The sequence below is a fragment of the Schistocerca gregaria genome, chromosome 1 (assembly GCF_023897955.1).
Source record: "Schistocerca gregaria isolate iqSchGreg1 chromosome 1, iqSchGreg1.2, whole genome shotgun sequence".
Classification (NCBI taxonomy): Eukaryota; Metazoa; Arthropoda; class Insecta; order Orthoptera; family Acrididae; genus Schistocerca; species Schistocerca gregaria.
In genome coordinates, this window is record NC_064920.1 from 339,034,535 (window position 1) to 339,322,892 (window position 288,358).

A 288,358-nucleotide genomic window follows, 5' to 3' on the forward strand; every position below is an offset into this window, starting at 1 on the left:
AGCAGGTAACCGCCACCTTCACTACACTCACTGGATGGTATGTCTAAGGTGTTCAGCCTGACCAGATTGCCTCCAAACACGTTTCCGATAACTGTCTGGTTGAAGGCAAATGTGACACTCATTGGTGAAGAGAACATGACGCCAATCCTGAGCATTATTCCACATGGTGGCGTTGCTGTTAGGGCTCCTCAAAGCCATAATCCATAGGTAGCGGTCATCTACTGCAGTAGTAGCCCTTGGGCTACCTGAGCAAGGCATGTCATTGACAGTTCCTGTCTCTCTGTGTCTTCTCCATGTCCGAACTACATCACTTTAGTTCACTCCGAGACACCGGTACACTTCCCTTGTTAAGAGCCATTCCTGGCACAAAGAAACAAAGCAGTCATGATTGTACCGTGGTATTGACTGTCTAGGCATGGTTGAACTACAAGACAATATGAGCCGTGTACCTCATTCCTGGTGGAATGACTGGAACTGATCGGCTGTGGGACCCCATCTGTGTAATAGGCACTGCTCATGCATGGTTGTTTACATCTTTGGTTGGGTTTAATGATATCTCTGAACAGTCAAAGGGACTGTGTCTGTGATACAATATCGACAGTCAATGTCTATCTTTAGGAGTTCTGGAAACTGGGGTAATTCAAAACTTTTTTTGATATGTGTACTATTACAGTATTAACTAATAAAAAGATCAATTAATAACAACAGTTTGCTGTTTTCCTGTCATCTTCTGTCAACTCTCTCTATCAGGGCACACTCCTTGCATGCTTTTGTAAAGGGACACCCTTCTCTAGCATTTCTTTTCCTCAACCGAAGTAGTTGATACCAAAAATATTTTTTTTTAGTTTTGCAAAGGTTAATAAAAGAATTTCATATAATTTTGCCATTTCAGGCTAAATACCATAAAAAGAAATTACTTTATTTTCATTTTTACAACTGATATGAACTATCTCTGAATGTACATTTTTTTTTTAGAAATATTTGAAATTAAGAAATATTTGGCACACTTAAAATTTCTGTTACTAACTACACAATTTGATGCTATTTATTAAGTTTATTTCTGGATTCATTTGTAAATTAATAGAAATTCATTTGTCAAGAGAATTTGCAACCTCTTTGGAATGTTGTTACAGCAGAGCGAAATTGTAGTGGGAATGCCTCTGATGTGATCAGATGTGTTTTTGTTTTTGGGAAGAACAATGTCATTTTTGGCATTGTTGACATGGAAGTTGTAAAGACAGAGTGATGTAGAAAAATTTGAGAGAGTAAAATTTTGAGTAAAACTAAAAATGCAGCACAGGCTCACTTTAAATTTATTACATCAATTGGAACCATGAGAACCTAAGATGTCAAAAATTTCAGCTTCAATCATCAGCCATAGACGTGAAGAACTGGAGAGGAAAGAAGATAAGTAAAAAGTGTCTTGTAAATCTTACTCCTCTCAAAGCTTATTAAAAGAGTTAGCCATAAAGACAGTGACATTCAACAAATAATGTGAGGGAGGGGTAGATTACAAGTGGTGGTGTCATCCAGAATGAAGTTTTGTCTGTTGCAGAAGAAGGGAGAGAGATTTGTGTCACTTGCAGTTTGTGTATGAATGGATATCCGATCACTTGAGTGAAGAAGACCAAGAGCTGCCCAACAAAGTTGTATCAACACTGACAATGTGCTACCAACTATGACAAACCAGATCAAATGAAAGAGGACTTTACAACTACAATCAGGACCATTGAAAAGGAAAGATAAGTACAAACTATTTGTGAAATTAATTTGTTTGTTTGCTTGTTAACAAAATGTATAGAGATGAGGGTAGGAGCAAGGTAGAAGTGAAAGCTGTAGGATCCATCCAGCACATGTCTGTACTGAGGGAAAATCGTAATCAGCAAAGAAACAGTAAAATCTGATATTTTGCAGTTAATTTTGGCGAGGAAATGAACACAGGGAACAAAAGAATATTTAGTGCCATTATTGACCAATTATCTGAAATAAGAAATGAAAACAATAGTAAAATGGACAGGATCAAAGAGCAAATGGACCAACTTAGTAATCATGTTTCATAGCTAAAAAATGGGTTGTCAGAGTGTTTAAAAAGTGCAAATGAAAAAGTTGATGTTTAAAAAAAATAAAGTTATTGTTTTGGAAAATTAGATAGTAAGTGAATCGGCAAGACAATAGAAGAGCATTAATGACATCAGAGTTGAACAGAAGGCAGTAGCAGAAAAAAATGGAACAAAACACTGCCAATTTAGATCAAAAAATTTTAAATGTTGAAAACAATACATAAACTAATATAATTGCTTTAGATCAAAACATTTCAGCAGTTCAGGAAAATTATATTCACAAAAATGTATATTCAAACAATGGTATTGTGTGGTCCAATACTCCTATCAAAGGTTTTTCATCAGACAATTTACATCCAGTGGATTTTCTGCGTCATTGTAGAGAGAGTTTTGTCTCAGGCATGAATGACAGTCAAAAAATTAAATCTGTTGAAATATGTCTTGCAGGAAAAGCTGTATCATGGGTAAATTTAAATTTAAATCAGTGAGAAACATATCAAAGTTTCGATAAAAGTTTTTTAAACAAATTTTGGTCAGAAGCTGAACAGTGGAGAATTAAAGGTGAATTTTTGAATGACCCTAATTATAAGAATAGGGATGGTACTTTGAAAGAGTTTTGTAAGAATCAACTTAAAAAATTAACACACCCTGACAAAACATTTGACGAAATGACATTAACTAACACACTTAAAAGGAGATTACAAGAAAGGTTACGGTGGGATTTAGTACATGGATCTAACAATTTTCTTGAAGAATTTTTACAATATGTTGACAGACTGGATAGAGGAGTAGAAAAAAGTATGTACCATAATAATCGGGGTGACATATATCACAACAGGAATGACTACAGAAACAGAGATAATCAAAATATTAATAGAAGAAACAATCATTGAAGTAACTACTTGGGAAACAGCTGTTTGCCTCAATGAAGGTCCACAGTGTTGGGGTGAGGAGACACAACAAGCACATGACCCACAAGTTACACTTGCAGTTAGACAATAATAACAGTGTTAATGTATTTGGCATTGAACAGAAGGAATATCAGATTTCTCATTTATGTTTTTATCAAAAGTTTTGGGATACTATGCTTCATTATAGTGCTGTACGTGCTAATCATAAACCAGAATGTGAGAGTGGCAGGAACTTTGATGTAGTGTGCGAACTAATGATTTCTTCTCTTGGTTGGAAAACAGTGTTATTGATGTATGTAAATCAGGTGATGACTGTATTGGATCTGAAGTAGGTGATATTTTTGATGTAGATGTGAATGAGAGCTGCGAAATAACTGAGGTTGGTAAGTCAGACTGGTGGATTATTGAAAACTGATGTAGGTGAGATAAGTGACTTTGATGGAGACGAGACTTGTGTTGTTAATGATGTTGTTGATGAATTTATTTTGGAAGAATATGATGGTGATAATGAGTATCAGGTATTTGTGAAGTTTAAGAATAATCAAGTTTCAAAGTTATTTGTGAATGATGTTGATACTACAGGTAAGGTAAGTAATGCATGTGATGATGTAAGTGAGAGTCATGGAATACCAGTCCAGTCAAAACAGTTTTTCATTAATGTCATGCAGAGTAATGATCCAAATAGTAAAGGTGAGTTATCTGTGAGCTTGGAGAATAAAGGTGAAAACTTTTTGAAGTTTTTTTTGGGACCAGATTGATGATAACATAGATAAATGGGCATTTTGGAATAAGTTAGCTGTGGTTAGTCAGAATTTGTATCCAAATTGGTGGACTGAAGTGAAAGAAGATCGAAGTAGCAAGTATAATTTTGTCAGTAATATATTTTGTATTCCATCTGTAGTTAGTGATGTTAGTTGTGCCATGGAATCCATTCATTGTGTTCAATCTTTATGTGACAACATGAGTAAACAAAGTATTGCTATGATACCAGTATAACTGATCAAACCCTGTAAAGAAAGTGTGGACATTTGATGAAATTGAAAGTCATCTTTTGCATGAAGTGTCTAATAACAGAGAAGATGATTCAGATTTTGGGTTTCCATACATTAAAATGAAGATCAATCAGTGGGAAGGTAGCTGTATGATTGATGCAGGTGGCCAAATTTGTGGTATATCTGAACAATTTAGAGACAAGATTCAGTATAGTCTGAATTTTTTGGAAATTTCCATCATATGTGTAAAGATAAGAGGAGCTACTGGTAAGAAAAGTAAGTATGTAAAATGTCAAGTACTGTTAATGTTTAATATAGAAGATATGACCTTTGAACATGGGTGCATAATGATCCTTACTCTAGAAGAAAATATGCACTATGTTTGCAGATACATGTGACTGTGTTATGCTTATTAGGAAAGTAGTATGCAAGATAATGTGATTTCTAACGTTCTGTTTTATCTATTGACTGAGTTCAAAACTATGATACACTATATTTATAGGTTCATACAACAGTATACTTATGTTTTGTAATAGATTTGTGCTTTAGAATTTGATATGTATATGCCCTGAGACTAAATGATTAGATCCTATTACAGTTTTGAAATTGAGACTGAGTCCTCATATTCTGTACTAAAAAAATTAGGAATAGTACCTTAATATATCCGTGTGTGTCACCTTATTAGTTCATTTTATCATTGCATTTAACTCTGTTTATGAAAGTTTCATACATGAACACTTTTTAATCCTATCTAACGTAAGTCATATGTACTTGCTTTTGCAATATAAATAGGGAGAGCATATGCCATGTCATGTGAGGAAGGTATTAAACAGCATATTTAATATACAGGGCAATGTTTCAGGATTTGATGTGCATGCTAGACAGGAAGTACCTATCAGTTGCACTGTGTGACAACGAATCTAGGGAAGAAACTGAAAGATGTGGGAGGATCCACTCCGACACTGCTGTTTGGGTGTATCCTTCTGGACCAGATGACTTACAAGAGATTGCAGGGGCTGGGTAATATACTGAAGCATCTGTCAACTACATCAGTGTTGTGACTGATATTTGTAAATTTTTAGCCAAGAATGCCAAAGACAGTGTTATTCCACATAAATGCATGTTTTTTCAACTTGGGGGATTGACTTCCCAATACACTATGTAACATTAAATCAGTATGTATTTTTTGTGAATTGTAAATGAAACTTACAGGCCCCTACATATGTAGGTTAGTTAGTTGGTGAGAACAATTAGCAAATAGTGTGGGAGACATTTACTGGTATACACAGTGTAACAAAATTTATACAAGTCTGATTTCATACGCTGATTTCGGTCCACAAGTTACTCAATTATAACATTATTCAAAACTAATTATGACTGTTTAGCTGTATTTATCCTGAGTACTGTAATATTGTATCTTATAGGAACTTGAGTTGTGGGCAAACCCATGCTTCACTCTGTTTTGGGTACTCCTGGTTATCACAACTGTGTGTGTGTCCACAAAGAGAGTGTGCAACTATTGATTGAGGCCAGACGCTTCTTATAATTATTCTTTACATATGACTGACTTATTGAAGTGATTATGAACTTTTTTCATTTTGTTGTGTCTAAACATTTTTTGCTGGTTTATAACTGGTGAGGTTTGGATTCAGGGGTCGGTCCCCACATTGTAAGCTTAGACCCTAATATTTTTTCATTATTTTGTCCTCCCATGAGTCAACATATCCTTAAATACTTTGTTTTATGTAGCTGACTAATTTTGTGCTATATTTCTCCTCATGATTGAGTATATTCTTCTGGTCTGTACGTGTCGTTGTGAGTTTTTTGAGTCGACTCACTCATCGTACACTTAGGGTCTGAATATTTTCTCTCTTCTCTTTGAAGATTTTGAAGATGTGACTTTATGGATGTAAACTTGCAATTTGTAATTCTAGTAAGTTACCTTGTCTCTGCATTTATTTCTATAGTTTAGTGCTCTAATGTAGTAGTTTTAACTTTGTATCAATTGTCTTGTGTCAGAATGTTCCAGTTCTAAAAATCTGAATGTGTATAAATTATGACTTGTATCATAGATATTTTTCTTAAGTTTTCTGTAATATATTATGTGTCAGATACTTCTATACATCTGTATTCCATCTTTTGGCATCATTTTGTACACTGTTTGGCAAACCTGATAGTAAGTCACAAAATATTGTAAACTCATTGTTTCCATATTTTGTGTGGGAGATATTGTAAAGGGACACCCTCCTCTAGCATTACTTTTCCTGAAGAGAAGTAGTCAATACCAAAAATATTTTTTTGAATTTTTAAACGGTTAACAATATCTCATCTGTTTTTATAAAAGAATTTCATATGATTTTGTACATGATGTAGTATATTTCAGGCTAAAACCCATAAAAAGAAATTACTTTATTTTCGTTTTACAATCAATGTGTACAAACTCTGTACAGTATTTTTTTTTCAGAAACATTTGAAATACAAAATATTTGGCACACTTAAAATTTCTATTATTAATTATGCAATTTGACACTGTTTATTAAATTTATTTCTGGATTCGTTTGTAAATTAATAGAATTGCATTCGTCAAGAGAATTTGTAAGCTCTTTGGAATGTTGTTGTTACTGGAGAGTGACGTGGTAGTGGGCATGCCTCTGATGTAATCACATGTGTTCTTATTTTTGGGAAGAACAGTGTAATTTTCAGCTTTGTTGAAGTGGAAATTGTAAAGACAGTGTGATATAGAAAAATGTGAGAGAATAAAATTTTGAGTAGATTACAGCACAGGCTCACTTCACATTTATTACATCTATTGGAACCATGAGAACCTCTAATTTCAAGAATTTCAGCTTCAAGAATCAGCCCCTAGACTTGAAGAAATGGAACCAAATATGAGAAAAGAAGATAACTGAAAAGTTGATTGTAAATCTTACTCCTCTCAAACTTATTAAAATTAACCATAAAGACAATGGCATTCAACAAATGATGTGAAGGAGGGGTAGATTATAATCTGCAATACTCTATAGTAAAAGAGCGTCAAAAATTATCGGAACCTATTTATATCACAAAAGGGCTGAGGCAAGGTTGCAGTAAATCATCCACCTTGTTCAATTTATACATACAAGTGGCTCTCCCAAAAATGGAGAAAATGCTGTAGAGGAATCAAAACTATTTTTAATGAAGTACAGGTATTTTCGTTAAGTTTTGCTGGTGGTCAAGTCATTCTAGCACAAGATGGAATACAATCTTGATCTCATGGATGTTACATTTCTATCAGAAACATGACAAATGGAACTACAGATGGGTCTAACAAAAACCAAGTACTACACATGCAAACAAAGTTGACTACTCTTGGACCAACCATAAAGGCATTTCCCATTTACAGTCATTCCCATCAGCCACTGTTCCAAGTGTGGACTTTGATTGCACAGTCAAAAAATATGGCAGTGAATAGTTACACTAGATTTGAAGTGCACATCAGTGATTCAGAAGGTATCAAACAGGTAGAAAAATCTACATGTCTAGGGGCATATATTGACAAAAGTGGATACAGTATACTGAAGTAAACACAGAATACAGCAAAGCAGGAAAGTAATAGGCTGCATGTATTCTGTTTGATGGGTCAAGAACATTTGTAACAACTGTAAGAAAAGAGTCTGTAGACAACGGTTGAATCTGTCCAACACTATGGACCAGAATCATGGATTTTAAATGCTTGCTCAAAAGACAACTAATAGTTGGGGAAATTGATTAATTACAAAGGAGTGCCAGAATATCAAGAATCAAGAAAATAATTAATGCTAGAGTAGGAGCTAGAATGAAGGCTAATGAAACACTGGCAGATAGAATTGGTATAAAATCTTTAAAGTATTATGGGTATTTGCTGAAAATGCCTCACAGAGATCTGAATGGGGGAGTAGTATGTAACCTATTACCTGTGATCATTTTTTATTCAAAATCTGATCTGTGGCAGGGGTTGAACACAGGACATTTCTGTAATTGCCAGTCAAAGACACTAATCCCAGATGACAATACTGGTGTATGAATAAAAATTTACATTGTAAATATTTTCTAACTTTATTTCCCAACTTTTGGAACATTTTGTGGATTATTGTAGGTTTTACTTATAATAGGACGTAACTTCAAACTACTAGAATAAACCTTTATGTTAATAATGTGTATCTTTTGTGTATCAAAGTAATCAACACACAAAAAAATACTGGCTTGATATTTCTTAGTTCTTTGGGGTATGTGTTGATGCATCTTGGGTAAAATTGAGATATTCTGGTATATAAATAACATACTCAAGTGTTAATGTCACAATTAGCTTCTTACACTCTCGTGCAGGTGTGCTGTTGCCTTATTTGTAAAGCGTATGTCATTTCATATGTTGTAGTAGTATCATCCACTGGAAAAACTCACTCACATAAAAGCACAATGACTAGAACATGGAATTAACCATAACATGTGACACTTGTGTTGCACACATGATGGGATACTTCTTACTTGTAATAAACCAAATTGGTATGCCATCTTTTTATTCACGATATGTATTTTGTCTGTAGATACCCCTATAACTCCAGAATGAGATTTTCACTCTGCAGCGGAATGTGCGCTGATATGAAACTTCCTGGAAAATTAAAACTGTGTGCCCGACCGAGACTTGAACTCGGGACCTTTGCCTTACACTGGCAAGTGCTCTACCAACTGAGCTATCGAAGCACGACTCACGCCCGGTACTGCAAGGTTCGCAGAAGAGCTTCTGTAAAGTTTGGAAGGTAGGAGACGAGATACTGGCAGAAGTAAAGCTGTGAGTACCAGGCGTGAGTCATGCTTCGGTAGCTCAGTTGGTAGAGCACTTGCCCGCGAAAGGCAAAGGTCCCGAGTTCGAGTCTCGGTCGGGCACACAGTTTTAATCTGCCAGGAAGTTTCATATCAGCGCACACTCCGCTGCAGAGTGAAAATCTCATTCTGGAAACATCCCCAGGGCTGTAGCTAAGCCATGTCTCCGCTATATCCTTTCTTTCAGGAGTGCTAGTTCTGCAAGGTTTGCAGGAGAGCTTCTTTAAAGTTTGGAAGGTAGGAGACGAGATACTGGCAGAAGTAAAGCTGTAAGTACTGGGCGTGAGTCATGCTTCGGTAGCTCAGTTGGTATAGCACTTGCCTGCGAAAGGCAAAGGTCCCGAGTTCAAGTCTCGGTCGGGCACACAGTTTTAATCTGCCAGGAAGTTTCATATCAGCGCACACTCCGCTGCAGAGTGAAAATCTCATTCTGGAAACATCCCCCAGGCTGTAGCTAAGCCATGTCTCCGCTATATCCTTTCTTTCAGGAGTGCTAGTTCTGCAAGGTTTGCAGGAGAGCTTCTGTAAAGTTTGGAAGGTAGGAGACGAGATACTGGCAGAAGTAAAGCTGTGAGTACCGGGCGTGAGTCGTGCTCGGTAGCTCAGTTGGTATAGCACTTGCCTGCGAAAGGCAAAGGTCCCGAGTTCGAGTCTCGGTCGGGCACACAGTTTTAATCTGCCAGGAAGTTTCACCCCTATAGCTGTTCTTTCATTTTACAGGTCAAGTTTGGCAAGGCACTTGCAATAGGCACATTACCAGTAAAGCACCTTGGGGTGAAATCTGCTTACTAGGAAAACCAGAGTCTCGTGTTCAAACTAATCTCTGCCTTGTGACAGCTTATTTTGTTTTAGCCTCAGTGCCCAGCATTGCCTGAGGTGTTTAATATCTGCCCTGTATGTCACTGTGGATTTTAGTAATAAAAGTAACTGTGAAACATGGACTAATGTCTTTTAGGGTATATGTCATATGTAACAATTTTAACTAATGAACAAATAAGAGTTCGCATTTTTCTGACAAATTCTTGATGTTTTGCTCATCCCACACTCTAGTGATGTCTGATGGTACTATCTCTAAGAAAGAAATTGCCACTGTATTTTATTCTCACAGTAGGAAGCACAGTCACTTTACCAAGATATATTTTCTTTGTTAGGCATTTAATTTTTCATCAGTTTTCTTTGTAGTTTATCTGAATGTAGAAATTTGAAATAAATTGGTCAACAACTTTGAAGTAAGTCAGTGAAGTACTTCTTGAAAGTTATTATAGTTCTCATTCATTGCAGGCATCAAAAGTTAAAAAACTCAGACCTTTATAATGTATATTTGAAACAAATTCAGTAATAAGTTGTCATTCCATTTACTTAATATCAATCATATTTCCAACCAGTGGCTGAATTTTGGTGTCTGTAGTTGGTTTGAAGAAAAAACTTGGCTTCATTTTACATGCAGTTGTAGGTATACTCCTTCATTACTTCTTTCCATTTTTTACTGACACAAGGTATTTATTTTGATTTCTCATGTGTCCTGTTCTGCATTCTGCTTCACATATATAAACATTTTTATATAAATTTGTCATTTATTACCTCTTTTAACTGCTTCATAACATAGATTAATTCTCTGTACACAAACATCTATGTTAAATATTGCCTTTGGGGTGAGTCATTTTGATTTCCTTCCAGATGTGAGCATTACTTCCAGATATATGAAAGAACTAAGTGGTTGCAGTGAAGCTACAAAAAGGATGCACCAAACTGATGTATGAAACCTTGTACAGGCTTCTCTTTGTATGTTGCTTCTATTATCAAACATTGTTCGAAAAGTCCTGGCCAGATACACCAAATATGGGATGTCAAACTAAATAACGATCATATCACTCAACATGTGTAACCTTCCTTCAATGGCAAGCAAAATGTTTAGAGTAGATTGTGGTCAGTTTTCATCTCACAAATGGGCTGATAGACCCATCAGCAGTGTTGGTATACACTGATTGCAGTATTGGGCAGCCTCATATTTGATACTATGATGCCTATAATGACATTGAGAACAAATCACTTAGCTAGAAATCAATGGTTTAGGGTCCAAGGTGTATGACAGTAAATCAAAATGTAACTGTGGTTTGATAAAAGTGATGATATCTTCCGTTACAGACCACAGAGGAGAGAATAAAGAGAGTAGCATTTAAATGTAGTAAAATAATGTTTTAAATGTGTTGGATCGATCATGGACTAAGATAGCAACTGTAGGCAATAAAAATTTCACTGGAGCCGTAAGGAGCTATTTAATAACTTGAACAATGATAATTAGATGCCATGAGGTCTCACAAAGGAAACAAAAGTTACTGTAATTAAAAGCAGCTCAAAGTGCAACAGCTTCTGTTTTATTTTACATTCATCATCCTGTACATACAATATTTACAAAGAGAACATGTTCATGGAATTTATTTACAACCAAAAGTATAACACTAAGCATTAGATATACATTAAATAAATATTAATCACTGATTTAAGTTGTACTGTGAAACACAAAAATCTTTACTGCTTAAGTTGTCTTATTCAGAATAAAGTTCAAATTTTACTGTTTTTTTTATACTTACAAAAAATAGATCCATTTAATTTTTTATCTCAGTCATGAAACTGATTGCTGATATGGAACATTTCTCATTTGTAACATATTATAAAAATGTCTTATAAAAGACTGCTTTAATTGTTGTAATAAAAATAAATTTTGCCTTCTTTGTTTCTGTCATTATTTCAGGATGATGGAAACTTCATTAAAAGATAATTTCTGACATTACAACTATCATTTCAAATATGTATACAGTACTAATGCAATCAGATCATCATCACTAGCTTATTTCATGAACATTCAGAAGCGTATTTAAGTGCCAGCTCACCTCACAACACTTAACCCCTGATGGTGTTATATATAAAGTAAGCCAATGACAAAGCGAAATATCAAACAACAAAATTTTCATTGCATTCATTCTTTTAGTTCCAAGCAGGCCTACTCATTGTTTCCCTTAAAGCAGAAAAATGCATCCTCCTTGGTGACTGAATTATTTTTTCCAAGTTTATTAATTTCCAGAGGTTCACTGGATGTTCTGCATAATGCTAAGTGGTCAAGAATGAGAAAATTCTAAAAAATTCCACCACTATATTATGAAGGCAGGTGGGTACAAGAATAAAGAAAAAAATAGAGTGAACAGTGTGCAACAAGAAATATATCCACTTTCTCCATTTATTTAAACTTCCGTACACTTTGAAGCAAACAGTAAACACCAATTTGAAATACCTGCATCTTTTTCATTGTGATAACTATTGACCATATCTTCCATACATGATTCATGACAGATAGTATGGTAAGCTGTAATGTTTCAAAATAAAAGGTTGCTGAATGATGGAAAATTTGGTTTTGTTTATTAGGCACATGGGCAACTGCACTAATAAAGCAACATATGCTCACAAATAGAGTGGGACATGAAGAGACCAGCTAATACCACAGAAGTAGTAATGAAAAAATTATATAATTATTTGGAATTGTTTCATAATGAGTCCCCAATATTTTCTCAAACTACCACTGAGATCATGTAAGACTCCAAAAATTTCACAAAGAAAAAAAAAATTAGCATTGAAATTTGTATTAATGATAAGATCTCTCTCTCTCTCTCTCTCTCTCTCTCTCTCTCTGTCAGGGTCACAAATTCACACTTATGCTACCTACAGAACTAGCATTCTGTGATTCTGTGGTTGCTTCTGCTTATTAATGTAAGATTTCACTCACTCTATAGCCCTGAAGGCTTTCCTTCAAGATGGGATTTGCAGAACAAGGCATATGAATGAATCACTGAACAAATGAACAGAGACAATATTATTTTCCATCTTCATCAACCAATAATTGGCACCATTAATACAGCCCTTCCATATTTCAGAATATTTCTGCTTCCTGTTCTGTGACTTACTTGGGTAATAAAGGCAACCAGCAACAGCTTTCATTGCATTTGTACGCCCGTAGGAGAAACCACATAAAAGACCCGGACTTGCATTCTGCTTAAAATACTTCCTCTTAATGTCACAAGTTCAAGAATTCTTCATAACATTCATTATGGAGTCATCAAAGTACAGCATAATGAAACCACTGAAAGTAGTTCTTACATTACCTCTGCAGGTACAAAAACTGCGGCTCCTTGACTTTCAAAACATGTTGCATACTACTCATCACCTAATATAAGTTACAGGAAAGAATGTCAAAGAAAAGAAAAGACCATCAATTCTCAGTTTGTAAGATGAGTTGATCCTTAAAGATTTTGCAATTCACACTGTTGAAAAAGTGAGCAATAAAGGAAAAAAGAGATTGTTTATTTCTTCTGAGAGAGGAAGTGTATCCTGTGAATTACTGTAAGCATCTGGTTGTTTCAGTATTAGAGAATCTGTCAATGTACCAGCTAAAAATTTTCAGGGTATCTGTTCTAATTCACTGCTGCATAAGAAACAGCTTCAGTAAAATGTCACCTTATTCTCTGCATTAAGTTCAGAATGTTACATTATTAATAGCAATTTGTGCAGATAGTCCACTGTAAAAATATGTACATTTTACAATAATTTTATTAAAACTAAAATCTTTGGTGCAAATGAAATATACATTTGTAACATGATATGTTTTGCACCAGCCACATGATCAGGGTTGGTCCAAACATGTTTGTCAATATTGATGTCAACAGGTAAAAATGTTGTTGAATCAACTTAAATCTTTAATTATGAGAGAGCCTGAGACCCTACAGGTATCCAGATTTAAATAATAACAGTAATAATAATTTTGGAACATTGCCAATTCATTATTTCCTCATTAGATCAACTGCAAATAACAGAAGAGATCAGATTAGCCTTGCTGCACTGTGATGCATATGCAGTAGTAATGGAATCCAATCGGTGGGAGTTTTCTGTTCATTGATTCCACACTACCTAAAATAAGAACAAAGTGAAAGGAAAATCAACAAGTTCTCAATTATGAAAACTATTTCTCTAGAAACTGATCTCACTTTAAGTAAAACAGAATGTTTCCTCAGTTTTCAGACTCAAAGAAGGAAATTAATTTCTTTGAAAAGCAAAACAGCTTTCATTGCAAGGCTGAAATGAAGTTGCAAACTACCTGTTGACAATGACTCGCTACTACATTACTCCTAAGTGACATCATGTAAGTTTTATTTACAGCATTAACATTCAGGAAAAACTAAAAAAACAGAGATAGAAACAGAATGCTGCCACAAAAACACCAAGAAGCAGAAAGCTTGTAATATAATTATTGATGCTGAACCAAAAGAATACCTATGCATAAAAAGTCAGGTGTTTTGAAAAATTTATATTGCAGGGAGGCTGTGGGTGAACTTGAAACTGAAGCCAGTTTGACATTACATTAAGCTGCCTTCCATGTAATGTGATGGTGAATTATCACTTAACAGTAGCAAATAAAAATAGAGAGATGACATTGAATTTTTTGATTCACTAAAAATAAAAATTTGAATTTAAAAACCTGATTTTTTAAAGTTTGTTGCTTTATGGCAGCATTTATTTCTTTGTTTTGTATCAGAAGAAAAATTCACTTGCTTTTTTTTTTAAAAAAAAGAATACTTTGTCAATCAATAACACTCATTCACATTATCAGCATCTTTCAACAAACATTTTTCAATCATAAATTTCATCAGTAATAATTTATGACAGTTTTTGTTTCATTGACTACTTGAAGGCACTTTACCATTTCTGATTTAGGTAATTATTTTAACAGCGAGTCTAAAAATGTTCTTCTTAAAAATATTTTTTTATGGTAAAGGCCACTTATTTTGCACTCATTATTTCAAGAATACATTATAAATAGTTCATCACTTGTACCTTATTCACTAACCTTCACCAAGAAAAATTAGAACAATAAGAGAAACAGTACACTATTCTGAAGTATGAAATAATTTTTTTCATTTACAATTTCATAAATTAATGTTTGCTAAGACTATTTAAGAGTGAGAAAACCTGTCAAGTTTATCTTCTGGTAGAAATGGCAGTGATAGTTTAAGTGCAGATTCAGCTGAACACAATAGGTTGTCAAGAGAAAATGATGTACACAAGAGTGCTCTCATGTTACTATTACGTACACAGCTAAAAAGTATATGCTATTATTCACAGTACTGGCAAAAGGACAAAACTAAAGAAAGAAAAGAAATGAAAACTCAGTTTAAAACTAATTTTATAGATGAAACTTTAAAATCTGGCCATGTAAAAGTGTGGTAGCCATCATTTGCGATGTATCCTTGATCAGAACACTTTAAGTGTTATTAGTCCATTGGTGCTACAAAGCTAAATGAGTTACCTTTAGAGGCTAAGCTGCATGCAGTCTTTACCTTTATGTCACTATTCTCCTAAGAAAGCAAGTTTTCTAAAATAATCCCACAAGAAAAACATTAGAACATCTAACATAACAACATTTTCTTAACAATTTAACAAGATAATTCACTCTTTCGCTGAGTTCAAATCATGTTGTACTGTCTATTCACATGATATAAATTATTCATTGGGTGAAATATAAGTTCTTGTAGACTGAAAATGAGGTATAAATTATCAGTACGGGGTACTGAACACTATAAAATATTTTCTTTGAGTGTGACACTATGCACAATTCAAACAACATCTTCAATTGTTCTTTAGGGGCACTAGGGCACCAATTTATATTAATAATCGCATCCTGTGCTTTCTGAATTCAGTCCTATATGATACAGAATAAAATATTGGTTTCGGAAACTACTGAGGTAATCAACACAGCCATCATAGTAATACACTGCACTTATACATACATCTAATAGTATGGAACATTACATTTAGAATTAAGGCACTTCTCGATGAAAGAGTTCAGGGGTGAACTCTTTCATCATGAAGTATGCTGGGAGAAACTGAAGAATCACAAGGCACTTTTCATTTACTAAACAGGTACAAAACCATAAAGAATAAGTTATCATTTCAAGCAGTAGCTGCTGATCAGATTTTGAGTGTCATGTAACATGCATCACATTGTAAGATCTGAGGACCCAATCACGTGAGAAACAGCTGTTATTCAAATCCTTGAATTTCATATGCTATGCAACATTTGCTTATAGCCTATGTGTTATTGTAGTCCATAGTGACAAACAGAGAGGCAAAATGTTATTTTATTGTTGATTCTTCATGCATTATAAAGTTGACTATACAATATAAGGAACTACCTTGTTTTATATGTAGTTGTGTAGTTTCTCAACAACTTACAGTTTTCTGGCTTTAGCTATTGGCAACATGAACAAATAACACAAAGATTGTTGCTTTACTTTTCCAACCAATACTTTTCATGTGAGCCAAGTAATTTATGATGCACAATCAGTGCAAAAGCTAGGCTAATTTATCAAATGCATTTGTTTGGAGTCCTGCCATCTTTGGCATATCACTAATAGAACACTGAGAAAATCATACGGTTCTATGAATACAGTCCCGCTATCTCATGTGAATGTGTGCCTGAAAAGACTGCATTGGGATCCTGTATCCTAATGCTTTATTTTGTTCAGCCCAAAGCTAAAATGTTTTTGGTCCCATAGAAGAAAAATGCAAATAAATACTACAAATCAATATTTGTAAATCTGATAGAGTGAGTATTTCAAGAGACAAGCAGTTTTAGAAATTAAGGGGCTCCAAAGTCCTCCTGCCACTCTCCTACATGAATTTGATTTTAGGAAACTGGAGGCTCATACTCTTACTCCTTAATCTGTTCCTTAAATTTCTAATGCAGAATTTTGGTTAGCAAGTTGGTGCTAATTTATCATTTTTAAGAAAAAAAATAAATCACACACAATTAGCAGTTGTCTTGAAGACAGGCATCAATATTTTTAAATAAATGATTATAAGAACCATTGTCCATGTTTACTAATGTTTTTCTGTTTGTTTTCCCTTAATTCTCATGTTCCCTCTCATAAACTCACCAGAAAGTAATCTAAGTGACAAAAACATTTTTACAAAACTGCAGCTTCAACTGTGAAAGCAGTAATCTTCAGCGCAATGTGGTACATTCACAGGTAAGTATGAAAACAGTTGTAATTTGCTCCGCACTGCTTATTAATTTACCCTGTATCATATCACTCTGAACATAAGAAGCAGTAGCCCACCACAAATGGTGACTAGTGGAGCACAGGATGCGACACATCCTATCCGTGGAGGTTTTTGCTCAACAGCAAGTTATTGTGTGGTCCTGACAAGTGTCGTATGAGCTCTTGTAGTGTTTCAAATGACATCTGGCAGAAACAGCAACTGAAACGGCCTTCACCACCTTCGTTGATGACATTCCTATGCACAGAACACAAATGCTTGAGGAGGTGAGCCTTCTGCTTGAACATAGCAACACACAGACGACAAGCAAACGGCTTCTCTCCAGTGTGCACTCGCAAATGTGTCTTTAGGTTCCAGCTCATACCAAACTGCTTGCCACAGTACTGGCAGCGATACTCACGCACAGCGACCACTTTGTTGTTCGATGCAACCACAGGCTTGACATCGGCTGCTGCGGCAGATGCCGTGGTGCCTGACTCACTGTCTGCTGTAGCCCCAGTGCCAGCACCAGTACCACAGCCACCCCCAGCAGAGCGAGCTGCTGCTGCTGCCAGTGCAGACACAAAACCTGCGGTGCCACCTCCAGGTGTGCCACTCCCATCGTCTACTGCTGCTGTTGCCGCGGCGCCCGCACCTGCGGCTACCAGAGACCACGAGCTCCAGTGCGGGACCTCCCCACGTGGCACCAGATCCAGTGGCTGCTGCCCTCCACCAGGGGGTGGCGGCGGCTGTGGTGGTGGTGCTGCCTGCTGGTGGGTGTGGTGATGGTGGTGATGGTGCCGCTGCTGGTGGTGGTGGTGGTGATGTTGTTGCTGGTGGTGGTGATACTTGTCATCAGGCCCCGGAGATGAGCGATCGGGAGCAGCGACAGCTGTCGGGGGTGGAGCAGGTAGATAGGGTGGCGGTGGGGGTGGGTGTGCGGGCAGCAGGCGTGGGCTGGGGCTGCTGTGCAGGTGCCTGTGGTGCGGCACGTCATCCAGGTAGGATGGGCACAGTGGCACGAAGGGTGGGTTCTGCGCTGGCGAGTTGTGAAAACCTGGCCGGCGCTTGCGGTGAGGGGTCACCACATAGTTCTCAGGCGACGTGCGGATGAGTGGCGCATCATCGTCGGCTGCCACCCTGACATCTACATCCGGGTCACTATAGACGTCCCCAAACATCTGCTTCCGTTTGACACGCTGTGCCGCCACCAGCAGCTGCCTCTTGTAGTCCTGATGGTGCTGCGGCTGTTGGTGGTGGTGATGTTGGTGGTGGTGGTGCAGGATCGTGTGCTGGACTGTCTGCTGACGTATCTCACTTTCATTTAATCTGTCTCTGGAGTTCTCCTGTGGCTGGGCTGGGGCACTGCTCGGGCGTCTCTTGCACGGCATCTGCACAGGAAAGGAACTCCTTTATTTAGCTGTTAAGGTAATTTCTGGTAGAACTTGGGAGAAAAAGATAAGCTGTGCATAATATAATTATAATAAGAATAATAGTAGTAGTAACAACCTATTAGCCTACAAGATACTAGTATGACTAATCTAAAAACAAGTATAACAACAAGTCAAGTGTAAACTGGGAAGATATCAAATAGGATTCCAAAAAGGTTTGTCACCAATAGAACAGATGTGACAGTTATGTTTGTTACAAAAAACTCTGCTATCAATAACAATTTTCCTTTTTTTATTTACTGCATGACGTATTTCTGGAAATAATTTCCATTATCAAGTTTGGTTTTCATGTAGCCCAACAGTTTTAGAATGATGTTGGACTGTTCTGGTGCCTTTACTGTATTATAAATGTGTGCAGTTTTGGAGTTCTTATTGTAAATATTGACTTATATGGAAAAGAAAAATCCCCATCAGTACTTGGAAGGGCCATTGTTGTTTACTGCATAATGTCTGATGGCACATTGTAACACAATGTGTTACCAAACTGGTATGTCCAAAAACTATTCATCCCAAATGAGAGTCACATCACGAGAGACAATCGACTGTATGGAAATTTTCAGCAAAGTGGAGCAACAGCGTTCATTGCCTTGATAACCTTGTCATGAGTGCATGTGATGTTGAGTAAGGAGAAAACAATCAGCAGAGGCAGTGCAATCTCCTGACCACCTTGATCATCTGAACTTTTTCCCTGTGTAATTTACAAATGAAGGGTCATGTGTGCTCAAATAACCCTCACAGACTGCAAGAGCTACATCAGAACACTGAAAATGTTGTTGCTGCTACTCCTCAGGCAGAGCTGTTATGTGTGTGTCTCAGTCTGAAAATTGAGTGCAGCACTGAACCAATGTCAATGGTCATCATTTCCAACATTTTTTATGATGTTTATTAACAATGTTCAATCCATGTCAATTTTACTGTAGATAATTTCTTGGCCAGTTTTGTTTTGCCCAGAGGAGGACAATACATATCAATGTACATAGCTTTTAACAAGGCATAAAACATCATTGACCCTATTACATTACTTAACATACTGGCAGAAATAGAAGTTGATGTAAAACTAATAAGGGTTATTGAATAGCTGTGACACACGCAATCCTCCAAATGATATGTATTGGGGCAAAGGATACAAAATTTACATGGAATCAAAATCTTGGACTTTTTTGAACCTTTAGAGGATAAGACCAAAAAGAGTGGGGTGAAAATAAACAATCTAGTTTTTGTAGATAACATAGTCATAATGAAAGAATATTTTGAAACAGTAACAGAAGAAATTAATACGCTGAAAGAAGTAGCAGAGCCAACTGGCTTGAAAATATTTTCAAAAAAAACATAGATATACGGTAGTCAAATATCTAGGACCCTACAACCACGTTAAACACCAGACTTGTGACATTTAAGTGTTGGATAGCTTTAAATATTTGAATGAACAGATTACAGACCATTGGCCAGATAAAGAAACCTTGAAAATAAGTGCCAGACAAATGGAAATAGTTCTACAAGACACACAAAACAGTTTACAAAAGGTATTTTCCATAAATACTTGAATTAATCATTACAATTCTGTAATAAAAGCATTGTGTCTATACGCATTTGAGTGTTTTAACATATCTGACAGCTGTTTCAGGAAAATAAGGAAGAAAAGATGGAAAGATCTTTTGCAATGTAATCGGTTCAAATAGTTAAAAATAGGACTGACACAAAAAGTTAAAACAACAAAAGTATTCTTAAATAGAAAAATGCACAGACATGATGCACAAACAGTGACTTCAATTTTGTGAGCACATAAGCAGAATGAATGGTTGCAAATCGGCGAAATGTATTGTCAACATATTTTACTCAAAATCAAAAACAACTGCCAAAAACTACTTCTGACAGCTTTGTCCAAAATTCTTAAAAAAGGAATGTATTCAAGAGTAGCATCACATATTTATAAAAACCAAGTTACTAACAAAATATCAGTTCGGTTTTCAGAAAGACTTTTTAAGAGAAAATGCTATATATGCTTTCACTGGTCAAATACAAGGTGTGTTTTTTAGTAAGGTCCATTTGAACATAAGTACACAACAAAAGGTTATTTCAAAAAAGTAACTTCATTTTCAGAAAGTACATACTTCACTCTATTTTCTGACATAGTTGCCAAGTTTGTTCAAACATGTATCATACCTCTCAACCAATTTTAAAATACCCTCGTCATAAAAACTTGTCACTTGCTCCAATAACCAAGAGTTCACTGTCGTTTCCACGTCGTCATCATCATTGTAACAGCTGCCACTGAGTTGGAGGAACAGATCGCTCAGTGCAAGATCAGAACTGTAGCATGGGTGGTCTGAAACTTCCCAGCCAAAACTTTCCAATAAATCATGGGCCTGAACTGCAGGTGATGTCTTGCATTGTCATGGGGAATGACAATTCCCTTTGTCAGCATGCTGCGTATTTTGTTTTGAATCGCTCTGTGTAGCTTTCTTAGGGTTTGACAGTATGCTTCTGCATTGATAGTGGTTCCTTGTTGCATGAAGTCGACCAACAAAAAACCATGCCTATCCCTAAACACTGATGCCATGATTTTGTGCTGGGACAGAGTCTGTTTGGCCTTCACCTTTACAGGCAAGTGTGTGTCTCCATTCCATGCTCTGTTGCTTCGATTCAGGTGTGATATGAAAAACCCATGTTTTGTCTCCAGTTACGATCTGCCTCAAGAAGCTGTCACCTTCTATAGTGATAACGAGTCAAGAACTTCATCGCACACTCAAATCTTTGGTTTTTGTGGTCCTCTGTTAGGAGTTTCGAGACCCAACGGGAGCACAGAATCCTAAACTTTAGTTGTCCAGAAACAATATTGTAAAGCACTGATCTCAATATGTCAGGAAATTTGTTTGAAAGACCTGTCATTGTAAAGTGCCTGTTTTCATGAATCCTAGCTTCAACTGAAGCCACCAAATTGTCTTTAATCAAAGAACAGCCCGTCTCCTCACTTTTGGTCCGCGGAATTGGTTATTCCATGTTTGTTGTGGTTTGGGAGGTGTTTCCAGCTGTAATGTTAGGTGACTCACTCTGTATATGAGTGGCTTCACACTATTCAATAAAAGAATCATTCAAATGATCTATGTGACATGCAGCTAGCTAACTCTTGCCTTATCTCTGTATTGATTGGGATATTCCCTTTGGTGTTGTTATTGTGCAGAGAGGCCTGCACCAACTTACTGTTTTTCTGTTTCTTTCTTTCTTTCTTTTATTTCTCAGTATTCGAAAGAGAACGGTTCTTTTCACAAATCTGCATGGCTTTTTTGGAAGTCTATGAAATTACCTACATACTGTCTGCCTTATTTCCTACTTAATGGAGGATGGTCTTGAGGTTTTGTATTTGTTCAATATTGAATCTTGGTGTTGTGAAACCTCCTTGACATTACCCCAACTGATTGTCCAGCTGTCTCATAACGTATCATCCAAGGACCATGGTAAAGATTTTGTATGTGACTGCAAGGAGAGAAATATTGCAGTGTGACAATATTCTACCACACTTCGTGCAAGACTAAACCTAAGTGACCATTCATTTTATTATTAGCACAGGGTATTTGAGAAGTTAACAACAAAATGATACATGTGGTCTTTTTATTTTTGAGAGTTCCCTTCTTAGTCAGAGTTTTACAGGTAGTATGAGAGTTATGCCATCTTTTGGGATTACATTATTGTCTTATTTGGACCAAACACATTTTGCTTTGTTTAAATCATCTTCAGTGGTCAGTTTTATGACTTCTACATTGTTTCCATGTGTTCTCCTATACAAAGGCATCAGATTGTTATAAATTACACTCAGTTGCACTAGCCGCAATGTTTCCTCATTTGCCTGTTTTCATATATTCACATTCACCGCACGATTATGCTTAATTTACATGATCCAGTCACATTCAGGTGACCACACCCTATGTTTGACATCAATATGCAATAATCACTCACAGTTGACAGTAGGTGGCACCACCAGCAGTGAAAACTATGGAGGGAAAACAATGCAATCATTAAAGTAATGTGGAAACAGAATGATTTATCTGATGTTCAAAAGCACATATAATTGGCTTTTGGACCAAGGTTGGAAGCACTTCCAAAATGGCTAAGTTTTTAAACTATTCACCTATGGTTACAGTATACTATGCATGGCAAAATGGCAGTATCCAAAACCAGTGTTTAGGCAACTGCAGTGTATCATGGGACCATTAAGGTGAACACCGCTGCATACAGGCCTCTGCAGTAGCTGCCCAGTTCACGGATCTGTGCTGACCACTGTTCATCAGAGACAAAGCTGGAATTTGCATGTCAGTACACCAACTGGACATCCACTGAGTGGTGACAGCTGGCCTTTTCGGATGAATCATGTTTTATGCTCCACCAGGCAGATGGTCGATGGCAAGTGTGTTTGCTTTCAAATGTTTCATACATTGGAAAGCAAACACCCTACTTGTGTTACAGTCTGGGGAATGTTTTCAAGGCATTCTCTGAGTGATTTCACCATTGTGGAAGGCATTGTGGATCAACACAAGTAAGCACCTATACTTGGGGAAAATATCACCCACACATGTTTTTTATTTTTTCCTTGGCACAATGGTATCTACTAGTAGGGCATCGCTATCATGTCACGCAGCTCACAGTGTACGTGCATGTTTCAAAGAGCACCAGCATGAGTTTACCGCCCTCCAATGGCCACCAAACTCTCTGGGTTTAAATGCAATTGAGAATTTGTGGGACAGCTGGCCACAGCACTGATATCCCAGTCAGTGCTTTCCAGAACTCATTGACTCTCTCCCTGCATGTCTCACAGTGGTCCTTGCCTAAAATGGCAGTTACTCGGGCTTTTGACAGATAGTCACATTAATGTGACTGGACAGCATATTTTGAACGTGTGGAAAACAAGTACGAAGAAATTAATAGATATCAATGTCATCATTATAAATATTTCAAAATGACTCAGTATCCACATTTCGAGCAGTGTTTTTGGGAGAGTTCCCTTGATTTGGAAACTAATGCAGCATTTAGAAACTACGTCTCTGCAGTACTAGTTCATTACATTTAACAGCAGACAGACAGACGCTACTGGCACAACTGTTGTTGGTTAACATTATTTGTATGGTACTTCTTTACATATATCTGTGTGCGTGTGCGTTTGTGTGTGTGTGTGTGTGTGTGTGTGTGTGTGTGTGTGTGTGTGTGTGTGTGTTTTTCTGTATATCCTCACTTTTTGTTTCCTGGTTTCTGTAGCTCATCTCACTGAGATCTTCAGTTGCCATGCGAAGTAATCCTGGAAAATGATGAGCTTTTTATTTGTGGAAATACTGGAGACTGTCGATGGTGTAATTTGGTTGCGTTCCCCTAAGTTGTTTGAACATTCAGTAACGCTGGAAAAATTCAGGTAACACAGAGCAGGGACTTATACAAAGACACGTTGTACCAACTGTGGCAGTAGATGAAATGTGGAAAGAGATGGGAATAAAAGAAACTAGCGAAATAATGCAATATTACGGTCGGCGCCGCAGCTAACCTCTGGCACGCCGTCCCTGCTGTCCGTTTCGTCAGCCCCACGGCTGTCGCCCTCGCCTTCGCCCTCGCCGGGCTCTCTGTCCGCGTCTGGAGCCGATTCGGAGGACCTGGAGTTGCGCAGTGGGCTGCGCGAATGTGCGCGCTCAGCGTCGGCCAGAGACAGGTTGACGGGGTTGAGCGAGCTGCGGCGCCGCTGCGGGATGCCGCCCGCCGGTGGTGTCGGCGCCGCGCCGCCCCCGGCTACGCCGTACCCCTCGCGACTCTCGTCCTCGCTGTCGGTGCGCCCGCCGCTGCCCGCCTGCGCCGCCGAGTCCTCGCCCTCTCCCTCGGCATCGGCGTCTTCGGCGTTGGCATCCTCCTCCGCGTCCGTGTCCGAGTGCAGCTCCTGCTTTATGGCTACCTGCGCAGCGCCGGGGAGCTGCGGCCCGCTCTCGGTAGCAGGGAGGAGTGGAGGCGGCGGCGGCGCCGCTGCCGCCTCCGCCGCGACGGCCGCCGTCGCCACCCCCGCGTCGCTGTCGGGACTTCCCTGGGGGGAGTCAGCGACCGCAGGTGCGGCCGCAGGGGCAGGACTCGAGCCCGACGTCCGCCTCCGAGTAGCGGAGGAGCAGCCGGCTTCCTCAATTCTGGCGCCATCTTCTTCCGCCTTTTTCTCTTCGTGGACGAAGTCCGATTTTATTTCGAGTAAAGTAATTAGTTCCTGAAGGCTGGCAATGTCACCCGCCTGAAACAGAGACAATATCGAGGTATAGAATGAGTCGGGTCTGGGCGTAAACACACTTCATTAAAAAAAAAAAATAATAAGGTCGACGAACTATGAAGGAATTATCTAGATGGGACGGAAGCAGATAGGTGTCAGGTACATGTACAGGCAAACAAATGTTTATAATTTCAGAAAACAGGAATTATTTATTCAGGGGGAAGAGCTACGCAAATTGAGAAAGTCAGTAAGCGTAGGTCCACTCCTGGCCCTTACACAAGCAGATACTCGTCCTGGCATCAGTGATAGAGTTGCTGTATGTCCTTCTGTGGAAGATCGTGCCAAATTCTGTCCAACTGGCGCGTTACATCGTCAAAATCCCGAGCTAATTGAAACGCCCTACCCATAATGCTCCAAACGTTCTCAATTGGGGGGGGGGGGGGGGGGGGGAGAGAGATTCGGCGACCTTGCTGGTCTAGCTAGGACTCGGCAAGCTTGAAGACAAGCAGTAGAAACTCTGGCCGTGTGCAGTCTAGAATTATCTTACTGAAATGTAAGCCCAGGATGGCTTGTCTTCAAGGGCAACAAAACGGGACGTAGAATATAGTCTGTGTTGTAAAGGTGCTGCAGATGAGAACCAAAGGGGTCCTGCGATAAAAAAGAAAATGGCACTCCAGATCATCAATCCTGGTTGGCGGGCAGTACGGCGGTCGAGAGTCAGGTAGGCTTCCCACAGCTGTCAGTGGCGGTCTCCAGAAACGACTTCTCTTGCCGTCGGGCCCCAGTTCCTAGCGCGACTCATCACTCAAATCAATATGATTACAGGCTGCAGACGTGTCCAGAGACGCTCCCGACTGTTGTGGGGTACCAGCTTGACTGTAGTTCGCCATACGGCTCGGAAACCAGGAATGGTGGTCTGGGGTGCCATTTCATTTCATAGCAGAACGTATTTGATTGTCATCCGCGGAACCCTTACAGCACAACGGTACGTCGAGATATTCTACGGCCCGTTTTGCTGGCCTTCATGACAAGCCTTCCCGGGCACACCTTTCAGAAAGGTAATACCCGCCCGCACATGGCGAGAGTTCCTACTTTTTATTACTTGTCTTCGTGTTTGCCAAATCCTACCTTTGCCAGCATGGTAGTCGGATCTCTCCCCAATTGACAACGATTGTAGCGTTATGGACGGAGCCCTCCAATCAGCTCGGGATTTTGACGAACTAAGGCGCCAATTGGACGGAATTTGGCACAATATCACTCAGCAGGATATCCAATACTGCATCAATCAATACTACGCCGAATAATTGCTTGTATAAGTCGAAACAAGGCCCCGGGAGTAGACAACATTCCATTATAACTACTGACAGCCTTGGGACAGCCAGGCCTAACAAAACTCTACTATCTAGTGAGCAAGGCGAAATACAGGGTGGTCCACTGATAGCAACCGGGCCAAATATCTCACGAAATAAGTGTCAAAACAGAAAACTATAAAGAACGAAACTCGTCTAGATTGAAGGGAGAAACCAGATGGCGCTATGATTGGCCCGCTAGATGGCGCTGCGTTTCTTTAAATAGGAACCCCCATTTTTATAACATATTCGTGCAGTACGTAAAGAAATATGAATGTTTTAGTTGGACCACTTTTTCGCTTTGTGATAGATGGCGCTGTAATAGTCACAAACGTATAAGTACGTGGTATCACGTAACATACCGCCAGTACGCACGGTATTTGCTTCGTGATACATTACCAGTGTTAAAATGATCCGTTTACCAATTGCGGAAAAGGTCGTTATCGTGTTGATGTATGGCTATTGTGATCAAAATGCCCTACGGGCGTGTGCTATGTATACTGCTCGGTATCCTGGTCGACATCATCCAAGTGTCCGGACCGTTCGCCGGATAGTTAAGTTATTTAAGGAAACAGGAAGTGTTCAGCCACATGTGGAACGTCAACCACGACCTGCAACAAATGATGATGCCCAAGTAGGTGTTTTAGGTGCTGTCGCGGCTAATCCGCACACCATTAGCAGACAAACGGCGCGTGAATCGGAAATCTCAAAAACGTCGGTGTTGAGAATGGTACATCAACATCGGTTGCACCCGTACCATATTTCTACGCACCACGAATTGCATGGCGACGACTTTGAACGTCACGTACAGTTCTGCTACTGGGCACAAGAGAAATTACGGGACAATGACAGAGCTTTTTCATTCGTTCTATTTAGCGACGAAGCGTCATTCACCAACAGGGGTAACATAAACCGGCATAATATGCACTATTGAGCAACGGAAAATCCACGATGACTGCGACAAGTGGAACATCAGCGACCTTGGCGGGTTAATGTATGGTGCGGCATTATGGGAGGAAGAATAATTGGCCCCCATTTTATCGATGGCAATCTAAATGGTGCAATGTATGCAGATTTCCTACGTAATGTTCTACCGATGTTACTACAAGATGTTTCACTGCATGACAGAGTGGCAATGTACTTCCAACATGATGGATGTCCGGCACATAGCTCGCGTGCGATTGAAGTGTTATTGAATTGCATATTTCGTGAAAGGTGGATTGGTCGTCGAAGCACCATACCATGGCTCGCACGTTCACCGGAACTGTCGTCCCCGGATTTCTTTCTGTCGGGAAAGTTGAAGGACATTTGCTACCATGATCCACCGACAACGCCTGACAACATGCGTCAGCGCATTGTTAATGCATGTGCGAACATTACGGAAGGCGAACAACTCGTTATTCAAAGGAATGTCGTTACACGTATTGCCAAATGCATTGAGGTTGACGGACATAATTTTGAGCATTTATTGCATTATTGTGATATTTACAGGTAATCACGCTGTAACAGCATTCTCTCTCAGAAATGATAAGTTCACAAAGGTACATGTATCACATTGGAACAACCGAAATAAAATGTTAAAACGTACCTATGTTCTGTATTTTAATTTTAAAAAACTACCTGTTACCAATTGTTCGTCTAAAATTACGAGCCATGTGTTTGTGAGTATTACAGTGCCATCTATCATAAAGCGAAAAAAGTGGTCCAACTAAAACATTCATATTTCTTTACGTACTACACCAGTATGTAATTGTTGTGTACATAGTTCCGCGTAGTCAGCGCGTACACAACTTTCCCAATAGAGCGCGCCCCGCTAAGCACAACAGCGTAGGCGCAGCGCTCGTCCGTCTCCACACTATGAGATGGCGCTGCCATAGAGACGGACCAAATTTTGCTTCCGCCGATCCGCGTATTAATATATAACGCAGCCAATGAGATTGCTGCTAACGTAGAACCTTTTCGCCTCGCAGAACACACTCGCGCAGTGATACATGAATGCGCAAGGTATTATAACGAGTGTACAGCCTCCGATTAGTCAGTCTGCATTTGTCTACTTTAGCCTGTATCAAGTTTCAGTCTGCGCCTAATAAGATTACCGTATTCCTGTACATAGCCATGAGGAGAAATGTATAGACACTTTTGTCAAGTATCAGAGATATATGTGAGAATAAGATTAACAAACGTACCAATACCAAAGGAACTTCAGATTGTCAATTGTAAATAGCATCCAGAACAAAGTTAAGTAATGTTTATGCTTGTTATTATTTTAATAAATGTGTGTGAAAATTAATCAAGTTCTGTTTAAAGTTGGTCACCGTCAATCTGCTACTCTAAGCGTGCAAGTGGTATTTCTATCGTCTGACCTAACGGCAGAAGATAAACACGCCACGATAAGACCACGAGACATTTTGCTGACACTTGCCTACTTCGTTAGAACTACAAGTCAAATAATCTGATGGTGCGTGTACTGAAGGTCTTACAGTAAGCACACCACAGTAATAAAAAATGGGGTTTCCTATTTTTTTAAAAGTAGTTGATATCCGTTTGACCTATGGCAGCGTCATCTAGCGGGCCAACCATAGCGCCATCTGGTTTCCCCCTTCAAGCTAGACACGTTTCGTTCTCTGTAGTTTTTTTCGTTTGACGCTTATTTCGTGAGATATTTGGCCCGGTCACGATCAGTGGACCACCCTGTATAGTGTGTTCTCATATTTTCACTGAGAAAATGTATTAGAATTGTGAACCGAGTAGTTCTGCATCATTACGAAAGAAAGCTACTATGAGTCACGGGATATGCTAACAAGTAACTAATTAACGGCTATGTCACTGATATCTCGAGGAAAGTGTTGGGCCTAGGACGGAAGCGTATGGAACTCCCTTAACTGTGCCTTGTTCTCGCACAGGCTAGACAGCAAGTGGTAAGGTGGCATCGGCGAGGTCGGTACGGACCTGCACGCAGGCCTCGCCGGTGTAGAGGAAGGTGAGCAGGTGGGCGGCGGTGCGCGCGTGCACGCCAGGCAGCGAGACGGCGGCCGGGCAGTGCGGCGGCGCGTCTCGCAGCGCGCGGCGCAGCAGCGGCGAGGCGGCGGCCAGCACGAGGCGGTGCGCGGGCAGCGCGTGCCCGCCGTCGCACACCAGCGACAGGTCGGCGCCGTGGCCCGCGTCCCACCACGAGCGCACCTCGTCCAGCACGCCCGCGCCGTGCCGCCCGTAGTGCAGCGTCAGCAGCCCGCTGCTGTCCAGCATCGCCGCCGGCGCGCGACTCCTCCTCTCGCCTGCAACACCACACGCCACGTCACGTCAACCGAAGCCAAAACCTAATATACAGGGGCTACATTGTTCCAACCGCCAATCGGTCGCGAAATTAAAACTACAGTTAAAATCCGAAGAAACTTTACGCAGATATGCGAGAGTCACTCCAAAAGAAATTGTACACTATTTTTGTAAAAATACAGTTTTCATTCTGCATGTGCGAAAGTTTTACAGTGAGTAGATGCATCCTTTCCGCTTTTTTTCAAACTTAGTTCAACCTGTTCCTGTGAGTGGCGTCGTCACAGCATGTCTTCAAGATAGCTGCTACACTTGACGTTCGTCAGAAGCAACGTGCTGTCGAAGAATTCCTGTGCTGTGAAAACCAGACAGTGGGAAACATCCACAAGTGGTTGAAAAAGGTGTATGGAGATTGCGATCTCAGTACAGTTACTCGATGGCCAAGCAGGTTACGTGATGAAAGCGGGCACGGCAGTATTGAGGATTGTCCTCGCACCGGCAGGCTTCGTACTGCACACACTCCAGACAATGTGCAGAGAGTTAACGAACCGGTGACTACTGGCAGTCGCATCACAGTGAACGAATTGTCACGCTACGTTGGGATAGGGGACGGAAGTGTTTGCAGAATACCGAAAGTGTTGGCGTTAAAAAAGGTTTGTGCCAGATGGGTTCCCAGGATATTGACAGTTGCTCACAAAGAAACAAGAAAAACGGTATGCAGCGAGCTTTTGGAACAGTGCGAGAATGATGGAGATTAATTTCTTGGAAGAATTGTAACAGGTGATGAAACATGGCTCCGTCATTTTTCACCAGAGACGAAGAGGCAATCAATGGAAAGGCACCATGCAATTTCACCCGAGCAAAAAAAAAAATCAAAACCACAACTTCTGCTGGAAAAGTTATGGCTCCGGTATTTTTCGATTCCGAAGGACTCTTGCTAGTAGACATCATGCCAAGTGGAACTACCATAAATTCTGATGCATATGTGACGACACTGAAGAAACGTCAAGCTCGACTGAGTCGTGTTCGACCACATCGGCAAAAGCACGATGTTTCGCTGTTGCACGACAATGCACGGTCACATTTCAGCCAAAAAACCTTGGAAGCGATCACAAAACTCGGATGGACAACACTGAAACAACCGCTTTACAGTCCTGACCTGGCTCCATCTGGCTATCATCTCTTTGTGAAACTGAAAGACTCTCTTCGTGGAAAAAGGTTTTAAGATGATGACTCCCTTGTGCACGCTGCCAAACAGTGGCTCCAACAGGTTGGTCCAGAATTTTACCGTGCGGGTATATAGGCGCTGGTTCCAAGATGGCGTAAGGTAGTTGCGAGGGATGGAAATCATATGGAGCAATGAAAATATTGTTCCTCATGGATGTATCTAGACACTGTAAAACTTTCAGACATGTAGAATGAAAAATGGATTAAAAAAAAATTGTGTGCATTTCTTTTAGAGAGACCCTCGTAGTAGGCAAACCGCACCCAGCGGTGTTGAAGGGGTTGCCTAACCGTCAGGCACTACAGTAGACGCCAGGCTGGTTTCGTGTCGAAAGTTCGAACAGGTACATTTTTAACGTACCCAACGAAAGGACTCTTTGCCATCATATTTAGGCACATGTTAGTGTTCCATTTCCGCATGCTAACACCACAGAAAGCGGAAAACAGGAGGGTTGAAAAAGGGTAAGTACCCTTTACTGCTTCTGTTCACTTTCAAATTTCGTCGAGTGGTTTTGAAAGGTCCCTAATGGTCTCATCCTGACACGACAGCAAAAACTGCGGTCGCGCTGCACTCCAAAGCAATGGGATCATGTTCAGTGGGGATGCAGCCCACAACGTCATTAGAGAAGGACTGGCAAGTAACCAGTGTCAAAAGATGTCAAAAACATCTTCCTGTTGCTTATCGCGCTCCGAACTAACGTTTCCGACAGCGAAATGTATGACAATGGCGTGGTTTCATCGATTGATGACGCACTTTATGTCACCCCCTGAAGCCTTTTCGTGTCGGTTCTGAGCGGCGGTGCGTCTGAAGCGTTTTCCTCGGCCATCCATCAGAAAACGGCGTGATTTCAACACTGAGTGTAGCGATTCTGACCTCTATCACAGAGACGCCGAAAGAAGGAGTGAGATGTGGGTAAGAGGGCCTGTGACATTCTCATCGTGTGACACGTTCACGGTGGCGTTGGCAGAATTGTGGTGAAATTTACTGCCAATATGACGTCATTAAACACCTTACAGCTCACATCAATCTCTGAGGTGTGAACTTTTTTCCCGTGTGACGACACCTTTTTGTTTGAAGCGTCGCCCAGCCTGAGGGTGACGTCGCATGGCGCCACGCTTTAGCACTATTACTGAGGAAGGTTGTAGGCACCTTTCTGCGAAGAAGCGGTAATGAGGTTTCGAAAACCTTGTTCTTTAATTCTATTCCGCAGTGTAGTATGTCCGTCAGTCGCGTCACTTCGCACTTGTCAGTTATCAATACGCTGTGGCCACAAGAAGATGCCTCGATCAAAGTGTCTACCGCCGAGTCTGAAATGCATCCTGTAGGGATCAGCCTGATTTCATACAGCCCACATAACCTGTCCTTCTTTCTGTACACCGAATATAGTCATACCGACAACTGATGTAGCATATGAACAGGGCCCAATTAACAGAGTAGATTTCTCCAAATTTTTGGGTGTTCACATTCATGACAACCTGAACTGGAAGAAGCTTATTACTGAGCTTTTCAAACAAATATGTTCAGCTTCTTTCGCTCTTCGTATAATCACTAGTCTTGGTAATAAACAGTTCAGCCTCCTAACGTATTTTGCATATTTTCACTCAGTAATGTCTTATGGAATAGTTTTCTGGGGTAACTCACAACTTAGACATAAAGTATTGATGGCACAAAAGAGAGCAGTGAGAATAATTAGTGGTGTTCACCCAAGGACGTCATTCATGTAGGCACCTTTTCAAGCAGTTAGGTATTTTAACTGCACCATCAGAGTACATATATTCGCTAATGAAATTCATTACATATAATCCTTCTCAATTCGCGAACAATAGTGATGTTCATACGTACAACACTACAGGAAAAAAAGACCTTTCCTATCCGTTATTGAAGCAGTCATTTGCGCAAAAAGGAGTACATTATTCAGCAACAAAAATCTTTGACCATTTGCCCAACAACATAAAGTGTCTGGCAGGTAGCAGATCAAGTTTTAAATCTAGCTTAAAATCATTTCTTTTGGACAACTCCTCCTACTCAATGGACAAGGTTCTGTTTCATAAATGGTTAAAAAATTGTACCTCTAAATGCATTTGCATGTGTAGGACTAAAAATTTCAGTAATATAATCTGACCTGTTCCATATCATATCGATAAAATAATCGGGAAAATGATCTACGGATCATGATATAACTAAAACTAAACTAAAAAACAATCCTCAGCCACAAACTGCATGTGCAACAAAGACACTCCTAAAGCGTTTCCGACGGCGAAAGTTTGACCACCAACCATACAGCACGACTTGGTTCCATCCGATTTTCATTTCTTTGCCAACAGAAACTGGCTATGACTGATTTTGGCACAAACACAAAGCTGCAGACCAGCGAAGGGAATTGGCGGAAAGCACAGGCAATTGCCTTCCGTGAAGATAGTATTGGAAAATTGCTACAGCGCTGCGTGAAACGTCTGAGTCGGAGCTGCGATTACAGAAGTAGCATATTACATTTTTTTTGTTTTCACTATGATTTCCATTTCGCGACCCATACCGGAGGCTGAAAAAAAAAAGAATCCCCCGTACAAACTACATCGAAACACTGGCAAGACTAGAGCAGCACAATTTTTTTTATACCGAGAAATCTGAAGATGTGACCTTCAGACGGCGAAGGAAACATTAGTTTTGATTTCGGTAGAAGTAAGATGTGGACGATAAACAGTTTCGACAGCAAAAAGATAGACGGTTTTGAAATGTGTGGCTACAAAAGAATTCTGAAGATTAGATGGGTAGATCACCTCAACTTTGATGTGGTACTGAACAGAATTGGGCAGTAAGGAAATTTGTGGTACAACTGAACTGAAGGAAGCGATCGGTTGATCGGACACGTTCTGAGACAGCCAGTGTTCACCAATTTAGTACTGAAGGAAAATGTGTGAAGTAAAAATTGAGACGAAGAGATGAATACAGTAAGCGGGTTCAAAAACATGAAGGCTGAGTAGTTATCCGGAGATGAAGAGGCTTGCACGGTGCACGGGACAGAATAGCGACGGGAGCTGTGTCAAACCAGTCTTCGAACTGAAGACCACAACAACATCATGACGTCACTTCCACCAGTCCATGTCGGTCTATAGATCAGAACCTGAGTCTGTTCGTAAAACAATTATCTCCGTCAACCATTTATATTTTCTCAATGAACCGTTTCGGGCACTTACACCATACCTTCACTTAGACCAGTAGAGTAAATTACATTTTTGTTATCTGGGTCGATGCTCTTGTTTGTTCTGACAATGCTCATTTCGAACATGTCTCAGCAGAAATAATCCTGAGGGGCGTTACAGATACAAGTTTTCCTGCGCACAAACACGACACAACAACCAAACGATCCCAGAGCATTTGATACAAATAACAACAACACAAACAGTTCACAGATAGTTTGGCACATTCTCTGGGCTGTTTGTGTTATCCTTTCAGAGCCCACGTACACTGACGAAGTAAAGCGTTGGTCCGCCTCTGCAGCGCACTAGAACAGCTATTCTGCACGGCATGTATTCGACAAGTCCTCGGTAGTTTTTCTAAAGCATATGGCACCAGGTACCTACGCATAGGTGAAGCAATTCCCATAAATTACCAACCGATGGTTTGTGGGCTCGGAGCTGGCGCCCGATACGTCTCAGGTGTGTTTCTTCGGGTTCACATCAGAGGAATTTGGCGAGCAAGACATCAACATGAGTTCACTATCGTCTTCCTTAAAACAGTGTAGGGCGATACTGGCATTGTGACACGAACAGTTATACTGATCGAAGATGACGTCACCTTTGTGAATGACCTCAAACACGAAGGTTGAAATGGCTCTGAGCACTGTGAAACTGCGGTGGTCTCGCGGTTCTAGGCACTCAGTCCAGAGTCGCGCAACTGCTACGGTCGCAGGTTCGAATCCTGCCTCGGGCATGGATGTGTGTGATGTCCTTAGGTTAGTTAGGTTTAAGTAGTTCTATGTTCTAGGAGACTAATGACCACAGATGTTAAGTCCCATAGTGTTCAGAGCCATTTGAACCACTGTGAAACTTAACTTCTAAGGTCATCAGTCCCCTAGAACTACTTAAACATAACTAACCTAAGGACATCACACACATCCGTGCCCGAGGCAGGATTCGAACCTGTGCCCGTAGCGCTCGCGCGGTTCCAGGCTGTAGCGCCTAGAACCGCTCGGCCACCTCGACCGGCAAATACGAAGGGATTCACGTGATATTGTTCAAGTAGTCCACAGGCGTCATGGTTTTTTCGATTACTGCTACACGTCACATGGAAGTCCAGATGAATGTCCGCCAAACCAGAATACTGTTCCCACCCACTTTGTGTTGTGGCGTGATGCATGTTTATAACAGCGTTTAGTCTGTGTAATGGTGTAACCAGATACAACTATCGACCGGCCTGTTGTAACAAGAAAACGTGATTCACCCGACAACACGCTTTTCCTCTGAACCATGGTCTAATCTTGGTGATCCCGCGCCCACTGCAATCGTAACTGACGAAGTCGTTGGCTCAACGTGGGAGCGCATAGTAGTCGTCTACTGTGGTGCCCCTTATTCAACACTGTGCGCTGTATGTTTTGCTCCGAAACACTTGTGCCTGTACCAGCACTGTACTCTGTCATAATGCCTGCCACAGATGCCCGCCTATCCCGCTTTATACATCGGGCAAGTCTCCAACCTCCACATTCTGTCATGATGGGTGTCGCCACCTCCTGATTTCGCCGTCCTCCACCCACTTTCCACAGCTGCTGACGACGGTAGCTCGCAACCATCCGACTAGTGTGACTGCTTCCGAGATTCTAGTTCCCAGTCGCCGGGCCATATACATAATAATCTGCCGTTTTCAGCGTTGGTTATCTCAGCGCATTTCTCCATTTGCGGCTCGTATCGCAACTAAAATGATTCCCATTTCTTCTCTGCTCCATCTATAAACTTCCCTTACCGCATCAAACGCCTGCAACGTCACCACATGGCACTTAGTGTCGCAGCGGGTGGTGCGAACAATGTTCTGGTTCATCAAAGTAGTTCCGGAAGATCTGGTGTGCACAGTTCAGTAATTATGTTGAAAATATATTATTTTGAAAGGCCGGTCACCTTTGTGGAAACATTAAGCTATATCCACTTCAAGGTTGTTCGTTTTCCTTAGCTTTGGCTGCGAGGAGTATCATGTTACACAACGCCCCGTAGCGATATTCAGGCTATTGCCGCACGTACAGTCACTTTCCCTTCGGGCTGAAGAGGGGGCTTTCACGTACGGGCACTCTCTTGCAATCGCACACCCGATAACCGCGGAGGTCTCTCCATTTAAGTATCATCTTTAGTAACCATATCTTGGTGGACTCGCTCGTTAGGGTTTGCGACACGCAAAAGTAAGTTGTGGTAACAGAGGTCCCTGAAAACAGGTTTTCCTGGTACTCGGAGTGATACTAATAGTGGGACCGTGCAGTTGATAACTTGTTAGAGTTAAAACCTGCTGTCGAGCTCGGACACCAATAGGTAAACTGCTGAAGTGACATCAGAGTACAAGACGACGCTGCTTCTGGATCATAACAACCGCAATTACACGTAATACTTGTACTTTGGTTACGTCTCCAAAGTGAAACTAATTGACAAATTCATGGGATAGACCCTAAATTCAGCTTTTCCAATCGATGCCATGCGGCAGTGAAGTCCCCTAGAAATCTGGTACCTCGTATGTACTTGGTTATCACAAAGCAACGATTGTGATGTAAGGCGGTACACCGCTGAGTTTTCTTTTAAGGATGAAGCCACTAACATTAGTGTTGAAATATCTCTGAGATATATCACTGTAGCCACTAGCTAATCTGAAATGCTAATTCTGTAGCAGAGATACACCCTATGATTAGTCCGTTTGAAACACTCTAGACTGTAGGACACAAACAATCCTGATGCCTGAATGGCTATATTTTATACATCACACGTTTACCTTGTAGTGTCGCTTGGTAACTCGCTGGACATGCGTCAGATCACAAATCCTAATCGATGATGATGATGTTTTGGTTGTGAGGCGCTCAATTGCGCGGTTATCAGCCCCCGTACAAATTCCCAACCTTTTCTCAGTCCAATCTGCCACTTTCATGAATGATGATAAAATTATGAGGACATCACAAACACCCAGTCATCTCAAGGTAAAAAATCCTAATCGACTGAAATGTCGTACTGTCAAAGATAATGGATAAGTTTGCAGAAGAAACGGAATTCAAATAATCGAAGAACCATATCGATCGAAGCTTAGCATGGTTAAAATAGAAACGGTGGAATGATTCCTTTAATAATGTCACAACTAAGTCCCTCCTCCACCTAACAGTAACTGAACAGTGCTGTCTCTAAAACTGGTATCTACTTTCGTATTTGAACTTTATTTATCCACAAAGTGGCTTTCATTCTTGGAAGACTCTTACCTATGAGAGCAGTCGCAATCTGGCAAATGGTTACGCGATTACTTGGAATTTCGCCTGTAGTGAAACACACGGTCACTGTATTTGTCAATGCAAACATTAACGAAGTGCATACGACAACTGATTGAAAACTTCTGTGAGGAGAGTTAGAAAAGGGCAATACTTTGGAGGACAGGAAACAGCCCGATGAGGTTTAGACAAAGGACAGAAACACTAATTCAGTATCAACATTAGAGTTCGCTTCTAGATAACAGGACCGTGATCTAGCGGAAGTGCGCTGATGACAAAGCTGTTTAGTGATCTACTATTTAAAACTCGTCCATCCATTTATGCATCTGTTTCTCTTCGTTAATTTCCTGAGTATGGGAGTAATTGGACTTTAAACACGTCAACAAGTGTCCAGAAAGCCTCAACAGTTTTGTAATGAAAGAATAGTGAATGGGATAACAAATTTATGGCGCGAGTTGACTAAAAGGACAGGCAATCCTGAGGCATCAAGGAATTACGAACGTCGCAATGGAGGAAAGTGGGTCTGTGCGTGTGCGAGTGTGCGTGCGTATGTGTGTGTGTGTGTGTGTGTGTGTGTGTGTGTGTGTGTGTGTGAGTGAGTGTGTGTGTGAGTGTGCGTGTGCATGTGTGTGTGAGTGTGCGTGTGCATGTGTGTGTGTGTGTGTGTGTGTGTTTCTGTGTGTGTGTGTGTGTGTGTGTGTGTGTGTGTGTGAGTGTGCGTAGGGGGCGGTGAGGAGGTTAAAAAAGGTATCGACAGAGCAAAGCCTTTACGGCTGCAAGCAGGTTAAAATAAACACTGGGGCGAAAAAAGTCATGGGAAACCTCCTAATATGGTGTCGGACTTCCTTTCGCCCGGCATAGTGCGGCAACTCAACGTGGCGTGGACTTAACAAGTCGTTGGAAGTCCCCTGTAGAAATATTGAGCCATGCTGTCTCTAGAGCAGTCCATAATGGTGAAAGTGTTGCCGGTGGAGGATTTTATGCATGAACTGACCTCTGCTTTATGCCCCATACATCTCCGATAGGATTCATGTTGGTTGATCTGGTGGCCAAATCATTCGCCCGAATTGCCCTGAATGTTCTTCAAATCAATCGGTAACCACTGTGGCTCGGTGACCTGGCGCATTGTCATCCGTAAAAATCCCATCGTTCTTTGAGAACGTGAAGTCGAAGGATGGCTGTAAACGATCCCCAAGTAGCAGTCCATTTCATGTTAACACAGATCACACCATTATGGAGCCACAACCAGCTTACAGATTGCCTTGTTGACAACTTAGGTCCACAGCTTTGTGGGGTCTGCACCACACTTGAATCCTACCATCAGCTCTCACCAACTGAAATCGGGACTCGTGTGATCATACCACGATCGTCGAGACGTCTAAGGTACAACCTACTGGTCACAAGCCCAGGAGTCGCGGTGCAGGCCATGTCGTGCTGTTAGCAAAGACACTCGCGTAGGTCGTCTGCTGCCATAGCCCTTTAACGTCGAATTTCGTCGCACTATTACAACGGATACGTTCGTTGTCCGCTCCACATTGATGTCACGCAGTTTTGCTAGTCTGTTAGCACTGACAACTCCACGCAAGCGCCGCTGCTCTCAGTTGTTAAATAAAGGCCGTTGGCGAGTGCGTTCTTCGTGATGAGATGTAATGCCTGACATCTGGTATTCCCGGTATGACATTGTGGATCTCGGAATGTTGAATTCCCTAACGTTTTCCGAAATGGAATGTCCCAAGCGTCTAGCTCCAACTACCATCCCAGGTTCAAAGTTTGTTCATTCCCGTCGTGCGGCACAATCACGTCGAAAACGATTCCACATGAGTCACCTGAGTACAAATAACAGCTCCGTCAACGCGTTGCCCTTTAATACATTGTGTACGTGATCTACTGCTAACTGTATATATGCATATCACTATCCCACGAGTCCTGGTCACCTCAGTGTGAACTACTACGTAGAAATGAAAAGGCTTGGCCAGGATAAACTGTCATGGAGAACTATGTCCAACTAGACTGAAGACTACAACATCAAGAACACATAAGAACGCAGGCATGACAGCGTATTGCTGATCCAGTCATTACACTCGGTTAGCTGAATAAAGAGTAGTAACAATACGCTAATCATAGGAAAGAATACCCCACTTCGACATTTTCATGGGTCACTTAAGGTCAGTTGTCAGCTAATGACTTGATTCACAGATCCGTTCGTAAGGCGAGCTAAACACCAGCCAGCGGTGAGAGGAGCGGGGCGTCGCGGTGTGTAACGAACAGCTGGCGGGTCCCCTAGCGACGTGGCGGGCTGAGTTAGTTGGGTAACTGTGTGGGGAAACGGGCGCGTTGCCCCCGCCCGTGGCCACGCAAACGGACTTTCTGTCTTGGCAGCACCGAGCGCCGCCCGAGGTCGCCGCCGCCACCGACGTCCAAACCAGTTTTTTCTATTCCGAGTTTATCGGTTTAGCCGGCCGCTTTATTAAAGGCGCGGCCGATTCATTTCGGTCGTGATCCGTCGGCGATAAGCTGCCTGCTAAGTGGGCGCCGTAGCCGGAGGCTGCGCTCAGGTTAATTCATTGGTTGGGGCTTCAGCCAGTCAGCTTCACGGACGCCGTCGTCTTTTTACTGGTGCCCGTCGAGGGCCACGCCATAACATATGGAAGATTCTGTGCCTCAGAGAGTGAACTCGGTGACGACAAAAGGACAGCCAACTAAAAGACGAAACAGAATGTGGACTGTTGACTCGCTTTTTTAACTAAAGTCCCGAAGCAAGCAATAAAATCATTTTGGGTATTACATGCGGTAGCGTTCTCGCTTCACACGCGCAGGTTCCAGGGTTCGATTCCCATCGGGTCAGGAATTTTCTCTGCTTCGTGATGACTGGGTGTTGTGTGTTGTCCTTAGGTTAGTTAGGTTTAAGTAGTTCTAAGTTCTAGGGGACTGATGACCATAGATGTTATATCCCATAGTGCTCAGGGCCATTGAACCATTCGTAGCGGTGAGAAAACAGATAATCACACGCGTCGTAAGGATAATGTTCGTTGTTAGTTATTTTCTACTTAATTAACGAAACAGTTGTTATATTTTTGCGTTCCATGTGTTAGTAAATTACCGAGGAACATGAATTATCGTGACACACATGTAAAAACAGGTGAATCACACCGATTCATCGAGCAAGGTGACGCAGTAGTTGGCACACTGGACTCGCATTCGGGAGGACGATGGTTCAATCCCGTTTCCAGCCATCCTGATTTAGGTTTTCCGTGATTTCCCTAAATCGTTTCAGGCAAATGCCGGGATGGTGCCTTTGAAAGGGTACGGCCGATTTCCTTCCCCATCCTTCCCTAACCCAAGCTTTCGCTCCGTCTCTAATGACCTCGTTGTCGACGGGGCGTTAAACAACACTGACCTAACCTAACACCGATTCAATGATGAATTATTGTTGTAAAAACGGGTGAATCCCACCGAGTCAATGACAAAAGCAACAACTTATTCATGAAGAAATGCTTTCGAATATGTTTATATTTCCTGCTTTCTCCGCTGAAAGCGAGAGAATGTTAACACTTGTTTCATGGCTTAGAAGCATATATTTCTGTTGTTACGAGTATTATGATAGGCACTTTCCCTGGCACTTAAAAAAAGTTTCATGGTGTCTAATGGTTCAAATGGATCTAAGCACTATGGGACTTAACATCTGAGGTCATTAGTCCCCTAGACTTAGAACTGCTTAAACTTAAACTAACCTAAAGGCATCACACACATCCATGCCCGAGGCAGGATTCGAACCTGCGACCGCAGCAGCAGCGCGGTTCAGGTGTGAAGCGCCTAGAAACGCCCGGCCACATCGGCCGGCGGGGTCTAATGTTTCAAACCTTTTTTCCCTTCTCTCGTCTTTCTAAGACACGAATATTTCTGTAAATGTAATTACCTTTGCTTCAAAAGTGAATGTGTTAAGAATCCTTGTCGTTTATGGCTCAGATTTAGTAACAATTGTGGTATTGGTTTCTACTGTGTTGGAAAACAGTTTTGTTGCTTTTGACTATTTTCTATCACGTCTGTGTGGTCTTCAATTAAGCTACACGTGTGATGGCTTATTTGGTACGTAAAATAATATGGTATTATATTCCACACAGGTTCCACATTCACTGATTTGGCTGGAAGTGTAGCGAACATAATTCCTCGTTGTTGAGTAGTATACGAACGTCTTTCCGCAAAAGGTCAGGTCTTCTGGTGTTTAATAGCAATTTTTGTTGTTAGAACACGACATTATTCAGTAATTATGTGCACGTTACAAGAGAAGTCGTATATAAAAGTCCTGTGATATACCCCGTTTCGGACCTCCCAGGATCCTTAGTAGAAAACTAACTTACGACAAATAATGAGTCGTTTTTTAGTTATTGCCGATTTTTAAGTCCCTACATACACTCCATATTGTTAAAACTAAGTCATAAATCAATGTAACACGTAGCATTCCCAGTCCAATCGAATTCAGAAGCATCGCCGCGAGGAGTGGCCGCTCGTTTAAGGCGCAATGGCAGGGATTGCGCGGGCCCTTCCACCGGAGGTTCGAGTCCTCCCTCGGGAATGTGTGTGTGTGTGTGTGTGTGTGTGTGTGTGTGTGTGTGTTGTTCTTAGCCTAAGTTAGTTTAAATAGTGTGTAAGTCTAGGGAACGTTGACCTCAGCAGTTTGGTCCCTTAGGGATTCACACACTTTTTTTCAGAAGTGTCGCTTGGTGGCCGCTTGGGGCGCTGGTATCGTTGTGGATAACTAAAACGAGACAGGTTGTCGCCCGGTATACCTACAGCGTACTGTAGATAATATAAAAATTGGATACAAGGCTTTTTGGAGTGCAATACGCATACTGTAGTGACTCCCGTTGTCAGAAATTTCAACGTTAGTCGTAATTTAAAGCGAGTCGCATACGTGTATTACACTTTTGTACAGAGCCAAAAATACGTCCCAAAAAGATTTCACAACTGATTTAACTCATTCGGAAATGATTTTCGAACGAAACATTGTTCTCGACAGATGTCTCTCTTATTAGTTAAAAAAATGGCTCTGAGCACTATGGAACTTAACTTCTGAGGTCGTCAGCGGTTCCAGACTGTAGCGCCTAGAGCCGCTCGGCCACCTTGGCCGGCCCTTATTGGTGTACTGTATGTTCCCAAATGATTCCTACGAGATGCCCATTTTCATATCCAACATTTTTGGGCTCGCTTTTTATTCGCCAACGTGACTATAAGATCTCCGGTTGAAAGCTGCGCAACTCCCGTGCGAATAATTTCATTTGTCACCATTTTGAAAGGCTCGTAAGTGGCATTTCTAACTTCGGCATCTGGAAACGCTAAATTGTATGTAAGATTATTGGATTGGAGGAGGGGGAGGGGATGCCAGTGTAAGAAATTCATGCCTGCGGAAACACGGTGTCTTTCTGTCTATGCTTCTCAGTCAGAATTAGACCAAGACACCTTTAATTACATGGCTTGTTTTCTCCAGGACAATGAAGTGATGTCTAAGAACAGAACACACGAATAAATTGGTGAAAAGTCTTGTTTAGGTAGGCTAAGTACCCACATCTCTCCGTATACACTATCATGTCACACGGATTTATGTTATTCGTGTTTCCCTGTCCATATTGAGCCGAATGTCAGGATAATTGCTTTCCCTATCGTTGGCCTGTCGGGCCAAGCAGCTAAACGGAAGTTAAACCCTAACCCATGCTCCTTTCTTCTTCTCTGAATAAATCTATGTTCGACAATAGCGTCTCTATATGCTACGCTAAAGAGTATCGAAAAGTATTGTAAAAATTTTCTTTGAAATCCAGATCAGGCATGCTGTCGCGAAAGATTCCGAGGACACAAATACATTCATTTTATCTATGATAGCGTGAGGCCGCAGTGCCCGTTTAGCCGTATAATAAACAGCAAATACATTGCAGGCTGTCACGGTTTCTTCGAACGAAAACTCGTATTTAGGACGATAGCGGTTCAACTCCCTTTGAAAGGTCATCATCACCGAATTCATGCACCATCCTTCACCAGTCCAAGGTTGTTCTCTTTCTCTAAAGACCACGTCATCGATGGGATGTTGTTTAAATCATCCTTCCTTCAAATGAAAGGTTTGGTTACGCAGTTTAACGTTTCTCTGATAAAGAGTAATATTTTTTTTTATCTCAAACAGGACAGAACACAAATTTCTGTCTGCATTTCCTGTTGCATGGCAAATATGAAAAACTACGTAAGAAATGCAATTACTCCCAGATCTACGAACGGGAAAATTAACAGATAATATGACGGAATTGTGGCGAACTGTAGCCCTTTTCTCACTGCTGTACATCGAAGTCTCGCATTCGCATTTTCTAGACTGCATTATGTGTCTCATTACCACATCATATCTTTTGATAATGTCATCACTATGCGTTTAGCTATTTAAAGAGAGGAGGTAACCTTAAGAGTTTAACGTTCCGTTAACATCGAGGCTATTAAAGAGAGAATACAAGCTGGCGTCGGACAGGAAAGGGAAATGAAAGCATCCACAGTCCCCACTCTTTTTGGCACTCACCCTAAGGGATTAAGAGAAACCACAGAAAACTTAAATAGGGGTGTTCGGACAGATATTCGACCCCACACTTCTCAGTCATGAGCCCAGTGTCTGGAATTCGAAGTCTTTTTCATGGAAATGCTGTGCGGCACTTGTGCCTATAAAATTTGCTCACTAGAGAATGCCAGAGACAAGCGTCCGTTGCTTTTGTAACACTACGGTCGACAGATGACATTGCCGTGGTGGAGACAGGTTTTTACACAATACCTGTGGCTGAATCGTCAGCCCGTTTGGAATGTGGCCTTTCTTCCACAGGCACCATTTCGCAACTACGCCGGCAGCAGTCGTACAATTACAGCAGATATCGTCAGTAGCTTTAATAAGGCTTGCATAAGACCACACTCGCAAGGATAAATTAACTGACAGATTTCCCTGCGCGTCCGCCAAGTTACTCATCTTCAACAAATCTAACGTCAAGAGGTGGCGAGTGTCTGATAAGTCAGAAAAAGCACGGTGACAAACATACAGTTTTGAGTAGATGGACGAGATACTACCACAGTTGACCCTCTTGTGAGTTCCTTTAATCGTTAATGGTCTATGCACGTTGTCAGTGTACTTGACTGTTGACTGTGACAACTTTTTCATCTAGTCATTCATCTCGTAACAATAAAAAATGCTGACAACATTTATTTTCTACGGTTTGTACGTACCACTTTCTTACATTACAATATAGCACATGAATAGGCATCATTTATGTTATCAACCCTCCTTTCATATTCATAAAAGTATTTAAATTTTCTAAGATCAATGACTTGATTTTAGGATAAATTAATGTAACGGATGATTATTATTTTTAACTGTTCTAGCTATTATACATTTAAATTCTAAACTTCGTTCTGAGGCTATCTGTGTGGGTGATGTCCTAAAGCCATTAATAAATTTTAAAAAACCTAAAATTTTTAAATACTTATTTAGCAACGTTATACTTGGATTGTCTTTATTTAATACTAGATCATGATATTAATCGTCATTTTTTCAAGCTAGCGGACTGTCTCAGGCTCTTAGAAGTTTCGTTGGATGAGATACCATTATCTGGCAGAATATACAAGGAGCGTCAAACGAAAAGTAGACATACGAAAAAAAGTAAGTAAACTGTTTGTTATTACAAAAGTAATCGCCATAAATGTTAATGCATTTATCCCACTGTAATGTAAGACGGTGAATACCTTCATGGAAAAATGTTTGCGGTTGTCTACAAAACTATGATTGTACCCTGGCGTACACCTCTTCGTCCGAAGCAAATCGACGGCTAGAAATGTCTTTTCAGGGCACCAAAAATTTGTAGTTTAATGTGTCTTCAACACATATGCTCGCTTAAGTATTGCTTATGTACTTGTTTCAACTAGGTCACAGAAGTTTCCTGCGAAGTCCTTAAAAATCATCCACGCTGTCCAGATCTCTCCCCAAGCGATTTTCATATTTTTGAAACCCCGAAGAAAGACATTTCGTGGCTGTCAATTTTCTTCAGAAGAGGAGGCGCACGCCTGGGTGTTGTCATGGTTTCGCAGGCAATCGCAAACATTTTTCCATGAAGGTACTGACCACCTTGTCTCACGGCGGCATAAATGTATTAACAGTTGCAATGATTAGTTCTTAAATAATAAACAATTTACTTACTTTTTCCCATCTGCTTCGTTTTCATTTGACTGCCCTTATACTGAACGACGTTTTACAAGACTGCTATGCAACAATAACACAAAAATTAGCGTCTACTATAACAGTCATACAAACAAGAGATCTCCAGCATGTAAAATAACATTCACAGAACAAAAAGAGAACTTTTGAATGTACGAATATTAAAGGCATTCCCTACCTTCTCTGCAGGAGATACTTCGTCAGACAACGTCCTCGTGCTGTAGTCAGTTAGTGGTCAAGTGTGTGCAAAACGACACTAGAAAGCGAGAGACTTACCACAAATGCATAAGTCGATCAAACCTAGCGTCGATTCTGCTGGTGCCTAACTTGTGCAAATGTCCTTCCAGTTCGTCAAGCTGTTTAAACCGTAAAGAATGAAAAACACCGTACGAACAACTTTTAAAAAAATTAATTGTACCGGCTTCACGCTGACTTGCAGCACATCTTGAGTTCTAGAGCTGCAAGATGCAGTTTGTTAGCACTGGTAAGAATGTAACATGAAGAGTGTTACATTCTTCCCACTGGTAACAAACTGCACATTGCAGCACTGGACCTGAAAGTGATCTGCTAGTCAGAAGCCGACCATCATTGATTTTTAAAAAATAGTCGATACAGTGTTTTTTTTCATTTATTATACCAACTGAAATCGCTGTTTCCTGGAACAAGCCATCAATTATTAAATCATATGTTTGTGAGAATAATCCTGGCTCCGAATGAAGGGGAGTGTGAACTCTCAGTGATTAGACACCGGACCCAAATCTAGGAGTAAGGCGTCTCGAATTTCCATCTGGATATATACAGACTTACGTTTTCCTTAGCTTCCCTAAATCAGTTAAAGCAAACAGGGATGGTTCCCTTGAAAAAGTACACGGGCCATTTACTATATCATCAGGAGCACGTTTCCGTAGAAACGACGTCGCCGTCGCTGGGCTGTTAAAACCTAATCTTGCGCTTTATAGGAGAATAGTTATCCTGGAGAATATAGACAGTTTGAAATATTATATCTCTCATTTCCTTTAGTCTAATTATGTTTAGAAGCAGTCACTAGCACTATCTGATCAAAAGTATCAGGACACCCATATGCAATTCGGCGTTGAACACCAAACTTCATGTAGAGAGGGTGGTTGTTCCAAACCCCATGGAACTTGCCCGTGGAATCACTGGTGAGTTCCAAAGTCCTACTAGCAGCCCAGCTAGCAAAATGACTGTGGGTATGGAGCTAAAAATAATGGGATACATTGGTTGAGCAGCTCCTCAATAAGCCACACATTTCTATAGTCAGTCCTTAGCGATGCTTGAGAAGGTGTGATGAGCGACGTCATTTGATAGTGGATGACTGGAAACGAGTGATTTGGTGTAATGGCTCATGATACACCCTATGGAAGTCCGATGGAAGGGTTTGGATTTGGCGAACTGCTGAAGAGCGTTACTTGCCATCACGTGTAGTGCCATCAGTGAAGTATGGAGAGGTAGTGTTGGTAGGGCGTAGAGGTGTTTCTCGTGGTTTGGGGTGTGGTCTCGTTATTGCGCTTAAGAAAACGCTAATGCGTAAGCATATGAACACAATTTACACCATTCTGTACTGTGTACAGTGCGAGAACAGTTCTGATGGGATAACTGTTTGCATTGGCATAATAACGAAACGTGCCATAAATCAGCATACGTGAGGCATTGGTATCTACCCATAAAATTCATTAAAAACTCATTAAATGGACTGCCCTAATGAGAGTCCATTTTGTACGTAATTGAACCCGCTTGGGATGAGTTAAAATGTCGATTTTGCACCAGACTCCAGAGTCCAGCATCACAGTAGCTTCTCTCTTGAGGACGAATAGGCTGTCATTCCTTCACAGACACTCAGACACCTCACTGACAGTGTCATCAGAGTTGAAGCAGTCATAAAGGCGAAGAGCGGACACACAGCATTTTGTTGACCGCTAACATGTTTGCGGATGCTTCTGATCAAGCAGTGCGTGCTGTGGATTTGCAACACACTGTGTCTTTAGCAACTTCTCATTTAGAATGCCACTAAGGCCCTTATTTCAGACGTCATTACCATATGATTTCATCGCGATTAACTGAAGATTATATGTGTCAAACTTGCACATAAAACATGTATATGAAAACTGGTATATTACTGCCTCAGTCCGTAAAGAATTACCAGGCAATCTGCATAAATGATACCACTAGACACAGGAGAAGCACTTCTTTGGTACTGTCACTGAACGTTTAGTCTCCTTAATGGGGAAAAACGTCACCGTTCACTCTCCCCGGTTAGAATTCCTTTATACTCCATCATTTGACCATCCCTTTCTTCATTTATATATACACTACGTGATCAAAACCATCTGGACACCCCCAAAACAAACGTTTTTCATATTATATGCATATTGCTGCCATCTGCCATGTACTCCATATCAGCGACCTCAGTAGTCATTAGAGATAGTGAGAAAGGAAAATGGGGCGCTCCGCGGAACACACTGGCTTCGAACGTGGTCAGATGATTGGGTGTCATTTGCGTCATACGTCTCTACGCGAGATTTCCGCACTCCTAAACATACCTAGGTCCACTGTTTCTGATGTGATAGTGAAGTGGAAACTTGAAGGGACACTTGCAGCACAAAAGCGTACAGGCCGACCTCATCTGTTGACCGACAGAGGCCGCCGAAAGTTGAAGAGGGTCGTAATGTGTAATAGGTAGGCATGTATCCAGAGCATCACACAGGAAATCCAAACTGCATTAGGTTCCACTGCAAGTACTATGACAGTTAGGCAGGAGATGAGAAAACTTGTATTTCATGGTCGAGCGGCTGCTCATAAGCCACACACCACATCGGGAAATGCCAAACGACGCCTCGCTTGGTGTAAGAAGCGTAAACATTGGACGAATGAACAGTGGAAGAACGTTGTATGGAGTGACGAAACACGGTACACGATGTGGCGATCCGATGGCAGCGTGAGGGTATGACGAATGCCCAGTGAACGTAAAGACAGCGTATGTAGTGAAGACAGTAAAATTCAGAGGTGGTGTTGTTATAGTGTGGTCGGGATTTTCAAGGAGAGGGCTTGCACCCCTTGTTGTTTTGCATGGCACTATCACAGCACAGGCCTACATTGATGTTTTAAGCATCTTTTTGCTTCCCACTGTTGAAGAGCAGTTATGGGACGCCGACTGCATCTTCAACACGATCGAGCACCTGTTGATAATGCACGACCTGTGTCTGAGTGGTTACATGACAATAACATCCCTGTAATGGACTGGCCTGCACACAACCCTGATCTGAATCCTATAAAACACCTTTGGGATGTTTTGGAACGCCGACTTCGTGCCCGGCCTCATCGATCAACATCGATACCTCTCCTCAGTGCAGCACTCCGTGAAGAATGGGCTGCCATTCCATAAGAAACCTTTAAGCATCTAATTGAATGTATACCTGCGAGAATGGAAGCTGCCATCAAAGCTAAGGATGGGCCAACACCATACTTAACTCCAGCATTACCGATGGAGGGTGCCACGAACTTGTAAGCCATTTTCAGCCAGGTGTCCGAATACTTTTGATCACACTGTGTAATATTAGTTGTTTTTCTTCCCTCTAGCTAGTAGTCTTTCTGTTTCTTTAACACAGCTATCTCCCTGCTGTTGCTTGTTTTCTCTCTGATCTCTTGTTGATATCGACCATCGAATAATGGTACCTAGTTTATACAAGAAATAAATCAATGTCGGTTAGATGTAAGCGGTTCAATCTGATGGACTGCACGCTGATTTCGATGCCTATTTAAAATGGGCAGATTCTCATCATTCTTACGTGGTCCTATATGGGGCCCGTCCAAAACAACAACATTTAAGCTGTTAATCAAGAATCGAACCTCTGATTATCACATCAGTAGTCAGCACCAATAACCAGAGTCGACAAGAAGTTAGACAGTGTAGGTGACGCCATGTACCTCACACTAAGAGAGATTTTTCAGGCACGTTTTAGCAACCGAAGCTTTCCGCGGTTTTCGCTACCGCTGCCATTTTCCCGGTTTTGCAACGGCGTACAGGCGTTGGACCGTGGGCGGCCTCGCAGAAATCACGGACCGGAGAGCCACAGAACCGAAAAGCGTGTTTCTCCTCGCGTTTGCGTCTATCATCGCAATTTTCCGTAAAAGCGGCAACGATCAATTTGTTTGGTCAAGCTTTCACGCCAGTGAATCAGAGATTTATGTCACCTCTCTTATCACTTGGCTGAAAATACACAGTAATAAGACGTAATAATGTATTACACCCTGTATCTCATTCAAATTTTCAGGTGATATCTATGTTAGGAAACTTTTTAAACTTTTTGTGGTGCTTATGCGAAGGCAGGATTTTACCGAGGTAAATTTATGCCTGTATGTATACTGACTATGTTCTATCAATAATCAGTGTACTATTATCTCCTTCTACGGAGACATGTGGAAGAGGTACAAAGTGTTACATAAACATAGTTGCTTCGATATCTCGATAGATAAACCAGTTATAAGAAATAATCACAAAAATATTCGCACCTTTGCATCTGTCAAATATAGTTTTTTTTCGATAATACGAACGCTTTTGAAATATTAAGAGTATACACGTAACACTGGATACCATGTAAGCAAGGGGTGTATGAAAATTAATAGCGAAGACTGGCACGGGCGAAAATATACAACAGAAGCAAAAACTTGCCAGTAAACATGAGTGCACAAGCGACCCGTATGTGTGACTGCGAGGTGCCACAGACTACAATTTCAATTAGTGCTCTAGTTAGTACTAACGTATTTGAAATGTTAACCAGCCGATTTGATTGGCCTAAAATTTCTTCAATTGTGCACATTAGCAACAAATACAATACTCGTAAGGAATTCACTGAGGACTGCTACTGTATTGTAAATCTGTGAAATAATTTCGATTGCTTCAGCCACCTTTTACTAATATTCGATTAGCACGACGCGTTTCGGCAGCATCCTGCCATCTTCAGGTGTATTACAGTTACATGGACATTGTATTAATCTGAAGTGTGATTAGGTTCATTTGTCGGGTGTGTCTGTGAGTTTATGTATGAAAATACAATACTGTACAGAAAGATACATTTATTTTTGTGTGTACATTAAGTGATTTGCTTGTTTAGATCATTTCGTTGGTGCAATTACTTACATTTTCGCTGGAAATTTGGTTGTCTGGCTCAAGGAACACAGTAAAAAACACATTACAACTTTACACTTTTGTAGTCAGATGTTTACGTAATTCATGTAACGTACACATTAAACTATGGCTCTTTGGGACTTTGTAAAGTGCATAAGTTCGTAATACCTGTAAAATAATGGACGTAAACAGCAATAGGAAATAACAATCATAAATATAGTACAAAAAATATTTTGTTGGCGCTCACCATAGTGTCACATTTCTGACATTATTTCACAAGTTATTGAAGATGGTTTAAACCCGTCTTTGAAACTACAACAGAAGATGTACTTTTCTCACCAAACGAGTTTCGTTTTATCAAAGTAAATTATCGTCAATGATCTGGAACGAAACATATTTAAAATCCGAACAAAAGTCGTTGAAGTTATTTGCGATATATTATGTCCGACTTTCACTCACATCAGGAACAGTTTACTTGGTTGTTTTTGAGGAAGTTCCTGGTTTGGCCGCATTGTTAGTTTTTTAACACTTTCGTCCATAGTTGCAGTACTGTCTAGGAATGTTGCAACTACCTATCTGTACGCTCTATTTATTTACGCCGAGTGTCGACAGAAATCGTTTGATAAACCACTGTTTCAGTATTCTATCGCGATTGCTACTGCATTAAGATGTTATCTGGGAAACATTGTGTAAACTCTGCTTTGTTTTGCCAAAAGAAGCGAATTTGAGCCTGGCAACCAGGGAAATGTAGGTGATATTGGAAATTCGCTTCTGATGACTCAGTGGTTTTGAGGTGACATTAAGTTTTAAATGCTACAAGCATAGTAAAAGAGATGGACCAATGACCACATCGAAAGCTTATGCAATACCGTGGGTTAGAGAAAATTTACACATGAACGTTACACAGCCGGCCATTGTAGTCGAGCGGTTCTGGGCGCTTCAGTCCGGAACCACGCGTGTGCTACGGTCGCAGGTTCGAATCCTGCCTCGGGCATGGATGTCTGTTATGTCCTTAGGTTAGTTAGGTTTACGTAGCTCTAAGTCTAGGGGATTGATGACCTAAAGATGTTAAGTCCCATAGTGCTAGGAGCCATTTGAAGCATTTTTTAAGTATGCCTCCACTAGCGCGCAAGCGGAGACTGCAGGTCTTCAAGAATCCACCTGAATGTCCGTGACCTGTCGCTAAGATCCCCCATAACGGTACGTCATAGCCCGCGCTATTACCAACATGCAGGACTGCTGCTTAGTCACGGTTAAGAGTATTGGTTATTCTTCGTGTTTTACCGTCTCTGTTAATACACATCGATAAAACAAACATCACATTATACCTGTTCGGAGCCGCTCTGTCGAATGGGCACGTAAAATTCCACTTTAAACATAGTTTTGTTTGTAATGGGAAAAAAGTGGTTCTAATGGCTCTGAGCATTATGGGACTTAACATCTGAGGTGATCAGTCCCCTAGACTTAGAACTAGTTAAACCTAAGGACATTACACACATCCATGCCCGAGGCAGGATTCGAAGCTGCAACCGTAGCTGCAGCGCAGTTCCGGACTGAAGCGCCTAGGACGTTCGGCCACAGAGGCCGGCTGTAATCGTAAACAATCCGACAATTTCCGTCGACAATCGGCGTCGCATGAAAGAAGTGATAAGCAGTATTCGTTTGGGCTGGCTCCAGCTACAACCTACAAAAGCGAAATGGCAGATATCTGGGGAAACGCAAGAGAAAACGCGTCTCAGGGGAGAGACCTCGTATATGATTGTTAGAAAACTAAAATACTATCTTATTTTTTATTGCTGGTATATGGCAAATGGTATTCTAGTGGCTTCAAATCTAACAGTTCATTTCTTGCTACCATCTTTATGGAACTTGACAACACAGTCAACAAGGCTATCCAATGAGCTTCAGTACGCAAAGATTATGTACTGTGATAGTTGAAAATTTAGTTTTTTGAGGTTTAAAAACGTTACTAAGTTTCGCGATGGTGTCTTGAGAAAATTTAGAATTTTTTGTGGGTTTCTGATATTATTTTGCACTTATTACCTCTCTTAGCACCGACTCAGAATTTCCTTCGTGACTACGAGGGCGTTTGAAAAGTCTGTGCAAAAACAAAAACTTCTTACGTGTTTGGCGTAAACCTTTTTCATTTTTCGACATAGTCCCCTTTTAGACTCATACACTTCGTTCAACGCTGTTCTAATTTGTTGATCCCTTCCGAATAATAGGAACTGTCCAAGTCTGCAAAATAGCTATTAGTTGCTGCAATCATCTCCTCGTTTGAGTAAAATCTTTGTCCCGCCAGCCATTTCTTCAAACTGGGGAACAAATAGTAGTCCGAGGAAGCCAAGTATGGAGAATAGGGGAGATGTGAAACGAACTGGAATCCTGTTTCCATAAATTTTGCGACCACAACTGCTGAGGTGTATGCTGGTACAGTGTCGTGATGGAAAAGGACTTTTTTTGCGGTCTTATAGCGGGAGTTTTTCTTGCCGCTCGGTTTTCTAACGGTCCAATAACGATGAATAATATGCACCTGTAATAGTTTTACCCTTTTCCAGATAGTCAATCAGGATCATCCCTTGCGAATCCCACAACCTTTCCGGCCGAAGGAATGGTCTTCGCCGTTTTCGGTCCAGATTCTCCCTTGATAACCCATTGTTTAGATTGTTGTTTGGTCTCAGGCGTATAGTAATGTATCCATGTTTCATCCACAATGACGAAACGACGCTTAGAAAGTCCTGCGGATTCTTCCTGAACAGCTGCAAACTATTGTTGCAACACTTCACACGATTCCGTTTTTGGTCAAGCGTGAGCAAGGGCGGAAGCCATCTTGCGGATAGCTTTCTCATCTCCAAATGTTTATGCAAAATATTACGCACCCGTTCATTCGAGATGCCCACAGCCCTATCAATCTCACGCACCTTTACTTTTCTGTCATCCATCACCATATTATCGATTTTATCAATGATTTCTGGAGTCGTAACCTCCACAGGGCGTCCCGAACGTTCAGCATCACTTGTGTCCATATAGCCACTCCGAAAATTTTGAAACCACTTATAACAAGGGCGTACCTAGGATCTGAACTAGGGAGGGGGTGGGGGTGGCAGGTCATACTAGTCTCAGGAAACAAGGACTGGAGACAACATACAGCACTTCTTATTAAATAAAACAGTAAACCAGTGAAAAACTGCTTTTAATAAACATTTTAAATACAAGAATGCACTTGTACAATCCGAGAAAACATGCAGCATTCCTCATTAAATAAAACAGTAAACTAGTAAAAATTTGCGAATATCTTCTAGGGGGGGGGGGGGGGGGAGCTGCCCCACCCCCCTCACTGGGACGCCCATGACTTACAACTGTTCTAATCGAAGGAGCAGAGTCACCGTAATGTTTATCAAGCTTCTCTTTAGTCTCCTGAGGTGTTTGCCTTTCATAAAGCAATTCCTCTTTCGTCCATTTTTTTTTTACAATCACTCGATTTCCTTGATTCACGCGAATACCAACCACAAAGAAATAGACCAATATGGCTGAAACTTGGTGTGCGTTCTTTCCAAAGATGCTACTAACTAAACATGACCTAGATACGCGCCGGTAGTGCCATCTCTCGGACTTTGCACGGACTTTTCAAACGCTCCTAGTAAAATTGCGTATTTTGTTTCTTATATTGAAGAGCAGAACCTTTCTTCCGGAAGCAAGTCACCGACTGCAAATCCGCAGACGCTTTGCTGCAGTGATACTACACTGAGCTGTATTTAGTACACGCGCTACAGCTGTAAAGGAGGGAGCAGTAGTATGACACCGCCAGCGCATGTACCTGTCAGCAGGCGGTGCTGATAATTATCTGGTTAAAGACGCCGGCAGGAATCAGCGGCGGCCCGCCGGGGGCACGTGTGTGCACGCCTGTATCAGATCGGCCGGAGCGTCTGTCACGCCTATTTGCATACAATAATCATGCAACACAATGGTAGCATTGAAAGCGCGACACAGTTGACGGGAGGCGGCCGCGCGCACGCCCTCTTGCGCACAGACTCGGTTCCGTCCCATTTGCGGATGACGGAAGGCAAGTCGACCGCGGCGGTCCTGCGATACGTAAGAGAAAATGTGACTGATGAGGACACCGGCCAAAACATTACTCACAACCCAGAAGAGATTACTTTAATGTTGTGTAATACCATTTCTAGCGTTTGTAATGACTTCAATGCACCGAAATAGAGTCTACAAGTTTCTTCGGGTTTGCCACACACAGTTGTAGCTCGTTGACGATCAGATTCTCTAGAGCTATTAAAATATTGATCTAGGGTTGGCGGTTATCGCTGAAACAACTGGTTTTTGGTTATACCTTTTTTCCAACGTAAAAGGGGAGATTTACAATCTTTTGGTTCAAAAAATCGATATTTTTTATTGCGTTTTTGGATCCATAAAAGTGTTTAGAATCCACCCCTGAAACAGTTTTTCCGAATACGGAACGGAAATGTTTGTTATTCGCGGTTGAACTAAAATATGCACCTGCATGAAATCTGCCTTTGTTACGCACGAATTTTTTTTTTTTCTTTCGTTCGGAGGACGAGTTATTATAGCGGTGCTTGGGAGGAAGCACACAAAATTCAAATGAAAGTTTGAAAGCGTGTGTTTGGAAGTTAGCCCCCAAGCATTTGCATTCTGGTGCGAAGTCTGTGTAGTTTGCGACTTTCCTGGCAGTGAGCAGCTTCAACGAAGGGTATACAGAAATTCTGAAGACCATGACAACGATGGACGTCATCCTGGGACTCTATTCGACGCAGTTCGCCAAGCATTCGGACGACCGCCGGATCCAAGCGGCCGAAAACCGCTTGTCACCGGCCGTACGAGCAGCTCTGGAGCAGCGTAGGATGGCCCAGATCGAGCAGAACGCCCTCTGTGAGGAAGAGAAAGGAGTGGTTTATGGACCCGGAATAGCAGATTGAACGTAAGTTGCGTAATATTGCATTTATATGTAGTCAAAACTTCAAACCGCGTTTTTCTCGAAATGACATTTTTTTACTGCGTAGTATGGTAACTCTGAATGGTATCTACTGAACCGATTGGCGTGATTCTTTGTTTCTGACGAAGCTAACTAAATTGTCTAGGAATTGTACCACTTTTATTCCGATCCATCAACTACAAATATTTTTACTTGGCCGACGAAGTCGAAAAATCAATGAAAAAACCCCTATTTTTTTCAAATGGCCGCCATTTCGTTTCCTATGATCCAAATAACTTAAGCGAGGTACAACTCCAAAAGAATCTTATATACTTCGCAAACGTCAACTCAATGTTGATTTCAGACGAGCCGGCTGACCTGTGACATACCGCGCTTGGAGGTCTACATCGAAATTTTGTTTCGTTCCGACGGCACTTCCGCCTTTGGTCTTCGACATTTCCGGTCGGAAAAATTCCAGTTTGCTTTTCTCGAAAAATTGTTTGAATAATACTAAACTGCAGTATTCTCCTATTAATTCTTTTTTTTAAATTCTGCTCAAGAATTATTTGGTAATCCAGGATCATACAACTATTTGGGCCTTATGAACAATCAGTGCTAAATGGTAAAAACTGAGGTTGAAGAACTCTATTTTCCGTGTTAATTTTTCTGTTTTCAAGGTCTACAAACAGATAAAAGTATATAATATAGGTACAGCAAGCAGATCAGCTGCTTTCCATTTTTATCGTTAACTATGAATGAACTGCTAAGCTTTCTCCTCATATTATGTCTCAAGTTTGTTGTGATTCCTCCCATTTTTAATCTTTTAAAGCAGATGGTACATTGTACTTCACTGATACCGCATTTCGTAAAATACTTCTAGAACCTGCCGGAGTGGCCGAGCGGTTCTAGGCGCTTCAGTCTGGAACCGCGCGACCGCTACAGTCGCAGGTTTGAATCCTGCCTCGGTCATGGATGTGTGTGATGTCCTTAGGCTAGTTAGATTTAAGTAGTTCTAAGTTCTAGACGACTGATGACCTCAGACGTTAAGTCCCATAGTGCTCAGAGCCATTTGAACTAGTTTTTGAAAATACTTCTAGACCAGGGGAAGCTGTAATACGACTTCGATGACGGCAGTTAAAAACTATCATATAGACCATACGAGTCAAGTCTTAACACCCCATGTACACGCGTATCATCTTATGGTAAAGAGATACATTATTGTCTAACCAGTTCATATGCCGTATGTTTGTTGCTCGGTTCTCGGCAGTGTTATTATCACTTTTCCCATTTTATATTATAACGCAACATTTCAAAGCAACGTAAATTTTACGGTAAAAAGGATTCGTTTTTTAAAACAAGTTTATTCAAAAACTAAAAATTTTGCCACTGGTGCTATGACTGGAGTCTTCTTTACTTGGCGATGTGTACAAAAGCTGTCAAAGGGACTGTTCCCAGAACATTTTATGGTGCCAAATTGGCAAGATTAGTAATGATCAGCTACTAGTAAATTTCTTCAGTGTTGTAGGAAGCATGAGCACTTTTATCTACAATCGGCACTTTCCATTTAATTGTGTGGTTCTCGATTTATGTGCAGCACCTTGCCCGTTAAACCGAAACGTACAGATTTTTAACGAACGTTATGAGTACTGGTATCAGTTTCAGGTACCTATCAGAACACCAGACACCTAGTCACGCCTGACTGTTTTTAGTTCGGCTTGATTTCGAATTGTAATCATTCACTGTCTCTATCTGTGAGGTGACATCTTTACGGTGAGTATCAATCAATCTTTTACTTAATTTTCATGCGCTACCTAAAACACGTCCAACACCTCGTAAATTGAATGAGCCAACCCGGAGAGCGTTGTTAGCATGTTTAGTCAGTTGTTAACTTAGGCCGGAATCTAAACGATGGAACTTCTATTGAATTAGAAGGTTAAATTATCGTTTCCTCGCATAACGTTATTCACATAACTTACATTTCAGTAATTTCTTATTATCCGTATAATGTTTGAAACAATTAAGATTTATGTTTTTATTGTTTGATTCGCAGTTGGCGTTCTAGCATTGTTTCGTTTTGCACAGGCAAGTTGAAAGAGCGAAGCAAAGATATGCCACCAAACCATCTCTGCGATTCTAGCAAATATTACACCACGGATTACACGCGATTTGAACGATTTGTACTAATGAAATCCATTTGTGCAATATATTCCGGCATATTTTACATTTGTTCGTTCGAATTCCAAAATATTATTTTTTTTTTTTTTGTAAATTATTAGAATATTTCCTACCTTCGAGAAAGACGCTACTTTTAAAAATATTGTCCATTAAATATATACAAATTTTATCTTTGCGCACTTATCAGTCACTGAGCAAGCTATTTGACACATGCAGTTTAATAATGAACCACGAAAGGAAATACAAAAATTTTATCTCTGCTTACTTATCCGTCTCTGAGCAAGCTCTTCGACACATGTAGCGTGATAATGAATCACGAAAGGGAGTACATCCTTCAGGAGAGTAACCAACTTGATCATATACTGTAAATAGTTAGAGACGATTCCTGTTTATGGGGCGTATAATAGCAGATATGTGTACAGGAGGTATGAAGCACTCAGTAGATTTCGCGGAATGATAGTGCTCTAGCCGATCTGCCTTCCTTACTTCAACTGAAATATGAGGTAAGTGAGTATTCATGCAAATATTAAATAAGAAGTTAAAATCGTGCAATGTGCAACGTACCGTCCTACGGACGCTATATGTCTACAGGGACTGGAAAAGAATAATCACTGCATACGTTGAAAATATCAGTTTCATAATTACAGACAAGAGTGAATGTTCCCACAAAGGCGGACCGCAGAATTGGTTTAGGCACCGTCTAAGACGACACAGCTGCTCGCGTTGCACGAACTAATTGCGGAAACCGAAGCAGATGAGCGATGAGTGCATACCGGGATAGTACAAGTGATATTTGCATGAGAAAGCCACCAATTCTTGTGCACTATACATTAATTTTCATGTTTCGAGAGAGACGGGAAAACGTTAGTGTCTGGCGGAAGAAAGAACTGCTCTTATACCTTCCAGGAGTTGTGAGAATAGCGTGCCTTAAGCTACTTTTGTCTTTCGGCGTGTGCGCTAACACAAGGAAACACCAAGTAATTAGAAGGGATAGAGGAATTCTCAGTTGCTTTTCTGCAGGATCCGACCTTCAACAAGGCTTACAGATTCTAGATAAAGAGGTAATTCTCCACAGGCAACTTTTCCGCTCAAACCTGTTTCCGCAAATTGCCTGATGTAATCCTTCGTCAAAGAGATAGGAGTCTCCCGCAAGTGTCAGCTGTCATAAAGGAATGTGTCATTTTTGTTTAGGATGCCCGGGCTAGAGATACACAGAAACATTTGATCATAATTCAGTAGCTATTAAGGTTTACAACTTAATTTGTCCAAAACTGTACACAGGAAAGCAAACGGTTTTATTCGTGTTGGTACAGTTCAATGGAGACACCGTTTGTAGCTCTACGGATAGCGAAACGGTATTCCACTTCTCACCACATGTTTATAAACATGCCAGGGATTATAGCTTCTACTGCGGCGCTGTCTCAAATCTACCAGTTCTCTAACTTTGGTTCTGTTAGTAATGTCCTTGATAAACCCTCACGCACTAAAATTCACAGGAGTGAAATTGGGAGTCCGGGGGTGCCAGGTGATGGGACCGCTTCTTCTGATCCAACGCTCAGGAAACATTTTATAGAGAAATGGGTAACATCCCCATGACAGTCGTTGGGACACAATCCCGCTGGAAATGACGTCAGGCTACGTATGTGAAAACGTATAGTTCGCCAGCATGTCGGGATAAGTGTGCCCTGTCTCTGTAGACTCCATAAAAAAGTGAACTAATCACCATGTACATGTAATCCCAACCACACATTAACTTCCGGTACTCAGTCACTTCTCCTGGAGTCTCACATCCCCATATTCGACAGTTAATTGTTTAACTTTGCCACAGACGTGGAAGGTAGATTCGTCACTGAACAGCACTGCATTGAGGTAGTCGTTATTTTCATATTTAAAATGCAACATTTCAACAACAAAATCACATCGTCCAAATGATCCTCAGGCTTAATGTGACGCAAAGTTTGGAGTTTGTGTTAGCACGCAACCAGACACGTTTGTGCACGATGTCCTGCTCCGTCGAACCGGGGACGTCTAGATCCGTACCAGCTTGTCTAATGGGTTTAGAAGGGCTTCTCGCGCATACTTCGTGCACACGTTCCTCAGTATCTTCATTTAAGTGCGTACTAGGATGTTGTGCGTTTCTCGAAGAGTTCTGTCCCTCTGATAAATGGACTTACGTGTGGGATGATTTATGTTCCATTCTGTATTTGCACGCCGCTGAACACGTGTTGCATATTCCAACTCTGCTAACCATAGCAGGTACTGCACCTTTCTTTGGGACAGTCACACGTTGACTATGTGGAGTACTTCTGCCGGCTGCACAGTACACATTTGTGCGCATGATCCATACGACTCAGCTGTGTTCATGAAATGGCGAAGATCTTGGGGAGTGTCTCTATCGATTACGCATTTAGCTATCAACATAAAACATCTAGTTCTTTTGATATAAGCATTTTTTGTACACACATCTAGATCGGACACCCTATATTTTAATCTAACGCTCCCGTCACAATTTGGAGACAACAATGCATACTTTTTATAATTTATGCATTTCTTCCAGCGTTAGAAACGGAGGTTTTACATTATGACGAAGTTTCAGGGGAGTAGCCATGAAGTTTTAATTATCACCTCAGACAAACAGTTATGTAAGTAAAATTTTGTTTGGTTATAAGTACGTGTCTATAGCCGTGGTATACACTACATTACCGTAATACGCCGCTAGAGGCGGAATACAAAATGGCGCAACCCATCTCCACTTCTCCATGTCGCTTCTCCATGTATTACTTTTCGATAAAACTAGTTGCGAACACGAAACTCGACAGCAGCTGACAGATGAAGAACTTTGCAGGCACCATATAGGAGTTGCACATTCCATTGTTATCGTATTATAACTTGCATGTTATGGCAGTACACTACTTCAACATGAGGGCCTGTTGAAGATTTATCACAAACACGTCTCTCTTCGCACCGTTTCTCCAATACATGTAGCGGATGGAGTAATGGTTCAGATACCTGCGTCGTATTCGAGAGGATCAAAATCCAAATCCCCGTTCAATCACCTTCAATAAGATTTTACGTAGCTTCCCTAATTAATTCATGTGAATGGTGGGATTTTTTCTTGAACACATCACGGTCAATTCCTCGTCTCATTCTCCAAGTGAGCTAATAGGTGCATCTGCAACAATTTCGATGTCGCCGAGAAGCTGAAAACTGAACTTGCTTCTAACATATATTTCAGAAGCTACACTTTAGATTCGCACATAGGTTTTTTTTTATAAATTCGGTACCGGTATGCAATTAATAGTCTCTGTCACATAAATCCGAAACAAAGTTGCCGGCAGAATACCTACGAACTCATAAGCAAAAAGAAACGAAGGTATTGTGTATTACACCTTAGAGTTTTAAATTCCCTCCAGTATGTATTGAATAACACTATTGTAACCTGGTGGAAATTAGTTCGTACACCATTTATGTCATAATCCATCGTGTACTTTGTCTGAACTTATTTCCTACTGGCATGTTCAGTTTGTGGAGAGCCAGTAAATGGAATACTTTAACGAGCTTTAATTTTTAAAAGCAATACACTCCTGAAATGATACTTGCTGGTTATCGCCTGGTAGAAGTCTTCTGGTAAAATTTTCTTCGTCTGAGACTGGAAAGCCGCGTGGGATTAGCCGAGCGGTCTTAGGCGCTGCAGTCATGGACTGTGCGGCTGGTCCCGGCGGAAGTAGTGTGTAAGCTTAGGGATTGATGACCTTAGCAGTTAAGTCCCGTAAGATTTCACACACATTTGAACATTTTGACAAATTACAAAACAAATATTTAGCAGTATGACACTGCTTGAAAGAAAAAAAAAACTTTTCGATGCCACTTCCGATCTCTTCTTTTTTTGTTTGCTAGGACTAACTCCAACGTCGACAACAAGAACACTGAACACAGATGTAGATGTGTGTGAGTTCCTAATGGACAAAACTGCTGAGGTATCGGTTCCTAGACTTATACACTACTTGGACTAACTTAAACTGACTTTTGCTAAGAACAACACACATACCCATGCCCGAGAGAGAACTCGAACCTGCGGCGGGAACTGCGGGCAGTCCATGACATAGCGGCTCAAACTGCGTGGCCACTGAACGTAGAACTTTAGCTTAACGGACAAGGAAAAGAAAAGCGACCATTTCGTCGAAAAAAACCACTCGACGTCTAACCACTGGAGATCTGAACCTTCGTATGACGGTGAATCCTTTATTTTTTATCGCTGCGGACCCTCACTCAGGTACGGAAAATTGGGAGGAGAAAACTTAGTGCGACTCAATTCTTCACCAAGAATTTAGATGATTGAAAATGAAATGATCGTATATATACAGATCTGTGTACGTAAGACGCACGTTCTAATACTTCAATTACATCACAAATCAATGAAACTTGGAGATTAAAGTTCATAAAATGTGCCCACAATCTCCATGAGTAAGGAGCGTAAGAAACTACGATCGATTTCGTACACCGAACAACTCTTCGCCAATGCTGGCAATATTGCCATTGTTTGTGTGCCGCGCTGTAGTTGCAAATCGCTAATTTGTAAATTCTGATCATTTGCCTTCATGATATCCCACACAGCGATGTTCGGACGGAGCACATTAGACACAATTAAAGCGAAGAAAAATCCAAATGAGCCGCCGCCACTCCTGCACAATAGACGAAATGACAAAAGGTCGTACCATTTGCCTAATCCAGTGGAGGAAACGCATGAGATTACAGTTTCTCTGTGTCAGTCCTAGGACCGTGAGTCCGGCTTCCCAGCAGCAAGTTTAGCCTACTAATCCGCGATTTGCCTTGGAATATTTCCAATTTGTCTCATTTGCAGTCTCTGCGACGATGCATGGGCGGTGCCAGTCGCTAGAGAAATGCGTGCCGTCGCTCTTGTCCACGGTCATTTCTTCCGCCTGCGAGCTCTGCCCAACACCAAAGACGGCAGCTCCTCCCGTTTCGCGTTTGGTGTGGCATACGTCCACGTTACTGTCACATGCGAATAAACGTTGAGACGCACGTTCTTTTGGAAGAGCAGAGATATCACAAGAAAAAAATGTAACAATAATATAAAATACAGTGTTGAGGGTAGAAAGGCATATGTGACCCTTCCATTTGGCATGGTTTCTTTTTATGTAATTAATCATTTCGTATTCAGCTTGTTACATCACATTTCTATGAGTGACTGCCACGATATCTGTTCTATACTCCGAAACCAGTTAACAGCATCGTGAATTTTCTAAGTCCTCATATCCGTTACCTTTGAGCTGAAGATGGTTAAATCGTTTTAATTTTCATAAAGCGCTTATAAACAATTCTGTCAACAGTTGCTGTACTTGCATTTGGGGACTATTTTCAAACCTCACAAGTCGATTTTCAGGCCCGGCCTACTGAGGCTGCACTGACAGTGCCTGATCTTAATGGTAAACATCAGAGTGGCAACACCTGCTTTATAAAATATTTGCACAATGAATGTCACAATCCACACATGCCTCTTAGCAAGTCAAAATCAATCTGGTTTCGATTTGCTAAGATGCTCGTGTGTGTTGTGTCTGTTCTTTTGGACATGTCCGTATGTACAAATACATACGCCTTGACGGCCATTAAAGAACATTTTCGTGCCGATGCACTCCCACCCGAACTCTTGCGGGATCCAACGATATAGCATAATATAAGCTACGAGTTAGCCAATAGTGCCAACATCAAAATATAGCTGATAATAATCTACTGTCCTCGGAACTTAACAATGCCAGAGGTAGACCAAAAGCTGAATTAGGTGACTATATCCTCTAGTGCTACTCTGCAGAATATGGAACGCTATGCCTCTAAATGCATTTCACTTTGTACCTATATATACAGGGTGTTTCAAAAATGACCGGTATATTTAACGGCAATAAAAACTAAACGAGCAGCGATAGAAATACACCGTTTGTTGCAATATGCTTGGGACAACAGTACATTTTCAGGCGGACAAACTTTCGAAATTACAGTAGTTACAATTTTCAACAACAGATGGCGCTGCTGCAAGTGATGTGAAAGATATAGAAGACAACGCAGTCTGTGGGTGCGCCATTCTGTACGTCGTCTCTCTGCTGTAAGCGAGTGCTGTTCACAACGTGCAAGTGTGCTGTGGACAACATGGTTTATTCCTTAGAACAGAGGATTTTTCTGGTGTTGGAATTCCACAGCCTAGAAAACAGTGTTGTTGCAACAAGACGAAGTTTTCAACGGAGGTTTAATGTAACCAAAGAACCGAAAAGCGATACAATAAAAGATTTGTTTGAAAAATTTAAACGGACTGGGAACGTGACGGATGAACGTGCTGGAAAGGTAGGGCGACCGCATACGGCAACCACAGAGGGCAACGCGCAGCTAGTGCAGCAGGTGATCCAACAGCGGCCTCGGGTTTCCGTTCGCCGTGTTGCAGCTGCGGTCCAAATGACGCCAACGTCCACGTATCGTCTCATGCGCCAGAGTTTACACCTCTATCCATACAAAATTCAAACGCGGCAACCCCTCAGCGCCGCTACCATCGCTGCACGAGAGACATTCGCTAACGATATAGTGCACAGGATTGATGACGGCGATATGCATGTGGGCAGCATTTGGTTTACTGACGAAGCTTATTTTTCCCTGGACGGCTTCGTCAATAAACAGAACTGGCGCATATGGGGAACCGAAAAGCCACATGTTGCAGTCCCATCGTCCCTGCATCCTCAAAAAGTACTGGTCTGGGCCGCCATTTCTTCCAAAGGAATCATTGGCCAATTTTTCAGATCCGAAACGATTACTGCATCACGCTATCTGGACATTCTTCGTGAATTTGTGGTGGTACAAACTGCCTTAAGACGACACTGCGAACACCTCGTGGATTATGCAAGATGGTGCCCGGCCAAATCGCACGGCCGACGTCTTTAATTTCCTGAATGAATATTTCGATGATCGTGTGATTGCTTTGGGCTATCCGAAACATACAGGAGGCGGCGTGGATTGGCCTCCCTATTCGCCAGAAATGAACCCCTGTGACTTCTTTCTGTGGGGACAGTTGAAAGACCAGGTGTACCGCCAGAATCCAGAAACAATTGAACAGCTGCAGCAGTACATCTCATCTGCATGTGAAGCCATTCCGCCAGACACGTTGTCAAAGGTTTCGGGTAATTTCATTCAGAGACTACGCCATGTTATTGCTACGCAAGGTGTATATGTGGAAAATATCGTATTATAAAGTTTCCCAGACCGCAGCGCCATCTGTTGTTGACAATTGTAACTACTGTAATTTCGAAAGTTTGTCTGCCTGAAAATGTACTGTTGTCCCAAGCATATTGCAACAAACGGTGTATTTCTATCGCTGCTCGTTTAGTTTGTATTGCCGTTTCAAATATACCGGTCATTTTTGAAACACCCATATATATGTATGTGTATGTGTGTGTGTGTGTGTGTGTGTGTGTGTGTGTGTGTGAACACTCGTGTAGCTGTACGTGTGGCTGCAACAGACAACTCTGATTCATGTAAACTATTCCCCAGTTCTGTCTACATGGTACTTATAGACCGGCACAAATATTCAATTCGCTATTCGCAGCTTTTGAAACAATTCTCACGGGACGTACAAACAACATTTTGTTGTTAATTTAGATATATAGGCATTAATATGACCTTAATTGAGAATATCAAAAATGTATATTGTCATTTCTTATTGTGTTACCAGTAGGAATTTTATAGTATATTACCACTGTGTATCCTGTGTTCCATTTTCGTCCCGTTTACTCGTTTTAGTATACCCTGTAGATCTAGTTTTGTGTGGAATTAATCCTTCAGTAATCCTATGTAACTTAGAACCAGCGAACGACTTCAAATAATGTCTTCCATGATTCGTCAAAAGAAATTGTCACATAACATTTCCTTTGTTGAGATAGCTGTATGGTCACTTACCGAAAAAAAAAAAAAAAGAAAAATAAACTTGGAGGAACCAGCGTAAGGCTGCTAGCAATGACTACGGTGCACAGAGGGCGTTACCTCAGTCATGTACGACAAGTTGGGAATTTGGGATGGATGGGTAGAGTGCTCGGATATACGAACTGGTTAACGCGATCGTTCGCCGTAAAGCGGGAAATTGGGGTTCGAGTCCCGGTCGGGCAAAAATTGTGACTTGTCGTCTCCAAATTCATTTCATTGCCCAATTGTGGCCAATGTTATAAATTCTATTTCATTCCATCCTAAATTATGCGTTAGGAAGTCTTTTCCGAACGTGTTTATCTATATTATACTCTGTACCGGAGAGACACGTGGGTGGTAAATATTTCAAACAAGAAGACAATAGAAGCTTTTGAAATGTAGGGCACAGAAAAAAAAACTGAAGAGCAGATAGATGGGATAACTAATGAAGTGGTACTGAATCGAATTGTACGGGGAGACCGAGGCTTGACAAGAGGACTCAGGTTAGAAAATTTGGAAATTTGTGGTAAGGTCTTATGGGACCAAACTACTGAGGTCATCGGTCCCTAAGCCTACACACTACTTAATCTATCTACTTAATCTAACTTAAACTAACTTACGCTATGGAGGACTCGAACCTCCGACGTCGGGAGCCGCACGGACCGTGACAAGGTGCCATAGAACGCGCGGCGACGCAGGTTGAAATGGATGTAAGTCGCAGTAGCTATGCGTGGATAAAGAAGCTTGCACAGGACAGACGGACGTGGAGAGGTAAAGAGTTCCATGACACCTGCCTTCGGGCTGTAGATCACAACACACGATAGCTGTGTCTGCTCTGAAATCCATCTTTTATATGTGTTGGAATCCAGACATAGTGAGGAAACAAAAATTGTCTCTCGACGGTCGCCCGCCTATATAGGACAGTGTCATACAGAAACGAAAAATAAAATCTGGTGTGTTACGTCCTGTAAAGATATAAGACGCGTGCATTAAAAGAGATAGGTGAAGCAAAAAAGCTATTATTAGCCTGTCGAGAAATAGTGACTCGCATTCAAGTAACAACGAAAAAGAAATAGAAAGTTGTGGTCCGTCACGTATCGCCGGAAGCGAACGCTTATGCGGCCTCGTCGACAGAGTGTAGCGCCTCGTATTCCAGGGTCCCTCTTGTTAGTCCATTAGAGCACGGGCGACGCTATGCATAATGTAAATACGCCGGACGCGTGTTTTGGAGAGGGCAGCGAAAGTGAAAGTTAAGAGAGTTCCGTGTTTGCGTCTCCGGCAGCAGGAAAACTGAGATAAAAGAAGCGCCTAATGGCTGCGCAAAGAGCGTTGTTTCCCTAACGGCCCGTTCTTCAGTATTCAGACGGAGCAGGTGACCGGAGTGAAGCTGGCGAGGAGCGCCATCCACGTTTCCTGGAGGGCCAGCGCGGCAGAGGCGCCGGTGTTCGAACTACTTCTTATTCCTCTCTCGTCCGCGGCATTTGTAAAGCGACCTCTTTCGCAGTCATTCCTAGCTACATAGCAACTGGCTGTTGCTTGGTGCGGAGTGCCCGTGAAGACAGCAAAACCATGCACTACTGGCCATTAAAATTGCTACACCAAGAAGTGCAGATGATAAACGGGTATTCATTGGACAAATATATTATACTAGAACTGACATGTGATTACATTTTCACGCAATTTGGGTGCATAGATCCTGAGAAATCAGTACCCAGAACAACCACCTCTGGCCGTAATAACGGCCTTGATGCGCCTGGGCATTGAGTCAAACAGAGCTTAGATGACGTGTACAGGTACAGCTGCTGCCCATGCAGCTTCAACATGATACCACAGTTCATCAAGAGTATTGTGACGAGCCAGTTGCTCGTCCACCATTGACCAGACGTTTTCAATTGATGAGAGATGTGGGGAATTTGCTGGCCAAGGCAGCAGTCGAACATTTCCTGTATTCAAAAAGGCCCGTACAGGACCTGCAACGTGCGGCCCTGCATTATTCTGCTGAAATGTAGGGTTTCGCAGGAATCGAATGAAGGGTAGAGCCACGGGTCGGTCGTAACACATCTGAAATGTAACGTCCACTGTTCAAAGTGCCGACAATGCGAACAAGAGGTGACCGAGACGTGTAACCAACGGCACCCCATACCATCACGCCGGCTGATACGCAGTATGGCGATGACGAATACACGCTTCTAATGTACGTTCACCGCGATGTCGCCAACACGGATGCCACCATCATTATGCTTTAACAGAACCTGGTTCATCCGAAAAAATGACGTTTTGCCATTCGTGCACCCAGGTTCGTCATCGAGTACACCATCGCAGGCGCTCCTGTCTGTGATGCAGCGTCACGGGTAACCGTAGCCACGGTCTCAGAGCTGATTGTCCATGCTGATGCCAACGTCGACGAACTGTTCGTGCAGATGGTGGTTGTCTTGCAAACGTCCCCATCTGCTGACTCAGGGATCGAGTCGTGGCTGCACTATCCGTTACAGCCATGCGGATAAGATGCCTGTCATCTCGACTTATAGTGATACGAGGCCGTTGGGATCCAGCACGGCGTTCTGTATCACCCTCCTGAACTCACCGATTCCATATTCTGTTAACAGTCATTGGGTCTCGACCAACGCGAGCAGCAATGCCGCGATACGATAAACCGCAATCGCGATAGGCTACAATCCGACCTTTATCATAGTCGGAAACGTGATGGTACGCATTATTCCTCCTTACACGGGGAATCACAACAGCGTTTCACCAGACAACACCGGCCAACTGCTGTTTGTGTATGAGAAATCGGTTGGAAACTTTCCTCATGTCAGTACGTTGAAGATGTTGCCACCGGCGCCAACCTTGTGTGAATGCTCTGACGAGCTAATCATTTGCATATCACAGCTTCTTCTTCCTGTCGGTTAAATTTCGCGTCTGTAGCATGTCACCTTCGTGGTGTAGCAATTTTAATGGCCAGTAGTGTACTTCTTTTTCCTTATCGTGCTGCTTTCGCATTGAATTAACTTTACAGCAGAAAATGTAGTAAGGCAAGCAAAGTCGCGCGTTGTAGCCCTAGACGGGCAGTTCGGGCCCGAGAGATCGGCGGCGGTCTTGTACCAATGGCGTCACTGGATGTTTATGGAGGGGCGACTGGTCGGCACACCACTCCCCCGGCGTTGTCGGGCTCCTTGACTTAAGAAACACTGCCAGTCGCTAGAGTATCTCCATATGAGGCTGGGTGCACCCTGTACCAATCCTCCCTGCAAGGGAAAATCACTGCAGTACCGGGAATCGAACGCGGGTCTCCCGCATGGCAGTCAGCTGACCTGACCTCTCAACTACGGAGGCAGACACAGCCGAAATGTAACGTGCTTTTTTAAACTTGTTTTACTATATACTAACACCACGAGCGTTCAATAAGTAATGTAACACTTTTTTCTGAAAGTAGGTTGATTTTTATTCAGAGTTCCAATACACCAAATCTGTCTCCACTCTTTTGGTTGCAATCCCCTGTTTTTCAACGTAACCCCCATTCAAGGGAGAGCCTTACGCCACTTTACTGGGAGGTTCCGTATGCTCGCATGGTACCACTCCACTGGTCGAGCTCGGAACCAACATCTTGGTGCATCAATAACCTCCCCACCATGCACGTACTGCTTCCCGCTGAGTGCATCCATGATTGGGCAGAACAGATGGAAGTCGCAAAGTGCGAGATCGGGGCTGTAGTGCGCTTGAGGCAGAACAGCTCAATGAATATTTGTAAGCTGCTCTCGGGTGCGCAGACTTGGAGAAAGAGAAGTTTTGTTGCATTTTTGTGGCGAGGAACATGCTTAACTGGTTTCTTCAATTTCCTGAAGGTAGCACAGTACACTTCAAAGTTGAGCGCTGCACCATGAGGGAGGGCATAACCCGTTCAGAGTCCCAGAAGACCGTCGCCATAACTTTACCGGCGGAGCCGGCCCATGTGTTCGAGCGGTGCTAGGCGCTTCAGTCCGGAACCGCGCTGCTGCTATGGCCTCAGGTTCGAATCCTGCCTCGGGTATGGATGTGTGTGATGTCCTTAGGTTAGTTAGTTTTAAGCAGTTCTAAATCTAGGGGACTGATGACCTCAGATGTTAAGTCCCGTAAGGCTTAGAGCCATTTGAACCTTTTTTTTTTAAAAAAAATCGGCTGAGGGTGAGGCTCTGAACTTTTTCTTCGGGGGAGAGGTGGTGTGGCGCTACTCCGTGGATTGCCGTTTTGTTTACGGTTCAAAAAGATCAACCCATGTTTCATCGCTAGTGACGATGTTCGACAAGATCAGCCTCGTAACCGCAAGCAATTCCGCACAGATGGCACCTTCGTTGCTATTTCTGGGCGAGGAATCCAGCGGGAACACACTTCAGAGTGTCTCAACTGTTGGGATTTGCGAACCAATGTGTCAGCACTACCAACAGAGACGTCCAGTGAGCAGCGAGGTGTCCGTCGATCACCTCGTATGTGAGTGTCCGCACGTTCCACATTGCAGGAGTCATAGTTGTGTGCGGTCGACTTGCACGTGGTAGACCGGACAGGTTCGCCTGACCTCGCTGCGATGATGGCAGACGCCTCGCATAACTACCCACCGTGCTTCATCACTATTAGTCTCCGTAGACATTCTACAAGCGCCTATGCATGTCTGCGTTGCTCTGGTTTTCCGCAGAGGAAACTCAGTTACAGCTCTCTGGTTGGAATGCACCTCTGTTTCAGGCGCCATTCTAAAGGCTATCTATAGCGCCGCCACCATCGGAACTTCATGACACTATAGGGGCTGAATCGGGTATATTCCACGATGTCCCACAACAAACTCCGCTCTTTTTGAACCGAAATTGAACGAGAAAAAAAAGTCTTGCATTACTTATTGAACGCCTCTCGCAAATGCCTGATCGTTAGAATTAGGTCTCACAATGCTGCACATTGTCGGGAACGTCGGAATCTTATTTCTTACCAGCAACAGAGGTCTTGAAACAGAACGACTTTATTTCGACCATTGCTGTTACCCTTAATGCATGAAATAGAGTGTATACTGTATATAATATTGCCCTCAATATTATGGAAATGGAAGAGGATGTAGATGAAGATGAAATGGGAGATACGATACTGCGTGAAGAGTTTGACAGAGCACTGAAAGACCTGAGTCGAAACAAGGCCCCCGGAGTAGACAACATTCCATTGGAACTACTGACGGCCTTGGGAGAGCCAGTCCTGACAAAACTCTACCATTTGGTGAGCAAGGCGAAATACCCTCAGACTTCAAGAAGAATATAATAATTCCAATCCCAAAGAAAGCAGGTGTTGACAGATGTGAAAACTACCGAACTATCAGTTTAATGAGTCACAGCTGCAAAATACTAACGCGAATTCTTTACAGACGAATGGAAAAACTAGGAGAAGCCGACCTAGGGGAAGATCAGTTTGGATTCCGTAGAAATACTGGAACACGTGAGGCAATACTGACCTTACGACTTATCTTAGAAGAAAGATTAAGGAAAAGCAAACTTACGTTTCTAGCATTTGTAGACTTAGAGAAAGCTTTTGACAATGTTGACTGGAATACTCTGTTTCAAATTCTGAAGGTGGCGGGGGTAAAATACAGGGAGCGAAAGGCTATTTACAATTTGTACAGAAACCAGATGGCAGTTATTAGAGTCGAGGGACATAAAAGGGAGGCAGTGGTTGGGAAGGGAGTGAGACAGGGTTGTAGTCTCTCCCCGATGTTATTCAATCTGTATAATGAGCAAGTAGTGAAGGAAACAAAAGAAAAATTCGGAGTACGTATTAAAATCCATGGAGAAGAAATCAAAACTTTGAGGTTCGCCGATGACATTGTAATTCTGTCAGAGACAGCAAAGGACTTGGAAGAGGAGTTGAACGGAATGTCTTGAAAGGAGGATATAAGATGAACATCAACAAAAGCAAAACGAGGATAATGGAATGTAGTCGAATTAAGTCGGGTGATGCTACAGGAATTAGATTAGGAAATGAGACCCTTAAAGTAGTAAATGTGTTTTGCCATTTGGGGAGCAAAATAACTGATGATGCTCGAAGTAGAGAGGATATAAAATGTAGACAGGCAATGGCAAGGAAAGCGTTTCTGAAGAAGAGAAATTTGTTAACATCGAGTATAGATTTAAATGTCAGGAAGTCGTTTCTGAAAGTATTTGTATGGAGTGTAGCCATGTATGGAAGTGAATCATGGACGATAAATAGTTTGGACAGGAAGAGAATAGAAGCTTTCGAAATGTGGTGCTACAGAAGAATGCTGAAGATTAGATGGGTAGATCACATAACTAATGAGGAAGTATTGAATCGGTTTGGGGAGAAGAGAAGTTTGTGGCACAACTTGACCAGAAGAAGGGATCGTTTGGTAGGACATGTTCTGAGGCATCAAGGGATCACCAATTTAGTATTGGAGGACAGTGTGGAGGGTAAAAATCGTAGAGGGCGACCAAGAGATGACTACACTAAGCAGATTCAGAAGGATGTAGGTTGCAGTAGGTACTGGGAGGTGAAGAAGCTTGCACAGGATAGAGTAGCATGGAGAGCTGCATCAAACCAGTCTCAGCACTGAAGACCACAACAACAACAACAACTGTATATAATAAATTTTGAATGTATTCTCAAATGGAAAAAGTTAATACACTCTACGTGCCTGATACGTCTAAAGAAATATTTTTAAATCTTCAAAGTAACCACAGAAGCAACGCTACTAGTTCATTAAAAATGGGGGATATAATCAGTCGTCACCGTACTGAATGACCAAAATCAGTACGGCTAGATGAGGGTTTGAATCCATCTCTTCCCGAGAACCACGCGTCTTAATCACGCTTAATTTGGAAAGAAGATGTGCTACTAACTTCTTTAATGACGTACTCTTTGTGAAAAAGCCAAAACAAAGTTCTCACACATAAATGTATTTTCAGAATGCCTCGGGCAGTGTATAAGAATAACTCGTCCAAACTACTAAGGCCAGAGTCACTACTGGAAGTCTCTGTGTCGTTAATTCACTTCACACTGACAGTTTCCCGAATACAACGCGTGTTCCATAGTTGGTCTCGCTTTCATCAATAACATTGTCATTCTGAGTGAGCACTTAACAGCGGGGAAATACGGATGTTGAGTCAGAGTGGGAATTACCCACCTAGAGGGATGTAAAAATAGTATGAACAGAGTGCAGGATGTTGTGACAGTCATCATCAACGAGACAGGAGAACCACTGTCGTACTCTGCCTAACAGAAGCGTGTATGTGATAGTAGAACAAGCGGGCGACCAGGACGACGGCATGTAAATACGGTCGAAGGCGATATAACTATTAAGAAAGCACTATTGAACGATGAACCAGTTAAATAGTATGTGATGAGCGATAAAGTGGTAGTCCTACCGGTAATGCAACATTTCCGTGATAATGGTAGATTGGGAGAAGAGGTTTCGGCCACAGCATGTAAGCATAAAAATAATAATAAGCTGAACGAGTCACACAGGGGATTTATTATTGGGCCCGCATTCGCGTGACGTGGAATGCAGATCCTGATTGAGGCCTTCCGTCGTTGCATTAGTCTATTTCAGATGAATACTCCAATAATTTTTCGATAAGGCAATAACATACCTGCTTTCCTCATTTGAAGTAGTGCTCCCAGTCTCTAAGGAACTTTAAAAGGGGTAACAGAAGTACTCGTTTGTCGTCGATTAACCTATGGAATCAGAAAACACGACTCAGAGAAAATGAACATAATACATATGGCGACGGTGCAAACGAAGTGCAAGAGCCAGTTTCTTTTAACTTATTGGCTTTCGGCTCGTGCCCATGCAGCCATCTCTGTAATGAAAAGACGACACGACAGTGTATTGGAAACGATTTTCTTTGTAAGTTACGACGATACGAACGTAAGGATAAGACAACAGCCAGTCCCCGTGAGGAGAGAAGAAAATTGCATAAGGGGGATTAGAGCTTAAATCTATTTTTTTTGTGGTTTCTGTTATTTATTCGAACAGCTGTTGCTGAAGCTCACCAGCTAATAATGGTAAATCCTGCGTTAACGCTTTCCAGCAGTAACTGGAGTAGACTAGTTTCTTTTTCAATACGTCAAGATTACCCAAGATAACCATTCAAAACAGCTGCGTTATGATGGAAGAAATGGTAGGAAAAAAGAAAAGGAAGATAAGTTGTATTCTAGAGTGAGTCAGTGGGTGAATGGCACACATATGGAAGAATATCAACCGTGATGTTAATGAAGGAGTCATCCCAGCATTCTGCGTAAGTGACTTGTAGGAAAACCTCGGAATGCCTCTATTATTACCTTCACCTGACACCTGACAAGAACTGCTCCTTCTCTCTTGTTATTAGTAGGAGGATTGAGCAGTGGTCCATAAGGCACATTACGATTACAGAGATGGGAGACGTTGTGTTGTGGGAAAATAAAATGATGTCATAGCCTCACAAGGTGAGCAGAAAAAATAATATACATGGTGGCATTTATGGGAAGTATACATTAAGGTACGGGCTTGTTTATTATTGATAACTTCAGGTTTGGAGTTTTTCATTACCCGAACTGGACAACTAGAAAGAAAATTATATAACAGATTTGTTCGCACACTTTGGTAATGTTATGGACTTGATTGTTATCAGTTTCAGCCTGAAAGGAGGAACAAAATCGAGTGGTCCAATTAAATTAGAATAAATGGTGTATATGGGCGAGTGCAGAACATTTCAGTTGAACTTCTCTGTGTAATGTCCCAGCGCGAGCTAAAATCCACACTACATCATCCCAAAATGACAATTAAATTGCAATGAATCTTATGCTGGAAAAGGAAGACAATATTGACAGATATTTAGATATCTTAGTGCAAAGATTTCTATGACAGGTACAGGCGGACAGTCTTGAGATTGCAACACTCCACGTAAGTCATATCCTACCGCCACATGGCCATTGAGGTCACCTACGGGTATAGCATAACGCACAGGGCGCTAGTTTACGAGACATGGAGGTGAGCCAGACTTGGATTGAATGTGCGCGACGGATTGACTACCAGGGGCTGATAAACTGGCTAACATCTGTGTGGTTTTTATGGGGATTCCCATGCTCATTTGGGAAAATGTGTGTTGGTTCCCAAATTCTGCCTCAGACAATACGATACACAAACGGTTACAATATCATCGCGCACGGAACGAATACTGCAGATTTCACAAAGCGATACTGCACATGAATTGCTTTTCCTAGGGTACATTGACAAGTGTGATATCAGGAAGAACGTCTGGTCATAAAGTTAAATCTATTATATATATTAAAGCAGAGTGTATGTGTGTATGTCCACGATTTCCTCACAATTTCGACCAAATTTGGCACAGAAGCAGGGAGTCTCATAAGTATCAGAACTGCGAGGTTTATAACCTCCTAGCTCGAATAGGGGCAGAGATAAGGAAAAATATGTTTTTCTTCCAGCCCCTGGCATATAGGCTGCACTTCATAAAGGCATGTTGTGTGGTAACTTTTTCACCCAGCCAAATCAACCTACTTTAAAGGTCAGCCAACATGTCAGGCTGTAATATCTGCATGCTTTATCGACATGCTCTGCATGACTGCCCATATGTCGGGGGTACATAAATGTTTCTAAAGCCTTGGTATGTAACTTGTCAAGCCAGCCAGCTTTATTGAAATGTATTACAGGGGCTACATGTGCCAATGAACATGGCTGGGGACACGTTGTTGTGGATAAAGGAGGGGATGGACAGCGCAAGATGGGAGGAGGAAACGGATGGACTGAGGGGAGGAGGAAGAGATGCATGGACAGCTGGAAGGTGTGGAGGGGTATTCGGGAGATGAAAAAGCAAATGTGGGAGGCAGAAATGGAAACAGAAGAAGGAGGGGAGAAAGACAGAGAGACAGGGCAGAGGGGGAGGAGGAGATGAAGAGAGAGAGTGGTGAGGAGGAGAAAGACGGATGGGGGGGGGGGGAAGATGAGGTAGACAGACAAAGGGAGGAACAGGTGAACACAGAGAAGGTACTGGCAGAAGTAAAGCTGTGAGGACGGGGCGTGAGTCGTGCTTGGGTAGCTCAGTTGGTAGAGCACTTGCCCGCGTTTGTTTTAATGCCTGCCACCCCAAATCATATATCACATTCGTGGCACTATCTCCCTTATTTTGTGATAATACAAAATGAACTGCACTTTTCTGAACTTTTTCGATGTTCTTCGTCGATCTTATTTAGTGCAGATCGGACATCAGTACTCCACAAGAGGTCGGTCAAGCGCAGTGTCAGCAGTCTCTCTAATAGACCTGTTACATTTACAAAGTGTTCTACGAATAAATCACAGTCTCTGGTTTGCTTTCTCTACAGCTATACAGACTGACTCACTAACTATTGCCACCTACAATAACTCCGAGAGCATAATAGAAGCTGAGAAGATTGTGTGGTAAAAGTTACATGGTGCAACGGGGGCCATAATATGACGTTGGTTTTTTGTTGCTGGGTGGGGTCGCTTCAGAGATATGAATATCAACGTGTTTTAATTGGATGCTATAGTTTGGTACTTATTTTCTGATGACGGCTATCGAGACGAATTCAAAGATGTGCAACACTGAGGTTTTTGAAGGTCAAAGTGGTATTCCTTATCACTTCACAGGAGATGTGTTGTGGCCGGCTCTTTCGCCAGACTTGAGGCCTCTCGATTTTTTCTTGTGGGGATTCGTAAAATACATTGTTTATAAAGACGTTACAACTACACCTGAAGATACGCGAGAAAGAATTATCAGAGCATGTCCTTCGATAAGCGCCGATTTGATAAGGAATACCACTCAATCCATGACAAGAAGATTGCAGTATTGCATTGATACCAATGGTCATCACTTCGAAGACCTTCTGTAAATGGACGTTCATGCGACCTTTCTGACCTTCGTTGACCTTCAAAGACCTTACTGTTGCACACCTTTGGATTCGTCTCGATAGCCGTCATCAGAATATAAGTACCAAACTATAGCATGCAATAAAAAAAAGAAGCTGACATTCATATCTTTGATTTGACCCCACATAGCAACAAAAAATTCAACGTCATATTACGGGCCCCGTTGTCCCATGCAACTTCTGTCCCACAAACTTTTCATCTACTATCATACTTTCGGAGTTATTCTAGGTGGAAATATTAGTGACTCACCCTGCATATGTGATCATTCCAATTTAAGCTACCATCAGTCAGATCCAGATGCGATTTCAAAGTGGTGAATAGGTTGGCAAGCTGCTCTAAATGTTTGGAAATGTGTAATTTTGCACTTCATACAATGAAAATTCGTAGTATCCTATGAGTAAAAAAGCCGTGTGTCACAGTTGTAATTGTTCAATTCGTGTAGATAGCCGAGGGTAACAATTTGTCAGGCTATGAAATGGAATGTGAAAAACTGAAAATTTGTGTTTAAGTTACTGTCTGTGGGACCAAACTGCTGAAATCATCGGTCCCTAGGCTTACACACTACTTAATCTAACTTAAACTGACGCTAAGCTCAACACACGCCTATGGCCGAAGGAGGACTTGAACATACTCTGCGGGTTACTCCGCACGGCTTGGAATGGTGACAAAGGCTCAGTCGTTGGTAAGGCAGATGGCTGACTTCGTTCCTTGACAGAATACTACGGAAATGCTGTCAGTCTACAAAGGAGATTCCTTACGAGATACTCTTGTGACCCATCCTTGACTATTGCTCAAGTGCTTGGGACTGATGACAAATAGGACTACCAGGGTTATTTAACATATAGAAAGAATGGCAGCACGCACGATCATAAGTTTGTCTGGCCCGTGGGAGAATGTCACAGAGATGCTGAAAATACTGAACTGGCAAATGCTTGATCCCGAGGCAACTTGCAGAGCTTCGAGAACCAAATGTAAGTGAGGACTCTAGGACTATACTACAACCTTATACGTGGTGATGGTGAAGACAAGATTAGACTAAATTAGCAACTCGGCCCCTGCTTGGCAAGAGTAACAATAAGTACCTACGGCCGGACACGTGTCTGGCGCAGCCGTAATTAATTATGTACACAAACCGTCCTCATGAATCACTTTGTCCGTAAGTGGAAACCGTATCAAAATCCATACAATAGTTCCTGAGATTAGCCTTCACATAAAAGGCAGACAAATGCAGTGGGGCACCCCCGTAATAATTGGTACAATGGGAAGTACGCTTCGCCATGCACTGGACAGTGGTCTGAAGGATATGAATTTGGGTGATTGTTCGCCCACCATACGTTAGTTGGGCGCCAGAGCGTCGCAGCCCGCGCGCCGCCGGCCGTGGTTTATGGCGTGCTGAGGCTGCGGCGAGCTGCGCGTGCGCTGGTTTCTCCGCGCTGCCCTGCGCGGTGCGGCACGGCGCAGCGGCGGCCGTTGTGCAAGGCGCGGGTCTGGTGGCTGTCGGCTGTCGGCTGGACCAGTTTCCCAACGGGTGCCCACAATGCCGCCCTGCCTGTTCCACAAACGGGTTCCCACCCAGGCGCACGCAGCAGCCGCCGGCGCCGCCGTACACACAGCCACTTTGCAGCCCGTGTCCAGCAGACTCTACCCGCCGCAACCCGCAACCTGGCGCACACGTCACTGTCGCCTCCGAATTCCGTTCCACCCAACAAGGCTGCCTCGAGTGCTGTGTACGATTTTCCCAATCCACATGCTGGACGACTTTTATTATAGCTTTCCTTAACATCGGAATCATTCATTTGCATCTACACACTTAATCCGCACTCTACTGTAAAGTATACAATTGAACAGAGCTACATCTGCATCTAAGTATGTACCCCGGAACCCACTGTACAGTGTACTACGGGGGATATTTCGAGCCTAAATGAAGGATTCCCTGTCCTATTCAAATGATTCAAATGGCTCTGAGGACTATGGGACTTAACATCTGAGGTCATCAGTCCCCTAGAACTTGGCTAACTAACCTAAGGGCATCACACACATCCATGCCCGAGGCTGGATTCGAACCTGCGACCGTAGCGGTCGCGCGGTTCCAGACTGAAACGCCTAGAACCGCTCGGCCACTCAGGCTGGCTTCTGTCCTATTCTATTCACGTACTGGAAGGGGAAAAATTACAACCTACATACCTCTGTAGGCATGATTTCTTTGCTAGATACTGTATAAAATGGTGGCAGCAGAATAGTCGTGCAGTCTTGGTTCTAAGCACTATGGGACTTAACAAAAATGGTTCAAATGACTCTGAGCACTATGGGACTTAACATCTGTGGTCATCAGTCCCCTAGAACTTAGAACTACTTAAACGTAACTAACCTAAGGACATCACACACATCCATGCCAGAGGCAGGATTCGAAACTGCGACCGTAGCAGCAGCGTCTTGCAGTCTTATTAGAACATGGGTTCTCCAAATTTATCCAACAAGGTTTCGTGAGAACCCTCTTCAAGTCCCTCGAGCGTATTTCTTACATTTTTATATGGGCGATTCCGACTCTCTTATGATCCAAACAGGGCGTCTCTGAGTTTGACCGAGGTCCTTTGTTCTTTGTATTTGGTAAGGACTCCAATCGCTGGAGAAACATAGTTGACCGCAGTAGCGTCTCGTAAGTGGTTTCTTTTATATATGTATTGACGGCATTTGCCTAGAACCTTTAAACTAAACTAAATCTTCCATTCGTCTTTCCTACTGCTCATTTTGCTCAGTTCTCCCAATTCATGTCGCTTCTTATTATTACCCCCTAAATATATGTACAACGTGGTGTGCTTGACATGCTCAGCACTAATATACCTATTACATTCAACTACGTCGTTTACAAGGATAGATATGTCTACTCAGATTAGGTAGGAGGAGGAGATAAAAGTATGCGAAAGTGAAACGGCAAGACTGTCTTTCTTTCTATTTATAGCCACCTATACCAGCGTTGGGTGTGAAATAATAAAATGTGCAAGGGTGGCTCCAGATCTGGGCTCGTATCACTGAAGGAAATACGCAACCGCTCAAAGTTCGCGTGTCCGGGTTCCACTTATGAAGTGCTATATAGAGAAAGGTATCAACCTGGTTTCCCTCGTACATGATTTCCAAACTCACAAAGGTGAATTGTTCGACACGATTCTGAGTCTTGCTCCTACTGAGTGCGAATCTAGAGCATTGGTGGATGAGCGTGATCCTGCAGTGATTAAGACGCGTACGAATGGAAGCCCTCTGGTTAACAATAATGCCATTCTTATAAGGTTACATAATGAACTTATTCATCTCTTGTGGAGTTATTGTCCCACCAAACGTTGTCTTCACTACCATCAAATCATGACATAGCTTTTACGCTCTTTTGACGCCCCCGTACGTACTCAAAGCCTTAGAACGTTTGAGAATCTAAATTATGCACTAAGATTTTTTTCTCTAATACACTGACGGTACGAGTGAGTTGCTTAGCACCCATTATGATCAATCTTGTTTAAATTCATGAACGTTTTTTCCATAATTATGTGGGTGTGATAGCAAAAGCTATATGCATAGTGTGTGAAACATTGCACTCGTACTTGTGTTGATGGATCCTTGATAATGCGACATTTCCCAGCACTTTCGGTGCAGTCTCTCATCAGTCATCGAATACTGCAAGAGTAAACAATTTGGACCTGTTAATGATGTCACTACGGTTGCAGGTTCTAATCCTGCCTCGGGCATGGATGTGATGTTAGGTAGGTTTATGTAGTTCTAAGTTCTAGAGGACTGATGACCTCAGGTGTCAAGCCTCATAATGCTCGGAGCCATTTGAACTATTTATTAAGGATGTCAACAGTAAGACACTAGACGGAGACAATCATATTGTTGCTAACCACTGAAGCTGAATGTTGGTGCTGATGACGGCTAGAACATGTTACATCATAATTTTACCAGAGAAACATTTGCGAAGACAAATGTCGCTTCGTCGCTCGAGACGTCGCGTTATCAACGAAGTATAGGCGAAAAAAACCTAATTTAAAAAATATGAGTATGGATTTTGGAAAGCAACTTATGGAAGATCGCCTGGCATCTCACTGCTTTACCATGACGAGGCACCGCGGCAGCCTGCAGACTTCCAGATTCATTCACATGATGGGGGGATCAAAGCAACACCTCTCTCGGGCGGTTAGGAACCGGTCAAGCCACAGTCGAAATGATGCACGGGGGATGCACTGGGTTTCTGGGTTAAGGACGCGCGGCTCGTACACAAAGAGCTCCAACCAGTTTGACAGTCGCGTCCAGAATCTTTTCATGGCTACTCTGTTGGTGATGCAGCGTCTCGGAAATAGTCATTCGGTACAGCGCGTCTGCAAGCTTACATTTTATTCTCCTCTCTTCTTCCGAAGACAATAAATCATCGTGGTCAATGCTCTGGTTTACAACTCATTTCACCTTCACGAATGCAAACACACGGTAAAAGTAGGTCTGCCCTTTAATTTCTTCCGGCAGCGAACAGCAGCTCTTGATTTCGTTTACTTTCTCGTATAGAAGTACGCAACCTACCGCCACGGTTCACCCCAGGTTGTGACAAGGAAAGACGACTCACCTCATTGTCTGAAGTCCATGTAGCACCTCTTCGCCATAGGCTTATTAAGTGTCTCTAAGTACAAAAGTCTATATTTAGGTATTTTGAAAACGTTTCAGTGCCAAATCACCTGGCACGACTGCTACGGTCGCAGGTTCGAATCCTGCCTCAGGCATGGATTTATGTGATGTCCTTAGGTTATTTAGGTTTAAGTAGTTCCAATTTCTAGGGGAATGATGACCTCGGATTCTAAGTCCCATAGTGCTCAGAGCCATTTGAACCAAGAGTAGAAAGTGCAATAATTTTATCATACACTCTTATCGTGCTTCAAATATTTATATATCACTATTTCGGGGTCATCTCAAACCAGACGTGCCTTCAGCTACCTGTGAGGCCATTTAATTGAGAACTAGAGAAGGTAAAGCTATCATAAACCCTAATGTTGTGTTCTAAGCACGATTCTATTGTAGGTGGTTTGCTGTTGTCTTTCTCCGACCTTCGAACTATTTTACGCAGTTAGCTATAGAGGGACCTTCATTTAAAGTGAATACTGAACCACAGTGAAACTGTAAATGTCCTAATTTAACATACAAAGAAGTGATAAGTGACAGAAAAAATTCCATTACTGACTGAGGATCGAAGTTGAGACTTTTAAGATTCGTAACCTGCCAGTTCACCACTGACCCACAGAAAATGTATGCGGGAAATTGTATAAAAGTTCCTCTATTTCGCAGCCTAACTAACCTAAGGACTGAAGCGCCTGGAACCGCTCGGCCTCACCGGCCGGCTAAATTTAGGGACTTACGACCTGAGCAGTTGAGTCCCATAAGATTTCACACACAATTGAATTTTTTGATTACTACATTTAGCTCTAGGAGACATAGTGAGAAAAGGCAATTAATGTTCGAGTGTAGAGGGCGTGAGCGGGAGGGGGAGGCGTCGAACGATACGTCGCTTGTGTGGGAACGTTCTCGAAGCGGCCCTGGCTGGATGAGGAAAGTAAGACAGAACGGCCTACGACAAAATATTGTGGTGATTAACTGAATGCTTTCAATGCATAAGTGTACGACAGTTTTATCTCCCGAGCAGCATCCGTCAGTGGCCTGACAAATTACGCTGGCACCGACTTTCCTTCGCTGCACGGCTGGTCGTGAATGTAGAGAGTGTGGGCGAACTGAGCAGCCAGCAGGGCGGTGTGAGCTGCCATGATCGCCATCTGGTTCCGCCGCCGCGGCGCCCCTCGGTTGCGGCTGCTTCCTGTGGCGGTCCCGGTCCGGGCAGCTGTTGCTCGCTCCTCCTCCCTGTTTTTCCCGTGGGCGCCCGGCGCGCAGACACCGCCCGATGCAAATACCGCCGCCGTATCACCGTGCCCGCCCGAGACAAATGTTCGTCGTTGCCTCACGACTCTTTAATAGCGCTCGTAAACTGCCACTGTCTGTAATAAAGGACATTTACTGCTGACGTTTATTATTCTCCTCTTCCCCAACAACTGAATTACCTAGTGCCGAGCGAGACTTTCATCCACGATAAATCAATGATGGTCTGGCGTCAGCTTATAAAGCACGATCCTAATCGTATATTTACTGACATCTTCATAGCGTTATTGGCTTCAGAATATTTACTTCGGTACTGTATCACTGCTCTAAACATACTTACATTGTTCCGAAGAAGCGCGATAAGAAATAAGTCGACAGATGAAGTATGAAATGAACAGATTACAGTTACTAATTACAGGAATCAGTCTCGTGAATGTTTCTTATAAAACTACATGAAAATAAGTAATGAAAGGCTTCGAAACATCTGATTCAATTTTATTAGAACAGCAAGCAGCCTGCCGTAAAAGAAGATCTTATGCCGACGATCATTTCACTCTGAAAGAAAGTAAACGAGAAAGACGACAATTCAATTTCGAAACACACCTAGCATTTACCGACGATAAAAAAGCATGTGACTGTGTCCACAGTCCCAAGTGCTCTGGTCAATAATGCAGAAAAGTGGTTCCCAGGCACCTGATATATACAAAAATACCAAAATAAGAATAGATACTGGCAAAGAGCTGAGATAAACCAGGGATTAACGCAAGGCTGTAGAATGTCTCGAACACTGTTCAGCATCGACATCGACGACCTAATCAGAGAATGGATGAAGGAAAGAATACTTGAAGGTATAAGAAATGGGCTAGGAAAATTTCTAAATACGATGATTTTTACCGATGACCAGGTAATAACTAAGGACTCTGAAGAAAAATTACGAATAGTGACACATACGAAACAGTATCAGACTACATAATAACCTGAAGATATTAACAACGAAAACAAAAACAGCGGCCTTTTAAGGGAAATACCACACAAGGACCACAACAACAATCGGCGGCAACACAGTAACAACAGAACAGGTGTCCTATTTCCAGTACCGAGGATGTGACATGACTCTTGAATAAGAGAAAGACATAAATAAGAAAATTAACATTATCAGCGTATGTATGGCACGATAAGCAGAAAACTAAAGGGTAAAACGAAAAGAGAAACCCATACGACATTTTATAAAGTCATTCCATTACCCACAGCACTATATCGAGCAAAAAGTTGTAGATTAAAATCAAAATGGCCGGCCGTGGTGGCCGAGCGGTTCTAGGCGCTACAGTCTGGAACTGCGTGACCGCTACGGTCGCAGGTTCGAATTCTGCCTTGGGCATGGATGTGTGTGATGTCCTTAGGTTAGTTAGCTTCAAGTTCTAGGGGACTGATGACCTCAGACGTTAAGTCCCATAGTGCCACAGCCATGAACCATTTTTTTAAGATCAAGATGTCTAAGACAACTTGAAAATTTGCAGTGACATTCCTCAGATCAGTGGAAGGCTGCACAAGAAAAGACTAATTAAGAAATGAAGAAATATGGCGAGAATGGGGGGGGTTCAGCCATTACCTGAAAAAGCCATTACCTGAAAAAGTAATCCATAGAAGGTGTTGTTGGGGAGAGCATGTATTTCGTGAATGATCTCAGAGAATCCTTCCACATGTTATGAAATACAGTGCCGTTAAGGAGTGTGTGAAAGCCAACGAAGAGATGACGAGGCCGTAACAGACCATAATGCCTAATCCTAGATTGGGTGAAAAAGAACAAAAATATGATAGATATGCTGACATGGAAGGATTACGACAAAATTAGAAGATGACGTTGAACTAGGCAGAAGGTTGAGAACTTAATGTAGAAGCGATAAGGTAATGTCACATAAGTGTGCAGATAAAATACGGAATGAATAGATATCAGAGTACAGTCTGAGTCGTGAGTCTCCATACAAATGATGACAGCAGTGACTCATTTCTTCTTCCTTCTCAAAAAGGTGAACAAACTGAAAATAATTGCCATTAACGAAGGAAGAACGGCTGACATTCTATTGGCTACGAGTAGCACCTCACATCAAGTACTGCATAACATTAGTGCAACGCATAGAAAGCAGATAAAACGCAACAGTGTCACAAAAACTATCTAGAAAATCCAAAGGACAGGTTTCGTTGACGATGGGAGCATATATGGAAGACCAAAGACGGCACCAGATGAAGGTACGTCAACGAAGGTGCTAGCAATGGTGGCCAGGACTCCAACAATGGGAACCCGACGTGGAAAATCGCAAATGGGAATCAGTCAAAGCAGTGTGATGCACATTCTGCGGACTGACTCGTGGCATCCATACATGCTGCAGATGTTGCAACATCTGGCAGAGGACGATCCTGACACTAGGCTGGAATTCTATGAGTGGGTACGTAACATAAACGGGAATGTGCCTGGCTTTCTTAGTTTCATTCTTTTTTCAGATGAGACAAATTTTTACGTCAGTTAATAAGTGCACATACAAAATATCACGTTCTGGACTGATAGCATTCCACACTGGATGTCGGACTATAAAAGTCAAGGTGTGGAGGAACTCTTAATGTGGTGATAGGCTTGGGGTAATAGGACTGTTGGTCCGTTTTTCATTGAAGGAAACTAAAAAGGCCTTTCTCGACATGTCGAAAAATGACATCTTCATGTCAACACTGGGGGAAGGTGGGAGTTCGCCGCGTTCTGACATTAAGACATGGCGCCACCGCTATACAATACTGAAGTGCGTCAATTGTTGAACCAGCAGTTTCCTGGGGCACTGACCGTTCGACATGGTCCGGTGGAGAGGCCAACCACATCGCCAGATAAATGGACTTTTATTTGCGAGATCAATTAAAATTAATTGTGAGCCGGCAGAAAATCCAGAATGTGAACCATCTTGAAAGAAGAATCGGATTAGTTTGCCAACAAATAAGAGGAGAAATATCACTTTTTCACCAGAATTGATTAGAGCAACTAATAAGGGAGGGATGCGAAATACGCCCGGTAACTGTAGCACCATACAATACTATCTGTATGATAAAAATAAACATTAGTCAGCGCTTTCACTATGTGTGGAGACTTATGAATCATCCTACACGACGAATTACCAAGGAAACATGTCAATGGAAAGCTCTCATCAGGAAAAGAGACAGGTTACGGGGATATGCGATAAAAATCCAATAATTGTCAGGTTGGCACTGAGAGCGGGTCAGAGGAACTTTTTTTACCAAAGACAAAGGTGAGAACACCTAAAACAAGTTGTCATGACGTTTAATATGTACGTACAGATGCGAATATTGCGGACGCGACTAAACCAGTAGAAAGAATGCACTCTTTGCAAAAAGATATGCTAAATTTCTTATACATTTCTGGCTGATGAGGAAAGCCGTTGGAAGAGGCAGGCATTTTTGTTGGCACAGCTGATTTCCATCTCGCGCTAAAACTTTCATATTATTCTTATTTCATGACTTATTAACGAAAAAAGAAGGGGATAAACATTTATTGTTAAATCATTGCTCAGTCGGCTTGCATGTCAAATCGGTAACTGTTAACTGAAGCAGCGTCTTAAAGCTCAAATCATTAGACGAGTGTAACGGATGGAAATAAGCGAACGAGTCGCTCTTAAAACTGAATGAGAGCGGACACTGTATTCGAATTCGCGGCAGCCAGTGCAGAAATCACTACAGAACTGGCTGCCTGACAGCTCTTGGCATCTGTGTAGAACACTGACCCATACTGCATATATGTTTTCTCAAACTACATGTTAACTCCTTTGTAGTCGCTCTGTCGTAAGGAATGTTTTCCGCAACGTGAAATGGGTATATCCTCACAATACGGCAAAATTCATCCGTCGCTAGCAAAGCAATTATACGTGTATCTACTAAACACGTTCTTGCTCAGTACTGATGTGACTGTGTGTTCTGAGGTTGTTCTAGAATAGGGCTTGTCAGTCTTTTTTATCCACTGACAACTTTTGTATCTCTATTAGTTGTAAAATTTTCTAGCAGCCCACTGGTTCCTCAGCAATGAAAAATTATAAAGTAGGGAAATAACTTTAACTTTACAAAATTTATGATACACATTTACAGCAAGTTAAAGCACATAACAGTAATTACTTAATAAATATTTTCTGTCAAAATTTTATGGAAATCTAATGAAAATATTTTCAAAACCGCTACACCTAAAGCTCGCCATGAAAGCTGGAATGTTCACCGATGGGCAGTAGGAGTCCGGTTGACTATCGCTGTTCTGGAATGTTCTTTCTACATATTTTTTCCGTGTTAAATAGCAATTTCCCAGCAGTGCAGAAAAATAAATCGGATGCGACAATATTAAATGAAAGACGTCTGCAGTCACCGAAAACCAGAAAAATTATAAATCACACTGGCTATGGCAAACGGACTGTAACTTTATCGTTGTAAATTTCAGTATTCCATGTTCTGATCTACATTTTCGTGTTACAATAGTGGAACAGTAGCCCGAATTATGTCATTAGGGCGCTCGTAGCTTCCTCATGCTAACGTACAGTTTTGAAGCTGGGATGAGTCGTATGGATGTGTTTTATAACTACAGGCCATCGTCGATTGTGAAATATCCATGAAATACATGAAAAAATTAACATTGTAGGAAAACAGCGAAATATTTATTCTACAGGGAATTTACTTTCTTAGACGATGCATTTCGATTTGAAGAGCATCTTAAGTAACCGACTGTAACTTGTAGCGCCGAGTTTTAAGAAAACTGAATTTTCATACAGATTTTCCTTATTTTGAATAACTGTATATCTAAAGTGCATCTTAAGTCAGGACATAGTGCTCTGAGCATTCTATTTACATCGTAAAGTAATATTAAAATGCCAGATATCTTCAGAGGTGGTGCTGTATCAGATGATTAAGTAACACAAGAGCCACACGACACGAAAACTTAGTGGGCTAATTACGATAACACATGACGAGAAGAGCCTTTTGGTTTCACTTCACTGCAGCCGAAAGTAAAAGTGAAATCACTGGGGTCTCGTGAGGCCAAGGCGACGACATGAAAAAGTACTTCGCCCTAGCTGGACAGCAAAGGCACCAGGACATCGCTTGTCCGATGCTTGCGAAAGAGATCTGCGTCAAGCAGAAACTATTTACATTACGACACATTACCTATCTACTTTTTTAATTACTCTACCCAATATTTCGCTGCCACATTTAAAAGTAAATGACACACCTGGCTCTGGACGGATAACGGAGAAAAACAGATGACAAATATCGACCAAAGAGTTCTGGCAACATTCTGTTCAGCGTTGCCTGGTGGTAAGCGACTGAAGAACACTAATCTTCGTAGATTTTTGATTACTGTCTTCCTTTCGTGTCCTACGAATCTTATAACTGCAGACGTGTTCGTCTAAAAGAGCCTGTTAAATATATAACAATAATGTTAATAATCATACACTGATGTGAAAAAGTCATGTGATAGCGATATGCACTCGCTCAGATGGAGGTGGTATCGCGTACACAAGGTATAAAAGGGTACATTGGCGGAGCTGTGATCTGTACTCGGATGATTCATGAGGAAAGATTTCCGACGTGATTATAGAAGCACGACGAGAATTGACAGACTTTGAAAGCGGAATGGTTGTTGGAACTAGACGTATTGGACATTCCATCTCGGAAATCCAACATTCCGAAATCCACAGTGTCAAGATTGTGCCGAGAATACCCAATTTCAGGCATTAGCTCTAACAACGGACAACTCCGTGGCCGACGACCTTCACTTAATGACCGAGAACAGCGGCTTTTGCATAGAGTTGTCAGTTCTAACGGCCAAGTAGCACTGCATGAAATAACAGCAGAAATCTATGTGGGACGTACGACGAACGTATCCATTAGGGCAGAGCGGCGAAATTGGGCGTTAATGGACTATGGCAGCAGACGACAGACACGAGTGTCTTTGCTGTCAGCACAACGTCGCCTGCAACGCCTCTTCTGCGCTCGTGACCGTATCGGTTCAGTCCTAGACGACTAGAAAAGTGGCCTGATGAGTCCGATTGTAGGTGGTAAGAACTGTGTCGTGCAGACTCAAAGAAGCCATGTACCACAGTTGTCAAGAAGGCCCTGTGCAAGCTGGTGGTGGCTCCATAATGGTGTGGGCTGTATTTGCATGGAATGGACCGGGTCCTTTGGTCTAAGTGAATCGACCATTAACTGGAAATGGTTATGTTAAGCTATTTGGAGACCATCTGCAGTCATTCGTGGACTCCAAGTTTGCAAACAATGATTAAATTTTTATGGATGACAATGCGCCATGTCACCTGTTTGAAGAACCACCTTGACAATTCGCGCGAATGATTCGACCAACCGGCTCGCCCATCAACAGAATCCCATCGAACATTTATGAGACATAATCGAGAGGTCAGTTCGTGCACAAAATCCTGCAACGCCAACACATTCGCGATTATGGACGACTGTAGAGGCAGCATGGCTCACTGTTTCTGCAGGGGGCTTCTAACGAATTGTTGAGTCCATGCCAAGTTGAGTTACTGCAGTACGCCGGACAAAAGGAGCTCCGACACGTTGTTGGGAGACATCCCATGACCTTTGTCAGCTCAGCTGTAGTGACACCAACATCCGCACTCGTTCATGGTAGGAGGTAGGGCGAATTGTGCCAGGGCTCTGGGTACTTTTTCGCTTAGTCATTGACTCGCATGTCTCCTTCTCAGCGACAAGGAAGACCCGTCCGGTTCAGGGTGAGAGCAGAAGAAAAGCGCGAGGCACACACGCCTGCCGGGAAACTAATCTGCATACAAAGTCGCTGCACGCATCGCTGCCCGCGAGGGATACCACCCAGTCGTTGGGTCTGCTACGGGTCATCGCGCAGGCCGCCGTGTCCCGGCCTCGTGGCCTTACTGGCAGGGAGCACGCAAAATTGCACTAACAACACTGTTGTTTTCAAAAAAGCTTTGGAGTATCTCTTCTTTCGAAAACTATGGCTGACATATTGCAGGGGGGATGTAACTCCTACGTATATTGTGTACAAGGCAACAGAGACCTTATTGACGATTAAGGTAACGGTGAGTTCCAGTTAGAGGTGTCACATCTGCGTTTACGTCCTAAAGGAAGGAAGATTAGGGTTTAACGTCCCGTCGACATCGAAGTCAAAGAGACGGAGCATAAGCTCATAATGATTCAAGAATGGGGAAGAAAAACTGCCGTGCCCTTTCAGAAATACCATCCCAGCATGTGTCTGGGCCGGCCGGGGTGGCAAAGCGGTTCTAGGCGCTTCAGTCTGGAACCGCGCGACCGCTGCGGTCGCAGGTTCTAATCCTGCCTCGGGCATGGATGTGTGTGATGTCCTTAGGTTAGTTAGGTTTAAGTAGTTCTAAGTTCTAGAGGACTGATGACCCCAGATGTTAAGTCCCATAGTGCTAAGAGCCATTTGAACCATGTGTTGTATTTAAGGAAGTCATGGAAACCCTAATTCAATTTTGTCGAAAGCGGATTTGGTTTGTCGTTCTCCCGAATGCGAGTCTATTGTGCTAACCACTACACCGAGTTGCTTGGTGATAGTCCTGACGCAACGCGACTTCTACATATACAGGCTCTTAAAAAAAGTACGAGGGTTGGAACTTAAATAGTGGCAACTATTAATTCACAACCAATACAGAAGAGTTACATGTTTGCACCTGTTACTGTCCTTCAAAGTAGTCACCAGCGTTGCGCAAAACCCGTTGCCAGCGATGTGGAAGGCGTAGTATACCGTTAGCGGAGCCTGTTCTGTTGGTGGTGCCAATGGAGCGGTCTAAAGTTATGGTGATCCTCGTGTACGACTGTGATGGTGTTATCCTATCGCATTACGTTCCTCCAGAGCAGACCGTCAATGCACAGTATTACTGTTCGTTTTTGTAGCATCACCTGCAACCAGCTTTGCGAAAGAAGCGGCGACACTTTCTGCGCAACCCACCCATCATTTTGCACAACGCGGACGCATACAGCGCAAGCTCTGGCTGGTCTGTTCCGTCGATGGGACTGGGAAGTATTGTAGCATCCACCATACATCCTGGACTTACGTCCTTGTGACTTTGATTTGATTCAGAAGATGAAGGAACCACTTCGTGGAATTCGCTCCAGAACTCTTCCGAAGATTCGACAGGCAGTAGACCGCTCCATTTGCACCATCAATAGAACACGCCTTTCCCACTGCTGGCAACGGGTGTTACACAATGCTGTTGACGTCTTTGACGGAGAGAAACAGATGCAAAGATGTAACTCTTTTGTATCGGTTGTGAATAAATAGTTGCTACTATTTAAGTTCCAACTCACGTATTTCATATCTTAAGATATGGTAGCATAGATCAAAACAAGAAAAAATTTCCAGTAACATGAGCTCTAAAATACTTACCTCAAAGGCGATGAGCACTTATTCAGTAGAGGAGATGTGTTTTACAGTAGCGAAGATTAACAAAATGGTTCAAATGGCTCTGAGCACTATGGGACTTAACATCTGAGGTCATCATTCCCCTAGAACTTAGAACTACTTAAACCTAACTAACCTAAGGACGTCACACACATCCATACCCGAGGCAGGATTCAAACCAGCGACCGTAGCGGCCGGGCGGTTCCAGACTCAAACGCCTAGAACAACTCGGCCACATCGGCCGGCGAAGATTAACAAGCGTTCGGAAAGTTTGACATATGCCTTTTACAGCCCAAGTTTACTGGACATTTTTATCTTATTTTGTACCATACTTACACCTCTCTAAATATGGAATTTTTTTATGACGCCATGCACGCACCGCAAGCACCGTACAGTGTTTGGCGGTGGGTACCTCGCACCAATACTGGCGAGTTTGTGTACTATCCCACTCACGGAACAAGTGAGGAAAGAATGTTTACGTCCTTCTATTGATTACCTGTCTCATCTTATTCTTACGGTTCTAAGTGAGACATATGTTATTGCCAGCAGAGCTACCGCAGTCTTCGTCACATATCGATTCTCTAACTTTACCTTACAATGTTTCTCGAGAATCTTGTCGTTTTTCATTCAAAGTTTCCTACTGAAGGTCACCATGCATCTCTGCTGTACTTTGGTAAGCGCTATTCCAATATGAATTCGTTCCATTTCTGCCATAACACTAACATAATAAGAACGTTTGAAATCTACTTCACTCGGTCACATTCGATGTTACTTTTATGTTCTATATTTGGTTCTGTTTATAAAAAACTCATCGAGCGATCACCTATCAGTGGGTATACTGTGTACGATCGTATTTGGTTATTAGATAGTGTGACAGGTGTAGACCACTTTCGAATCGCAAGGTATTATAGACACTTAATATGCAGAGTAAAAGTACACCGAGAGCTAGCGAGAACACGTCAGGCATGAAGTCATAAATGTAGATTATCAGAGTTTATTGACGATCAGAGATGTGTAGCAGATGAAATTAAGCCAAATATGAGTATCAGCAACGTAGAAATACCAAGGCAAAAGAGATAATTACTAATCGAAAGGTACTTCTACAAACAGTACTGAGGCAGCAAAACATTGTCAAATATCAAACGGAGCGAGACAACTATTAAACAGAAAAATAGTATGAAGATGTAAATGGAATATACTAGAGAAAAAATGGTTCAAGTGGCTCTAAGCACTATGGGACTTAACATCTGAGGTCATCGGTCCCCTAGACTTAAAACTACATAAACCTAGCGAACCTAAGGACATCACACACATCCATGCCCGAGGCAGGATTCGAACCTGTGACCGCAGCAGCAGCGCGGTTCCGGACAGAAGCGCCTAGAATCGCTAGGCCACGGCGGCCGGCTACTAGAGAAACAAAAACTATTTGGATGCCTTCGAGAAGATGTGGTAAGATACAATAATTGGTTAAGAGAAGCAACTGAAACAATAAGAGCATGAATAGGACAAAAGGGACCCTTATGTTTGGTTGGTACTATATTTTAATTGCTAAGGCAGCAGACAGCACAATAACGAAGAACAGTAAACCGTACAGACATTCCAAGATTTCTTTCAACTTCTGTATATTTCAAGAGGTTAGTTACCACAGGTAGATAATAACAAAAATAATGACAGTCTGAAAGCACTGTATTTCTTCACGCGTTCTTTGCACAACAAACACTATTCTTGAGGAAACTGGCGATGTTGTGAAATCGTTTCTCCTTTAGTTCGTGTAACCAAGGTATCTAATGCCGGCCCGTCTCAATACTAAGCAGCGGCTTCATCACTGTCGAGCTGTTAGGGCTTATGTCAAACCTCTCCTCTGTTACTCTTCCAAGAGCCGTTAGCCAGAACGTGGGGCACACAAACGGTGATTGGGTTTACAACATTTACAAGCCCTGCCATCATCCTTCAGGGGTAGACTGTCTGGGTCCATTCAGCGAACATATCCCATCGTTTCTGTTTTGGATTTGTGTTTATACCATCGATCTTCGAGAGAAATATTCTGTTTCTCATTTTGTTCTTCCAAGAATATTACAGAATAGACAACAAGCACTGTACGTCGAAAGCATGAATCATTGCTCTTGTTTTGCAAAATTATTTCACAATGATAAAGCCTACAAGTATAGGACCCAATTCTGGAGCACGAGTTTATCATTAATCCCAATTCGGACAAAGGATTTTCCAAAGCTTGTCGTAGTTCTGTCAATGAGAGTATCTATACGTTACGTATTTTAGAGAATTGCTTTGAAGGCAACGTCACTCGGGCTAGTAAACGAGTAATTTTAAATTGTCGGTAACGATTTTCAACACTAAAGAAAGAAAAAAATGTATTTTAGTGATGATAGTATCTGTGTTGGCTTGTTGGAATTCGGGACCGTACCACGAGAAGATCGGGAAAATAAAAATAAATTGGGGCAACTTAAGGAAATGTGCGAATGTTTCCTCTCCCACAGTTGTGGTACAGTTTTCAGGAGACAAATGAAATGACCGGTAGATTCGCTGGCATCGTCATTCGGTAACTGATCGCTAAGGTACGTAAAGTAACCTACGGAGGGGCTCGGGTCTATCGGCGATCAACGCTTGCAGACTCAACAGCAGCAACCGCCTCGAGAAAGTAGTCGGACAAACGTTAGACGAATCGACTGATATGTAAATAAACGCGCGTGTTTACAATTCGTGCACGTGTGCACAAGCTGTTGCGAAGCTCCAAATGGCGTCTATACTCAAAGTCGAAACACATTCGTATGTTGTTGCAGACTTATCGTAGCGAGTGTAAAAACTCACGTAGTTAATGATGGATCACATAAACACAAAATATTCGTTGCTGATAATCAAACATGGAATGCATGCTATGTTGGTGTAAGCGTGCGAAGCAGAAATCATACGCAGAAAATATTTTACGATTTTGGGGTTTAAAGGAAAACATGAATCAGGATGGCCGTGTGGGGGTTTGGGATGTGCTCCTCTCGAATGAGAGTACAGGGTCTCAACTACTGCGCTGTCCAGTTAGAAAACTCTTTTGGGGCCAGAAATAATCTATTGAGAATGGTCAACAATGTTAAGGCGATCATTCACAAAACATTGGTAACCGGAAACTCTTTCCTTGGTCTGTGCCCTACGAATTGACTGATGGCCAAATTTAGCACGGATGGATACTTGTGACTAATATCCATCTTTCTTGCAAACCATCAACAAAGAAAACCAGCTTCGGTGGAACCAGTTCGATTTGAAAAAAATTGGATGCTTAGGGTTTAACGTCCCGTCAACATCGAGGTCATTAGAGACAGAACATAAGCTTAGATTGATTCAAGGATGGGGAAAGAAATTAACCGCGTTCTTTCAAATGAAATATCCTGGCATTTGCGTGGAGAAAACACATTTCAAAAAGCTTCTGTCTTTCTTCTTTACGGCGTATCTCTCACCTGTCTTTTCGATGTCGACGTCATTATAAACGGACCAAAGAGATCCGATTGGATAAAAATGGGAAAGGATATAGGCCCCTTCAGGAAGCATCCCTCCATTTGCCTCTGAAGATTTAAGTAAAGCAGGGGTAACCTACATGTTGGTGGGTGGGCAGATGGAACTTCGCCCAGCGAATGCGTAGGAAATGTCTGATGTTCAACGTTTGTTGTAAAGGTGAACGAGAGATGCCAAATAGACAGTAATGAACAACTGATACAGAGATATCTCCATACGTTTTGCGGTAGTAATTGAAATTAATTCAGAAGTTAGCGCCATCGAGATTTGTCTGCCTACTGGACACGTATATGATTCGATAACTCGGAATTTTTTACTCCCGAGCGTTCTGCAGAGCTCGGTACCAATGAAGTGCAAATAAATGGAAGCAGTCTGGCACTCAGCGCTCCAGCAACATATCAAACGCCTGTCAGGGTCAAACCGAGTAATGTGGACCAGCGATAAACACACGCTCCACGCGACCGAGGTTCAAATGGCTAGCGGGCATTGCCACACTTTCTTGTATGGTATTTTAGGCAAATATGGATATGTTTCCTTTAAAGAAACGTTCCTCATCCAAAAAGCTAGCATTGTATGTAACTATTTTGATCTCGACGCTGCACGAAAAGCCAGTATTTTTCCCTTCCTCTTCTTAGGTTCTATTTAGATACATACAGCACTGTCATCAAGAGATGCTACACTTGCCAGAGTTAGCAAACCATTATTGCCACGTAAAAATTAGGTTAATTAGCGATTAACAAGGCCTTAAGGCTAGAAATGGTATTAAATAACTTTGATTATAATTTAATTCCTGATGTTCTACGTTTGTTTTAAATGTGAACGAGAGATGCCAAATAGACAGTAATGAACAACTGATACAGAGATATCTCCATACGTTTTGCGATCGTAATTGAAATTAATTCAGAAGTTAGCAAATTTCATCTAGATGTTATTTTTAGTTTAAGTGAGTTCTTTGTGTTACGTTTGAGAGGTTCTTCGCACAAGAGTGCACCAGACAGGTGCCAGAGAAGCAGTGCTCGTCTTAGAAGAGGTTAGCGTCTGGCAACCTAACGCAACTAAGCAACCTGCCCAAAATTGTGCAAGCGAGCAAGATTGGGTTGGCTATCAGAAATAGAGCCCTCTGCGCTGTCGGCCATTTTCTTCAATACCCGAAGTTTTAAATAATGCCATAGCAACAACTCTGTTTCACTGAGACCGTTTACGTGGTTACTACACTCAGTCTTTGGACCACTAGCACTATGGGACTTAACTGCTGTGGTCATCAGTCCCCTAGAACTTAGAACTACTTAAACCTAACTAACCTAAGGACTTCACACACATCCATGCCCGAGGCAGGATTCGAACCTGCGGCCGTACCGGTCGCGCGGTTCCAGACTGCGGCGCCTAGAACCGCTCGGCAGGCGACGTGTTGAGACAGCGTAACTGATATGTACAAACATCAGAAAGGTCTGTGGAAGGTTGTCAGTTAGACGGAGAAAGAGTTAACAATTTTTGTTGTTAGCTAACTGCGAATCACGTCATCCGGAATTGTGATGACAAGTCGTAATTACAACACTCCGGAACATCGTTGTCTCTATGCCGGCACTAACGCTAAGCTGCCACGTTCTACTGCCCTGTGCCATAGTTAGTCAGTATTTCTCTCGCCCACCTGCATCTAAGTGTTTTATTCCTCCATTTTGTGTCCTCTGATTACATTATGTGTTAGTTTTTCTCGGGTGATTGAGCGTTCTCTCTCGGTGCGCTAATAGCTACTCTCATTTTGTATCCAGACACTTTTACCACCTATTTCAGTGCTTTTATCCTATTCAATCTGTAGGCTTTTCTGTTAATATAGTAGTGGTTCTTCATCAACATATACATAGTTAATGGAGCCTGTATACGTCTCCTATTTAAACAGAGCTGAGCTACCCACTTCCTTCTTCCGTCTATCGTCACAGCTAATCTCCATTGTGTGTTTACGCCCGAGTGACATGGAAGGGGAAGGAATACTGACGTACGCTCTAGTATTTTTGCAAGTGGTGCGCTGTCACACGCTGCCTGGTTATCACTACATTCAGAAGCAAAACAATTTGCGGATAGACGAACATCTAATTTAGAAACCGAATGCGACGTTCGCTGTCGTGTTTACATGTTATATCTGTCTCCACGCTGCCTGGTTATCACCACGCTCAGAAGCGAAACAACTTGCGAAACACGAAAATCTAACTTAGAAATTCGAATGCGATGTTCGCTGTCGTGTTTACATGTTATATCTGACTATTTCGCTAATCTGATCAAATAATGGTTTCCGAGTATCACTTGTCAAACGGGAATGGTGTATCCTGTGAAGTGAGTGTCAGCGCCTCTGTAGTTCTTTTTCTTTTTTAAAAGAATCCATAGAGGAGGCTGTTCAAGAAGAGATGTTTAGAAATCTAATCCGTGCGATAATGTTGTATTACTCCCGCCAGATCAGGCGCATTATTGAAAATAATTGCTAAGTCACCACTGGTTGAACATTATGGTAATGAAACGTTCTGGGCACTTACAACGTCTAAATATTCCGAATGTGTAAAGACATCAACAGAAATTTCTATTGGTGCTCTAGGGTAGCAGTAGTCAACCTGTTTTACCTACCGCCTTCGATTGTGTCTGTTAGCAGTAAAATTTTATAATAGCCCACCATTTTCACAGTTATAGCTATTTGGAAAGTAGGGAAGTAACATTACTATACAAAATTTACAAAGCAGACTTGCAGCAAGTTACAGCACACAATAAAAATTACTTACCAAATACTTAAAGTCAAAGTCTTATGAAAAACGAATGAAAATATCTGCAAACCCCAACCGCCTACCGCCCAAAGGCTGGAATGCCTACTAGTGACCAGTACGGACCAGGTTGACGATCGCTGCTCTAGAGCTTTAAGATTAATTGTGTTATCCTAATCAGTAGTGTAGTGTAGGGGGTAAAGAGTTCTTTGTGATACGCGAGAGGTTGGCGGTTCTGAATCCCTGAAAGTGTCCTGAAATTTTAATTTTTTGAATTAATTAGCCCTCCCAGGGACTATCACCTTGATGTGGTGGTAGGGCTCAGTCTCAATGAACCTGACGATCAACCGGGGAAGCATGCTTGCCGGCTGTTAAGAGATGAGGGGAAGCCAAGTATAGTTCACAACGGGAGTGAGGCGGCTGTGACTGCGTCGGATGTTCGTCGGCTGCAGGCGTGGAAGAAGGAAATACTCCTCAACAGTCAAGGAGTTTAATTAACAGAGAACAAAAATCTCTCACTGGCCAACAGCTTCGGATGGGAGAACCAACAAGAAAAGGGCACTCTTTTGCCCTGGAGTCAGGAAACTGACTGACTCCGACGGCGGATGAACTGCAGAATGTGGCCATAGGCAAAAGGATGAGGAAGCAGACCGGACACTCGCCTCATTAAAGATCTAGGATGGATACGTCCTAGTAATCACTGTGGCTATGCTTGCAGCTAAATTAGCATCCGGAGTAAGCCCCTCAATCGTATCTCCGGGAGTGGTAGTAACAAGCGCACAAATAGGAAGATCGAAATGTTAAGATAAAATCAAAATTGGAATATGGAACGTCAGGACGAACAGCCACGGAGGAAAGATTCATAATGCTATAAAGGAGATGACAATAATGAAAATAGATATATTGGGAATAAGCGAAATGCGATGGCCAGGAACTGGAAACATCAACATACATGCTCGAAGAGTCCACGGGTATACTGCCGGTTCGTAGTGTCCAACGGGCACAATACTTCGGTGATCAGACATGTCGCCATCGTCAGGTGCTCTGACGAACTCAGCTCCTGAGGGCGGGCGGCCGATTTAAACCCCTCACCTCGCGGGCCGCTCTCTTCGCCGTCCGCGAAGACGTGGGCGTCGGAATCTGTCGTAGCGTCGATGTGGTTGCTGCGTCTGCCCTAGTCGCCAGTTCGTACTTCTTGCTGAGAGTCTTCTTAATTGCATTCAATGCCGGGTCCCAAGCCTTGCTGAGATTGTAGCCACAATATCGGTTGATAAGATCTTCCCTTCGATAGCGGATTTCGATAGCCTCCCTTATAACGCTGTCCCAATATTTAGAGGTCTGAGCCAGGATATTGGTCGCTCATAATCCATGTCGTGTTTCTCGGGCAAACAGTGCTCTGCTAACGCCGACTTATTTGGATATTTCAGTCGAGTGTGCCTTTGATGTTCTCGGCAACGATCTTCGATGGTGCGTACTGTTTGTCCGATGTAAGTCTTCCCACACTCACAGGGAATTTGGTATATGTCGGCCTTCCTCAAACCGAGGTCATCTTTCACACTTCCCAGTAACGCCTGTATTTTACTGGACGGGCAAAAGACGATTTTAACTCGGTGTTTCTGTAATATACAGCCGATTTTCCCCGATAGTGCGCCATTGTACGGAATAAAGGCAGTGGCTACCTCTTCTTCCGTGACTTCATCCGTCTCCACAGGTTATGCTGTGGTGGTGGGGCGGAGAGCGCGTCTAATCTGCCATTCCGAGTACCCGTTTTTTCGGAACACAATTTTGAGGTGTTCCAATGCCTGGGGCAGATTCTCTGTGTCTGAGATGCTGCGCGCCGTGTGTACTAGTGTTTTCAGTACTCCACTCCTCTGAGAAGAGTGGTGGCAGCTGTCTGCATGCAGGTACAGGTCAGTGTGCGTTTTCTTCCTGTACACACCGTGGCTCAGCGTACCATCAGCTCTTCTCTTGACCATGACGTCCAGGAATGGTAATCTTCCTTCTGCTTCGGTCTCCATAGTGAATTTGATGTTTGGATGTATGGAGTTTAGGTGTGTAAGGAAATCCAGGAGCTTATCCCTACCATGGGGCCAGATGACGAACGTGTCATCGACATAACGGAAGAAACAAGTAAGTTTCCAATTGGATGACGCCAAGGCTTCCTCCTCGAAGTACTCCATGTACAAATTCCATTGCGACTCTATCCGTTTGCTCATAGTATTCCCCATTAAACAGAAAATACGTTGAGGTCAAGATATGCCTAAAGAGTTCGGTGGTCGTCTCGTCAAATTTCTGCCCAATAAGCTCAACTGACTCTCGTAGGGGCACCCTGGTGAATAGTGAAACCACGTCGAAGCTCACTAGAATATCAGTGTCTTTCAGTCTGAAGTTGTCGAGATGTTTCACGAAATCCACGGAATTACGGATATGGCGAGGGCATTTACCTACATAGGGGCTAAGTAATTCAGCCAGATATTTTGCCAGCAAGTAAGTAGGTGCCCTAACGTGGCTGACAATCGGGCGCATAGGTAACCCGTCTTTGTGGACCTTAGGAGTCCCTAAGTAGTTTTAAGTTCTAGGGGACTGATGACCTCAGTAGTTAAGTCCCATAGTGCTCAGAGCCATTTGAACCATTTTACGCCTCGCCTATACCCGTCAACACCTACATTGGACTGTTGATGCCTGCAAACACGTTGCCTAGTCGGAGGAGTTTCGTTTTAAATTGTATCGAGGGGATGGACTTGTACGCGTATGGAGACAAGCTCATGAATCTATGGTCCCTGCATGTTATCAAGGGACTGTTCAAGCTGGTGGAGGTTCTGTAATGGGATGGGGCGTGTGCGGTTGGCGTCATATGGGATCCCTGGTACGTCTAGATACGACTCTGAGAGTTGACACGTACGTAAGCATCCTGTCTGATCACCTGCTTCCATTCATGTCTTGAGTAATTCCAGCATGCCAATGCGACACCCCATACGCCCAGAATTGCTACAGAGTGGCTCCAGGAGCACTCTTCTGACTTTGAGCACCTCTGCTGGCCACCAAACTCCCCAAGCAAGAACATTATTGAGCACATCTGTGATGAGCGTGCTGTTCAGAAGAGATCTCCTCCCCCTCGTACTCCTACGGATTTATGGACAGCCCTGCAGGATTCATGCTGTCAATCCCCTCCAGCACTACTACAGACATTAGTCGAGTCCACGTCGTGCTGCGGCACTTCTGCGTGCTCGCAGGCGCCGTACACGATACTAGGCAGGTGTCCCAGTTTCTTTGGCTCTTCAGTGTAGAATGAGGCTGCTAGTATCCTCTTTTTCAGTGAGAGTCTTTCACATTAACAGGAATACATTCGCAATTTCTGTGCTGCGATGGGAACATTTTGGCGCTGGTATTAAATGTTTGCTTGTGTTTGCTTAATATATTCTCGTTAAGAATCTTGTTTGCTTGTTTTATATTCTGTCTAAAAATGTTTTATCTTCGGATGTAAAATTATTGAACGTTAAGAGAAGCAGCGAGGTAGGAGATGTTTGAGGGTTCTCTCTGCCAAACAGAGCTGACACGCTGCTCAGTACCGGCAGTGAGGGGCCAGCGCGAGTGCGAGAAAGCCGGGCGCCAGGGGTAAGAGGCGAGCCGGCGGAGAAAGCGGGCGCGGGCGGTGCGTGCCCTCCGTGCCATACATCATCGGCAAGACACGCGCCACGCACTCGCCACGCACTCGCAACACGGGGCGCGGCGCGGCGCCGCAGCCGAGAGAGCCGCGTTACGAAACACGCAGTCTGCGAGGCTATTGTTCGCCAAGCAACGCTGCCCCCAAACAGCGGGCCACCGCTGACCGGAATCGGCGCTGTGGTTGGCCCTCGTGCAGGGTGCTCGTCCTCTTCCTCAATTAAACTCTAACGGCCGGCAGAAAGTTCCAATAAACGACGTCATTATGGTCGACTGCCGAGGGCCACTTTAAAAAGTTACACACGAAGTCTTTGTATTGCCGGACAAACAGTCGCCTTGTTATAGGGATACACTTGGAATAAAACTGAGATACCAGTGACATCTAAGATGCACATTAGCCGTTGCGGTCAACTTTGTAGCTGGAGCACTCACAAGGCAACCATACACTCTGCGGGTCACCGATTTTATTCACCTTCCAGACGACGGTAGCACGTTATTAGATTTAACAAACACTGCTCTAGTACGATACGCTTCCCCAAAATATTCGAGAAACCAAATTTTCACGGCCCTGTTGAATTCTATACGACAGATCCAGCCGTTGAACAGGGATGTGACAGCATCTGCTACGGCAGCAAGCTATAAATCTGCCCTCACTGCGCTCCGAGACTCGTCATTCTCTTCCTCGAATCTTTCAACAATCGCTCGTACAAAGATCATTGTTCTTCAGAAAAGAATAGTAATAATAATAATAACCATGGTAACATTGGTGATAATTTAAAAACTTGGAAGAATTACTTCAGCCAAATGTTCTGGACAAAACAGCTAACATAAATACAGCCGAAAAATGTGGAAACAGGCATTTCGCTCAACAAAGAACACGAACAATCAAAAAGTTTATCTCATAAGGCAAAATTTGTCCGTCACAATGTGGTAATTATCCTTTAGAAAACTCGCCGTAAACAAAGCCAACCCCCCGTCGGTGGTTCAAGTCCTCTCTCGGGCAATTGTGTGTGTGTGTTGTCCTTAGCGTAAGTTAAATTAAGTAGTGCGTAAGCCGACCGATGACCACAGCAGTTTAGTCCCATAGTCCTCACCATAAATTAAAAAAAAAAAACAGCAACAACAAAGCCAAATATATAAACTACTTGGAGAGGAAAGAATTCGAAAAAATTAGCGCCCGAAGTATGAAAACAGGATTCTAAATTCAGAACCAATAAGAAGGCGTATATAAAAACTGAGAATGTGATGTAACGACAACAGATTCCATTTCATGCCACTTAAAAAAGAAAAGATAACAAGAGACTCACAAAAGATGTTCAGCTTCTTTGGTGGAAATTAAAAGAAACTCAAATTTCGTGGTTTAAATAAGTCAAAAGAGGTCTACAAAAGTTGGAAATAGCAGACAAAGACATAAATAAGAGACATGAATTCAGGGTTTCCTGAAGAAAACACAAAAGGAGAGAGGAGGGACATGGATAGAAGAAACAAGAAAACAACATTGTGCGAGGATGCAGGAATATTTCTACGCCAAAAAGAGCGTTTCACGTAGTCTTGAGTTCACCTAAATCGAATAATAACAAGCCGGCCAGTGTGGCCGTGCGGTTCTAGGCGCTACAATCTGGAACTGCGTGACCGCTACGGTCGCAGGTTCGAATCCTGCCTCGGGCATGGATGTGTGTGATGTCCTTAGGTTAGTTAGATTTAAGTAGTTCTAAGTTCTAGCGGACTGATGGCCTCAGAAGTTAAGTCCCATAGTGCTCAGAGCCATTTGAACCATTCTTTGAATAATAATAATCATAGTAGACAGTCGATGTGAGATATAACCCAGGTGTAATTAGAATTCTGGACGCTGAAAATGGTACCATCTGGAAGTTCGAGGATCTACAATGCCTCACTAGCAGTTAAAACGTGAAATCTAATATCATATGAGATTGCCTGATTGCAAGCTGTGTCGGTGAGTTGGGAACACCAGTCCGCATAGGGTATAGCGGAGCTTGCCAGGCGCCATGGCAACTGCAGCGCGGCTTGGAGAAAGCCAGCGTGGTCCGTCCCATGCCGCACTGTGTTTGCTCGGCGAGCACACACTTTCGCTTTCCGAAGGCCTCCCTCACAAACCGGTTCACTATTTTGGCGCCCGCTGAGCCATATGCTCCGGGTGCTTTCTACCGCAATCCGTGCGCTCTCCCGCTGCCCTACGGCGTCTGACACGAATTAATTAATCCGTTTCAACACAACGTAATTAGTGACATCTGGAAAACGTGCAGCGAAGTTTGTTCATAGGTATCACCGAAAAACTGTTGCGAAACTAATTGCAAACTGTCAAGGGAGGCAGCGAGGACCATTTGAATGTTTCCTACGTACGATTGAGGCTATTACCAAGTGTCCCCCCTAGCAAATTAAACATATGGCCAACATCATTGTCCGCAGAAAAAAATATATATATGACACAGATTTATATTAACATCAGCACCGTAACACTCTACATTAACAGCAACGTATATGGAGACAGTGTAGCCTCACAGTCTCACTTATCCTGCCACCATTAGTTCGGATCTCTCTCTCTCTCTCTTTTTATGTTAACTGTTCATCATTTTATATTCTGGAAGTAATAGCAATAGCTATTGACGACGACAACAATTAAATTTGAATCCAATCAACGGCCAAACACAGATTCCTGGCAAGGCGCCAGTCTACAAATCGACATTGCGCTGCACGGTACTGTGTCGCCCCTGTTTGTTGCGAGTGTAAAACGTCGTGAAAGAGAAGGAAGATGGTAGAGTCCATGAAGAAAAAGACAGTTGCACTGCACAGGATGGATCAAGTTGTTGAAAGACATAGCTTCTGAATGTGCTGTTGAAGCATTTGCCAAGATTCCAGGATGCTGAGACATAGGTGTCATAGACGTAAATGACTGGTTGCAAAAGGACAATTTCTTATGAGCAAGTTATTGCCGTCTGTTTGTCTGCGGGAAACTACGATCGTGTGATGAGTTAGATGACGAAACAGTCGTTCTGTTTTAGAACATTATGATATACATCACATGGGTAACAACGCAGTTGCACAAAATAATCGTTTATTTCGAACGCCAGAAGAAAGCAACTTCGACCGATCTAATGCCACTGAAGCGCCTACGTATTGTTACTGGAAGGGCTTTAAAAATTGCGTGGTTGCTTAAAAACAGCGGCTGGATTTCTCTGAATTTTGTTCATTAATTGTCATAACGCGTTTCAGGTCTAACCTATCATCTGAGGACTTACTACAAACAGACGAAGTAACAGATGTTTACAAATATATATTGTTACGTTATCTGTTTATAATATGTCACCATGTGACGAGTTAAACGCGTCATGACAGCTGATAAACAAATTCAGGGAAAACCAGCGACTATTTTAAGCAACCGCGCAGCTTTTTTAAATTCCTTCCAACAATTACATTAGCAATGACAGAATGTCTCTATAAGGGCGTTCAACCTGACTGAGAAACGCCTATGTGATCGTGCTCTACATAAATGAAATACGAATCTAGCTCAAAAGACATTTTCTGATTATTATATTGATATAAAACTCATTTTTCTCAAAATCTGAAAATAAGGTATAGTTTGTGTCTCCGCCTGGAAATAGAGTGTTTGTATACTGCATTTAATCCATTTAATTCTATATTTCCTGACTTTCCGGCTTATCCGGATTTCCGATACCCGGATGACTTCTTTCTCACTTAGTGCGGTTAAACGAGATGCTGTAGATGGTATCAACGGGTGCATGGTTTCTTGTCGATTTTCACGACATAACAACTGATTTTCTGTAGTAATCAATGTAGCATTTTCGGATTTCGATACTGGCCTCACATTATTACAATGAACTACGAACTATCCACCATTTGCTGTTTCTGTTTTTTATGCCGCATTAAAGCCTCCATACCACACTTGCACTTACGGAACTAAATTTCAGAAAATCTCACCAAAGCGTTTAGTGTTCAATCGACCATAAGGTCATTAAAGACTAGGCATCGCTCGGATTGAGTAGGAAGATGAAGGAAATTGGCCACGTTATTTTCAGGGGAATGAACCCGACTTTGGCCTTAATCGATTTTGAGAAACACGTGAGTAAATCTAGATGGTCGGTCGGAGACTTGCACATTATCTTCTCAACGTGAGTTTAGTACCTCATCCACTGCAACAGCTCGCTCAGAATGTTGCAAACAGTTTTGCCGTAAACATATAACCTAGTCAACGAAGGACAAACAAGGCCGATTGGGGGAAAATTCTTACAATCGCAAATTTTTATACAGTGTTAGCGAAGAGTCGTAGGTAGTATTCGAAAAATGAACAGCACAGAGACAAAAGTGATGACACTTTCTGCGGGACCTAACCATAATTTTGCAGGACAATGCTCAAACACGTGCAGTGCAAGCTGCTACTAATTTGTTTGACTGATGAGGCTGCTAAGTGCTATACCACCTATTGCACTCCCCTGACTTAAGCCGTTGTGAGTTCAACTAGATTTCTATACTGAAGGAAACAAAACGAAAATGGTTCAAATGGCTCTGAGCACTATGGGACTTAACATCTGTGGTCATCAGTCCCCTAGAACTTAGAACTACTTAAACCTAACTAACCTAAGGACATCACACACATCCATGCCCGAGGCAGGATTCGAACCTGCGAACGTAGCGGTCACGCGGTTCCAAACTGAAGTGCCTAGAACCGAACGGCCACTGAAGGAAACACTTCACGGCACTCGCTTCAGAACTGCTACAAATTCGTCGGGCAATAGACCGCACCGCTCGAACTGTCAACACAACTGGCACTGCTAAGAGTAAACTACGACTTCCACCTCGCTGGCAATGGGTTATACACAATGCTGGTGACTACTTTGAAGGTCAGTAAACCTTTGAAACACGTATCTATTTTGTAAGAGCTGTAAATAAAAAGTTAGCACTATTAAAGTTCCAACCCTCGTATTTACAGTTCCCATCTTTATAGCTCAGCTTTGTGCAAAACAAATATTCTGCCTTTTTGTTCCAAGACATGTTTCGGGACGTATTTCAGTCTTGTGCAGCGCGCGCTGTACTCCTATGAAACTACCACGCCGATTTGACTGGGTTTGAGAATATAGTTATTGCAAGTTTGAAACAGTAGCACGCGCGTCTAGTTTTGTTTCCGCTGCTTACCATAATGAGCGTCACTTTAGCCTCAGAATTAACAACGTGGCGTTCTGTGGTACACGTTGTAGTCTCATTGCATTTTTCAAGTTGGTGCACATTGTACTCACAATCCTGCAATCAAAGCCGATTGACTGAATGATTGGTGGGCATTTTCCTTGGATTTCAATTTGTCCACTCTAGAAAGTGGACGAGCTACTTTACCCCAGGTACTTGCATCATGTGCTAGTACTGGAGAGCCAAAGCTAATTTAGTGTTACGTTTTTAATAACTTCATGTTTATGTGAATAAACTGTGATAGAGTTTTGATTTTCTTGAGGGTAAGGAGTGGATTACTGAATAAAAAATATATTGTATTATTTAAAAAATGTACTACAAACACATGGTCGTAACTGCACCATTATCAAGCCGCCGGAGTGGTCCTGTGGTTCTAGGCGCGACAGTCTGGAGCCGAGCGACCGCTACGGTCGCAGGTTCGAATCCTGCCTCGGGCATGGATGTGTGTGATGTCCTTAGGTCAGTTAGGTTTAGTTAGTTCTAAGTTCTAGGCGACAGATGACCTCAGAAGTTAAGTCGCATAATGCTCAGAGCCATTTGCTCCAAGTGGACTACGCCTGGCAGTATAGATTGACGTTTTGCATCCACGCATACACACTGCAACACTTAGCCTGCTGCCCAGGGGAAAATACACATTCATGGCTTGCTCTTCCCGCATGTACTTAGAGGTACTAACCAAACTCAAAACATATCATTGTAATGAATGGAATTAACGTAGCCCTTGGTACCTAAACATTTGCTTGATAAGTTTTCTTTTTATTCTGGTCCTGGACAAAAAATTATTTGGTGTGTCGAGATAAATGGAACACCTTGAGCAGTAACTCCATGAATTTCACAGTTCAATTACCTCCAGGTTAGAGGGGATAGTTACGATGGGTACAAATTAATGGGAGCAGGGGAGGGTAAGAGTGGTGGGTTTGGTGAGGTAAACGAGTTGGCAGGCTGGGCTTTCTATGTATTGGGATAATCTCCCTGCAATTCCGCCTGAGGCTTGCTGTATGTTTGGCATAACAGAAAGCTGTCCCGAAGTGATGACTGCGCTGTGACCCCAGTGAGACACTCTGTCAGCACCAGAGAGGCGGTCGATGAGCGGCTTAGTCACCCGCTTGCCCCCTGTGGAGGGGATCTGGGGTGAGTGCGAGCCCTATGCGGGGAGTGACAGGGGACACGCGACACAATGCCATCAGCTGGGGCGGCACAGCCTCCGCCAGCAGAATGGCATGTAGACCGAATCCGTAAACATCTGCCACTCAGCGCCATGTAATGTTACCAATCTCTCGCGAAAAGGTGAAAAAAAAAGAAAAGGATTTAGTCACCTCCGAATGTCTTTCATGCTGCACCTGTACCTCCAGAAATTTTGGAAATTTTGTGTATACTGTACGTAACGGGTATAAGAGCAGATTTTTTATACGTGGTGCCTTATTGTGTACACACATCGGTGTGTTGGTTGGTTTTTCTACGCGTCAAACAGTTCTCCCACAAACACATCACAAACTTTACGACGTGATGTTTTCTGCGCCGTCGTAACTGCAGCACTAATGGGATTATGCCTGTCAGTACAGACTTACGTTTTGCGTCCACACTTCAACACACGACCTGTGTACTTGGAAGTACTAACCAACCTAAATGCACACTACCCCTAACAACTACAGTTTTAGTTAGCAAATGGAGTAGATACTGATGTAATGTTATTCAGTACACTGCCGTCAGTCACCAATAGAAATATATGTATTTACACTGGTTACACTCTGTATAATACCTATACATCTACAACATTCAAGTAAAAGATATATTATTTTACAAATGACAACATTTTCTGCTTGGATTGCGCTTCCGACCTGTTATGGCATTTCCTTGTGATAACTACTGTAAACTCACTCTTAAAAAAGAGAACATCCTCCTTGTATCGTCTGTGTTTATTTACTCCATGCATATAATAAGACGAGAGTTTTCGTCACTTGCATAATGTAAGACAACGTAGCATTTGCTGTAATTATAACTGTGTAAATGACAAAGGTACTTGCCTTATTATACACATACAACGTAAAAAATGTTTGATAGGAGGATAGAGTCATCAGTACACTTCGTAGTGAGCTGTCATTTTAAAATCATATAACAGGCCGAAATGGCAGTTGTGATGTATAAGTACTGTTAATAACAGTTCGGGCAGTAAATGTTCTTCTAATATATTGCATGGCTGTAGATACTATATATAATAATATATAATGACTGCAGTGTTTTATGATGAGAGCCGTTGTTTCTTAACACACAGATCCAACGAAAGTTGGCTTACTGATAAAGATAAGCTTAGATAAAAGTAAGATCGGACCCCTTCGGAGCTCTGTGTCATTAAGATATTTTCTCAAGATACGCCCCTATGAAGCTGCCAGGAGATGCGTACCTTGCGTCGCAGCAATATATTCTTAAAAGTGACACTTCCTGTAAGTAAGACTGGAAATTGCGCTGACAAACAACTGAATAGAAACAGGCACTCATAAGTATGTGAAGCCTCTTATCGCACGCAACGCTTATTGGCATGGGCTGCAGGTGGCACAGATGATGATCCAAAACTCTCAGCTGCAGCCCACAGCCCTAGGGGAATCATTCGAGCTGAGCAAGAGTCGCCCAAATCTCTCTCTATGGTCTCACATATTACTGCCAGGTGAACTGGCAGTACGTAGGGGTACACAAGCCCACTGAGGCCAGCGAAGCCTTTCTCAAACTCCTTTGATGTAATTCGGAAAACAGTAAACTCCCATTCGCGAGGGCGACGGTTCAAATATGCATCCGACTATCCAGATTTAGGTTTTCTTTGATTCTCCTAATCCGCTTCAGACAAACGCCCGGATAGTTCCTTTGAAAGGGTTTGATTACGTTCCCCATACTTGAAATATTTCGAGATTGTAATCCTTCACTAATGACCTCAATGTCGACGGGATGTTAAAACCTGATCTTCATTCCTTCTCTCCTTCACTTCGGGAGAGGTGGACTGATAAATTCTCTTGCTAAAGATACACGACATCTGACAGACGTTTCGTGGCCCACCCTATCACGTGCAAGCAAACACACACACACACACACACACAAGAATACCTGTACTAGGCGTGGACAATACCGTCTCTTGATAAGCGAAATACATAGGCTCGTGACGGGTTCGACGTGTTCGCACTCTACCCTAGCAGTTTACCAAGATGTATCTAGGTAATTTGGTTTCCTGCGCCCATGCTAATCACTGTCCCCTATAGCGAGGCAGTGAATTTGGGTCTTATGGCTTCTGACAACCAGCCGTCGTCCAGTATTAGATTGCCTAGATAAACGCTGCACAAGTAATCGTCTAATCATTCTTGCAGTAAACAAGACAAACTACGGGCATCCATTTCAACAGCTTCTTTGTTGGCCACCGCAGCTGATTCTGGCAGAGGCTGTTTACGGCGAAAAGTGATATAATAGTCACTGTTCTTCCACGTCAGTGCACCGCCCATAGATTCCACTTGCCAGTTACCTCTGTGGAATTTGGTGGAGAGAATAGCTAATCCCAACCAGTACCGATCTCGCACCTAGCTTTAATCTGTAACGTTTCGACCAAACGTTCACTACACTTCTGGTGTTTACGTCATCGTCGATTTCATTGGAGAACAAGCACTGTCTCAGTGCAAGAGCAATCGAGAAAAAACAATCACAGCTTTTTAAAAGGAACCATCGGACAGTTTTATATATATATATATATATATATATATATATATATATATATATATAGCCTGGCAGGTTTGAAGCGGCCCGCCACGAATTCCTCTCATACATCAACCTCTTCATCTCCGAGTACCACTTGCAACTTACGTCTCAATTATTTGTTGGATGCATTCCAATCTCTGTCTTCCTCTAAAGTTTTTGCCCTCTACTGTTCCCTGTAGTACCATGGGAATCATACCCTGATTCTTAACAGATGTTTTATCATCCTGTACCTTCTCCTTGTCAGTGTTTTCCAGATATTCCTTTCCTCTCCGATACTTCGCAGAACCTCCTCATTCCTTACATTATCAGTGCACCTGATTTTCAAGTTTCATCTGTAGCACCGTATCTCAAATGCTTAGATTCCCTATTGTTCCGGTTTTCCCACAGTCCATGTTTCACTACGATACAATGCTGTGCTCCAATCGTACATTCTCAGAAATTTCTTTTCCAAATTAAGTCCTATGTTTGATACTAGTTAATTTCTCTTGGCCAGGAATGCCCTTTTTGTCTATGTTAGTGTGCTTTTGACGTCGTCCTTGTTCCGTCCGTCAGTGATTATTTTGCTACCTAGGAAGCAGAATCCCTTAACTTCATCTAAATGACTCGTAGAACATTATCATTTGGTTGGTTATTCAGTCTTTTTCTCATGGTCACCTCCCGCTTGGCAGTCCCCTCCCGGAGGTCCGAATGGGGGACTTTTCCGGAATCTTCTGCCAGTGGAGAGATCATCATGACAGTTTTTCTATTGCAGACCACATGTTCTGTAGATACACGTTAGGTGCCTTTAATTCAGTCCATTGCCTTCAGCATCCGCATGTCGTTTATCATTGCCGATTCTTCCGTCTCCAGGGGCAGTTTCCCAACCCAAGGACAAGCGAGTGCCCAGAATCTCTGTGCTCCTCCGCCCTCTTTGACAAGGCCGTGTTTTCTTTTGCCGGAAGTCTTCTGCCGCCAATGCCACGTGCTGTTGGCTGCTTTGCCTCTGCGGCAAGGGGGGGGGGGGGGAGGTGCGGAGCCGCAGAGTCACTTATCATCACCAGTCTTTGGGCCAATGTCCTGGATTAAATTCGAAATCTCTCCGCAGTGTCTCATGAAGCGAGGGTATGTGACAGTGTTGCTGAAGGCGATCCTTCCGTCGGGTGGAGCGTTAAGCCTGGTGGCCCCATTGTGCTGTTCGAGAGAAGTAGGCTGTATGCCGGCAACGGCTTTCAGCCTCTCCCTTCCGTCATTATCATCCAACATAAACATGACACCACACTACACCCACCCATTACAGTCACCGACACCTATCAGATATACACTTATAAACATACAACTCTCACGCTTCGCGAATCAAAGGTGCCATTGTGTGCGAAAGCCAGGAAAGCCTTTCAGATTACGCTGCTGAAACTGATCTTCGGAGTGTCCCAGCCGATGCGTCACTACTTTACTTGTTACTATAGCAAAATTGAGAAAATCCCCTGTAATTGTTGCAACGCCTCACTTCTGGCATTCCTGCTCTAGGCTCATCCTATTCAGACCAGCTTAACGATTTTCGGATTTATTATACGAGAGGAATTACGATTGACGTGGCCGTGGCTTAGAAACGGTTGATATGAATGGCCCGCGGTGCTGTCTAGCCTGAAGCGAATCTTTCTTCACCGGCTGAGCTACCGCAACATACGGCACGGTAAGGAACCACGCCTGTCGTTTTTTTTACGACTGGTTGCGACATCTCGAAAGCGGCTGCCGAAAGTTCTGCGTGACTGGCACTCCTACGAGAAAGGAAAAGAGACGGGCTCCTTCGGCTGAGTGTAGGCTGATATGAATCGATCGCAAATTGCGAGAAGTGTCAAAATCATCTCATTTAACAGTTATGCAGATTGCCCAGATCGATACAGTAAACAGGAAAGATAACGGGGATACAAGATGTAATTTAAGTAATTAACGTAATTAGGAATAATGCTCAGGAAAGGCGTGACAGAACTGGTTCTAATGAGCAACAGCGAATGCTAAGCGAGCAGTCACGAGTTCGCAGAATACTCAAGAGTCCCCACGGCTAGGATATGAACGGGCGCCGTCAATCACTAGTGAGCTTTCAGTGAGTGAAGGAGTTTAGTAACCGTAACAGCTCTCCAGCAAGGCCTCAGAGGGCTCCTTCCGCCTTTCTAAACAACCAGTGACCGAAAAAAGAAAGAATGGGGAAAAAATCTCACAATAGTCACAACGCCGTCCAAGTAGAATGACGTAGCGACAATGGGCATTCGACAGAGTTACCGCCTCCCTGCTCTTGCCAGACCATCCGGTTCTGCATAAGCAAAGCTCAGAGACATCATTCTGACAGGGGCGAAACTCGAAAGCTGTTACGGTGAAGTAGTGAAATCTAACGTAACGAGTATTCAAGTACAGGAAGCACACACATTTTCTTAGTTGCAGTTTGCAACAAATAACAAGGTTAGTCTGATTATGACTAAACGAAGGCCTTTACGGAACTTGGACTAAGCGCAGCATAAGAACGAAGACACAACAAATGTGCCGCCAGCTGCCATGCCTAGATTGACTGAGGCCGTCCTGGCATGTTTCCACAATATTCCGCAATTCCCGTTATCGAGTTTAGGATTTAATCGGTAATAGAGCGATCGTTAATGGTTATCTTGATAATTCAGAGGCTATAAGCTACGACAGTAAATACCCGCCCGGAGAGACGAGCGTGTTAACGCGCCGCTTCCCGTACTCGGGGAGGCGGGCCTCACCCGGATCGAATCCGCCCCGCGACTTAACGACGAGGGTCGGTGAGTCGGCCAGCCCGCATGCGGTTTTAAGGCGGTTTCCCACATTCCACTAGGTGAATACCGGGGTACTAACCAAGTCCCGATCCAGGCACACGTTACGCAGACATTTAGAACGCTTTCTCACCCTTGCACATAAGATCAACTTCAGAGTCAGATGATGGGTAGACGGGGTGTACAGTTTACGTCCCGATAGGGGGAATGGGAGGAGGAAATGAAAATATTGATGACCTTTGATTTTGAGACACTTCAGACTCTTAGTTAGCAACTGCAACTAGGGCAAATACAATACTTATGTTTCACCCAGGTTTTCAATTATTTACTAGAACTCTGAAAACTCTATGGGAAAAAATTAAGACTCGAAAGCATAATTGTAGAAGTTACAGTAGGATCTATTTGAAAGTTACTTCTGAAATAAAATATTTGTTTTAATTTGCTATAGTAGCATCTGAAGATCTGCAGACAGTGCGGTTCGTAACCAAACAGCTAATATTTCAGTTACCATTAATGACATTGTTATTGCAGCAAATGCTAAACATCGACACAGCAAGCTTAAAATCTGAGTGAAGCATTTTCTTCTAAAGGTTTATCATTAAAGTCATATTCAATTCGTTGTAGAAGAGGGCGTACAGCGTATCCTCAGGAGCCCAGTGGTTGATCATTTCTCCAAATGGGACCCAACTATGTCCATAGTTTTTACCATTCACCTTAAAACGATTGGAAACAAGATTAGATCAGTGTTGACTACTCCGTTGTTCAGTTTCACTAGCCGTTCGCCAATTTTTATCTGCCCAGTCATGCTGTAGGAATCCTTCAGCACTCACTGCACTGACGCCTTCACACTAGTTTCTAAGTGGACCACTTTGGTAATTTCTCTTTCAACATTATTTTCAACTATTTGCTGTCTTATAATCTCTCGGGAAGTCCCAACCAAAGAAGACGCTTTGTTTCAATTGTTTCCGTTCCGTTGTTGGTCTCCCATACATTCTCTTATCGTCACATTCCGCAAACGATCCATTCTAAACCGATACAATAACACATGTAAAAGAGCCTCAAACAGTAAACCACTTGCAGTTTGGTAATAAGTAGTAACATTGTCAAATTTAAAGAGAGATTAGGTTTGTTAGGGAGGACATAGGTTGAAATCATCATCAGGCCGTACTGATTTAAGTTCCCCGTGGTTCTCCTAAGTTGCTTAAGGCAAATAACGGGTTCGTACCTTCGACAGGATTTCCTTCCTTATCCTTCCCTCGTTAAAATCTTGTGATGTGCATCTAATACATCGTCGTCGACGGGATGTTAATCCGTAATCTTCTTTCCGTCCCAGTTTCTTCCTTGAGCGACGGATTACACGCATGTTTCTAAACCATCACTAAACCTTATATGGTCCTCCGCATGTGACATGTAACGGCTACACAAAAACGCGATTGATACAGTCCCGTGCCAAATACAACGTACAATGGAATTAGTTGCCAGCATTGCATCAGTGACTAACTGCATCGTATCAATACAGTTGACTAGAACAATGGTGTGATTACGGAGAAACTGGGCAATCGTAGAGGAAAAGCAAAGGGTATCTTTTTGTTTGAGAATTGGTAGACCTTATAATTAATAGTATTTCAAGTTCATACATGTGTCAGTTGTAGCCTGGGCATCCAGAGAGTAATTTCTTGTTAACCTAAATTTAATTTCCATGCCTAATGTCTCAACAACTGATAACATGAGATTTCCATTCAGGTGAAAAGTGATAATAAATTTATGATGCAATATATATGTTTGGAGTAGCGTGACGATATTTCGCTCACTGTCTTTAATAACGAAACTGATGCAAATTATGACAACGGCATATCTTAAAATGAAAATTCCATTTCAGACATCGTTGATCCAGAAATGGGACGTCATGTTCGTAATTAGCAGTCGTGAGCTTTAAAATAGAGACTTTGCAGTAATTATAACCGAGGCTAATGCCTCTGCAACGTTGAATCTCACCACTCTTACCGGTGTTTTTGAGGTCTGCGATCCAAACCAAAACACTGTTTTAGTATTTGGTGCTCTGGAGATAAGTTGCTCATACCCACCTGGCCTTCCTAGTAAGACCCCCATAACTGAAATTATTTCTGCATATTTGGATTCGTCCTATGACGACACCACGATTTCACTTCTGTGTAACGACCTCAGCTATGAAGGAAGTGTAGATAAATGGTGGACAACGTAAATTGGAATTGCGCAAAATACCGAAGTAAAGTCTTAGCAAAATTATAAACCAGTCCCCTTTGGTGACAGCAGAGTTTTCGACAAGTTTCAACTTCTGTTTTTATGTGCAACTGTAAAAACGCGGTGGTAATGGCTTTTCGTGTGAAACGGCGAGCGTTGGAGATGAGAAGCTGAAGAACTCTCGAGTTGGGTTTGCTGATGTTAAGCAAACCATATGGCTGAGCGGAACACCTGCTGTTGAAATCCAAAACAAGAGTGCACGGTAAGTACACAGGTGTACAACTACGGCGTCCTTCGGGAAACCGATACTTTTCCTGGAGGAAACCTTTGTTATTTCACTTTGTGCGCCAATGATAACGGCGTTTACTCCGTATCCTTCAAATGAAGCTACCTGTTGCGGTAAATAAATGTCAGAATTAGGAAAGACACCAGAAGCAATATGGATCATCATATTTCCTGGAAGATGACAGCTATTGACGTTTAAATGGCGACAATTTGTAGATGGTTTTCGGACATGTAACTAAAATTTAGCCAATATTCTAAAATACAACTGAAGCTTGATTTTACCGTGTTGAGAGCTTCGGAAAAGTCCATCTCAGTTCGATGCTACAACAATAATAGTAAGCAGGTTTAATTTACATTTGAAAACTACACGCGTGGGTATTTCCATAAAGAATAAAATAAAGCTATAATATTGTAGTAAAACTGCCATATACGCGCTAAAATTTGTATTATTTCGGAATTAATGCTACCATTAATGTCATAGGCTGGTAGATTTTAAAATGGTGTAGTGCCACCTACTGTCACAACGCGAAGTAGATATGTAACATATTTTGAAGTTATAGACGTGTAGTGTACGCCATTTTAAAATTTTAGTCTGCCAGTCAACGAAAAAAATTTCGAAATTAATTGCAGAAGAACACAAAATTTAGTATCTGTTGCGGTGGTATTACAACGTCTTTTCTAAGTGATGTGGGGCACAACTTGAAGGAGATTTTGTGTTCGTGTTCTACGGTCGTCACGGTTTTCATACTCAACAGTCCAAAACGCTTAGAGAATGGATTAATAATACATAGAGAAACGATAAAGGTGTTCTACGTGCAGAATTTTCAATACAACCACGTGGAAATGTCAGAAAAGTCTTCCTTTCAGATGTTGTTTATATCGCGTGTCACATTAGCTTGAATGTCGGTAGGTAGTCAAAGAGCTAACCCTTCATTTGAATTTCTGCACTTTGTCGTTTTATGGTAGATTCATGCTGATAAAACAAAGCCTTTGTCACCCGTGATGATTTTCTCCAGAAAAGGACTGTCGGGATTTTGCATTTCAATCAAGTAGCGGCAATCAAAGTCAAGAAATAACAATTAAAAAATTAGCGACAGGCGTCTACTTATGGTTTTGACTGGGAGTCAGTAGAATAGTTGACGCAAGGATTCATAGATCTACTATGTCTACATACGACGTCAGGAACCCGTTGCAAAAAGACAGAGGGCATAGTTCATGTGTATACGAGGCATTGTTCATTATTAAAAAGTTTCATCATGATGGAATGTTAAATTATAAAAGCTGCGAAATGCAACAGGTTGCTGCAAAGGCGACTGCAGCCGCGGTGAGAGGTTGAGTGCCTTTGCGGTGGGTCACCGCACATTGACCCTATCAACTTATTCCACCAGACGTCACGTCTTTGAACTGCCTGTCAAGGCCTTCTAGTGATAGCTAAAGAGGCGGAAGCATCTCAGTGACACCAAGTCCGTCAAAAACATTTCGTTAGTCGTCTTCGACACAAAACAAAATCGTTGATCTGGACCTTCACATTCATGAGAACCTTTCTGCGCTGTCGGAGGAACAGCACAAGGGAACCCTGCAGTTAATCGCCGTCGACAACAGCACTTTCAAAAAGTTCAGCAGGTCGAATTACCGGTCTATAATCTGCAGATCGCAGACGATGTGAACCTCCTGAGAATGAATGCTATCCCGTAATCCATGGAAGCTACAGTTTTTCAGCGCCGTGAAGCCTAAAGCTTTCGTGGTAGAAATTCTGAATTCACATCATTTATGTTAGCATCCTCTTAGGTAAAATATTCCGGAGGTAAAATAGTCCCCCATTCGGATCTCCGGACAGTGGCTACTCAGGAAGAGCTCTCTGTATGCCCGTCGTTTCACAGACGGTTGCGGGGTCTCGACTGTTCAGTACAGAAAGTCAAATCAAACGCCTATCAGCCATCTAAATTGTTATTTTATTGGGCTTACAGTTTCGGCGATATATAGTGTCATCTTCAGGCCTCCAGACCAGCGTGTAGGCTTCCACCTTTGACCAACTGCCGGCATTTGATGTTTGAAGTGATCGCTGTCTCAAAAGTCTATGGATACCGGGCACTGAATGTTTGCTCCTATTTTGTCTAGATCAAAGGTGGAAATCATCCTACACGCCGGTCAGGGCGCATGAAGATGGCGAAATACATCACCGATACTGGTAGCCGAATAAAATAACAATTTGTACAGTTGACATTCTGCACTCAGGAAGATGTCGTTACCAGGAGAAACAAAACTGGCGTTCTATGGGCCGGAGCGTGGAATGTTAGATCCCTTAATCGGACAGGCAGATTAGAAAATTTAGTGGGAGATACTGAAGTTAGGTGGCAGGAGGAACAGGACTTCTGGTCAGGTGAATACAGGGTTATAAAAACAAAATCAAATGGGGGCAATGCAGGAGTAGATTTAATGATGAATAAATAGGAACGTGGATAAGCTACTATGAACAGCACAGTGAACGCATTACTGTAGCCAAGACAGACACGATGACCACACCCACCACAATAGTACAAGTCTATATGTCAACTAGTTGCGCAGATGATGAAGAGATTAAAGAAATGTAGTATGAGATAAAATGGATTATTCAGATAGTTAAGGGAGACGAAAATCTAATAGTCATGGGGGACTGGTATTCGATAGTGGGATGAGGAAGAGTGGGCTAAATAGTAGGTGAATGTGGACTGCGAGAAAGAAATGAAAGAGGAAGCCGCCTGGTAAAATTTTGCACAGAGCATAATTTAATCCTAGCTAGCATCTGGTTTAAGAATCATGGAAGAAGATTGTACACGTGGAAGAGACCTGGAGATACCGGAAGATTTCAGATTGATTGTATATGGTAAGACACAGATTTCGGAACCAGATTTTAAATTGTAAGATACTTTCAGGGGCCGATGTGGAGTCTGACCACAATTTATTGCTATGAACTGAAGATTAAAACTGAAGAAACTGCAAAATGGTAGGAGATGGGGCCTAGATATACAGAAAGAACCAGACACTGTTGAGAGTTTTACAGGGTGCATCAGGGAATGATTGACTAGAACAGGATTTCTCATTAAAGGTACAGCAGAAGAAGCATGGCTAGATTTGAGGGAGGAAATTGTGAAGGCAGCAGAGAATCAAGTTGGTAAGAAGACAAAGGCTAGTAAAAATCCGTGGGTAGCGCAAAATATATTAAATTTTACATATGAAAGGAGAAAATACAAAAATGCAGTAAATGAAGCAGACGGAAGGAAATACAAATTAAGACTGACTGGAAGTACAAAATGGCCAAGCAGGAATGGCTAGAGGACAAATGTAAGGATTTAGAAGCAGATAGCATTAGAGGAAAGATAGAAACAACCTACATGAAAATTAAAAGAGACCTTTGGAGAAAAGAGAACCAATCGCATGTATATCGAGAACTCAGATGGAAAACCAGTCCTAAGCAAAGAAGGGAAATCAGAAAGGTGGAAGATCTGTATACAGATTCTATATAAAGGAGATGTACATGAGGGCAATATTATAGGAACTGGAAGAGGACGGAGATGAAAGCGAGATGGAAGATTTGATACTGTGTGAAGAATTTGACAGAGCACTGAAAGACCTAAGTCAAACAAGGCCCTATCGTACTGATAGTCTTGGGAGAGCCAGTCATGACAAAAACTCTTCCATCTGGGGAGCAAGATGTGTGAGACAGGTGAAATACCCTCAGACTTCAAGACGAATATAATAACTCCAATTCCAAAGAAAGCAGTTGCTGACTATTACTTTTTAAGTGACTGTTGCAAAATAATAACACGAATTCTCTACAAAAGAATGGAAAAATTGGCAGAAGCCAACATCGGGGAAGATAAGTTTGAATTCTGGAGAAATGTAGCTTAGGAACATGCGAGGCAGTTCAGACACTGCGACTTCTCATTAAAGGAATGTTAAAGAAAGGCAAACCTACGTTAATAGAGAAAACTTTTGACAGTGTTGACTGGACTATACTTCAAATTCTAAAGGTGGCAGGAGTAAAATACAGGAAGTGTATGTCTGTTTACAAACTGTACAGAAATCAGATGGCATTTATGAGAGCCGAGGGGCATGGAACGGAAGCAGTGGCTGAGAAGAAGAGAGTGTGACAAGTTCGTAGCATACCCCCAATGTTATTCAATATGTATACTGAGCAAGCAGTACAGGAAACACAAGAAAAATTTGGAGTAGGAATTAAAGTCAAGGGAGAAGGAATGAAACTTTTGAGCTTTGTCTATGACATTGCAATTCTGTTAGAGACAACAAAGGGCTTGGGAGAGCGGTTGAACGTAATGAACACTGTCTTGAAAGGAGGATGTAAGACGAACGTCAACAATAAAGTAATAGATGAGTTTTGCTATTTGGGCACCAAAATAACTGATGATGATAGAAGTAGAGAAGATATAAAATGTAGACTGGCAGTGGCAAGAAGGAGTTTCTGAAGAATAGAAATGCGTTCACATCGAATATACAGAGAGATAATAATTTAAGTTGAACTTTCAAAACGCTACAGAAATAACACCACTGGTCAAAACGACGTCAAATAGCAACGGAATATAATCGAAGAAGGGGGAAAACAGATTGCAGAAGAAAAAAAACAGTGTGCGCTTTTTGGTCTCAGGACAATTAAAAATCGATGTGATTGATGCTTTTTATACGGTTTTGGGCTTCAAGACAACTGAAAACTGATGTGAGTGTTGCTTTTTATGCGGTTTTTGGCCTCAGGACAATTGAAAACCGACTTTTCCCAACCGATGTGATATGACCTTGCCGTGGTGGATGTGCTTACGCAACTAACAGCATCACACATATACACCCATGCACACTTAGTAGTACAGTTTATTTAACATCAAATGTACACCTTAGGCATTGTTGTATCATTCATTTGTCATTTGTAGTCGATCACTGTTAAATTATGCTGCTTGAAGAGCCATCTATTGCTACATTTTGCAACTATTTATTTTTCTTCCGCCATGCGTTTTTCCCTCTTCTCCGATAATATTCCGCTGCAATTTGACGTCATTCTGACGAGTGGTGAACACCTGTCATGCGCAAGACCCACTGAAGTTGGTATAAACATGCCGGGTGCACGGCTTTTCCTCCTTTCACGTCTGCGACGTTCGCCGCGGCTGTGTCAATGCAGGATCGCGCTCTGGTTGTGAAGCTGTATTACAAGAACGATGACTGTGCACACGTCGCTCTGCAGAAGTTCCCGACACTGCAGGGTTTGGAAAAAAGCTTTGGTCCGATGAGTGCCGTGGGTCTGGAGAAAATGCTTCGTAAATTGGAAAATACGGGTTCTTTTGATGTGCAACTTGGTAGAGGGTGGAAACGAATTGATTATACGTCGAACTTAGGCATTGTTGTATATGATTCATTTGTCATTTGCAGTCGAAATGTTCTTATCATCATACTTCGGTCCACATCCACTATAAATCGATCAAAAGTAACCCTTTTTACATTGAGGCAATCAGTTTATTAAAAAACGCTTTATTTCGTACTACTGGCAAATGTCAAAAGTTCGTGCATTTTCAAGGGCAGGTGTACATATGCTCGTTTGTACAGCATCAACACATTGTCTATGATATGGTAATGAAGTACCAAACATGACAGAAAACTCTAAGAACCTAGTTATCCCATGAGAACTTAAACGCCGGCCAGGGTGGCCGAGCGGTTGTCGCCGCTACAGTCTGGAACCGCGCGACCGCTACGGTCGCAGGTTCGAATCCTGCCTCGGGCAGGGATGTGTGTGATGTCCTTAGGTTAGTTAGGTTTAAGTAGTTCTAAGTCCTAGGGGACTGATGACCTAAGAAGTTAGTCCCCCAGTGCTCAGAGCCATTTGAACCATTTTTTAGACCCTAAACAACACTAAAGAATTTAAATCCAAGTTACACTAAGCTCATGTTTTCACAGATTTACAACGAAGTTCAACTTCCCGTACCCATTTAGAGGGGAGAGGAAAGCTGGAAACGGCTGAGAAACTATAAACATAATCAAGAACAGGTCACTTGACTGTAGCGACAATGTGGTGCAGCGCCTTGAAAGTTAGGGACTACACTTAAACGTAAAAAGTTCAGCGCACGTGGAAGAAGAAGAAGAAGGTCTCATAACTGAGAAATCTAAGAAACTGGTTTATGGCTTATGCAATGACCTTGCCCGAGCGACGATAGACAAGTTTTCTGTGTGAGCAGCCAGTATCCAGTATTTTGAACATTGATTTAAACTTCATGAAGCTAATAACACCTAATATACAAATATACGATGGAGACAATTGATCGTCAGTAACAAATTGATCGATAGGTTCTTGGTTACATAGAATGGTAGCTGTGTGTAGCAGCCCTAAACATGGCTTTCTTGTGAAGTCTATTCTAAACATTGCTATTGCCCACTGCCAAGTTTTCACAAACTTGCGTCAGTAGTTTGCACAAATGTTAGTTACTTACAGTCACAGTTGTGGTTTTACCGTATCGTACTTTTTTTTCACTCATTTCGTAAATACCCATAGCCGCGGTAGACTGGCATGGCGTCACCCATCCGAAGCTCTTGCGTTAGCGGCTGTCAGCCGATCCTGGAAGGCATCCCGCGTCGCGCTGGAGGTAATCAGCTCCGACACGGCACGCGTTGAGTCAGGAAGCTCCTCCCCCGCAGGGAGACACGTGTAAGACTTACGCAACGCTTGCCGCGTGCGACCCCGCACGCAGTGCGTGCGGGTCGTGACACGCACAAAAGCAGCTGTCGAATAGCGGTTCCACACAGAGAGTCGTAGCCTTGCGTGCGTACACGCCTATTAAATTCAAGGCCGTCGTTTCGTCACCGACAAACTGATTGTTTCATTAGTTTGCCCTATCAAGGACACTACGGCTAGCTGGACTAGGTGGTTCAACGCGTCCTTTTGCGTGAAAGGAAACAGACCAGCGCGAAACAGCGGCGTTCGTATAATGTTACGAGCTTCTACCTCCCTAGACCTATGGCGATAATCCTCAGTCGAAGGGCAAGAGCATGTTAAAGGACACTTGAACACTCTAACCGAGTGAAAAGACAATAATTACAGGAAAGCTTAAGTAAGCTAACACTGGTCTTATCTATCGTAAAGAATGCTGTCTTGTTTAGACGTGTGACCGCAGTCGCAATTAAATCTGTTATCAGTGAAGTTTCCACCAAGCTACTGACATACAAGAAGTTAAAAAAAAAGTCAAATCTAGCCCGCTCGTTCTCTTTGGTATCGGAACGGTGGTTGTTTACAATTCTGGATTATTCCAGGTAATATTAGAAGCATGAAATGTTGAAATATATGTAGGTCCTAAATCATAAATGACAGCATAAAAATTGATATTTCTTTTTCGTTCTTGCCCATTTATTAGAAACTTCAGTGGTTTAACTAAGACAACGTTAACATTTATTACATTTTCAGAACTGACATTTATGGCGTAGTCAGACGTACTTGATAGAAAATTGACGAATTCTGAACCAGTATAAGAAGGATTTTTAAAGATTATATCCTTTTTATTCCTTCTTTCAAATACGTTTAGCATTAATTAATAAAGAAACGTATCTCACAGAGGAAGCTTTACCTATTTATCAAATGAAGATATGTTCATTTATTTTCTAATTGAATTTCTATACAACTCACCCATGGACTAGTTATCAGTAATCAGTCTTATTATACATTGGTTCATACACACATACATCTGCCCATTTCTAAAATGAACACGCATTATCGAGGTTGGTTTTCGATCTCTTGCCTTCTTCCGGAAAGTGAATAATCGCCCGGGTCTATGAGGAATAGCACGCCCAATTTTAACACACAACAAATATAATCAGAAGTGAAAGCAATAGTAACTGGTATTTGCGCGAATGCGTAGTGACGAGTAAAAAATTTGGGCCACATGGGGATTTGAATTCATTTTTTTAATTGTCATGATCAGTCCCATTGCATTCTGTGCACACCTACCCGCCTCACTCAGACTTTCATTCTCGCTGATATTTCAATCTACGATTGCAGAACACTACTACCAAGAGCTTCTCACTCGGTGTGCGTGAAAACAGCACCACTGGAGGAACAGATAATCGGTGGAGGACCGTGGCTTACCTCATCACACGCGGTGCGCATGAAATGAATTAAATGAACTAAAATGAAACGAACTGATAGATGTGGAGAAATCAGTGAAGATGCACCGATATGAAATGATATCAGTGCAAGTCGTTCAGTTATACTGATCCTGCTCCGTAATGCACTAATGTCATGAACGCTTATGATAGGAAATCAGCTTTCGGGTCCTGCTGTAACACAAATTTTCTATTACGAATACATATTTATTCATATTCCTGGCACACTACAGTGGCCAACACAATTACAAAAAGTACATAATTTGCTTTAGTCTATATTCGCACTACCATTTTTAATATTTATTACATTTAAATTTACTATATCTTGACGGTTTCCACTGATGTCGTCACCACTTCGCTGATTTGATGCCCATCTATCAATTCACATAATTTTAGGGCATTTAATAATTTTTCTTTAACTAAGGTGGGTGGTGCTGACTTATTTATTTATTCAACTGGCTTTCTGAATACGTATATCCTGCTTTAGGTGGAATGATTCGAGACGGACTCTGAACTAAGGGAGTTTTCATTAGAATTTATATAACCTAAATAAGGGGGATACAAAGTTACTCATTAATAAGAAAAATACAAGACAGTAATAATTAATATTAGTATATAAAGATGTACTTACATACGTAAAAAGTTGAGCATTACATGACGTGGCCTTTTTGGTGTTAAAATTGTATGACGAGAGCTGTAATGCTCAACTTTTTACGCGTGTAAGTACATCGTTATATACGAATATTAATTATTACTGTCCTGTATTTTTCTTATTAATGACTAACTTTGCATCCCCCTTATTTAGGTAATATAAATTCTGATGAAGACTCCCTTAGTTTAGGAGTCGAAACAATGGTCAATTTGACTATAAAATCCATTGCAACCAGTGGGCTGTCTTTACTACAAAAAATGTTTTCACGGTTGCTGCACACAGCTATGCTTAAAGTTGTAAGGAATCAATAGTGGGAACTCCGCGAGACTATCAAAGCATGCAAAAATGTGTGTGAATTCCTAAGGGACCAAATTGCTGAGGTCATCGGTCCCTAGACTTACACACCACTTAAACTAACTTATGCTAAAAACAACACATACACACCCATGCCCGAGAGAGGACTCGAACCTCCGACTGAAGGGGCGGCGGAATCCGTGACATCGCGCCTCGAACCACGCGGCATCAAAGCATGCAACTAAACCACTCAGACGCATGTGAAAGAATATGCACTTAGTGTTACCAATTCTAAACACAGACGACCGGCTGGGGTGGCCGAGCGGTTCTAGGGGCTTCAGTCAGGAGCCGCGCGACCGCTACGGTCGCAGGTTCGAATCCTGCCTCGGGCATGGATGTGTACGATGTCCTTAGGTTAGTTAGGTTTAAGTAGTTCTGAGTTCTAGGGGACTGACGACCTCATAAGTTAAGTCCCATAGTGCTCAGAGCCATTTGAACCATTTTCTAAACACAGACGACTTATGTCTGTAAAAAGAAAAAACAAATCTTCTTAAAATCGTCGTGTCGTGTCAAGCTACCCTACTAATGCGAGAGATTTCTATAATTGTGAACGTCGCAGGCCTGCGTGGTGGAACTACTAGTGGGGCAGACGACGCGCTCCAGCGGCGCCACGCGGATCTGGTCGCGTCCGTGACACACTTCCCACGGCACACTGGAACCTGTTCACTCACTGTTTACCGGCAGCAGCGCACACCGACTTGCTGATACGGCACACCTTCACTGCAACACTCGCTCGTAGCTGTGCGTACAGAATCCCCGTGATATTTCCTGACCGCGTAATAGAAGGATACGCGTCACAGATTAGTCACTAACAATCAAAAGATGAAAAAACCAAATTTGTGTCGCTGGAATTTCAGGCTATTATCAAAGACCAACTTCTTCAGGTGACTGGACGCAAAGAGGAAATATTTAAAAAGGAAAGGTCGGATATGGATAGCTAACTGGCACCGCGGAAGCTATCGTCTCACCAACACAGCTATTTGCCTCATCGGAAGTAACAGAAAGCGTGCTTACCACTGCTAGCGTGGAGACCGTTCAGTAGTTGTTTCTGATGCGGGAGCTGCGGCGTTGCGCCGTTCAGATCGCCAGGCACTTGTGTCGCTATCATTCTCAGTCAGGCTTCCACGCGGTACTCCCCACTCGGACAGACGAACGCTGCGCTGCCGCCCAAGCTGCCACTGTTCACAGACATATATGGTACCATTTACATTTCAGCTAGGCGACCATAGCTTTGCTTACACGTAACGATATCGCTTTTTCTCCTCCGAAGACAAAATAGTGTAAACTACTACTAAGCTAGTAGACATACCGTAGGTATCGACGCCAGACTGAACATTCATAAAGTGAAGCGCCGATATTGATAGTACCTTTCCTATTACGAGAATAACAAGTAATAGTCCAGTGTCAAGATGTATCTGAGAACATAAATGGCTCTGAGCACTATGGGACTCAACTTCTGAGGTCATCAGTCCCCTAGAACTTAGAACTACTTAAACCTAACTAACCTAAGGATATAACACACATCCATGCCCGAGGCAGGATTCGAACCTACGACCGTACCGGTCGCGCGGTTCCGGACAGTAGCACCTAGAACCGCTCGGCCACTCCGCCCGGCCTGAGAACATATTTTGGTTTTTAATGATGATGTAATGGTCATGCAAAATAGTAGTGGTATTCCAGATTGAGATTTTCACTCTGCAGCGGAGTGTGCGCTGATATGAAACTTCCTGGCAGATTAAAACTGTGTGCCCAACCGAGACTCGAACTCGGGACCTTTGCCTTTCGCGGGCAAGTGCTCTGGTAGAGCACACAGTTTTAATCTGCCAGGAAGTTTCAGTAGTGGTATTATTTGAATCAAACATATCCCATTTTTAAGTACGTGCTACAATGTTAACAGAATATCGGATCACCGGTAACTGCACACTCATCCAACCACACATGATTGCATAAACAACCGAACTTTCCCATGTACAAAAAACCTTACAAATGAGTTTCCGTGTTAAATATATGTCGTCAAACATGCAAAGCCTTTATCGTTCAAAACGCAGTACCCAAATGACGTTGGTTTTTCTAGGTCTTCGATTTTTTCACCCAGCCCTAGTAGCAGTTTGGAAGTCGCTACGTACTCTCATCCTCAAATACTCGAAGAATACAGACTGGATAATTTACTCACCGTGAGTTACCCTGCTTCAGTGAAGGAAGAAATCCTAAGGTTCAAAGTCCCGTTAACGTCGAGGTTATTACAGAAGGTGCAGAAACCCAGATTGTGCCAAAGATAGGGAAGGAAATCTGCCGTGCCCTTTGAAAGCAACCATCCCGGCTTATGCCTGGAGCAATTTAGAGAAATCACGGGAAACCTAAATCAGCATGGTTGGACGCGGGTTTGAACCGCCGTCCTCCCGAATGCGAGTCCAGTGTGCTAACCACTGCGCCATCTCACTCGGGGCTGTTTCATGGGGTAATAACATTAATACTTGACTTACTGTGTCAAACCTTTAACGTAAGACTATAGCTCTTAATAAGCAGTTTCAGGAAGCATTTCAGATTTTTAAACTCGGTACTGAAATACTGAAAACCAAATTTTTATTGCTCTTGGAAGGCAATCTGCAACTGGGAGTGGGTGGCCCAGATTATACAATATGACGAATTCTAATTTAGGAAAAACACACGGAAATATGTATGCTCTGCATAATTATACAGACGTCCCCACCTAACCACTTGTTGTTGAAGGCAGTTAAATGAAACATTCTACTAAAACATATCTCTGAGCTGACTTGCATATGCATAGTTATTTCTTACCTTTACTTTGCGCTGTGTCCAAGATCAAAATATTGGATACATCATCTGATACTAACAGTATTTGAAGACTTAGTTCTCACCCAACGTTAACGCCAAAAAAACCGCTTGTATGGATCAAATGGCTCTGAGCACTATGGGACTTAACTTCTAAGGTCATCAGTCCCCTAGAACTTCTTAAACCTAACTAACCTAAGGACATTATACACATCCATGCCCGAGGCAGGATTCGAACCTGCGACCGTAGCGGTCGTGCAGTTCCAGACTGTAGCGCCTAGAACCGCTCGGCCACCTCGGCCGGCAAATCGCTTGTATGACGAAATCCGGTTGACAAGATACATTTCTAGGACGAGTTGCAATTTGAGTGTCTGGAAGAGGGGCATACGGATAATCATTTCGTTATTAGAGTATCCCTAAGTAAACTCACTTCTGAGTATGGGATGAGGCTACGTTGTTGCGACAGGAAGCACGTCCGATCAAAGGAACAGAAACTAAGCAAAAAGAGTATTTGTTTTAGAGTGAGTGGTCTTGTTTTTAAAAAAAGAGTATTTTTGATTGTTTTAGAAAGATTGAGCTCTCTTATACTCGGAAGAAGTATAGAAAATCATACCTTACTGTGGTGTACGTAAACCACTTCGATCTTTGTAACGCACACTTGTCGCCGGTATGTTCTGAACTGTATTTTGTAGTTTCTCTAACTCATCTCAATCAGACTCCAGGATAACGTTTTCTACAAGCCGCACCCGATTCCTTCCCTCATCCTTCTCATAGTGAATTAGAGGTCAATCATTAGTGACTTCCACGAACCGCCCTCCAGTAAATAGTAACGCCAGCCCACTTTGTATCTAAATGAAAAAGTAGTTACACCGCAACAGACTCACACTCATCGCGTGTTAATGTCGACTTCTCGTACGGCAGTAGACAACCCAGTGAAAAAGTTACAGCGGCTCTCCGTTTCAGATTGCTGTGGTCCTGACCGACCCCAAAGTTGTGATACTGCAAACTGCCTGACGACGTGTTATGTTGCCTGAGTGAGCTGATGATTAATTCATTAATAATAGGAATTATACTTTTTCAAATGCTGTATGCAATATGAGACACGATCGCAAATGCTTACTTAATGTTTATAATGTGCTCTTTCTTCTACTCATTGTATTGTACTACAACACTTTTTATTTAGTTTCATACTTATTGCTACAAATTGGAACATGACCATCTCTATAATGCGCATTCACCACTCCATGCTACTTCCGTGTGAAAATTCATACCGTAGGATGTGATAGGTAAGAGGCGTGCACGCCCGCGGGTTGTCTGTATTGGCAGTGTCCGCGCTATTTCCCCCCTGCTTCATGGGGGCCAACTTAGCTCACGACCGAAAGTATCAAAATCAATTAAATTTAAGCACATCTTAAGATATAACCATCTCTGTAAATACTTCAGTTTATTATTAAGCAGGAAAACTACACTATTAAGAAGCTCTTAACGTTAGTTGCAGTTTCTGAATTCGCCTGTCAGCAGCTAGATGCGCATTATTATAAAATTCGGCTGAGAACAGCGGGCCGCTCAAGTGCTTTATTCGGGCCGCGTATAGCTCGCGGTCCGTTGTTTGACGACCATTAATGAGACCATATCGCTGAAGGTACTGCGGTTCAAACGTTTTGTTCCTATGGACAAAAATGGGAACGCATTTAAACCTAGTAGCCGTTACAAAAAGCATTCTGACACTAGCTTTGGTAGATACAGAAACGCCAGTATGGCAGACTGGGGATCTGACATCAGTCTTCCCAAATTCGAGTTTGCTGTCTTACTCACTTCGCGGAATCGCCTGGATCTTAATATCTCATTTTCATCTGCACTCGTTTCTCTAGATCCTTTGCAAGTAAAGTAAGGCAGTTACACGCTTGAGGGTTCATCGCCACACTGTGCATAGCTAACAATCAAATTACTGTGCGTATACCCTGGTCTCTGATCAGTTAACTGACTCGCCAAGCGAATACAGGGGGACGTGTACTGTAACTTGGAAACCTGACATACTCCACCTAATCGAGGTTTTTCTTTGGAGTGTGATGTCTCTTTTAAGTAACAAGGATATGGAAAAGGCATGGGTGCTCTAACGCGGGGAGGCCACGACGTATGGAACGCGGATATACTTCAGACTTCATACACTCGTAGTACTCCATTAGCACAACAAAATGTGAAACCAGTAGCGTGTATTTCTCAAGCGTTATTGAGAAAATCGCAAGATAATTTCGGTCGTCAAATGTATTCCTGTGCGTGGCCATTTTTACCAGGAAGCGGCGGTAGCCGAGTGGGTAGCCCCTTAATTGCTGGATCGAGTCCCGTACGTCAGTTTTTTTTTATTTCTAACACAGTCATTTTCTTTACTATTTATATTACAATTGATGTAATGGGGAAAATACGTGTAATCGGATGAACTTTTATTAAATTTACAATGTTATTTGGCAGTCTACAAATTTTTATTATCACAAATAAAATAATATTCATAACTATCGACTAGTAAAGGACCAAAGGCATAAAGTGATACTGAAAATGTATACTTGTCCGTGATTTGAGAAATCCCTTATACCTGGAAGGAGCCCGAAACTACAAGTTTTGACCGGCACAGACGGCTTTCGAAAGATGTACAATCAATCGTCGCCTTCGACATTACGAGTACAATGGCAGGATGGTATTTTTCGTAAAAACATGGAAAACATGAAGTTGAACGGCACCAGCTGCATTGAATAAATGCTGTTTCCGCATACGCAAGGTCCTTTGAGGTTTTCCGGGGAAAAACAAACCTCGTTAATATTTTCAAAAACCTCTCTTTCACCAGATAATTTGGAAGCAAACCATGCATAACGCAGCATTTCCTCAAATATCGGCGCTGATAACTGATCATGCAGTATCGAGTGTATTTTAATAGCGTCTTCACGAGAAGCAATTTCTCGTTCTTTTTCGATAAAGTACGAACAATTCTGAAGACACGGGAAAGCATACATTTTCAGTATCAGTTTACGCGTTTGGTCGTTTACTAGTCGACAGTTATGAATATTATATTATTTGTGATAATAAAAATTTGTAGAGCTCAAATAACATTGTAAATTTAATAAACGTTCATCCGATTACACGTAGTTTTCCCATTATATGAATTGTAATATAAATAGTAAAGAAAATTACTGTGTTAGAAATAAAAAAAACTGACGAACGGGACTCGATCCAGCGATTAAGGGGCTATCCATTCGGCTACCGCGGCTTCCTGGTAAAAACGGCCACGCACAGGTATATATTTGACGACCGAAATTATCTTGCGATTTTCTCAATGACGCTTGAGAAGTACGCGCTACTGGTTTCACATTTTGTTGTGCTAATGGAGTACTACGAGTGTACGAAGTCTGAAGTAAATCCGCGTTCCAAACGTTGTGGCCTCCCCTTGTAAGGCAGGATGTGTCGTGCTGCGCCATGTTTCCCGTCTGCTGGGGTGGGGGGATGAAAGCAAAGAAAGTGAATGGAGAGAGGATTGTAGAGATCACGCGGCCGGATGTTGAGGGTTACGAGGGTCCCTCAGCACAAGGAGAAAAAACTGGGGGCGGTACACAAACGGGGAAAGCGGAATAATAAACATCTGAGGTAAGAATGGTCGTCCAGAAGGACGTACGATTGTCCGTCCGTGTGAAGTAAAGCACACGGCGCATCATGGCGCATGTCGGTTACGTAGCCCGCTGATTTGCATTTCAACGTAGCTCAACACGAAGCGGCCGAAATCAGCTCAAAAGGCTTATTAAACAGCACAAACACAGAACTACATCTACGCAAGTCAGTTAAATGTGTCATTTAGTTTTTCTTTGGGATTTAAAGACACGTCGTTACCAGATCATTTGCGGGGACCTGTCAGTCAATTTGCTCAGGTATCAGGTGAGAAACCAGGCCGAATCCTTGTGATGGAAGCTACTTAACGTTTGCTCAAGCCAGTTTCAAGAAATAAATGAATCCAGTATAGCAGATTTTTAAAGCCATCTATGAAAATTATCTACGGGTCGACTCTTCTGGTGCTTCATTCTTCCGATATGCAAAATACTATTCGCTGAATTTATTCTACATGGGAGACAAGTGATAAATAGTAATCTCTTTCACTTTTTGGTAGGATAAGACAGACAAAAAACACAAAGGAAACTATAATTAAGCAGTAATGACGTGCAACATAGTTTTTCTTGTCTGAACAGTTCAAGTAAAGCTATGGAATACGTGCAAACTCGTTGCAGTTCATAATAATAATTCAGAAATAGAGGAGATCGAGGCAAGTGGCCCACTTCTTTCTTAATTTATTTCCCAGCTTGTATTTCAACTGCTTTCGTTGATCTCTTTTAGCGGAAACATGTGGTAAATTCCTTAAGCACCTTTAGAACTAAGTATTTAAGGGCTTTCACTGTTTACCTAGTCATAAAAAATATTTAGTGCCCCACCTGGGTCTGCCCCACCCACGTGGCAACCTGGCGCAGCCATTCGGTCAAATTCTCCCATACGATTTTATCATTTAGTATAGTTTCGACATTAGTTATTGAATTGAAAATGTATCAGTTTGATTACATTTTACGTTGATACAAATTTCTACAGCTTTATGATAAAAACTACAATCATAAATTGTATCTTTGACAAAGAAGTGTGTCCAAATTTATTAATGATCTTCGCCTGAATGCGCGATAGGGCCTACACAGTTCAAACATTCATTGAAAAGTCCTTTCATATTTTTAAAGCATTACAAATGTGCCCACTGCTAATAGCTTGTGCACTAAATAGATACATCACAACGATTTCTGTGTGAAAATAGTCTAAGACGCCTAAGACATAAGGCAGTCTCTTCTTCATCTTGCAGAACCTTCTTAACAATGCTTACTTTCTTTCTGCTCTTTATTTCAGGGGTTTAATCACGTAATTTAGCTTAACCATGGTCAATTTTTCTTGGAAACACATTATTACGCAGAACATGTCGTTTCAGCTGGGTCTAAACCTTTGAATTTGTTGCAGTATCTCACTTATGTATATCTTGTAATGTTAAACTCTTTGCCCAGTTCCATAACTAGTATTTCACGTCAGTTCACTTCTGTCGCAGTTAATCTCATATCTGCATCGAAAATATTGCATCATACGGTTTTCTTTTCATAAATTCGAACCAAAGTGAAACTAAAACGACTGAAAAACCCTGAGTAAAATTATGACTATACTAGACGATACACGTAGATTTGATACATGAAAATAATAGTCCCGCCGTGTCCTGTAAGTAATAATTTGAAATTTATATTACAATCGTTTTAGCTGAAAACGTGAACAGAAGTTACAGGTTTTGAAAGGAAAAAAGTCACACAGAAGCTACCGGTGCTGGAAACAATTTACTTACGTACAGTGAATGTGAATGTGATCTAGATTTCGATTACGTTGGATCTATTAAAGTTAATACATGTTCTCACTTCCAAAAAGACGGGCAGATTGGCCACGTAGGCCGACGTGTCCTTATGCAGGTGGCGCATTGTGTCTCATCGCGATACTGGACTTATTTTAATTCGTTTACGAAAACTTATACATAATTTATCGCCTGATACAGTGTCGAAATAATCATTAATCGAAGGACTTTAATCGTTGTACTTAGTTGTTTAGTAAGAGCACTGTCTTGAGGAAGGCAACAAAATAACTGGAGAAACAAAATTCGCTATCAGTAGAAAGAAAACAAAATGTGTGCCTTTCCTCACTCGACAATGTAACTACATTGACTCGGTTTTAGAGATACTATAGTATTGTTGCGGCTAACCTCCTTGGCCGGTGGCGTATTCTAACAGCGTATTCTAACGAAATAATAGCAACTGGCCATCGTGTCCTTGTGGCAAATGTGCACCGTTCTCCCCGTCTCTTATTCTGTTATTTTGGGTGTCGATTATTACAGAATGAAGTATGGGTACAAGTGACGAGCAATAAAGAGTGCACATGCCTTATCTTTTACATAATCAACCTAAATTTCATCAGCGTATGTTCTTCCTCCGCAATTATTCCGCTTGTTATGGCGTGTATCATGTATACAGAACTTGTCCCAATGCCTCGCGCCTCATCACTCTTAGAAAGCGTCATGGCGCTGCCATCGTCATTGTGCTTTAGTCCCCATAGTACTGCGGCTTTGGTGGTAATTCTGCGTTCTTGTGCATGTAGCAAAGGTCATATGTTTCACGCTACTGCTTTCATTGTTCTTCTCCATTTATCGTTACTGTACGTCAATGTGCTAACCGGTTTCTACGACTATTGAGAAATTGTTTATCGTTATATTTATTTATTTTGCTATGCGCCAACGCTATCTTACATAGTGCCCGGTATACCTTGGTCACTACACATCTGAAGGTGGCCATAAGACTGTGCCAAAATATCGTGGCAAGAATTAATTCATATCCGGCGGCTCTCCCGAAAATTCATAGAACAGTCTACACGTGAGGGACGTTTAGTTATACGAGGCGTGTTTTTTAAGTAAGTACCGTTCTGAAATTAAAGAAAGACGTGCTAAGATATCCCAATAATTTTATTTTTACATGAAAGCCTGTAGCTTAATCTACGAGCTGACGCCAATACAGTCTGATTCTTCCTTTTTTACGTTGTGTTTAAGATGCCTCCGATAATTGTGAGTCCCGCCGACTGTGAAGTACGGGCTGTTATAAGATCTCTTAGTGCCAAAGGCCTAAAAGCGATCGATATTCATCGTGAGACCTGTGCAGTTTACGAATAAAAAATTATGAGTGATGGTATGGTAAGAAAGTGGGTGAGAGCATTTAAAGATGGCCGCACTAATGTGCATGATGAACAACAGAGTGGGCGACCTTCGGTCGTTAATGAAAGTTTGGTGCAGGAAGTGGAAAGTAAGGTGAGAGATAACAGACGCTTTACGATTTCCTTCTTACGGGATGACTTTCCTAATGTTTTTCGTAGTGTTTTGTATGGCATTGTGACCGAGTACTTGAATTACCGAAAACTGTGCGCATGTTGGGTACCGAAAATGTTGACGGATGTGCACAAAACCAAACGTTCAGGTAGTGCATTGACTTTCCTTGAGGGGCACCACAACGACAGTGATGATTTCTTAAGCCAAATTGTTACGGGCGATCAAACATGGGGGGGGGGGGGGCTAAGTCACACCAGAATCAAAGCAACAGTCCATGGAAGTTGGGCAAGGGCATCGTTTTGCTGCAAGACAATGCCCGTCCGCAAGTGGCGAACCAGACCAAAGATCTCATCACATCTTTTCGATGGGAAACTCTAGATCATCCTCCGTACAGCCTCGATCTTGCGCTCAGTGACTACCATTTGTTCCTGCACTTCAAGAAACACCTGGGCAAGTCAGGCGGCAGTCTTCTACGAGGAGGATATTCAGAAACTGGTACAACGTTATGACAAGTGCCTCAATATTGACGGAAATCATGTAGAAAAGTAGATTAAGGTACAGGCTTTCATGTAAAAATAAAATCAATGAGATATCTTAGCACGTCTTTTTTTTAAATTTCAAAACGGTACTTAAAAAAAACACGCCTTGTACGTTTTTATGTACGTACCAAAAAGAAATGGAAATTAAGGAACGTTCACCCTCAATTTGTAAATAAATATGGTACGATTCTACTCATCGGCCGGAACATTAAGTGTCCTCAAAAACAATGTGAAAAGCTTATAAGGGTGTCGCAAGCTGCGTTGTGCTGAGAAACAATTGTTAAGAAAAAAAAACCGATACGTTGGCACCGCTTCAGAGTTACTTAGCATTGAAGTTAGCCAATCAGGCAGTTGCGGGCGCATATTCAAGAGGCCCGTCTGATACAATTGGTATCAGTTGCTCCCATAGCGTAATTGATAGCGCAAGAGACTGCTCAGCCTTTGGCTTAGGTTCAATCCTTACTACCGCCCCATGTCTAATTTTTGTATCCGTGTCTTGTTCGGCGTTAACAAACCAAACGAAGGACGCACTACGCCACCGTCTTTGGCGGGCTGCTTGAATGTGCGTCCGCAACAGCCTGACTGGCTAACTTCACTGCTAATTAACTCGGAAACGGCGCAACGCATCGAATTTTTTCTCTAACAAGTATTTCTCATCACAATCCATCCTGCAACTCCTTTACAAGCTTTTCGGACTGCTTTTGACCACCATGTATATGCCTCGTTAATAGCCTGAACATTCATTTATGCCTATTGTGATTGTTTTGTTTAAAATCATGTAGTTTTGTTACAAATAGTATTGCCGTATCTAGCTGGGATCTTGTCGGGACATTCTGACATGGAGGTGAAGAAATTAAGTAAAACATTTATTTAATATAATTACTTTTTATTTACAACTCTGGTACATGGAACTTATTGCGGCAGAAATAGTATATCATATTTTTCGGAAGATTTTACCTTTTTCATCAAGTCTTTTTTTTTCCTCTTTTACGTTATTATAAAATTCCATGAACGTCAGCTTGTAGTTAAACAGCCACTGTAAGACTGATTTCCACTAGCAGCTGTCTATTTCTTTCATCAGTCCATTGGGCCGACATCAGAGAAAATACTCTTTCCGCAGTGGTGTTGTGAGGGAATAGAAAATAAATACTCGCATAATTTTAGCAGTTGGCATTTGCGTTCAGGGTTTTCGGTTTCCTTAAGGAAGTAAATCCACCTTTCTTCCACGGAGTGCTTCGGTTTCCAATCTTCCGAGTAATAAAATAAATGCAATAAAATAAAAACTGAGGCTGCATTTAATGTTGCACTAACTACGGCGTTACTTCCGCACACGAGCCGAGCTCGAAACATAATTTTGCAAAATCGGGACAAAGTTGTTTCTTTTCGGAAGAAGAAGGTGAAGGTTCCTATGTATCGGAACGGATGGCTACCCCAGTTACACATAATAAAATCTCCTGTGGCATTCATTGGCCGGAGCAGAGAGTGCAACTAACTAAATTTTTTTGTCTTAGCGTTCAAGACTTCGTCCAATTCGATTCCCGGCGGGGTCAGGGATTCTCTCTGCCTCGTGATGACTGGGTGTTGTGTGATGTCCTTAGGTTAGTTAGGTTTAAGTAGTTCTAAGTTCTAGGGGACTGATGACCATAGATGTTAAGACCCATAGTGCTCAGAGCCATTTGAACCATTTGAACTTCTTCCATTATACACGTTACCAAAATTGTGCTACTTCAACTTCACAGATTGTCAACGCGTATTTACGACATACTTCAAAGGAACAGTTTTTACAAGCCTCTGCGCTAAAAAGAGTTGGAGTGGTCATTTATCTTTCTAGGACTGGGATTGGGAGCAAGAGCCAACACGCTGAGTACGGACCTTAAAGGATGTTCTGCTGTCACAGCCCCAGAGGACGTCCATCGTGATCACTGCCACACTCTACAATACGAGAACGACGTGCGTCCTTATCCAGTGAAAGCGAGATTGAAAGGTTGTTTCTATGACTGTTATATGACTTTGGTGAGAGCCGAGATAGGCGACCATGTTTCAAACAGCCTTCGGAGTTCTGACATTGAACACGCCTGTGTGCTTGCTTTGCTCGCAGCCTTTCAAATGACACGAGGCAAAGTGTGTGCCTGGCAGCAGCATACTTTCACATTTTGTTGTACTGCAGAAGCTGGCGGAAAGTCGCAATGGAAACTTCTACGCGTTAAAAACATAAGACTCCTACGTTACAGGTTAAGGAGAGGTTTACTGATGATGTTCAAATAATACGTACAGAACGTTCAATGTCCTTGAAAAGTGATCAGACAACATACTTGTTTTTCTTAATCGATTTTCTTAGGATACAAAGCTGAACAAATGACGAACCAAGTATTCTGCTAAAAAGCTCTACACAAGTTTTAGAACACTGTCACCAATAGACTTAAAACTACTCTGACAATCTATGCAGATTTCTTTGCGATGTCTGTTGTTAGATAATGTAGCACTTATATGCGTGATGGAAGTCAGTAGGGAGGTAAAGCGAGGTGTCTCGTGCATTTTTCGTGATAAATGATGGCATATCCTGTGTAACTGATTTTAATAAACGATTGATTCCTTTTCGATGCCCCTTTCTAAATGTTAGATTCTACTTTCGTTTCTGAATACATACAAGAAGTGGTGGCTTGTTATATTCTCGAGTCTTTTGATTTTGTTTTCAGTTCAGCAATATTAAATTCAGTCTTATTACGTTATGATCAACAATACTAAAGACCTCATAATTATTTAGCACTAAATATTTTATGAGCAGATGCATCCAAAAAGAAAGACACCAAAATTAGAGATAATAGGTTTGGCACTCAGTGCTCAGCCACCTTGATATCATTACACATTTTTAACCTAAATCAGTAATTCTCTCTTCCCTATTCTTTAAAGAATCGAACTCTCTTGTACAAAACAGCAGTACACTTTGATTTCTTTAGAAATGAGTTAATGTATTAAATATATGACGTTAAACGTGCAAGCGAAAAGTCCATAGAAATGGTTTGAAATCATCTTTAAAATTCGTTGGACATCGCTAATCGGACATTAGCGAGCACTGGATGGACATAGTCTGGATAATTTGCATGTTATGAGTATGATGTCTCAGGACAAATTCATAGTTTCTAACTGTAATATTTGACTTGTGGATTTAATCTATAAAGTAAATTAATATTTGTAATGCGTGGGTTATAAGAGCGTTTCAAAATTTTTAAATTCACTCAATAATTATATAAAATATTGAAAATTAACTTTTTACTACCGCTGAAAGCCATTATATAGGCAACTTGAAACTGGAATCGTGCACCGTTTCATCCGTTTACTAAAATACATGTTCTCTGCAAGAGCCAGATGACCTGAAACTTTCTATTAGCTGAACTTTTGGAAGCGTTCATTGTTCGGAAAGTACCGAGTGGTTATAATTAAAATGCAGCTCCTCACAGAGGTCCAGTGTCGGCTGTAATTACTGTATGGCAACGAAACGTCGTAGATAATGCGAAGTGTTAATGTGAATCCATTTAGGCAGGCTGGAAAAACATTCGCTCCTAATTTGGCCGTATTAGGTCCCAGTTTTGTGTTATTCCAGAGTTTCTTAAAGACACGTTTCTGGTCGAGAAGTACCTCTAGGTAGCTGTTATGCCGTCTAATAACAACAATTTCGTGTAGCTCACTGGCTGGTACAAGATTTCAATTGGACGCCGCTTCGGCGACTTGTGTGTCCCTAACTTACCCCACTCATCCAAACGGGGAAAGGGGACCTACAATTTAACGTGGAATCTGAACCACGTGTCTTCCTGGCGACTCCTCATATCGTTGAGATAGTATCGCTGATTGAAAACCCCAAGATCCGACTGGGATTCGATATCGCGACCTCTTGGTTTCCAAGTCAAGCACTTAACTATTCCATATATTGGTTTTCAAGTTATATAACTAACAGTTTTCTACTGGACTCTAGGCTACGTGGGCGATAAACAAAACAAAAATAAAAACTCCAGCATTCACCAGATTTTCCTTGATCGAATTCGGCAGTTTCTCTAGCTTGTATTTGAATAGTTAAAGATGGAGGAAACGGCAAGTAGAACCCGGTCATCAGTGTTGAAAAAAAAAGTCTCTCTTGTTGATGGTTTGCATTAGGTGCAAATGTTAACTAAATTCAGTACCAATTTGCTGTTGTTAGATACGCTGCTCTTGATATTGCATGGCCTGTTATATGTGTCACAAGTGTAACAATGAGGCAGCGATTGGGCAGCAACTGTTCGATCACATTAGGAAGAAGAGGTTCTTTAGTTATTGAATACACATTCAGCAGAAATATGTTAATATTCATGATAGGATAGACATTGTTAAAGACACTTATGCAAAGCAAGTTGTATCAATTTTCTAATCTATCTTTACAAAGTTTAAAATCTTGGTTGTTTAGAAATGTTGGAGGCCTGAAAGGACCCGTACTATTAACGTGATAGGCCCCTACAGCATGTATAATAAAACCAGCAGTGTAACAATGAGCGTGTACGTATGGCACAGCAGAAAGGTCGCGTGCACGTATGGCACAACAGAAAGGTCGGGCGGAGTCTTTTGGAGACTTCCAACGATTTTCCAGGTGTCATGAATATAATCTGCAAAGATTAATTCTTGAAGCAATCATTTACTCTTACCTAAGCGCAAAATTCAGTAGTTTTATTTCAAACATGTGCCCTAGTATAACTCGTTTCTTTTCTTGTCCTCGTGAATGTGGATGACAACATTACACGGTACACTCTGCCGGCAATAGCGAAGCTGCAATTACTGTGCTGAAAATGGCTAGTGAGGTGACTTCAGAAAGCGGAGTGAAGAAAAAAAAGTGGGGAGCAGTGTTCAGAAGATGGATTGCATAACTACGAGTGATTACGTAAGAGTGACTCGACACCCATGGAAGAGGAAGTGTGTAATGTGATACACACTCCAGGGACAATCAAAATACCAGAACCAGCAGTCCACTGAAAGCAGCAGGCAGCAGCGCGACACTACCTACCAAGGCGGGTGCGGAGACTTTTCGAGAACACGGCGCGCAGAGCTCTCACAAGAAAATGAGAAAGCGATAAATAAAAAGCTATGGAAATCAGGCGACAACAATTTTTATTCTCCTCATTAAACTAAACGGTTATGTTCCTTTCAGTAGTGAGATATGTCCCTAGTTTCTGTTCAAGGTTACTACGACGGCCCTTTGATATTTGACAACTGAAAATTTTCCATGAAGGTCGACCGAATGAAAATCGCCTTTCATTCTTCCATAATAAGCCTATTACATCGGTGCCACTAACAAGAAATGGACAAATTTGTAGACAGCTTGTTTTGAAATCGTAACCTCATTAGTTCGGCTCAGGTCCTTGAATATTTTGAAAGTGTATTCCATTTGTTGTTGCGTAATGGCAGTTTTTTGCTAATACTACAGTTCCACTTTTTCTCGGCTATACTCAGGTAAATTTAAGGAACTGTAGTTCGGCCAGTGTGCATGCGAAACACCTCTCTAGAAGAACGTCTGCTGTATCTCCTGACTTTTGGTGGTATATTCATTAGCGTAATGGGCTGTACATCTTACAAACGAACAACAGATGTGTCAGATGATTTTTTATTTTATATTTTCCAGGTGCTGTACAGAATGAGTAGTCATCAGTAAAAGTACTAGGACGGGCCAAGTTGATAGCTTAATTACGTTCCATCCGATTCTTCAGAATTCATACAGGCAGTATTGTTACATCGGACGTTAAATGCACACTTTGCAGCAGTTTGGAATAGTGCTCTAGTGTGATATTAGAAGTTGAAGATCTCTTTCTTTCCTTATTAGAGTGAAACGCGTCGGCAGTGAAATGTTCCGTCGACAGCGAAATGTTCCGTGTACAGCCATGTCATGAGCTGATTTGAAATTGATGGAAGATTAAAACCTCGGACCTCTCTGCCTTTCGCGGGCGAGTACCCTACCGAGTGAGCTACCTAAGCACGACTGACGATCCGTCCTCACAGCTTTAATTCCGCCCGTGCGGCCGGTCGTGAGTCATAGGAGTACTTGGGTAGTACAGTCGGCACACCACTTGCCCGCGCAAGTCAAAGGACCGAGCTTCGTGTCCCGGTGCCGCACGCAGTTTTAGTCTGCCAGTGAGTTTCAAATAAGCACGCACTACGCTCCACAGTGAAAATTCATTCTGGGAACAGTCCCCCACGCCTGGCTAATCCACGTCTCCGCAGTATCTTTTCGTCAAGGAGTGCTGTTCTCACAATTAAAGCTGGCGAACTTCTGTGAAGTTTGGAAGGTGGGAGTATAGGTATTAGTGGAAGTAAAGCTGTGGGTGTAAGTCATGAGCCGTGCTTGCATAGCTCAGTCATTACAGCGCTTGCCCACCAAAGGCAAACGTTCCAGGTTCGAGTGACAATTCGGCACACAGTTTCAGCCAACCAGACAGTTTCATTTCTTTTCTCGCCATTCACAAAAGAGTATATATGGCACTCACAATATCCCAAGTGATCGCGGAGGCTCTGTCCACTTCGTTTCCTCCCGCGGTCACACTAACGGGTAGTAGCTTCGCTAGTCACATTCTGGGATCATATGCTTCCTATGCGCAGAAGGGGAATAGCAGAACCTGTTGACTGAATATACCTTATCTATAGACTGTTCTCGTCCAACTAACTGAAGCTCACTCTGCTTCGCAGGTGTTGGCATCGGTAAGTGTAGTTTGGAACTTGTGGACAAGAACAACTGCCAACTTCAGATCTTCAGTCAGTGCGTTCGGTGTTTGGACAAAGAAAAACTGATACTTCACCGTCTACGAAAGCCAGTTGCCAGTCAACGATATAAGATTTTATCTCTTCTCAGCATGTACTCCCTTATGAATAAAAATATATCGTTTCACTTCTCCTTCAGGCTGATTTTTCTTTGCCTTTATTTGGAAAAGATTTGGACGTACTATCTCTGCAGTACGTTGCTGACTCCTTCGCGTTCCAAATAGCTTTGTGATTAGTAAATTCCTTGCTAAAAACAACCCTACACTGATAAGCAGATGTGATCAGAAGCGTGTTTTGCATTTCGGTATCTGAGTTCTCCCCTCTCCTCTCTTAGAATTTTGCTAATGGAACTGAAGGGTATGAAGCAGAATGACAATATGAAGTATCACTGCTGAACAGTACTGCATATACTTCCTGTTGGTCGCAAATAAATCATTTATCTGCAGTTTCTCGATATAGTCTCTGTATTTGTAGTTTAACATTGACGGGTTTCTAATAACAAAAAGTCTCAAAGGTGTTATGCTGGTAAGCTAGATTCGCGAGAAAGGAGAATATAACGTAATGTAGTGTTCAGCTTACAAGAAACACCAGATCATCCTGCAGAAGATCCCTGGATTGGACTCGAAACGACGATCTTGTAGAAAAAATACTTTACCTTCAGTGACAATGGACGCGAAAGCCTGCAGGTCTACATACAACGTAATGTAACTCCCTGATCGGACCCAGAACTCTGTGCGATCGTGTCAACAAGCCGTTACTTGAAGCAATGCCTAATGCGTAATTAACAGTAAACGAAGGACACGTTGTTACTGCATCTCTCTCACCCTTTAATGTCAACTTTTGAATGTAGAGAAGCTGTCTCTTCTTCAGATGACTTTTCACCAGCCCTCGTACGGTAGGTTAGCGTGTTAGAACTCAGACACAGAGAAAAATCATGGGTAGGTACGGGGAGCAAACCACAGCCTTCTGTAAGTGAGTCAGAACTATTGACTGACACTTAGTCGCGATTAAGTGCCGATTTCAATCTGTACGTCTTTCGTCTACGACCTGTAACAAGACAGACTTCTGAAGACGGAAATGAATTATGCTTACCGTATTAGCGCAGAGCTAAACTTATGGACCAGCAAATAGTGTAGGCAGATAAACTAGCCTCACTCGACGGGAAAGGAAGAATGCAGAGAGAGAGAGAGAGAGAGAGTCTTTATACTGAATGACAGACTACCTACTCTTCGGGAGAGAGTGGCTGCATCTTGTACCTGTGATGCTGATTGGCTGCCTTTCATAACGTCATAAGAAAGGCAACTTCGTCGTTAAGAACGGAATGATATATGTCTCTGCAGCCTTTGCAAATTGCATACGATAACGTGCTCTTTGCAGCGGTAATATTCAAAATAGACTTCGAAGCAAGTTTTCAAAAACATACGTCGTAAGTTAAATGGATCCACGCAACTTCTCGTTGCTACTAGAGCATAGTTTGTACTAAAGGTTTCAGTGGTGAACGTTTTCTCGCCAGAAAGACAACGTCTGCGAAATGATCGAGGTGCCCAGATTACATATGCTAATTAGACAAGGAATAGACGCCATTCCGTTACCACTAGCATGGGATTACTATGCAGAAACTCTGAGGTCAGACAGTGCAAACTTTGAAAAATGGTAGGTCGAAATTAAAAGGAGTCTAATTCCAGGATTGTAAAGTGCAAGGCTCAAAGAGCAATGTAACAGGCTGTCTACAACATAGACTGCTTACAAAACACTCATGCGTCACTTCTTTGAATATTTGTCAAACGTACGTGGCTCATACGAAAGGGCCTTACATGGGATACTAACCTAACCAACAACTGGCTTCTCCAGTACCTCTGTGCAACTTCCAAGTTTTCACGTTAGCAAATCGTCACCAGGCGTGAAAAAAGCGATTAATGAAAAAAATAGTGTAGGATCAATGGGAGATTAAATCCTAGACTTCTAGATTATTTGTTTAATATTTACTAACCGGGGCGCCGAAATCGACAAGCTCTAATCAGTTAAACATAGGCATGCCGTCTTTTAGTTATGACGAACTTATTTCTTTCTATGAAACTCATGCTAGTCGTGATAATGAAGCTGGAAAGTTCTCTGTTGCGAAGCAAGAAAATGCAATAATAAATTTCAAAATTGCAATGAAAGTGACATTTGAAGATATAATTAGCTTTTGCTTCTCTTCATCTGCTATAAACGTCATCTTATTTGTATGTACGTTACGAAAGGTACTGTGGCTTTAGTTTTCTCGAAGGTACTGATAGAAGCCTCTGTTGTCACGGTATCGTCATTACTGCGTCAGCCATTCAAGCACACGAATGAAAGCAACACCTCATTATATCTTTAGTTCATACATTAATTGCAATTTTGAAAACTATTTCTGCATTTTATTTCTTTGAAAGTGAGAACGTGCCATCTTCATACATTTATTTACACATGTTACGAAAATTACTTAACGATAGGTATTCTCCCCCTCCTCCCTCATATGATAAACAAGTGTGCTGGTTGTGTAAAGTATGTTCCAATTTGTGCAAAAAATTACAAACCACTGCGAGAAAAAAAACTTCTTCCTTTGTACTTGAAAGTAACTGAAACAAAGAGAAAAAACAGCAGCAGGAACATTCCTATACCGGTACCGGAGTATATTTCGTCTGCATATGTACCTTAATTCAAGACGGTCTTGTCTAAATAAGAAAGCTCCTGAAACAACTAGCTTGTAAATTTTCATTTATACTTTGTAGACAGCTAAGACTAAGTTACCTTTCACTTATTTCTCAAATGCATATGTCTATTGTATGTTTTTTTTTTCTGAGTGGTAGTCTTTTTTTTACCAGATGATCTACGTGTTTTAAATATTTACTCGAATTTGGGTGTTTTACGCTTAATTTATAAGTTATGGACAATGACAACTGACTCCTGAGTGAGCACACCTATAAGTATATAATATCGAATAACGCAGAACATACATCTATAATAATTAAAGTCGCAGAATCTTTCAGAAACGCAAAGGTGAATAACAAGTATTTGGAAGTAGTAGGTAGCAAAGTACCTGCTTTAGACATTTTCTATGTAACTCCATGCCTCTGCCCACTATACCAAGGTGAACACGTGCAATTTGTTTCCGTGTATTTCATATCCTGCTGATAGTCTCGCTGAGCTGGTATTTTGAAACAGTATATTTTCGTAGCACATAAGTTACAAGATTAGGTTAGTGTATAATTTAATAAGGTTTTTGTTTTGCATGTTGGTATTCTGGTTGCTACGGGTTTATTTATTGATTGCCATATTTTATTTGTAGTTCATGACTGCTGTTTGAGTTTACATATTGTCATGTAGTCATTTGGAGGTAGTGAATGAAGCTGTGGATGTTACAAAATGGAGTGCCAAACATTTCCGACGTAGTGTTCTGTTTGAGTTCAGTAGAGAGGTGATATCAGCGGAAAAATGTGCGACGTGTATATGATAGTACCATAGGACAGAGCACGACAAGAAAATGATTTTCTCGGTTTTAGGAGGATCGTTTTAACATTAGTAAAACTCCATATTCAGGAAGACCTTTGGTATTGCTGAATATCAATGAAACGTATTAATCCACAATGATCCACGACAGTGTATTCGATAACTGGCAAATGTGATGAAATGTGATAATTCCATCACCGTGCGGCATTCGCATGCAATGGGGAAGGTTAAAAAATAGTGTGAGTGGTTATCGCATGCTATAAGCCAAAATAACAAAAATCAGAGGGCATCTCTGCTTGTTCGTCGTCAACTGCACGCACATCGACAAAAGATAACGGTACGTACCTGATGCAACAGGGGAGGTGGGGTGCTACGAATTGCTTCTCCGTGGCGTAAGCATAGCTGCTGACATTTATTGCCTACAACTGAGACGTTTTGCAGACGCCGTCCAAGCACAATGACAAGGAAGACTGCGTGAAGCTATGTTACTCCACGATGACGCTCGCCCGCATTCTGCTGGACTGACAAAAAGCACTATACCGGAGCTGTTGGGAAAATTGCTACACCACGAAGATGACGTGCTACAGACGCGAAATTTAACCGACTGGAAGAAGATGATGTGATGTGCTAATGATTAGCTTTTCGGAGCATTCACACAAGGTTGGCGCCAGTGGCGACACCTACAAAGTGCTGACATAAGGAAAGTTTACGGCCGATTTCTCACACACAAACAGCAGTTGACCGGCGTTGCATGGCGAAACGTTGTTGTGATGCCTCGTCTAAGGAGGAGAAATGCTTACCATCACGTTTCCGACTTTAATAAAGGTCGGATTGTAGCCTACTGCGATTGCGGTTTATCGTATCGCAACAATGCTGCTCGCGTTGGTCGAGATCCAATGACTGTTAGCAGAATATGGCATCGGTGGGTTCAGGAGGGTAATACGGAACGCCGTGCTGGATCCCAACGGCCTCGTATCACTAGCAGTCGAGATGACAGGCATCTTATCCGCATGGCTGTAACGGATCGTGCAGCCACGTTTCGATCCCTGAGTCAGCAGATGGGGACGTTTGCAAGACAACAACTATTTGCACGACGTTTGCAGCACCATGGGCCATCAGCTCGGAGACCATGGCTGCAGTTACCGTTGACGCTCCATCACAGACAGGAGCGCCTGCGATGGTGTACTAAACTAGAACCTGGGTGCACGAATGGCAAAACGTCATTTTTTCGGATGAATCGAGGTTCTGTTTACAGCATCATGATGGTCGCACCCATGTTTGGCGACATCGCGATGAACGCACATTGGAAGCGTGTATTCGTCATTGCCATGCTGGCGCATCACCCGGCGTGATAGTATGGGGTGCCATTGGTTACACGTCTCGGTCACCTCTTGTTCGCATTGACGGCACTTTGAACAGTGGACGTTACATTTCAGATATGTTACGACCCGTAGCTCTACCCTTAATTCGATCCCTGCGAAATCCTACATTTCGGCAGGATAATGCACGACGGCATATTGCAGGTCCTGTACGGGCCTTTCTGGATACAGAAAATGTTCGACTGCTGCCCTGGCCAGCACATTCTCCAGATCTCTCGTCAACTGAAAACGTCTGGTCAATGGTGGCCGAGAAACTGGCTCGTCACAATACGTCAGTCACTACTCCTCATGAACTGTGGTATCGTGCTGAAGCTGCATGGGTAGCCATCCAAGCTCTGTTTGACTCAATGCCCAGGCGTATAAAGGCCGTGATTACGGCCAGAGGTGGTTGTTCTGCGTACTGATTTCTCAGGATCTATGCACCCAAATTGCTTGAAAATGTAATCAAATGTCAGCTCTAGTGTAATATATTTGTCCAATGACTACCCGTTTATCATCTGCATTTCTTCTTGGTGTAGCAATTTTGATGGCCAGTAGTGTATAATATGCAAGTAAGGAAACGTCCGCTAGGATAGCTAGCGCCGTGTATGATCAGTATACCCTGAGCACAGAGACATCCATTGGTGCCTTCGGTAATCCAGGGTCTACAGCCAGGCGCGTTAGAGGGGCAGGTAACAGGACCAGCCACACTGCACGATTCGTCACACAGCATACATTAAGAAGCGGTGTCAGACTCGAGAATTGCCCTTGCCCGAAGAACCGCGAGGATGCTGAAAGCGCGTAGCAGCAGAGTTGCGCCTTTCGCCGGTAGGCACGCAGCCGCAGTCGCAGCATTGCGCGGGATTGCGGGAGGACCGCCTGCTGCCGGCGGCTGGCGAAGCGTGAACGCTTTCACCCGGGCACGCCTCGCAACTACTAATCACCTGGACACCGCGCTGCGCCATGTCGCCACGTCGCCCGCCATACCGGGCGGACTCTACTGTCTCGCCGCCGCATCCCTCTGGCACTCAAGGCAGTCCGCAAGACTAGCCAATCGTTATATTGGCAATGCTGACTGGGAAATCCCAGGATTTACGATGTTTGTAGGTAGAGATATTCAGCCGCCAAATAATTGTTAAAATTCATGGTGAACCTTCAACTGTTCTTTATTTTCAACAATGCGCTTCGGTATTAGTTTCGGTCACATGACCATTATCAAGCATAAGGTGGCATGAACGGCTGGAAAGTTACTATGGTACAACTTAAACTAATTTACGCGAAGAACAACACACACATCCATGTCCGAGGGCGGACTCGAATCTCCGACGGGGGGAGCAGCGCTAACCGTGGCAACGCGCCTAGACCACGCGGCTACTCCGCGCGGCTGCTTCATTATAGTCGTTTGTCCGAAACTAGCAGCTGAAGGTTCACCATGAACTTTTATAAAGGAATTCCAGGTGTTGGGTCATTCGACATCTAAATTCGCGATCCGCAAGTCACCTTACAATGGTCGTCTGTCAGTACTTCTGGAACCATTACTCATCCCTCCCTACTTGTATCGCGTATCGCGAATGATAAGTGAAAGACTGACGGTAATCGGTCCGCCACGAATTTCACCCCTGCATTGTCACAGAACAACGAAAGGTGGCTAGGGATTGGAAAAAAAGGGCATGTCACTTCCGTTTTCAAGAAGGGTCGCCAAACAGATCCATAATTATAGTGTTCATCACTCTCATAAATCTGTAGTAGAATTACGCAACGTTTTGTGTTCACGCATTACAGCGTGCCGTGAGAGTGAAATGCCGTGAGAGTGAAAAACCTTGCGAATCATGGCTCGCGCTGTTCATCCATCAAATCCAGGACGCCAGGGACAAAGGAGACTGCTTTGATGCCTTGTTCCTTGATTTCTGGAAGACTGTCTTTTAGTCATAAAAATACCAGCTTACCGAGAATCAGGCCTGATTAGTGGCTGGGTTACACTTTCTTGAAAGTAGAACTCATCTTGAAACTTCCTGGCAGATTAAAACTGCGTGCCGGACCGAGAAGTTCGAGTCTCGGTCCGGCACACAGTTTTAATCTGCCAGGAAGTTTCATATCAGCGCACACTCTGCTGCAGAGTGAAAATCTCATTCTGAGAACTCATCTTGTCGATGTTAAAGGAGCAAAGCCGAACGCGGTGGACGAGCGGTTCTAGGCGCTTCAGTCTGGAACCGCGCTGCTGCTACGGTCGCAGGTTCGAATCCTGCCTAGGGCATGGATGTGTGTGATGCCCTTAGGTTAGTTAGGGTTAAGTAGTTCTAAGTCTAGGGGACTGATGACCTAAGATATTAAGTCCCATAGTCCTTAGAGCTCTTTGAAAATTTGTGGTAAAGTCTTATGGGACCAAACTCCGGATGTCATCGGTCCCTAAGCCTACACACTACTTAATCTAACTTACGCCATGAACAACACACACCCATGCCCGAGGGAGGACTCGAACCTCCGACGGGGGGAGCCGCACGGACCGTGACAATTCGCCTTAGACCGCACAGACCGCCACAAGGCAGCTAAGAGCGCGTGGCTACCCCGCGCGGTATGCACGCTGTCAGAGTAAATAGTAAACACAAACGGCAGTGTCCTGCTCGTGGCTGGAGATAAGTGCGCCCGGCTGATCTCACCGAGAATGCTGGTGTAACTCCATCTCCTTTACACAAGTGGCTGCACTAGCGATTTCCTGTGAGGTAGTAAACAATCAAAAATAGATTTCTAATTTAAAAAACTACATAAGTTATGGGGCGACGAGAAACTTTTTTGAGTCATTTATTTGTCGATCTAATACTATAAACTGTGACCTGTCCCAGATTTCGGTGAATAACTTCACGTGAATCGGTACATTTGGGAGACTTCTTGCAGAAAATTCGACCAAATCCGCCCTAGGTCCTTATACAAGCCAAACAGTGTAACATATGTAAAGGTCTCGATTTCGAATGGACTTGTAACTCCTTCTTGTGCCTCTGGGCATGTTATAACCACAAAGAAAGCGTTGCTATCACCCCAAAGCACTTCGGAATTTGTCCTACCGTCATAAATTCCTGCCCTTTCAGCGAGATGTCACTGGTGCATGCGGGGATGGTTCCTCCGTCTGAGTTACGACTAATTTCCTTCCTGAGTTGGTGCTGAACCTCTAGATTCGTGGATGTCAACGGTGCAGTAAGATCTGCACTGCCTTCCTTCCTTCATATTTACCTTCTAGGTGACTTCTTCTATATCCACATCTGCATTAATACTGCGCAAGCCACTATGTGGTGGTGGACGGTATTTTGCATACCACTATCACATTATCCATTTCCTGTTCCATTCGCTAATTATTCGTGGGAAGAACGATTGGCGGTAATCCTCTGTGTAGGCTCGACGTGATACACGTAGTAGGATGCAATACATTTGCTGACTCTTCAGGGAACGTACGCTTTCGGGATTTTAACAATGAATCACACCATGATGCAGAACGCCTTCTGGGCCGCAACCCAGATATTACAGTACAACGCGCCAGGAACTTCTGCCAGTGAGGCAGGTACTATATTGGATTGACTCATTCTCTCTCCCCCCCCCCCCCCCCCCCCATGCCACCCTTCTATTACGACAGAAAAGTGGTGACAGAGCTTGTGTGTGGCTTTGTAGTTCATTTGAAAAACTGTTGGGCAAGGAACCTACTGATTCGGTGTAAAACCCACAGGTATTTTTAGAACATAATTAGAAATTGCGCTTCAGGAAATGCTTTGTGCACCTGAAAAATGCCAAGTCGCATTGCGTTTCGCATTTCAGATTTATCTGTGTCTATGTCTCTACCAGTGAGATTAATCTAGTGTACAACTTTAAAGATGAATGTCAATTAAATAATTGAATGCATAGAACCCGGTGTTTAGATATTCTCTTATTCCTCATTAACTGCAGCAAGATTTCAGCCAAGTTCGTTGCATTACACGCCCCAGGTACGGTTTTTGGTTTCCCTAATTTGTAAGCCAAATGCCACAGTGGGCATTGTCTTAGGTAATATTCTCAATAGGAGAACTCCTCTGACCCCTGCCGAGTTTGGTACCTAACTGAATTATGAGCCAGTTCTCAAACAGCCCGCCTTGGCTCAAGGAGTGGAAAGTGTAAAAAAGGGGAAATATGAGAAAGGTGCTCCGGACGCAAAGCGACGGTATAGATCGTCACCCTGCCTAGTGGCTGTTACCAGATTTCATTCCCTTGCCAAAAAAGAGGAATTCGCGAAAATATGAAGATCATAGAATTATCCTTTGAAAATATTTTTGAAGGTACATGAAAATGTGAGAAATTCAATGATGCAGTACAGTACGTGCTTAGAAAAGGCTAAGTACAAGAGGAGCAACAGTTGCGTTACTCGTTCTAGTGGAAAACTAGTACCATCAGGATAAAAATATAGGCCTTTTGAGTAATTATGAAAAGGCTCACAATCATAAACTTATGAAGATTCGCAAAAGAATGAACATTAATCAGAAAGACATCCGCCGTGTAGTGAATTTATCTAGGAATCCAACAGCGCATGCTATTTCCTGAAGATAGATACTATATATGCCATTAGTAATGAAGATCGAGACCTCTGGGACGTGGAGTTACCTCAGAATGGTTTAATACCGCAACGTTCAAAAGACGAAAGACTACTTATCTACTACAAATCTCATGGATCGCCAAATATATACTTCTACAGTTGACAACAGACGAGAAGACCGAGGGTAAAGGAAGAAACGTGTAATGAAAAATATATTGGCTCGATAACATAAAGCAGTTGGTAGGATTACAAAGGAAGATCAGCTGCTACATACTACGGCTCATAGAACCGGGATGAATTCACTAATGGATAGGCAAAAGAAGAAGAAGATGATAAAGATGATGAGGTTGACGGTGATGATAAAACAGAATAGAGTATACTGAGCTAGACGTATACATTCAGCACTTGAGCTACCTACTACCGTTTACCTGCTGAAAATGAACATCTTACTGAATGAATAATTTCACTTTAGTAAGCTATCAAAAAATGCTGCACTTACGTAAATCTGTCTATTCACTTCGACTGCGCTCATTCTCCAAATTTCAATGTCGTTTGATTTCTCCCCTCCTCTAACGAAAAGATGTGCAGACTGTTTTGTTAAGGTTGCGCCTACTGCTCCAACCATCACTGATTACTTTAGACAAATGGCTTTCAATTTTTCCTCCTATCGATGAAATATCTCCGGCAGCGAAGCAATTCATGAGGGATCAATACACATTCTGTTGATATTGCAGTACTATTTTGTTAACTCTCTGGAATCGTGTCAGCGTACATACTGCGTTTTATATGTAGATCTAAGGTCCATGTTATACGTCACGGCAACGAATGAAATGACCATTGATGGATATTATGTTAGAAGTGAAAACTTACAAATAGGTACGCAAACAATCATTTAGTCATCCAGGTGCAGTGCAGCGCTGGATTAAGTGTTGTACGACATCCAAGTCCCAACAAGGATGGTAGATATAACGGTTTGTGACACAAACCTACACCTGGGATTCACTGCAGTCATGAGGAACGTCTCAGTATGCAGAAAACTCCTATCCAGCTGGACAAATATCATACAGGAGCAGTGCTGCGATGGCTATCCACGACACTTCCGGTAACATGAAGCCAAAAAAGGGGGCAGTGAGAATTTATTTCGCTTGAGGATAATGAATACAGTGTCCGGAGGGTCGTGAGACAGTTGACCCGCCAAAACGGTGTTTGTGTCCCGCAGCTATCTGCTAGATCTGAAACGTCGTGGTGTAAGCGCGTTGCGTATCCGACTAAACGTGACGTAGTCTGAGCTTGTTGCGCATGCGACGAACAAGGAGGTGTCGTTTACAAGTCATTAGCCGGCCAGCGAGACGCGCCGATAAGCCGGTGGACCTCCTTTCGTGTTGTGTGTGTCTGTGACGACGCGCCGGGACGCGTCCACCTCGCGCCATTGCGTCACACTCGGCTGGCCTCTCGCCAAGTCCCAGCTGGCGGCGGCACACACTGGCGTGGAATCGCCTAACCAAGTGTTCGGTTTTGACTCGGCTGCAAAAAGTTTAACCTCTCTGCAAAACCGATACTAATGACATAATAGCTGAAGACTGCGGCAGAAGTACATGTGTTCAGATGAGTGACAACCACGTGCGGAAACACACCGAAACCGGTTTCGAGCAGCTGCATCCATTTCCAGACTTTTTTTGGGTCAGTGCCTCTTTTGTGCACGAATTAAAGTGCTTGAAAGATATACGTTACCCGATCAAAAGTATCCGGAAACCCATATGTAATGCGGAACTGACTACTAGTGTCACCAGAGGCGGAACCGTCATGATGTCGGAGTATTTTGTCGACGGTAGAAAACCAGTAACAGCGGAATGGTCAGGAGAGATCAGTGCTTCGAACGTGGACTAGGCATTGGATGTCACCTGAGTACCACGTCCATCAGAGACTTTTAACCTTTTTAAAGCTCAAGTGACCGTGATGTGACTGTGAAGTGGAATCGCAAAGTAACAACCACAAGTACGTCTAGACTAGGCAACCCCGAATAATGACAGACAATGTCGAGCATTCCCGAGGTTGGTAGTAAAAAATCGCATAAAATCAGCGGAAGGAGTTCCGAAGTGTTACCAGCAATACGGCTAGCACAATGATTGTGCATCCTGAGTTTAAAATAATGGGCTCCTCATAAGTCACACGTTTCTGTAGTCAATGCTAAGCGAAGCTTGAAGTAGTGCTGAGAACGACGTCAATGGGCTGTGACTGGAAACAAGTGATTTTGGATGATAAATCACGCTACTCCTGTGGTAAGCCGATGAAAGGGTTTGGTGAATGCCCGGAGAGCGTTACCTGCCATTACGTGTACGGTGGAGTTGGTGTTACAATATAGGATTATTTTGTGCTAGTGTGTGATACCCTAACTGTACTCAAGAAAACGCTAAATGAGGAAGGATTGGGGAGCATTCTACAGGATTGTGTACTGAGTAAAGTAGAAGATCAGTTCGGACACAATGATAGTTCATATTAGCATGATAAATGCCATCTTTCTTAGCCCAGCATTTGTGAGCCAATAGTTTATTAACAATAACATTCCTAAAAGGGACCGCCCCGTCCAGAGTCCAGGCCTGAATCCAGTGGAAAGCCTTTGGGGTGAGTTAGAACGTCGACCTCGACCCAGAGCCCATCGTCCAACACCGCTACCTTCCCCGGGTTCAGCTGTTGTGAAAGAATGGGCTGCCATTCGTCCACAGACAGGCGCCTCACTGAAATTATCAGCAGAGTTCAAACCGTGATAAAGGCGGAGGGTGGACACACCCCATGCAAATGGCAGCTTATATCTTTCGGAATATTATTAATCACTAATGCATTTGGAAAAAAAAAGACGGCCGGCCGCGGTGGCCGTGCGGTTCTAGGCGCTTCAGACCGGAACCGCGAGACTGCTACGGTCGCAGGTTCGAATCCTGCCTCGGGAATGGATGTGTGTGATGTCCTTAGGTCAGTTAGGTTTAAGTAGTTCTAAGTTCTAGGGGACTAATGACCTCAGATGTTAAGTCCCATAGAGCTCCGAGCCATTTTTTTTAAAAAAAAAGACATTTCGTTTCAGGTGATGTTGACTGATATATTACGAAGTTGTTTATTTCTTAAGACAATCGTGACCCGTTTCGCCCACAGTGGCCGTCTTCAGACGGTAAATGTCGCATTTGGTGACCAAATGTTCGTGCATTATCAAACAGTTCTGTTCAAACTGAACATGAAATCTAATTTATAGCTTGTGCTCCACAGTAAAAAGAAAACAATTACCCCATTCTCAAACTCTGTGGCACCGGTACAGCAACCGTGGTCACGTATCAGAGAGAATTCAGTCGTGGTTGCAATGAAGATGGTTCTATTAGTTCTTCACTTGCGACGCGGTACGCCTGTATTTAAAGACATCTTCAGACAAACTAGGAAAATTACAAAGTCCAGTACAAATATAATGGCCATATACAAAAAACAACAAACCGCGTAAAAGTTCTTTAACTGTACAAACATTAAAGGTCCAAAATTGCGTTTAGGGGGCAGGGGTGATAGCTAAAGGATGTACTGGCTTCCATAGTAAGATAAATAAAAATTTAAATCTTACCGAACTACGGGTAAATAATCATCTCATTTCATCCTTAGCAAATACCCCGGCCCCAAACGCAATTTAGGACCCGTAAATTTTATGTTTGTAGAGTTAAAGAACTTTTACGTGATTTGTTGTTGTAGATTTTCGTATATGGCCATTATATTTGTACTGGGTTTTGTAATTTTCCTAGACCGTCTGAATATACCTTTAAATGAAGGCGAAACGCGTCGCAAATGAAGAATTTGCAACTACGACTGAATTCTCTCTGTAACAATTACTACTGTTGGTTACACTTTGTTCAAAATGGCTCCAAATACTACGGGACTTAACATCTGAGGTCATCACTCCCCTAGACTTAGAACTACTTAAACCTAACTAACCTAAGGACATCACACACATCCAGGCCCGAGTCACACTTTGTAAGTAATTAAAAAAGCGTTACTTGGCACTTCTCAGTTTAATTTCTTTGAGGATGCAATTGTAAAACCGAAATCCCAAAATTGTGTAATCGAGACCAATAGAAATTAGAAAAGAGCAGTTTAATAGGTAATACATGTAGCACAGAATTCAATTTGGGATTACATCAACAACAAAGCAGAATCTTCGTCGCGTCCTACATTCGTCATCAAAGTATGTGAAAAATAGTTATAATGTTGAAAACTTTTCAGTCCCTATTCTGTGTCACATGGGATCCTTTAACCTGGTGCTCTCTCAGGATCATAACATTCATTGAGGTTCCCACTGCACGAACTATTTTCCATTTTGTCCGTTCAGGTGTGTAATTCAAGAGAGGAAATTAATGTACTACTGCCTTTCGCAGGGATAAGGCTTCCAAAAGCGTACGTGATACCTTTGACAAAGTTGCCAATTGAAAGTGATTAATTTTCAGACGCTTTTACGTCATTCAACGAAGACAATTTGAGATTTCCAGTAGAACGACAGCTTCACCTGTGTACGAGTACATAAATCAGTTATTTGTATGCCTCCGGAACTTACCGTCTCTATTTTATAATTTCGTCAACGACTTCACATATGTATTACTAAAGCAAGTTTTTGTGGGTCAGCAAACTCTGACCTCGTTTATTAACACGAAGGCCACATAACAACATTAAATAACAGAAGGCTCCTCAAGTGCTAATACCACATTTATCTTTGTGGCCTTGTTAGCTGGATTATTTGTGACTACATTCGTGACGTAATCATATCATGCAGTAATTCTGTGATCCGAGATCGCTGATCGCGTATTGTAGATAAAACTTTCGAAAGTATTCTTCCGATATCGTAGCTGTTCTATGTTTATTATGGACTGACTGTTACTGTCTGCAACTTTTTGTGCATCACGACTACAGGAAGGTTGGAGTTGGTGATGATCTCACTCAGTTGAGATAAAAACATAATACTTTAATGGTTGTACATTCAGTCGCGTAAGCGCAACGAGGGGAAGCTATACGAGAAACTTAATTGTTAGGCTAAAGAGGCGTTTCTTACCACATTGCTTTAAAACTGATGCCCCCGATCAAAAACTGCAGCAGTCATTCTAACCACCAGGGCCCACTAGGCTTCTTGTGAACAGGTCTTATTCTTTGAGAAATTTCTTCGGTATGGTTTTTCTGTACGACTTTGCTGGACGAGTGGTTTTGGACCACTAAAACGAAAGAAACAAACACCCCCTTACCACCTATCCTCAGCAGGAGTTTGATGAAAGAGTATATGAGAATCTTTTGAGTAATTAACCTAAGAAGACAGAAAAAACGTACATTATGGTTCCTCACCATAACAGTTGCAAGTCAGCGGAATGTTACGTTTCTTTCGGCACGTTTGTGGGTGGACTTTCGTCTTCTAACAATCAAGCTTTCCGAGCGAATTAGCTCTGGAAACATAGAACGCCAACATCCAAACACTCAATAAATGCCGCAGTTCACGTAGGTACGTACGGTACTAGCTCAGTTCATGTAGGTACGTACGATAGTGGCACAAATACTGCGCGCGATATTATCCGATTTTGAAAGTTTTCGCATTAGTTTACCGGACTGAGAATCTGTGTATTTCATCAGCGGCCAATGAGAAGAGCGAAAAGATGAGAACTCAATCAGTACTTCCGTGTCGTAATCCACGTGTTCTCCTTCGCAGGCAAACTGCCGTTATTTATTTCTCGCTTTCTTCAACATGAGCACTAATGGCCTGTTTACATAAGCAACGATGTTTACTATCCCGTCTTGCAGATAGCGTGTTCTCCGCAGATAGTCGGCTGCTTTTTGAAAACGACTGCAGGGAAGACACATGTGTCAGTGGCGTAATCTGCCAGTGTAACATTTATTCTTACCAAGAGCTTTTCTGGCACTATTAATTTCTTAGTGTTTCTTTTCGTCTCAGAACTTAAAAGAAATTTATCAAAATACAATTTATTCGTTTTAGAAAAACAACACTTTGCACAGGGTGTCTCTTGTGTATGTATTATAAGGCGCTGAATTCTTATTTAGAAGCAAATGAACCTTACTCATGGTGTGATGTAATGAAAGTAATTTCTTCAATCTGTTGATTCACTGCAGATACTAACGCCTGAAACAGACCTGCATGTAAGTTTTCGAAATTCATAAAAGGTTCGAATTCACAATCCAGTACAGACTGCTACATAAGAGGAAACATTTCCGTTATTTCCAAGAATTTTTCAGGTTCCAAGTTTCTGGAAAAACAGGTGTGTTGTCTTACTACATATGAGGCCGTTTACAAAAGCCGAAACAACGGCAACAATAAAGGCTTTCGAGGTTTTGATCTGACTCAGAAAATAAACAATAAATGATGGAAGTATTAAATGAAGGCTATCAGAGAGACTGGTAAAACAAACATGAAAACTTTTTTGTAGTACCAGGGTAGAGAATTGTGAAATATTTTGTGAAGTTCTGCTATCAGAGCTTGAAGTGATGCAGCTGAAATGTAGTGGCTGCTATCTTGCTGATGTCGGATCAGCAATACTACTAAAATGCCTCAACCGCACAATATTTGGGTCTAAAAATCGCTGAGCAGTAAGTGATACCAGGGCCTCTGGGTTACCTGTATTACGCACACAGCGTAATGCTTTGCTTCCCGTCTGTTAGGCTCACGGACGACAGTTAATATCCTAACAACAAATAGTTTGCCATATCATTGACACACAGATAAGTGATAATGGTTACGAGGTTAGTACGAAGTACCTTTCTTTTTCAGCAAAAGATATGTTTTGATCGGCAAAAAATGTTATCAACGTTCATTGAAGGTTACTGCAATGGCCTTCCATTGTCAGAAGTCACGCTTACCGCATCCAAGTGACGAGACGCAAAAACATGAGCGTGTTGCGTTCTGTGACCGATGGTTAATACTTATAAAATCGCGTAAGTAACTTACAAGCTCACAAATCATCATAATTTTATTTTTTCTTTGTATAGTTTGATATGCGCTATGAAGAGACGCAAAGTATTGTGTCTTCCAAGATTTTTTTTTCATAGTAACATGTAGTTTTAGTATTGAGTAATTGTGCCCAGGATTTCGGAATTTATACTTCACTGACAACAACATCACAAAAACTGACACGTTCGGGATGGAAAACCATTAGCGTCGTTCAGTGAAATAAGGCAGGAAAAAGTCGTTATGTTGGCAAACTAGCATCATTACCGTCGCAACAGAAGGATAAAACACTGATTACATACAAGTCGTGATCGGAAACCTTTTGCTAAAACAAACACTATAGAAACAAATGAAATTCTCAGAGCCAAAAATATAGAATTCATAAATATCGGAATTCCAAATCTGACAAACGAACGAGGGTGTGGTTTATAGATGAAAGTCTTCTGTTGGCTATCGACGTAAAATACATCTGCATATTTTTCCAATGATATAATTATACCACTATCGGGCCTGTGCTTGCATATGGGACAATTTCTGCCTTCTTAAAAGCTTCGCCTGTTGCACTATTTAGACGGTGGGCATAATCAATAACCAGCTTAAAATACATGGTCAACTCAGTAAAGAAAATGAAGGATTTTCCGTAACTAATTTTCAGTTTGCTACTCGAAGAAAAATTTATTAGTTTTCTAACCGTTGTTTCAGATTCATATGAGCGAATACTGAGCTGATTTCTAGTTTGTAATCTGATTCAGCTGCCGCAGAGAGGAGGAATGTGCTCCTGTAACGCAGTGTACATTTAATAATGAGCAACTGGAACAGAAACTTAACAAAGGATTTTCTTCCTACATCTTAGTTATATTTGACATATGAAAAAGTACAACAAAAAAGCAAATGATCTATCTGTTTCGATCCCTCTACAGAGTGACGAATTTTCTTACGGCAAATATTTTCTAACTGATCAGTGATACTGACTTTGACGAATAGCTGGCAAGATATCGCAAGTCGTCAATGTGTTCACAGCTTCAGAGTTCCGACAGAATTTAATCGGGTCAGTTTTGTTCTTCAGCAAAAACAGAGTATTGTTCCATTAGAAACAAATTTGGTGCCTGTGTATCTGTGGATAACAGTGTTACAAAAATACAATAGTCATAACTTTATGAACCGCTTGAGACTACTCATTAAGGTTAAAATATATTATAAATGTGTATAATCTAGCTTCAAGGCAGTAAAAGATAGTTATGGTGGAGAAGTTAACTACTTCATTCTCAATGGGGATAGGAACAGAAAATGGTAGAATTATTAAGATTGCAATTGATAGAAATAATGCAACAGCTCCTAATTTATTAGGAATTGATAGTAGAATTGAATAAGCGAATTATTTTCAAATTTCGGTGTTTTATTTTCGGCTGAATTGTTTACCGTTTCTCATTTGAAAAAGCCTCATCAATTACGACGAGCGCTTACATTTCTCTTGTTGACCGGTTTAATTTTGATTCTTTTCCAAAACAGCATAGATTACACGAACTCGCCTTGGAACAGCTACTGCAACAGAATCTTGAAACAGTGTCTTATTAATCAAGCAATAGACGATCAGAGTGGTCAATACCTTACAGAAAACCTCATTGTATCGATTTTCTATAATATAAGATAAGAAATTACATGTCTATTTTCGTTTAGCAAATTCTCTTTTCAATAGCGGTCGAAAAATTGCATTACTGGATTGAAAAAATGAAATAAAAACTACAGCTTCTGCTATATCGCCGTAGATAAAGTTCCATATTTTAAATATATAGAAAAATACTCTGCTCTTTGTGTTGCATTACTTGCCAAAATCTCGTATCGATGTCTCAAACGGGGTTAGGAGATATGATATATGTTATCAATATTTCACTATCGCGCGCTTGCGGTCGGAAGTGTATGTTCTATATAAATTTCATTTTCTCGAGATTGGTGGCAGACAGACATCTTTCCAAGTTTAAAGAAAAATTTAATATCTTAGCTAAATTTCTCTGGCAGCAACATATGCTGTGCTATGCACCGTACGCATATTTTTCACTGCAAACTTTTCCGAATATCGCGTAGTGCCTTACTTAAATGAGAATATCATACGTATGACCAATAAAGAGATCATTCGTATTACACCACGAAGCTGAAATATGACGCTAAAAGTAACGTAAAATTCAATTCTTTATGAACAGTTTCTGTAAAATTGTGTGACAAAGGTTACAGAACTAACGGAGACCGATTCGCATTCTACCTTTGACGGCACAGCTGTTCTTCTGCTAGTGGGCTAACCAGAGTCCTCTGTGTGTACCCGTAGGGTATAGTTCAAATGGTTCAAATGGCTCTGAGCACTGTGGGCTCTGAGATCATCAGTCCCCTAGAACTTAGAACTACTTAAACCTAACTAACCTAAGGACATCACACACATCCATGCCCGAGGCAGTATTCGAACCTGCGATCGCAGCGGTCGTGCGGTTCCAGACTGTTAGCGCCTAGAACCGCTCGGCCACCCCTTCCGGCTAGGATATAGTTTCGCTGGACACAGCGCTGAGTAGGCATGCAGACTGTCGGCTTTCTTTCTGTTCCTACAGTTATGCTGTTCTCAGGTGACAACTAATTGTAGTAAAAGCGCAGCATTTACCGTTATTATTTACATAAAAGATATAAATGATACAAAACTAAAAACATTTTGAGCTTAGGCACACGTTTGGTGATTTCCAGTATTTCCTATAGGGTCAGCTTCTCCTTTCCTTAACAGAATGCAAGATTTGACATTATACATCATATGATTGGTTCAATATTTATTTCTTAATCACGCTTAACTGTCACAACTCTGCCTGAGTGACTAATACCATACTTTCCACAGTGTTTGCTTGTGATTTTATACATACCACTCCGTGCCAAAAGGTGCAGTTTGTCTTTACTACTCAATGAAAATTTTAATATGCTGTTGGTTTTTTAAATGCAAGTCCGTAGTTGCGATATTTTAAATTTTACGAGGTTATCTGAAATTTTGCGAGGTTATCTGAAATTTTGCCAAATTGTGCATTGATGTGCCAGTTTATGTAACTGTTGAATGGTTGCTGTTGGCCAGCGTACAGAAATGATGTAATTTTAGGCATTTTCTTTTTTCGCAATGTATTATCAATCAGTGCTGTCTCACTTGTTAATGCGTCCGCTTCTGGAATGTGGAGGTAATTCCGGCTCTGGATTGAATGCGCCCGGAGGGTTAACGGTAAGGGGTCGGTGTGCCGGCCAGCCTGGATATGGTTTGTAGGTGGTTTCCCACATCTCACTAGGCGAATGCCTGACTGGTTCCCATGTTCTCTCTCAGATACACTTTGCGCAAATGTTTGGTACACTTCCACACTTGCACACAGAACTGGGTACACTGTTATTGTTTCTGACCTGGGGGCAGGGTATGGGAGACATGACATTCGCGGTTTGATCTTCTTAAACACTTACTCAGCAGCCATTACTTGGAGGGACATTTTCGATAGTCTGTAGTTCTGTCAGAGGGGCAGCGTCATATAATGGAACGGATATGAGACGATGCTCCATCACAAATAGTGACACTTGAAAAATTTTGAAGCAATCTTAGGGTAAAATTTATTCTGGAGTTTGATCGTCCTGGAGAAAATTTAAAATTCACTAGGTTTTCATCTATTGCACAACTGAACTGTGAAAATGTAAATTGTATGAAACTAGCTATTCCTTATGAATTCCATTTTGCAAGGAGTGTTCAAATAAAAAGTTACGAAACGCTGTAACAACTAAACTGGTGGATATTTGCACATGCTGACTTGGGAAAAGATAGTGAGACATCTAGGGAGGGCCACGTCGTACCCTCCCGTAAAAAATTCTAAGCTGTGCCCTCACCAGGCAAGGTGATGCTCACCATCCGTTTCGATGTCAGAGATCCAATACTCATCGAATTCCTCGAGAACGGACAAACCATTAACAGTGACTTTTCCTATGAGACTGTACGTAGCCTACGCAAGTCCATCAAGAGCAAACGGCGTGGGCTACTCACAGCGGGAGTGGTTCTGCTCCACGACAATGCGCGCTGAGAAGTCTCCAGGGTCACGAAAAAGAATAATGGCCAAGTTTAGTGAGGGCAGCTTGAGCAACTGCCCTATAGACCAAAAGACATGGTGCCCTGCCACTTCCATGTGTTCGGTCCGCAAAAAGGACAAAAAATCGCAGATAAAATTGAGACTTAGCTTTATTTTTTTTTTTTTTTACTCTGGCTTCCACCCATAAAAGAAAAGAGAAGAATTTATTTCCAGCATATGTGTAATTGTTTCATAAGACAAGAATGAAACAATGTAATGAAAACATTATTCATCGCTCCGGTCATACCAGTTCAACAATTTGGTTCAGTTAGTGGTAGTGATTGTAGTTTCCTCTTACGTTTTATTCTAAAATAATCTTTATGTAACACATTAAAAATCTTGTAAAAAGAATGAATCACGAATGACTGAATCAAAAGTCAAAGGGATATCTTCGTTGGCCCACACATTCGAGAGTTTCTCAGAGGCAAGCAGTTTGATGAAATGTTATACGCCCATGAGAAGGCTGGGGAAATTTTTAAAACGTTTGTTTCGGTTCCTTAGAGAATAGGAGAGCACAAAACTGTGAGGAGCCTGTGGGTGAGTGCCTACCACGGTACGAAAAACTTGTGGTTGTAACATGTATCTGAAACATACTCCCTTCATGTGCACTTTGGCTTTTTCCTTGAAACTTTCGGGGCAGTATCTGACGAACATGGCGAGTTATTTCATCAGGACATTACAGTGATGGTGAAAAAGTGTCCTCCAGCTGTTTTGGCTGATTGCCGTCGGACTATTGCTCGGAATGCTCCAGATGTAATTTGTAAAGGACAAGCCAAACGGAAATGCGCAGCCAATTTACAGTTTTATCCGAAATTCGTCAAAATGACCCGTCAGGACATGGGCGATAAGTGTTCATAGTATTGAACGTTATGTAATCTACGGCACTTATTACTATTTTCTTTATTCATTGTAAATTAATGGATTGTTTGCATAATGTTTGATAACTTCTATAAGAAGCCATAAAACACGCGAAAGAATTTCGAGCTTCCTTCGCTTTAATTCAGTACTATTGTGAGTTGATGCTTACTGGATTTTATCAGTGCAAGTATGTCACGTTATTCAAGGATTCTTCAACTCCTGGAAAACAATTTCCCTATCATAAACGCTTATAGAGAATATTGCTCATCAAATAAATATTTATGTTTAAGGTACGACGGAAGTCAAAAAGTAAAGGGCCGTTTGAGAAAAGGAATATTCATTCTAATGATAGAAAACTGAAATACAGATTGTTTTTTATTATAACCTTCCTACGCTTCAACGCACTTTCCTACGTTTCGGAAGTTTTTTGATTCCGTCGGAAAAAAAAGATTATTGGTTGCACCTGTAACCAATTTTGCATCTCATCAATGACTTCTGCACCTGTCGCAGTTCTTCTTCCCTTGAGCGCTTCCTTCAATGGTTCAAACAATGGAAATCTCTCGGAGCCAGGTCTGGACTGTATGCCGGATATTCTAGACACACCAATCCCAACTCCTTTATTGTTTCGACCGTCCGTTTAACAGAATGTGGCCGAGTGGCTGCAGGGTAACACCCTTTCGCAGTTTTCTCGACATTTGATTTCGATTGCTGGTTGCAATTTAGTTCGCACATCACAGAAGTTCTCATTGTTCACAGTTTCGCCTCTTGGTGTGAAATGAACGGCTACTGCACCTTCCATGTCTCAGAATAGTGCTAGCATAATCTTACCAGCTGATAGTTGACGTTTAAATTTCTTAGCTTCTGGTGATGATGGGTATTTCCAAACAATGCTCGCCGCCTTACTTCCTGATTCGTGATGATGCCCCCACGTTTCGTCTACAGTGACGATTTGCTGTAAAAATCCATCTCCCTCGCGATGATAACGGCCAAACGTTTGCGAAAGATGTCCATCCTTAGCGCATTGTGCTGCGCTTTTATTTCTTTCGGTCCGCAGCTCGAGGTTAGGTTTAAGTAGTTCTAAGTTCTAGGGGACTGATGACCATAGATGTTAAATCCAATAGTGCTCAGAACCATTTGAACCATTTAATTCTTGCGGTACCCGCCTTGCACACATTTTTCGAAAATTTAACCTGTCATGTAAGATGGAATACGCTGAACCATGACTGATATGTAATGTGTTGGTGGTTTCGTCCACTGTGAGTCGTCTGTATCCATTACCATACCTTCAATGACTTCCAAATTTTCCTCAGCGTTTGCATTCGACAAATAATTTCCACCCTTGGTGCAGGTCGACAATGGAACTGTCATGTTTCACGGTCTGCTACAATACAAAGGCTAACGCGGGAGAAGAGTGGCACGTTGTGTACTACTGTTGCAGACGACAATACTTCAGTCCCGGATACTGACTTCCCCCCGTATAAAATAGCTGAAGCTGAAGATGAAAATGTAGTGACAAAGCCAATGAACACAAATGGGTACGAATAGGATGCTGTGTTTCTCTAACACTCACTCTCTCTCTCTCTCTCTCTCTCTGAAGATGACCTTCAGATGGAAGTCTAAGATGCAGCCGATAACCTCAGATTACAAGCTAACATTATCGATTGATAAAACGAAGATGATGGCATTTCAGGGCAGAAAAACATTAAGATCTAAAATAGCCTCGAGTAATAAAACATTGGAGCAAATAAAACAATTTAAACATCGAGGATGCGACATCACTTACGAATATAACCCTGAAATAAATTTACTTCCATATTTGGAACCATAGTAAGAAATTTGCAAAATAAAGCCTGGATGGAAATCCAGCAGAAGTTTTGTAAAACAATAGCTGTACCAACCCTTACTTACGGAATTGACGCATGGGCAACAACAAGACGTTAAGAAAGTAGAATACAGGGTCAAGAAATGAGATTTCTAAGACGAGCGGAAGGATGTACAAGGGAACATGAAAAAAGAAATGAACGTATAAAGTACAACTTTGAACATGGCTGACGTTTGCAGCAACCGTATACACAAATTTGAAAAATATGTAAAAATTAGCCAACCGGTTGCATAGGTTTTCTATATAACTTGGCCAGGCTTCCTCACCTCCAAGGATGACTTCATCAGAAGGTATGGTAATTACTTGAAGAACATATCGTCAAAGATGTACAGTGATTTAAGAGCTGAGTTGCTCTTAAATCACTGTACACCTTTGACGATATGTTCTTCATGTAATTACCTTACCTTGTGATGAAGTCACCCTTAGAGGTGACGAAACCTGGCCAAGGTATATAGAAAACCTATGCAACCGGCTGGCTGATTTTTACATATTTTTCAAATTTTCGAACATATAAAGAAAGATTTAGGAATATATAACCTAAGGATAAAATAAAGGAAAATAGGAGAAAGTGGAAGGAACATGTAGAATGTCAGGGTTAAGAAAAATGTCCGGCAAAGGCTCTTAATTATAAATGCATTGAAGGAATACCATACAGTAGATGGAATATCGAACAGGAAATTTACGTAATACATCAACAGAAGAAGAAGCAGAAGAAAGAGAAAACTACATACATAAAATACAAAAAACTTGTAAATCATTGAGGAACTTCATTGCTAAATAAGTCTGCTCACTACTGCTCTCTGCCAGCAGCTTGGGAAACATTATCGACCTCGACCTCCGTTTCGTGACATGGAATTGAACCCTAGGCTTACTTTTACATTGGTAATTAGGGGCTGTCAGAAGTGACCGCTCAGTTGACCAGTTTAGATGTCATAACATTACGTGCCAGTATCTGATTACGGTGAACACTCCAAGGAGCATTCAAATAAGACCTTAAGAGGATTAACGGATTATGGAACACTCTCTTTTGCCATAAAAGAGGCGGCTCTTCAAGCATTATGCAACGTGATTCACGCTGCAGCAAGCTTTTATGTGGCTTTCCTTTCGAATCGAGAACTCCCACTTTACGAATACGCGAAGTCGAGGAATTTCGAGGCCCTCGTACATTCCGCACTGCCCTCAGCGGCGGTCTGTCGTGAGAACTCGCTGCGTGGCTCGTGTTTTACAAAGGCGCCTTCGACAATACGGCGGCGTGTTGTTTTTAGGATAATGGCTCGACCCATTGCAGCGGCCGCCGCGCCGAGGTTGCGACAATGCGGCAGAAGCGTTTCTTGGCCGCGCGGCTGGCGCGGCCTCCGAAAGTGACAGTGGGGAGAATTCCTGCACGTGAAAGGACGGAAAGTGTTTCCCTTGTTGGCTGTTGGCACGGAGGGGAGCACAATGGTTCTGTTCCGACACAAAAGGGTGGCCGCTCCCCGCAGAGCTCTACCTGCGCAGACCGCCGAGGAATTCGGCCGCCGACGCCACCATTACTCATTCTCGGAGAACCGACACGGGAACGCACTCCGGGAGGACAGAATTTAAAATGTAAATTTGCTCCAGTTTTACTATTGCTCAACTTTTGCCGGCGGGGAAGGAAAGCCACCTGACACCCGGGCGTGTGCCTTGAGACAATACACCGGCCAGCTCCAATTTGTCCAGGTGCCGAAGACGAGTACGTGCTTCTGCAACTAATGGCAGCAGCGTGTTCCGTGTTGCGTCTGCTGTGTTCCTTGGGGGTGGCAGATTCTTGACATGTTGCAGGTCTGAGCAAGGCAAAAGTGAGCTCCTAAAAACATCGACTCGGGGGAAGAAGATCCACGAGCCTGATAACATTGTTCACCGGTTCTGAGTAGACAGATTCTGCTTGTAGAGGGCATAGGCAATAGTAATGTGCAGTTTCAAATTCTTCGCATTAAATTTTGCTTTTGTTGCAGCTATGCACTTCATCAAAATATACTTTCTCTGCATATTCGGGTTGAAGCCGAACGCCAACGACAAAGCTTCGGAGGCTGTACAGGGATATTTTCTGAGGATTTTGCTGTAAGGGACCATTCTGTCTAGTGGCTCGCTGCAGATTAATAGTATAAACTACGATTTATTCGGTTTGTTACCACGTTTGTTTCTTTGAAAACGTATTCACAGCAGTGAAAAAGTCAGTAATATCAAATCACAAAACGAACATCACAAAAAACAGAGGAATGCAACAACTCTCGGACGATGCCAGAGTAACGAGATGTAATTGCCACCGCTGCGGGAACGGTTCAGATCAGCGCACTTTTGCCACTCTTCTACTGCTTATAGTGAGCCCATACATGATGTGCATATCGGTTAGCTCGTTATCAGTAAATCTATCCATACTGCTGTGGGAAAAACATACCCTTGGCAGGCAGGAGCAGTACTCAATGAAAGGCTACGGCCGAAAGGATAAGTGGGAACTACTGTACACAACAGCAAGTACCATAAGCGAATGGAACAAATTTGTTTCCAAATAATACGCACACACCATGCCGTCGACATTTACACCATCGTGAAAATATTTGCAGTGCAATATGGATACAAGGTAAATAGTGGTAAAAAATTACATGCAATGCAATTCCTCTGTAACGAATGACCAGAGACCACGAGTCATATATATCCAGAGCTACGAGCTCCTGCGATGTCTTAATGCGTACAGGGCATGTTTGTAAGTTGAAACTGTCTGCCGCGCCACTGCCTTCTAGAGGGTTGCTGTAAGAATCCCATAGATAGCATTTTCTGTACCTGCTATTTCTTTGAGAAGCTTCGTGAGTTCACACAAAGCTTTTTATTGTGACAGGTGCATCTTCATTAGTTCCACCATTTCCTTTTTTTCGTAATGGTTAACTGGCTAGCTCAGTCTACAGATCACTCTCCTCGAAGTGCAAGTGTATGGATCCGACACACGGTTTCTTTTTTTTCACGTTGTCAGCACAGAGTATAATCCACACAAATGAACGAACTGCTTTATGGCAAGAGCAGTTTCCATGAACAGACAGTGGGGTACAACACATATAGGCCGATAAATAGATCTGTGTGTATTTTATTACTGATAACCTTAAAATTTAGTGTATACTCTGATTTCTTGCCATTTGCTAGTGGTTGTAGTTCTTTTAGCAATCAATTATAGGATTAATGTATCATCAGACGACAAGCTTGCGTTCGTATGTGGATATGAAATAAAATGTAGACAGACGCTCCACAAGCTATTTAAAGAATATATGACAATTATACTTTCTCTGATGAATTTTTTAATAAAAAAAAGTTTAGTAAACGGAATAGCATGCTAGGAATCGCCGGTTAATGTCCAGCTAGGATCAAAACTGGACCTGTTTACATTACGCTCTGAATCTATCTTTCGGTGTCATTCACCCATTATTTTACAGCACAACGACCTACATCTACATACATACTGCGTAAGCGACCGTATGGTAAATGGAGGTGAGAACCCTCTACCCCAAGAGCCCTAATGTCACTTATCTTGTTTTCCGCGGTCCTTACACCAAATGTACGTTGGCGGTAGTAGAATCGTTCCGTAATCAGCTGCAAATCATGGTGCTATAAATTTTCCCAATTAGCGTTTCCCGAAAAAAAAGTCGTCTTCCCTCCAGAGATTCCCATTTCAGTTCACGAAGCATTTCTATGAACTATCCAAATCTCCGGGATGCTATTGTGGTAAACTGGTGTATGCGTTATCGTAAGTAATTTAGTTCGTTAGTCACTCTGATTTAGGTCATTTGCACTGGATCTGGTCCTTAGAGTCAGTTGTTTAAATTCTCGATCAATCTTAAGAAGTGACCATATAAAACCAATGTTGGGAAGATACCAAAGTGAAATACACAGGAAGAATCTCCTGGATATGGAAATCATCCACGAAGGAAGTGGCTTACAAGGCGCTTGTTCGACCGATTCTTGAGTAATGTCTTTCAGTCTGGGACCCTTACTACATAGGACTGATAGAAGAAAGAGTGACAGAGAAAGAGAAGAACCAACGAAGAGCGGCGCGTTTCGTCACAAAGTCGGTTGGTCCGGGTGAGAGCGTTATAGAGATTCTCAAGAAACTCCAATGGCAGACGCTAGAAAAGAGGCGTTGTGCATCACGAAGAGATTTACTATTGAAATTGCAAGAGAGCACTTTCCGGGAAGAGTTGTAAAACATATTACTTCGTCCTACATACATCTCGTGACGAGAAAATTCGAGAAATTAGAACTAACAAAGAGGCTTACCAACACTCATTCTTCCCATGCGCCATTCGCGAGTGGAACGGGGCAGGAGAAACCGGTTAGTGGCACAAGAATTATTCTCCGCCACACGTCTTCAGGTGACGTGCGGAGTATAATGTAGATACAGAAGTCCATTCTGACACTTGCCTACAACACGTAGTTTATGTACATAGCTGAACTATTTATATAGAATCGCCTAGTTAAATTTTTCGATGGTTGGTAAAGTTCATCTGCCTATTATCGAAAAAACTCCGAGGATATTACCTATCCTAGACTTTCTATTCAGGACTTCTTATTCTTTGCGCAGCAAAAGACAGTTTTAAAATGTGTCTGCCACTGATGGGTACTTGAGTGCCATGAATTTAGTGATGGGATTTGCAGATACCATTTGTTGACTCTTCAGCGACAGAATAGCTCTGACAGTTCAAAGAGCCACTGTCCGGTGAACTGTCTGCGGTATAACTTCTTGTAATATCTCTTGCCTCGTGTTTCTAAGGAATCCTACTGAATGTTTGCTTTCGTGCGCATCACTTACAGCTTTCAGCATGGCGTGGCTTTCCTGATGTAGTGAGCAGACGCTCGGAGCAAACGCATTTCGCCAGCTAATTTAGAAAGGGCGAAGATGCTCATACGTTCTACTCCGTGTCTTCGGCGCTTGTTTCTTCTTTTCTGCTCTGATAGCATCCATGCGTTTTTGCACTCATCGAAATGCGAGCTAACACTCTCAGTAAGATGAAAAACGTCTGCATCACTCGCGTTTACTGATGAGATTGAAAAATGTGTTCCAGCTACGTAAGTGTGGACCTACTGAGTCTCAGATTATCGCTGTGTTCCGTGCAAATAAACACGCCTTGACAGCATGCATATGTGAGTGTCTGAGGCAGCTAGTACGACGTTTTGAGGGTCAGTAGTAGAGACTGCAACGCTGCCAGTGCTACATTTTTCTCTTTGTACGCGTACTTAATACATCGAACAAGTTGCGAGCCATTACGTAATTTTACTAGCTGAACGACGACGTAGTAAGAATAAAGTATTTGGAACAGCAGTTATTTATTAGTATGCATTAGGCCGACTTTAACATTAGAGTTACATCTTATTCAAACAAACAGGAGGGAATTGTCCACTTCGGCAGCGAAACACTTTTCAGATGAAGCAAAACTGAGATCTGCATGTACATCGGTAAGCCACCGTATGGTGTATGGCACCTTGTACTTCTGCTATTAATTTCTTTCGCTCTTATACTCGCAAACGGAGTGAAAGAAAAACAGCTATCTATATATCTCCGTACAAGCCTTAATTTCCCTTATCGTATTTTCGTGGTCATTACGCAAAATTTAGTTTGGCGGCGGTAGAATCGTTCTGCAGTCAACCTCAAATGTTGGTTCTCTAAATTTTATTAACAGAATCTTCCGTCGGTTCTTAGTAGAACAACATTACAATAAATGAAAAGCACCGCTTCTCAATAGCGTTTCACGAAATGGTCGTCACCTTCCCTTCAGGAATTCCTATTTGAGTTCACGTAGCATCTCTGTAATAGCTGCTTGTTCATCGAATCTACCGGTAACAAATCTAGCAGCACTCCTCTGAATGCTTCGGTGTATCCCTAGAATCCAACATAAAGGGGATTCCAAACTCTCGAGCAGTACCGGTACTCAAGAGCGCGCCGCACCAGTGTTACATACACGCGCTCCTTTATAGATGAGCTACACTTCCCTCAAATTCTGCCAGTACATCGAATGCGACCATTCACATTTCCAACTACCGCCCTTGCCTGCTCATTCCATTTTATATCGCTTTGCAACTACACGGTTAGGTATCTAATCGACGCGACCGTGGAGGGCAGCACTTACTAATACTGTATTCGATTATCACAGGATTATTTTTCCTACTCATCTGCATTAACTTAGTTTTCTAACATTTTGAGCAAGCTGCCACTCAGAAACTAGAAATTCTCTATATCTTTTATTTTCCTAAAGTAACTAATCGATGACATTGCACTGTACACCAAGGCATTAGCAGCAGCCGCAGTACGCTGCTGACCCGGTCCATCAGCTCATAATATTTAAAACATTTGTAGTACAACTGGTAAACTTCACTGATTCTCCATCTTAGGTCCTTCCCATAAGTGTTAATACCGTGGAAAGATAAAGCGAACCTGAGTTGCAATCTCGTCTGACACCTGACAGTGGATAAAGAAATGGCCTACAGTTACTTAACGAACTCAGATAATGTACTGAGAACAATAAATAATAGAGAAGAAATTTCATTGGAATGTGGAAGTAGCGCGGCACGAATAACCACAAACAATACACGAGATGCAGGCGAACTCTGTATGACACATCAGGTGTCTAATTGTGCACTGACCAAGACAGTGCGATCATCTTTCTCTACGCTTCTTCAGTCGAATATTTGGATGACTGTTGCAAAAGACCACTTCTATTTTATTCCGGTTCTTTGCCCGAGTGCGGTAGTGCCCCGTCTTTAATGACGTAGATGTCGAGGAGACATGGAATTTTCCCTCCTACTTCTTGTGAGCCGTCTCTCAGCTAACAGCAGTCGGCAAACACACACTTTCTCCCAATCCATTCGCATTTATAGGGTGGAAAAAAAGCTGCTTTCATATCTCTACGCTTCTCTTTGCTGCTGCTCATTGTGGTGAGGTGGCGCAGTTAGCAGACTGGACTCGAATTCGGGAGGAAGACGGTTCAAACTCGCGTCCGCCCATCCTGGCAGCTATGAATTTCTGTGTTTGAAGCAAACTAAAATCTGAGCACAGAAATTGCAGTACTGCGTTGATGTAAATGGTTATCGTGCAATTTTATCCCAAAAACTCTTCGTCTTGGCTAACTGAATCGTTATCACTTAATATTATTTACTTATTTATTACTTATTTAGCTTGACCAGATTTGGACCTTAAGGCCAGCTCTTACACCTGACAGGGAACAGCACACACCGAAGATATTACAAAACCTTCCCAATAATAATAATAATTGGCACTAATAATAATAATAACAGTAAAGAGCATTTAAAATGATCTAGATTGCCGTAGCACATATGAAGCCATGTTCAGTATTATAAGAGGTGGTATAGGTAAAGGAAGAGGAGAAGACGGGAATGACAGTGACAGTAGCTGTAAGGAAAGAACGGAATTTTACTAGTCAAGTACTTCGTGTTAAAGCATACAAAATTACAACAAATGTCTGGAAAAGACATTCCACAACAATACTGAGAATCGAATTTATAGGAACCAAAACGTCTCGGCAGACCACCTCAGATACTTAACATAGCCTCATTGAACGTGTTTATCTGAGCACGTTTGGAAAAAAAAAGGGGGGGGGGCTACGAAGCCGCAGTAGTGTGATGCAATGACTTATTTGCAATGAAAAATGCAGATTAGATGATCAAACTTAAACAGGGGCCATGGCCGACTGACTGCACAAGTCAGTGCTCGCCAGATATTATTGTTTCGTCTCTTGGCTCCGCAACAGTTATCAAAGCTCTTGTTATAAAGCTTACTCGATACAACAGTGTCGATGAGGGTAGTAGTAACCACACACATACACATACACACACACACACACACACACACACACACACATACATACATACACACACACACACACACACACACACACGCAGAGTACGTTATTTATTTGCAACATGCTCCATTACAATATTTGTAATACTGCAAGTGAAGGGCTTATTCCAATAGTGGTACAGGTCCGTTTTATATTAGAATATTTCTGGTAACTCAACTGCACATTTTTCAGTGCTCACTTTAATAGTCTGTAACTCAGAATGAATAAAAATCGACTTATACCTCTGTTGTATTGTATGTGTGTGTAATATTTGTGGCGTACGATGGTTATGATGATGGTGATGAGAGATGGGTGAGTGTGAAACACACACGTGTGCATGTGTGTGTGTTTGTGTGTGTGTGTTTATGCAGCAACTTAACTTTGGATCATATATCGATATCCGAAGAGCGGCACAAAGTCACATTCCTTTTTTATTTTTATTTTTTCTGAATTAGCGGAGGTAAACTGTTACAATACTGGAGTCGGGGATTTGAAGTACTGTACCTCATTTGAGTTTATTTATTTCTTTACAAAAATCATCTTGAATAATTAACCCTCATAAAAAATTTCGTGGGTTGTCGATCGCAGTAGGTAATCTGCGTTTCCTTGTATTATCCACACATACATCAGTACGATGTGTGTCGGTGATATACAGTGATTCTGTATTATCTGTCCCCTTCCAGTTCCATTTGAGTATTGAATACGGGAAGAAAAAATGTCGGTACGACTCCGTTCGAACCCGAATTTCACGAATTTTGGCGTACTGACCATTTTGTGATACCATAACATCAACTCCTCCGTATCTCACTGCTGGCACCACACATGATGGCAGTCAGTTGTCCAGGCCTTCCATTGGATTACCACAGGACATGGCGTGGTTCATTACTCGAATCACTCGATAATTTTAAAACAGGGACAGCTACAGCTAAAGTAATTACACACAACTGACCCACCACTCACAGAGTACAGCACTGGCTTTGACGTACAGCTGTTAAAACTTTTAAAATATAAAACTGAATCAAAAGTCCAACAGTCGGCAATAGTTGTATTTGTTGAAGTCGGTTAGAGACTCACAAAACCGGTTTCGCAATTTTGTTGCATCTTCTCGTGTTTATCTGTACAGAATTTTTTTATAAATTAATTCTTCGACATATTAAGATTTTGATAATGAAGAAATGAAGTTAGGTCTATCTGAGATATTTTCAGACTAGTGAGTGGGTACATTTAAATAAAGCAGAAAAAACTGTGTATCTGGTTCGGAAACTAGGTGTGGTTCGGATACCACCCTTAAAGAACGGACTTAATCGTATATAATAAGATTTATGTAAGATAATTAATAAGATGTAGAGGCTGGTGATCGAAAGCCCCGGCCAGCACTCCAAAAATGATTACATAGAATGCTATATCGTACGGTACAGAGAGATGCAGAATTGAGCCGAGTAAGAGCTAGCACGGCTAGACAAATAGTTTTACCAACTGAAGAAGGCTCGGTTTCTCTATGACTCAACTCTAACCGTTACGAGTAGTCTTTGAATCTTTTATATCTCTTGAGTTATTGCAACTTGGTAAATGACCTAGACTACCGAACAATGATCGAACGGGGTTCTCCCTATTTATTTTACGTTTGTATCTATGTATCTGTTCCTTTATATTAAAGGAAACCACAAAACGTTTGAAAATCGTGGTGTTACTGATGAATCTCGAGCGACCTGGGCTAGGGCCAATGAAGATGGATAATGCTGGCCGCGTGCTGGAGTGTTGGCGCTGGTACCCACGCTTTCGACACTAGTTAGTCTCTTCGTAGCATGTCATATCATGACCGCGTCAGGAGGAGAGGTAAGCTGTAAGGGGAGGTGGGATTAACGTGCCGTAGACCAGAAAGTCATTACAGACGACACCACAAACTCGGATTGGGGGAGAGTTGTGAAAGAAATTGGCCGTGCGTTTTTAAAGGAACCGTCCCGGGATTCGCCTTAACTGCCTTAGATAACCCAGGAGGACCTAAATTTGGAGTGCTGGCCGGGGCTTTCGATTACCAGCTTCTACATCTACACCTACCTAGATACTCCGCAAGCCACCGTACGGTGTGTGGCGGAGGGTATTCTGTGCCATTACTTGGCATTTCCCCTCCTGTTGCACTCGCAAATAGAACGAGGGGAAAACGACTCTCAGAGGACGAGTCCAGTTGTAACTTATTACCGGACTTCGGCTCTGTGCTATTGGGTAATCCAGGAGGGAGTTTTCTCGCGCCTGGAGGTAATGGGCCATTCTTTCCCTAATCCCACTAAACAGGTAGGTGTCGGGGCATACAAGGCCGGTTCAAGGTCGAGTGACTTTGTCATGATGGCCAGTGTTAGACCACACGTATTGCGGGGAAACTTCTAGAAGTCGTGACACGAAGTAGAACCGTACAGAAGCGCTATAATTTTGGGGAAGTAAGAAGGCACTTTGATACTTATTCTCATTGGGTGAAATATCTAAATGATTTAATTTCGTGGAGCTCGGTAAACCAGGGAGTCGGTCAGCATCCCTCGTAGGTGTAAGTGGTGTCGTGTCTATTCTGGGGCGAGGATAGTAGTGTAAAGTATATTTCTGAAATCAAGATTTTATTAATCTGAGTGATCATACAAGCTATTTTTCCAGTACGGAGTCTACAAGAATGGGAAATGCATTGCCGTGAGCCACTTGCTCAGGCACTTTACAGTGTTATAAGCGAGTGTTGCCCCAGTAAGCATACACGTTGCCGGCAGGCAGAGCGCTTACATCAGGTCGCACAGCCAAATGTTAGTTGGACGGTAGTGTTTTAGTGATCGAAACGGGCTTGGCATGGTTTAACTGACGCCACCACTTTCTATTTTTTGCGTGGAAATTTGTGTTATCTGTTTTTGTGAGACTTTTCTTTACTTACACAGAACAGTGTTCTTCTTTATTATCGGAAGACTGTCGTCGGAACTTATAAAGAGATAGTTGCAAGGGGTGTAGAAACCGTAAGTGGCGTACATATTCCAATCCAGTGCTTTGATTACTGACTTTGGAATAGTGAGAAGTTTAGCTCTGTCTCACGGGTCGTATCGCGATGATACTTGCCTTAATCGACTTAGGATAATATACATCTGGATGCCCAGGCGAAGATTTGAACCTCGCCTAACAAGCCGGTCAGTGCCTTAATGAGTGAGCTGATTCGCTCGGTTATGGCCTATGTCTATCATTCGCTTTTATGGCGGCGTGATCTCTGCTACGGATACTTGAAGAGAACGAACAAATGCAAGAGAACGAAGCAGTAACCCAAGAATGAAACCAACATCAAGACCTTATTTAAATTGCTCTGGTTGTGTAGCACAGCAGAGTGACCCAACCAATAAACGTTTCGATTAAATCTATGGCTCAGTAAGTAACGAAATTTGTACCCCCGACGCGCCCCTCCCCCTCCTCCTCTTCGTTCCGACAGTGTCTTGATATCACTGTGAAACCCCTGTAACTGTAGCACTATTTCTCTTTAATGCGGTAGATTCGAAGTAGTTCTAAGTCTGTGGATGACTCGCCCGTGGATAAGTTCTGTGTATCGCCTTTCAAGAAATCCTTTACCTAACCGCGGATGTGGCTAGGTTAATGAGAGTAAACATGATTCACGCGTTTGTAGGCTACCGCTGTCCCACTGGCGTTGGTCACAAGCCGATCAGTGCGACAGACATTGCCGCCATGATGAAGTTCTATTTACCACTTTTCAAGAGGTCCTCTGTAGAATCGCAGATGTGGCTAGATTAATGAAAGCAGGTGTGATTAACGCGTTTGTCGGCTACCGGCTTCCCACTGGCGTTGGACATAAGCTGGTCAGTGCGAGAGACGTTGCCGGCAGCCGCCGATTGCGCAACGGCGTCGTCGTTGCGTCCAGGAATGGCGCCGCTTTCACACTGGAGGCGCGTCTGTGACGAGGCGGCCAAGTCGCCAGTGTGAGATGAGAAGAGACACGGAGGCGGCGTGGGCGTCTTTATTAATAGAAGCGGCCGTAACAGAGACGACTTCCATTCTGCGGGCCGCTCTTTCGTTCTGGCACGCACCGTGGACGCTCAAAAACGCGTGGCTAATGCCACTTCTGTTGGGCCGGCAGTTTATGTAACGCTCTGGTCCCAACTGCACCCTCTGCGCCGTAAGTTAACTCTGTACAAGTTCCCGGCCACTCTCTCTGTTGTGCAGTCTAAGTTTTCAAATTTTACATTTAATGCGCTGTTGCAGTAGCATTTTCATTCTCCATCCCCTACTTTATTACATAGACGAGCAATCTCTGCTTTATTACATAATGTGCTCGATCATACTACATTTTTCCTCCTAACACCACGAGGAGTTTGCGGCTGGATAAACATAACAGATTCACGTTTCTCCAGCGACCTCTCGTCCCTTTTTCGAATCTACCAACAGCATCAGGAGGTGCGGCGGTTGAAAAGCTAGACTCATATCTGCGAGCGTCGGCATTCAGATCTCAAATCAGTTAAAGAAATTTATATATTTCCCATTATATTCCTATACATCTCCAGACGAATGCGAGTGAACAAATCCGCCAGCGTATTTCTTTCCCTCTTTTGTTCAGAGGATTTTCGCGCTGTCTCTAACGATCTCAACATCGATGCCTCATATCGATCACTCTTCTTTCTTTTGTTGAGTCAGAGATACTTCTAGATCAGAGAAACTAAACTTCTTTGCCAAGATCGCTAGTAATAGTAACCTTCGTTCTCGATAACCGGTTCCGGTAATCAATATTACCATCTTCAGATCTCAACAGAGGGGTTACTCTACATTTCTAAAAAAAAAAAAAAAAAAACAGTAAAAGTACTCTTTCACTAGAAGACTGATGCATCGGCATGTCAAAATTAAAATAACTATATACACAGTTATTAACCACATACATATGTCTTAACGCCGCTCAGGACAGAGCCTATCATTGCAGCCATGGCGCCGCTGGCACCGGTTATCGAGAATAAGAGTTACTATTAGCGACCTCGGCAAACATTTAGCTTCTCTAACCTATTATCACAGATCGCACCTTACGGCTCAAAAATGAGTAAGCCAAAATATAGCTCTGTTTGACTTCGAACAAGAGCGTATCTTACACCTCTCCTTAAGCGTAGCTTGCGTATTTCATCAAGTTTCCACACCTTTCAGAAAATACGATCGACAGTACAAAAAATGTGATTAACGATCCGGTGTACGTCACACCTGGTAGAAAATGTTATACACCATCTGATAAAAAGTATCGTTACACCTATTAATGGACGTTGATCTCTGATGTGGACACTTTCAATGAAGTTTCTGAACGTCTCTGGAGGAAAGGCAGCCCATTCTTCCTCAGGTGACGAAACCACGGAAGGTAGTGTTGTTGGTTGCTGGGGCTCAACCGAAGTCGATGCTCTAACTCAACCCAAAGGTGTTACATTGAGTTCAGGTCAGGACTTTGGGAGGACTAGTCGATTTAACAACGTTATTGTCCCAGACCATTGCCTCACATATGCCGCTCTATGACAGAACGCGTTGTCACGCTGATACAATCATCGTCTTCGAACTGTTCCTCTACTTTGCGCAGTACACAGTGCCCTAAAAATGTCATATCCTTTTCGCATTTAGCTTTTTCTTAAGCGAAATAAGAAGAATACGCTAAACATAAACAACGCTCCTTCACTGTGACATCGTCTCCTCCGTATTTCACTGTTGACACGACATATGACGGCAGGTGACGTTCAACTGGCATTCGCGAAATCCAAACCATTCCATCGTGTAGTCACAGGGTATAGCGTGATTCATCACAGCAAATTATTTGTTTCCAGTGATCCACTGTCTAGTCTTTCGTTGCTCTTTACACTACCCCAAGAGTCGCTTAGCACTTAATACAGAAGTGTGGTGCCATATGGTGAGTTTTTTCTTTTTTATATCTGTCCTCCACAGTACTCCATGGCCCTTCTCCGTCAGTACAAGAGGTTCGTTTTACATTGGTTTACCTGTGGTTGCTCTCTCGCACTTCGACTTCACAATCACGTCACCAACAGTTAATTTGGGCATTTCTAGAAGCCTAGCCCAAGTTCGACAGACCCATTCTGCTGTTGGCGCTTTGTTTTAATTTTTTTTTTTAAACTACAGTACAATACTCCCCGCCTTCTGTTATCCTGGTAGGAGACATCTAGCGGGAAATTTCGCATTACATGCTGCGTCCGGATATTTTCGATCAGTTAGTGCCCTACTTCCATATGAATAGTCCCATTATAACGATAGTGCTACAGAGTTCTCTGACCGCAAGTAATATGAATCTTTGTTGGCTGAGGCACCATCACTCGCGCACACTAACAATGTTGCTCCACCACTCTGTTCAGTGTGTGGTCGCTAACGGTGTGTAGAAGAGAGAGAGAGAGAGAGAGAGAGAGAGAGAGAGAGAGAGAGATTGTTTTCTCTGGGCTATCAGCTTGCCTCCGTAGAGAGCCTGTATGCAGGCTCTCTAGCCTCCGGAGGAAATGCTGCCCTCTGTTGACAGAGAAAAGTATCAACTAGAAGAAAAGTTTCGCGTAATAATTTCATCTTTGGCAGACCTACTACTAAAGTGAATACAACAACTAGTTTCACAGCAAAACGGCAGTCGATAGATAGTATGTTTAGATCATGTTACTGCGGTGCATCTGTTATTATTCAGAAAATGTTAGCTATTCCTGAATTAAATCAGTTTGTCTGCTGTGATTCCCGTATATCTTGTATTGTCACAGCATAAAAAAGTCTAGCATTATTTGTCGAATATGTAAAACCTTTCTACAGACAATAGGCTGTTTCGAAGAACAGTCACTGACAACAAGAATGTAGAGATCTGGGCTGCGATATCAAACGTATGACAAGGCTACTGCAGATATCAGGTAAACAAGGCCGAGGAAGGAATGTCGAAAGGCATTTCCCTTGACGGCTAAGAACACGCAATCGCTTTCTGCTTAACTCTCGACGAAAGTATCATTTTTTACGAAATGTCCTCAGTTAATTTATTTCATCTATTTATAACAGCTCTACCTCTTCCAGCCTCGCGGCCCCAATGACGGAGCTGTGTGTGTGTGTGTGTGTGTGTGTGTGTGTGTGTGTGTGTGTGCGTGCGTTTGTTTAGAGAACCCTGTCGGTATTCTAATAGCCTCAGTGGTGAACTGAAAATGTTTGCAACTGAGAGATGGCGAAGGGGCGGGGAGCGGAGGAGGGGAATAATGCTTGGTGAGTTGCTAGAAAGGACCCGCTACGGGAAGCGTACAAAGTATCAGAGATGGATGGAGAATCATTATAGCGACGCTATAGGGACGGCAACTGGCAAAATTCACTCACAGAATAGACTCTGACAAAGCGCAGATTGCTTTGGCAACGTCGAAGCTGGTCGGCTGTTCTCCTGCTGCTGTCGTGAACATCGCTGAAAAGTGTTTGAAGAACGGTGAGAACACGAGTAGTCTGCGAGGTGTTGGACGATAAAGAACGTGGAGGTCGGAGGCTTGCCCTCTCTGAAAAGTAGGATAGAAAGCGACCTGTGGAAGACCTGACGTCACAGTACAATGCAGGCTATGCAGAGTACATAATTCTTGAGAATTTAATTTGGAAAGTTTCTGTCGGATATTAGAATTGCGAAATTTTCTCTACCCTATCAGTCTGTACATGAGCCAGCCTCTGCACAATTAGTTTTGTTATAAAAGAAAGTAAAGTTTGTGGTGGAAGCACGTGACTGGGTTATCGGTATGACTGTAGATAGCTTGAAAAGACGTTATTTATACGTAGATGATGGCCTGTAGATGTTCATATATTTGATTTGTACTTTTATTATTTGACATATTCCCTGGGCTGTGGGCTTCGGTAGGAGTTCGGCAGCAGACGTCCCTACGTCACAGCAGAAGCTGGATGGATTTACCAGTGCCGTACCGTGTGCCAAGGAGGTTCTCTGAGTAGGCTACCCTACGGATGTGAGAAACGTGATAACAGAAGAAAATGAAGTACGCGTCTTATACAACTTCTAGTTTCAGTTTGACTTTAGCAACTGCTCAAACTACAGATATGTTATAGTTGCCGCGCGGAGAGGCCGCACGCTTTGAGGCTCCATGTCACGGATTGCGCCGTCCCTCCCGCCGGAGATTCGAGTCCTCCCTCGCGCATGGGTATATGTGTTGTTCTGGGCATAATTTAGTTTAAGTTAGTTTAAGTAGTGAGTAAGCCTAGGAACCGATGACCTCTGCAGTTTGGTCCTTTAGGAATTCACACACATTTGAACGTTTGTAATAAAGTTAATCATTAATGGTGGATGTTATTTGCTGCATATAACAACAGAGAAACAAAAAATTAACAAAGCAAGAATAATATGAAAAATGAGTTTGCAGTAATCGGAGAAAACGCATGATAGATTAAGTCCGGATGTCACAAATATTACACGGTTGTGGGTTTTCTTAATTTCTTAAAGGAGAAGAGATGTGTTTTAGAAGCTAATACTCATCATTTTCATTTACCCTGCTGAGATTCCGCTTTGTAAAGTAGAGGAACAAGTGTTTCGAAGCACACCGTTCACCGCATATAATTGACATGCAACTCCACGGCAGCCGATCCTTAAGCGTTCCCATGTTGACCCAATGACAACGTGAATTACGAGCTTAGCCACTGCTAAGGGCCCACTGATGTGGCACCACAGGTCTATGAAAAACTATCGCCTGACTGGATGACGAACATTCAGTGTTACACAATGTCGATTGTGCTGTCCGGATTCGCTGTCATCCAGGAGAACGGCTACTTGTGCTCGCTAAGGTCGCATGCCCGTGGGAGCAGGCGACACTGACCTGGGTTGCATTCCACCTGCGGTAGTTCAAATGGTTGAAATGGCTCTAAGCACTATGGGACTTAACATCTGAGGTCATCAGTCCCCTAGAACTTGGAACTACTTAAACCTCACTAACCTAAGGACATCACACACATCCATGCCCGAGGCGGGATTCGAACCTGCGACCGTAGCAGCAGCGCGGTTCCGGACTAAAGTGCCTAGAACCGCTCGGCCACAGAAGCCGGCCGACCTATCGTAGTAATCAAACGGACCTTGACAGCTATGGACTACGTGAACATTTGAAGGACCACCTGCACGCTTCATGGCCGATGTTTTCCCCGACGACGATGGCATTTCCTGTCCGTATTTAAAGGCCAGAATGGTGCTAGAGTTTTGTCTTGGCCACCAAGTCCTCCTGATGTGAACCCTGTGTACCATATTGGGCGCCAGTTATCGTCTGCAAACCACCGTCCCGTGGTTTACTGCGAATTGTGAAACCTGTGCGTAGATATCTACATCTACGTATATAATCCGCTAGCCACCAATCGCTGTGTGGCGGAGGGCACAATTAGCGCCAGTCATATTTCTCCCTCTCTGTTCCACTCGCGGATCACACGAGGGAAAAACGCCTCAGAACGAGCTCTAATTCCCCTTATCTTTGAATGGTGATCATTGCGCGATTTGAAAGCTGGTGGTAATAATACATGCTCTACATCCTCGGCAACGATCGGATTTCGAAATTTGGTGAGCAGCCCCTTCCGTTTAGCGCGTCGTCTATCTGCAAGTGTGCCCCACTTCAAACTTTCTATGAGATTTTGTAACGCTCTCGCGATGGCTAAATGTACCAGTGACGAATCTTTGGACCTTTTCAATCTCTTGAATGAGACCCAACTGGAAGGGTCCCATACAGACGAACAATAAGACTGGACGAACTAACGTATTGTAAGCAATTTCCTTTGTTGAAGAACTGCGTCGCTTCAAGATTCTGCCAATAAACCGCAATCTAGAGTTCGCCTTGCCCGTTATTTGTGTAATCTGATCATTCCATTTGAGATAATTTCGAACAGTCACACCCAGATACTTGACGGATGTTACCGCTTCCAGAGACTGGGCATTTATTTTGTACTCGTACATGAATCGAGGTTTCGCCTTGTTATGCGCAGTAAGTTACACTTACTAATTTTGAGACATAACTGCCAGTCTTTACACCAAGCATTTATGTTCTGCAAATCCTCATTGATTTGTTCACAACTTTCGTGTGATACTACTTTCCTGTAGACTACACCATCATTGGAAAATAGTCTAATGCCGCTGTCAATACCATCAACCAGATCGTTTATGTAAATCGTAAAAGGCGGTGGACCTATTACGCTGCTCTGGGGCACACCTGAAATTACGCTTGTTTCTGTTGAAGTCACCCCATTCAGGACGACATACTGCTCTCTGTCTGTTAGAAAACTTTCTATCCAACCGCATGTCATCGGACAGACCGTAAGCGATCACTTTTTGGAGCAAGCGACCGTGCGGAACTGCGTTTAACGCCTTTCGAATGACGAGAAATATGGCATCAACCTGGGAGCCGGTATCTAGAGCCTGTTGTATGTCATGCACAAAGAGGGCCAGCTGTGCCTCGCATGACCGAAGTTTGCTAAAAACGTGCTGGTTTCTGCAGATGAAATGTAGTCTGGCTAGGGCCTCTCCTCGGGTAGTCCGTTCTCCTGGTGCAGGTCTTTCGAGTTGACGCCACTTAGGCGACCTGCGCGTCGATGGGGATGAAATGATGATTAGGACAACACAGCACCCAGTCCCTGAGCGGCGAAAATCTCCGACCCAGCCGGGAATCGAACCCGGGACCTTAGGATTGACATTCCGTCACGGTGAGCCCTCAGCTACCGGGGCCGGACGTTTCTGCAGATGAGATTCTCAGAGCCTAGAAAGGTCTGGTGCTACAGGCCTGTGGAAATCTAGCAAGGACTTACAGAATCCGTGACACACAGAATCGCTGCTATATTGCCCTAAAAATATCGACCAGTGGCGTATTAAATATGTACCAAATTGCCGACTGTGTAAGAATTGCGTTTAGGAATTGCAGACACGTCGACGATGTGGGAAATTGAAGATCAGGCACAATGTCGGATACGACATTGATCAGAACGGAATTCGGCTGTTTCCATTACAACCGTGGTGGCATTTTTTTTACTTTCAATTCACTGGCTGCGCGGGGTTAGCCGAGCGGTCTCAGGCGCTGCATTCTAATTACGCAGACATACGTCTGGATGCCCGGACGAAGATCTGAGTCTCGCTGCAAGTGAATGAAAGTCCAGTGCCGTAACCGCAGCTCGGATCCGCTCTGTAGCAGACGAATAACTCAAGAACACAAACAAGAATGAAGTTATCACGACAAGGTAAGAAAGGAGGAAGTTTAATGTCTACTACACTCTGGAAATTCGTATTCTTGACATATGGTAGCAGCTGTAGTGGTACCGGCAGCTACGAACACGAGTTCTGAACTTGTTTTAAGCAAGCACCGTGGTTTTTACGTGCAGCGCGAAATCTATTGCGAGCTGGCACACGCGGCAACCTTCGGCGCACGTGCTTTTGCTACAACACTTGGCTCGGCAGTGTCAGAAGAGCGGTGGAGGCCGGACTATGATTGGCGAAGCGGACACTCGTTGACAGCCCCGACAGCTGTGGCGGAAGCGCAGCCGCGATGTTTGCCCGCGAGCCGGAGCGGCTGTGGCGGGGTCGCGGCTGTTGCGCCACGAGATGAGCACAGCGGAAAGCGAGAGTCGCCGCAGCCGAAGAAGGTCAAGGTCGCCGAGAAATTACCAGCCGTGTGGCGGGGAGGGAAGCTGGCCGGCTGCCGCGCCAGAGTGGGAAAGGAAGGAAAGAGGCGGCCGGCGGAGGAGGCGCGGCGCGGCGAGGCGCGCGCTGCCAGGGGAGGCGGTTGTGTCACGCGGAGCCGACACCGGAGCAGGCAGGCGAAAGGGAACTGGGCCGCGCCGCGCCACGCCACTTTCCCCGTCGTTCGCCGCCGTGGCCGACGCGCGCCCCTGTCCGCACAACTGGCAATAGTGCCGTGCTCGAGCAATATATGACAATGCAGGGTGTTACAAAAAGGTACTGCCAAACGTTCAGGAAACATTCCTCACACACAAAGAAAGAAAATATGTTATGTGGGCATGTGTCCGGAAACGCTTACTTTGCATGTTAGAGCTCATTTCAGTTTCGTTCTTCCACCTACGCTCAATGGAGCACGTTATCATGATTTCATACCGGATACTCTACCTGTGCTGCTAGAACATGTGCCTTTACAAGTACGACACAACATGTGGTTCATGCGCGATGTAGCTCCTGCACATTTCAGTCGAAGTGTTCCTACGCTTCTCAACAACAAATTCGGTGACCGATGGATTGGTAGAGGCGGACCAGTTCTATGGCCTCCACGCTCTCCCGACCTCAACCCTCTTGACTTTCATTTATGGGGGCATTTGAAAGCTCTTGTCTACGCAACTCCGGTACCAAATGTAGAGACTCTTCGTGCTCGTATTGTGGACGGCTGTGATACAATACGCCATTCTCCAGGGCTGCATCAGCGCATCAGGGATTCCATGCGACGGAGGGTGGATGCATGTATCCTCGCTAACGGAGAGCATTTTGAACATTTCCTCTAACAAAGTGTTTGAAGTCACGCTGGTACGTCCTGTTGCTGTGTGTTTCCATTGCATGATTAATGTGATTTGAAGAGAAGTAATAAAATGAGCTCTAACATGGAAAGTAAGCGTTTCCGGAAACATGTCCACATAACATATTTTCTTTCTTTGTGTGTGAGGGATGTTTCCTGAAAGTTTGGCCGTACCTTTTTGTAACACCCTGTATATGGCAACCTCTAAATGAAGAAGATGTGAAAGAAGTAATAAAAGCACTGAAAAACAAGAAAGCAGCAGGACCCGATAATATATATATATATAATGAATATATAAAAGCTGCAAAAGAGGCCCTCTAACACGTATGAATCAAAATATTCAACAAATTCCTGGTACTTGGAAGGATTCGGACCCAATGGAGACAATCGACGATAAAAGTTCTCTCCAAAGGTAGAGGAGACCCAACGGACCCAAACAAGTTCAGAGGCATAGCCCTGGAAAATACTTAGTTCAAAATGTTTTCAAAGATAATTACACAAAAAATCTAAGTCTGTGTGGACAGTCATCTCCAAGAACGACAAATGGGCTTCAGATCTGGAAGATCAACAGTTACGGCAGTCAGGCTTCTTGTAAACAACATCGACGAAGCGCTACAAAAGAAACAAATGGTCTACACAGTGTTGATAGACTTTACCAAAGCCTTTGACCTACTGGAAAGAGATCTCATAGTCCGAAAACTGGAAAACACAATGGGAGAAGATAGCTCAAAAAATGGTTCAGATGGCTCTGAGCACTATGGGACTTAACATCTGAGCTCATCAGTCCCCTAGAACTTAGAACTACTTAAACCTAACTAACCTAAGGACATCACACACATCCATGCCCGATGAAGGATTCGAACCTGCGACCGTAGCGGTCGCGCGGTTCCGGACTGAAGGGCCTAGAACAGCTTGGCCACCGCGGCCGGCTGAGAAGATGGCGTATGGGCAAGAATAATCAAGTCAATCCTCGAATACAACTTAATCACAATATTAGACAACCTCTCTTTTTCGAACCCCGTTCTGCAATCGAACGGAGTCTTACAGGGTGACCCAATGACCCCTTTCCTGTACATTATTGCCACTGAAGAAGCACTCCGAATTGGAGAAAATGAAGAAGATGTATATGTATATACATACGCTGACGACAAAGCCGTAGCTTCAACAGATACACAGAAGCTGCAGAGAATCACTGAGAAAATAGACAAATGGTGCAGTGAACACAACCTATACATAGACATAACAAAGACAGAAATGGTAATTTTCAGAAAAGGAGGCAAAACATCCAAGAATGTGGAAGTCAGCATCAGAGGACAAAAAATAAAAATCTCATCAGACTTTAAATACCTAGGAGTGACATTGCAACTAACAGCCAAATGATTCTCAAAACATACAACAGAACGTGCAGCCCAAGCAATAATAGCAATACAGGAGATTAAAAACATGCGCCTACTCAGTCTAGAAACAGCCATGAGTTTATTCAACACAAAAATCTTGCCAATCCTGGCCTATGGGATAGAGGTTATATGGGATCACCTGACAGAAAAAAATCTAGAAACACTAGAAAAGGTAAAATCGACTTATCTAAAAAGGGCACTAGGTCTCTCAAAGACAACACGATCTAGACTAGTGTGCCTGATAGCGAAAGAGACATTCCTAATTGAAGACATCAGACTTCAATATATGATGCCACATACCAGGCCTTCCAGAAAGCAACTGAAGACCATGGAAGACAAACGAGAAAAAATATGGCCGGAGTTCTATGGCACCGAAGCAATGACGAACCGCTCATTGACAGCACCAAACTTCGAACAGCGACATGTCGTAACTAGACTTCCTATTCACGGCTTTCATCATCTAGTCTGCAAAAGCAAAACTTATCACGACCCAACCACAACAAGTTTATGCGAACTGTGTAACGAAGCCTGTGAACGATATGACATAGAACTGTGCAGTAAAAGAGTGAAATAGATAAATGAATATGCAAAAATGTGAATGTAAAATGTTAAGCAAAGTAACTGTATATGGCTATTTTGCTGCAATGTTATTAAATTAAAAAAAAGTTTGAGCAAGGCCCACGAGGAAGGCAGGACGTGGCTCGTACGTCACAGCACGTGTCGGTGTTTAAGTGCATGCTAGTTAGCGACAGCACACGAAAAAATTAAGACCTTTTATGGGTGCCTTTCCAATTACATACTGATTTCCCCTTGGATTCTGCACAGAACCGAGGGTTCGCAAAGTGTGACGTCCCAAGTTCGTTGCAGGGCCCGTATTTCTCGATGGCCCCGAGTTTGAGTAGTTTACGTGACTACTCAGTAATATTCGGGCTCTGCTCGAGTTTGCGATCGCCCTGCGATCTGGAGACATCTCGTCATACCATGTCTACCAAGTGGCTTAGCGTTATTAATGTTCTACGCATTTTAATGATAAAAATAAGCAGGGCGCAGGTAATGTGTGAAAATAGTAACTAATTTATAAATAAATTATTGCAACATAGATTAAGTCCAGTTCTGTAGCTTTTTTGCTCGTACTGCGATTTCTTGTGCCTGTTTCCCTCATCGGCGCGGTATGTTTCGAATCATCAGCTTAGTTTATTAAATCAGTGCTAGAAATAAGAATAATCCACATAAAGAAATAAAATCACCTGCTTCGGCCCCTAATGTGTCAATTATTAAAAGTACGTATTTAAAATAACTTAGAAATACGTTTATAAAGGAACTTACCAACAGCAACAAAACCTTCAAATACTCTAAGTACAAAGAGGTTTATTCATAATTAACTCGTAATCCAATGATGAATTTCTTACTGGAACCAATTAATTAATGTTATATTATTAATAATATCGAAGAACGTAAGTGTCCCCTAAAATCTGACTTCTAGACTTTTCAGTGGAGTAATACGATCTGTGTAAGTAAGTTGTATATTCTTTACGTTACGTCGCTACAGTAGATTAAAAATTAGTTTAAGCCTTTCAGTCTAGAGTCCGTACGCATCTATATGTTTGGTAATGCGTTTTAAATGAAAAAATGGTATAGATGTGTACCTATTGCAAAACCTGCATCGCCGATTCCTTTACGGTTTGTGGGAGGGACATTAGTTGACAGAAGTTACGGGATAGATATATGCACATATACAGAAGAGCTTGGCATCACATACAGAGGGTATAAAAGGACACTGCATTGGCGGAACTGTTACTTGTATTTAGGTGATTAATGTGAAAATGTTTCCGACGTGATTATGACCGCACGACGGGAAGTAACAGATTCCGAACGCGGTCTGGTAGTTTGAGCTACAGGCGTGGGACGTTCCATCCCGGAAATAGTTACGGAATTCAATATAGTGAGATCAACAGTACCAAGAGTGTGCCGGGAATATCAATTTCAGGCATTGCTCTCACCACGAACATCGTAGTGGTCGACGCCCTTCACTTAAAAACCGAGAGCGGCGGCGTTTGCGTTGTGTTGTCTGTGGTGACAGAGAAGCAGCACTAGGTGAAATAACCGCAGATATCAATGTGGGACGAACGTATCCGTTATGACAGTGCGACGAAATTTGGCGTTAATGGGTAATGGCAGCGGACGACCGATGCGAGTGCCTTTGCTAACACTATGTGCCTGTGACCGTACCGCTTAGATCAAGACGACTGGAAAACCGTGGCGAGTCCCGATTCCAGTTGTTAAGAGCTGATGATACGTTTCGACTGTGGCGCAGACCCCAATAAGCCACTGAGCCATGTAAACAAGGCGCTGTGACCGCTAGTGGTGGCTCCCTAATGTTGAGAGCTGTGTTTACGTGGGACCGGAAATGGTTACTTTCGGCTAGTTGGAGACCATCTGCAGCCAGTCAAGGAATTCATGTACTCAAACAACGATTTAATTTTTATGGACGACAGTGCGCCGTGTCATTGGGTCACAACTGTTCGCGACTGGTTTGAAGAACATTCTGGGCAATTCGAACGAATGGTTTGGCCACCTAATCGCGCGACATGAATCCCATAGAAAATTCATTGGATATAATCTAAAGATCAGTTCGTGCTCAAAATCCTGCACCGACAACATTTTCGCAATTATTGACGGCTGTAGAGGCAGCTTGGTTCTGTATTTCTCCAGGAGACCTCCAACGACTTGTTGAGTTCATGTCACGCCGAGTTGCTGCAGTACGCCGGCAAAAGGAGGTCCGACACGATATGAGGAGTTATCCCATGACTTTTATTACATCGGCGTATGTATTTTCGTTTGTATGACATGTTCTACATCCTTGAAGGTCTACTTACTATGAATCTATGCAATGAAAAATAGAGCTATTTATGTACCTATCTATCTACATATCTAGCTTACAACCAGCAGTGGTAACTGCGGTTTTGTGCCCGGGTGTGCCGCAATGGTGAATAAAAGAACTCATTAACGGTGAATGTAGTCATTATCACCACCATCATCATCTTCATGGGCTAGAAAACCTGCTCTCTTCCGTCTTTCTGGGACATCCCACACTCCATCGTCCTGAGGAGGTGCATGGATGTGTGTGATGCCCTTAGGCTAGTTAGGTTTAAGTAGTTCTAAGTTCTAGGGGACTGCCGACCTCAGAAGTTAAGTCCCATAGTGCTCATAGCCATTTGAGCCATTTGATATAGATTAATTTTGGCTATTACAAAATAGGCGTCCAGTTGTTTGCTATATCCACCTTTCTCACGTGATCTCGTAAGTAACAGACCTTAACTGCACGTGGGAATCTCGTTTCCGCTGCATGGATCTGCCATTTATCTCTGCTTATTATCACGCGTGTAACGCTCTCATAGAACAGAACTAGGACAGCTATGTGGATTCCTCTTCAGCAGAGTCCTATGTATTGCATCATGCATTTTAGAAAAAGAGTCAATCATACCTTCAATGACTCGGCGAGTGTGGTGAGTGTTATTAGAATAATTTGTGTTCACTAGGTCTCCAGATGTCTTTGAAATCTTTACGGAACATTATGGCAGATCTATCGCTCTGCAAGACGGATGACTCAATCAGACTGATGTAGACACAGCAGTGATTTAAACAGTCATATCAGGAGAAGCTGATCCTTCTGTATAGTTTAAAACGTTAATGCTCCATATATTGAAATACGGTCAAACAATGTAAAACTGCGCAAGCACAAAACGCCTTCTTAAACAGAAGTTACGTCATTACGGGCTGTCCGTGAATGTTGTTTTCAGGCACGGAAAATACAATTTTACCTAACAATGGGAGAGGGGGGGGGGGGAGAGGGAGGGGGCATACCTTACCACAAACGAGATAGCTAAATGTTGAAAGATACTCAGCTGACAGAAAACACATCCTGTCCGGTATTGCTGAAGTCTCTCAGCCTCTCACAGGCAATGTGCAGCTGCAAAACTGAACGTAATAGAGGCACCCGAAATACACAGGTACCGGATTTTGCAAAAAGCTGACATGCTGAAGGAGCAGACAATGGCTGCAACTCATTCAGTTCAGTATCCATTAACGTCTGTTTCTCAGTCCAACAGTCACAGAATCAACATCAACCATATGAAAACATTTCCACTCACTTCTTGAAGAATAACGCTCCTCCCCCCACCCCCTCCCCTCTCACTCTCTCTCTTTCATCCGCCTCCAGGTTCTCTTTCTCAACATACCTACACGAATACGGAAATAGAGTAATAAATGTATAAATAAATTCAATGGAAAAGATGCAGCTATAGAGTGAGAACTCTATCTGTAATAATTTGAAATACCGTACTGGTATATACACTATGCATTGTAATATAAAACAGTTATACTGGTTACTTTATAGCCAGTATACATGATAACTTCTGGACTGTGTCACTTTTCCTGTTTTACTTCCGTGGCAGCGCTTGCGATACGTATTAACCTCGTAATGTTCTAAAAGTAATTCGCAATGCCCTCTAAAAACGGTACGTAACATGCCCATTCTCACATCCTATCCTCAACCTTACACCTACCTCGCCTCACTCACACTATCTGCGCAAAATTTTCCCTTCTTTATTGCTCGTATCTTAAAGTTTATAATTTATTTTATCACGTTTATTTGTCTCAGATTACAAGTGAGTGATCACTTCGGAATATTCATAGATTTACAGGTTAAGTATGTGCAACTAGAAACAGTAAGTTGTAAGTGTGAATTTCAATCAATAAAAATAAATTTCGTGTAAAGGAATTTTTCCGTTTTTTTAACTTTCGCTCATAGAGTTATCGGTTTGTAATCTGATAACAATTGTCAAGCTTTACTGGCAAAGGTATGCAAAAGTCAATTATAACAAACATTTTCTTTGAGCACTTGACGTACCACCAGGTAGTAAGCGTTAATGTAAAGGGAAGGTCTGAAATGAAGTTGTAGGCAGTGACAGTTGAAAATCATGTTTCAGGATTGCGAATTCATTTAAGCTGACAAGATGTCGCTTTTTAAAGGTATTCAAGCCTAGAAGCAGTAGGTAATATACAAGGATTTTCCGTATAAAAATGTATGTAGCCGCCCTAGGCGGGATGATTATAATTTAAGGTTTACGTTCAGAAGCTGTATGTACTGTGAAACGAATTACTCAGCTCTAAGCGTTGCGTATCCGTCGTAGGAAAGGCGATTACACTAGAACCACTTGGCATGGGAGGCGACTGTTGCTAAGAACTGAATATTACTACACCTATACGGTAGAGCGTGTCAGTTACAATGCATTTCAATTTGCATAGACAGGAGATTGGGCGGTTTTCCCACCAAGTATCTGGTAAAGACCAATGGAGAATGCACGAATTAAAAAGAAAAACGGAACAAGCACTCAACACGAGTGGGAAGAGTGTTGCAGAAAAATAGATGAAAAACGGCCAGATACAATCTTCCCATTTCTCTCGGAAGGAATTGTGTTGTGGGAGTCTGCTGTAGGAATATTTACCAGCTAATAGCTCATAGGCAAATCTGATCGAACACAGGAAGGCTTGGATTTCCCCAGTAAAATCCGGTAAGAATAACATTATTTTCACAACAATTTCCCATCCAAGATACATTATGAGCACAGTTTGATATAATACGAATCATCACACATTGCTGATAAAGAACCACTAGTCATGATGGATGTATGAATGCAGTAGAGGTTATCAGGGTACACCCTTGTATTCACCTAATTTAATGAACAACATTCTTTAAATAGATTTTGTCAGCTTTTTAATCAAATGAAATTTTTTATCAAATAAAATTCGTCACTGTCGCTGAAGATCTTGATGAAAAAGCTTCAGAACGCGGGGCTCTCCCATTACTCGTATTAATAATCACGCCGATAAAGATAAGTCTTGCTTAAAAGAAAATAAACAAACTTCAAAACATCTGATTTCCACTTTCTTCGGTCCCAGAATGTCAATACAGACATACTCCAAACGGGTTTCTCAAATAAAATGGTTAAGTGACCCAGTTTTCGAAAAAGAGATGTGTGTCTGCCTGTAAAGATATAGCTTTCAAACTTTTCTAGACTGTAAAAGAAAACATTCAAAACCAGAATCCTCCCAAGGTACAAAATGTAAATCCAATTCGAATGTGTAAGCGTTATAAACAGATTGTAATTCCTTTGGCATGGTTGCAGACTACATAATTACATCTCTCGATATTCAAAGTTAATATGAACGCCTGAGAAAAGTGGACACTGAAATAGGCGGGCAGTAGTGTTTGCGATGGTTTGCGGTCACCATCTGTGTCACGTAGTGACCGCGGTCAACAATGGCGCGCGGCGCGCAGTTGGAAACGGATTTTCGTTTCTGCCGCACTTTGTATACTACGATGAAAGCCTAAAATATACTCAGATTTAGATTTTCATCGTCATGTAACAAAGTATTGCTATAGCTGAATGTCCAGATTTCTTAATCGTTTGTGAAAATTTCGTGAGACTTACGTGCTTTTTACAGACTACCGGATACTATATGAATGTAATGTACTCGTACTGTTCGAAGAGAAAGCAGTTTTCCACAGCTGCAACATGGAATACTGCTGTGATTCTATTCGACGAGCTAAAACAGTGTTTTGATATTTAAAATGAAAGCAATGTTCCAGTGTTAAATACGATTATTATTGCATCGACTTATACTTCTTAAAATGTTTTGGATTAAATACTATTCAAAAAATTCTGTCTTAGAATTAGGTTGTTGTTTTGTTTTAAGCATGCAGTACGAAGATATGTGTAGAAGCATATACTGCTATTTCAGACTTACTATGAGGTCAGACAACACTTTATGCTAGTTTATAGACTATAAAACATGGGCCGTTGTTTGAGTAATTTGCGTTTTCATGTTAAACATCACAATGCCATTTTTGGTAGCAATTTCGTGGTGGAAATGATTCTTTCTACTTACCCAAAATTATACATAAGAGGGCAAGAGAAGAAAAACCACTTTCCATAAGCAAAAACTATAAGTTAAAGTTAAGCCGAGGCAAGTAAACTGCACGCAGTACGCACATAAAAAGTATGTTGGCTATCGGAAAATACGAAAAGTAAACCTTTAGAACACGGTAAAAGGTACATCACTTCAAGGATACATTTAACATTACTAGGAAACAAACACAGCTTTTGTAAATTGTATAAAATTTATTTTAAAAACTCTTTACGCGCCCTGGGAAATTATCGGTATCGGCGATAGTTTTCTAGAATTCTCCTTCTTTATGCTACAGCTGCATTGCAGTTTATATATTAATTAATTACTTAAAATTAACAGTAACAGTGCTTCTTGTACGAAGTTAATAATTGTAACCAAATAATCGCAAGGTCTAAGTGGCTTTGATAGCTTTATAATATAACACTTGTGAATAGATCTTCGTCCAATTTCTGAGGGGGGGAAATGTTGCCAGAGTCTTCATAACTTTTTACAGTTCTCTTTATCCTGTCGTTCAAGTTCAACCATTTCTTCCCTTTTTTTCCCTTCGAGATTCATCTCCAGCTTCAAGCACTTGCCGTTTGTGAGTACCGATTCGTCTTTCGATCATTCCAATAAACCGTTGATTCCAGGGTGGGAGTTTTCCGTAATATTATTTATTTTGTTGTGCAACCCCTCAACAGAATTCGTTGTTCGGTGCAGTTTTCCGTACCAATTCCACATTGCGAGGTGGTATCAGCATCCTGTAACCAGATATCCCTAACGTAATAAAAAATTAAAATTTCGTTGTCAGGAGCTTGCACAAGAATCTCAGCATATCAATTACTTACAATTGGCAGCGTTGCATGCATGCTGAGATGAAATCACAAATCTTCGTTCTGACTGCACTCGTCAGTTAGACCGATATCGCGAACTCTTCTTCATATGTAGAGTGGAAATCATTAACAGGCTAAATGGTGAAAGACTGATTCAGATTTATTAAGTTATTTTTACAAAAATATTTTTATGAAGAAACCTCATCAATATTTTTTATTTGTCGCCTATGGTAATAGTCACACAACTATAGCAAAATTTTTTTAGGTTACCTTCCTTTTATCAATGAAAATAAATATTTTATTCTGAAAAACCCTGAATGTGCAAAATGCCATACGGTTGTCGACAGAAATTAGGTAAGTTCGCTAAACATTGTCCTCATCCTGACAACACTAGGTGCAATTCTTTTCACTTGAATGCTGCTACATTGGGAAATATTTATTTTTGTTGTGATAATTTGTGTATCGGGTATTTTTTTAAAACAAAAAATATCCCGGCTGGATCACAGTAACCTCAAATGTTTGTTAGGTGTCGCATTCTCAATAAGTTTTACAAGTTCCTTAGGTACCTGGCACTCTGACGTTCTTTAGGTCTGTTATGTTTTTCAATCCGAACAAAATCTCTGTGTCACAAGCTGCAAACAATTTTAAAGCTGTGTGGCACCTTGCCCACCTTATCCTCTCCAGTGGGCTGGCACAAACTGCTCATGCTATCCTTCGGGCCTTACATGCACTACTAGAAGTGATCGTAGCGCTTAGCCCACTCTTCAGGTTTTAGCAACGGCACTTGGTTTGGCGGGACTCACTCAAAAACATTTTGTCACTTAGCCCGTTATTGATTTCCGCTCAATATATAGAAATTACTTCCACTTATTTAACTTGAGGAGAAACTTCACCAAGGGCCGATATCGCAGTAGCCTTGAAATCAACATTTACTTTTCTCGAATCCAAGTGAAGTACTGCATGTTTAAGCAGACGAAACAGGCGAACATAGGTGTGTTTCGTCTTGTTAGGGAGCAGGGAAAATACTACATGAAGCATGTCTGTTTCGTCACTTGGGCCTCCTAAACGTAGATGTATGGTGTGGATTTGTGCAAACTGCTTGCTTGGTGCAATTCAGAAATATTTCCTCCATAAGAAAACGGGAAAACGGTTTTAAGTTTTCTTTTCCTTTGCTTCCACTAAGAACAACTATCTTCTCCTCTAATCCATCATCTTCTAGAAGAAAACTACTGCCATCATCAATTTTAAGATATCTCCATGAACATCAATTTCGCAACGGTTCTTGTGCAATTATTGGTTCCCCAGCGCTTGACTCATCTGATAACTCTAGGTCCTCTTCATATATTCTGAGTGAAGCATTAGCGTAACAAAATCATAACCGTTATTATGAAGCTGCACCACTCCACCCAGGTATATACGTATTTCGGGTAACTGGGTAGCTTCTTCTCGAGCTCTCTTCTTCATCCTCTTGATTTGCTTCTTCACTTCAAGAGCTGCGTCGTTAGGTGCTCCAAAGCAATTTTAGAACACTTAAAAAACTTCTCCGTTTTTCGAAGTTATCCTCCCAATGCAATGATTGGACTTCTTGCCTGTGCACATGCACGAAACAACATGTTAATTAGATTCCCTAAATTTAGATAATCGTAACCACTTTAATGAGCAGACGGGCAGCTTTTGGTATTTCTGGACACCGTTAAGATCAGGTCTTATTAATTATTATTTGCTAGATAATTGTTGTTTAGCTTGTACATACGAAGAATTGTTAGTGTTTGTACGAAGATAAACAGTGAGACTGTAGCCATATTGCCTGCATATTCCTTTTTTTGTGGGGTGGGGGTGGGGGGGGGGGGGAGAGAGTCCTGTTTCAGTGGAACGCATACATTTCTTGTGCAAATTACTTATGCGTAATTTCAACGGTATTCTCACGCAGAGAGAGAGAGAGAGAGCTTTCTCTAAATTAACACGAAACGTAGCATGTTGTGTGGTTGTGTGATAAGTGTTATCTCACGAAGCACTGTTTCCTGAAACCACAGGTCACATAATACACTCTGTATTTCTTGTTAATCTGGACAACCGCGTTCCCTATGTGACTGAGTACCATATCCTTATGGTGAATATGGTTTGTGCTTGTACGCAAGTGTTGAATAGTTATCTTTGTTCATAGTTGAGTCGAGATACTGTCGTAATTAAAGCAATGTAATTTCTACAACGAATTTTTCCTAGTTTCAGGAGACACAATCATTCGCAAACTCATAAGAACACAATGAATACATTCATTTTGAGGCACTGTAGTCATTTAAAGTGTCTTTTCAGAATATGTTGACCATTGAAATAATCACGAAATATTTCCGCCGTAACGGATAAAATGATATAATCTTACCTTTCCAAATACCGACTCAGTCCTCATATTGTCCCGAAAGACTGCTAGCCATATTCAGCTAGTGCTGTGAGCGAGAGTATGAAATCTGCACACTGCCTGTATTCCATTTTAATTTAAACTGACTCTACTTTATAATTATGTATTTCTGCTAAGGGACATCGTTATTTTTCACTCTATGAATTCACAAATGAAATGTGAGAGGCGGAGACTAAAAATCACTTAGTTGTATCTTTAATATGTCAGCAATTAATCTATTTTGATGAACTGTCAAGGGGGTAAACCCGTGGGTATACTTCTGTAGATACTTTATGTTAATGTATTTGCAACTTTATTACTATTATAAGCATGTGCATTGTGTGGATACACGGGAACATCTTCAGCAGTGGGGAAAGTATGTTGATAATTTTACGTTGTTAGTTGGTTAATAAGTTGTAATGCGACATTTTAAGGGAACTTGCTTTTGTAACATATTCATACTGACTTTTAACAATAGGCAGTACTTTTTTGATTGATTCTTAAAATTCACTTACAGGAGACAGCTATCAAACGAGGTTCTTTGCATTAAGCATACCACTATGAGTATAAAAGATGAAAATAGCATATTACTAGCACATTAATTAAGGAAAATGCAATCTTTATTGAAAATAAAATAAGTGTTCCAACAATATTTTGCTGTGTGTTTATTGGAAATACTTGTAGCGCGTTTTCTTCAAGAAAAGCTTGCGTTAAACGTGATTAACGTAATACAATGCACATAAAATAGAAACACAGGTTACATTGAAGAAACAGCTATGCGCAGTGTTACAAGAAATATGAATGAGAGAAGGTGTAAAGTGAGCAAATGGAAGAAATCAAGTTTTGGGGAAATTTTACTTAAGCGTACCTCCAGCCACAAAGGAGACTGCAAGCCGTACTTTGGTGATCCTATTTTTGGACACAGCTCAAGTAACTGGGACTCACAGGAAGGCATTGTGAAGGAAGAATATGGAGAATATTGGACAGAGGTTTACTGCTACAATAGATTCATTCGGCCTTCGGGTGTTACGAAGATTCTAGCAAAATTTGAGTTGAATCGTTAGAAGAAAGAGGGACTAATTCTCACGAAAGCCTGGTGGCTAATTTGGGAGATTGTAAACTTGTTATAGACTTCGAAACGATTTAATCATATGAACAAGAGAAGGGAGATTTTAGCGAATAATGAGACAGTGACATTAATCATTCAGTCATTATTTTCACGAATAGAAGACGAAAAGAAATGTCTAATAAATTCTGGTACGAAGTACCGTCGAGCATAACTTGTACATTGGTTTTCTGCGCATACATAGCAGTTCATAAATAGTGGGTAATAATAAGCGATCGGACTGCTGATGTTAAAATAAGACTTGAAGCACATTTGAGCGAATGTTCAAAAATGTTTAGCTTCCGTGTTATGTCACGGACATGGCATCAGCAGATCTCTACACTACTTCTTTGCTCTACTTTATCGATTGTTCTGTACGTCTCACATTAGGCACCCATCTTTCCACTAAACAAAGGCTTCAGCTTTCTATTGAAGTCAGTCGTAAACACGATCAAACGAAAATGAAATAATTTGTGTTGCCTCTCATCATCCAACAACTCGAGCAAGAAGAGTGCTTGTTCACTGGCAAATATTTCGTGAATTGCCCAATTGACAGAACCCACAGAAATAAGTGCAAAAGAATTAAGTCGTATGATCGTAGCTCCAAAGAAATTTTTCCAAAATAACATATCCTCTGTCAAGGATCGCATATTTAATGTGCGCTTGGTCATACATACTGAACAGCGCAGTAGCGTCATTCAGCATGAAGTACTCCTGTCGAAAGCGTGACTGTGTCCTCCAACCATCAAGCAATTTAATGCGAAGCTGATATTAAGTTTTCGTTCTTAGTACGACAATAAACATTGCTGACTGAGCCTCAACTAAGGAATTAAGCACCTCCAGCTCGATATTAACGTACACACCTATCCACTTATTTATATGGGAGGAATCCGAAACGTAAGTATTGCTTACTACGTTATGTTTTCAAGCACTACACATGGCTTTCTCTTTATTGTAGATCTATACTTACACTATGCAAGCCACCTTATGAAATGTGACGGGGAGTAGTTTGTGTACCACTGTCACTTCACCCCCACCCCCCTTCGCTGTTCGAGTCATGAATGATGCGCGCGGTGAGCTGGAATGCTTATAATTTTGCCGTCTTAATCTTTTCGAAGGGTGAAGTGTTATATAGGCTGAGTCTTCTTGAACTGTAACATCTAGGAAATTTAACAAAAAGCTGCATTGCTATGCACGATACCTCTCTTGTTGTGTCTACCATTGGACTTGGTAACCATCTACGTAATACGGTTTCGCACTTGTAACTTGTCATGAAATGCGCTACTTTTCTTCGGATTTTCTCCATTTCATCCGCAAATCTCATGTGGTAAGGGTCCCCAAACTGATTATCAATACTCAAGTTATCGGTTGAGTAAGGATTTTTTAGGTTACATTCGTAGGAGGACTACACTTCCCGAGGATTTTTCCAATGAATCTCTGTCTGGCATTTGCCTTTGCTACGATTATTTTCCTGAAGTTGTTCCACTTTAAATCTCTCTGTACATATATTTCTAGATACTTAATGAATGTGACTGCATACAGTAAGTGTTCGGCAGTTGTTTCATCACAAAAGAACGGATCTTTCCGCCACGTTACATTTGTTACAGTTATCTAGAGTTGTGACATTTTTATACAGTGTGTTCCAGGAGGAATGACCAGGGATGTGAAAGGAAAGGTCATTCGAAACAAAACAAAAAAAAGTAAACGCGGGCTCTAAAATTAATTAAGAGCTGTGAGCACTTGATTAGTAGAAGAGATATGTTTCACAGTAGCGAAGATGAAAACGTACTCATAACTCTTATGCATTTTACAGCCCATGTTTACTAGAGTATTTTGCTTCGAATGATATCCTTTCATATCCCTGAATACTTAAAATGTGTCCTAGAATACCTTGTATAAAACAATATCACTGGCGAAAAGCCTCATAGTACTTCCGAAGTGAACCAATAGATCATTTACATATACTGCGAACAGTAGTGGTACGACAACAGATCTTTGGGATAGTCACGAAGTTACTTTTACATTCGTACGTTCCTCTTCTTTTTGAATGACATAGAGTACATGGAATTTTCCTATACGATCTCGACAATTTCGTGACATTTCAAAATTATTTGTTATCAGTAATATATCTATCTGATCTGTAATGCTTCAGGTCTTTCGGGTTTCTTTTTCCTTGTAAGATATTTTTCGTAAATCGACTGGTTTACATCCCACCAATTTGTAGTACAGTTTAGAATTCGTTGGATGAGAGAGGGTTCTACGCTGGTTATATTTTTGTGCTGCACACTTTCGCTTTCGCCGGACAAGCTGTTGGGAGAGTATCTGTGCCGTCCTTGAGCTCGCTCGTCTATCTCTGCGCTACGCTCTGTCAGCACCACACACACACACACACACACGGACACAAACACGCATACGCATCATATACGCACACACGAGCCGGCACACGCTGTCAGATAAGGAGGAGATGACGCTTTGGTAAACTTTTATCGGGTCAAGGTCTGTATATTTTTGCGTGCGCCTGGCTTTTGATAGCGGCTTCGTTGGCTGAGCGGGCACACTGACCCACTTTCCCCGCGCCTCGCATCGCTCCTATTCATTCTCGGCTCGCGGACAGATAAGCGCCCCAGCCGAGATCAAAGAGCGAGTTATCTACGCTACGAGCGGCCCATCAAACTCTCGATTAGGGATTTTCTAACGAAACAGCCCCACGTCTCTTGTTATTAAGCAACAGATGATAACTTATTTAACATCATAACGTACATGCCCAAGGTAACTTCCGAAATATAATCGACATTGTGTTTTGTCAAGTAACTGGTATACAATTACAAAGTGACAACATCGATAACTCTTTAACTGTATAAACAGTGTACCGCCTTGTGTTTGCGGAGCACAGTACATAGTTCGAAGACGGGTTGTAGAACTCGAACATTGGCATAAAAGCGGATATCAATTTAAGAGGTTTACCACAGTAATCAGGCAACATTGCTGTTCCAGTTTCCAAGTTTCCCTCCTGTTTAAAGGAAACAGAGTGAGGTACTGGGTTTTGCAGAGCTTAGATCAAAGTAATCATATTCATGACTTAATCTTTCCTTGTTTTAACCTAAGCACTTCAGGTGTGTGTCCGACTAAATGCCTGGCCGACGTCCTCTCTCATCCTTGTCCACCTTCCGTAATAGGTATGTGGCATTCTGTAATCATAATTTTGATCGATTCTGATGTAGGCATGGATAGACCTACTCTAAAATTGATAGTAACGACTGCTTGCTGTAACTGTCAGCTAATAGGCAATTCTTATCTGACACTTTTCTTGTCAGCAATCTGGCGCTCAAGCCAGCAGTTGGGTTTATTTTAATTTTACGTATCTGTCTATATATAAAGATGCCAGAAATTAAGCTGAGAAGTGGGAGCAGAAATCGTACATAGTTTGACGCAAGTAATTTCCGTTTCCTGTAATAAAAGACGTCTCTCGGTATCAAATATTCACACGGAACGTTCCCGAAATTTTGATTCTGAAACACAGGATTCCGAAGAAAGTGAAAAGCGAAATATGTTAGAACGGAGTAACAAGGAAGTGACAGCGTTTCAAATATGGTGCTAAAGCAGTATATTACATTAATGATTAGCCAGACTAGTAAAACAAAAAATGAAAGTACCTGAGAGAAATGACGTGAAAAGAATATGTAAGACCTTAGTGGGGTACACTAACTTATAAGGAATGGTAAGCGATATAAGGAATGATGTAGATGCAAAAATTGCAAAAATTAAAATATGTGAAACAAATTATCAAGAGTTGAAGGGATTAGCACGAAATAGCAAGGACAGCATTACGCCAGTCGAGACATAGTGTGTTCAAGGAGAAATTGATAAAAAGAATGGTGTCGTTGGGCATTCAGAACCAAAATAACAAGATCTACAACAAGGCCAAAAGCAACTGTAAAGTATATTAACTAAAATTTGCACAATGCTTTATCCAGTTTCTCTAGCTAGTTTTTAAGATGCATAGATTCATCCTTATTCCATTTACGAATATTCCGGCTCTGTTTTTGGTTAATTCCTGTGACCGCTTGTACGACTTCTTAACCCTCAGCATACCATTTCCAAGACCGTTTAATGAAGAGCCGATTCACGGGCACTTTTAAACTATTCCTTAAAAACACTGAAAAGGATCAATAATTGTTCGCTATTGTGAAAAAAATAAATATTTTTGCTTTTACGAGATTTATACCATTATGATTCAAACATTTCTTTCCAGTTTTCTTTCGGTACTTCGACTTAAAAGGGATTCTCATTCTAGATGACGCACGTTCCACTGTCTACTGACAGAACAAATTCTAATAGACTGTTTACAGTGTAACTTATATTGATACTTCTGAAAAATATAATGCACATTCGTGAGCAACTTGTTCGTGATTACTCTGGACGATAACGTATCATGAAGATACTAGGAGGGCTCGGTTTAAAAACGATGGGAGCGATTGCTTGGCGCAGCGCTAACAGCGAATGCAGGTACGTCTTGGTAAAATCAGATGCCCAAGTTTCATTTACGTGCGAATCTCTTCATGTTCTCCCCCGTCCTTGTTTTCTTCGTTATGTGAAGCTTGCCTGCAGCTCAGATTTCTTTTTAAGAACCGTAGCAAAACAGCATGACAAGTGATGAATCTCTGGAAACTCGACAAATTTTCATAGAGAACCCCCCTTAAGAACAACATTCTAGAAAATGTATTACTCCTCCTAGAAATACTTATTGATGGCTTCCGTTCTGTTAGCTGATAATGCTTGCCAGTTTACGAGCAAGAACATGCACGGCTCTTTGACCGTTCAGTTTACTGTGGTGGCATCTAAAACCCTTTCACTTTTTAATGAAATGTAAAGTAGTACTTTCACAGTCATTCAGAATTAAAATTCACCTGTTCAGAATTGAGATAAAAATATTTTTCACATTTTGGCACATAGTGCGGGAGTTACACTGACTGTATCACATGTGCATGCGGAGTGCTACGCCGCTGGAATCTTAAGAAGACGGCCAGGAAAAACACACACACACACACACACACACACACACACACACACACACACACACACACATGTAGTCGTCTACGGTCTGCAGGTTGCCATGACTTAATAGTAGAAGCAATTCCCATTATTTCACGCATGTTACGCGCATACAATGAGTCTCTAAATGGTTTTCAGCTGTCAGCGCGAGGATTTCCTCATTTATGACGACTAACTCTCCGAAGCTTTGTACGTTTTCATTCACTACATATATTCTTCGGAAGGCATTTTGCGACAAGAGTAAATACTGCGACTGGAATTCCGTAATAGCTTTTAGTTTCAGTGCGTGGGCAAACCTTTGCACGAACGATAGTCGTTTCCGGGGCATTGGTCAAGGCCTCAGATCCAACTGAAAACTGTAGGAAAACTGATATGTATTGTTGTAAGGCATGCTTCTTGGGGCGTATTATTAGCATCGGAAGAGCTTTTTTCAGTAATGGGAACTAATTTCATGCGTACTAACAATTAATTTTTTCGACCAATAATTATCTTTAGGTGTGCATCCACTTTTGCTGAATGCAAATTCGTATGCTGAAGTTCTCTAGAAGATACTCGTCCACCTTTTTACTCCATGACCCAAAATAAATGACATTAATAGCACTATTCTTGGTGGCTGGTAGAATTCGAATACATTATGGTCATCTTAACCATTGAAACGTGCTATAAATTCGGCGAACTGGCAACATAGATTTTTGAGCACGTAATTTAGTTTGGTGGGAATGATTTTTTTGTATTTCTATGACTGTTCTTGGAACCATTGCTACACTCCTGTTATTGACTACATATCTTTTAGTGTGACTATTTGATCCCATTCGAGTTTCATAATCCGTTTTTAACGAACGTAGTAAGTCTGTCTCTTTGTACAAATTTCACTGATTTCCGCGGACATAGACAAAAAAGAAAAAGGATTTTAAAAGTCGTAGATATCTTGGGATGAAGGTACTGAACGCTAATTAATTGCCTTGAAGTCAGTTGTTTATCACATTAACTGTTTTATAAGAAGCTTCCTTAATGCCGTACAACACACGTCCTCTTTTTAAGGTGTTTGAAAAGAAATCATAATAATCGTGAACATTTCACAGCACTTACTTCTCATGCGAAACGCAAGCAAAGATAGAACGTTTGACTTTGCTTCAGTGTATTTTGTGACTCTTTACGCAGACAAAAATGAAGCTACAGAAAAAATTCTTCCACAGAGATTTCTTCTCTGCCGGTACGTTAGCCATATGTACTAAGAGAAGTGGGGACAACCAAGATAAGTATTTCCGCATACTGATTATCGTTTCCAACCTCAATATTTTCAGGTTAATAGCCACTTCAGATAGCGTCGCAATACAAAGATTAATTATTTTTGGCTGGCTGTTGTAGTTTATTACTATTTACTTCTAATTTTACTTGTATAAAAGTATTATATTTCCAAACATCTACGCTAGAGGTTTACATTTGATATAGTGATAGATGTCACAATGTAAATTAACAGCTTAGCTATTTATTTTCCGACGAAGAGTACTCAAGAGAGGCTCAAAGAGAGCAGTTAACGAAATCGTTACGAGCTATGAGTTATGAATATGAAAATACCTGAAAGGAGGTTTCAAAAGGACAAAGCATGACGAGAATGGCTGTAAGTAGGGTGGAACAACTGCATTTGTATTTCCGTAAACGCGGCTACGACATCTAAAATATACTGGGGAGTTTGACGATAGGAACTTTCGCCACCATAAAAATTTGTCAAGTGTTCAGTCTCGGTATATGTAGTTTAATTTCTGCGAATAAGAATGTCCATTTTGAAAACTATTTAGAAATCCGTTTCGAAAATCTATAGGAAGTGATTTGCCTTATTTTAGGTCACAGTATACCACTATTATCGTGCATTGTCTATTTTGGTTAGATCAGAAATTTTGAGGACTGGGGGTGTGAAGTGTAGACTCAATTGCGTGTACAGTAAGTAGATTATCCACGGAAGAGATTCTATCCACTTCTAGCCTTAGAGTACACTTTTGCAAACTCCTTCTGGATTACTGCAAACGTTTGTGGAATTCGCATCTGATTGGAGCAACAGGTGGCACCGGGTGTATACAATGAAAAGTATCGATAATGGACCACGTGTGGTTGAGTTACAGGAGAATGTAAAATAAATGCTCGAAGAAGATATATTAGAACAAATAAGCCCTCGGTCACAAATATTAAGTCAAAATTGACCAGGTTTCGACGCTACTATGATCGTCGTCTTCAGAATTAAATTAACTGTTCTAAAACATATTAGGTATATAATACATTAATAAAATTAAAGTTTGTACTGACTGGAAAGAGATGCAGTACTTACAAGCCACATTAAAAAAAAATCTAAGCCGGAAAGGCGACGACGTGAATAGTTGTAAATAAGATGACGAGCCGCTAACGGATGCTCGTACTTGAGTGAACAAAGGTTGAAACAAGAGTAACTTTAATTTTATTAATATATTATATACCTAATATGTTTTAGAACAGTTAATTTAATTCTGAAGACGACGATCATAGCAGCGTGGAAACCTGGTCAATTTTGACTTAATATTTGTGACCGAGGGCTTATTTGTTTTAATATACTTCTGACACGGTCTCTGAACCTTAGCAGCTATGTTCAAAGTTGACAATCTGTGTCTAGAAATCAGTTGACACTGCCTTGTGTGCGCAATCTTCGTCATGCTATTTATAGTTTGGATCGTGAGGAACCGATGATAGTAGAAACTTTTGTCATTAACTAATTACTGTTTAAATGCTTGGCATTCTGTTGCATCGATGTATAAAAATGTGGGAAACAGAAAGGGGAAGGTCCAAGATAATAACAAAATATGCCGTTGTAGTGCCATGAAATGCGAACTGACAGATTTGTTTATCTAGAGCCTGCTAGTAATAAGTTCAGTTAATACCGCGGTTGCAGATAACAGTACAGTTCCACCCGAAGAGCATGATCCTTGGCTGCTGACTGACGTTGCTAGTTTACATCTCTGAGAGATCCTTGGGAATGTGTGACAACAATGCCTTATCGCGGCGAGATAAGAGACGAGACGTTCCCTTCAGGAAATCACTGGGTCACTAGGCCACTGGAACAAACATTTCGAGTGTCGTAAGCACTGGCAACTCCCCCTGCTTTTTTGTTCTCTCTTTGTGCCACAGACCAGTGGTCAAAGGCCGCTGATACAGCACGCAGTACGGAGGGAAGTATACATTCTCGCTGCTAGCTCAGACCTTTTTTTCCTGAAAGGCGGTCGCTTATTAAGCTGGACTAGAGAGGGATTTCGATTTAGGGGAGAGACGGTCGGGACAGCAGGGTGGCTTGCCGGTTGGGGTGGCCGACAGCAGAGGGGAAGAGCGCCCCTCCATCACTTTCACTGTCTGCACTCCGGGGAGCCGGGCCGTTGGGGTGAGTGCAGGCCCCAGAGCTCGTGCGTCCTGCATGGGCGGGGACGCGATAGGACGGGATGGGGCGTGGCGGTGGGAGGGGGGGGGAGGGGGCAGGGCCTTGAGCCTGTTCAAGGTCAGCAGCTGGACAACCTACTCCACAGGCCCCGGCTTGACCTCCCCGCCGATCCTCGGTAGCATCGCAACAAAACACGCCGAGCGAGGGGGCCACAATAGGAAGAAAAACGCACGGACCCCTACCAGGCAGCCACCCGCGGCTCACCCCTGCGCGCAGAGTCGCTCGGATTCCGAGTTTGCCGCTCGCTCACACTGCGTGGCCAACTCATTTACCCCGATGCAAGCATAGACAGTACCTACGTCTACCACCACGAAACTGTCACAGCAGCCCAAAAGTCTCATTACCCCAAACTCGACGCCTGATCTTATCTCAAAAGAAGCTATTATAAGTCATGCAGAACACATCCCCGTTCTCAAATAGAACTGCATCTCTGAACGTCAACATTTCAGTAGCGTCTGACAAGGCCAGAGACGGTCACATACGTCACGGATTAGCCAACGCCGTTGGTACTCACTTTTACGACAACCAAGAAAAGCCTTTTTACTCACCGAAGCGACGTGAAGCAATCAGGGCAGCTGCAGTCTTCCGAAATATCCTATAGAAAGCAGCACGGGCTGGTACGGCAGAGTTTCAAAATCCTCGCGAGGTTTCGCAGCAGCAGCGGCAGCTGTTGGCGTGGGCGGAGCACTCATCCGGGACAACATCGTTAGCGTATACGCCACTTTCGAAAACCCGCCTCGTGGCCATACTGGCACGCAAGGCGCACTGTACAGGGTGTCGTCTCGAAAAGAAGGGTGAAAAAAAAATGCTTCCTGTAATAAGGTACTCTCACTTCCCAATGTATAGCATATTTTTACACACACACACACAAACACACACGGCCAATATCCAGCTGCATCGAAAATCTGTTTTCACATTGCAGGAATCTTATCAAATCCTCTCACTTTCACTTTGACGGCGAGGAGAGCACACTGCCGACTGTCGGTAGCCGGCTTCAACAAAAAGAACGTCGTAAGACAAAAAAAAGGAAACAACAATCTACGGGAACACAGAGACAGGTACACTCGTTTCTTTTAAAGGCACACAGTTTCAAAATTGTGCTATTCTTCAGATATGGTTTACTACGTTTCAGTACGCAATTTTTTTTCCTTTTTACCTTCCCTTGCGAGAGTGAGAGCAAGTTTGGTTAACACCACAGCACTGCCGGCTGGCGCAGACGGCGAAACACACTTTAGCGCGGGGCGAGAGGGAAGAGAGAACGGAAAAACGAGATCAACACTTTCGCTTTCAGCGAGCGCTGGCTGGCTCGGCTCGCCGCGTTGCTGACAAACCGCCGCTCGTCGCTGCCGCTTGCCACGCTTGTCACCAAAATGCGGCGCAGGCTTTCGTTTTCTTCTCGTTCCTACTTTGCGGCGAGGCGAGACACACACGATCCACGAACACGCACATTCACAGATAGCTCTTTGGTTTCGGTTACTTTATTTGAAGGGGGTCTGCGTTCCACAACCAGGTGGGAGAAGAAGCGAACTGGCCGGACAAAATCGCAGTTTGGTCGACTCTGGAGGAAACACTTTCACTCTTGGCAGACGTGCGCTATGTTGAGGGCCGGTGCGACTCGTTAACTGGAACTGCGAGCAGGGAGACTGGCACAGTCTGTCTGGTCAAAATGGAAAGAAAAGGAAAAAAATAATCAAAGTTGCTGTGTCGGTGGTGCAGAGCTGTTCCGTCTCGGAGACAGGGTTGTCGTTCACTGATCCACTTCTTTCCGCGATTCACTTGCGGCGCGTGAGTTTATTTCACTCGGCGTGGCGCGATGTTTACGTCCTTAGCGTCGTCGGTCGGTCACCCCCGCAGCCGAGCATCACCACCGGCTGGCCACCTGTGTGTCGTCTGCTGTCCGAGGGGCGGTGCGGCCGCTACTGGCGCCACCGCTGCTGCAGCTGTCCTGGTGCTTTCCTCGGCTGTTTTCCTCCTTCCGCCGGTGACATTTCATGCCGACTGCAGCGCGGCCCGCTCGCTTCCCCGTGTACGTCTGCGTGCCGGCGCGCCGCTGTGCTGGTCTGCTCGCCGCTTCCTCGCGCCCTCCCGTACCGGCTTCCGCACTCGCTGTCAACCCGCCTCCTCGGTCTCGTCGCTGTGCTGCAACGTCAGTCCGTCTGTGGTCTGTCTGCTGGCCGGTCGTCGTTCCCCTCTTCGTCCACACCACACACACACACACACACACACACACGCACACACACACACAGACGCAGACACACACTTGCCGCCGCCGTTCTTCTTCCTGCTCCTCCAGACGCTCCTCTTCCTCTTCGCCCGTATTTCTTCTTCTTCTGTTCCTCCTTTTCCTCCTCCCCCTTCTTCTTCCCCGCCGGATGTTGGACGGAACTGCCGCTTCTGCTTCTCCCCCAGTTGTTGTGCGTGTGTGTTCTGGACTTGGCGCGCGTGAGTCTGTGTGTGTGTTAAAATGTTGTCTTAATGGGGGCCGAAGCAAAACTTCAAACAGTCCAGCACGGCCTGCTCCGCTCGGTCTTTGCTTTCACTAACATGGATCCGGTAAACGGGGTGGGGGGCGAGGGGACGGGGGGGAGGGAGACACGAGAGTGAGGGAGAGTGGGGGCCCTCCTGAGGCAGCGTGAGAGCGCTCAGCCGGGGCAGCGGGAGGGGGGCCGCAACGGCGGGAGGGGGGACCGCAGCGGCGGGAGGGGAAGGGGAGCCCACTTTCACAATATACCAAGGCGAAAAGGGGAGAGCTGCGCACACGAGTGATATCATCGGTGCAGAAAACATCTACTTGCACGCCGCCGCCAGACCGGAGGAAAAGCCTGTTACGTAATGCGGACCGTATAAATTATAACTGCCTCATTGGAAGTGTCCTTGGTGCGAATATTGCGACACTGAAAGGCTCTAGGGAAATGTGACTTTTTTTTTCTTCTACTTCTTTTTCCGTCACGCGTCAGGACGCCGGGCGGACGTAGGACGTAAACAGGCAGCAGGCGAATCTTCTGCTGCGAAGCAACAGGCTGAGGACTCGAAGGAAACATGATGAAATAAGTCCGCAGCGACGTAATGGTTCACACATTGGGACTAATTTCGGGAGCACCGTGGTTCAGGTCTCGTTCCAGCCATCCTCATGTAGGTTTAGTTTTGCGTATCTTCACTAAATCACTTCACGATCACGGCACCACGGACGAATAATTTCGCCTCGCTTGTCAAACACGAGCTTACCCTCCCTCTCTAATGGACTTAATTGATGCATCTTCTATTTCTGACCTTCCTTCTTTCTCTTCTATTCTCTTGCTGGCTCATCATCTTCGGCAGCCTCTGGAAGGCAGCAGATTTCATATTGTAGCTTCCCGCAGTTCAAGACTTCGAAAGTGTCTCACGGATATCTGAGTTTAGAGATCACGCGTCAGGACGCCAGACGGGCGTACGACGTAAACAGGCAGTAGGCGAATCTTCAGTACGAAGCAACAGGCTGAGGAAGGAATAAGTCCGCAGCGACGTAATGGTTCTCACAGTGGGACTAATTTCGGGAGTACTGTGGTTCAGATCTTGTTCCAGCCATCCTCATGGAGGTTTTGTTTCGCGTAGCTTCACCAAATCACTTCACGAGCACGGCGCTACGGAAGAATAATTTCGCCTCGCTTGTCAGACACGAGCTTACCCTCCCTCTCTAATGGACTTACGGGGGCAGGACGTCAAACGCGCCGACTTGGAGCAGGAGAGGCACCGCAGGACATTTTAATTTCCACTACCTATACTTTTACAAATAAATTCATAAGACTTTCGTCAGCATGACCAGGAAGGATTCAGAATTCACACTCATAGCAGTGGAAGTTCGAAAACATAACGAAGTAATTTTTTTTTACATGTAAAATTTCTTCATTTTTTTCACTTACTGATGGCAGCATTTGTTGCTAAAGGTACACTTTTCTTCATAAGTAAGAGAGATGGTTCGATGAATTTTGCACAGCATACAAACCATACTTAAAGGTGTATGAAACTCTACAATTTTCCCAATCTATTAAAAACTGTGGTAAAAATTGAGGTAATTAACTACAAAATTAGTGTTTTTTCTAAACATTAAGTTTTAAAATACAACAAATCGTTCATTTTTTTCATAAATTAAATAATTTCTAGAGTTTCATACACCTTAAGTATGGTATGCATACTGTGCAAAATTGATCGAAGAATCTGTGTAACTTATGAAGAAAAGTGTATCTATAGCAACAAATGCAGCCATTAGTAAGTGAAAAAATGATGAAATTTCACACGTAAAAAAAAATTATTTCGTTATGTTTTCGAACTTCCACTGCAATGAGTGTGAATCCTGAATTCTTCCTGGTGATCCTGATAAAGTTTTATGAATTCATTTGTAAGAGTATAGACACTGGAAATTAAAATGTCCTGTGATGCCTCTCCTGCTCCAAATCGGCCCGTTTTACGTTCTACCCCCCTTAATCGATGGGTCTTCTATTTCTGACCTTGCTTCTTTCCCTTCTATTCTCTTGCTGGCTCATCTTCTTCGGCAGTCCCTGGAAGGCAGCAGATTTCATAATGTAGCTTCCCACAGTTCAAGAGTTCGAATGTGTCTCACGGATATCTGATCATCATAAATATATTAGTGCGAAGCAGGAAACTTCTTTCTATATACCAAACTAGTTTGGCGCACGCTGCTTCGTTCACGTAGACTGTGTGGTTTGCACAGATTTTTTTTTCTGTTTTTCTGTAAACAAATTTTTATGTTGTTCAAAAACTGCTGCACCTTCTGAAGTTTTCACGCCAAATAATCTTGTAGAAGGAAGCTCTTGTAAAAATGTACACCTCACGAAAAAGCGATTCTGTTAGCTGAAGTCCGGAGTTTTTGTTAATCAAACCTTTTTGTTCTTGTGGTGATATTTCCATAGAAACTTTAATCCTCTGACGCATATTTCCTTGCTTTTAACCGAGAAGTGTAACACTAAATTTCATAGATTTAGCTTTAAATTTTTATAAATATAACTAAATATTTTCTTAAAATCTTCCCCAGTTTGACCGCTTAGGTGTTGAACTTATAAAAACAACGGAACATGTTTTTTTTTAATTTGTAACCGAGAAGATACATACCAGTTTTCATAGACGTAGCTTTAAAAAAGCTTCAGTAGTTCTTTAATAATGATTTGTTTACAAACTTTGAGCCACTGTTTCATCCTCACTAAGATTAAATTTCCAAAAATTTGAAGCACATATTTCTTTCTTGCCAACGGTATTGTCGCAGTGGTAACACCGGTTCCCGTCAGAGCAACGAAGTTAAGCGCTGTCGGGCTTGTCTAACACTAGGATGAGTAACCGTCTGGTTCTAAAAAAAAAATGGCTCTGAGCAATGTGGGACTTAACATCTGAGGTCATCGGTCCCCTGGAACTTAGAACTACTTAAAACTAACTAACGTTACCAAGGCAGGATTCTAACCTGCGACCGTATAAGCAGCGCGGTTCCGGACTGAAGTGACTAGAACCGATCGGTCACGGCGGCTGGCCTTCTAGATCTGCCTAGTGCTGTTAGCATACGGGCTGCACTCACCCCTGTTAGGCCAGTTGAGGAACTACTTGACTGAGAAATACTGGCACATATTTCTTTCTTGCCAACTGACAACGGCCGGGAGAGCGTTGTGCTGACCACATGCCCCTCCATATCTGCATCAGGCGACGCCTCAGGCCTGATGGTGACACGGCGGCCGCTCGGTACTTTTGGGCATTCAACACACAAGGTGTTTGTTTTGCATTTATATATCTTTATTTCATACCGAGAAACCAAAATACCAATTATCATAGGTCTAGCTTCAAAATTGCCAAGTTTGTATCCTAAGTGGTTTCGGATGGTTGATGGAGTCAGTGAGTGAATGAATCAGTCGCGACATTGGCTTTCGTACAGGGTGAACATTAATAAAACCGACAAACTAAAAAGTAGGATTCCTGACTGATAATGGAAGAAGAAAGATCCTATGAACATGTGTCCGGAGTTGCATCGTTGCCAGGGTAGATGGCGCCGACGAACGAAAGCTCCTCTGATGAGATGCTGTGTGTTTCATGCACCGCACTGTAACCAGCAGATTGGTCTGGTATTCATGTCGGGAACAAGCCGAGACTTTTTTTTTTTTGTCATCAGTCCAGTATACTGGCTGGTTTGATGCGGCCCGCCACGAATTCCTTTCCTGTGCTAACCTCTTCATCTCAGAGTAGCACTTGCAACCTACGTCCTCAGTTATTTGCTTGACGTATTCCAACCTCTGTCTTCCTCTACAGTTTTTGCCCTCTACAGCTCCCTCTAGTACCATCGAAGTCATTCCCTCATGTCTTAGCTGATGTACTATCATCCTGTCCCTTCTCCTTATCAGTATTTTCCACATATTCCTTTCCTCTCCGATTCTGCGTGGAACCTCCTCATTCCTTACCTTATCAGTCCACCTAATTTTCAACATTCGTCTATAGCACCACATCTCAAATGCTTCGATTCTCTTCTGTTCCGGTTTTCCCACAGTCCACGTTTAACTACCATACAATGCTGTACTCTAAACGTACATCCTCAGAAATTTCTTCCTCAAATTAAGGTATTTGATATTAGTAGACTTCTCTTGGCCAGAAATGCCTTTTTTGCCATAGCGAGTCTGCTTTTGATGTCCTCCTTGCTCCGTCCGTCATTGGTTATTTTACTGCCTAGGTAGCAGAATTCCTTAACTTCATTGACTTCATAACCATCCTGATGTTAAGTTTCTCGCTGTTCTCATTTCTACTACTTCTCATTACCTTCGTCTTTCTCCGATTTACTCTCAAACCATACTGTGTACTCATTAGACTGTTCATTCCGTTCAGCAGAGCATTTAATTCTTCTTCACTTTCACTCAGGATAGCAATGTCATCAGCGAATCGAATCATTGATATCCTTTCACCTCGTATTTTAATTCCACTCATGAACCTTTCTTTTATTACCATCATTGCTTCCTCGATGTACAGATTGAAGAGTAGGGGCGAAAGGCTACAGCCTTGTCTTACTCCCTTCTTAATACGAGCACTTCGTTCTTGACCGTCCACTCTTATTATTCCCTCTTGGTTGTTGTACTATTGTATATGACCCGTCTCTCCCTATAGCTTACCCCCACTTTTTTCAGAATCTCGAACAGCTTGCACCATTTTATATTGTCGAACGCTTTTACCAGGTCGACAAATCCTATGAACGTGTCTTGATTTTTCTTTAGCCTTGCTTCCATTATTAGCCGTAACGTCAGAATTGCCTCTCTCGTGCCTTTACTTTTCCTAAAGCCAAACTGAATGTCACCTAGCACATTCTCAATTTTCTTTTCCATTCTTCTGTATATTACTCTTGTAAGCAGCTTCGATGCATGAGCTGTTAAGCTGATTGTGCGATAATTCTCGCACTTGTCAGCTCTTGCCGTCTCCCGAAAGTCAGATGGTATGTCGCCAGACTCATATATTCTACACACCAACGTGAATAGTCGTTTTGTTGCCACTTCCTCTAATGATTTTAGAAATTATGATGGAATGTTATCTATCCCTTCTGAATTATTTGACCGTAAGTCCTCCAAAGCTCTTTTAAATTCCGATTCTAATACTGGATCCCCTATCTCTTCTAAATCGACTCCTGTTTCTTCTTCTATCACATCAGACAAATCTTCACCCTCATAGAGGCTTTCAATGTATTCTTTCCACCAATCTGCTCTCTCCTCTGCGTTTAACAGTGGAATTCCCGTTGCACTCTTAATGTTACCACCGTTGCTTTTAATGTCACCAAAGATTGTTTTGACTTTCCTGTATGCTGAGTCTGTCCTTCCGACAATCATATCTTTTTCGATGTCTTTACATTTTTCCTGTAGCCATTTCGTCTTAGCTTCCCTGCACTTCCTATTTATTTCATTCCTCAGCGACTTGTATTTCTGTATTCCTGATTTACCTGTAAGACACCGCTAGCCCACGCCTCTCGCGGTGTGCGTTTAACCCCATTGAAATGACGCGCCAAGCGCGCGCCCAGCGGCTGTACGATTAATTAAATAATCGGCGTGCTAATCACAGTTGAAATCTCTGGTCCAGAGGGACGTGAAGAGGCTGTGGTCCAGAGAGAGAGTGGAGTCTGTCGAGTCTAGTTCAGTCTTAAGAGTCAGTCGAGCTAGAAAGTGTCTTGTGAAACGATCATTCTGTGGATAATATTAGTGTGATGATTTCTTTTATATGTGTTGTGTTGTCTTCTTCGATGAGTAAAAAAAAAATATAGGTAAAATAAATTTTTGTGATGTCCATCAATAAGTTCATTCCAGTAAAAATAGAACCACTTCCCTTCACCTTTATTCACCCTTTTTTCTTTCTTTCCTTTCAACAAATAAAAACAAAAAAATTACCACAAACTCCTTTTTTTTTTTAATTCCGGACATCACAACTTCCTATTTATTTCATTCCTCAGCGACTTGTATTTCTGTATTCCTGATTTTCCCGGAACATGTTTGTACTTCCTCCTTTCATCAATCAACTGAAGTATTTCTTCTGTTGCTCATGGTTTCTTCGCAGCTACCTTCTTTATACCTATGTTTTCCTTCCAAACTTCTGTGATGGCCCTTTTTAGAGACGTCCATTCCTCTTCAACTGTGTTGCCTACTGCGCTATTCCTTATTGCTGTATCTATAGCGTTAGAGAACTTCAAACGTATCTCGTCATTCCTTAGAACTTCCGTATCCCACTTCTTAGCGTATTGATTCTTCCTGACTAATGTCTTGAACTTCAGCCTACTCTTCATCACTACTATATTGTGATCTGAGTCTCTATCTGCTCCTGGGTACGCCTTACAATCCAGTATCTGATTTCGGAATCTCTGTCTGACCATGATGTAATCTAATTGAAATCTTCCCGTATCTCCCGGCCTTTTCCAAGTATACCTCCTCCTCTTGTGATTCTTGAACAGGGTATTCGCTATTACTAGCTGAAACTTGTTACAGAACTCAATTAGTCTTTCTCCTCTTTCATTCCTTGTCCCAAGCCCGTATTCTCCTGTAACCTTTTCTTCTACTCCTTCCCCTACAACTGCATTCCAGTCGCCCATGACTATTAGATTTTCGTCCCCCTTTACATACTGCATTACCCTTTCAATTTCCTCATACACTGTCTCCATCTGTTCATCTTCAGCTTGCGACGTCGGCATGTATACCTGAACTATCGTTGTCGGTGTTGGTCTGCTGTCGGTTCTATATTAGAACAATCCGGTCACTGAACTGTTCACAGTAACAGACCCTCTGCCCTACCTTCCTATTCATAACGAATCCTACACCTGTTATACCATTTTCTGCTGTTGTTGATGTTACCCGATACTCATCTGACCAGAAATCCTTGTCTTCCTTCCACTTCACTTCACTGACCCCTACTATATCTAGATTGAGCCTTTGCATTTCCCTTTTGAGATTTTCTAGTTTCCTTACCACGTTCAAGCTTCTGATATTCCACGCCCCAACTCGTAGAACATTATACTTTCGTTGATTATTCAATCTTTTTCTCATGGTAACCTCCCCCTTGGCAGTTCCCTCCCGGAGATCCGAATGGGGGACTATACCGGAATCTTTTGCCAATGGAGAGATCATCATGACACTTCTTCAACTACAGACCACATGTCATGTGGATACACGTGACTTGTCTTTAATGTTGTGGTTTCCATTGCCTTCTGCATCCTCATGTCGTTGATCATTGCTGATTCTTCCGCCTTTAGGGGCAATTTTCCACCCCTAGGACAAGAGAGTGCCCTTAACCTCTATCCGCTCCTCCACCCTCTTTGACAAGGCCGTTGGCAGAATGAGGCCTACTTCTTATGCCGGAAGTCTTCGGCCTCCAATGCTGACTATTTATCAGAACTTAGGCAGTGGCGGGGATCGAACCCAGGACCGAAAAAGGTTTTGATTATGAATCAAAGACGCTACTCTTTTTTTTATCTCATTTTGGTCGCTTTTGTTCGTTGCATCTGCTTGGGGCGGACGTCGTAAGACATCCATTTATGTTCGTTGTTGATCGATTGACTCAGGTTTTTTATTACATAGGGCATGTAACCCTCTGACCGAACACGCTGAGCTACCATGCTGGCATCCCCTAGATCACGATTACTTTATGTACGGCGAAGCAAATGGGAACGGTCGAGAGGCAGCACGACTATACCTAAACAAGTACCATTATAGACACCAATCACATCACACAACATTTCAAGCCCTTTCTTGAGCGTTTTGTGATCGTGTGCCCTTTCAGACAAAATAACGTGCAGAGATGCGGCGGACTGTGCGTACATCAGATTTGGAGGACCGAAGTCAACAGAATATTGAGACGAATCCTAGTACAAGCTCCAGGCAAGTGGCCTGCCAACATGATGTAACCTGAAGTACGATTATGTATGTCCTGCATGATAACTGTGTAAGTAGGCTGTCTAGGTTTTTTTTATTTGTAACACCAGCTCTGTATGAAAATAACTGACTGTGCTGTGGGCAGTCGGTGGATGGTTGGCATTGTTGTAATACTCGCCATTGTGGTGTTGGGCAGTTAGCTGTTAACAGCGCGTAGCGTTGCGTAGTTGGAGGTGAGCCGGCAGCAGTGGTGGACGTGGGCAGATGGCGGAGTTGTGAAATTTGTAAGAATGGATGACATGAACTGATATATATATATATATATATATATATATATATATATATATATATATATATATATATATATATATATATATATATATATATTATGACTATTAAAGTAAATACATTGTCTGTTCTCTATTAAAATCTTTCATTCGCTAACTATGCCTATCAGTAGTTAGTGCCTTCCGTAGTTTGAATCTTTTATTTAGCTGGCAGTAGTGGCGCTCGCTGTATTGCAGTAGTTCGAGTAACCAAGATTTTTGGTGAGGTAAGTGATTTGTGAAAGGAACCGCCGACACGACGTAACAATGACCGATGTGCTACTCGCCGACACGATGATTTTGACTGTAAGCTGTTCATTGCTGCACGTAAATTAAAAACATTTAAGAATTGTGACAACGACATTCATCCACAAGCGTGCTCCATCAATTCTTTCATTGTATTCCTCCCAACTGGTCATTGGAGCACAGGTTAGAATTTATGTGTGGCTGCTTGGAGAATGAACCAGCTGTAAGAATGCGATCGGTCATTCACGATTGTCACAGTGAAGGAAAATTTTATCATGCCTTCCTCTCAGCATATTGGTCTCAAGCTACACAAGACCGTATAAAACATAGCATCATAATGATGAAACATTTCGAAAAATCTGTATTTTCCAGTCTTGTGAAATATTTTGAAGACATGTTGCACAAGAATCAATACCTGTCAAAATCATACTGCCCCTCAGAACTCATCCGCATTTGCTTAACTAAATTACCTGAATATTTACGACATATTTTTGGCATGCAAAGACGACATTGAAGCTTTTCAGGGACTCTTACAAGAACTGGAAATTGACACTGACAATCGCGGAACGCGAAAATAGGAGCACTACAATTACAGGTCACACCTGTCACAATTCCGCGATGACAGAAATAATACACGATAAGGCTATTCGTACAACGTAATCGTGACCAAACCAGACACCAACCGTATGACAACCGTTGGCAGAGTAGTAATAATTGCAGGGAAAGATCACCTCTCCGCGGTAATGACTATCACAGGGACAATCAGAGAAACAAACAATATGGAAACCAAAATAAATATTATCAGGGGAGACAGAATAACTTTGGACGGAACGGTCCAGCGCGCAGTTACGATTCAGGGAGAAATTCTCTACCACGTGACCGACAAGAAAGAAACTGGGGAATCTACCGACATGACGACAGACGATATGATCGTAACGACAGACCTGAATTGCAGCAGAACTGGCAGGATTCAAACAGAGCAGGGCCCTCTCGACAAGGTGAATTTGTAGAAGTTAGGTCTCCAAATCCCAATAACGGCGCGCGTCAACAAAGACACAATAGGCAATGATTCATACCGCTGGCAGCCACAAAACGTACTTGTGAAACTGACGACGCAGCTGCCGTAGCTAGTAATTACGTAAAAATGGAAGACATTAGGGACATCTTACTCCAGGAACACGACGTAAAACATAACAACATTGCATATCCTGTGATTCACATTACTGTAAATGACGTAAAATTTACGGCAGTACTTGACTCAGGCAGTCCAATTTCAGTAATTAGTGAAACAGCTTTTAACAAATGCAACAAATCGAACGATTGCCCCACACTTCCGTTACGCAAGATTAAATTACAAGGTGCAGTCACTGGAAAAAGTATAGACGTACGCCAACAAACCAACTTAGAATTCTTTTGTCAAAGCCACAGCTTCTCTATGAACTTTCTTATTGTTCCATTATTGTCGACGGAAATTATACTGGGAGTAGACTTTTTGAATAAATACAAAGCAATCTTAAACTTTCACGATGCTGAAATAAGTTTAGAGAAAGAAGGTAAGTCAATAGCTTTGAAATTTAAAGATTGGCTCTCAAACCATGACGAGGAAATTAATCGGCTTTTCATTCTGTTAGACAACAGTTCGGAATTTTCTACGGAACTAGACACTAACAATCGTTCTGCAAGTACTGACGGGGATGATATCGACGGCATATTTGAAACTAATGAGCTAATTCAGAATGAAATACAAACAATTGAGAATTGTAATGACACTGATAGGCAGGACCTTTTTGAGATTTTACAAGCACATTCCACAGTTTTTACTCACAAAACAGGAACAGTGAAGGGATTTCAATACCAATTTCGTGTTCGTGAGCGTACTAAATTTTGTGTTAGACCATACGTAATTCCAGCACATTATAGGGACCGTATTAGAACAGAAATACAATCTATGCTTGACGAGGGCATTATTGAGCCTGCAAGAAGCTCATACAACAATCCATTACATGTTGTTGAGAAGAAAAATGGATCGATCAGGCTTGTCTTAGATTCGAGACAAATCAGTAGTATCATTTTTCCTGAAACAGACAGGCCGCAAACGTTGGAAGAATTTCTTCAAAATTTTAATAGTATAAAAGTGTTGTCTTCCATTGATCTCAGATCCAGCTTTTATCAGATCGAACTTCATCCAGAATGTAGAAAATACACAGCTTTCCTTTGTTTCGGCGTTTGTTATCAGTTTCGGAAACTTCCTTTTGGTTTGAACATTTCTTCGGCAGCATTCATTCGCGGGCTAAATTCCATATTTCCTGAGCTCTTAAAACGTCACATCACCTTATATGTGGGCGATATTCTGATAGCAGAAGCCTCATGGGAACAACATAATCGTATCTTCAACAGCGTGTTACATATTTTTGCAGAATCTGGAATTGCAGTTAACTTGGAAAAGTCTGAATTCGGGAGGACAAAGGTGAAGTTTTAGGGACATATTATTTCTTCTGAAGCCATTCAGTCGGATCCTGAAAAGTTAGAAGCAATCAGAGCCATTCCAGTTCCATCCACAAAAAAAGTCCGCAGTTTTCTAGGTCTCGTAAATTTTTACCGTCGTTTTCTGAATATGCAAATTCTAGTTACACCAAAACTTTGTTCTCTCACTGGAAAAAATACTATTTGGAACTGGGACGAACAAGCACAGTTGGAATTCAATTCTTCGAAAGAATCGCTACTTAACACGCCAATACTAGCTCATCCAGATCTGTCACAAGATTTCTGCCTTAACACGGATTCTTCTAAAGTCTGTCTTGGTGCCCATTTATTTCAAGAAGCCATAGAAAATGACACTACCGTTCAGAAAACCATTGCTTTTGCTAGCCGAGTGCTAACGAAATCTGAAAAAAAAATTATTCCGATACTGAATTAGAAGCTTTAGCTAGCGTTTGGGCATTTAACAAATTCCGTTTCTTTCTTTATGGTAAGCACGTAAAAGTATACAGTGATCATCGTGAAATACAATTTCTTATGTCTTCAAAATTAAATCATGACAGGTTAAAACGTTGGGCATTGTTTCTGCAAGAATTCCACTTCACAATAGTCTACATTCCCGGCAAGGAGAACATTGTTGCGCACTCACTGTCACACCGGCTGGGCTTGAGAAAAGTAACAAAGTATTCTTTACATTCAGAAAGTCCCCTTTGAAAACTTCATCACCACATCTTTAAAGGACATTGCTCATGAACAAGATAAAGATCCGATTTGGAAAGACATCAAAAGTAAATGGCATGAAAAGACACAAACACAGATTCGGCATTACTATCTGGTTAGAAACAACATACTGTTCAAACGCTGCACTGTTGATGACAAGCTATGGGTACTTTGCGTTCCAGACGATTTCGTTAATAAGCTCATTTGTACATTCATTTCAGCTATGCACATTTTGGTCCACGAAAATGTTATCATATTCTTCGAACGACTTGTTATTTTAACAATACGGAAAAGAGAATTCGAAGAATCTTGTCTATTTGTAAACTTTGTCAAAAGGCGAAACCATCTACTATCTCACATCGTGCTCCGTTGTTTCCTATCATTCCTTCTAAATTAAAAGATCACTTGGGACCCCTTGTCAGAACATCGAATTGATTTTCGTATGTTCTAGTCGCTGTTGAACTTACTTCAAAATTTGTTTCTTTCACTCCGTTACGTAAAGGCACTGGACGGTCTGTATCCATCGCCTTTGTTAAAAATTTCTTACGTGAAGTTGGACACGTTAGTAAAGTCATTTCAGATAACGGACCGCAATTCAGATCTGCTGTTTGGTCACGCATGCTTCGTAACCATAAAATCAAATCTGTTTTTATTTCATTGTACTCACCACATTGTAACCCGTCTGAACGGATTAAGAAAGAAATCAATAAGCTTTGCAGACTTTATTGTCACAGAAAGCATCAGCATTGGGACAGATATTTACACTTATTTCAAAACGTGTTGAAGGAAATACCTCATGACTCCACTGCTTTACCACCTGTTCTTGTACTGAAGAATAAAGAACCACCGAACAGAATCAGAGAGCTTGTACCTTTTCCAAATACACGTAAACTTAGACACAAAGGCATAATTGATTTGGCTATTAAAAATATAAATTCTGGTGCAGACAAAAGGAGACAATTACACGGTAAAGCAAATGCAAAGAAATTATATATTGGTCAGAAAGTTCTCATTAAAGCTCATTCATTGTCACATAAGAAGAAACACTTAAGTCACAAATTCTTTCTAGTTTACAATGGACCTTACAGAATCCGACGTATTCCACATGATAATTGCGTTGAGGTTGAAACTGTGCATACTAGGAAGAGTAAAGGTTCACACCACATTTCATATGTGAAACCGTTTATTGAAAGATAATCTGCTTTTTAACTTTGTCTTTGCCATAAAACATTTCACTTCACATTTCTAGTATGCTTTCTCATACTGAGAAACTGTTAACATGCAACAATGTTTTGAAGTTAACTATCCAGTCTAGAACCTAGGGAACATTTTTAAGCAGAAACTACGAATGCATTGTTATAGTGCACAGACAACACAGTGTTGTTATTTGTACATTCGTGCTTGTTAGTTACACGATCACGTAAACGACTATAAGGCTTACATACTTAGAACATATACTGTTAATGAGATTTTAATGCAACATTTTGGTTTAGTTGAAAAGACATTCTTTATTTGAAGTACTTTCTGTGAGATTAAAGATGACTTAGCATTTGGTTTCTTTGATAGCTACACGATTATATCACGACGCTACTAATGCGTGACACAATTTACATTGTGCTTTTGCGGTGTATCTGCACAGTTTTTCTGAATTCTTCTGGAAAGGAAAACATGTTTTAGTAGTAACTTTGTGGTATAGCTACAATGAGACAGCCTTTTCTGTAGCACAACAATACGTTACAGTGCAGTACTTACTTAATCACGGCAATAAGCGTAGTAACTACGATATGTATACGCAAAGTATTTCACTTTTGTTTATCATGAGGTAAGTACATTGACTTCTGTAGAACCCAGCTTTCGGAGGACGATAACTACGACACTTCCACAGAGATTATCTTACAACAAGGCGTACAGTTTAGCGCTGCAGTACACGTATTTGAGTGATTAATTTTGTACTTGAAACATTTATTTTTAAAGATATTTGAAGTATAATGATACAAAGGTTTTCCGTGATACATTTCAGTCCATTGCTGTAATCTGTAACATCTGAGGATATAATTACATTAATCCTCAGGGTGGTACACGCATACTTTGTGTACCATGTGTATGGAAAGCACAAGGAGCCCTAGCTAATATGGTATTTGCTCATACAACTTTACACATCGGTACCATATTTTTCTAACACAGAATTACACAGCTATCTGATCATTTAACTGAGAGAGACAAAGATTTATTTTACTCCGTCAGTGACAGATGTTTACGTAATTACACGGCTGGATAACTTCACACTTATGAAATTGTATATTGTCTGTACTTTGTAAAATTATCATATTTTTTCGGAACCATTGTGACACTATGAGAGCTTTGAATGATGTATTTGGTATGGGATCAGATTTTTAAAGTACGTTTGAGGCAGATGACACTTTTGACATGAGCAGAGAATTTTTTTTAGGTTTTGAAATTATTGGAGGAAACTAAGACGATTTTGAGAGTTGACTGAGGTGTTATGCTGTTATTATTACGATGGCTATGTGTATTATGCTGTTGCGGTATGTTTATGATCAATAAGCTGATGCTATATGAGTTATTTGATTATGCTACGTATCTGTTATGATGAAATATTGAAGAAGCGTCGACGAATAAGGTAAGGAATAATGAGTAGTGGTTAGGGACTCAGGTTTGTGGAAAAGGTTGTTGGAAACCAAGAATCGTACTTTAAGAATTATTGAAGCCTTACATTATGAAATGTATGTAAATGCGTGAATGTATTACAATGCCGACGAAAATTTTTTGGACACTGTTATATCAATAGGATTTTGTTTCTTCATATGAATAACGCAAATTCTTGACCTGTGAAATTTTTTATATGAGACGGCCAGTGTAGCGGAAACTGGTGTCGTAAATATTTCGGTAAGACAGTTAAGTGACCACCTGCACGTAATGCGTCGTGGGCACCCAGCTGCGCGACAGCCACCTGACCAAAGAAAGCCATTAGGTGAAAAAAAGAGGCTATTATCTTCGCTATTGACATTCCTTTGTAGAAAGCATCGCAAAAACGACACGCTCGTTACTTGGAAAGATACTTTCTTACATCTGCACACCTGATAATGACAAGCGTCTTTCTACGAGAGTTGAGAGAATTTGTACTAACTTATGAAAAGTCACATGACAATTGAATGATATTTTTATGCTTTGCCTTTCATAGTTGCTTATTTCATTTGATATCTGGTTTCCAGCTGTGTTGCAGCATTGGTTTTATAAAATAAAATTAAATGCATTTGCTAATGTGAATACTTTCTGTCAACAGATCTATTAAATGATCATTTTATGATCCACGCTCTTTGAAAAAGGAGCACTTGGAAAGGAAAGAACAATAAGAAGGGATTAATAACAGTTACTGAATACTTAATTTTCTTGTCAACTACTTGGTAATGTCTTTTGTAGAATTAGTTTTGTGGTGCACCACTTTAATGACATAGATATTAATATGTGAATAGACATTTCCCTTTTCTGCATTGTTGTCTTTACTGTAATATTTTTTCTGCTTGAGCTTTGTCATGTTTAGATATAAGTTATTGCATTTGCTGCTGCTGTTTGCCAGCCATAGTGTTACTGAATTTCACTTTGTATTACTCTGTTAAGCTAGTTTTACTACTGATTTATTTTTATTGTTGCTGTTCATTGCTTCATATTAGTTGTAATGTTACATTTGCTCTGCTAAGTCCTATATTGCTGCCTTTTTTTGCCAATTTGCATTTTTTGTCATTGCTGTTTGTGTTAATTGTTTTGTGCTGCTGCATTGCGTCGTCCCTTAGTTTAGCATCTGAGCTCAGAAAGTTTAAGTTAGCTAAGAGGGGTTGACTATATAAGAAACTAACTATGATGAATTGGAAGAAAAGCATTGAGAAGCCATAAGAAAGTGGTTTGGCCAAAAAAAGTAGTATACAGTGGAGAAAAACTATTTTTGAAAGAGGATGTGAGCAGAATACAGAAAGCATGCTTGGATAGGATTTTTTTTTGGCTGGAGCAAATGTTGAAATAAGAGCGACGATCTATGGAATGAAGTTTTGGGCTGGACTGCAGTACCAAATGTTATCCTGAAAACAAACTCTGTCCTTTCCTTTTGTGTTATCCCACTATGTGTTTGTGTACCCTTGTGTATTTATTTTCTTCCTGTCTCTGTGTTCTGTTTCATAGAATTTTTTCTCTTCTAATACTAAGCTACATTCACTATGATGAGGAATACTGTTATCCTCAAATATAATTTGTATTAATAACATGTTATTTACTTCGTAAAGATGTTTACACATTATTTATTCTGTTTTGTTCTAATGCTCGTGTGTGAAGTTGATGCTTCAAAAGTTATTCTGATCTTTTATGTATGTACTTATGTCACAATTTTTGTAACACTGATGTGCATGTTTATTTCTATTCTTTTGTAAAGCCTGTTTTACTACAAATGTTATCTGTATTGTTATGTTCTTTAATGATGTATTTTGTACCTTTGTTATTGTATTCTTATGTTATAAAATTGTGATTGACACCAGTTAATCAAATTAAGTAATTTGTAAGTTGCATTTCACTGCACACATTTCTGTTGGTCATAGTATATGGACAATATGTGAGAAGTAGGGACTGTTAGTGTTTGCACGTGTGTTGACAATTCAGCAAGGGACTGGGTAACAGCATTGCTCGTTCTAAGATCATTTCAAACAAATTTTTTGTGAATGGACAAGTGGTGGTTTATGGACTTGCTATATTGTCTGCAAGACTCTTCGATGGTGATTGTGCACCTGCACAGTCGCAACAGATGACTGCTGGCAGTCTCTACAAGGATTACAGTGGGTCAGCACCTTTGATGACCCACCAATACCATTATTTCTGCAGTGGGTCTGCACCTTTGATGACCAACCAATACCATTATTTCTACAAGGACTGCAGTGGGTCTGCACCTGTGATGACCCACCACTACCATCCTTTCTACCAGGACTACAGTGGGTCCACTCTGTGGCGACCTACCTACCAATATTCTTCAGAACTTCGACTGACTCTGCTGTGGGTTTGCTCTGTTGTGGCCCATTACCTGTCAGCATGTCAAGAGTCAGCACTGTCTTTCCGTTGGAAGGACAATACTACTCCTTCAAGACTGCATGGAAGTCCACTACTTCCATGTGCATTTTCTTTTACTGCTCAGACATTGAGCAAAACACTGCTATTGTACTGTGATGAACGATCAGGACTGTCTTTATGGACTGTGAGAAAATTTTAGCTTTTGGCCAACATTGTATCGATAAGTGTGTGCATTTCTATTCTTTGTTATTATAATTATGAATTTTTTTTTTCAAATCTGTATTGGCCAGTGCCCAAAAAAATTTGTAAAATTTGTTGTGGGGAGCGTGGGGGCTATGTAAGTAGGCTGTTTAGGTTTTTTATTTGTAACACCGCCTCTGTATGAAAATCACTGACTGTGCTGTGGGCAGTCGGTGGCTGGTTGGCATTCTTGTAATACTTGCCATTGTAGCGTTGGGCAGTTGGCTGTTAGCGGCGTGTAGCGTTGCGCAGTTGGAGGTGAGCCTCCAGCAGTGGTGGATGTGGGGAGATAGATGGCGGAGTTTTGAAATTTGTAAGAATGGATGTCATGAACTGATATATATATATTATGACTATTAAGGTAAATACATTGTTTGTTCTCTATTAAAATCTTTCATTCGCTAACTATGCCTATCAGTAGTTAGTGCCTTCTGTAGTTTGAATCTTTTATTTAGCTGGCAGTAGTGGCGCTAGCTGTATTGCAGTAGTTCGAGTAACGAAGATTGTTGGTGAGGTAAGTGATTTGTGAAAGGTATAGGTTAATGTTAGTCATGGCCATTCTTTTGTAGGGCTTTTGTAAAGTCAGATTGCGTTGCGCTAAAAATATTGTGTGTCAGTTTAAGCACATTCATGTATAATTGTTCAAAGAGAACGTTTCAACTGCTTGCACTGCATCCCATGGAGGCCACTTTGAACAAATGTTTTGAGGTGGATACAATACAACTCTGTAGTGTGTTCCAGGACGATTTCTTATTGCACTCACACCGTCCATTTGCGGCCACATGAACGTAGAACCCGTCCCTACAGTTTGTCGGTTATATAGAGACAACGTGAATTTTATTACTGCGTTTTCATTGAATTAAACAAAGCAGTGGCTGTAGGCGTCATATTGTCAGCAAACAATTCTCTACACTATGGCACTGCAGATGCAGAGTCTGCCAGAAAAATGTATACACACTTTAAGGAACGAAAAGTATTACTTACGTGTTTGTTTTACATTTAATAATTGATCACACATGTTGTACAACATTCAGTTTAGCACATAATTACTTTAAATGTTCAAAATGTTCACCGTTGGCGGCTATACATATAGCAGAACGACGAGCGGCTGCAACAACTACGTCAGTCAATGTTACAGTGGTAATAGCTGCACATGTCGCTGTGATCTGGTTCCTCCAGAATGCGTGGCTTAAGTCGATAGACGTTATCTTTCACAGTTCCCAGCAAGTAAAAGTCCACAGGTGTTAGATCTGGCGACCGTGGAGGGAACTCAATGGGTTCTCTTCGTCCTTCCAATGCCTCGGAAAACTGTCATTCAGGAAAGCTCATATGGCTAGGTGGTAGTGTGGCGACGACCCGTCCTGTTGGTAGAAGACCTCTTCAAGCGCAAGTGTACCTGGCAAAATTTATGTAGGTAATATTTCCAGGTACACTTCTCCAGTGACCGTAGCATCAAAGAAAAAGGGTCCTACTAAGCCCCTAGATGTTAGTCCACACCACATGTGAACCCTTGACCGCTTTATCCACAGAAACATTTGCATTTTCCGGTCCCCAATACACGCTGTTATGGCGATTCACAGCTCCATTAAGTTTAAATTGTACCTCGACACTCCACACTACATTCCTCACGAACTGTTCGTCATCAGTTACCATTTGATGATACCATTCGCAAAATTCCATTCGGTGATGAGGATCGTCATCATTAATCGCTTGCAATAATCGTGGAATGTAAACTTTCGACTTCGCAGCTTTCAGAATTCTTCGTACAGTGGTCATGATAACCCCTACTTCACGTGCACAATGCGTATCAGATTTCCGCGGAGAATTAAGAAATGTTTCCAACACGAGAGCCGACGGAGCAGGACTTGTAGCTGTACGCTGCCTTCCTGATATCTCTTTGTGAATATCATAAATCGTTCCAAGCAATTTAAACCTGTCAATTGTACAGTTAAATGTTAGGCGGGTTGGCAGTTCTGTTTCAAACTCCTACCTCCCCTGACGATGCACTTCAACGGCATTATCAAACTTGTAAAACCACTTCACAATAATACATCTTCGTTGCTCGAATGTCAAGCGTGCTCCAGCCATCTTGTTTTCTCAATACCGAGACGAAAGTACAACATCTGTTGAGCCAAAGACCATACTATAACACACTCTTAACTCAAATCGAATGACAGTATCGATACTCGATAAAGCCTGACGAAGAGTGTATAAATTTTTCTGGCGGACTCTATAGTTTGTCTCTCTGTCAGCATCAATGTGGGGCAGTGTCGATTCAGTACTCTCTTCACTTAACATTCAGACAGTCTGTGTCAAATAAAGTAATCGTCAGTAGGTCATTAAACTCTATCAGTTCTTGTTATCCGTGACTGCTAAAATGAGATGATTAAACAGATTGCTTGAGTTGCTTCTTGTCTGCAGCAATGGTGTCTGACTGTCTTTCCTCTATTTCCTCTATTTCTCACGCAGTAATAAAGTACTCAAATTCTCTGAATTAGACCAAAATGCAGTGAAAAAAGTAACGATAGTTTTAGCTCGATTTCATTTTTCCTATTCGGAACGTAAAGCAGTGAATTTTATACACAACGAATTCGCAAATATACATTCCGTATATTAATATCACATCATAACTAAAGATGCTCTATCTAACGCAGAGGCTTTAACACAACATTATTTATGCCGTTATTGGAGGTGGCGTGCTCTTCCCCTGACCTAAGATACACACCCTGAATTACAGTCACATACGAATTGCATGGCAAAAAAAATCTCCTCGTAAGGTGAACGCCCAGTTGTGTTAGCTTGCGAGATTGAAAGTTGAATTAGACCCGAAAAGAATACGCACGCTGGATTAATGACCTTTGGTCTGGTTCACCGGCCCGTCGGAATGTTGTTTTTTTGGTAGTTAGGCAGTTTCCCACCTTCGTTAGACAAATGCTGGGCTAGTCCCTGATCTTCGCCTCAGAAAACACAGAACACAAACAGGCAAAACGTGATAACACATAGAATGAAGTTTAACGATTCATAGATACGAGATGCACATAACTTTCCTTCCTTAATTTAAGTGACGTCTGTATCGATAATAAGAGCTATCGGCCACATGATACGAGAGAATAAGAAAAAGACGTTGCAAGTCATGAACAGAAATGAGAACGACATAAGCACAAGACAAGCCCGGAGAAGAAATAAGAAGAATAGGAAGAAGAAGAAGTAGAGGTAGACGTAGAAGTAGAGTGCTTAGCAATACATAGATATTGTGGGGAGAAATAAATTTGTAAATAACAGTTGTGCGGCATTAATAAATTCAGTGTTCTAGACTAATAATTATTTATAGCAACAAATTTATTCGTGAGTAGAGTTTCCAGGAAGAAACAAAATTGGTTCCACTTTTATGATTCTCCTATTTAATGGAGATTCCGAGATTTTCAAATAAAAAGATCTGGTATTTGCAAGGAAATTAAATGTGCTGTGTAATATTGCAATTCTCTCTATGCTTACTGTAGAATTTTACTGTAACTATATAGTGTGCTCTGACACTGTAATATGCTGTCAACCTACTTCAAATCTTGCCACAGTTCAAAAATGATTCAAATGGCTCTGAGCACTACGGGACTTAACTGCTGAGGTCATCAGTCTACTAGAACTTAGAACTACTTAAACCTAACTAACCTAAGGACATCACACACCTCCATGCCCGAGGCAGGATTCGAACCTGCAACCGTAGTGGTCGCGCGGCTCCAGACTGTAGCGCCTAGAACCGCTCGGCCACTTAGGCCGGCTCTTGTCACAGTGGCGACTGGAGATCTAGTTCTGAGCTTCTTTACAAAAGAAGACATTATGTCACTCATTTGTGCCGCTAATATTAACCTGTTTCAGCAGAGATGAATGGTTTGTGTTCTTAAGTAGTACGTTGGAAGAATGTTAATCGTCGGTCTTTATGTAATAGGTAGACAGCAAAATAAAAAAATAGGAAATTTAGGCGTGTATTACCGAATGTGTTACATAATTAACACATTGGTCATGAATACATGTTTTCATGTCGGGACATTTGATTGGAGATCTGCTTTCCTTAAGGTTATGAATCTTTTTTTTTCAGTTTTTATGTGAGATACTATTCCGTTTTCATGATGGTGCGGCATGTTACACTGATTGTATCATTATTCGGTGATAAGTGAGAATACAACCGAACTGCGCGTAGAAATTATCCATTTTTTAAAATTTTATTTTATGAAGGAAGAGGGGGAGGAAATTTAGAGATTCACATGCCGTCGACATTGATATCTGTAGAAGTGAATAACTGCGTCGGACTTGACAAGGATCGGGGGAAGGAACAGCCCCGGCACGGTTATCGGAACTGTTGCAGGATGCAACGGAGACCTTCGGAGACATGTCAGGTCGATGGAACAGGGTCTCGCAGTGCGTTTAAAATTAGTTGCGAGTTTTGACGGTTGTCTCACCGCAAGGGACATGACGCCGTTGCCCAGGTAACGACAATGGCGAGACAGCTTTCCCTACCACGCCGCCTGCAGTTCGGAGCGCCCTGTTGCCACTCCAGGATACACAGTAGCACGTAGTGTCGCAAATTAGATGTAACTACACTCATTAACTCTCGTTGTAAAGTGATATTTTTCGTCGTTGAAGTGTTCTGCAGCAGTCACCGATTGTGAAGATAAAGTTCTGCTGAAAAATATACCTCCGCATTCGACAGTAGTAATGGATATGGCTCCATACCACTCCACTGTGACGGATAAAGAGCTCCAACCAGCGTTTGCAGATTGAGTTTTCTAAATTTCCCCATAGCAGGCAAAAAAATCCTGAAAATGAATCCATTTTGGCATTTTCCCCCAAATCTCGTAAATAATAGTTAAAAGGAATAGGTATGTTTATCATCAATACTGGCAGCTTGAAGAGATAGAGTTATGTGTCCAGGCCCGTAAAATTATCGTACACATAAAAAAATGTACCTCATAAGCAAAAATTTTTAATTTGTAAATAAAAACAGATAGCCTGACCAAAAAAATATGAAGCATGGTTTATGTGCGCCACATTAGCTGTCTTCAAGTTTTATGATTCTGCTATTGGCTTTCCATTAGAAGCTACAGAAACTTTAGAAACAGATAAAAGAGCTATTCTGTGGCTTAGTGAGTGGCAAAAGTACAATTACGGCAGCATAATTTAGAATTTTTTAATCTCTTAAACATTTACCAATAGAAATACAAATTTCTCGGGCCTAAAAATTATAGTACATTGATGTCTTATCTTGAAGATATCACGTTACATGGCACATTGAATGAAATTATGTGATATGTGGTCCTACTATAATTATTGTACTAGTGCAAACATTGTTTACTATCATTTGCATTGGAGTAAAACAACAATAAAACTAGTAGGATCAGATTTTTATGCCAGAAGTGACATGACATCCACATCATTGTATATATACATATTCTGACTTAAATTTGGTAAGCATTTTAGTGCTTCGTTCGAATTTATTACTCGCTTCATTCTTCAAACTGTACCACACTCTAGTTATGTACTCTGCTGTGCCTGTATGCATTTTGTTTTTCAGTTTGTCTTTTACCACATTCATTATTGAGAATGCTCTCTCCACACTAGCATTAGAGAACGGCAGGCTCAAAACTCCTGTCACCAACTAACCAATAGTCGGCAATTTCTGCTCACCAACGGCATCTTCAAAGACTTAACACTTAGCCCAAAAGGCTCTGCTGTTAAATTAACATCGTTCCATTGCTGGAAAGGGAGAAATTGCCATTAATCCAAAGCGCTGTCAACATGTCAGCCCCAAGCAATTCTTTAACTCTGGCCATTACATCCCACACATCAAGCCGGCCTTGGCTAGTAGCCGAGTCAGGTGTGAAACAGGCACTTTTTCCCGAAAACTTCAGATTTTTTGTAATTCTTCTCTGAATTTCTGGGTTACTTGACAAAGAAATGATACAAACCGCTCGTTTACAACTCTTACATCTTTTTGGTCAATACCACCTGACACTTCATTGTAACTAATCATTTTAATTGAATCAACTGTGGGTTCTTGGATGAAAGATTGTAAATTAACTAAAGAGACACTGCTTTTAGCCATGTTTAACAATTGCCCCTTGACATTACTTAATCGTTCTAGGGGAACTGAAATTGACAGATAGTTCAGCAGCAAAGTATGTAGTTCTGATAACAGCGTGAGTGGACCAACATTATCAGCCTAAAACATGCGACTGCAATCTGTGATTGCTTATGGTAAGCGTTTCAAAAATGTTGTTGTTGTGGTCTTCAGTCCTGAGACTGGTTTGATGCAGCTCTCCATGCTACTCTATCCTGTGCAAGTTCCTTCATCTCCCAGTACCTACTGCAACCTACATTCTTCTGAATCTGCTTGGTGTATTCATCTCTTGGTCTCCCTCTGCGATTTTTACCCTCCACGCTGCCCTCCAATGCTAAATTTGTGATCCCTTGATGCCTCAAAACATGTCCTACCAATCGATCCCTTCTTCTAGTCAAGTTGTGCCACAAACTCCTCTTCTCCCCAATCCTATTCAGTACCTCCTCATTAGTTATGTGATCTATTCATCTAACCTTCAGCATTCTTCTGTAGCACCACATTTCGAAAGCTTCTATTCTCTTCTTGGCCAAACTATTTATCGTCCATGTTTCACTTCCATACATGGCTACACTCCATACAAATACTTTCGGAAATGGCTTCCTGACACTCAAATCAATACTCGATGTTAACAAATTTCTCTTCTTCAGAAACGCTTTCCTTGCCATTGCCAGTCTACATTTTATATCCTCTCTACTTTGACCATCATCAGTTATTTTGCTCCCCAAATAGCAAAACTCCTTTACTACTTTAAGTGTCTCATTTCCTCATCTAATACAGTCAGCATCTCCCAACCTAATTCGACTACTTTCCATTAACCTCGTTTTGCTTTTGTTGATGTTCATCTTATATCACCATTTCAAGACGCTATCCACTCCGTTCAACTGCTCTTCCATATCCTTTGCTGTCTCTGACAGAATTACAATGTCATCGGCGAAACTCAAGGTTTTTATTTCTTCTCCATGGATTTTAATACCTAGTCCGAATTTGTTTCCTTCACTACTTGCTCAATATAAAGATTGAATAACATCGGGGCGAGGCTACAACCCTGTCTCATCCCCTACCCAACCACTGCATCCCTTTCATGCCCCTCAACTCTTATAACTGCCATTTGGGTTCTGTACAAATTGTAAATAGCCTTTCGCTACCTGTGTTTTACCCCTGTCACCTTCAGAATGTGAAAAAGAATATTCCAGTCAATATTGTCAAAAGGTTTCTCTAAGTCTACAAATGCTAGAAATGTAGGTTTGCCTTTCCTTAATCTGTCTTCTAAGATAAGTCGTAGGGTCAGTATTGCCTCACGTGTTCCAATATTTCTACGGAATCCGAACTGATCGTCCTCGAGGTCGGCTTCTACTAGTTTTTCCATTCGTCTGTAAAGAATTTGCGTTAGTATTTTGCAGTCGGCCGCGGTGGCCTAGCGGTCCTAGCCGCGTAGGTTGGAGCCGCGCGATTGCTACGGTCGCAGGTTCGAATCCTGCCTCGGCCATGGGTGTGTGTGATGTCCTTAGGTTAGTTAGGTTTAAGTAGTTCTAAGTTCTAGGGGCCTAATGAACACAGCAGTTGAGTCCCATAGTGCTCAGAGCCATTTAGTATTTTGCAGCTGTGACTTATTAAACTGATAGTTCGGTAATTTTCACATCTGTCAACACCTGCTTTCTTTGGGATGGGAATTATTATTTTCTTCTTGAAGTCTGAGGGTATTTCGAATGTCTCATACATGTTGCTCACCAGATAGTAGAGTTTCGTCAGGACTGGATCTCCAAAGGCTGTCAGTAGTTCTAGTAGAATGTTATCTACTCCCAGGGCCTTGTTTCGACTCAGGTCTTTCAGTGCTCTGTCAAACTTATCACGCAGTATCATATCTCCCATTTCATCTACATCCTCTTCCATTTCCATAAAATTGTCCTCAATTACATCGCCCTTGTATAGACCCTCTACATACTCCTTCCACCTTTCTGCTTTCCCTTCTTTGCTTGGAACTGGGTTTCCATCTGAGACCTTGATATTCATACAAGTCGTTCTCTTTTCTCCAAAGGTATCTTTAATTTTCCTGTAGGCAGTATCTATCTTACCCCCAGTAAGATAAGCCTCTAAATCCTTACATTTGTCCTCTAGCCAATCCTGCTTAGCCATTTTACACTTACTGTCGATCTCATTTTTGAGACGTTTGTATTTCTTTTTGCCTGCTTCATTTACTGCATTTTTATGTTTTCTCCTTTCGTCAATTAAATTCAATATTTCTTCTGTTACCCAAGGATTTCTACTAGCCCTCGTCTTTTTACCTACTTGATCCTCTGCTGCCTTCACTACTTCATCCCTCAGAGCTACCCATTTTTCTTCCACTGTATTTCTTTCCCCAATTCCTGTCAATTGTAGCCTTATGCTCTCCCTGAAACTCTGTACAACCTCTGGTTTAGTCGGTTTATCCAGGTCCCATCTCCTTAAATTACCACCTTTTAGCAGTTTCTTCAGTTTTAATCTATAGTTCATAACCAATAGATTGTGGTCAGAGTCCACATCTGCCCCTGGAAATGTCTTACAATTTAAAATCTGCTTCCTAAATCTCTGTCTTACCATTATATAATCTATCTGATACCTTCTAGTATCTCCAGGCTTCTTCCATGCATACAAACTTCTTTCATGATTCTTGAACCAAGTGTTAGCTATGATTAAGTTGTGCTCTGTGCAAAATTCTACCATGCGGCTTCTTCTTTCATTTCTTACCCCCAATCCATATTCACCTACTACGTTTCCTTCTCTCCCTTTGCCTACTACCGAATTCCAGTCGCCCATGACTATTAAATTTTCGTCTCCCTTCACTAACTGAATAATTTCTTTTATTTAATCATTCATTTCTTCAATTTCTTCGTCATCTGCAAAACTAGTTGGCATATAAACTTGTACTACTGTAGTAGGCGTGGGCTTCGTGTCTATCTTGGCCACAATAATGCGTTCACTATGCTGTTTGTAGTAGCTTACCCGCACTCCTATATTTTTATTCATTATTAAACATACTCCTGCACTACCCCTATTTGACTTTGTATTGATAACCCTGTATTCGCCTGACCAAAAGTCTTGTTCCTCCTGCCACCGAAATTCACTAATTCCCGCTATATCTAACTTTAACCTTTCTATTTCCCTTTTTAAATTTTCTAACCTACCTGCCCGATTAAGGGATCTGAAATTCCATGCACCGATCCGTAGAACGCCAGTTTTCTTTCTCCTGATAACGACATCCTCTTGAGTAGTCCCCGCCCGGAGATCCGAATGGGGGACTATTTTACCTCCGGAATATTTTATCCATCAGCATTAACCATACAGTAGAGCTGCATGCCCTCGGGAAAAATAACGGCTGTAGTTTCCCCTTGCATTCAACCGTTCGCAGTACCAGCACAGCAAGGCCGTTTTGGTTAGTGTTACAAGGCCGGATCAGTCAATCATCCAGACTGTTGCTCCTGCAACTACTGAAAAGGCTGCTGCCGCTCTTCAGGAAGCACAAATTTGTCTGACCTCTCAACAGATACCTCTCCGTGTTGGTTGCGCCTACGGTACGGCCATTTGTATCGCTGAGGCACGCAAGCCTCCCCACGAACAACAAGGTCCATGGTTCATGGGGGGTTTCAAAAATATAAGATATAATTTATTGGGTTTTGATAATAACATAAGATGCAACTGACCAGAAGTATAGCTTCTTTTTTTTATCCTTGGCCAGTTTAAAGTGAAGCTCTAAAGCATTCCAATGGTCTAAAATTTTAGTAATGGCTCCTATGTGAGCCAGCCTGCGCGATCCTGACAATTTGTCTATTTTCAGCCATTTCTTTCCGGGCAGTGCTGCATGCAGCAGAGTATATTCAGTTTGAAGCTTCGTACTGCACGGAAACCAGTTGTGAACTTCTGTAACAATGTGTTCTAATGCGAAGGTAATACTGTGCAAGCTTTTTCTGCGGCAAGACGCAATGAGTGCGACACACATTTGACAGTAGTGAAATGGGGCCACCATCTTTCAAAATTGAAGACAATGAATGGTGCTCTCTGCCATCACATTAGTTCCGTCTACACCTATACCTATTAACTTATTTAAATCAAGGCCTTCAGTAGCTAGCGTCTTTTTAAAAACATTAGCTACAGAGTCAGCATCACCACCTTCTATTTCCAACAGTCTATAAAACGTTGTTATTATCTTTCTCGTGTTTTGACTTAAATAATGCACGATGATGCACATTTTCTTGTGTCAGTGGATATATTCTGCTACCGTCGAATAAGGTTCAAATGGTTCAAATGGCTCTGAGCACTGTGGGACTTAAATTCTGAGGTCATCAGTCCCCTAGAACTTAGAACTACTTAAACCTAACTAACCTAAGGACATCGCACACATCCATGCCCGAGGCAGGATTCGAACTTGTGACCGTAGCGGCCGTGCGGTTCCAGACTGTAGCGCCTAGAGCAGCTCGGCCACCTCGGCCGGCTCGAATAAGGACTATCGCCAAAGTCTTCAAGGAGATCAAGCAAATATGGTGAAATCATATTAATAATCAGCCATGTACATTTAGTGTGATACAACTTCTTTCCACTGAGAAGAATACATGACTTGCCTAAAGGTGGCAACAGATCTCCTAGATGGTCTACCGCTGATACTAAACAATGCTCTGCAATGAATGCCAACACTTCCAGCTCTGCAATTTTTCTTTTTCTAGGTCTATTTGCACCATAAAACGTTGTTAATTTTGAGTTGCTGCATACGACTTGCGAAAATTTGAGGGCCTGTAAATGCTGCTTGCGATTTGCATGGTCGGTCAAACCTTTTTTATATGTTTGTAGTGTGCATTTCCACAATTTGCAAAACTCTTTCGTTCCAGCGTGTTTTGCACATGTGAAACACTCTGAAACAAATACTGAAACTGACGTAATAGTAATTACCCCGAAAGGGACGATTTTTATTTAATGCCCACTAGGGAGTTGCAAAAAAGTCGTAGTCGTCTTTTTTTGAACGCATATCCTCATAATGCTTTGAGACGATTTGAAAAACAACAGTAAAAAAAATTTCGTTTACGTAGGACCTCGGTAACTCGTGCCGACTTGTACTGAAACATCTCAGTACTTGGTAACTAAGGCGAACGCACAGTATTGCGTTGACGTGGTTGTAAACATTTTTAACATTGTTAGTAAACAAATTGTTATTAATCACTAAAAATGTCAGTGGAATGACAGTGTGTTAAGCGTAAGCTACCCCTGCAATGCTGTCGCCATAAACTACACTTCATGCTTGCGCGAAAGCAGAAGTTATACATGGAAGTAAAAACATCACTGAATTGCTGTTTGTAAACGGAAATGAAATTGTCGTATGTACTGACTTGTTAAATACAGATTCTAGCTGCAGCAATTACGTGCGCTTATTGCAAGGAGAGGAAACAACACTAAATACACTGAACTGCAACAAAGTAACACAGCAGACAACAATGGATACCTCACTCAGTACTGTCAGTTATACTCGGTTCATCTTAAGAATAAACATGATGTAAACAAACACAAATGCGTTGATTGCTCACAAGCCGCAACACACGTATACTGGTGTTGCTACACACTTGGAAGTAGGTCTTACTTGTGTATTAGATGCATTATTACCAAGTTAAATGAAACTTTAAGATATTCTAATGTACTAACGGCCATCGCTGTTTTTCTTAATCACACTTTAGCTATGTAGTTTTTATTTAAAGTAACAGTCACAGTCTCTGTACTGTTGTGCTGCCATTGTCGTGCTGTTAATAAGCTGTATGAAAATGGTTGAGGCTGTTCTCGTTCCGTAGTGGAACACGAATAAAAATTGCCGAGAAATTTGTTGTTTTTAATGTTTCTCATAAATTTACAGAAAAATTCGACCTTGAGGTTTTCCAAGGGGCTGTATTTGATACAATTGATATACAAAAGCAAGTTGCATGTAAAGGTGAATCGGTAGCGTAGTGAACTAACCTAGTGTAGTATATGAATCGTTGGTTCAAATGTCGCCTTAGTTAATTTTTTCGTTCAATTTAAAATACATACGACTTGTAATTGTGAAATTCATCATCAGTTTAATTATGAATAACCCACGTTTTCTTGTTTCTAATTACATATTGCACTCGAAATTCCTGTTTTCATTTCAAATATAAATTCTTAATTATCGATATTTTATGAAAGATTGTTAACAAACTTTGCTTAAAAATAAGAAAGCACAACAATTTAAATTTTAGGGCAAAAATGAAAAATATGTCCATTGTTTGATACCACAGATGTAGTCTCACACGAATCAGAGCCATAAGTGTCGTAGAAACATGAAAAACAGTCATTTTCACAGCATCGAGCACACCATACAAATGCTGCATTTTTACATTTGCCACTGTAGCATTACAATATGAACCCAAACATAGATCTGAAGCCAAGTTAAGGAATTTGGCCTGAGAAGTAAAAAGACTGTTAAGCTCCGAGACGTACAGGGACTACCGCACGCAGCTTTTCACAAGTCATTGCTGAACGCTGGCGGGATATGTGGCGCTTAGGAGGCCTCCTCGATTCTGTTGTTGATCGACAAGTTATCAATGTAGCAGATGGCAGTGCCAGAACTGAAATGTATTTTTCGGATAAGGAAGGAGCTAAGAAATTACCAGTCGAATGACTGTAATTAATACCAGCAGTTACTTTAGTATTCAACAGTACTATGAAAACCCTGAAGTATGCTTTTGCATTACACAGAGCTCGATGAGAAAAATTACCATGTGCTTACGTTAGGAATTTTTATCGCTCTTGTTTATAATTAGGTTACTATGTTAGATGAGAGAGAGAGCATTTTATGCTTTCCGTCTTGTTGCCTAGGCGTACAGTTTTGCCGAATATCATTTCATTGTCTTTAAAAATTAAATTACATCCGTAGCTATATTGTTTCTTTTCTCGTCTCTTTTACGTGTGAACTGAAACCGCTCACATCATTGCAGGTTAGTTGGACCAGCTGGTTGGCCATGCTGTACATGTTTAATGCACCAATAAAACTGTTGTCCCGCATTATCGCTCAGCCTATGTGCGTATAACACTGCATAAAACGTATCCTTATGATCACACTTGACTGTACTGGACACAGCTTGGCTTCGACACCACGTGAAGCGAAATCCAATAAGATGAAAGCAAACGCGCAAGAATACATGGCGTAATGTTTATATCAGGTATATTCTTTTGATGAACAGAGTATAGCTAACGTTGGCTGCAGCCAAAAACGAATCACTATCCACCAAAGCCGTTCGACTTACCAACCTCTGCCGATTCAAGCATGGGGAGTGGTCTGCCAACTAAAACTTAACACGCTGTACGTAGTAGTTCTAAAAGTGTATGTTTTAAATAGGCGGCGTAGAACTTAAAAAGGTAGAACATAAAAGGTGCAATATTGTCCTCTGCAGACAAGTTTTGGCAGTTTTGTTTCATAATATCAGTGACGCGACTTTAACTATCAATGAAACTGCAAATCTCACTGTATGCCAATCAGATCCTTACCTGTGTGAAGCTTGTAGGGCATACAAAAAAAAAGCACAAAAAACCCAAAACGCATTTATGCAGCGCGGACAGGAGTTTGTCAACAACTTCGGCAATTTATTTGACACTGCGAACGCCGATGCGCTTCAGTTAACGAAGACAGGTCGGCCTGATCACTTAGTTGGAGTGGACTAAAAATATGCTGATAAAGAAGAAAGGGCGTACACAGAACTATTAAGTAAAATGACGCATTAAGTAGTTTACCAAACCAATTCCCTCGACATCATCTTATGAACACTTACAAAACACTCATCTTCTGGTTCTAACGAAAATGACATGCATTTACAAGAAGATTTTCCAACTCTGTTCGAGAACAGACATCTCGGCACCTGTAAAACAACTTTGCGAAAGAAGTGCTAGTTAAGTATGAAAGATTAAGTGTTTATGCTTCAAGCTACATTTAGGAACTTGGATACAATACTGATGAAGTTTTCTCAAGTAAGTTCTCGATTCAAAGAATTCGAACGAAATAACAGAAAGAGGGTGCGGAAGCCTTTGCTAACTTTCAAAACATGATACTAGATGTAACTGTTCACTGGGGCCCAAAACTGTTGCCTGCTTCACAAGAATGAAAATCAAAAGAAGAATATCTTCCAATAGTTACTACATATTTGAATAAAGAAAACCTATTCCTGTGCCAAGGCTCGAAAGCTCTTCAAAATGCAAACAGGCGCAAGCTGGCTGTTTTTAACGCTGTTGTAGATTGACATCTCGAAGATAAAGTGCAAATTCTTTGGTGTGATACTAAAGCTTCAAATATGGGTCAAACCGATTAATCAGTCGTACCTGTGTGCTTCTTGGGCAAAAATTTGACAGAGACATGTTTATTTTTGATTGTCGCCATCAAGTGTATGAATTGGTTCAAATGGTTCTGAGCACTATGAGACTTAACTTCTGAAGTCATCAGTTCCGTAGAACTTCGAACTACTTAAACCTAGTTAATCTAAGGAAATCACACACATCCGTGCCCGAGGCAGGATTCGAACCTGCGACCGTAGCGGTCGCGCGGTTCCAGACTGTAGCGCCTAGAACCGCTGGGCCACCCGGCCGGCCTATGAATTGGTGTTAAAAAGCTTGTTCGAAGTCAAACTCAGTCAAGTGACTGCAGATCCTGATATTCTAGTCTTCAAAAATTTCCGAGATTACTGGAAAATACAGACCAAGATAAAATATTATCTTATAAAGAAAAATTCGGAGTCAACCTGACTGTGTCCAAAATTGACGATCTCCTTGAGTTTTACTTAACTGACTAAAGAATTATTCAAAGATGACTATCGAGAGTTGACAGAGATTTCTGTGATATTTTTATGCGGAGATACAAAGAAAATTTAAGATTCGACCTCCAAGTGCAATAAACCGAGTGCGACGGAAGACGACGCTGTTTACACCGTAAAAATATCATTAGTTTGTGTTCAGTACTAAATTACAGGGCAAGGATAAGGTAGCAGCGCTATTAGACGTTTGCCTGTTCATCGTGACACCCTATGTCAAATCATGGATTCCATTTATTCCGCCAGTAAAAGCAACTCACCAAGCCTTGTGCTTTTTGAAGTCGATGGTTGTTTCAGATTTCGAGGTAGAATGGGATAGGTATGATGATGGAAATAGGATCACATTTGAGGAAGTGGAGAAAATGGTCAATAGATTGCAGTGCAATAAAGCAGCTAGGGTTGATGAAATTAAGTCGGAACTCATCAAATACAGTGGAACGTCAGGTCTTAAATGGCTACACAGGATAATTGAAATGGCCTGGGAGTCGGGACAGGTTCCATCAGACTGGACAAAAGCAGTAATCACACCAATCTTTAAACATGGAAACAGAAAAGATTGTAACAACTACAGAGGTATCTCTTTAATCAGCGTTGTGGGTAAAATCTTCTCAGGTAGTGTTGAAAGGAAAGTGCGAGTATTAGTTGAGGACCAATTGGATAAAAATCAGTGTGAGTTTAGGCCTCTTAGAGGTTGTCAGAACCAGATCTTTAGCTTACGGCAAATAATGGAGAAGTGTTATGAGTGGAACAGGGAACTGTGTCTATGCTTTATAGATCTAGAAAAGGCATATGACCGGGTTCCTAGGAGGAAGTTATTGTCTGTTCTACGAGATTATGGAATAAGAGGCAAACTTTTGCAAACAATTAAAGGTCTTTACATGGATAGTCAGGCAGCAGTTAGAGTTGACGGTAAATTGAGTTCATGGTTCAGAGTAGTTTCAGGGGTAAGACAAGGCTGCAAACTGTCTCCACTGTTGTTCATATTATTTATGGATCATATGTTGAAAACAATAGACTGGCTGGGTGAGATCAAGATATGTGGACACAAAATAAGCAGTCTTGCATATGCGGATGACTTAGTTGTGATGGCAGATTCGATTGAAAGTTTGCAAAGTAATATTTCAGGGCTAGATCAGAAATGTAATGACTATGGTATGAAGATTAGCATCTTCAAAACGAAAGTAATGTCAGTGGGCAAGAAATATAAACGGATTGAGTGCAAATAGGAGGAAAAAAGTTAGAACAGGTGGACAGTTTCAAGTACTTAGGATGCATATTCTCACAGGATGGCAACATAGTGAAAGAACTGGAAGCTAATGCAGTGAGCGCTCAGCTACGATCTACTCTCTTCTGCAAGAAGGAAGTCAGTACCAAGACTAAGTTATCTGTACACCGTTCAATCTTTCGACCAACTTTGTTGTATGGGAGCGAAAGCTGGGTGGATTCAGGTTACCTTATCAACAAGGTTGAGGTTACGGATATGAAAGTAGCTAGGACGATTGCAGGTACTAGTAGATGGGAACAATGGCAGGAGGGTGTCCACAATGAGGAAATCAAAGAAAAACTGGGAATGAACTCTATAGATGTAGCAGTCAGGATGAACAGGCTTAGATGGTGGGGTCATGTTACACTCATGGGAGAAGCAAGGTTACCCAAGAGACTCATGGGTTCAGCCGTAGAGGGTAGGAGGAGTCGGGGCAGACCAAGGAGAAGGTACCTGGATTCGGTTAAGAATGATTTTGAAGTAATAGGCTTAACATCAGAAGAGGCACCAATGTTAGCACTGAATAGGGGATCATGGAGGAATTTTATAAGGGGGCTATGCTCCAGACTGAACGCTGAATGGCATAATCAGTCTTAAATGATGATGATGATGATCTCTCAAAAATTGTTCAAATGGCTCTGAGCACTATGGGACTTAACATCTATGGTCATCAGTCCCCTAGAACTTAAAACTACTTAAACCTAACTAACCTAAGGACATCACACAACACCCAGCCATCACGAGGCAGAGAAAATCCCTGACCCCGCCTGGAATCGAACCCGGGAATCCGCGCGTGCGAAGCGAGAACGCTACCTCACGACTACGAGATGCGGGCTAATCATTCTCTCCATATAAAGCTTTTCCTTGGATCTCCTTCCAATTGTAGGCTAACTGTTCCTACAGAACTTAGTCTATTTCCCCACTACCTACTTCTGCTTCCTGCAACATCTTTGCGTCGATTTCTTTCTATAGCCATTGTTTCTATTACCCTACAATTTCTTCCTTTCGACGTCCTTCTGTTTCGTTACAAATCGGAAGCTTTTACTTTCTTTCTCTTCAGTTTCCACGGCAGTCATGTTTTTTTTCCGTACAGACCTATACCCCAGATGAATTCTCTTAGAAATTTCTTCCTCAGAGTTCGCTTCAGTATAATATCGCAATAGAGTACACTTGTTGAGGAAAACTTTCGTTGCCTGTGCCGAACTGCTTCAAATATACCTACTTGCTTCGGCCACATTGCGTAATCTGCGGGGGTGGCCAAGCGGTTCTAGGCACTACAGTCTGGAACTGCGAGACCGCTACGGTCGCAGGTTCTTATCCTGCCTCGGGCAGTACAATAGTTTCGGTGGTACCTGACATCTTGCCGCAATGTGTCAAGTCCAGCACCATGAAGTCATAATGGGGGCAGGTAGTATTAGGCTTTCTCTTGGGTTGATATTAGGTGTTGTGGTTGGCAGGAGAGCCAACACCGTGTTACTAGAGGAGGCCGAAAAGCACGCGTTTTAGCTCACGCAGGCTGGCGTGAGGTCTGGAACAGGACAAGGAAATTAGAATTAAGAAAACCGACGTAGCTGGTGGAATACTTAACTTTAATCCATTAGTGATTAACGTCGGTCTTGACGGTACATGATCTACAATATCAATAGTAACTGATAATGGCGCCTTGCTAGGTCGTAGCCAATAACGTAGCTAAAGGCTATGCTAACTATCGTCTCGGCAAATGAGAGCGTAGAAGTCAGTGAACCATCGCTAGCGAAGTCGGCTGTACAACTGGGCGAGTCCTAGGAAGTCTCTCTAGACCTGCCGTGTGGCGGCGCTCGGTCTGCAATCACTGATAGTGGCGACACGCGGGTCCGACGTGTACTACCGGACCGCGGCCGATTTAAAGGCTACCACCTAGCAAATGTGGTGTCTGGCGGTGACACCACATTAGGTCCTATACTTTTTTCATTCTATATCAGTGATGTGTCATCAGTTTTGTCCTGCTGCAAATACCACATGTACGCTGATTACTTCCAGTTGTATCTGAGTGCAAAACCAGTAAACCTGAAGAATCTTACTACCGACCATTGTGTGCTATCAAAATGGGCACACCATTCAGCGTTAAGGCTCAACGCATCCAAAACCCAGGAGGTATTGGTTGGTCATTCTAGGAACATTAGCCCAAATTACCGGGAATCTTTTTAACCTTAAGTGGGACAAATATCAACGTCTCTATTTTAGCAAAGAGTCTTGAGTAATGACAGATGAAAATCAGAATTGGGCTGAGCACGTAACTGCAGTGTGCGAGAAGGCACCAGCATCTCTACATATCCTATAAAAATATTTTAAAAAATCTCTTCCTTAGCTGGAAAAGAGACTTGTACACACCTTATATTTCCAATTATTGATCATAGCGATGTTATCCTGCAAGATCTTTATCAGGAAGGTTCATGACACCCGGAGCTGGTTATGAAGATCCGTGTTAGCTATATCTGTGATGTTTGCCTCTTTGCTCATATTTAACCATCATACGCACAGCATGCAGACAGGCGCAGAGATTTCCATACCCTCTGTCTTCTGTCTTACCAACGTAAACTGTCCCTCTTAACGCTTTTGTCTGAACAACATATCAGAAATACCCGTTTCCATCAAAGGAAAATCCTTTCCGTCGTTCAGCAACTTCTTGAAGTCCTTATAGTAACTGGAACACGATTGTGGAATAACTTACCGCATTGTATTAGAGAACTGAACAACGTCTACAGCTTCAGGGGACAGTTAACGACATATAGACCAAAGAAACTGTAATAATTATCATTCTCCCTATACGCACTCGTTACCGTTGTACCTTGTCCTTTCCAACCTGATTTTCCTTACTTCTCAATATCCTTAGCTAGTCCAGTCTCCTTAAATTTCTTTCCCCCACAACTATATCAGAAAACATCTATTTGGTACGCCTATAAATTCTTTTTTTTTATTTCCCACCACCGTGATTGTCATTTTCGGTATTATTATTATTACTATCATCACTATTTGTGGCCACAGCAGCAGCAGTGGTACAAATATTGAGTCTTAACTTTATTGGTTCATAGTCTGTATTACTTACTCACACGGTCGCTTTATACACTGAAATCATTTAAATATTGAAATTGTTTTTTCTTGGATAACTGTGAGCAAAAAAGATACTGCATGTGTGAACCCTGGCCCTATGTAAGAGAGGGCCCGATGACCCTAATCAGGTCAGGTTAAATAAATAAAAAATTAATTAATTAATTATAAAAGATAGCGCGGTGATGGTGCGGACCGTTGCGTCGGCAAACCTAGCATTTCCAACATATTTAACAGGCTGAACAATATGGACGGTTTAAACATTATTAGTGAATCTGATTAAACAAAATACTATGAAATAACTTTTTAAGCTGAAATCGATTATTTTTTCGTCTTAAATTATACAACAATCCTATGTATAACTTCGCGTACGGCTGTCCGAGCAAGAAAAAGGAAGAAGAGGACTCTGCATAGTTCACTTTTTAAAAACAATGTCCGAAACTAAAAAGAGGTATTAATTCTAACGTAGGAGTAAAACTTGCATTTCGAAAAAGAATTACATCGCTGACCTCAGTGAAATATAGCGGTTAGTTTCACCAGGTATATGCACTGTGTGCTAATTCGGGAGAGTCAGTCAGTTTTGTGTTGTGTTTATAATAACGCCACTATTACGCGAATGGTACACTGTGATGAGTTTTTGAACAGGTCTTCTAGAAAAGAAGTGGATTCCTGAATTAAAGTTTTTTTTTAAAAAAAAGCTGTACTTCTGTTAGTATCTTCGTAATTAGTTACAAGAACGTAAGTCATGCTGTTTAATTCCCCCGTAGTAGATAAATTGCATTTTCTTGATACAATTCTCGTTTTACTTGTGGTCAAAAAAATTTGGGCTGGTTAATATAAATGCCACAGCTTGTGTATGTAAACAACTGTAATATTGTGAAGCCGTAATTACTGTAAGAAAACGTTAACACCAGTTTAGAACAATCTATCAGCCCACACATCGATTGTGTCACATCCACAAAAACGAAATAGTATTTTCTAAGCAAGGATACGCGTTGATTTATGGTGTCAATCAGTATTAATACTCCTTGTGTAAAGTGATTAATCTGTGCCCAATTGACAATTAAAATATAAGTTACCAGGTGGCTGCTAACTACAATGACGCCCATATTGTCGCAATAAGTATAAAGTTTGTCAGCACCTGCCATGGTTGATATAGTCAAGGAGACAAGTTAATATCTTTTTATATATCGTCCTATCACAGAGCCAGTGAGCAGAATCACGGCACGGAAGCAATGTTATTACTTCCCCGCGCCCCATCTGAAGCTGAGCCTGAATAGCCTCGATAACCAGTGGATGGGAATAAATAAAATTTCAAAAGCTGACTTTTTGCATGTACTTGTATTTATACCCAACAAATGAAGTTTAACTTAATAAATTTAAATAACTGGAACTTATATTCTGACGATATCGATACAAACTAACTTGCACATGCATTCACTGTGAACTCGATGTTTATCTGTTGCTATAGAGACATGTTTGCATTTAAAATTTGCGGATATTTGCGGATGGTTCACCAGTGTATAAGTTGTGACATATATTGTTTTTAACCAAGTCAAATATAAATTTCATGAGAAGGCAGAAATGATTTTTATGTACAGTTACGTGGATAGTAATCGATGTCAGGCTGCACGGAATATAGAGTTGCTGTGATGGGATCTTTAGCGTCAGGAACGACGAGGAACTGACCAGAAAGAACATTTTTTTCTAGTTGTCGAAGAGGATTTATCGTATTTATTTTATTTATGTTGCGTATGATGCTTTAATATTAACCGATTGCAATAAAGGTTGTATACGTTTATTTTTTTATACCTCAGGAAATGGAATATAGTAGAGATTCTGGGGCTCTGTCGTTCTCTAATAGCTGGGTGTCGAATTTTTTCAACCAAGGAATTGTCTCAGAAGTGCTTGGAGATCTTCCCAATCGGAACTCCGTCTAAAACACTGCCAGCTCATCTAGTTTTAGGCTGAAGGGACCCTGGCACCTTTAGATGTAGAAAATAAAATACAGATATTTCACTGAATATGTGTTGGCGATACTTGCCCTGCACGTGTCGAACAAAGAATCGACGTTACTACCTTGCACACACTAAGTATTCATACTTTCATCTGGGACATATTGTTCTAGAAACAAATGAAAAAAAAACAAGATTTTCGGAAAGTAGCCAAATTTCAAATAATCCAGTTTTCGCTTCGGGGAAGGAAATGAAACGCATTAAAAAAACATCCAGGTTTGATTTAGTTCCCCGATACGACCAGTGTAAGTTCCCTGGGCGTAGTCCTTTGCGATAAGACCAGTCTTGTCTGCACGATATATCTGATGTACAAGACGTGAGCGCTAGTTTAGATTGGCGAGACGTCATTGCAGCAGTTTCTTCTGTTTCCTGATGGGCAGTAAGAGCAGCATTGATGTATCACACAGCATTGCACGTAGTGCATTTAAGAGGCAGCTAATGTATCCGTATCTGACTCCTCCATTTGTGAACTTGGGAGAACTTTTGCCACTGGTCTGTTGAACAAAGTGAAAATCAGTTTTTTTTTTTTTTCAGTGATGAATACAGACGCCGGCCGATGTGACCGTGCGGTTCTAGGTGCTTCAGTCTGGAACCGCGTGACCGCTGCGGTTACAGGTTCGAATCCTGCCTCGGGCATGGATGTGTGTGATGTCCTTAGGCTAGTTAGGTTTAAGTAGTTCTAAGTTCTAGGGGACTGATGACCACAGATATTAAGTCTCATAGTGCTCAGAGCCATTTTTGAATATAGATAAAGCAACATTTGGAAGAGATGGAATAGTAAATGCATGCTTTTTTAGAAGCAAATCCAAAAATTTTTGAATATTTGTTATATGTTTTGACCTGAATCATTAGTAAAATATTTACCCACAAATAGCTTCAAAACTATTGTCGGCTATACATTTTTATTGCTTTTTCTTTGTTTTTAATCAAGGACACAGCATCCAAAGTTTGTCATGGTATTCCTGGTGAATCCTGCATAGCCTTGTATTCGTAGCTTGTACGTTCTCCTGTAGTTACTATATATCTGCGTTTTTGTTTGTATACCATTTCGGCGGACAGAACTGATGTGCATGTTTTGAATATATGTCACAACGGTAACTTTTCTGTACCCATCGCTTCGCTAATTAGAACATAGTTCTATTTTATTTCTATTTTCTTTATTAAACAGTTATGAGGTAATGGTTCTCAGTTTCTGTAAGCAACGGGATATTCAGAATGGCACAGCGTGATCATAGATGGCACATAGCTATCGGAAAAGCTAAGATGTGGTCCTTGTCTAATGATTTTTTCGTGGATTGGAAGTTAAACCCCAATTTTATACTTTTTTTTTTCAACTCATGAGTATAATTTAATGTAACGGCATCCGAAGACAAAACACATCCTCGAACACGAAGAAAACTCCAAAATACAGGTATTCTACGTTGAATGAAACTAAAAACATTTTCATTTCCTAGGAAATATACTGCGGAGTTCATTGTCTTTATATACATTACAGAGAAGATCCTATAATAACACCGAGCGAGGTGGTGCAGTGGTTAGACACTGGACTCGCATTCGGGAGGACGACGGTTCAATCCCGCGTCCGACCATCCAGGTTTAGGTTTTCCGTGATTTCCCTAAATCACTCCAGGCAAATGCAGGGATGGTTCCTTTCAAAGGGCACGGTCGAATTCCTTTCCCGTCCTTCCCTAATCCGATGAGACCGATGACCTCGCTGTCTGGTCTCCTTCCCCAAAACAACCAACCAACCAACCAACCTATAATAACACACACCTGCAGAATATCCACCGGTTTTGTCATTATTTTCACTGACTCATATTTGTTTGCGAGTGCACCTCGGTTTTCAAGGTTCCTCCTGCTAGCGAGCACTCTGACTTGGGGCGTGAAATAGCAGCGCCCGCGACATTTGGTAATTGTATCGAGGCCGCTTTGCCTTTCGAAGCAGCCTTGTGAGGAGTCGGATTGCTTAACCCTCAGCAGAGAGCAAAAGGCCGCTAGTCAAATAACCCCGTTACTTAATATTGTGGTGCATATTACCAGGAGAATTGCGACACGTTCTGCGACAGTGTGGCGTTCTGCCAGCGCCGCTCTATGAGAACTAGCGCTCCCGTCTGAGAGAGAGTGAATTATACTATGCAAATACTGGAGCCATAGCACTAGCCAGGGCATAGAAATGAAGTGGAAGCTCTGTGAGATAGAGCTTGTGTCCAGCATGTGAATCTGGTGTCTACTATGTAATGTTCATTGGGATCGGGGGTGTATTTTCTTGTACCGTACAGAAAAAAGCACATTACGTTTCGTGTCCAAACGTCAGTAGAGAAAAATAAGAGTGGCATGAAGTGGAAGTCAAGAAATTCTTTTGTTACTCGGGAATTCACTATCACAACAGTCTGCGCAGTTTAGCTGTTGGGTATGTGTGGCAACAAATTATATACACATTCCAAATATTTTGTCAGATGTCTCACGTGACAATATGCTGCTGCTAAAATACTATGGTCCAGCTAAAAATTATTAAATTGTTTTATCTATTTTTCCGAGATTTTAGTAAAGCAACTTGGGTGTGGGGTTGTAGCCTCTCCCCGATGTTATTTAATCTGTATATTGAGCAAGCAGTAAAGGAAACAAAAGAAAAATTTGGAGTAGGTATTAAAATCCAGGGAGGAGAAATCAAAACTTTGTGGTTCGCCGATGACATTGTAATTCTGTCAGAGACGGCAAAGGACTTGGAAGAGCAGTTGAAAGGAATGGACGTGTCTTGAAAGAAGGGTATAAGATGAACATCAACAAAAGCAAAACAAGGATAATGGAATGTAGTCAAATCAAGACGGGTGATGCTGAGGGAATTAGATTAGGAAATGATACCCTTAAAGTAGTAAAGGAGTTTTGCTATTTGGGGTGCAAAATAACTGATGATGGTCAAAGTAGAGCGGATATAAAAAGTAGACTGGCAATGGCAAGGAAAGAGTTTCTGAAGAAAAGAAATTTGTTAACATCTGGTATAGATTTAAGTATCAGGAAGTCGTTTCTGAAAGTATTTGTATGGAGTGTAGCCATGTATGGAAGTGATGAATAAAATAAATAGTTTGGACAAAAAGAGAATAGAAGCTTTTGAAATGTGGTGTTACAGAAGAATGTTGAAGATTAGGTGGGTAGATCACGTAAGTAATGAGGAGGTATTGAATGGGATTGGGGAAGAAGAGAAGTTTGTGGCACTACTTGGCTAGAAGAAGGGATCGGTTGGTAGGATATGTCCTGAGCCATTAAGGGATCACAAATTTAGCATGGGAGGGCACTGTGGAGGGTAAAAATGGTAGAGGGAGACCAAGAGAACTAAGGAGCTTGAGAAGGATGTAGGTTGCAGTAGGTACTAGGAGATGGAGCTTGCACAGGATAGATTAGCATGGAGAGCTGCATCAAACCAGTCTCAGGACTGAAGACCACAACAACATTCAATTTGTACATTGAGCAATTAGTAAAGGAAAGCACGAAGAAATTTGGAAAGAGAATTAAACCTTTGAGAGAAGCAATGAAAACCTTGAGGTTTGACATTGTGCTTCTGTCAGAGACGACGAAGGACTTGGAGGGACAGTTGAGCGGAGTGATCAGTGTCTTGGCAGGAGATTATAAGAACAGTAAAACCGGGGTAATGGAATGTTGTCGATTTATATCAGATGATGGCGAGGGAATTAGATTAGGAAACGAGACTCTAAAAGAAGTTGATGGGTACTGCTATTTGTGCAGCAAAATTACTTGTGATAGAGAGTATGTAAAATACAGACTGACAAAAGCAGTCTTCTTGTTTTCAATACAGCATTCATCTGAAAAATGTTTGCCTACTCTGCTCCCTTCTTGTAAAAAACATGGACTGGTTTTAAGTACGTTTGAGTTTGTTTTTTTGCGACATTTCTGATAGCCATAATCTTTCCCCTTTGATCTCATTCGTCTCTTCAATACTCTACCTTCGGAGTCTACAGTTCTGCAATTTATTGTCTCTAAAGAAAAAAAAATACTAGAAGCCGTATGATTTTTTAAGCTCCATGTTGTTGCCTATTTAGATAAAATTCGCGCAGCAATGTTCAATTCAAATGTTGCTGGACATGCTTCAAGACATGGTTTTATTGTCTGCCCTTCCTCATTCCACTTCCGACTTTTCTTTCATGTGGACGCGAAGTCGCGTGTGTAAATGGGGTGTCGAGTAATTCTACTCATGATACACTATCCAGGCAGGACCCATACTCTTTTGCGAGACATGTGAATAGTGTCCAGAATAACAAAAGCTTCTCAATCTCACAGCGTGATAGGTTACAGAAGATATTTAAAAAAAGTGTGCTGTGATCTTACAGAAGATAGAACTGGTCAAATGTTACTCAAGGTGTTTAAAAAGTGACTGTGCTGCTGTTGCCTGACATAACACTTGCAACTCTCTCCCACATCAGCCATTTCGTATGCATTGCTTTGAACTTGTGCTGTCATCAGAACAAAGTTAGTGATTCCACGGATAGTAGCCAACGCAAAATGTGAAATTATGTTCTATTGTTCCACGCAGGAACTGCGAGACATGATATTTCGCTACGGTTTAGCTAACGCCGGTAATTGACGGGCATGTGCCATGTACGCGCCATACCATGTGACAAAAATGTTCAGTTCGCTGTTCCAGCGAGTTTCAGACACGCATCTTTCGGAACAAGAACAAAATACTAAGGTATAATTCCCAGAGGTCGCACAGCGGCTATGGAGGAGACGATTTTGTCATGATTAAAATCTAATCCTGAAGTAAATGTGGGATAAAATGGAGCTACTGAAGGTATAGAGCACGTTTTAGCGTGTTTAGTTTCGTTACTTTCTCCGTATGACTTACAGCGTGTCTAGCATTTCAACTCACAAGCGTACCATGCCAGGTTACATTTCTGCGAGTAGATTCTAAAGGCGGGTCATTGAATATCTCCAGTCAGCAACTTACTTTTGTATACGGATAAATCGCCATTCGCGCAGACTGGATAATAAATTACAACAATAACCACGAGTAAACAGTTACGGTCCTGGAAGTAATGGTTTTGTTTCGCTTTAGTATTAGTGTTGTTCTTGTAGTCTTTATTCCGAAGAGTGGTTTGATGCACCTCTCCACGCTACTCTATCTTGTCCGAGTTTACATCCTTTAGAGCATGTTTAAAGTATTCGTCTGTTGGTCTCGTTCTGTATTTCTTACCCCACACATTTCCCTCAAAAAGTAAATTGGTCAACCCTTGATGTTTCAGACAGTATCGTATCAACCGAGTCCTTCTTTTAGACAAGTTATACCACAAATTTCTTATCCTCCCAATTCTATTGAGTACCTCCTCATTAGTAACGTGTTCTACCAATATAATCTTCAGCACGCACCACATTTCAAAAGCTGGTATTCTCTTCTTGACTGAACTGTTTATCGTCCATGTTTCACTTCCATAGGTGACTACCCTCCAAACAAATGCTGTACCTTTAGAAAATACTTGCTGCCACTGTAATCCATATTATATGTTAACAAATTCCTCTTCAAAAAAGCTTTTCTTTCCACTGCCAGTCTACATTTTGTGGGGACATAACATTTAATAGGTGCTGTTTATCACCAACTTTCTACTCCTCGTATGTTTAGTGATCGATCGAGAAGTTCCAGTAGCATGGTCATTCCGTTCACCTGACCGTAATCCGTTCGATTTCTGGCTAAGAGGGTAGTTAAAAGAGTACGTGCATATTAACAGATCCGAGAGCAGCAAGTGGTATCCGCACGTGAACGTTATTTTTTTGAGAAGGAGAGCTGAAGGCTGTGTCAGAATGAGCAATCATCACATTCAGCCTCTTCTGTAGTGTCAACAAACAGATGCCGTCTTAAGTAGGTTGGCCCCTGTGTCAAAACGTTCTTGTTTCTCGATGTTCAGAGACCTCTCTTCTAGGTATGACCAGTGTTATCTCTGCAGGACCCTTTCTTGAACACTGTATATTACCGTAAGAAATGTAGAGGGCTATGGAACTTTCAGAGGAGCCTACATCCGCCAGGTCAGCATTGAAAGGGCGGCTTTGGAAACCAAAGGTAGCAACAGCTCACTCCTAGGTCAAGCGTCATAGAGTTACGCCTGAGATTCCCGGCTCTTCTTCAGCGCGCCGAACAGATCAAATTAGGTACAATCGAAAGGAAAATTTAAATGATGATTGCGAATATTCTCTCCACTTCCAAATAAACAAATAGGAAGACTCTACTTACCGTTGATGAATTTAAGGAAATTAAGAAGATATTTGACTAGACTTGTTACCCGGTATTAGACAGAAAACATGTACCGGAAGCTGTAGCCTGGTAGACGGTGACCAGAATTGCTGAAAGCGTGTCGCATGTAGGGCGTCGTCTTAATCTTTCGCACGTAGGTCTTGTTTTTGACTTACTCATTTCTGAAACCAAAATCTGGTTAAGCTATTTTGGCGATTGTAAAAAGCATTCGGATTGTAGCACTAACGTTTAGAAAGGTTGTGATGTTACGTTCAGATTGAACTGAAACACTAAATGGAGTTGTACTCACTGATTTAATTTCAGCACCGACATAACATTTTACCTTTTCTGATAGGGAACAGAATAGCGTTGGCTTCAATTTTACTATTTTCTTAGTGGAAAAGTGGACGAGAAACAAGTCTATGTTACAATGCAAGGCGCGAATCAACACCTTTCTCTTCCATGGCAGGGAGCGTGTTCTGTGGACCAGCATCACGAAGTACGTGACCGAAGTAACAATGGAGGCATGAGAGGAGTAAACCAAAATAGGTGCTAGAGCATTATGCCCAAAATCGCCGATTCCATGGTCAGTGGATATGGGTGGTCACTGGAAGGGTAGATTTGAGATTTTTGGCACAGTGCACGTCGAGCAAGTCGTCGACTACACACTTTGAGTCATACGAAAAGCTGCGCACACACACACACACACACACACACACACACACACACACACACACACACACACACTGTAACGTAGTTTTGAATGGGGCAGTGTTCTCACAGCAACAAACTAGCATATTTCCAATTCTCCAGTTTCGAACTAATCTGTTAGGCTGTTACCCTTAGTTGTAATGCAAATCTTCCTATATATTTGTAAATGAGAAAGACTCCCCTCGCCCACCTGCTTCCCCGTCTCCGTTTACATGTCTCACGGCAGATCGTTAGGATACGGCTGAGAAGATCAGTGAAAAATAGACACTTCTTTGGCCACGTTGAAGGCAGGAACATTTCGCAGCTTTCTAATCACTGTATCACCTCGTCTGACAACGTCGGAATGAAACGATTAACTGTTCTCCATTTTCATTTCTCATTTATTTCTTCAAATACATGGAAATAGACGACTGAAGTTATCACTTACTTCTGCGCACACGAACCGATTTTGGCAATGTACGCAAATTCAATTCTGTAATACTCCTCGGCATTATAGTATAGTGCGAGGATGTACACGAAAATAATAGAGAAATTCGGAAAATGTGTCCACTGAATACGTTACCGCTGATGTTAGGTCGAAATACTAAAGCTGATGATGTTTTTTCTGTCGCTAGTATTATTGTGTGGAAGAATCGCAGGAAGCCGCCGTTATTGCAGCAGGAAATTACTAACGATATCCGACGGACTTGTTTACAGTGTCTGTGCTGACAAACATCACTCAGGCGTACAGTTGTCGTAATGGGTAACAACTGCATTTAGGGCACATACATAAGCATATAGGAAGCCACAGCTCTTTCCACTTTTCGTCCTTGCTTTGAAACAGAAAAAAACGGAATCTGACGCAACTATTGTTTTCCTCTATAAAGTAGTGTTTTAATTCTCACCTGCAATGTAGATCATAAGAAACAGAACACTTGTGAACTAAACGGGAAAATACAAAGACGTCTACGTCTAACTGATGCGATAGACGCGAAACATCGACGTCTGCTGCGATGGTGATAGTGTCGAGGACTGAGAGGCACTGCGTATGTATACGTGGGAACGTCGTATAAACCGAGGCTTATCTATGCTACTGGTCACCTACAAAATTGTATCCAAAGCTCGACTGTGTTTATAAGAAAGAAGATAAAGCGGAACACACAACTGGCGATTACCAAGCAGAGTTCAGAAAGAATAGGTCGTGCCCAGAGCAGGTTTTTAACTTGAAAACTATCCTCAGGATCAGAACAATATGGAACTCGAACAAAGTCATTACATTGATTGACTTTAAAGAAACCTATGATTCTGATGACAGACAGTATTCCTAACAGTGGAAGAAGCAAGTATCGATAAAACCACGAGACGGTTAGTAGAACAGACTCCCATAGACACCACTCCGAAAGGTAAATTTCTAAGAGCAGTTTCTGAATACTTCAGAATTAAAACAGATGCTCTACAGGGTGATGGGCTCTCACCGACTGTCGACAGGCTGGTTTTAGACAAGGACCATAGAGAGTGGCATAGGAAATGGGAAACTTGTGGTAAGTTGCTGTGGAGCCAAACTGCTGAGGTCATCGGTCCCTAGGCTTACACACTACTTAATCTAACTTAGTCTAACTTGCGCTAAGGACAGCACACACGCCCGTGTCGAGGAAGGACCCGAATCTCCGACGAGGGGAGCCGCGCGAACCGTGGCAAAGCGCCCTAGATCGCGAGGCTATCCCGTGATGCAGAGTGGGATACAGCACTGCAAGAAGGGCAAGGAGGTGAAACGTCTCGCCTTTGATGACGATGTTGCAGAGATTTATAAGGACAAAATAGATGCAAAGATAATGTAGGAAACATTTCCCGAATCTCCAGCTAAAACTGGATTCATATGTACAAACACGACACGGAAACATCAAGCGTTGGTACGTTAATGGGTTAGATAACACTGCAAGTAAAGGAAACCCGACGAAATGGAATTAGCATACAAACTTACCCAAAACCGATATAATAAAAGATGAGTACCATTCCAAGAAAAAATTAAACACTACGCAACAGTAATTAAACCAGAAGTACTTTATAGATCTGAGTACCTAACACTGAATAAAAGAGGTGAACGAGAAGAGCTGGAAAAGAAAGAAAGGAAAATACTTAGAAAAAATTTAGGACCACAAAAGAACAAAGATAAAACTGAACGAAGAGAAGAAATGAAGATCTATGCAGAAACATAGAAACAATCACAGACGCAAGAAGAAAGAGGAGATTAAAGTTTTATGGTCATACACTGAAGTGCCAAAGAAACTGGTAGAAGCATGCGTATTCAAATACACAGATATGTAAATAGGTAGAATAGGGCGCTGCGGTCGGCAACGCCTGTATAATACAAGTGTCTGGCACAGTTGTACGGTTACTGCTGCTACAGTGGTAGGTTATCAAGATTTATGTGCGTTTGAACGTGGTGTTATAGTCGGTGCACAAGCGATGGACACAGAATCTCCGAGGTATCGACGAAGTGGGGATTTTCCCGTACGACTATTTCACGAGTGTACCGTGAATATCAAGTATCCACCGTTCCTGGGGCCAGAAAATATCCTGCAAGAACGGGACCAACGACGACTGAAGAGAATCGTTCAACGTGACGGAAGTGCAACCCTTACACAATTTGCTTCAGATTTCAATGCTGGGACATCAACAAGTGTCAGCATGCAAAAAAGTCAACGAAACATCATCGATATCGGATTTCGGAGCCGAAGGCCCACTCGTGTACCCTTGATGACTGCACAACACAAAGCTTTACGCCTCGCCTGCACCCGTCAACACTGACATTGGACTGTTGATGACTGGAAACATATTGCCTGGTAGGACAAGTCTCGTTTCAATTGTATCGAGTGGATGGACGTGTACGGGTATGGAGACAACCTCAAGAATCCATGGACCCTGCATGTCAGCAGGGGACTGTTCAAGCTGGTAGAGGCTCTGTAATGATGTGGGGCATGTGCAGTTGGGGTGATACGGTACCCCTGATACATCTAGATACGACTGTGACAGGCTTCACGTACGTAATCATCGTTTCTGGTCACCTGCAACCACTCATGCCCATTGTGCATTCTGACGGACTTGGGAAATTCCAGCAGGACAATGTGACACCCCACACGTCGAGACAGCTACAGAGTAGCTCCAGGAACACTCTTCTCAGTTTAAACACGTCCTCTACTGGCTACCAAACTCCGCAGGCTTGAACATTATTGAGCATACCTGGGATGCCTTGTAACGTGCTCTTCAGAAGAGATCTCCAGCCCCTCGTAGTATTGCTGATTTGTGGGCAGCCCCGCAGGATTCATGGTGTCAGTTCCCTCCAGCACTACTTCAGACATTAGTCGAGTCCATGCCACTTCGTGGTGCGGCTCTTCTGCTTACTCGTGGGGGCCCTACACGGTATTAGGCAGGTGTACCTGTTTCTTTGGCTCTTCAGTGTATGTAGGAAATGATTGACAATAGGTTAGCGAAGAAAATTTTTCATTTCATTTCCAAATTAAAGTAAAAACACCACGGGGTCGCTGGAAGAGACGAGAAAGGACTTGAGAAAACTTAACGTCTTAGAAGTCACCATACAGAACAGCGAATGTTTCAAGCTATACTATACTTCAATACTATGAACTGTGCTGCCCAACAACGAAATTCACAACCTAACATGTGTAATGTCAAATGAACAGAGGTAGGCCATCAGCCAAAGCATGAAAAAGTTATGGGAAGATAAAAAGATTCTAAGCTGTCTATTATCGGCCAAATTGTATAATTTAAAAAACCGCAATTAGATTTGTCTCCATCATTCTACAGAATTGAAGAAAACCAGTAACTTGAGTGAGCAAGTATCAATTTGTAATTCGGCTTCTCCCGGCAAAGTAATACTTAACCACTGTGGGTGGGTACTCGCTTATACTGACTATACTATGCCATGCACAAAGCAGAGATTTTCAAAATACATAGGAATTTCTTTAAGTGTAAAAGGCTTTATTTTTCTGCCCTTTACACCTTCTCTGCTCTGAACGCCAGGTCAATGAAATTTCCCATTTTTTCTACTTCGCCTTTCCAAATTTTATATCAGCTGATAATTCTTGTTGTTAAACAGATAAATTTAGGTTTACAAGCTTCTCCATCGCTTTATAACAACTAAGACTTCCGTGAATTATTCCCGTTCGCATCATCAGATCAGTTATGCTGCTGCTGGGTATTTGGTAGTCTTTTTGCCATTGGCACACAACTTTTTTCTACACTGTGATCGCTATTAACCTCAGTGTTGTTCTGCATATCACATTCATAGCCAACAGTTCCAAGACAATGCCATTTGCAAGCCCTTGAACTATTATGTGATCTCTACCCCTACATCTACATCTCCATTACGCAAGTCAGTTTACAATGTATGGGAGATTACATCAGGTACCCATCCTCTTCCGGCTCCCAACCCTTCCTGTTAGTTTCACAAACGGGCCATGAGAGAAAGACTGTGATAGGTGTATGATCTATAATATCTCTGATTTTGACGGTGAGGTCATTTCGCGAGATGTATGTGGTAGGAATAAGTATGATGCCTGAGGCTTCTTCGAATGTACGCTCTCTGTATACTCAACTCTTCTCCCGTGTAATCTACGACTGAAGTATGATGAACATGTTCGCAACTCTATAGTGCTCACTGAACGTGCCCGTGACGAAACTTGTCGCACTTCTTTGGATCTATGCTATTAATTCTGTCTGACAAGGCACCCGGATTGAGGAGCAGTATTCCAATCTCAGTCGAACGACTGTTCTTCAAGACATTTCACTCATGGAAAAATTATATTTTCTTAGGGTTCTTCTAATAATCCTCAGCTGGATACCTGATTCTTAGTTTTATGTCATTCTTCTACTTTGTGAGACTCAGATTGATTATTCGTACTACGGTCGCAGGTTCGAATCCTGCCTCGGGCATGGTATGTGTGATGTCCTTAGGTTAGTTAGGTTTAGGTAGTTCTACGTCTAGGGGACTGATGGCCTCAGACGGTAATTCCCATAATGCTTAGAGCCATTTGAACCATTTGATTACTCGTAGATATTTTACGGTCGTTACTGTTTCTACTGATTTTAAAATAAATATCATAATCGAATATTAATCGAACTTTGGATCTTATTTGTGCTCAATACGAATACGCTACACTTACACTGAAGGTCGTCTACCATACCAGACACCAAGCACCTATACTGTGCAACTCTCCCTGCATTGTGCTACAGTTTTCTTGAGTTGAAATTTTCCGAAATACAACAGCATAAATTCACGAATAGCCTCACGGATCTTTCGTTCACCTCTGTTCCTATCTGAAATGTTACCGGATGGACACGCTGGCGCGTTGCTTGAGACACCTAACACGTCTCACTGGAGGCGTGGTTCAATACCTGTTCTTCTATCCTCATCTACTTTCCATTCAGTAACTTCCGTTTTACCGGCCGCTATTGACTTCCTTCACAATTCTCTGCCAACCCAGGTTCCTACTCCGTCTCCAGTGTCCTCGTTTAGGCCGGCTGATAACTCTGATCTTCTTTCGTTGAGGTTTAATACGTTCCATTGCAATAAACCAAACAATTTGTGTGCACACAAGGCCTCTAAAACCTTTTTATTCACACAGCCCACAGGTAACATCATCCGAGTCTGGATTAGTGTTCACGGCACCTCACTTGTTCCAGAGAGGCTTTATTCCGTTTGTATCCAGGGGAGGGGATATTGGAGTGCGCGGTCAGTCAGTTTGTCATTCATGTTGTTTGGCGCATAGCGCATTCCAAATGCCTGCCCTGTGTTTCTGTTTTTCTGTCGACTTCCTGCACGTGTTGATAGCGCATCTATACAATGCCTCCTCAAGTGGAATGTGAGTTATCGCTAGAGATCTACGCCTGGGATACTAGTTTAGAATTACTATTTTAAAATTCTCCTAACGACACTGTGTACTCTAAAAGTATGCATTCCAAATCGTAAACTGTTACAAGAACTTTATACAAGAGACTCTGAACCCAAGCTCCTAACTGAATTATGTTCACTTAGCGGGAGACAAGGTCATACGTCATGCTTGGGTAGCTCAGTCGATGGGGCACTTGCTGACGAATGAGCAAAGATCCCAGGTTTGAATGTCGCGCTGTAAAACCAGAAGAAGGTGGAGGCCTTGGACTGGTCGACTTTTTATCAAAGAGCTGATACACAGGGCATCCAAAATAACAGAAAACAATTCGGTCATCCAGACAACAGCGTCGTTCGAAAAATCCAGACCAGAGTCCGTAATAGCACCTGACAACCACATAAAAATTTCATATGTGTACATGCAGAAGAGATACGAAAAGGAAATACCCTCAGTCCAAGAGAAAAAGACTGCAAACTTTGATTAAAACAACAGTCGAGAGCACAATATCATTTGTTAATAATAATCGATTTCGGCTTATGTTAAAGCTATCCTCAAACTTTTTACGCCCTGTGAGGATAGGAACAGCGAAGTTACAAACTTTTCGCAAAGGAAAAGCAACAACTAAAAGTAATGAATCCACAGATGCCTAATCTTAGGGTCCAGATAAAGCTTCATGAACAAGGTTGGCCGATTCGTCCAATAGTGAACAACAATAGTTGTCCCTCTTGTATTTTCAGTAGAAAGCTGAATGAAGTTTTAAAAGAGTTCTATATTTTCGAAAACAATTTCTCAATCAAAAACAGTTATTAACTGGCAGCAAGTGTTTATAACGTTCCAATCCCGCCAGGTGCATGCTTTTCTTCGCTTGGTATAAAAAAATCTATATACAAATATTCCGGTAGCTGAAACTATTAATATCGTCAGAGGAAGTTTTGTAAATCACAAGCTACTTAATTCGTATGAAATCGCTGTGATCACTGAGTTTTTGGAGACATCCTTCGATTATAATTACTTTTCTTTTAATAACTTATCACGGGGAATAAAACTGGCGTTCTACGGATCGGAGCGTAGAATGTCAGATCCCGTAATGTGGCAGTTAGGCCAGAGAATTTAAAAAGGGAAATTGATAGCTTACAGTTAGATATAGTGGGGATTAGTGAAGTTCGGTGGCAGGAGGAAGAAGATTTCTCGTCAGGTGAATACAGTGTTATAAATACAAAATCGAACAGGGGTACTGCAGAAGTTGGTTTAATAATTAATAAAAAAATAGAGGCGCGGATAAGCTACTACGAACAACGTTGTGAACTCATTATTGTAGCCAGATAGACTCGACGCCCTTGCCTACCACAGTAGTACAAGTTTACATGCCAACTAGCCCCACAGATGATCAAGAGATTGTAGAAATGTATGATGCGATCAAAGAATTTATTCAGACAGTTAAGAGAAACGGAAATTTAATAGTCTTGGAAGACTGGAATTCGGTTGTAGGAAAAGGAAAAGAAGGAAAAGTGGTAGGTGAATATGGACTGGGGGTAAAGAATGAAAGAGGCAGCCGCCTAGTAGAAGTTTGTACATAGCATAACCTAATCATAGCTAACCCTTGATTTAAGAATCATTAAAGAAGGTTGTATACGTGGAAGAGGCCTTGAGACACTGGAAGGTTTCAGATCGATTATATAATAGTAAGACAGAGATTTATGAATCAGGTTTTAAATTGTAAGACATTTCTAGGGACAGATGTGGGCACTGACCACAATTTATTGGTTATAATTGCAGATTGGTTATAACTGCAGATAGGGCATTAGGGAACGATTGTCAAGAACAGGGGAAAGAAATACAGTAAAAGAAGAATGGGTAGCTTTGAGAGATGAAATGGTGAAAGCAGCAGAGGAACAAGTTGAAAAAAAGGCGAGAGATAGTAGAAATCCTTGGGTAACAGAAGAGATATCGAATTTAAGGCAGTGAATGAAGCAGGCGAAAAGGAGTAGAAACGTCTCAAAAATGAGATCGACAGGAAGTGCAAAATGGCTAATCAGGGGTAGCTAGAGGACAAATCTAAGGATGAAGAGGCATATATCACAAAGGGTAAGATAGATATTGCCTACAGGGAAATTAAAGAGACCTTTGGAGAACAGAGAACCACCTGTATCAATATCAAGAACTCAGACAGAAAACCAGTCCTAAGCAAAGAAGGGAAAGCAGAAAGGTGGAAAGAGTATATAGATGGTCTATACAAGGGCAATGTACTTGAGGGCAATATTATGGAAATGGAAGAGGACGTAGATGATGAGGAAATGGAGGATATGATACTGCGTGAAGAATTTGACACAGCACTGAAAGACCTAAGTTGAAACAAGGCCCCAGGAGTGGACAACATTCAATTAGTAACACTGAATGCCTCGAGCCAGCCATGACAAAACTCTACCATCTGGCGAGCAAGATGTATGAGACAGCTGAATTACCCTCAGACTTCAAGAAGAAAGAAGGTAGGTGATGACAGGTGTGAAAATTACCGAACTATCAATTTAATAAGTCACAGCTGCAAAATACTAACACGAATTCCTTACAGACGAATGGAAAAACTGTTAGAAACTGACCTCGGGCAAGATCAGTTTGGATTCCGTAGAAATGTTGGAACACGTGAGGCAATACTGTCCCTAGGACTTATCTTAGAGGATAGATTAAGACAAGGCAAACCTACGTTTCTAGCATTTGAAGACTTAGAGCAAGCTGTTGACAATGTTGACTGGAATACTCTCTTTCAAATTCTGTAGGGGCAGGGGTAAAATGCAGGGGGCGAAAGGCTATTTACAATTTGTACAGAAACTAGATTGTAGTAATAAGAGTCGAGGAGCCTAAAAGAGAAGCAGTGACAGTGCGACAGGGTTGTAGACTATCCTCGATGTTATTTAATCTGTATGTTGAGCAAGCAGTAAAGGAAACAAAACAAAAATTTGGAGTAGGAATTAAAATGCATGGAGAAGAAATTGAAACGTAGAGGTTTGGCGATGATATTGTAATTCTATCAGAGACATCAAAGGATCTGGAAGAGCAGTTGAACGGAATGGGCAGTTTCTTAAAACCAGGATTTAAGACGAACAAAAGCAAAACAAGGATAATGGAATGTTTTCGAATGAAATCAGGTGATGGTGAGGGAATTAGATTAGGAAATGAGACAGTTAAAGTAGTAGATGAGTTTTACTATTTGGAGAGCAAAATTAACGATGATAGTCGAAGTAGAGAGGATATAAAATGTAGACCGGCTATGGCAAGGAAAGCTTTTGTGAAGAAGAGAAATTTGTTCACATCGAGTATAGATGTAAGTGCCAGGAAGTCGTTTATGAAAGTATGTGTATGGAGTGTAGCCATGTATGGAAGTGAAACATAGACGATAAATAGTGTAGACAAGACGAGAACTGAAGGTTTCAAAATGTGGTGCTACATAAGAATGCTGAAGATTACATGAGTATATCAGGTAACTAATGAGGAGGTACTGAATAGAATTGGGGAGAAGAGGAATTTGTGGCTCAACGTGACTAGAAGAACGGACTGGTTGATAGGACACGTTCTGAGGCATCAAGGGATCACCAATTCAGTATTGGAGGGCAGCGAGGAGATTAAAAATCGTAGAGGGGACCAAGAGATGAATAGGCTAAGCAGATTCAGAAGGATGTAGGTTCAGTAGTTACTCGGAGACGAACAAGCTTGCACAGAATATAGTAGCATCGGGAGCTAAATCAAATCAGTCTCTGGAGTGAAGACCTCAACACTAGCTTAATACTTCTACAAAAAGATGGCTCAGCTGTGGGGAACTCCCTGAGTGGTACCATCGCCGACATCTTTGTCAATCACTTTGAGATTTTGTTGTTTAGAAATAATCCATATATTTCTGAAAATGTCATCTACTATAAATGTTATGCAGATTATAATCTTTTCTTGACTGATGGCTCTGAGGAATAACTTAATAACCTCACAGATACGTTTTTACTGTTGAACATGAAGAGCAAAAATAAAAATAAATAAATAAAGTAACATACTTCTGCGATATATAGAGAGCCTAGAACGGCTGCCGTAGTTGTACATGCCAAGTCATGTCATCCAATCAAATATAAAGGGGCTCTTTCTGTTCAATGCTGAATAGAATGAATAAGCTACCACTCTAAATGGTTCAAGTGGCTCTAAGCACTATGGGACTTAACATCTGAGGTCATCAGTCCCCTAGAACTTAGAACTGCTTAAACTTAACTAACCTAAGGACATCAACACATCCATGCCCGAGGCAGGATTCGAACCTGCGACCGTGGCGGTCGCGCGGTTCCAGACTGAAGCGCCTAGAACCGCTTGGCCACATCGGCCGGCGCTACCACTCTCGCCTGATCAAAAACAAAGAGAAGGTTCTGTTCTCAAACAAATTGTTGCGGTTGGTTACGACACTATGATGGTTGACATTCATTTACAGAAGATGGCGTTGCAACAATCACAGGCAAGTACAAAAATGTATTTCTCGAAAATGGTCAACATGGGAACTGCTTCTGATAGCTTAAACAGCTTGTTTAAAAATACCGACATAACATTAGATTTCAGCACTACAAACATACTTGCAAATAACCTGAAACACACCAGCAGAAACTCAAAATATCGATTCTGAAGATCTGGGGTATATAAGTTAATATGTAAGGATTGCCATAAAATATATATCGGACCGACATTACATGATTCAGAAAGCATATGAAGGTTACAGCCCGCAGAAAATCTGCATTTGGACAACATCTGACGAGTTATAACCAACCAGAAAATTGAAAATTAGTGGTAAGGTATTACGGGACCAAACCAGTGAGGTCATCGGTCCATAAGTTTACGCACTACTTACACTAACTTAAACTAACTTACGCTAAGGACAGCACACACACCCATGCCCGAGGGAGGACTCGAACCTCCGACGGGAGCAGCCGCGCGGACCGTGACAAGACGCCCATGACAACGCGGCTACCTCACGCTGCTAACTATTCAGAATGCAATACAGAACACGATATGCAAACACTATATATTGTCCAAAAAGAGTCATTCGTTCACCAAAAAAAAAAACGACCCCCCTTCTTAACGAAACCAGAATTTTTTGATCTTTTTCAGAATATCATTTTAAACCAAGGATGCTGCATTTCCTCTTTTAATTTACGATTTTAGCCTTGTATACTATCTTATTTTGGTTTTATGAAAATTACAATACCACTATTTATTCATGTCGTACATTTATATTAGCGCCACTGTGTTATGAACTAGCTTTTTATCTGACATAGTTTTCATTTTATAGTGTACTTTGGGACCAGCTAGGTTAATACGTATTGGCGTATATCTACCGTTTTATCTTTTCATTTCTGTTAATGAATAGATTAACATTAATGTACCTATAATGTTATTAAGATCTATATAGCATTTTACCATCACATTACTAACGGCACGATCTGGTGTATGCATTCAAGTTTATAGAAGCCCATACCGTGGAAACCTTCACACAGAGTTGCCATTTTGTTAACATGGCACTTTGACAACGGCAGCTGCCCCACCATATTTGGTCTCACTAACGGCGCTTGAGGATACTAAGTAACTTTTCTACAGCGTCTGTACTATGATCAGCGTCTGTACTATGATCACTTCCGTTTCAGTGCCTAGTTTGGCATTAAAATTTTCACGTGTTTTTGCGCCAATTATGGGGCACAAGCTGTAATAAGGTAGCAAAGTTTTCCAGTTTTTCCAGCAGTTTATGAGTGGTCTCCTGAAACGTCTTCAAAGAAATCAACCTGGATCGATGCCTTGATCGCAGTCGGCATCCCCAAGTGTAATTCTTTGACTTGTTGGCTGCCAGTTCGGTTATTGTTGTTGTTGTTGTTGTTGTGGTCTTCAGTCCTGAGACTGGTTTGATGCAGCTCTCCATGCTACTCTATCCTCTGCAAGCCTCTTCATCTCCCAGCACTTACTGCAACCTACATACTTCTCAATCTGCTTAGTGTATTCATCTCTTGGTGTCCCTCTACGATTTTTACCCTCCACGCTGCCCACCAATACTAAATTGATGATCCCTTGATGCCTCAGAACATGTCCTACCAACCGATCCCTTCTTCTGGTCAAGTAGTGCCACAAACTCCTCTTCTCCCCAATCCTATTCAATACTTCCTCATTAGTTGTGTGATCTACCCATCTAATCTTCAGCATTCTTCTGTAGCACCACATTTCGAAAGCTTCTATTCTTTTCTTGTCCAAACTATTTATCGTCCATGTTTCACTTCCATACATGGCTACACTCCATACAAATATTATCAGAAATGACTTCCTGACACTTAAATCTATACTCGATGTTAACAAATTTCTCTTCTTCAGAAACGCTTTCCTTGCCATTGCCAGTCTACATTTTATATCCTCTCTACTACGACCATCATCAGTTATTTTGCTCCACAAATGGCAATATTCCTTTACTACTTTAAGTGTCTCATTTCCTAATCTAATTCCCTCAACATCACCCGTCTTAATTTGACTACATTCCATTATCCTCGTTTTGCTTTTGTTGATGTTCATCTTATATCCTCCTTTCAAGACACTATCCATTCTGTTCAACTACTCTTCCAAGTCCTTTGCTGTCTCTGACAGAATTACAATGTCATCGGCGAATCTCAATGTTTTTATTTCTTCTCCATGGATTTTATTACCAACTCCGAATTTTTCTTTTGTTTCCTTCACTGCTTGCTCAATATAAAGATTGAATAACATCGGGGAGAGACTACAACCATGTCTCACTCCCTTCCCGACCACTGATTCCTTTTCATGCCCCTCGACTCTTATAACTGCCATTTGGATTCTGTACAAATTGTAAATAGCCTTTCGCTCCCTGTATTGTACTCCTGCCACCTTCAGAATTTGAAAGAAAGTATTCCAGTCAACATTGTCAAAAGCTTTCTCTAAGTCTACAAATGCTAGAAAGGTAGGTTTACCCTTCCTTAATCAAGCTTCTAAGATAAGTCGAATGTTCGCAGGTGTTTGCAGACTAATCAACAGATGTCTGGAATCCTCAACATTTCTGACGCATCAAAAATCACAGCACCAGACTTCAGTCCATATCGTAGCTGCAAGTTATCACACACGACATGTAGAGTCGCTCTCATAGCGCACGCGATATTCCACACGTGACACTCAGGGAAACTGCGATCTAGTACTTATCTTTTGGCAAAATGAGGAAACAACCTAAATATTAAGAAATCTTCACGAACTTCTTTATCATAGCGTTAGATACAGCGTTTAATTACCGAGAGTCACCAATCACGCCAGCTAACAACTGTTTAATGGCAATACAGCGCGTCAAGACCCGGGTGGTAACGAAATTTCAGCAGCCGAAAGAGGCATGCCACCATCCAGAGTCGGCTTCCCAGGAACACCCGGCCACAACGAACTTCCTGCTGGAAATATCGCAATTGGGCGAGTATGATGAATCTGGAGCTTCAGATATTTCTCATCAGTGAAATCGAAATACCTGTTTTTTGTGTGAATAACGAATTTATACGTTTACTTTTTGATATCTCTTCCAGTGTCCCTTTTACGCTTAACTGCAAAAAACATCCCACTGCATAAATTTAAAACGGTAAATTAAAAGTGTTAAATTCATGAGATGGAAATAAAAGTTACTTAAAGATCTAGGTACACAAAAAAGGTCCGGTATGCACTCTTAATTTTCCAGAAATTTCGTATCAGCGCACATTCCACTACAGAATGCAGACTTTTTTGGAGAACATATTCGTCTTTGTTAGATGATGAATTAGTTTGAATTGATTTTATTTCCATTATCTGCAGTCAGTCATCACGTGGAAATATACACATTGAATCGCATCGGGGATAGGCTACAACCGTTTCTCACTCCCTTCCCAACCACTGCTTCCCTTTCACGTCCCTCGATTCTTATAACTGCCATCTGGTTTCTATACAAATTGTAAATAACCTTTCGTTTCCTGTATTTGACCCCTGCCATCTTCAGAATTTGAAAGAGAATACTCCAGTCAACATTGTCAACAGCTTGCTCTAAGTCTGCAAATGCTAGAAACGTAGGTTTACCTTGCCTTAATCTATCTTCTAAGGTGAGTCGTATGGTCAGTATTGCCTCACGTGTTCCTACATTTCTACGCAATCCAAACTGATCTTGCCCAAGGTCGGCTTCTACCAGTTTTTTCATTAGTCTATAAGGAATTCGTGTTAGTATTTTGAAGCCGTGACTTATTCAACTGATAGTTCGGTAATTTTAACACCTGTTAACACCTACTTTATTTGGGATCGAAGTTATTGTATTCTTCTTGAAGTCTGAGAGTATTTCGCTTGTCTCATACATCTTGCTCACCAGATGGTAGAATTTAGTCAGGGCTGGCTCTCCGAAGACTACCAGTAGTTCCTTACATTTGTCATCTAGCTACCCCTGCATAGCCATTTTGCACTTCCTGTCTATCTCATTTTTGAGACATTTCTTTTCCTTTTCGCCTGCTTCATTTATTGCATTTTTATGTTTTCTCCTTTAATCAATTAAATTCAAGATCTCTTCTGTTTCCCAAGGATTTCTACTTGCCCTCGTCTTTTTACCAATTCATCCTCTGGTGCCTTCACCGTGTCATCTCTCAAAGCTACCCATTCTTCTTCTACTGTATTTCTTTCCGCCGTTCTTGTCAGTCGCTCCCTATTGCTCTCTCTGAAACTCTCTACAACCTCTGGTTCTTTCTGTTTATCCAGGTCCCATCTCATTAAATTCCTACCTTTTTTCAGTTTCTTCAGTTTTAGTCTACAGTTCATAACCAGTAAATTGTGGTCGGAGTCATATCTGGCCCAGGAAATGTCTTTAAATTTAAACCTGTTTCCTAAATCTCTGTTTTATTATTATATAAGCTATCTGAAACTTTCCAGTGTCTCCAGACCTGTTCCACGTACACAACCTTCTTTCATGATTCTTAAACCCAGTGTTCTTTCAGTCTTCCCTTGTAACATTGGCCCCTTCTTCAAGAGTTAATCCCAGCCTCTCATGAGCAGTGATCCAATGATAAGCAACCATTCTCCTGGAACGTCCTCCCACTTCTGAACAATTTTCCAAAACTACTTCGTCAGGCCAGGCTGACCAGTAAAATCCCCACATTTTCACGCTCAGAGGCCTACATCTAAAGAAAGGAATTTGTTCTGGCTCTGTTCTGTTGGTACCTCAGAGAGCACGTTATTGTGGTACAGTATGTTGTTTCCTACAATCCTCCAAAGATTCCTGTTTGCTTTATATGTATGAGCGGCCAGCGATAGATATTTTTGAGATGAGAAAGTTACAGTATCACACTTACAGAATCCTCATACCCCGCCTGCTGTGCTCTATCGAGAGCTGTAAATAGCTGTAGCTTTCAGAAAACCTGCATGGTGTCAGCTTGCATATCTCTCTCTTTCGATAGCAGACCAGTGCCTTCTTTTCTGCATTCTCCACCCAGGGCTCATTATTGGCCGCCTTCCGTGACTTTTGCTGTAGTGCACTCACTGTAGAAAAACGCGTGAGAAACGGGGAAGCGGCGGTCATCTCGTGCGGGATTCTAACGACTTCTCTGCGACTGTCCGGATGACTGGGGCATCACCTGCTGTCTGCATTATGTCAGCTTGTGATGGGCGTCCCCCGGTCCTGTACAGTACATAAAACAGCATCCCGCGAACGCTGTCCTGCCTGGCGTCGGTGTCACCTTTTACAGTCTGCGTTAAGTTATGGTGCCCTTCGGCCCGCTTCGATCTGTTGTCTGTCTGTGAAATTGCCAGCTCAGCTAAACGTACTTTTCAAGAAATAAAACGACTACAAGTAATTCATGTGCTATCAGTCACTGTCGTATATTTTTAGTACAAATAAAGGAAAACCTTATTTCAAATCAAATTAATTTGATCTACATGTCGTTCTATACACTTTGCATCTCAAATTTCGATAACGTGAAAGTCGACGAAAATGTCAGTTTCGCCATCTTTCGCACTTTAGGTTTGTATGTGGTGCATAAATAATTAGATTTTTCTTGCTGAAATGTTATCGCATAGTACGTATTTATTGTAATGATGATGATTGTCGCATTAAAATCTTCCCAATTACTGATCAAGGAAATGTTGATCAAGGAAAAGAGCCCCATAATTATCGCCGGGTTCGAATACTGTGCTGTGATCATAACTAGGTTGAGAAGACATAAACGATTTAGAAAGTAACTGGTGGAAAACATCACGATCGCCCTGGTACACGCCCGCATCTCATATATTACTCTCAGTGCCCCTACGGAATGTTTGTAGCAAAACACTTGTTCTTTAAATTTATCTGTCAGTGTTTCGTGAGAGCTACGTGTTCCGTCTTCTTTTTGTTTCATATCACTTCTAAATACTGCTCTTCAGTATTTCTGCAATGCCACCACTAATCTTGTCATTGGATAATACAGGGTTGTTACTATTTTCATGGACATCATCTTCCGTTTGATCACATTTAAAGAGAGCTCCCATTCATTAGACCAAAATGGAAATTTGGACCACTTATTTCTCTATTACCTTACTATGATTCAACGATGGTACTTTGCTGTTTACTACGAACATTCTAGCGTTGCTGCTGACTATCTGATAAATGGGTTATGCATAATGTCATCAAAGGTGGTATTATGCTTCCTTGAAAAACACTCGGCATTCACGGTCTCCTGTAACGAACTAGATTCTTCAAATATAAGGAAGAACATGCAGTCAGACGCTAAAACCCTTAGTTTATTGCTGATCTAGATTTCGACTATGACATGTCATCATATGTGCATTACAGAAGAGTAAAATAGCTACCAGCACTTGAGAACACGTACTTGTGACCAATGACATGACCTAGAATGAAATTTTCACTTTACGGAACTTCTTGGCACATTAAAACTGTGTGCCGGACCGAAACTCGAACTCAGGACCTTTGCCTTTCGCGGGCAAGTGGTCTACCAACTGAGCTACCCAAGCATGACTCACGCCCCGTCCTCACAGCTTTAATTCCGCCCAGTACCTCGCCTCCTACCTTTCAAACTTCAGAGAAGCTCTCCTGCGAACCTTGCAGAACTAGTATTCCAGGAAGAAAGGATATTGCGGAGACATGGCTTAGCCACAGCCTGGGAGACGTTTCTAGAATGAAATTTTGACTCTACAGCCGATTGTGCGCTGATATGACTGGCGGAATTAATGCTGTGAGGACGGGGTGTGAGTTGTGCTTGGGTAGCTCAGTTGGTAGAGCACTTGCCTGCGTAAGGCGAAGGTCCCGAGTTCGAGTCTCGGTCTGGCACACAGTTTCAATGACATTACCCTTTACATATTTCTGCCACGAAGAAAACTAGTGTCACAATTACGTGCTCTGACGTGCTGGTAGCTGTATTACTCTTCCTGTAATGCACCGGGGACAGCTCTGTTATAGTCGAAAGCTAGATCTGCTTTAACCACAGATGTTTGCCACTGAGCGTTGTCCTTCAAATATAAATATACGACCGTTGCTGTGCACACAGACATCCAGTACATTCGAGTTTAGTACTGAATTTTAATAATCAAAATTGACGAACCAATTACATCTGTGTGACTGTAGTGTTCTTCGTACGATTCTATCGGGGTTATTAATTGACGACGTGGCGCAGTGTCTCCCGCCTTTCGGAAATCTACGAGGACAGAATCTAATTCTTCACCAGTATCAAATATTTCTAAGATACGGTGTGTGACAGCGAACGTCTATGTTTGACACGACTGGTGTCTGCTGAATCCAGGCTGTTCCTCTATCAAGGGATTTCTGTCGGGTCGAACAGGAATTTGTGTTTAAATATTAGTACACAGACCCATCTGACATCTCCAAGCACGTCAGCGACAGTGTACGATAGTGCCGTCTTGATTTTATACTAAAAAAAGACGTAATGAACATCCATTTCGAGGAAATAAGGCAGTCAAAGAAATATAGATACAACAACACAATATATCCCAAAGTGACATAGTATGGAATGAAGGAACATATGTCCATTACTGGCACCTGAAATTTTGAGCAATGCAAAAGGCAAGAGAAATTTGTCACATAAAATTTAAATGTTCTGCAGTTTTCTTAGGATGTCTCAGGAAAGAATGAAGACTGTGCCTTAGAAACAAACTGTTTTCATGACAGTCAGAGATGTACAGGAAGATCAAGATATTCACCATCTAGGGCCCGTTTTGTCGAAAAAGTAAACCAGAAAATAGCAAGTTTCCAGATACAGCTGCCGCACTGCATTTAGAACACTGATCAAAGTGAATTTAATTACTAATTTCTAGTGCGACACTATCTACAAAGGGGAAAAATCAACAACTGCCTTGGTCCAGCCTGCACGTAATGTAATCTAGCTATACAATAGATGTTGGACTTTTAATGAGTGGATGCCTAACAAAAAAACCTATATGTTTGTTTTCAGGAAAAAACTTTCGGTCCAAAAGTTAAAAAGGCTATTGAAGACAGTTTTCCATCAAACATTCATTTCGAGGCTAGCACGAATGAGAAAACATCAAAGGACTAATTGAAATCATTTTTTTTGAATGTTGTTAATGACCATATCTCATATAACCAGAAGTGTATACTACTTTGTGCTTCTTGGAGTGCTCACAAGGATACAATAATAGTAAATGATTCATTTTCGTGTTAAGACATTGATTGCATGTTCATTCTGCCAAAACAACAAAATACGTACTGCCTTTGGATGTATATTTCTTCCGGCAGTATAAAATATGCAAGGAAGGTAACAGATTCTGTAAGCACTCTCTCCAGCGACTTCAACACTAAATTAGGAAATTGAATTTTCATATTGAAAATGTATTTATTATTCATAACCAGCTGTCTGCTCCAGTGTATCAGCCCATGCTCCAATATTCCTGGCAAGCGACTGGATACAATACTCCCGCACATGTTGCTGAGTTCAAGAACGTGTTTCAAGTGGCATTTGATTTCGCAGCTGAAGAAAGTGATTTTGAGGATTGTCCAGCTACTGCTTTCGTAGAATGTGCCAATTGTGACACTGCATATTATTTCGTGCGTTTTGTTAAGTAACATCTTGTGCATTTTTGAAGATCGATAGCGGACAAACTAAGAGTAACACAATCGAATGGTTTCAACGTCCTGATCATAGTGGTACATTAAGCTTCTAAACGCAACTGGAGCACGGAATTCCTGTTCGAACCCGAAGACTTCCCTGGTAAGAGGAGAATTTTGACCGCTTAGGATTGAGATGGTTTCCTCTCTGGCATGTAAAGTAGCCCCCATGAGTAGACATCATAATCCACAATACTCGTGGATATATGTATGTCATTCTCTGTCTTTTCATCCAGTGTCTCAGATACACGGAGTCGTGTGATGTCTGAAGTGATATAAGCGTAAAATAAAAAAAAATAAAAAAAAATGGAGGAAAAAAATTACGTGACGTTAGTTTATTGTTAGCCTCCATGACAAATAAAATCTTACAACAGGTGTACATGGCTGCCATCAATGTTGCCACAACACTACCTGAAGAGATGTACAGCTGTAGCTGCCAAACCGACCACTAACGGCTGCTCCCACCACTCTGCCAGAAAGTAACTCTGTCTGACTTCCCACTGTCAGCCGAGACAGCAACCCGTATAAAACTTCCCACCGTCAGTTGAGACGCTATAAAATGCTGGCCTGTGAGTCATCCTAATGGCGCTACAAAACCATAAGTCAAAATCTCATAATGGTTTATGAAGTTATCTTTTATAGAATTTTCAGTTACAGTGAAGTCGAACGTTACGCAAGCATTAGTGCATCAAAATAGATTTCGGAGAAACTCACAGACTAACGGTTCTGCTTGCATGAAACCATGTCAGTGGTTTACTGACTGAACCGGTCTGACATGATGATAGAGGCCGCAAATATACACAAAACCAAAAACCGCTACAAAAATGTCAAAAGAAGGTAGATGTGTAACAAATGATTACTTTTGATAAATTGAATATAAATAGGAATTTTCCAAGGCAAAGGATTTCCTTAGTGTCGATGCATTTTTATCAAAGTTTTAATTAATTAATCGTAACTAAAACAACGTTTTTAGACGTAATAAATTACCCTGCATCGAACATTTTGACTCTGTAAATCATGATAGTTCAAGTGCCTCGGGATGTTTTTTAAAGAAAGTATTTAAAATTAAGTTGAACACCGCTCTCGTGACAGGGATTCATTCATAAAAGCTGTCCTCTACAAAATCTGTTGTTTCAGTACGAATAAAGAGGCGGTTTTTGACTTTCAATAAATGTTAGTAATGCTGGAAACCAAAAGCAAAAACTTTCATCAGGCGATGAGAATTGATAAGATAAGTAAAGTGACTGGCTTCGAAACAGATAACTTCAAGCCTGTACCTGAAAATATTATTTTACGTCAGAACCAATTTTTATTACGTGATACTTTGGGGTACGATGAACAAAAAACCTCGTATCAGAAGAAACTGATTAGAGAGAGATCGAGTGATTGAAATCACAAAGCCGGCCTCTGTGGCCGAGTGGTTCTAGGCGCTTCAGTCCGGAACCGCGCTGCTGCTGCCATCGCAGGTTCGATTCCTGCCGCTGGCATGGATGTGTGTGATATCCTTAGGTAAGGTTTAAGTAGTTCTAATTCTAGGGGACTGATCACCTGGGATGTTAAGTCCCATAGTGCTTAGAGCCATTTGAACCATTTTTTGAAGTCACAGATCCTGGAGGGAACTACTGGCGCTGAGATTTGGTCTCTGATTGTAAGAATGGCATGGAATAAATTCAAAGAGGTCTCGCTGAGTGACTGTTGTAACTTAGTCAAACGGGAGACTGCGATGAAACAGTTAAGAAACGACTATATCTTCTTACAGAGCCAACTTAGCGAAAAAGAGTTGATTTAATATGAAGTTTGTTTCCTTGTTCGAGGACAGAAGACAAGCGTAACTGGCCCACAGAATTCCTGAAATCTGCAGGCCGTAATAGTGTGTCCCAAGCCGCCCTCCTCGACAAGTAATTATGCAAATACCCAGAGGCCATGAGGCAGCCGTTGTGTCCCAGTTGGTCCGCCGTTTCGTCACTCTATGGTAACAAAGCAACCTTTTACGCTTTGCGCTTTTACTCGGGAGGGGAGAAGCCGTAGCCACAGCTTGTGCCTGGAAACGTCTTAACTCGTAGCGCGCCGCCGCTTGGCGTGTTTGCCGAGTTAATGCCGGCCCGCCATCGCTGCGCTGTACTTGCTCGAAAAACCCGCTGCTCTTAATGTTTTGACACAGCGGGACACCGCCGGCACTCTGACAGAGAAATGAGTGCGTGGCGGGGTGCTTTCCTGGTGGGCCTGCAGCGTTCTCTTCGCATTAGACTCTCGCAGGAAGATCAGATAAGTGATCCCAACACTCGTAAGGCGTAAAAAAATATGCTACCTACAAGCCAGAAACGTAATCGTAAGGACGTAAACGAAAGTAGTCTATATATTGGTAGATAAATCACTAATTAATTTTTGTTAACCAAAATATGTTTATATTTTGACATTTTTTAATATAACAGGGTGCACAATTGTTTCACATAAGCGTCAGTGTGAAAAAATTTGGCTATCTGTTAAGTTGATGTCAAACGGCAGAGATGAACATCAGATTAAAGTTCGAAATGTTACTTTTGTAACAAAATACTGATTCTATGACGACTCGTCAGAAGCTAAACTGACAAACTGTGAAGTCCATCCAGTGCGATCAGGACAACTGTGAGTACAAAAACAGATCCCTTGTTCCATTTTGACAGTGCCAAAATTCGTTGGACATTGACTGTTTCTGGCTGCAGCTCTTCCAATCTAAAACCTATTTCTGCCTGCGGAAACGCATTGGAGCAATGTGATTGACTTACTCGACTAAGGGCCAGTCAAATGAAATCCAGACTGATGGAAAAGAAAGTAAATGAACTACTTATTCGAAAGTAAATAAACAGTTTATTCAAAAGTAATTCCCACAACTGAAAATACCTCCTGGGGGTCCCTATCTTTCTAAGCTTATTTGGACTTCGTCGCAGGTTTCGCTGTAAAGCCATTACACATCCTTCGTACAGTCCTGATCTCTTTCTATGCGATTATCACATTTTTCCACATTCGTGGGCGTCGATTTGCTTCGGACGAAGATATGCGCGCTGAAGTACAATCATGGTTCCCTAGACAACCGAAAACATGTCTCATAGTAGTACAAATCTATTAACAGTTATGGCGATTACTTATGAAACAATAAACAGTGTATCTGTACTTGCTTTATCCCATCTATCTCATTTTCGTATGACAATCCCGTACAGCAGCTGTTAACCTCCCCTGCATGTACGTCAGCACTTTTCAAGAAAATTTATTTGCCACGATAGCCAGCAGCCTAATATTAGATTAATGGCCATCCCACCAGAAGTGACAGACAATTTTCCGTTCAGAAGATCTACATCGGAAATAATGACTGTTCCCAGTATACATCAGACAGCGTTAATGCGTACCTCTAACCGCTGTGTTCCAAGAGGTAGCTACATCGTCTCATTTGGAATTTCATTCCGGTATCAGTTAGAAAATCTCGATATTCCATGACACAGTTTTATAAAAAAATTATTTGGCGCAATCAGTTCAATTTTTAGTGCTTACAGTATTCGTTATTGGCCGATGTATTCCTTCTCCCGATCATGAAACATTCCAGGCAATTTCATCGGCCCCCATACTGAACCATTTGCACTGCAGATGCGACAGCGATTCGAGATACTCTTTAATTTGGTCGTCATGCCGGCCTCCAGAACCTGCTGATACCATCGGGATGAAAAATAACATTACAGTCTATTAAAAACTCGAACTGAAATAGTAATATTCAAAAACTGGAAATTATGGGCGATTGAAGAGGTACGAGTATCCCCTTTCTATAAGCTCACTTAGGCTTGGTCTACAATGACATACCCGTAGCCTGGTCTGCAATGACAAAGTCGCCCAGCTGGCGAAGGAGGCCAGCGTTTGAGTCATGTGCAGTACGTCACTCCACCACTCTTCGATTTCAAGTTACGGGTGAGAACAATGGCTGAGGAAGAATGGCCGGAGGATTGGTGCCTTTCAGTCTTCCATAAAGGTCAACACTGTTCTGCGACCAAGCCAGTAATTAGAAGCACCCCTTGGTTTCAAAAACGCCGAGTGAGCAGGAAGCTCATAACTACCTTGGTACTGTTGCTCAATTACAGCTGATAGACATCAAGAATAATCTCTCTGCAACTGCCAGAAGAAAGAAGAAGGTGTAAACCACTTGCAGTTTTCGTGCAGTTCCTTCGAAGGACAGAAAAACCACCTACCGCAAAACCATGTGAAACTGGAGATGTATCTTTCCAACAAGTGCTTCTATTGTGTCATGAAGATCCTCCAATTTACAGAGCTCTTTTTTGTTTTCTACGAGACTGATAAAGATGTGTATGAAACTTGTTGCATAAAGAGTGTAACCTTCAAGTGTATGCTTCCAAATTTCAGTTGACTCCCTTTTTTAAATTAACTTTTGCCTGTAGTTAATATGTCATGTTCCATTGGCTACATGTATTGCACTTATATAAACGTAAACTCCGTCCATAGGCCCTGGCAAGCGCATAGGTGCCGACCGAACTCCGTCTAATTCTCTGGCTAAGGCGTTATTGGAACCTCTATGGAGAGGCGTGGGGTCAGCACACCGTTCTCCCGGGCGTTGTCAGTTCTCGTGACGTGGACCCGGTACTTCTTGGTCGAGTAGACCGTCCACTGGCATCACGCGGGTGAGCGCACCCCACTCCTGTCTTCCCGCCAAGGGAACATACCTGGCAGTACCGGGAATCGAAACCGGGTCCTCGGCAAAGTAGTCAGCTGTGAAGATTACCAGCTATGGAGGTGGGCGCTGCAGCTGAGTGAGTACCGTAAAATGATTTTAAACCAATTTCAAACCTTTTATTTTGTGTTTTTCTGTGTAAATTATATTTGTATCAAGCTGTTGCCAGTATGCTTCAGTAAACAAAAGTCAAGTAATAATAACAACATCTACATCTACCCGTACACTCTATTGCTCACATAAAAGTTTCGTGATTATGATGCCTTTGACGTTCTGGGGTCTTCGACAATTAGTGCCTTCGCCTGGAAATAAGGGCCATCATAAATTATGAAGTTTCGGCAGCACTATTCGACTTCAGAGCATAAGATTAGTGGTTATGTGTAGTGTAACAATAATTCTTAATCCTTAGAACTTACGTGTATCACGTATGATTATCGAATAGTGCAACAACAGTCGTTAATTTATTGTATTACAATTTTTGAAACTGTGACCCGGTTTGTGCGCCTATGCTCATGTCTACATTAACGTACGGTTCACAGTACACTGTGTATTGCTAGCAACTGATCGTGGCTTGATTAGAAAACAGTGACGCAATTTTTACTGCGTTGAGAAAACCTAAACTTGACAATAGTGTAACAATTCTGTGCTCCCGGGGCAGAAATGTATGTACGTTGTGATAAAGGTAGGATCAAGTGGTTTCATATGCAAGTGATTCTGTTTACATGTGACACGATTCTGTTCTGTGACGATTGCACGATTTTGGCCATGGCGGCAGTAATTTATTTATTTATTTTTTTCTTCCTTCCAAAATCGTGACAGCTGGTTGGGCTGTTTCCAGCCAAGTGTTCCAGTGGGCTGGAAGAGGGGCAGAGAAGTCCAAATTAGGAATACGCGGGAGGGATAATCGAGAGAAACGTCCTGAATACCCTGATCGAAAATTGGGGACTGTAAATGTTGTAATTTATGTTTTGGACATAGTTGAACAATGACGCAAAGAAAAATTATTTTTTTTAATGTGTGTGCTTGCATGTACGTTACATGTCCTGTACTGTGTGTGTATGTTAATCCCTATCGTCCACTTGGACACATGCAACGTCGGTTGTAAAGAACGAATGCAGGAGGGTAAAACAACTGTAAGCTTCTAGGAAAGACAAGTGAGTGCCCAGAAGTACGTGGCTGCCGAACAGGGTTATTTCGATCATAACATGTTTAGGGGTAATTTATTTCGTAGCTAGAAAAAGATTGTTTACCTCCATAAGCTTCCTAATATCTCTTTATTTTCAAGGTGCCTAAGCCAGACATATGAGGAGAGTAGCAAACTTGTTGCGTAACTGTGAACTGCGCCGCGCGGTCAATGATTCCTTGCCACGGTTCGTATGACCTCCCGCCCCCCCTCCTCCGCCCCGTTGGAGGTTCGAGTCCTCCCTCGGGCATGGATGCGCATGTTGTCCGTAGCGTAAGTTAGTTTAAGTTAGATTAAATAGTGCGTAAGCCTCTGGACCGATGACCTCAGCAGTTTGGTTCCATAGGAACTGTTAATTTATCCAATATGATTGCACGGAAACGATTCTTTGTAACGGCCTGAGGAGTGCAGTTGTGGATGCAGATGAATATTCGAGTTAGGGAGTTAGTTAACTTTCTCGCGCTATTGAAGATGCTACAACTTTTGAATTCTCAAATTTTCTTAAAATGTTTTCTGTATTTTGTCTTCGACGGGCCACTTATTGTTTTCTCAGTTCTTTTGCTCTTCACAGTGTACATTTCGAACAGACCGTCACTCAGAACTGCGAAAGTTTCATTATTCCATTACAGTTCCCCTTTACACTACGGTTACAAAAGTAATGGGATACCTCCAAATATCGCGCCGAAACTCATTTTGTCCGGCGTAGTGCAGCAACTCGACGTGGCATGGACTGAAGAAGTCGTTTAAGTTCCCTTCAGAAATACTGAGCCATGCTGCCTCTGTAGCCATCCATAACTGCGAAAGTGCTACCGGGCAGTATTTTGCACACGAACTGACATCTCGATTACGTTCCATAAATGTGCGACGGGATTCATGTCGGGTGATAACTTGAATTATCGAGATTGTTCTTCAAATCAATCGCTAACGAATGTGGCCGCAGGTTCGAATCCTGCCTCGGGCATGGATGTGTGTGTTGTTCTTAGGTTAGTTAGGTTTAAGTAGTTCTAAGTCTAGGGGACTGATGACCTCACCGAGAGAGGTAGCGCAGTGGTTAGCACACTGGCTCGCATTCGGGAGGACGACGGTTCAATCCCGTCTCCAGCCATCCTGATTTAGGTTTTCCGTGATTTCCCTAAATCGTTTCAGGCAAATGCCAGGATGGTTCCTTTGAAGGGGCACGGCCGATTTCCTTCCCAATCCTTCCCTAACCCGAGCTTGCGCTCCGTCTCTAATGACCTTGCTGTCGACGGGACGTTAAACACTAACCACCACCACCACTGATGACCTCAGATGTTAAGTCCCATAGTGCTTAGAGCCATTTGAACCATTTGATTGTGGCCCGGTAACATAGCGCATTGTCATCCATAAACATTTCACCGTTCTTTTGGAAAATGAAGCTCATGAATAGCTGCAAAAGGTCTCCAAGTGGTCAGATATAATCATTTCCAGTCAATGATCTGTTCACTTGGGCCATTTATTTTGTATTTATACAGTGACCTCACCAATATAAACATGTACATGAATGTATAAACACCTGAGGATGGGCACAAGCCCGAAACCGTTTGTGTGACAAATAAATAACCTTTTATTGTGACTGGTAGCGTAAATTTTTCTACCACCTATAAAGGAACAGACACGGAGTTCAACAACATCACTATGGATAAAATTGATTTACTTAGGTTATTTGCAAATAACTTATTTCGTCAGCTGGGTAGCTTCTTTGGCTCACCGTTTTGCGTGTGAGACGATCAAAACCCCAGCACTTGCCTAACAGCTGGGGAAACTTTCACTAACATCTCAGCTTGTGCTGGGTTTGTTATTTGCGTATTTCTTTTAGCTTAGCTTTTGTACTTTGTTCTGTTCCTGTTACTACTATGATTTTTAGTGTGCTAGCGTTGTTGGCTAGTTGTCTGATTTGTTTCTGGGTGTATTATTTCCTGATTTATTTTTTCCTGTGTTTTGTACTTTGTTCCATTCCTACTGCTGCTACGATTCTAGTTATACGATGTTTCGATTTTAGTTGTATTGAAAGCCATTTATCTGATTTGCTCATGTTTTCCTAGGTACTTGTCATTTACTATTTTTGAAAATACATCTGATGGATATCGGTGTTTGAACCTAGACATCTCTAATGTAGATTCCGTTAGCTATTACTTCATTCTTTATCATCTATTTACCCGATGGAGATTCCGTTAGCTATTACTTCATTCTTTATCATCTTTTTACCCGATGTTTCTAAGACTTCTTTATCAGCCTGTCATGGATATGTTTGACGTTTAGCGCTGTTTGGAGCTATGCTGTCACTTCGTATTTCTTCTGTCTGTTGACATGATTCGTTTAAGCAGCCCATCATGGTCTGTCCATACCTGCATAGCGTATTCCGGTACCAGTGATTTCAGTGATTTAGCTTAACGTCGAAAATCATAAATACCGCCGTGTAGTCTCACACGCTTACGGTACTCGGTACTGGCAACAAAAGTCATTGTTTGTGTCTCACTGGGCCTGCCTTCCTCTCTGCACGACGCTTCATGACCGACGCAAGCGAGTGCACGAGTTCAAGCAGCTTCCGAAATGTATTAAAGCATAGTATTTCTTAGCCAGTAAGGGATGTAGCTTCACAAAGCTTTTCTGATTTCCTGTCTTGGGCATTTCCATTGATTCCGTCCTATTTTCAGATGAAGGCAAAACCGTACTCCCAACCAAATGCAGGAAACTGATGACAGACTAAGTTCCCGTGACGTCTCAGAAGCCCTCTGAATTTTCTGTGTAGTGAAGACTGTCCAAGGTGCCACACTATGATCTGATTTGGGGAAATCGCTTTAACATCCTATTCACGTTGTCTACAAAGGGAATATTGCAATTCTTGGCTGTTCGGTACGTCTTTGGACAGTCCGGCTAAAGCTCGCCCCTGTCTCTCCGACGGCCTGCCACATCACAAATAAAGCACGTAAGATTACTTTGCTTAGTGAAATCCGGATCGAATAATTACTACTCCGTGAACCAATTCATATTTGTATAAAAATTCGTAACACATTATATTTCGTTATTAATCCCTTTTCAGTTGCTCCGCATTCTATCAGTGTTCTGTATACCATATTTTCCAATAATTCAAGAGCTCTAACTGATTTCGAGCTGTTTATTTCAGATGTTGTTGTTGATGGTTTGCCCTTTGAAGTATTTTCTCAGATAATAACATGCCCTTGCTCGATCTATCAGTCATCTACGTTCTATGCTCACTGAAAATTTTAGCCCACGCACACGAAAACATTAACTGCAATGTATCATTGGTGTCACGTTACATGAAAGCATTATAACATAAAAGACTGAAAAATTTAATGGTATTGATATTCAGAAAAACTAGCTAGGAAAAAAACAACATACAGTGCCAAGAAGTTTCCATTATCTTGCCTGTCATAACGGATATAGGAAAGGACTGACGTCTTTTTCCGTTATAAATGGCAGGGTACTGCTCCGTCTCTTAATTTAATTCGTTAATTGAAGTTCAGGCATACTTGCTGTTCACATTCCCAATACAGTACAAAATCAGCTTCATCCGAAGAAAGAAAGAGACGTCTCGTTAGCTACAAAATGGAAAAAGAACAATACATCGTCACTGGGAGGTAAAACTAAAGTCTAGTGCTACTCTAGCTGTTTTATTACGGATCCCTGAAATGCGAACTGCCAGGTGAATGATAGTTCGGTTTTGTGACTGGTATTAAATCGAAATGTCTCTCCCATGTCGAACGACTTGTGAAAGGCCGTTCTTTCGCCGAGGATTCGATACTGTACCGTTATGTGCAGTAACAGTTAGACGGTAAATTTCGTTTTACGAGGTATTTCACAGAGAGAGTAATCAAGATGCAACAGAAATGCTAGGTGATGTTTAGGGTGTGAATGTGTCCTGCTGGGTACCGTATGACAGTGTTTCATAAAGAACGAATTAACCTGTGCACAAACATTTACTCACACTGCTGGAGAGAACAATGCCATAACGTCTGAAACCATCTAAAGGGTTTGACATAACGAACACTGAAATGGCCATACTTCCTTATTGTTACTTTACAATCCCCTTTTTTGTGTCACTTTTTAGTTTAAGCACAACACAAAATATGAAATGATGGCGATATAAATATTAAGAAAAATCTAACTTTATATTATTAGATGAGTATTTTGTGCAGTATCAGACATTTTTATAACCTCTCCTTTCCAATTCACCTTTTTATATAGTTTTAGCGTACTATAAAACGCTTACATTATTGTGAAAGTTTTGAAAATTAACGTCAATAGCTGTGTCAGACACCTCCTAGGTCAAACAGCAATTTAGTCAGACAAAGAAAGGAAGGAAGACGAGGGTTTAACGCACCGTGAAAAGCAACGTCATTTCAGACAGAGCCACGGCTCGAAATGGAGAATGATTTTTGAGTCTTATCCTGACACAAACTACGCACGTCATAACCACAAAGCTCGTAGCGTGTGGGAAACAAAAGCGACATTATTTCGTTGGACGAGAAAGGAGTAGGTAGCGAGCGATACCACTGCAAGCGTACGTGAACTCCAATGAATACCAGTAAAAGAATATTGGAACATTCTTAAACAGCTACACGCTCAATTTGAATTCCAAGTCGAAGAACAGGCCGATATACTTTGGTAGGTGTTGTATTCAGATATAAACTGCCGATCCAACTACTGACCAGGTATTTACTCTAATGGTTCAGATCACAACTTCCCTCCGCGAGATTTAATGAAGCCTGGCGCCTAGTGACGGGCTAAGGATAATTCACAAGGTGTCTCAAACTTTTTGTGAAACAGGTGACAGTGGGTCCACAACTATTTATATTGGGATATGGAACCAATGGTAGGAAACGCTTATTTTTTGTATTATGGAAATACACAGCCCACACAGCATAACAAAACATTAGCCCGTAGTAATTGTTTAAAGTGATGATCACCAGTCGCAATGCATGCGTAACAACGGCGTAGGAATTCTGCCGCACTCTCCAACATCCCTGCGTGTTGTACCAGTAGACAGGCAGCCTAGACCCTAGTAAATATGTCTTCAACCGTTTGTACTGGCGACTCATTCATCAAAATCATGACGTAACCGCAGAGGAAAAGGTCCAGAGGTGCGAGTTCCGCAGAGGAAAAGGTCCAGAGGTATGAGTTCCGGCGATCGTGCTGGCCATGGGACAGGACTACCCTTCCAATCGAACGATGAGGCTATGTGTTGTTCAGGTGCTCGCGGACATTAAAATCGAAGTGAATGGTGCTTCGTCGTGTTGAAACCACATCCTTTAATGGAAAAGAGGAACAGTCTCCAATAACTGTGCCAGCACACGTCGCAGGAACACTGACAGTGGACCAGTCAGATGGAGAGGTGATCCTGGACGATGCCCGCCCATGTGTTGACAGAGAATCGTTGCTGGTGCCCTCGACGACAGTGGCGTGGGGATTGTCCTCACTCCAGACATGGATGTTGTCTCATTCGTGACAATATAAACTGTACGAAGTTCAGCACTACAGCACAGCAGTCGATAATCCAGTGACTGAAGTGAACTCTGTGTTCAAAATCCTTGTGCTTGCACACGTTCTTTAAGAAAGGTGTGTAGTACCTGTTTCACGAGTACTCTCCACACTGTATCCTTCGATGAGTGTGTTTCAAGGGCAAGTTGACTGGTGCTAATAGCTGGGCACGTCCTTAATGTCTGGTGTTCGGACATATCTCTGGCGGGAAGCGTGGCCGCCTCACTGTGGCATGAACGACCCCGACTCTCGTAAGCTGGTATCCACAGAGGTAAACTTCTTCCAGTTAGGGTGACGCCTCTTGGGAAAGCGTTCTTAGTGTGTCAGTGCTGCTTGACCAGCATTACATCCTGCCGCACCGTACATTAGATGCATGTCTTCCAGCTCTCGTGATGAGTAACGTTCCATCTTTGACTACTCGCCTTGAACTGTACACAGTAACAGACCTCACCATGGGCACATCACAAGCTGCCTTTTGCAATAGATAAGTGACACCAGAGGTAGTGGTGGACATGCGGAATAGATTAATGTGCCAGTGCGATGCACACTGTCGCCACATGACACAAGTGGTGTGAGGTAACTTCTGTACAGTATGTATGTTAGGTGGTGAGGAGTGTAGGCTGTTTATCACCCGCTGTGTTGCAGTGGACAGCAGATGCGCGGGATCTTTGCGAGAATGCGGCAGAACTGCTTGCGCCGTCGCAATACATGCACTCAGACTGGCGGTCGTAACTTTGAACAACTACAGTGATCCACGTTGTTTTTGTGCGGTGTACGCTTTGCGTGTCCATAACAAAGTAAATAGATGCTTTCGAGTATTGCTTGGCTATCTGAATATAATCGGTTGTAGGACCCACTATCACGTCTTTCATCCTGACCCAAAATGTTTGAGATCAGTGTATAAGCGGAGCAGAGACGAATAGATAATCATTCTAACGGCGATACGTACCGCAGATGAGGTAAGTAACTGACAAGCGCGACTCTGACGAGGAGCAGATTGTTGTGGCCCTATGTCTGGGGACGAGCATAATTTAAAGGGCGAAGCTGGTCTGCTATTCGTAAGCTTCTGTCGTGGGCTTATATGGAAACTGGTTGAAGAATGTTAAAACCACGAGTAAGTGTCAAGAAACTGGACGTCCATACCTCATCACAAAACGTCGAGGTCGGAGGCATTCCCGCTCTGTAAAGCGCTAAAGGCGGCGGTCTGTGACAGATCAGACGACAGCATGTAATAACGGAGCAGGCACAAGTGTTACAGAGCACATCGTTCCATACATTATTGAATATGGGCCGCCGCAACGTACGCCCCTACGTGTTCCCAAGCTGACATAAAAATACCGTCAATTGGGACAGCAATAGGCACAGGATCGTCGAGAGTGTAGGGCGTATCACTGGAAATATGTCACTTGGTCGGATAAATGACATTTGTTGTTACACCAGGCCGATGGTCGTGGCCGGATTCTCAGTCATATAGGCGAGCGGCTGCTCGAAACGGGCACCGCACCATGGACCCAAACCACTTGGGGACGGTATTATGGTATGCAGAACATTCATCTGAGGTTCCTTGGTTCCATGGTATTGTAACGCCGGAAATGCGTATCCTCCTATTTCCATCTATTGTACTATAATTTTTTTCCTTATTTCGTTACCTGCAGATATGACATTTCTGTGTCTTTATACACTCCTGGAAATTGAATAAGAACACCGTGAATTCATTGTCCCAGAAAGGGGAAACTTTATTGACACATTCCTGGGGTCAGATACATCACATGATCACACTGACAGAACCACAGGCACATAGACACAGGCAATAGAGCATGCACAATGTCGGCACTAGTACAGTGTATATCCACCTTTCGCAGCAATGCAGGCTGCTATTCTCCCATGGAGACGATCGTAGAGATGCTGGATGTAGTCCTGTGGAACGGCTTGCCATGCCATTTCCACCTGGCGCCTCAGTTGGACCAGCGTTCGTGTTGGACGTGCAGACCGTGTGAGACGACGCTTCATCCAGTCCCAAACATGCTCAATGGGGGACAGATCCGGAGATCTTGCTGGCCAGGGCTTGACCTACACCTTCTAGAGCACGTTGGGTGGCACGGGATACATGCGGACATGCATTGTCCTGTTGGAACAGCAAGTTCCCTTGCCGGTCTAGGAATGTACCGTGCACTATTCAGTGTCCCCTCGACGATCACCAGAGGTGTACGGCCAGTGTAGGAGATCGCTCCCCACACCATGATGCCGGGTGTTGGCCCTGTGTGCCTCGGTCGTATGCAGTCCTGATTGTGGCGCTCGCCTGCACGGCGCCAAACACGCATACGACCATCAGTGTCACCAAGGCAGAAGCGACTCTCATCGCTGAAGACGACACGTCTCCATTCGTCCCTCCATTCACGCCTGTCGCGACACCACTGGAGGCGGGCTGCACGATGTTGGGGCGTGAGCGGAAGACGGCCTAACGGTGTGCGGGACCGTAGTCCAGCTTCATGGAGACGGTTGCGAATGGTCCTCGCCGATACCCCAGGAGCAACAGTGTCCCTAATTTGCTGGGAAGTGGCGGTGCGGTCCCCTACGGCACTGCGTAGGATCCTACGGTCTTGGCGTGCATCCGTGCGTCGCTGCGGTCCGGTCCCAGGTCGACGGGCACGTGCACCTTCCGCCGACCACTGGCGACAACATCGATGTACTGTGGAGACCTCACGCCCCACGTGTTGAGCAATTCGGCAGTACGTCCACCCGGCCTCCCGCATGCCCACTATACACCCTCGCTCAAAGTCCGTCAACTGCACATACGGTTCACGTCCACGCTGTCGCGGCATGCTACCAGTGTTAAAGACTGCGATGGAGCTCCGTATGCCACGGCAAACTGGCTGACACTGACGGCGGCGGTGCCCCAATGCTGCGCAGTTAGCGCCATTCGACGGCCAACACCGCGGTTCCTGGTGTGTCCGCTGTGCCGTGCGTGTGATCATTGCTTGTACAGCCCTCTCGCAGTGTCCGGAGCAAGTATGGTGGGTCTGACACACTGGTGTCAATGTGTTCTTTTTTCCATTTCCAGGAGTGTATATTGTAATTGTTTTACTATTTATGCATTTATGTCGATGTATAATTGGTTTGTTTTGTAAATATTATTTGTATTTTTAAGCTGGGTCTTGCCTAGGGAAAACTATGCTATCGAACGATTACATCGATAGGTCGTGTGGAGAACCAAATTGTTTAGAATCTTTGGTTGTGTTAACTCTGCCGCGTGGAGCGCGGGCAGAGCGAGAGTGTGGCTGGAGTAGGGCGGTGGAGCAGGTGTGCTGAGTGACGCTCCCGCGAGTTGCCGCACTTTCGGAGTTGGGCAGCATGTAATTGCGCTCGACTTGCTATGATAGTTTCTGACATGGTGTCGCGGACGGGAAATATTAGCTGGCACACATCACGAGTCCGTTTGGCCTGGTGACCGTGTCGAGAAGAAGGCTCGCCAACATCCAGCTTCTGCAATAACTACGGCCGACATAAGTTAATGTCGCCACCTCCTCGATCAACGACTTCAAACTTTCAATCAACTAACAAGGAAGACTGATAGCACGTTAATTTTTAGAACTGTATGGCAGACCTCAACATTTCAAACTATTGCATTAGCATAACTAAAATACAGCAACTTGGCAAGAACCTTTGTTGCTCATTGTCCGAATTGCATTACCAAGCAGGGTCCTTTCCTTTTCCGAAATGAACTCGTGTGTTGTTGAAATTCAAACGCCAGCAATAAAGTAATATCATTCGATTTCAGTGCTTTAATTTCAAAGTTCAGTTGAAGTATTCATAGCTAGCTACAATTTTTAGATTACACAAGCACAAATTAGGAGTGCGAGTTTTGTTACCATATTTTAGCTTACCTGTAACTGCAGCTCAGCTTGGTACGTATTAAATTTTACTATTCTTAATTGTTTAAAATCATTTAAGTCCAGTTCAAAGTTAAATCTCTTATTCCTAAATTGCGTAGATTCAAGTAGCTTTTGAGGTGATTGTTGAGCCCGAGACTAACCATATTTTATTTAATTATGTAGCGCTTCAGAAACAAAGTTCACTATTAATTTCAGTCACTAAATTAACTTTCAATTTTCCGGTTCTATTAATTCTTTTGCTAAATTCAGTCAGAGAGTAGTGAAATTTATTACTTCTGACAAATATTCAGTTTTCACACAATACGTGTCAACCTTCAGTTGCCACGCCTTTAGTGCTAATTATATGTGCAATAACCTTTCTTTTTCAGTTATTATACTAGTTGTCCATAGGACTGATGACCGTAATTTTCCCCAAATCTCAAATATCTAATTAACGCCAGTTAATTGTTAACGTAACGACTGCACAGTTACTTTCTTTATTAACTTTACCCCTTGTCAAAATTAATTTCCACAAGTTTCATTTGCATTTTCCTTTCATTTAGATGTAACCCTTTCCTCCCTCTTTACCTACTGAATAACTTCGGTGACGATTGATTTTCTCGAATTTCCATTAGGTACACGCGGTTTAATTTTTACTGTCATTAAGGTCGATAAGTGAGGGGGAGGCTACAGTACTACCGAAAGAACCATGACAGCTGTGGACTATGAGAGCGTTATTGCGCATCACCTGCATCCATTCATGCTTGGTATCTTCCCCGACGACGAGGGCATCTTCCAGGAGGGTACCTGTTCGTGTTACA

At 42.0% G+C, this 288,358-nt stretch overlaps 1 protein-coding gene across 2 annotated transcripts; it reads right to left on the reverse strand.

Annotated features, from left to right (window-relative positions):
- Positions 1-11,155: 11,155 nt before the first annotated feature.
- Positions 11,156-208,342, reverse strand: LOC126344374 (transcription factor Ken 1-like). 2 transcript variants are annotated; one of them, XM_050002015.1, is made up of 5 exons: positions 206,108-208,342; positions 124,824-124,987; positions 28,860-29,185; positions 23,866-24,585; positions 11,156-18,278 (listed from the first exon to the last, which is right to left on the reverse strand). In XM_050002015.1, the coding sequence occupies exons 2-5, from the start codon at positions 124,915-124,917 to the stop codon at positions 17,007-17,009; spliced, it is 2,412 nt and encodes an 803-aa protein (XP_049857972.1). In that variant the 5' UTR covers positions 124,918-124,987; positions 206,108-208,342; the 3' UTR covers positions 11,156-17,006. The 2 variants fall into 2 exon arrangements, with proteins under 2 accessions (XP_049857972.1, XP_049857973.1); XM_050002016.1 differs by lacking the exon at positions 124,824-124,987.
- Between the last annotated feature and the right edge of the window lie 80,016 nt (positions 208,343-288,358).

Excerpts from the sequence above, each read along its gene's own strand:
- LOC126344374 (XM_050002015.1), bottom strand. The coding sequence starts at position 124,917 with ATGATAGCGACACAAGTGCCTGGCGATCTGAACGGCGCAACGCCGCAG. Across the intron at positions 29,186-124,823 it reads CGGTCTCCACGCTAGCAGTG|GCGAGAGGAGGAGTCGCGCG; the intron begins GTAAGCACGCTT and ends GTGGTGTTGCAG. Across the intron at positions 24,586-28,859 it reads CCGGCGAGGCCTGCGTGCAG|GCGGGTGACATTGCCAGCCT; the intron begins GTCCGTACCGAC and ends TCTCTGTTTCAG.